The following is a 288,358-nucleotide window of genomic DNA, read 5'->3' on the forward strand; positions in this document are numbered from 1 at the left end:
AATGCTGAAAGGTCCATACAGGTTTTGGAGCAATATATGTTGCCATCCAAACAACGTTATCATGGACACCCCTGCTTATTTCAACAAGACAATGCCAAGCCATGTGTTACAACAGCATGGCTTTGTAGTAAAAAAATGTGGGTACTAGACTGGCCCGCCAGTAGTCCAGACCTGTCTATCTTTGAAAATTTGTGGTGCATTTTGAAGCGTAAAATAAGACAACGGAGACCCCGGACTGTTGAACAACTTAAGCTGTACATCAAGCAAGAATGGGAAATAATTCCACCTGAAAAGCTTCAAAAATTGGTCTCGTTAGTTCCCAAACGTTTACTGAGTGTTGTTAAAAGGAAAGGCCATGTAACACAGTGGTAAAAATGCCCCTGTGCCAACTTTGTTACAATGTGTTGCAAAAAGTTAGTGATTTTTTACAAAAAAATAACACAGTTTACCAGTTCGAACATTAAATATATTTTCTTTGCAGTCTTGAAAAGGATTTAAAAAATAATTGTATTCCGTTTTTATTGACCATTTACACAATGTGCCAACTTCACTGGTTATGTAGCTGTGTTAGACAGGTGTGTGTTACATGTGGCGTCTCTTACATGCAGCCTGCCGGTCCCCTGGCTCTTGTACTCGCTGTTGCACGACGGGGCCCCTGTGGCCGTCAGCTCCAACGGCCTGTTCTGTGCCATCGTGCTGCTCTTCCTCATGCTCCTCTTCGTCACCATCTCCATCGCCACCTGCCGTTGGAAAATGAGCCGAACGCTGGGCCTCGCCATGTTCGCGCTCTACTTCGTCTTCCTCATCCTGAGTGTCCTGCTGGAAGATCGCGTCCTCGTTTGCAGCATCTCTATCTGAGGTGAATCACTTTAGACCCCCTTAAATGTCCTCCTACTAGTTCTGTTACAGTGAGGCAAAAAAGTATTTAGTCAGCCACAGATTGTGCAAGTTCTCCCACTTAAAATGATGACAGAGGTCTGTAATTTTCATCATAGGTACACTTCAACTGTGAGAGACAGAATGTGAAAAAAAAATCCAGGAGTTCACATTGTAGGATTTTTAAAGAATTTATGTGTAAATTATGGTGGAAAATAGGTATTTGGTCAACCATTCAAAGCTCTCACTGATGGAAGGAGGTTTTGGCTGAAAATCTCCCGATACATGGCCCCATTCATTCTTTCCTTAACACGGATCAATCATCCTGTCCCCTTAGTAGAAAAACAGCCCCAGGTGTTCTTGGGATGCAACTCAGTATTCTTTTTCCTCCAAACACGACGAGTTGAGTTTATACCAAAATGGATACATGGCTGATACAGCAGAGGATTGGGAGAATGTCATGTATGTCATGTGGTCAGATGAAACGAAAATAGAACTTTTAAGTATAAACTCAACTCGTCATGTTTGGAGGAAGAAGAATTCTGAGTTGCATCCCAAGAACACCATACCTACTGTGAAGCATAGGGGTGGAAACATCATGCTTTGGGGCTGTTTTTCTGCTAAGGGGACAGGACAATTGATCCGTGTTAAGGAAAGAATGAATGGAACCATGTATCGTGAGATTTTGAGCCAAAACCTCCTTCCATCATTGAGAGCTTTGAATGGTTGACCAAATACTTATTTTCCACCATAATTTACAAATAAATTCTTTGAAATTCCTACAATGTGAATTCCTGGATTTTTTTTTCCACATTCTGTCTCTCACAGTTGAAGTGTACCTATGATGAAAATTACAGACCTCTGTCATCATTTTAAGTGGGAGAACTTGCGCAATCGGTGGCTGACTAAATACTTTTTTGCCCCACTGTATCTAGGGCCCTTCATTCATGGACACTTATTAGTCATCACTTGTTGTCATGTCAGTACTCAACTTGAACTTCTATACCCTAGTTAGTCCCTGATGGTGCTGATTAGTCCCCTTTATCCAAGTTCACACCGAGTAGCCACTCCTCTTCCATGATGCAGTGGAACCCGTTAGTGGGCGCGCCTGAATTCATAACTAACTATTACTTGTAACACTTGTCACTTTGTGAAGTGAATTATATTTATAGGGCACTTTTCTCTAGTGACTCAAAGTGCTTTACATAGTGAAACCCAATATCTAGGTTACATTTTTAAACCAGTGTGGGTGGCACTGGGAGCAGATGGGTAAAATGTCTTGCCCAAGCGGCACTGACTAGGATGGCAGAATCGGGACTCGAACCTGGAACCTTCATGTTCAGCAGCTCTACCAACTGAGCTATACTGCCCCTTTAAAAGGAGAGTGGATAAAAGATTACAGTACAGGCCAAAAGTTTGGACGCATCTTCTCATTCAATGTTTTTTTCTTTATTTTCACGACTATTTACATTGTAGATTGTCACTGAAGGCATCACAACTATGAATGAACACATGTGGAGTTATGTACTTAACACAGGGGTCGGGAACCTTTTTGGCTGAGAGAGCCATGAAAGCCAAATATTTTAAAATGTATTTCTGTGAGTACCATATAATATTTTTAACACTGAATACAACTGTCAGGTTCAAACACTGATGACATCTATTAAACAGACAAGAAGCAAGGAATTACAGACTGTGTTCAATTTAGCTCAATGAGGAGAAAGGTGCAGACCTGTACCCTTGTACAGTGTCGTCCCACGCTCTGACAAGAGAATTCTACGCCTCCTCTTTTATTTTGACTTTCCCAGCTTACAACAAATAAATGTGTGCATCTCTTATTCTTTTCAACAACATTATAATGAAGCATAACCAATAATAAATAAAATACTTTTGACCATTAATGGGACTTATTGAACAAGTGCGATAGCAAAGGATGAATGGATTTAAAATTCATGAGAATGTTTTATATTTCAACGTTGTTTTTAACACTGGAATTACCAGAGGAATTATTAATTACTTATCATGTTAAGGAATGTCAGCTAAGATTTATCTGAGAGCCAAATGCAGTCATCAAAAGAGCCACATCTGGCTCTAGAGCCATAGGTTCCCTACCCCTGGCTTAACAAAACAAGGTGAAATAACTGAAAACATGAGGTAGTCACCTGAAGTGGTTTTCACTTCACAGGTATTCTTGAAGCTCATGAAGAGAATGCCAAGAGTGTGCAAAGCAGTAATCAGAGCAAAGGGAGGCTACTTTGAAGAAACTAGAATATAAAACATGTTTTCAGTTATTTCAACTTTTTTTGTTAAGTACATGACTCCACGTGTGTCCATTTATAGTTGTGATGTCTTCACTGACAATTTACAATGTAAATAGTCATGAAAATAAAGAAAACACATTGAATGAGGAGAAGGTTTCTCCAAATGTTTGGCCTGTATTTGGTTTAAAAAAAAAAAAAAACGATATTTGGACACAAAATGTTAGTCACAATGTCGTACAAGAATATTTTTTCAAACGTTTTACCTGAAGGCACATTGATTTGCTCAAAACTTGCTCACAGTTGTATTTATAATCCAGTCAGGGTGTATTTTGAAGTGAAATTTTTCATCCTCCCTCACCTTTTTTACTGACATGCATTGACCTCTATTTGTTTTCATCTGTCATTAATGCCATAATTGTTCATGTTTAATTACACGTTACATTTGACAGGTCTAATGCAACACACGTCAACATAAACTGGCACTTTGGTCATGGAAACAACCCCTTTTGGCTCTACATTTATTTTGACCAAAACAGTAATTTTCAATGAGAACTTAACATTTCAAGTTAGTTGACAAACGCGGTTCTCTTTACAACGTATAATTATTAGCAGGGGTGTAAAAATAAGTCGATATATTGATAAACATAATTCCAAATTTAGATATCAATCCAATATTGTTTTAAAAGGAAATCAATCGATTTTATGGGTAGCACGGTGGTAGAGGGGTTGGTTAATGTGCCTCACAATACGAAGGTCCTGAGTATTCCTGGGTTCAATTCCTGGGCTTGGGATCTTTCAGTGTGGAGTTTGCATGTTCTCCCCGTGACTGCGTGGGCTTCCTCCCACTTCCAAAGACATGCACCTGGGGATAGGTTGATTGGCAACACTAAATGGTCTCTAGTGTGTGAATGTGAGTGTGAATGTTGTCTGTCTATCTGTGTTGGCCCTGTGATGAGGTGGCGACTTGTCCGGGGTGTACCCTGCCTTCCGCCCGAATGCAGCTGAGATAGGCACCAGCGACCCCAAAAGGGACAAGCGGTAGGAAATGGATGGACGGACTTTATATGAAATGTAGCACTTATATAAATGTTAACTGCGATGAGGTGGCGACTTGTCCAGGGTGTACGCCACCTTCCACCCAATTGTAGCTGAGAGGCACCAGCGACCCCAAAAGGGACAAGCGGCAGAAAAGGGATGGACGGGCTTTATATGAAATTTAGCACTTATATAAATGTTAACTGCAATGAGGTGGCGACATGTCCGTGGTGTACACCGCCTTCTGCCCGATTGTAGCTGAGATAGGCACCAGCGCCCCCCGCGACCCCGAAAGGGACAAGTGGTAGGAAATGGATGGACGGACTTTATATGAAATTTAGCACTTATATAAATGTTAACTGCGATGAGGTGGCGACTTGTCCAGGGTGTACCCCGCCTTCTGCCCAATTGTAGCTGAGAGGCACCAGCGCCCCCCGCGGCCCCAAAAGGGAATACGTGGTAGGAAATGGATGGATGGATATGAACGTTAAGTCTATTACCCGTCTGTAGTGTCATCAAAACAAAAAATGGCGGATATCAGCGGAAGTCGAAAAAGGTCATAACAAATGCAAACGCCACAAGACAATATCACAAATCACAACACAAGCATTTCAGCTACAGCACCATTGCAAAAGCCACAACAAACACAAACGGCACAACACAATAATATAAAGCCGCAACACAACTTTTAATTAAAGGCCTACTGAAACCCACTACTACCGACCATGCAGTCTGATAGTTTATATATCAATGATGAAATATTAACATTGCAACACATGCCAATATGACCTTTTTAGTTTACTAAATTGAAATTTTTAATTTCACGCCGAAGTATCATGCTAAAACGTCGCGGTATGATGACGCTAGCGCGTGACGTCACGCATTGTAGAGGACATTTTGTTCCCAGCTATAAGACGTCTCTTTTCATCACATAATTCCACAGTATTATGGACATCTGTGTTGCTGAATCTTTTGCAATTTGTTCAATGAATAATGGAGTCGTCAAAGAAGAAAGCTGTAGGTGGGATGCGATGTATTGCGGCCGCCTTTAGCAACACAAACACAGCGGGTGTTTCATTGTTTACATTCCCAAAAGATGACGGTGAAGCTTTGAAGCTTTACTATCGAACAGAGCGGTCAAGCGAACACGGTTGGATTGGACCACACACACAAAGTACAGTGTGTTATGCAGCGATCATTTTGAAAGATCGTGTTTCGAAGAGGGTCCCTTGCAAAGGGCAGAGATGGGCATCGCCACAACCCGTCGACTGGTGCTGAAGAAAGGTGTGGGGCTGACCTTCAGGATGTACAGGTACGACCATATAATCTCACTAAAACACTAGCAACACAATAAGCAGATAAGGGATTTTCCAGAATTATCCTAGTAAATTTGTCTAACAACATCTGAACCGCTCCCACTGTGTAATCTTTTTTTTTTCTTTCTCTCTAGTCCTTCACTCTCACTTTCCTCATCCACGAATCTTTCATCCTCGCTCAAATTGATGGGAAAATCGTCGCTTTCTTGGTCTAAATCACTCTTGCTGCTGGTGGCCATGATTGTAAACAATGTTCAGACGTGAGGAGCTCCACAACCCGTGACGTCACACGCACATCGTCTACGACTTCCGGTAGAGGCAGAGCTTTTCTCTTAACACCGACAGTTGCAAACTTTATCGTGGATGTTCTCTACTAAATCCTTTCAGCAAAAATATGTCAATATCGCGAAATGATCAAGTATGACACATAGAATGGACCTGCTATCCCTGTTTAAATAAGAAAATCTCATTTCAGTAGGCCTTTAAGCCCCAAAATACAGGACCGACACAACGCAAGTGACAGTGGAAGAAGTTACATTGATGCACCCACTTCTGGGACACGAGAAGTCATTTCATGAGAAATAAAGTGAAGTGAATTTGAAGTGAATTATATTTATATAGCGCTTTTCTCTAGTGACTCAAAGTGCTTTACATAGTGAAACCCAATATCTAAGTTACATTTAAACCAGTGTGGGTGGCACTGGGAGCAGATGGGTAAAGTGATTTGCCCAAGGACACAACGGCAGTGACTAGGATGGCGGAAGGGGGGATCGAACCTGGAACCCTCAAGTTGCTGGCACGGCCACTCCACCAACCGAGCTATGCCACCCTCAAAGAAGAAATAGAGATGGATGAAGGGTGGGGACAACACCCTCAACAGGGTGGAGGAGACATTTTGTACATGCTTCCACACACCTGAGAACCGATACTGTATGGCGGGTCGGGGTACTTTACATTAACCAACATTAGTTTATTAAACATTTCTGGAATGTTAAAAAAGAGAGAAAATATGTTTTCTTTTGTTAATTCAACCTAAAGTGTTGGTTTAACTTTATTCAAATAAGATATGAATGCATTGGCCATTAAAGGCCTACTGAAATGAGATGTTCTTATTTAAACGGGGATAGCAGGTCGATTCTATGTGTCGTACTTGATCCTTTCGCGATATTGCCATATTTTTGCTGAAAGGATTTAGTAGAGAACATCGACGATAAAGTTCGCAACTTATGGTCGTTAATAAAAAAGCCTTGCCTTTACCGGAAGTAGCAGACGATGTGCGCGTGACGTCACTGGTGTGAGGGCTCCTCACATCCTCACATTGTTTACAATCATGGCCACCAGCAGCTAGAGCGATTCGGACCGAGAAAGCAACAATTTTCCCATTAATTTGAGCAAGGATGAAAGATTTGTGGATGGGGATAGTGAGAGTGAAGGACTAGAAGAAAAAAAAAGACGAGGGCAGTGGGAGCGATTCAGATGTTATTAGACACATTTACTAGGATAATTCTGGAAGATCCCTTTTCTGCTTATTGTTTTAATAGTGTTTTAGTGAGATTGTAAAGTCATACCTGAAAGTCGGATGGCTGCAGTGAACGCCAGTGTCTCTCAGAGAAGCCGAGGAGCAAAGATCACAGCTGCCTTTTTGAGCTGCAGGAGGAGGTCGCATAATCCGCTGACGTCTCCGGTAAGAGCTGACTCAATAGCACAATTTTCCTATCCAAAAACTTGCTGGTTTTATGTAGAGAAAGTCGTGGAAATTTCTTAAAGACAATCCTTTAGTGACAAATAGCTTTAAAATGATTTATTAAAGTAACAAACAAATAATAACAAGCTTTGCGAAGCGAGACCAAACCAGAACGACACATCCGTTCGTTCCAGCTTGTTCTACCCCCTTTAGAATTTGACATGGCAATTATACATTCTCAGAAGTCCCACCCTCTATGCTCATTTACATACAGTACACCAGTTGAATGAATACCCAAAGTCCTGTGAAGGGGAGAGGGTGTCGTTTGCCCAGGGGGGTCACTCAGGAAAGGAGATCAATTTAGCTCTCTTGGGGTTCAAGAATAAATGACACATATGCCCAGGTCAACTAAAGTCCACATGTCACATCAAAGACACAGGAGACAGAGCTTGATCAGATAATAGATCTCTTCCTAAGTGTCACATTCCTGAGCCCAATAAACAACTTTTGGCAACCCGTTCAAAGAACATCTTTAGTTAAAACGAGTACAAGTAATTTTGCTATCACGCCGCTCTGTGTTAAAGCGTCACAACAAACAAAGAAACACCGGCTGTGTCTCGGTGCTAAGGGCAGCTGCAATCCACCAACAGCATTCTTCTTTATAGTCTCCATTATTAATTGAAGAATTTGCAAAAGATTCAGCGACACAGATGTTCAAATTACTGTGTAATTATGCGATGAAAAGAGACAACTTTTAGCCATGATCGGTGCTGGGCTAATATGTCCCCTCCAACCAATAACGTCACGCACACGCGTCATCATTCCGCGACGTTTTCAACAAGAAACTCCGCGGGAAATTTAAAATTGTAATTTAGTAAACTAAAAAGGCCGTATTGGCATGTGTTGCAATGTTAATATTTCATCATTGATATATAAACTATCAGACTGCCTGGTCGGTAGTAGTGGGTTTCAGTAGGCCTTTAATTGTTTGCATGCTTGCTTGTATCTAGAATCTATTTTTACACAATTCCCTTACAAGAAATGACAGGAATATAATGTAGGAAACTTCACCTGCAGTGTGCAGTGTTTATTTCACAGTTTACTGTATTTTTCAGACTATAAATCGCAGTTTTTTTCATAATTTGGGGGTGCGACTTAAGTCGCTCCTGAGTATATGTGTGAAATTATCAACACATTACCGTAAAATATCAAATAATATTATTTAGCTCATTCACGTAAGAGACTAGACGTATAAGATTTCATGGGATTTATCGATTAGGAGTGACAGATTGTTTGGTAAACGTATAGCATGTTCTATATGTTATAGTTATTTGAATGACTCTTACCATAATATGTTACGTTAACATAGCAGGCACCTTCTCAGTTGGTTATTTATGCCTCATATAACGTACACTTATTCAGCCTGTTGTTCACTATTCTTTATTTATTTTAAATTGCCTTTCAAATGACTATTCTTGGTGTTGGGTTTTATCGAACAAATTTCCCCCAAAAATGCGACTTATACTCCAGTGCGACTTATATATGTTTTTTCCTTCTTTATTATGCATTTTCGGCAGGTGCGACTTATACTCCGGAGCGACTTATACTCCGAAAAATACGGTAGTTTGTTTTCCTGAAAATCTCCTAATCGATTACAACTCAGTGAATCGTTCAGGAGTGTATCGTTCTTAAGAAAGGAGAGATCGTACCTGAATCGTGTCGGCAACAACTAATATCGAAGAAATCGCCGTTCAAACGAATCGTTCCACCCTTAAGGATTAGGGCGGTCAAAAATAACGACTTGACTCGTAAATAATCACAAAAAAACGATGACATTATTCATGCAATGACTTTAACTGGGGTTGGTTGCCTGAAAGATGGCAAGGGTTGGGTCAGTGGGCGGTATAGCTCGGTTGGTAGAGTGCCCGTGTCAGCAACTTGAGGGTTGCAGGTTCGATCCCCCCTCCCGTTATCCTAGTCAATGCCGTTGTGTCCTTGGGCAAGACACTTTACCCATCTGCTCCCAGTGCCACCCACACTGGTTTAAATGGAACTTAGATATTGGGTTTCACTATGTAAAAGTGCTTTGAGTCACTAGAGAAAGACGCTATATAAACATCATTCACTTCACAATGATCCAGTCAAACTGTTAACAAGTTTGGGGAAAATAAATGTACAGCATTCAAGTAAACCATTTGAAAATGTTTCTGAAAGTTATTCTGACAATGCGATTGTATTTTTGTCCAAATAATGGACCCTTTTTTTCAAAGTTATTTTACATTATGCAGATAACATGTGAGTAATTTAAATTTAAAAGTGAGTGATATGATTTAAAAAAATCCTTTGACAGCACAAAAAAATAATACATGACAATAAAAGTACAACACAAATACACTGTTTTTGTGCATTTCTTTAGATGTTGTAATGCCATTGTGTTTAAAAGATAAATCTACTTATTTAAAAAAAAAAAATTAGCAAACATCTCTTCAGACAGCTGATCATTGACAGTATTAATGATATTGTGATGGGCCAAACAATACTAAAGCATCAATGCATTATGAAACAAGGACCGATACTTTATCCTTAAAGGCCTACTGAAACCCACTACTACCGACCACGCAGTCTGATGATGAAATATTAACATTGCAACACATGCCAATACGGTCTTTGTAGTTTACTAAATTGCAATTTTAAATTTCCCGCGAAGTATCCTGTTGAAAATGTCGCGGTATGATGACTCGTATGATGACGCGTGCGTTTGACGTCTCGGGTTGTAGCGGACATTATTTTTCAGCCCGATCCAAGCTATAAGTAGTCTGCTTTAATCGCATAATTACACAGTATTATGGACATCTGTGTTGCTGAATATTTTGCAATTTGTTCAATTAATGATGGAGAAGTCAAAGTAGAAGGATGGAGGTGGGAAACTTTTAGCCTTTAGCCACAAAAACACAGCTGGTGTTTCCTTGTTTAAAATTCCCGAAGGTGAAGCTTTACTATGGATCAGAGCGGTCAAGCGGACATGGATCCCGACCAAATGTCAACCGGCAGTTTTCGGTGAGAAAATTGTGGTAATAAGTCGGCTCTTACCGGAGATCAGCGGAGCTTCTGTCCTGCTGCAGCTGCCGTGACTTCCCTCAGAGACTCTGGCGTCAACACACCCGTGGCCACACCCCTCCGACTTTAGGTACTGTATAATCTCACTAAAACACTAAGCAGATAAGGGATTTTCCAGAATTATCCTAGTAAATTTGTCTAATAACATCTGAATTGCTCCCACTGCAATCGCCTTTTTTTTTTCTAGTCCTTCACTCTAAATTTCCTCATCCACGAATCTTTCATCCTCGCTCAAATTATTGGGGAAATTGTCGCTTTCTCGGTCCGAATAGCTCTAGCTGCTGGTGGCCATTATTGTAAAGAATGTTCAGACGTGAGGAGCTCTACAACCCGTGTCGTCACGCGCACATCGTCTGCTACTTCCGGTACAGGCAAGGCTTTTTTATTAGCGACCAAAAGTTGCGAACTTTATCGTGGATGTTCTCTACTAAATCATTTCAGCAAAAATATGTCAATATCGTGAAATGATCAAGTATGACACATAGAATGGACCTGCTATCCCCGTTTAAATAAGAACATCTCATTTCAGTAGGCCTTTAAATACCTCTCACTGTGTGTGAGTGTTTGTCCTGCAAAAAACTTTTAACCGCTGTGTGGTTTGAAGCTGCAAAATATGTTAATTAGGAAGCGCTTCTTTTGCTTCTGGTGGCTGGCGCTAACAGAAGTGGGCGTGGCCTGCTGTGTTTAACCTCAGTTTTTATGCATCAAAGGGGATCTGAGAAAAGGTAAAAGTACCAAAGTGTGAGATTTAGGTTTTTGTGTTTGTATTTTTCCGCGGTTTATTATTTGGTATCATTGCCCAGAGTTGCACTTTTCATATTTCTTTCTGCACAGATATTCATTAAAAACACAATTACATTTGCAAAATATTAATTTCATTATCAGGTCAAATGTAGTTATAATAATAATAATGATAATGGATTAGATTGAAATAGCTCTTTTCTTCGAGTGACTTAAAGCCATCATTCATCCACACGTTGGTGGTGGTAAGCTACATTTTAGCCACAGCTATCCTGGGGTGGACTAATGAAAACATGGCTGCCAAACTGCACCGATGGCCTCTCCCCAACCACCGCCACCAAACATCCATAAACATTCAAATACCAGCGTGAGCGGCACTGGGAGCATGGTGAGTTGAGTATCTTGCCCATGGACACAACGGCGGCAATCACGGATGGATTCGTACCAGGAACTTACATCCAATCAAATACCTGGACAGCCGCTCTACTTTCTGAGCCACGCCACCCATAAGGAATATTTTAATCCAGCAAATGGGTCCATTATGCAACACCTGACACATTATAGTGTCACTACGGCTAGTGAGTGTGCCAAACACTCACTGGGGCATCATTTACTTATCATCAGCAAGTATTATATAACTATGTTTATGTGGATAATTCTGTGTCGTTGATTTAATGTGACAATGGTGGATAGGAATGATTTTCTTTGGTGTTGTGTTGTATGAACAAATGTGGATGCAAGTGTAATATTTAAAACCGTTCCATTCTGCAATAAATATGTTTTTATTGGCTCTGAGAGGAACCGTCAATGTTCAGCTTTTGTATTAGCAGAAAAGAAACACCTGCAATGAGTTGGCGACTTGTCCAGGGTGTACACCGCCTTCTGCCCGATTGTAGCTGAGAAAGGCACCGGCGCCCCCCGCAACCCCAAAGGGAATAAGCGGTAGAAAATGGATGGATGGAAAAAAAAAAACTCCTGCACTTTGTGTCTTTTCAGGTAGGTCAAGTGAAGACAAACCAATGATAGAATTATTTGGGATTTTTTTTAATGTAAATCCAAACAACCCAGTCTTAACAGAATTATGCATTTGAACAGCTTTAGTAGGAACTAATATATGTATATTTTTTTTACAAGTAACCAATTAATCAAATGTAAATATACAGAATGTGCAGTCATTCATTTATACATTTTTTCTTTACAAGTCAGCTTTCCCAAGCTGCTCCACACAAGAAGTCATTTCAAGTTAAATCAGTTCAAATTTGTTATGGGACAAAGTGCAGCAGCATCCTCAAATTTTAGCACACATACCACAAAGTACTTGTTTTTTTCCTTAACGATCATCACCCAGAAACAAAAGTACAAGGCTTGTCACGCTTATATTTAACCCAAAGTTCACTTTTACAGCTCCATGACTATGGAGCTACTTTTGGATGGATATTTCCAGAGAGGTGGCGGTCTCATTTATCAACACTGTGAACCCAAGAAGCATAATCTCATGCTATGGATGGCATTTATCAACATGTTGTGTACATTCAAGCACACCTTGTCTCATGCATAGGGATGTGGATCGTTACGAATACATTATCGATATTTATCGGTACTACATGTTATTGCTGAAAATAAAGATATGAAAACATTTTTAATTACCATTTGTACTCGCACATGAGGGTGTACACCACCAACATCATGTAACATCTCACAGCAGGAAAGTCTTATCAATGCATGCTTTTTAGGGCTGAAACAAATCAACTATAATGATCAATCACTGTGTTTCTTTTACAATTACACTCAGCTGGAAATAATATTTATGTGTAGCATTCACGTGCAGAGCACATACCTTTTACATGATATATTATATAAAATATATCATATAAATCAGGGGTCTCAAATTCACTTTACCTAGGGGCCACTGGATGCAGAGTCTGGGTGAGGCTGGGCTGCAAGAAAAGATTTCCTAAAACATTTTTTTGCATACGTCATCGTATAACGACGTTTCAAATTGTATTCCTTGTGCACCGCAACTTTCCTTGTGCAAATAATAAAAAATGCAGCTGTGTACCAAGAGATTTTAGAGCGCTGCATGCTTCCATCTGTTGTAAATCTCTATGGAGATGATGATTTCATTTTCCAGCATGATCTGGCACCTGCTCACAGTGCCAACACCGGCAGTAACTGGTGTACTGACCATGGCATTACTGTCTTCGATTGTCCTGCCAACTCCCCTGACCTAAATCCCATAGAGAATTTGTGTGGTGTTGTGAAGAAGAAGCTGAAAGACACCAGACCCAATAATGCAAATGAGCTAAAGGCTGCTATTGAAGCATCCTGGGCATCCATAACACCTCAGCAATGCCACAGGATGATTGCCTCCATGCCACGCCGTATTGATGCAGTAATCCATGCACATGGATTCCCAACCAAGTTCTGAGTGCATTAATTGACATTTTCATATTGTTTGATTTTGTTCTGCTGTTAAATCTTTTTTTTTTTACTTGGTCTGAGGAAATATTCAAATTTTTAAAAATAGGATTTTAGAGTTTTCTTAAGCTGTATGCCATTATCAGCAATATTAAAATAATAAAAAGCTTGCAATATTTCAGTTGTGTAATAAATCCAGAATGTATGACATTTTCATGTTTTTAGTTGCATTACAGAAAATAAAGGACTTTATCACAATATTGTAATTTTCTGAGGCAGTCCTGTAGTTCTCTCAGATCCAGCTTGTCTTTTTTATGCATTGCCTGCGCCATAATTACGACAGTCAGCTGGATTAAAAAAAACAATAGCCGTCATTAGTTGGTTCTCTTGGAATGAACTAATTGGGAAATGGTACCAAAAAATACCAGTACTCAGTATACAACCCTCATCATGCGTATGCACAAAAGCTGGTAGGAGAGTGAAACTACAAGTAGCGATGGCTGCGTCTGTCCACAACTTCAACATAAAACTGAAAAGTCAACCATAGCGTCTTGGTTTAGCAACCATGGTTGCTACTGAACCTCTGCAGGAACCCCTGCTGCCATTCCAATGTGAGAGGTAAATCTCCTTGTTCGCATCGTATTCGTGGGATTAGGTTTGTCTCGTTAATTTTGCAACACTACTTCTGTAAGGGATTGTTGCTGCCATACATGGTCAAATGGAGGCCTTCTTGACTTCAATGTATACGAGCCTTAACATGAGTCCACATATTTGAAAAAAATTTTTTTTCCCCCAGTTTCAGTCCTATAAAGAGTTTCAAACCTTTTCGACGCACAGGTTAATGAATGAGACCCCAGGATTGAACACACATCTCACCCAAGACAATGAGAGGAATGCGTGTTGATGTTTAGTACCAGCTTGTATCTGTCCTGTGTACTTCAAAAACACAATCTGTGATCGAACGCACAACAAACAACAATTCAAATAAGATGATAGAGATAAACAAAACGTAACCAGATGGTGATGCTATCTAACTCGTTCCCTTACATTGAAGTGTAAACATAACATGGACTGTACAGGAAAAACAAAGGAAATATCTCATTTCATATACAATTCCCAAGTAAATTAGTCAAGTTTTATTTGTTGACCTTATATTGCTGCTTTAGGTTAAACATACCGATATCTGCATGTACATGGGCTACATCAGGGGTCTCAAACTTGTGGCCCCACAGGACCTAAATTGTGGCTCCATATTAAATTCATAGTTTAGTGTAAATATGGCCAATCTTAAATATGGTGTCCCCACAACACTAACGTTAATCACTCAGTAAACAACACGACAACATACACAGGACGATGACTATGAAGAATAATAAACTAAGTAAACGCTAAACACCTGGCTGGCACTCTTAACGACGGGACTGATTCCGCCTCCCAGCATGCTTTGCAGAATTTTTTTTGTAAATGAATTGTCAAAATATTTGAATATCGTACAAAGGTTCATTGATGTCAGAAATTGAACTTCAAATTTGAAACCGATATGCAGAGGTGGGTAGAGTAGCCAGAAATTGTACTCAAGTAAGAGTACTGTTACTTTAGAGATGTATTACTCCCCAAATATTTACTTGAGTAAAACTAAAAAGTATGTTGTGAAAAAACTACTCAAGTACTGAGTAACTGATGAGTAACCTGTTCGTTTAATGATGACAGCAACAAGTAATGCACAAAAACATAAAAATAGCAATGAACTAATTCACAACCAGGAATATTTCTTAAGCAACTAAAACAATAATATATATATTAAATAATATTTATTTGGCTTTACACTGTATTGAAAAAAAAAATTGAAAATTAATTTTACCTTTGCAAGCTCATGATACTATTGGCTAAGTTTTATATTCATAAATGTAAGTTTCTCAATACCTGACCTGTTTTTTGTGCCTTTAAAAAACAACCAAAAAGCTGTGAAAACAATGATGCTGTGTTCCAAATTTAAGTTATTTACTGAGATGAGTGAGCCTGTGGCTTTGCACTTTGTTTATTTTATATATATATTTTTTTGCATTCTATTTTAGTTACTTTGAAATTACAACCCCTGTTTTGTACGGTTTTTATACTGTTTTGTACTGTTTTTGTACTTACTTTGATTATTATTTTCAACTGTTTGTAAATGTTGAAATTTATAAATAAAGGTTTATAAAAAAATAAAAAGTGTGCAGTTAATCATGTGACCGCCTGGCTCTGTTTGATTGGAGAAACGAAGTCAAACGTCACCAGTGACTGCATTTGATTGGTTAAACGCAGGCATGTGATAGATCCTACTTTGAAGGTCTGTCTGACAAGCCAAAACATACAAAGCGTGTATTAAAAGATCGATAAAAATCAGTAGCGAGTAGCAAGCTGAATGTAGATAAATGGAGCGGAGTAAAAGCGTTACTACTCTATAAATATACTCAAGTAAAAGTAAAAGTATGTTGCATTAAAACTTCTCTTAGAAGTACAATTTATCCCAAAAGTTACTCAAGTAAATGTAACGGAGTAAATGTAGCACGTTACTACCCACCTCTGCCAATATGTGGTATAAAGTTATTATTTACAAAGTGAGATATTTCAAGCCTTTATTAATTTAAAATCTTAACACTCATGGCTTATAATTTTTGAAAATCCCAAACTTCTAGCTCTCAAAAAAATGGAATATTGTTCAAGACTATAGGCTTCGCATGTCACACGCTCATCAGGCTAATCATTCCAAAACCCCTGGAAGGGTTCCTGAGTCTTTACAGTGGCTTGCAGAAGTATTCATGAGCTTCGAACTTTTCCATATTATGGCACATTACAACCATAAACATAAATATATTTTATTGGAATTGTATGGAAATGACCAACACAAAGTAGTATACAATTGTGAAGTTGTAATAATAATGTAATAGTGTAATCTAATCTCAGTACAAATACAGCCTGAGACGTTGGTTAAAAACATGATGAAGTCCAAGGAACACACCACACAAGTCGTGGAGAAGTTTAAAGCAGGCTTAAACTATACATTTCCCAAGCGTTGAAATTTTCACAGAGCACTTATCCAACGGATCACCTGGAAACGTAAAGAGTAGGAAACAACTGTAAACCAAAACTTACAAGTTGAAGAAGGAGAGCACTGATCGGAAATGCAGCCAAGAGGCCATGGTGACTCTGGACAAACTGCAGAGATTGAGACTTGGGCTGAGGTTCACCTTCTAACAGGACAACGAGCCTAACCATAACGCCAGGACTACAATGGAATGGTTTGTAACAAAACCTATTAATGTCTTAGAATGGCCCAGTCAAAGTTAGACCTTAACTCATTTGAGAATCTGTGGCAGGATTAGTGTGACCACGCTCTGCTCGCATTTTCCATCCCATCATTTGTGGCAGCTTTGGGGTATGGTGAACGACCGCCAGCATCTTCCAAATTGTCGATACACCAGGGCAAGGCTAACGATAATCAACCTACGTCCGAATAGCTACATATCTTCAAAGTCCTCAACCAAAAGGGTCGCCAGGCAGGCAAGAGTTTGTCATGTGTCCAGCAACAATCACTCTGACAAGACAGGCAAGTTCATCCCAACCCAAAATATTGTCAATTTCGTTGAGAGGAGAGTTGATCAATTCCATTATTCAACTTTTCGAGAGCAGTGCAAAAAAAAGACTACATGAAAATCAAACAAGACAGGAAAAGACAGAGGCAAGCAGGCCAAATACAGAAAGGGTAAGGAGTGTGCGCGCTCTTGCCTAGAACCAAGAGAGAAAAAGGAACTTGCCCACACTTCCAAACATAGCCAAACCTGGTTATCGACCATCAGGTAACTGTGTTTGATTGGCCAGCAAACTGGATGGATGGATCTTTATTGTCATTGCACACGCAGAATGAAATTTGTGTTTTCAGCACAAACCAAGATTAGACTAACAAAAGTTGTACAGGGTTACAGAACAGGAATGCTGATGGGTTGTCAAAGGCGCCCTGTCCCATGAAAGGTGGGAAAAAGGTGGACGCTGGGGGAGGATGAGCAAAAAAAAAAAATATTCTCAGATTGGGCTCTTAAGGTGGCCCAAAACACCATAGCAAAGCACATGTACATATTACAACATACAACTCAAGACTTGCAACAGAAAAGTTAGGGGGCGGGCATCCGGCCGGAAGCTGTCAGCCACTATGGGCCTTGCTTCGTTCATCATACCACACGGGATGGGGTGGTGGGGTATGTGTGTTGCGTGTATTTTTTGTGGATGCATGTGTGTGTGCAAGCTTGCAGCGTGTCTCTGTTCCACAACCATGGTGCTCTCGCAACTGCCACTCAGTCCACAGTCAACAACAACAGGTGTCCATGAGAGACAAGAAAGGAGTTTGTTGTGTTTTCACCACACTGTCTTTCAGGAGAGTCTCGAAGCCAGGGAAACAATCCAAGTGAGAATGTTTTATTTGCGAGCGAAGATAAAATGTGCTTTTCACTCAAAATTGTCAATTACTGGTCCCCAAATTCATCCTGCAGGTTAGATAGTCCGATGTTATCCAAACCACAAGAGTGTCCACAGTTCTGCCCGCATCCTCCAATCATTTATGGCAGCTTTAGGGTACTTTGAATGCTGCTGGCATCTTCCAAGTTGTCGACAAACCAGAGCAACGCTTACTCCAATCAGCAGAGGTCCTGTTGTCATAATTCCAAATAGGTAAATATCTTCAACGTCCTCCACTGAAAGAGTCTCAGGCACGCGGTAGTTGTTCTTCTCCCTAGAGTCCGTGGTGTGTCCAGCAACAACCGCTCTGTCAAGACTGGCTGGTTCCCCCAAACCCAAGATCTTGTCAATTTCGTTGAGAGGTCAGTTAATTAGTTCCATTGTTAAGATTTGGAACAAGAAAGAAAGGTAAGACAAGACTAAACAAAGAAGCGAGCAGCAGATATCAGGGACAGGGACAGGGAGCGTCCGCCCTCAATGATTGCCAGTGACTCGTCGGAACTGAACCCCATAGAGAACTTATGGGGCATTGCCGAGAGAAAGATGAAAAACATGAGAACGAACAATGCAGCTAATTGCAAGCATCAATGCCACGCCGCATTGAGGCAGTAAATTATGCAAAAAAAAAAAAACAAAGTACTAAAATTAAACATTACAAAGGGCCAATATTTCTCTGATTTTTAAATCCACTTCCTATCAATTTGATGTAATATTCTAATTTTCTGAGATTTTCATAAGCTGTAAACCACAAGCATCAAAAGAAGGCGTGACAATCTTGAGTTGCGTGTCATGAGCCAAGGTCAAATTTCAGTTTCACCTTGTAGATCTGATTGCTGGAATAAACAAACCTTTACACAATAATGAACTGTTTGGAGTTTCACATGTAGTTGCTCAAAGTACATGTTAAAATGTCTATGGATGTTTCCATTCATCCAGATCATTATTCTCAGGGCATTCAATCCATCGCAACTAGACTGTTTGGTTTGTCTCAGTTTTAGTCAGAACTAGATTACAGACTAGATCTGACCGATCTATGTCGACGAGCATAAACTGTAGACGCTTATTCGGATGAGTAAGTGAGTAACACAGCAAAAAGTCCAGTTCAAATTGATTGCATGCCCTAAGAAAACATGTTAAGAGTATGAGACGCCCAAGTGTCAAATGGTAAAGTCCATGCATTTTGGCTGGAGCTTGGGATGCGGTTCTGTATTCCTTTTAACTGGACATACTTATGGGGGCATCATAGTTCATGGTTTGCCTTCATGGCCCCCTCTCTCTCATAAGCTCTCTGAGCTGAGAACAACTGCAGCGCTGATGTCTGCCAAAGAAAAATGTTTCTGTGTTTATTTCTAACATTTCACAGGGGTGCTTTGCATGGGCAGTGCTACCATTAGTGTTGACTAAATTAGTCATTTGGTTCAAACTGGACTCTGAAATAACAAAATAAAGAATGACCTACAGCAGTGGTTCTCAAATGGGGGTACTTGAAGGTATGCCAAGGGGTAGGTGAGATTTTTTTTACTATTCTAAAAATAGCAACAATTCAAGAATCCTTTATGAATATATTTATTAAATAATACTTCAACAAAATATGAATTTAAGTTCCTAACTGTGAAATGAAATGCAACAATGCAATATTCAGTGTTGAAAGCTAGATTTTTTGTGGACATGTTCCATAAATATTGATGTTAAACATATATTTTTTTGTGAATAAATGTTTAGAATTAAGTTCATGGATCTCTATTATAATCCCCAAAGAGGGCACTTTAACTTGATGATTACTTCTATGTGTAGAAATCTTTATTTATAATTGAATCACTTGTTTATTTTTCAACAAGTTTTTAGTTATTTTTATATCTTTTTTTCGAAATAGTTCAAGAAAGACCACTACCAATGGGCAATATTTTGCACTGTTATACAATTCAATAAATCAGAAACTGATGACATAGTGCTGTATTTTACTTCTTTATCTCTTTTTTTTCAACCCAAAATGCTTTGCTCTGATTAGGGGGTACTTGAATTAAAAAAATGTTCACAGGGGGTAGATCTATCTGGGATGCTAATTCCTGCATCCAAGCCCCTGCTGATCAGGAATCAAGCTACTGTGAAGCAGGTGAGGACCTAGCCAGAGGGAGCAATGTCAGCATTACAAGACTGCTTCGAAACCACAGACTGGGACATGTTTAAAGCTGCCGCCATTGAAAATCACCACACATGTGGAGGAGTATGCAGAGTCTGTGTCCGCATACATTCAGAAGTGCATGGAAGATGTCAGTGTGATCAAGAACATCCCCACACGGGCCAACGAGAAACCCTGGATGAACAGTGAGGTACGTGCAATGCTGAAGGCTTTCAAGTCTGGCGACATGGTGGAATTAAAATCAGCCAGAGCTAACCTGAACCATGCCTTTAAAGTTGCAAAGCGTGCTCTCAGTCAGAAAGTGCAGGACTTCTTCGAGAACCCTACAAAGACTAGACGAATGTGGCAGGGCATACATGTCATCACGGACTATAAAGCTGCCCCCTGTCCCTGTGACAACAGTGTCAGCTTCCTGGATGACCTTAACAACTACTTTGCAAGGTTTGAGGCCCTTAACACCACTCCGGCGAGAAAATACATTCCTCGCCCTGATGAGCAGCCGCTCAACCTGAGGAGAGTGAACCCCCGGAAAGCACCGGGACCTGATGACAAGGTGCTTAAGGGATGTGCAGACCGGCTTGCTGGGGTTCTCACAGACATCTTCAACACCTCGCTGACCAAGGCTGTGGTACCATCATGTTTTAAGACGGCCACAATCATTCCTGTGCCTAAAAAAAACAATCTCCTCCCTCAATGATTATCGCCCCTTTGCACTCACCCCTATCATAATGAAGTGCTTCGAGAGGCTGGTAAATTAATATATTGTCTCCAGACTTCGCCCCACATTCGACCCATACCAGTTTGCTTATCGCCCTAACCGCTTCACAGAGGATGCCATCTCCTCTGCACTCCACCTGAGCTTAGAACATCTGGAAGCTAAGGACACACACGTGCGGATGTTGTTCTTGGACTTCAGCTCAGCATTCAACACCATCATCCCGCAGTACTTGGTGAGCAAACTGGCCTCCCTTGGATTCAGTACCCTCCTATGCAACTGGCTGCTTGACTTCCTCACAGACAGACTCCAGTCTGTGAGAGTGGGCAACAACACCTCTAGTGCCAACTCCCTGAGCACCGGCTCCCCCCCAGGGCTGCGTCCTGAGTCCGCTGCTGTTCACGTTGATGACTCATGACTGCTGCGCCAGGTCCACTACTAACCACATTGTGGAGTATGCGGACGACACGACAGTAGTGGGCCTCATCCGTGACAACAACGACATGGACTACTGGGAGGAGGTGAAACATCTGGTTGACCTCTGCAGAACCAACAACCTGGTCCTGAATGTCAAAAAGACCAAGGAGATCATTGTTGACTTCAGGAAGCACCAGTCCAGCCACGCTCCACTCTTCATCAACGGCAAAGCGGTGGAGATGGTAAGCAACACCAAGTTCCTGGGGGTGCAGATCACTGACAATATAACCTGGTGCTCAGCAGCACATGCACTTTTTTGCGTCGGATGAAAAGAACACAGCACCCTCCCACCATTCTCACCACATTCTACAGAAGCACTATAGAGAGCCTGCTGACCAACAGCATCTCTGTCTGGACTGGAGCCTGCAATGCCTCAGACTGGAAGTCTCTCCAGAGAGTGGTGAGGACTGCGGAAAAGATAATCAGGAATCCTCTTCCTCCTGTCCAGGAGATCGCAAAAAGCCGCTGCCTGACCAGGGCTCAGACAATCTGCAAAGACTCCTCCCACCCACACCAAGGACTGTTTTCACTGCTGGACTCTAGGAAGAGGTTCCGCAGCCTCCGAAGCAGAACCTCCAGGTTCTGTAACAGCTTCTTCCCTCAGGCCGTAAGACTCTTGAACGCATCATAATTAAATTATCCCCTCAACTCCCCCCATAAACGTGGACACATGTGAAAAAGTGCAATATATTTATCTGTACAGTAATCTATTTATTTATTTATTTATACATATTTATTTATTTTATATTTAAACATATTTATTTAATTATATATGCACCTTATTGCTCTTTTTATCCTGCACTACCAATAGCTTATGCAACAAAATGTTGTTCTTATTTGTGCTGTAAAGTTCAAATTTGAATGACAATAAAAAAGGAAGTCTAAAAAAAAAAAATCACTGAAAAAAGGTTGAGAACCACTGACCTAGAGTTTACTTTTGGCCGCCTTGAGGTAAATAGAGTTTGAGACCCCTGGTCTACTTGAATGATGTTGGTATGAAAAGCTTTGCTACTGAATGAAATAAAACTAAAATATTGTTCAGTAAGTTTTAACAAGAGAGGAATGATAATTGTACTGTTGAAAATGCTTAGCATATTTTTGTTTTGTTTCATAAAAATGTGTTTGCTTGCACTTTTAGCTGACATTCTTACCAGCAGTTACCATAATAACACAAAAAAAGGGGGTTGGGTGATTTTAAATGGTTAATACTGATATGAGTAAAAACACTTTAAAAATACAAAACAAGATCAAATGCTGACCTCTGCTGACATTCAATAGTGGAACCAAACCCTGGTTAAAAGTGACATTATTATTAATAAAGCTTACTTAGCATGGATAAAAATAACCCTAAAATGCCATCTTTTAAAATGTTGTCTTAAAAATACCTTTCTCTTGTCAGTAACAGCCTTTTTGAGGAATCGGAGACATTGAAATGAAGACCTTGGGCTACATGATGGTTGTAACGATGCTGAGTCAGCGCTGCCCGCTTTCCTGAGCTCTCACTGCGCCCGCCAAAGGGTGAACATAACCTGCAGTTTTACAGGTAAGGCTCCCCAAATGTCCTGCGACACTCCATGACACCCGTGCTGGGAGGGCGGTCACAGTTACGGGTCAGCTTTACCAGTCTGGGTGACAGGCGGTTGTATGCCAGCTTGTACTCCCGGTCAAAGGCATCTATAAACACAATTTCATCACGTCAGTCAGACTCACACACAGAAAAGAGCACATGTACAAACCCCGTTTCCATATGAGTAGGAAAATTGTGTTAGATGTAAATATAAACGAAATACAATGATTTGCAAATCATTTTCAACCCATATTCAATTGAATGCACTACTAAGACAAGATATTTGATGTTCAAACTCATAAACTATTTTTTTGCAAATAATAATTAACTTAGAATTTCATGGCTGCAACACGTGCCAAAGTAGTTGGGAAAGGGCATGTTCACCACTGTGTTACATCACCTTTTCTTTTAACAACACTCAATAACGTTTGGGAACTGAGGAAACTAATTGTTGAAGCTTTAAAAGTGGAATTCTTTCCCATTCTTGTTTTATGTAGAGCTTCAGTCGTTCAACAGTCCGGGGTCTCCGCTGTCGTATTTTATGCTTCATAATGCGCCACACATTTTCGATGGGAAACAGGTCTGGACTGCAGGCGGGCCAGGAAAGTACCCGCACTCTTTTTTTACGAAGCCACGCTGTTGTAACACCTGCTTAAAGTGGCTTGGCATTGTCTTGCTGAAATAAGCAGGGGAGTCCATGAAAAAGACGGCGCTTAGATGGCAGCATATGTTGTTCCGAAACCTGTATGTACCTTTCAGCATTAATGGTGCCTTCACAGATGTGTAAGTTACCCATGCCTTGGGCACTAATGCACCCCCATACCATCACAGATGCTGGCTTTTGAACTTTGCGTCGATAACAGTCTGGATGGTTCGCTTCCCCTTTGGTCCGGATGACAACATGTGGAAAATTTCCAAAAACAATTTGAAATGTGGACTCGTCAGACCACACAACACTTTTCCACTTTGCATCAGTCCATCTTAGATGATCTCGGCCCCAGAGAAGCCGGCGGCGTTTCTGGATGTTGTTGATAAATGGCTTTCGCTTTGCATAGTAGAGCTTTAACTTGCACTTACAGATGTAGCGACGAACTGTATTTAGTGACAGTGGTTTTCTGAAGTGTTCCTGAGCCCATGTGGTGATATCCTTTAGAGATTGATGTCGGTTTTTGATACAGTGCCGTCCGAGGGATCGAAGGTCACGGTCATATAATGTTGGTTTCCGGCTATGCCGCTTACGTGGAGTGATTTCTCCAGACTCTCTGAACCTTCTGATGATATTATGGACCGTAGATGTTGAAATCCCTAAATTTCTTGCAATTGCACTTTGAGAAACGTTGTTCTTAAACTGTTTGACTATTTGCTCACACAGTTGTGGACAAAGGGGTGTACCTCGCCCCATCCTTTCTTGTGAAAGACTGAGCATTTTTTGGGAAGCTGTTTTTATATCCAATCATGGCATCCACCTGTTCCCAATTAGTCTGCACAACTGTGGGATGTTCCAAATAAGTGTTTGATGAGCATTCCTCAACTTTATCAGTATTTATTGCCACCTTTCCCAATTCTTTGTCACGTGTTGCTGGCATCAAATTCTAAAGTTAATGATTATTTGCAAAAAAAAAAAGAGTTTATCAGTTTGAACATCAAATATGTTGTCTTTGTAGTGCATTCAACTGAATATGGGTTGAAAATGATTTGCAAATCATTGTATTCCGTTTGTATTTACAACTAACACAATTTCCCAACTCATATGGAAACAGGGTTTGTAAAATGATTTTTCCAATGATTTTCTTTTTATTTAGCATACTTTTCTTTACCAAATCTGCAGCAGTAATATTGTTCTTAAGCGTTAGTACATGCTCAAATCCTTCTTCCAGTTGCTAAAGATCTAAACATGTTTATTTGGTGTGGTAGAATCCAGGTTTATACTGTAATACAGGAAGTCATTGTGTACAGGTTTTAGTGCTGTCTAATTAGACAACAGAAAATCACCTAAACTTAAAACTTAATAGGCTCAGTGAGAGAGCTCTCACCTCAAAACAGTTGTATCTCAAATTTGAATCATTGGAATTAATACATTTCCATTTATTTGGTGCTTGTACCACCCGAAAAGAAAAAATTAACATGCTTTTTAAAAACAAAAATTACATTTTAGATAAGAACTACTAGTTTTATTGAGTAATATAATAATAATGTACAGTTTTTACTTTTAAGGTATCTCTTCCAGCTGCTTCTCTGTCAAACACACCATGAGCGGTATTTCCATATTTTCATGGATAAACGCCCTCCATTTAGATCAGGGGTCACCAACGCGGTGCCCGCGGGCACCAGGTAGCCCGTAAGGACCAGATGAGTCGCCCGCTGGCCTGTTCTAAAATAGCTCAAATAGCAGCACTTACCAGTGAGCTTTAAATTGTATTTATTTACTAGCAAGCTCGTCTCGCTTTGCTCAATATTTTTAATTCTAAGAGAGACGCAACTCAAATAGAATTTGAAAATCCAAGGAAATATTTTAAAGACTTGGTCTTCATTTGTTTGAATAATTTCATTAATTTCTTTTACTTTGCTTCTTATAACTTTCAGAAAGACAATTTTAGAGAAAAAATACAACCTTAAAAATGATTTTAGGATTTTTAAACACATATTCCTTTTTACCTTTTAAATTCCTTCCTCTTCTTTCCTGACAATTCAAATCAATGTTCAAGTATTTTTTTTATTATTATTGTAAAGAATAATAAATACATTTTAATTTAATTCTTGATTTTAGCTTCTGTTTTTTTGACAAAGAATATTTGTGAAATATTTCTTCAAACTTATTGTGATTAAAATAAAAAAAAATTATTCTGGCAAATCTAGAAAATCTATAGAATCAAATATAAATCTTATTACAAAGTGGATCTTAACCTATTTAAAACATGTCATCAACATTCTAAACTTAATCTTAATTCAGGAAAAATTACTAATGATGTTCCATAAATTCTTTTTTTTATTTTTTCAAAAAGATTCGAATTAGCTAGTTTTTCTCTTCATTTTTTTCGGTTGAATTTTAAAGAGTCAAAATTGAAGATGAACTATGTTTCAAAATTAAATATTCATTTTTTTCGTGTTTTCTCCTCTTTTAAATCGTTCAATTAGGTGTTTTATTCATCACTTATTCTCTACAAAAAACTTTCCGTAAAAAGGAAAAAAAATGTACGACGGAATGACAGACAGAAATACCTATTCTTTTTATATATATAGATTTATTTATTAAAGGTACATTAAACTGAGCAAATTGGCTATTTCTGGCAATTTATTTAAGTGTGTATCAAACTGGCAGCCCTTCACATTAATTAGTACCCAAGAAGTAGCTCTTGGTTTCAAAAAGTTTGGTGACCCCTGATTTAGATATTTTAAAATGTTTTGCTGACATTAGACTCATTCTGCTTAAGAATGATGCAGACTAGCAGAGATACGTTCCAATTTCTGCGAAGTTGGAGACACAGTCGGTCACATTTTTGATGATTTCTTTCTTTATTTCAAATTAATATAATCGACTTCCTCTTCCACGCACTGTGCATCACACACACACTGTTCTTTCCAATGATTGGAAAACAAAGTTATGTCGATCTCTAGTTATAAGCTAATGCTAGTGATTAGGACCAGATGTTTTGGGAAGATTTAATAGGGTTCAATGTGACATTTGCTACGCCTACTGATGGTGGGGATGGTTGTAACTCAAATTTTGGCTTGCAATTTAAAACAATCAGTCAAGAGACAGCTCAAAACACTCTTATGTTGGGGTACAACTATATTTATGTTGCTGTTGTTTCACGCCGCTAGGTGATAACAATATAGTGAATACTACATGTCAACATAAACGGACACATTTTTCATAGAAATGACCATATAACGCTCAATTTTATGTCGACATCGACGTAAACAGGCACCTTTTTAGTTACAAAAAAGAATGTGGTCGTCGACATAAGCGACATAAACAGGTTCCACTGTTCCGATGTGATGTCAGGTTAATGTTAGGGCTGGGCGTATCGATACCAAGTATCGATAGTATGGATACTTGATGGGTATCGTATCGATACTGGCGTGATGGTATCGATACTTCACCAAATTAAGCAAATCACTCCGATTTAAAAAAAAAATGTGAGCGCAGCGCAGCGTTCCTCACCACTCTACCCTCCTCCCTAGTGATGGGTCGCGAACGAGATTTAAAAACACTTTAAAAATTAATCTTCAACCCAAAATAAAATAAAATAAATCCAATTAACATGACGCTTGGTGCGTTCGCGCACACACATCAGTATAATTCGCTCCGAGGTTGACTCGGACACGCACACACACACACGCGTGCGTTTCCAGTGCGACTTAATGTCTTGGTTGTAAACTGTAAAGTATTTTATTGCACTAAAATAACGATAAGAATTTCTCAGTTCTTTTGTGTTGTGTTAATTTTTACAACTGTTTAATAACTAGTGTTTTCTTTTTTACTTAAGTTCTTGTGTGTTGTGAGGCGACTAGCCAAGTTCAGTATTTGTTTTCACCTTATTTGCACTATTTACTTTATTGTAATTGACATTATTACTTTTTTATTTGAATTTCTCAGTTCTTTTGTTTTGTGTTCATTTTTACAACTGTTTAATAACTAGTGTTTTCTTTTTTACTTAAGTTCTTGTGTGTTGTGAAGCAACTAGCCAAGTTCAGTATTTGTTTTCACCTTATTTGCACTACTTATTTTATTGTAATTGACATTATTACTTTTTTATTTGAATTTCTCAGTTCTTTTGTTTTGTGTTCATGTTTACAACTTTGTTCAATAACTAGAGTTTTGTTATTTACCTTAAGTGTTTGTGTGTTTTGAGGCGACAAGCAAGGTTCAGTAGTTGTTTGCACCTTAATTGCATTACTTTATTGCTATTGATATTACTTTTGTAATAAATATTTTATTTTTTTACTTAAATCGTTGTCCTGTGTTGTATTATTATCATAATCAATTAATAAAGGCAAAAGAACATTTTTTTTTTTCAAAAGTATCGATACCCCGAAGTCCCCCCCCCATCAGATGACGACACTTCCGGTATCGGTATCGGCGATACTGGCCGGTATCGGATCGGTATCGATACCCAAATTTGCGCTATTGCCCACCCCTAGTTAATGTAGCTGATTTTTGACAAAAGGCAGCAATAATTGAATATTTTCTTACTACTCACCGATATCAATGTTGTCTTTTCCCAGAGCCACCAGTGAGAGAAAGAGCAGGTCTCTGTACAAACTCCTGAATAGAACAACTTACATTCAGCAAGCAGTAGCCAATAAAGCACCATTTTAACGTACACACAAAAATTATTAAAATAAATGATTTATGTATTTTTGTAAATAAGGCTTCACAATTGCAAGCAAAAAATATCATGTTTACTTTAATGTAATTCATGTTGCATACAGTATGTTACATTGTTTATGGTAAAAGTGTTCCCTATTTAAAAAACTAACCTGGCTCTGTTTTATGGCTAGTACCACAAATGTACTTTGAATTAAAGCAAAAAACTTTGTATTTCAAAATAATTTAAAATTGTGTCATTCAAGCATTTTAGCTACAAAAAATACGTTGCATCAGGCTTTCCAGAGTAATGTTTATTCATGAAAATATTTTTCTTGCTTGATCTGTACAAATTAATTCAAGAAATATAGTATCGTATTTTAGTACAGTTTATTTTCATAGTTGGCCGGGGGTGCGATTTATACTCAGGAGCGGCTTATGTGTGAAATTATTAACACATTACCATAAAACATCAAATAATATTATTTAGCTAATTCACGTAAGAGACTAGACGTATAAGATTTCACGGGATTTAGCAATTAGGAGTGACAGATTGTTTGGTAAACGTATAGCATGTTCTATATGTTATAGTTATTTGAATGACTCTTACCATAATGTTACGTTAACATACCAGGCATCTTCTCAGTTAGTTATTTATGCCTCATATAACGTACACTTATTCAGCCTGTTGTTAACAAGTCTTTATTTATTTAAAATTGCCTTTCAAATGTCTATTCTTGGTGTTGGGTTTTATCAAATAAATTTCCCCCCAAAATGCGACTTATACGCCAGTTCGACTTATATTTGTTTTTTTCCTTCTTTATTATGCATTTTCAGCAGGTGCGACTTATACTCCAAAAAATACGGTAAATACAGTTAAATTATAAGACTAGACACCCAATTATTAAATGGCTTTAAAATGACATTTAATGGCAAAAAAACATGTTTTTTTTTACACTCTACAGCATGACTGTCACAACAAACACTCTTTCATTGGAAATGAAGTGATACGACACATTCTAAAGTAGGATGGATACATGAGGGTCACATCACTACGTCTCCTAAATGTTTCCTATACACCAGTTGGGAACGTAATGAGTTCAAGTCAAGCAGAAAACTGTATCTTACACATTTCAAGTGTGATCCAGTGTTCAGCCACACACTAAAACCTATCAAAACCTACTCAGTGGCCTAGTGGTTAGTGTCCGCCCTGAGATCGGTAGGTTGTGAGTTCAAATCCCGGCCGAGTCATACCAAAGACTATAAAAATGGGACCATTGCCTCCCTGCTTGGCACTCAGCATCAAGGGTTGGAATTGGGGGTTAAATCACCATAAATGATTCCCGGGCGCGGCACCAAGCAAATTTCACCACACCTAGTGTGTGTGTGACAATCGTTGGTACTTTAACTTATCTTTAACAGGTAGTCAACATATGCCAAGTTGTTAAATACCGTTGACTACATAAAGTAGAGCGACTAATATACTACATGTTTCTCAATCATTCATTTCCATCTAAAATTGTATAAATAATAATAACAATTATTTCCTCATCATCCAAATACTAAAGGATTTTGATAGGTACAGTATTTATTTTGATACGGTCAAATCTTATTTAAAATTGTAATTCAGGATAATGTCATTTTTTCCAAAAAGGCAAATATAATTGCAGAACTTTTTTAAAAACTTTGTTACATTTGCAATTTTATTGAAGTTATTCTTAAATATCTGAATGTAAGCAATTCATTTTTGCTATTCTTAAAATAGTGTTTTATTTTGAGTGTGGCCCTAATCATCCTTTGCAAGTTGGTTTTAATGTAATTGAAAAAAAAGGCCATCTGTGGGTGGGGCTTTGTACACTCTTTATGTATCCGTCTACTAGAGATGCGCGTTTTGCGGTCTCATCCGCGGAGTCCGCGGATAAACCGCGGGTCGGGCGGGTGACATGACGAAAAATTTGATTTTAAATAGATTCGGGCGGGTGGCGGTTGAACCATTCGGAATTATTTAATATACATGGTTCAGGGATCGGCAACCTTTACCACTCAAAGGGCCATTTTGACCAGTGTCACAAAGTAAAGAAACAACAGGAGCCGCAAACAATCTCGCGAATATCTTGTGGCGGTCGCCCAATTTACAAGAATTAGGGCGTGCTATGAGGCCATTGCCTTTGACGCCTTCTACAACATGTATAAACTGCATGGCAATCCAGCAACATGTTATATGTACCTTCCGCAGACACACGTACACGACTGAGAGGCATACTGGGCGACACAGAGTACACTGAAAGGTTGTGATATAAACAATGTTAACACTCTTACTAATATGCGCCACGCTATGAAGGCACACCAAACAAGAATGACAAACACATTTCGGGAGAACATCCTCACAGTAACACAACATAAACGCAACACACCAAATACCCAGGATCCTTTGTATCCATGAGTATTTCTGACTATATTATACACCCCACTAGCACCAAAGCCCGACCCCCCACCGCTCCGTGCGTTGGTAAGGTGGGCAGGGTTTGGTGCTAGCGGGGTGTATAATATAGTCAGGAAAACTAATGGATGCAAAGGATCCTGGGTATTTGTTGTGTTGCGTTTATGGTGCGTTACTGTGAGGATGTTCTCCCGAAATGTGTTTGTCATTCTTGTTTGATGTGGCTTTACAGTGTGGCGCATATTAGTAAGAGTGTTAAAATTGTTTATATCAGAACCATCAGTGTACTCTGTGTCACCCAGTATTGCCTTTCAATCTTGTACGTGTTTCTGCGGAAGCTGCACATAACATGTTGCTAGACTGGGAAAACAGTTTGTACATGTTGTTGAAGGTGTCAAAGGCGATGACTTCATAGCACGCCCTTAATCTCGTTATCTGGAAAAGCATCAGCAAACAGTTGCGAGAATGATTGCGGCTCCCACTAACCTCTATACTCTGTGGATCGGGTCAAATTTGATCTACGAGTGGAAAAAGCTGCCGACCCCTGATATATAACAGCGGGCGGGTGGCGGGCGGTTGTGGTGTTGATAAAATGTTGGTTCGGGTGGATGGTGGGTGGATGACGACTTTAGTGATGCGGTTGCGGATGATATAATTGCCTATCCGCGCATCTCTACCGTCCATATATAAACGTATTCACGGTTTGCAGTGAAAAGGGTAATTGATATGGCTATATCACACAGTACTTATTGCACACCAGACAATCAAAACTAAAACAATAATCGCTGACCTTTGCCTTTTGTGTCCAAATGTCTGACCCTGTATCTCCAGCAGATGAGCCATTGGTCGACTAACATCATTCCTCTGGATGCTCCTCACGACACTCTGCAGCAGATCCTCAGAGAAGGGCTTCTCTTCTTTTGGGATGGTTTGGGACACAGGGTAGCCCACATCTAGCACACGCACACGCACACGCACACGCACGCACGCACGCACGCACGCACGCACGCACGCACGCACACACACACACACACACACACACACACACAGACAAATCAGCTGAGGGCATTTTTAATTCAGCATTGTCCTGACTGCCGTTTTAAATGCATGTACTATTGACTGACTTTAACAATTATTTTACTTGTGTTTATATATATATATATATATATATATATATATATATATATATATATATATATATATATATATATATATATATACATACACCGTATTTCCTTGAATAGCCGCCGGGCATGTAATATGCGCCTGCCTAGAATTACTGCCAGGTCAAACTCGCTCCCCAAATGTATTAGCGCATGCTTACTTTTACCGCCGGGTCAAATTCGTGACGTCACGAGTGACGCTTCCCTTGTCGTCATTTTCAAAATGGCGGAGGAGTTTTTTTTGCTTTTATTATGTGTAAACCAGGGGTTTTGTTCCACAGCCATACAGATCACACTGATGGTTGTGATATAAAACAACTTTAACACTCTTACTAATATGTGCCACACTCTGTGAACCCACACCAAACACATTTCGGGAGAACATCGGCTCTGTAACACATTATAAACGCAACATAAGAATTAAGCGCAGGGGTGAGAAGAGGTTTTAAAATTATTAGCGCCTGCTTACTTTTACCTCATGCCTTGAATAAGAGCAGGAGTGAGAAGAGGTTTTAAATTAATTAGCGACCTGGCGGCTATTCAAGGAAATACGGTATATATATATATATATATATATATATATATATATATATTTTTTTTTTAAATAAGTCCCTTCAGGATTTTGCAGGATTTTATTTTATCTCCCACCAGGGGGCAGCCATATCTCACTGAGTCAGTTAGTAAGCCATGTATCTGTTGTAGGCTTCAGACAGAAAAAAGCAAAAGAAGAAAAAAGTCAGGACACACATCTACAAGTCCCACATCTGTTACATGTTCCGTCTGCTAGCATTTTTACACATGTGAATGGAATTTTACTGGTGTGGTTTTATTTTGAAGGCTAGCTGTTTTCCTACAGCACTTACTTTGGCGATTGTCTGTGCTCTTACCTACACCAAAAGGGTATATAAAGGAAGTGTATTCAATAAATGGCGTAAGTGACATTTTCCCTGGCCAAGGCTACTCCAGGTATGTGTTTTTCCTTCACGAGATATGTGAGTTGCCCTGGTATTCCTGCCCTAAAGATAAGTGGAAACAGAGGTCAAGGGCCCAACAGGGATGAAGGAAGCTGGTGTCTGTGTTTCAAGAGACTATGATTTCTTCAGACACTTTTGGCTACTTGGGCTTAAGAGCCCCACACTAAGAGAGCCAAGCGCAGAGGAAAAGGGAAGAACATGATGGTGAGGAACAATGAAAAAGCATAAACCGGAATTGAACAAGTATTAGTGATGAGAGAAGCCACAAACGGAAAGAAAGCGCTAGAAATTGAGGGAACACTATGCAGATACAGACAAAACATGTGTCATTACACAGAGCTATTGGCACTGGAAAAGACAGCAAATGAAAAAAATCATAGACTACATAAAAAAATGCCACAAATTAAAATGACAACGTGATGGAGGAAAATAGCTGGTCTAAGATCAAAGGTAGAAACAGCCCACTGTTAACGTGCTCCAGCTGCCGCCAAGACCTGAGAATGCAACGGGTAGAGGGAACGAGAAACTGTTGTGCTGTTTCTGTAAGAGCCTCATACGTTATAAGCGAAAATGTTGAGAACAAAAGATGACTAATGTCTAACAAGCAGCGGATGCTGAAGATCATTCTTTTGACTTCTAGAAAGTTACATTAATGTTCAAGGACTAGAGGCAGTTCACTGACTGGATTTCCTCAAAAACACAACTTGAAAACAGTCCGTACGGGGAAACACACCTTATCCTTAATACTCCGCACAGGCACACAGCAGGGATGTGTCCTGAGTAGGGATGGGTATCATATCAGGTATTTTTAAAAGCAAAACAATGATTTAAAAACCGGCTCCTATATATAGGCTGTAACAACCATTACCACTATCATCCAAACGAAAAGTCAAACTAGGACTGTGTAATACCTCTTGATATTTTACAGTGTACAAACCCCGTTTCCATATGAGTTGGGAAATTGTGTTAGATGTAAATATAAACAGAATACAATTGCAAATCATTTTCAACCCATATTTAGTTGAATATGCTGCAAAGACAACATATTTGATCTTCAAACTGACACACTTTTTTTTGTTGTTGCAAATAATCATTAACTTTAGAATTTGATGCCAGCAACACGTGACAAAGAAGTTGGGAAAGGTGGCAATACATACTGATAAAGTTGAGGAATGCTCATCAAACACTTATTTGGAACATCCCACAGGTGTTCAGGCTAATTGGAAACAGGTGGGTGCCATGATTGGTATGAAAGCAGCTTCTGTGAAATGCTCAGTCATTCACAAACAAGGATTAGGAAACGGTCACCACTTTGTGAATAAATGCGTGATCAAATTTTCATACAGTTTAAGAACAACATTTCTCAACGGGCTATTGCAAGAAATTTAGGAATTTCACCATCAACGGTCCGTAATACCATCAAAAGGTTTGCATTTTTTTTACCTGCTTTTGATATTGTTATCTCTCTTTTTATAAATTGTTTATTTTAATGATGATGCGGCTATTTCCAGTGCTGCTAGACAGTGTCCCATTGTCTTCCTGAAGCAATTACGGTAAAGAAATCCATTTATTCATTAACACATTTCACCATCTCAGACAATGTACACAAGTGATGATGTAGGTGGGCAATGCAGACCATTACTATGGCTTATTTGATTGGTTGAACAGTTGATGTGGGAATACTGTTCAGAGACAAATTTGGTTTGACAGGCCAAAATGTGCTGGGTAATTGAAGAGTTGGACAAAGTTTGTTAACAAAGGACAAAGTTGCAAAGCTGGGCATAAATTGCAGGGATTGGCTGAATTTGGGGGAATCGGTGCGATTGCAACACCGCAAAATCCTGGAGAGTCTAATTTTTAACTGCTGCCTAATAGCTCAACCTGACGCTTCTGCTCATTTTTTTTTAGCTGTATGACAGCTATCTTTAAATTTGAACATGCATGAACGTAAACATTCACAGTACAAACACCCTCGTTCAAATACTGGGATGTATTTGTGACAGACTTTGGACGTTGGATTGTCAAAGAGTCTGTCGTTTGTTTTTTTAATTTTACACATACAACAGACATCTTCACACACTAAAAAAAAAAAGACTTTTTTTCACAGCACACAGAACACACAATGAAGAGTAAATGCCTGAAACAACCCAAGTCATATGCTATGCAGGAGTTTACATCCAGACGACATTCACTCACTTTCTAACAACAGAGTACATTTAAGCCCTGGAAGACAGAGAGCAGACAAAGCTTGTTAGCAGAAGGAGTTGGCTGCCTCGATTGACATGAAATAAATAAAAGCAAGCGTTGATGACAGCACGCTGCCTTTTTAACAGTGAATACGACAACATTAAATGTCTAAACCAGGGTTGTCAAACGTACGGCCCGCGGGCCTGATCAGGTTTTATCCGGCCCGCTGGATGAGTTTGCCAAGTACAACAATGAGCCAAAAATTTTTAATGAATTAAACCGCTGTTCTAAATGTGTCCACTAGATGTTGCAATGGCAATTTTTCGTATCTTTGCAGATGAGCTACAAATATAAAATATTGAAAATGAACAAACTACATAAAATACATCCTGTTATTTGATTTATATATTATTTTTTTATCTTTGTAGATTGAAAATTAACACCAAGGAGTTGACTGATGAACATGATCACAAAAAGTTAATGTACCAATGATTGTCACACACGCACGCACGCACGCACGCACGCACGCACGCACGCACGCACGCACGCACGCACGCACGCACGCACACACACACACACACACACACACACACACACACACACACACACACACACACACACACACACGGTGAGTTTGACACCCCTGGTCTAAACAGATAAAGCGTGGAAACTGTTATAGCTGCAAGAAACAGGGCAAACCTCATTATTTTTACTAATTTGACTTCATGAGGCCAAATATTTTTGGCTATGTTATTTATGCTTGAACAACAGCCCTTCTTATCCATCTCAAACTGTGTGCAGATGCGAATGACTACTATTAAAGAACATATTGAATGTGTGAACATTCCGCAACCCTATTTTCTTAGTTTATTCTTCACAACTATAAATAGGTTCATTGTTAACATCCTAATCTTTAATAAAATAAATATTTTGCCTTATCCAGCCCAAAAGATCATTGCACTTTGGAAAAGAAACAATTTAACCACATCACTCTGGATCCAATATTATCAATATGACATACAGTGTCGTACACTGTTGTACTGCTCAAACTGGATGAAGTCATAAAAAACAGGAATATTTCCAAATTCTTTAAATCCCGCTTAAATCAATAACAGTTACAGCTGATACTTAGACATAGACTTTTGATGTCAAACACAAATCAAAACTGGTTTTGGATTAGGACTAGTATGAGCGGCATGCTGGACAGACCAACGATTGTGTCAGACCGACGACCTTCTGTAGGCCCTCTGGCTCCTGATTGATTACACAGCGACGGTATAGAAGGGCCAGCCGCAAGTTAGTTTGAAGTATTGACCACTGTGTTAGTCCTTCATCGACTTACAAGTCCAGCGATCCACCATTAAGAATTGTCAGATTTGTTTGGTGTCACAAGTGAATTAGGCCAGTGTGTGAAGACCTTTTTCACTAGATGACAGTGGGTTTTAAGACCCATTTAACCTTGCTGGCGATAAAGTAATCGTTCCACAATAGAAAACGAGGTTTAAATCAATCACTTAGAGTACAAAATCAATGTCGTTGATAACTGTGAGGTTGAGTTTGGAGAAACTTTTGTAAAGTAGTACTTCAACTTAAAAGGGTTTTAAGATGAAGAGCTCTCTCTAAACGAATTGTTGTGCATTAATTTATGAACACACATTTTAGTTACAAGCATTCACGTTATTAGTTGGCGTAGCAAATGTCACAGTACGATCCTCCCAAAACATCTGGTTTGAGATTGACGTAACTTTGTTTTCAAAGCATCGGACGGAAGGAAGTGAGTGTGAAGGACAGTGCTGAGAAGAAGAAGCGGACAATATTTGTTCAGTTAAAGAAATAAATAATCAAAAACATGACTGAGGGTGGGCAGCACGGTGGAGGAGGGGTTAGTGCGTCTCTATCCTCCTTCAAAACCACTCTAAAACAACACCTGCAGGCACCTTCAACCCTTTACTAACACCCTCCCCCCTTCACATCCCATCTCCCCAGACTGTAAATAACCAAATGTAAATAATCAAATGTATTTCTAATGTATATACTTGTTCTTATGCTATCCAAACTCACTATGTTCTCTGCTCACTGTACATATCCTACTAAGTCAGACCTACACTGTTTCAATGTCAATTTCTCTGATGATGCAATTGTTGATGACTGAAATGCTGATATCAACCAAACCCTCCTCATCCCACCCACCACATTGTAAATAATTCAATGTATATACGCTGATGATTAACTTGTGTGATGACTGTTATGCTGACAGTATATATTTGTACCATGAATTGATTTACGTGGACCCCGACTTAAACAAGTTGAAAAACTTATTCGAGTGTTACAATTTATTGGTCAATTGTACGGAATACGTACTGAACTGTGCAATCTACTAATAAAAGTTTCAATCAATCAAATACAACACGAAGGTCCTGAGTAGTCCTGGGTTCAATCCCGGGCTCGGGATCTTTCTGTGTGGGGTTTGCATGTTCTCCCCGTGACTGCGTGGGTTCCCTCCGGGTACTCCGGCTTCCCCCCACTTCCAAAGACATGCACCTGGGGATAAGTTGATTGGCAACACTAAATTGGCCCTCGTGTGTGAATGTTGTCTGTCTATCTGTGTTGGCCCTGCGATGAGGTGGCGACTTGTCCAGGGTGTACCCCGCCTACCGCCCGACTGTAGCTGAGATAGGCACCAGTTCCCCCCACGACCCCTAAGGGAATAAGCGGTACAAAATGGATGGATGGATGGATGGATGGATGGATGGATGGATGGATGGACAACTGAGGGTGTCGCAAACTTGGCAAAACTATTTGAGCGGATAACTGCTAGTCTACACCGTACTGAAGCAGAATGAGTCTTATGCCAGCCAAGGATGTTAATACATTATTTACTGTAAATGGCAGATATTTATCCATGAAAATAGAGATGCTGCTAAATGTTGTTTGACTGAAAAAACACTTTAAGGAAATACCATAGAAGTCTACTCTCCATGGTTAAAGCTGTACATGGTTATCCATCATCATCATCTTCCGCTTATCCGAGGTCGGGTCGCGGGGGCAACAGCCTAAGCAGGGAAACCCAGACTTCCCTCTCCCCAGCCACTTCGTCTAGCTCTTCCCGGGGGATCCCGAGGCGTTCCCAGGCCAGCCGGGAGACATAGTCTTCCCAACGTGTCCTGGGTCTTCCCCGTGGCCTCCTACCGGTTGGACGTGCCCTAAACACCTCCCTAGGGAGGCGTTCGGGTGGCATCCTGACCAGATGCCCGAACCACCTCATCTGGCTCCTCTCGATGTGAAGGAGCAGCGGCTTTACTTTGAGTTCCTCCCGGATGGCAGAGCTTCTCACCCTATCTCTAAGGGAGAGCCCCGCCACACGGCGGAGGAAACTCATTTCGGCCGCTTGTACCCGTGATCTTATCCTTTCGGTCATGACCCAAAGCTCATGACCATAGGTGAGGATGGGAACGTAGATCGACCGGTAAATTGAGAGCTTTACCTTCCGGCTCAGCTCCTTCTTCACCACAACGGACCGGTACAACGTCCGCATTACTGAAGACGCCGCACCGTCATGGTTATTACAATACTTAAACTACTGTAGTTGTTAGTACTACATTCTATTGTAATGTTTGCATACAATATTTGTAATCTAAAAGTTAGTTTTTCTTTTTTAAGAAAGCATGTTACATGTTAAAACTGTGCTGTTTTGAGTGGGCTAAACACTGTTTAAATTGATTTCAATCAATTTAAGTGGGAGGCATTGATTTTAGATACAAGAGTTTGTCACAGAACCAATTAAGTTTGTAAGTTGAGGTAATACTGTACAGCCATAGTTATACATATTTTGGTAATAAAACAGGTGAAAATGTGAATAGTTTGTTCTGTGTTTCAAACAAAGACGAAAAAACAGGACTTTTGAGGGCCAAAATGACATACAGTAAGCATCTCACTGACATTCAGTGTTTGAGTTGAGTAGACAAGTTTGCCAGCGTGTGATTCTATTTTCTTCTCGTATACGTTTGAACTTTTACAGGCTTGTTTCTTCCAGTAGGTAGGTAGACAGTGTAGAAATGTGACTCACTGTATATGTTCCACAGAATGTAAAAAGGTTGAACAGGATCCTGTTGCAGCTTTAGGTTGTCCCACAGGATCTGGATCAACACGTGTTTACTGTCCTCTGACATCCACTGACGGGGAACCTTGAGGAACAAAAACAACTTAACATCTTGTCATTCATGTGTGTGTGTTTGCATGTATGTTCAGTAGTTTCTCATCACCTGGGAGTCTGTGTTACAGTGCTCAGAGGTTAGGATGAGTCCAGGCAGGTTGCTTGGTAGGCCCAGCCGCCTGAAGTACCAGACCAAGTTCCAGTAGATAATAGGATGGTGGTCCACCATGTCAGACTCTGTAATTACTGTGTCTCCCTCATTCTCCAGCAGGCTCTCCAGCTCCTTCCACAACACCAGTGGGCTCAAGTAGGGAACGGTCACTGGCTCAGGGTTGTGGAGACGCCATTCCATACTCAGCGGATCCTGGGTAGAGTGAATTCACCAGACAATATATATATATATAAATATATATATATATATATATATATATATATATATATATATATATATATATATACATATATATATACATATATACATATATATTATTTTGATAAAACACAGGTGTGTCTAGTGAAGGACATACAGTGGGTTCATTAAGCCTGCTGGGTAGGCTGCCAGAGATTGGCAACAAGCGGTTGCACCGAGAAGTTTCCTCCAGGGGGCCAAAGGCACTAACACTTCGTGCCATGGGAGCTGCCAAAGATAGAGCCCCTTGTCGCCACTCTGTAGGGATGTTGAAACCATGTGATGTGGTGGATCGAGTTCTGTGGAGAAAAAACTGCTTTCAATTAAAGTTGAAATTTGCACCACCGTTCTTCATATCGACAAAAGTTACCGTATTTTTCGGAGTATACGTCGCTCTGGCCGAAAATGCATAATAAAGAAAAAAAAACAACATATATACGTCGCACTGGAGTATAAATCGCATTTTTGGGGGAAATGTATTTGATAAAACCCAACACCAAGAATAGACATTTGAAAGGCAATTTAAAATAAATAAAGAATAGTGAACAACAGGCTGAATAAGTGTACGTTATATGAGGCATAAATAACCAACTGAGAAGGTGCCTGGTATGTTAACATAACAGTTCTGCAGACTTCATGGCTGGCTCACATCGTGGTCACTCCGTGATCACGTACGACCGCCAGACACTTCTGGATATGGACATATCGGGCCGCTTTGGACTGATAGACGCGTGCTTGCTGGACGTGCTGACTAGCACGGGAGTGCTGCGGCGGCTACATCCAGTGGCCTGTGAAGCAGCGGAGTCTAGTAGCAGCGGGGGCCGTCTACGGTGTGATCGGAAACGCGGATGCCGAGCGGGGCTAAAAACAAAGCAGAAGGCTAATCCCCACAGAACACCACTTCCCTCCATCCTGAAGCCGGATTTAAATAAAAGATGCGAGACTACTGGTCTGGGTAAGGAGTCAGTTAAATTAGAACAAGTTTTTTCTGCTTTGAGTGTTTCAGAGTTGGACATGTGTTTTACCGAGGTGGCAAACTATGATGCGTGCAGTTTATCAAAGCAACAAACAAACAATCGGAAAATTCCCGTTACTGAGGTGGCTAACTATGATGCGTGCAGTTTATCAAAGCAACAATCAAACAATCGGAAAATTCCCGTCGTATCAATTCCTAGATATGGTCGTAACTATACTAAATGCACTGGGCATAATAAACACAACATTATTAATATTGCTACTACGGATAATTTGATCAAAAATTCCCTAAAACAGCCCACTACCTATAATATAGGTTTTTTAAACATAAGATCATTGTCTCCCAAAACGTTGTTAGTTAATGATATCATCAGAGACAACAATCTTAACGTCATCGGTCTCAGCGAAACCTGGCTTAAACCAAACGACTTTTTTGCGCTAAATGAGGCATGTCCTCCTAACTTTACACATGCGCATATTGCCCGTCCGCTTAAAAGGGGTGGGGGGGTCGCACTAATATACAACGAAAACTTTAACCTTAGTCCTAACATAAATAATAAATATAAATCGTTTGAGGTGCTTACTATGAGGTCTGTCACACCGCTGCCTCTACACCTGGCTGTTATCTACCGCCCCCCAGGGCCCTGTTCGGACTTTATCAATGAATTCTCAGAGTTCGTTGCTGATCTAGTGACACACGCCGATAATATAATCATAATGGGGGACTTTAATATCCATATGAATACCCCATCGGACCCACCGTGCGTAGCGCTCCAGACTATAATTGATAGCTGTGGTCTCACACAAATAATAAATGAACCCACGCATCGCAACGGTAATACGATAGACCTAGTGCTTGTCAGGGGTATCACCGTTTCCAAAGTTACGATACTCCCGTATACTAAAGTATTGTCCGATCATTACCTTATAAAATTCGAGGTTCAGACGCATGTTCGTCAAACTAATAATAATAATAACTGCTATAGCAGCCGCAACATTAATACGGCCACAACGACAACTCTTGCTGACCTACTGCCCTCGGTAATGGCACCATTCCCAAAGTATGTGGGCTCTATTGATAACCTCACTAACAACTTTAACGACGCCCTGCGCGAAACCATTGATAACATAGCACCGCTAAAGTTAAAAAAGGCTCCAAAAAAGCGCACCCCGTGGTTTACAGAAGAAACTAGAGCTCAGAAATTATTATGCAGAAAGCTGGAACGCAAATGGCGCACGACTAAACTTGAGGTGCACCATCAAGCATGGAGTGATGGTTTAATAACTTATAAACGCATGCTTACCTTAGCTAAAGCTAAATATTACTCAAATCTCATCCACCGTAATAAAAACGATCCTAAATTTTTGTTTAGTACGGTAGCATCGCTAACCCAACAAGGGACTCCTTCCAGTAGCTCCACCCACTCAGCTGATGACTTTATGCAATTCTTTAGTAAGAAAATTGAAGTCATTAGAAAGGAGATTAAAGACATTGCGTCCCAGCTACAACGGGGTTCTATTAACACTGACACGATTGTATATGCGGCGGATACTGCCCTCCAAAATAGTTTCTCTCGTTTTGAGGAAATAACATTAGAGGAATTGTTACAACGTGTAAATGGAATAAAACAAACAACATGTTTACTTGACCCTCTTCCTGGGAAACTGATCAAGGAGCTCTTTGTATTATTAGGTCCATCAGTGCTAAATATTATAAACTTATCACTTTCCTCGGGCACTGTTCCCCTAGCATTCAAAAAAGCGGTTATTCGTCCTCTTCTTAAAAGACCTAACCTCGATCCTGACCTCATGGTAAACTACCGACCGGTGTCTCACCTTCCCTTTATTTCAAAAATCCTCGAAAAAATTGTTGCGGAGCAGTTAAATGAACACTTAGCGTCTAACAATCTATGTGAAACCTTTCAATCCGGTTTCAGGGCAAATCACTCCACGGAGACAGACCTCGCAAAAATGACTAATGATCTATTGCTAACGATGGATTCTGATGCGTCATCTATGTTGCTGCTCCTCGATCTTAGCGCTGCTTTCGATACTGTCGATCATAATATTTTATTAGAACGTATAAAAACACGAATTGGTATGTCAGACTTAGCCCTGTCTTGGTTTAACTCTTATCTTACTGATAGGATGCAGTGTGTCTCCCATAACAATGTGACCTCGGACTACGTTAAGGTAACGTGTGGAGTTCCCCAGGGTTCGGTCCTTGGCCCTGCACTCTTCAGCATCTACATGCTGCCGCTAGGTGACATCATACGCAAATACGGTGTTAGCTTTCACTGCTATGCTGATGACACCCAACTCTACATGCCCCTAAAGCTGACCAACACGCCGGATTGTAGTCAGCTGGAGGCGTGTCTTAATGAAATTAAACAATGGATGTCCGCTAACTTTTTGCAACTCAACGCCAAAAAAACGGAAATGCTGATTATCGGTCCTGCTAGACACCGACCTATATTTAATGATACAACTCTAGCATTTGACAACCAAACAATTAAACAAGGCGACACGGTAAAGAATCTGGGTGTTATCTTTGACCCAACTCTCTCCTTTGAGGCACACATTAAAAGCGTTACTAAAACGGCCTCCTTTCATCTCCGTAATATCGCTAAAATTCGCTCCATTTTGTCCACTAAAGACGCCGAGATCATTATCCATGCGTTTGTTACGTCTCGCCTTGACTATTGTAACGTATTATTTTCGGGTCTCCCCATGTCTAGCATTAAAAGATTACAGTTGGCACAAAATGCGGCTGCTAGACTTTTGACAAGAACAAGAACGTTTGATCACATTACGCCTGTACTGGCTCACCTGCACTGGCTTCCTGTGCACTTAAGATGTGACTTTAAGGTTTTACTACTTACGTATAAAATACTACACGGTCTAGCTCCATCCTATTTTGCCGATTGTATTGTACCATATGTCCCGGCAAGAAATCTGCGTTCAAAGGACTCCGGCTTATTAGTGATTCCCAAAGCCCAAAAAAAGTCTGCGGGCTATAGAGCTTTTTCATTTCAGGCTCCAGTACTCTGGAATGCCCTCCCGGTAACAGTTCGAGACGCCACCTCAGTAGAAGCATTTAAGTCTCACCTTAAAACTCATTTGTATACTCTAGCCTTTAAATAGACTCCACTTTTAGACCAGTTGATCTGCCGTTTCTTTTCTTTTTCTTCTATGTCCCACTCTCCTTTGTGGAGGGGGTCCGGTCCGATCCGGTGGCCATGTACTGCTTGCCTGTGTATCGGCTGGGGACATCTCTGCGCTGCTGATCCGCCTCCGCTTGGGATGGTTTCCTGCTGGCTCCGCTGTGAACGGGACTCTCGCTGCTGTGTTGGATCCGCTTTGGACTGGACTCTCGCGACTGTGTTGGATCCATTATGGATCGAACTTTCACAGTATCATGTTAGACCCGCTCGACATCCATTGCTTTCCTCCTCTCCAAGGTTCTCATAGTCATTATTGTCACCGATGTCCCACTGGGTGTGAGTTTTCCTTGCCCTTATGTGGGCCTACCGAGGATGTCGTAGTGGTTTGTGCAGCCCTTTGAGACACTAGTGATTTAGGGCTATATAAGTAAACATTGATTGATTGATTGATATTATGGTAAGAGTCATTCAAATAATTATAACATATAGAACATGCTATACGTTTACCAAAAAATCTGTCACTCCTAATCGATAAATCCCATGAAATCTTCTTCCTCGATGTCGCTTCTAAACAACTCTGCCAACTCCAAAGGTATGCGCCGCTTCCTCTTGTCGTTTTCTGCTGCATATTTCACTACGTCCAGCTTGTAATCTGCAGTACATGATTTCCTTTTCGGTGCCATTTTTGTTCAGCCCTTCTCAGTTTTCATTAGTTAAGGCCAACAATATAATGATCCATTTTAATAGCTACGGCAGTAGCATATAGTAGTTAGCATCCCATGACCCATAATGCACTTCTGCCATGACCCTCCCCCGCCGAATTCTTATTGGTTGACGTGTGTGTGACTATTGCTGACATTTTCTTCGTCTCTTCCGCGAATGAGATAAATAATATTATTTAATATTTTACGTTAATGTGTTATTAATTTCACACATAAGTCGTACCCCCGGTCAAACTATGAAAAAAACTGTGACTTATAATCTGAAAAATACGGTAATATGAGCAAGTATAGCGAGAAGAACGTTAAGATGTAATATTGAGTGACAGCTTGACAGACACCTCGGTCTCATTGAACAGTCATGGACGGCTGTCACAGGAGAAGGAGGGGAGATGGCTGTGGTGGGACAGGGGGTGGATAAAGTGGACGTCCCTGTGTCAAAGCCTGTTGAGGTAGAATATGATGAGCTCAGCGCCTCATCCACTGACAGACTTTCCTTTAGGAACAGCCTAAAACAAAGAGAACATAATAATCAAATTCATTGACATTTACATCATTGCATAGGCGATCTATGTATCTCATACACAGTGGTACCTAGATTTTGTTAGTAATCCGCTTCAATAGGTCAGACAAAAAGCAAAATGTACGAAAACTGAAGCAATTTTAGACATAAGAAATAATGTAAATCCAATCAATCCGTTCCAACTGGGATCGTAATCCAAAACCTGTTCTTGTTGATTCCTGGAAATCAATTGCCAGTTTTGTTAACGATTCTCTGATAAATTCTTGTGGGCGCACATAACGCTGGATTAATCACGACAAAAGATGGCAACAGGGCAACTTGCAGTAGACTTGCAAAGTAAATATTTCATCATTGGGAGGAAATACGACCAGAAACATTAGCACACACATCATGTGATAACTTTGAATTTATGATTGTGGAGAGACACCGCCGACGGGCCGACAACGGGCGGAAAGCAGCAGCGTGGGCCCACCTGGAGGCCGGGAGGCGGGGCATGCGGCGGAAAGAAGAAGCGTGACACACGCTGAGCGACACTGCAGCGCCAATCTAAAACAGGTGCGTATACTACACACCTGCTCACAGTCTATCTGCTGCTAGAGTACAAAAAGGGCGAAGGAGGAACGAGCGAGAGAGCAGCACGGAGGAGGAAACATCGGCCAGCAGACCAGAAGCACGACAATCCAAACCACGAGAGCGATGACGCACCCCCGCAGCGGACGCAAGCACCGGACACCGAAAGGCGTGAAGCGGCAGCAGGCAGCACGAAGGAGCGCACTGAAAAGTGACTCGACCAAAGGGCCAAGATTTGTTGAAATAATAAATTAATGCCAACGCTGCTATGATGCGTCTTGTGTCAGGTGTCCCCGCAACCCACACGAGAACGGCAGGAAGTTGGTTACAATGATGTTTTTGATCCCCTTCAAGCCAAAAGAGAATCTCCACCAACAGCAGCGGTGGCAACATCAGCACGTTGTCTGCTGTTAATACTGCAAGTAACTAACTAACTAACCGGCTGACTGACCAACATTGCCTAACATATTAGCGCGTCATTGGAAAACTATCAGTAACTGTAAACGTGAAATTAATGCTTTTCATACAATGCATGAAGAGACAGTGTCCGACCATCTCAGAGGCTGCACATCAACACCATCTCCGCAACTTTCATTTCCTCAGGGAGCGATCACAAGCAGTACGGGTCGGTAACAACATCTTGAGACACATTACACCAGTGGTTCTCAAACTTTTTTGTCATCCCCCACTTTGGACAAGGGGGAGTTTTCAAGCTTCACTTGCCCCCATCGACCCAACAGAACGCTAATGCCAAGTGTAACATTTTCAAATTTATTGAACATCAAGTAACATTCAAGTTGTATACATTCGAACTCAATAACATAAAATAACATCAAGTTCAATAATAAATAAAATAACTGTGCAGCTGTGGTATAACTTGCATCAAGTTCAATAATAAATAAAATAACTACTCTGCCAGTTTTCTTTGAAAGAAATCAAGTGGCTTATTGACGTGATTGGAGTGTGTGGTCTCGAGGTGTCTCTTTAATTTGTTGGGTCTCATGCTGTTTGCTGCTAGCGGTTTTAGACACAGAACACACAGGGGTCTCTCCTCTGCCCCCACCATCGTTGCCGTGAATCCAAGAGCAAGATACCCTTCATCATATTTTCTTTTCGGTTGGCTTTTTGGTTGATTAAGCCCGTCAGATTTTTGTTTCTCCGCAGGCGCTGGCTCTGGCTCGACAACCTTTGAAGTGTGAGTCACAAATGTATCCATTTTGTGTAATTGTGGTCCACACATTAGCCTGCTACCCATCCGCGTGAAAGATTGTTCCGCTTAGCCTCGCCCTCATTAGTTACTGTTGCTATGTCTGTCAAATTTTCGCTCCTACCTAGAAATTTAAAGCCTAGAGGAAAAATAGGTAATTTACATTTATTTATAGAACATATTTCACAGACAGAATCACAAAGTGATTTACGGTGTGTATAGAAAATGAAAGCATAGTAAAAAAAAAAAAAATCTAAGAATATAATAAAAAAAAAAAAAAATTAAGTGAAATTTCCTCCCGTTCCTCGCACCCCACCTGTCATGTCTCTATTCCCCACCACTTTGAGAAACGCTGCATTACACGAATCACAGGGGCCCCTGGTGGCAGTGTGCTCAGTCCCATGCTCTTTACCCTGCTGACCCTAGACTGCACAACAACCTTCAGCAACAATTAAATTGTTAAGTTAAAGATGTCAGCCATCAGACTACCTTGTGAAGAGACAACAATCTCTTTGTAAATGTGGCAAGATCAAGGACGATGTTGTGGACTTTCAAAACCACCCACCACTCACTATCAGCGGCTTTGCTGCAGAGAGAGTGAGCAGCACTAAATTTCTGAGTGTACACATCAGTGACGAACTCTCCTGATCAAACAATGCGAAGAAAAAACGGCAGCGACTACACTTCCTACGCAAGCTGAAGAAGGCGTGAGCACCACCAACCATCATGTGCTCCTTCTACACGGGCACCATCGAGAGTATTTTGAGCAGATGCATCACTATGTGGTAGGGAACAGCACCGCCCACAGCCGCAAGACCCTGCAACGCACAGTGAATATAGTATATAGAATATGGTAAATCATTGGCATCCCACTTACCTCTCTCCAGGACATCAACAACACCCGCCTGACCCGAAAAGCACGCATCATTGTGAGTGATCCCAAACCTCACATCACAGACTCTTTAGTCTCGCGCCGTCTAAGATGATGGTACCGGAGCCACCAAACCAGCTCCACCTGACTAACAGACAGTTTTAGCCACTCCACTGTCAGTAAGATAGACTCGCTCCCCTCTATTAAGCCCCCACACAACCCGGCCTTCTCCTCAGCTCTATATGCTGAACCTTACGTCCTATCCTAGAGCAGTGCTACCTATTTGATGTGATTTTTATTTTTATTAAGGATCCCCATTAGCTGGTTGCCACAACAACCCACTAGTCTTCCTGGGGTCCACGCTATCTCACTCTCTCTCTGCCACCACTGAATGTATTTTGTTTATACAAATGCCTAATACGTATTGTGCAAAATCCAAGTCCATGCAGATTTGTTGATGTTGCTGCTGGTGTTTTTTTAAGATGCACATCTTGCACATACGCGGTTGCTTTTGTTTTTTCAAAAGGCACATATTTATCCAAAGGCACATTTTGGGCATTATCCTGTAATTATTGTACATCTGTATTGTTTTTTACTTTATATTTTGTAAATAGTTTATAAAAAAACAACACTTTATAGTTAGTTCACACCGTGGTTCAGAGAGTAACGTTTTTTTGATTTTCCTGTATGTCTAGCGCATGTTGAAATTGAACAATAAAGATGACTTTAACTTTATGTTCATAGACTTTTGCAAAATTGCACAATGGATATAAATTACTTGTATTTGTCACTGGCTAATGCAGTTGTAAGTACAAACCCCGTTTCCATATGAGTTGGAAAATTGTGTTAGATGTAAATATAAACGGAATACAATGATTTGCAAATCATTTTCAACCCATATTCAGTTGAATATGCTACAAAGACAACATATTTTATGTTCAAACTAATAAACATTATTTTTATTTTTTTTGCAAATAATCATTAACTTTAGAATTTGATGGTAGCAACATGTGACAAAAAAGTTGGGAAAAGTGGCAATAAATACTGATAAAGTTGAGAGATGCTCATCAAACACTTGTATGGAATCCCCCACAGGTGAGCAGGCTAATTGGGAACAGTTGGATGCTATGATTGGGTATAAAAGCAGTTTCCATGAAATGCTAAGTAATTGACAAACAAGGATGGGGCGAGGGTCACCAATTTGGAAGCAAATTGTCGAACAGTTTTAGAACAACATTTCTCAATGAGCTATTGCAAGGAATTTAGGGATTTTACCATCTACGGTGCGTAAAATCATCCAAAAGTTCAGAGAATCTGGAGAAATCACTGCACGTAAGCAATATTACGGAGTTTTGATCCCTCAGGCGGTACTGCATCAAAAACCCGACATCAGTTTGTAAAGGATATCACCACAGGGGCTCAGGAACACTTCATAAAACCACTGTCAGTAACTACAGTTGGTCGCTACATCTGTAAGTGCAAGTTAAAACTCTACTATGCAAAGTCAAACCTATTTATGAACAATATCCTGAAACACCGCCGGCTTGGCTGGGCCCAAGCTCATCTAAGATGGACTGATGCAAAGTGGAAAGGTGTTTTGTGGTCTGACGAGTCCATCCATCATCTTCCGCCTATCCGAGGTCGGGTCGCGGGGGCAGCAGCCTAAGCAGGGAAACCCAGACTTCCCTCTCCCCAGCCACTTCGTCTAGCTCTTCCCGGGGGATCCCGAGGCGTTCCCAGGCCAGCCGGGACACATAGTCTTCCCAACGTGTCCTGGGTCTTCCCCGTGGCCTCCTACCGGTTGGACGTGCCCTAAACACCTCCCTAGGGATGCGTTCGGGTGGCATCCTGACCAGATGCCCGAACCACCTCATCTGGCTCCTCTCGATGTGAAGGAGCAGCGGCTTTACTTTGAGTCCCTCCCGGATGGCAGAGCTTCTCACCCTATCTCTAAGGGAGAGCCCCGCCACCCGGCGGAGGAAACTAATTTCGGCCGTTTGTACCCGTGATCTTATCCTTTCGGTCATGACCCAAAGCTCATGACCATAGGTGAGGATGGGAATGTAGATCGACCGGTAAATTGAGAGCTTTGCCTTCCGGCTCAGCTCCTTCTTCACCACAACGGATCGGTACAACGTCCGCATTACTGAGGACGCTGCACCGATCCGCCTGTCGATCTCACGATCCACTCTTCCCTCACTCGTGAACAAGACTCCTAGGTATTTGAACTCCTCCACTTGGGGCAGGGTCTCCTCCACAACCCGGAGATGGCATTCCACCCTTTTCCGGGCGAGAACCATGGACTCGGACTTGGAGGTGCTGATTCTCATTCCGGTCGCTTCACACTCGGCTGCGAACCGATCCAGTGAGAGCTGAAGATCCTGGTCAGATGAAGCCATCAGGACCACATCATCTGCAAAAAGCAGAGACCTAATCCTGCGGTTACCAAACCGGAAACCCTCAGCGCCTTGACTGCGCCTAGAAATTCTGTCCATAAAAGTTATGAACAGAATCGGTGACAAAGGACAGCCTTGGCGGAGTCCAACCCTCACTGGAAATGTGTTCGACTTACTGCCGGCAATGCGGACCAAGCTCTGGCACTGATCGTACAGGGAGCGGACCGCCACAATAAGACAGTCCGATACCCCATACTCTCTGAGCACTCCCCACAGGACTTCCCGAGGGACACGGTCGAATGCCTTCTCCAAGTCCACATTTCAAATTATATTTGGAAACAGAGGACGTGGTGTCCTCCAGAACAAAGAGGAAAAAAAAATTAGGATTGTTATAGGCGCAAAGTTCAAAAGCCAGCATCTGTGATGGTATGGCGGTGTATTAGTGCCCAAGGCATGGGTAACTTACACATCTATGAAGGCACCATTAATGCTGAATGGTCCATACAGGTTTTGGAGCAACATATGTTGTTATCCAAGCAACGTTATCATGGACGTCCCTGCTTATTTCAGCAAGACACGTGTTACAACAGCGTGGCTTCGTAAAAAAAGAATGCGGGTACTTTCCTGGCCCGCCTGCGGTCCAGACCTGTCTCCCCTCGAAAATTTGTCGCGCATTATGAAGCGTAAAATACGACAGCGGTCACCCCGGACTGTTGAACGACTGAAGCTCTACATAAAACAAGAATGGGAAAGAATTCCACTTTCAAAGCTTCAACAATTAGTTTCCTCAGTTCCCAAATGTTTATTGAGTGTTGTTAAAAAAAAAGGTGATGTAACACAGTGGTGAACATTTCCTTTCCCAACTACTTTGGGACATGTTGCAGTCATGAAATTCTAAGTTAATTATTATTTGCAAAAAAAAAAAAGTTTATGAGTTTGAACATCAAATATCTTGTCTTTGTAGTGCATTCAGTTGAATATGGGTTGAAAAGGATTTGCAAATCATTGTATTCCGTTTATATTTACATCCAACACGATTTCCCAACTCATATGGAAACGGGGTTTGTACTTTTGAGAAGTCAGGTCATATATTTTTGTTTAAAAGAAATATGTACATTTATTTTACAAAAGTGTTCAACATGTTACTGAACCTGCTTGGGTAATTGTCACAGAACACTTTATTGTATTTTGTATATTTTATTTTTATTCCTACAGTAAAATTATTTTCATTATTATATTATATATATCTTCAAAACAGATTTTCTGGGAACCCCCTGTGCCATGGCTCCCCATTGAGACTGTGGACATCTTAAGACCTCACAGATGGTTTTAAACACATTTTTTTTCTTAACTAAAAAAAGTTGATGCTAATTAACCTGTACATATTTCATTTTTTCAAATAAATATTGATAAGGAACCAAATTGCAAGGCAGAATCAAAAATGGAATGCCACAATTCTAAAATCTTAATTCCCATCCCTATTCAAGACTCTCAAAATATGAACACAACATGTTTAATATGGAGTAGTTGTTTTACACGCTGAAAACAATGTGAAATACTTTGAAATAATAAATCAAATGTATAAATGAACATTTAACATTATTTGTACCTTTACTGACAATTATTGTTGGCAAAGACTGAGTTATTTATTTAATCTAGTTGGGTTGTTCACCTTATTTATTAAAGTGTTGGTACTCACAACTTTCTATTGCTTGCTGTTTGTATCATTTTTCATTAGTTTCAGTTCTGTGCTGTGTGTTAGTTTCTATTTTCTGTGTTCAATGTATTATTTTTACTCCTGCCTGAGGAAGCTTCAGGAACCAGCTGTTTGTAAATCCTAAATAAGTTGGGTTCTTAAACACATTACTATTCCGAGTGTAATAACATTTTCTAATGCATTCCGCTGCATCTACTGTTGCTTTTTTTTTACAATTTCCTGATCTTATTTTTTTTCATACTTTGTGTCTTGCGTGTGGATCGTTCTGTGACCATGACACTTTTTCCCTGCATCGTAGGGATCCAGCTTAAAGGCCTGCTGAAACTTACTACTACCGACCACGCAGTCTGATAGTTTATATATCAATGATGAAATATTAACATTGCAACATATGCCAATACGGCCGGTTTAGTGTACTAAATTGCAATTTTAAATTTCCCGCGAGTTTCTTGTTGAAAAAGTCACAGAATGATGACGCGTGCGCGTGATGTCACGGACTGTCAGGAAATATTAGCTCAGCACAAGTTACGGCTAAAGGTCGTCTCTTTTCATCGCATAATTACACAGTCATTTGGACATCTGTCTTGCTGAATCTTTTGCAATTTGTTCAATTAATAATGGAGACTATAAAGAACAATGCTGTTGGTGGAAAGCGGTGTATTGCAGCTGTCTTTAGCACAGAGACACAGCCGGTGTTTCTTTGTTTATAACACAGAGCAGTCAAGCGAACATGTTTCTCTACGTCAACCAGCATGTTTTTGGATGGGAAAATTGTGATATATATATTACCGGAGACATCATTGGATTATTCGTCCTCCTGCTGTAGCTGTTTAAAAGGCAGCTGTGAGCTTAGCTCCTCGGCTTCTCTCTGAGACACTGCGTGTTCACCGCAGCCATCCGACCTCGATGTATGTCTTTACAATCTCACTAAGAGACTATTAAAACAATAAGCGGATAAGGGATCTTCCAGAATTATCCAAGTAAATGTGTCTAATTACATCTGAAACGCTCACACTGCCTCCGCCCGGAGCCGTCGCTTTTTATTTTATTTTATTTTTTAGTAGTCCTTCGCTATCAATATCATCATCCACAAATCTTTCATCCTCGCTCAAATTAATGGGGAAATTGTCGTTTTCTGGGTCCGAATAGCTCTTGCTGCTGGAGGCTCACATTTAAAACAATGTGAGGACGTGAGGAGCCCTCACCCTTGTGACGTCATCGTCTGCGACTTCCGGTAAAGGCGAGGCTTTTATATCAGCACCAAAAGTTGCAAACTTTATTGTGGATGTTCTCTACTAAATCCTTTCAGCAAAAATATGGCAATATCGCGAAATGATCAAGTATGACACATAGAATGGACCTGCTATCCCCGTTTAAATAAGAAAATCTCATTTCAGTAGGCTTTTAAATAGACAGTCTTTGACCCCATGGTGCGTTTTTTTGCAGCTGTACTTGAAAAAGCACAGGATGATTCACTATTGCATAGGATTCTTTGTTTGGGCACTCTATTCCTTGGAATGATACGCAGGAAAACAGACAGCTTTGTTAGACGTAATGTTTGGTCGTACAATACTGAGACGGTAAAAAAACCAGGGCAACATTTTGGCAAACTTTCATCATATAAAAAATGAGGCATACAAAAATCGAGGTGCTACCGTCACATTATTATATCAAAATTATATATCACAGTTCTTTTAACAGCATCCAGATACAAATGTGTTGAAGTGTCAAATCTAACCTGCCGGTTCCTCTCATGTCCCTGATCTCCACATTTAGAAAAGGCAGGAAAGGGTTTCCACAGAAGGGGCACGTAGTGTTTAGATTAGAGTCATCCGCCGTCCAGCCGGCCATGATTTCTTCATCGTAGACCAGACAGTCACATGTCTTACAGCGTGAACAGCTTGAGATTAACAGCTGAAAAAGTAAATATAGCAATGTGAGGTATATAATCTGTCCTATTCCTTTATTTTGGATCTAGTAATGAAATTGTTAAGTTGAGTCACCTCCATTGCACAGTTATTGAAGATGCTGGTGTTGCTAGTGTAGCGTGAGGACCCTAAGTCTGACTTGTCAGACAGAAGGAAGCCAGGAGGTGAGAGGTGGCCACAACCTGTGAGGGTAGGAAAGATTATCAGAGAATGTGACCTACACATGGCTAGGAATATTACTAAAGTTCCAACAATCAAACAATGACAAAGGTAATGCTAGTGTATCTCAATTTCTGGGTAACCATAAAAATATTTGTTTAATGTACAAACCAGGGAGCAGCGATGTGGGTCTTCTGAGGCTAGAGTCTGCAGTGGGACTGTTCAAAAGTCTGCTGTGGAAGGGGCTACGTCTTGGGCTCTTTCGAGATCCCGTTGGACCAACAGGGCTATTCTTTTTTGGGGAGACTGTAGAATATTTTGATTGTTCCTCATCCTTCCCAGGGAAGCTATCTGGATCCTGAACATCAAGCGTGGAGACATTTGGTTGGTCACTCTGAGTGTCCTGAAAAAAACCCAATGACATCGAGCACGCTTGAGAACAGAATTGACAGCCACAGAACACGGTACAACCAGAAACAAAAGCATTCCATCCCCATAGTAAATGATATCCAGTTGCAAAGTTTACAAACTTGCAGTTGTCTGCAATAAAATGCTAAATAATAGATAATCTACTTGAAGTGTGTAATTTTTTTTAAATTAATGTAGCTGAGATAGGCGCCAGCGCCCCCCGTGACCCCAAAAGGGAATAAGCGGTAGAAAATGGATGGATGGATGGAAGTTACATTACGGGTTGAATAGTTTTGCGCGTAAATAGATTTCGCTAGTTGTTCGAAAATCCAATATACTTGCCCACCTATGTGCCTAATGTGTATATTGCTCTCTTTCTTCGCCAGTATATAGATATTTAATCAAACCAACATGCTGTAACGGGGTCAAATAAATCACAAGATGGTAGCAACCATCCAAGAAAATACTCTGTTTCAAGTAAAGCTAATACAGCTAAAAAGTGCTTGCTATCAAATGTGCAAACATGTTTCTCACTATTGTAATAAAGTTTCAATAATGGGAAGTACCTTGGTTGGTGTAGCGTACGTGGATAGACGTGAGTACCAACGACTAGCCTTCTCTGCCACGCCTTTGCTTGCAGAGAACATGCTGGTCTTGAAAACATCCAGTGTTGGTGTTAGTATTGTGTCCAGAACAAACGATGAGGATGGTGAAGGGGCTGCAATGTGCATCTGGCTTGTCTTATCCCGGTAGGGGCTGGGGTGCGAGCTGGGACAAGGGCTAGGGGTGGTGCTTGCGCTGTGACAAGTTGGCGACGACCACATACGCTGATGTGTGATAGATTTAGAGGGCGAGTGACGGTGGTAGGTGCAAGACTGTGGCACTTCCGTAGTCCTGAGGACGGAGCTCTTGGGTAAGCTAGCGCTACGAGGTGAGGAGCGGTGAAAGATGAGCGGGCTGGACGGGTCCTGGAGTTCCCTACTTGGTGTTCGGCTACTCAGTGGGCTTCCAATGTGCTTCATATACAGCTCAATTTCCCTTGCCAAATTCCTGTTGGCAATGGGTGTGTTGGCATCCATCTCCTCTGGACATGGATCCTCCTTTTGCTGCACTGAATGAGACTCTGCTGAAAGCAAGGAGAGAGGATCATAGCCAGTCTCAATGCCTGTGCGCTTCACTCTTCGTCTTGATGTCAAAGGACTCACACCACAGTAGCTTACGCTGCGTTCAATAGGATTTTTGCGAGATTTGCAGGTTTTGTGAGAAGTAATTCCTTCGCTTGCGGTGGTCTTGTCCAAATCCAAATCCTCCAAATCAAAAATAGCCTCTAGATTGTTCAGGTCTTCATCACTGGAAATCTGCATCTCCGGCTCATCTCCATCTTTACGACATCTGCTAACAGAAGCCTCCTCTGACCCACACAGAGCCAGTGAGCGAGGCCTCTTGCTCTTACCAAAGTTGGAATTACAGAGAATTTTCGCATCAGCGCCAAGATGTTCTGCAATTTTATCTGGGTCAGTTTCTCCCTGGCTCATACCCAGACCAAGAACAGTAGTGCCACTCCCACAGACTTTGTCACCACGTAGCCGCCAACTCAAAGTCGAGTCACTGTTGGCACTGCCAACCACTTCTTCCAGGGTACTTTTGTGTTTCCTGAGCAAGATATTGGTTTGGATCTCACCAATCTCTTCTAGAGAAGAGGTGAAGAGAAGACCTGCAACGTGGTCTGAAAAAAACAACCAGACATACTTATTAACAGCAATATAATTAGACAACCACTGGAGATACTGTTCCCTAATGGTAATACTGTTACTCTGCAATCACTTTCTTGTTCCCAGCTGTGATGGGGTGTCATGAACTAAAGGGCTTTTACAGCGGGATACCAACAAGTGCATTTGCTCTGCTGGTGAGTTTTCTGCATGCTCTGCCAACACTTGTATATTTGCGCTGGACAATCGGTGTGGAGATCAATTCAACAACAAACAGGCAGAAGATCCAAATGAAGAAGGAATAGAAGGGTGGATTTACTTGGATTTGTCCATGCCCCAATTTTTGTGCTTTTTAACCTTTTGGGGAATACCTAATTTAATAGCTTCTATTGACCCTCTGGGGAATACAAAATTTAGTAGCTAAAGGACAAACAGGTCCTCAGAGAGTTTAAGTGTACAAAACATGATGGGACTGATATTTTTCAACTTTTTTTTGCTCAAATCTCTCAAACAACTTGAGTCATAAATAAAAATATAGAAAACATGTCATGTTTTTATTTTAACCCTGTGAATGCTAAATTTTTCTAGTTATGACAGTTTTTTCACGTTTAAATATTTGCATAAAAGGAGTCCATCCATATAATAAATGTTATAAAGACTTGGAGTAACAGTTGATAAGGGCCATGATCCTTCAGAAATGCAATGAAAAGCAAGACCATTTTTTAGGGCCGCAAACAATGTCTTTTTTAGAAGGCACAGTGTGCATGGTCGCTGCACCTGTAGAGACTAGACAATAACGTCTTCGTGTGTAGAGGAGTAGGTGCATCAGTCCATCCAACAACCTTTGCAGACCATTTGATGCTCTGTGCATAAAATGTGTTGCATCTGACAAAAAACACTTGTTTGCTTGGTCAGAATAAACACCTTCTTACAGCTCGCTGGAACCTGCAGGCTGCATCAACATTCGCAAATTGTCGCAACATGTTTCTCTGCAAGTCCATGGCTTGTCGTGCAAAAATTTACCTCAAAGGACTAAAAATCCCCCAATATACTCCAAAGGTTAACACGTGTTAGTAACTTATTATCAAATAATTTGTTTATAATTTCCTCACAGTAACATTTATTAAAGTAAAAAAATATATGAACACAACTGGCTAGCTTATGTTACCATTAGTGGCTTAAGAGAATACATGTGTGTGAGAGTTGTCTATATTTTTCACAAATACAAGGTCTATATTATATATTTTTTTACCAGCCCAAATGAAATGATGTGTTTACAGCAGTCAATCACCCAGTCTCTTGCACACATACAAAAGCAGTCTAACACAAACAACAATTGGCAGTCATGCTGCTGTTATGATATAATATAGAGGAGGGAGGGGCAGACTTTTTGGCCCCTACTTTTAGGCTCAGGGTCCACATTGGCTTTTAAAATTCGACAGACCGGCATTTCGAAGCATATCTGTTGGAACTAAGAGTAGACTTCCCTAAAATAGGCTGTACATCTATTTTAAGAACAGCAAAGAAACACAAAAATGGTATTACAGGGTTAACACTTACATTTTCTTTCAGTGGACACAGTGGTGTTCATCACCCTTTTTTGCCAGTGTGTTGAAGTCTAGTATCAGTTTTGTTGTGGCAATTCTCAAAACAGAGCTATGCCGGATTTTGTTCTAATATTTAGCAGGCTGGATTAAAAAGACCAACGGGCCAGATGTGGCCTTTGGGCTGTAGTTTGCCTGTCCATGATATAGAGTCAATGCCAGCGAATGCTAGATATCCAAATTGCTGTTATCAGCTAACAATATCTTAAAGGTGCCATAAGTAATAATTTCATGTCAAGTCATCATTAAATGGCCCTGATATGTCAAAATGCATGAATAAATAATGTTATTAATCGAATATCTTTACAATTGATAATAGTATTTCAGCCGGGATATGCTGATTTCAAAATTAGATATACAGCCCCAAAATGTTATTTTTTTCATTTCGATGCCCTGCCCTCCACCGTTTGATCAATCAGAAAGTCTGTGTGTGTCACATCCAGGTTGCCAGTTACTCACTGCCACCTTCAACTGACTACTGCCACTGGTAAAGTTACTAAACATGTCAGACCTTATTAAATCTAAAAGGCTTCGTTACGATTCTCAACTTATTCATGACAAAGCCAGGAACAAAACAAGGATTTGTATCGGGGGTGCCTATGAAAGACAGAGACGATTGAAAGATTTTTTCACCTGATGCCGAACTTGCCAATTTCCTTCTTGATAGGTAAGTCAGGCATTTACGTTTCCTTATTACATGTAATAAATGGAAATGGACATTTTGTATGTAAACTATATTGTTCAATACAGTCTGTGATCTTGTCTAAAAAGCTAGTATGTTCGGGCAACGAATGCTTTTAGCATGCTAGCCCGGTCAATGACACATCGAAATATAGGCTAACGGGGGGAATATACTGTATGCCTGTTAGCCTGTATGTGGATGTGTCATTCAACTGACGAGGGAACAGTATATTTTTGAAAAAAAAAACCCTATGTAGATATGGGTAGTGTCAGTGCCTATTTAGTTCTCAATATGCTGATATGCTGAGGAAAGGGGGTTCCAACATTAGCGTGGATAATTGCGATTTCTGGTACTGTATGTGCATCAGACACATATGGGTGGCATTTACTCGGCACAGTATAATGCATTACTTGTAGTGATATTGTAATTTGTGTATTGACATGATAGTAGGCGATATGATTTATGCTTAACGTGGTTTTTGCGTAACATGGGTTGGCTCATAGAATCGCAGTCTGCACTGAAATATGGTGATTGGCTGATTGATTGAGTTTAGTTTATTTCGAACATGAACACACTTACAGTATAATACATCACACATGTCCTTTTCAGACATGATGTAAAGAGAATTTGATATGAAATTGAGTATAAATAAGCAACGCTTATTTAATTCTACCCCTTTCCATATTAGTTTTGAAAAACAACTTACATTGCATTACAGATTACGTAGATAGCTTCAAAAACAGTTAAAATGTACACTATTTAAACAGCTTTCCATGTTTTACGCATCTTCAGTAGCAAGAGGATGGGGCGGTATAGCTCGGTTTCTAGAGTGGCCATGTCAGCAACTTGAGGGTTCCAGGTTCGATCCCCGCTTCGGCCATCCTAGTCACTGCCATTGTGTCCTTGGGCAAGACACTTTACCCACCTGCTCCCAGTGCCACCCACACTGGTTTAAATGTAACTTAGATATTGGGTTTTCACTATGTAAAGCGCTTTGAGTCACTAGAGAAAAGCGCTATATGAATATATCTCACAATTCCCAAGAGGATGCACATCTTGTCAGAACACCTGCTCCCGTAAAAGAGTCAAAATTGCCATGACTAATTTTCACTCCATCACTCTGACAGGGGTCTTTTGAGGTTTTGTAGTTTTACTTTATCCATTTATTCATTTTCTACTGCATATTCTGTTTAAGGACAGAAGTTCGCTAGACACTATCCCAGCTTAGATAGGGTACACCTTGGATAGATCACCAATGGATCACAGAGAACATAGAGACAAACAACCATTCACACTCACATATGCGCCTATTAAGGCACACTTGAAAATCCTAATTCACCACGTTTAGTTTTACCTGCACTTGCAGATGTCTTAGCTCGGCATTTTGAATTGTCATAGCGGGAACTGCTGCACACAATGCCATGAGGATGGAAGGAAGAATTGACCTCCATGTCCAACTGAGGTAGACAGTCTTTACTTCCCTTGATGCTCTCCGTCTCTGATACTACAAAGATAGAAAACACAATTTAAGATAATACCACAAAACATAAAATTGTTCATATTAAGGATACAAAAAGATAAACTGATCAATTCAAATTAATACAATGTCAACTGACAGGAGCTGCAGTCACTCTCTTCCTTATCAATCTTGTCCCGGATAGAATTCTGTGCACAGACGTCTCCCCTGCGAACCTCCTCTTTGGACAGTGAATTATAACCCAAGTCTGACTGATGTCCTGAAGAACAGACACAAATAGCAAAAATATCTGATAAAATGTACACAAATATTAGCGAGGTACACAATACGCACTGTTATCAAATATATAAGAGGACAAAGATATACAGAAAAAAATGTGAAATAAAAAGTTATAAAAAAACTACTTGGTGGAGAAACAAAAGCTACAGGCAGACTTTGAGTTACAATATCCTGTTTAGAGAAGTTTCCACAAATCTTTTCTGCTCTGTCCTCCCTCTCCTGCATGGAGAAGATACCAGGTGGTCACAGATAATTGGAGAGGTACCAGTCTGGAAGAGGCACTAACTGTTCCAAGTCGTGAACCGAGGTGGACCACTCTTCTATAAACTCTTCTATGCATCATTTGGTGACGTCTCTGCATTATGGACTTGTCTACATGCAAGAAAATCTCCTAACGACCCTCTGCTGGCGTCCAGATGGACTGAACTCTCACAATACGTATTAATGTAACAATTCAATACATGTGCCCACTCTGCATCTATTGCAGCCGGGCTTTTGAAGTATTTCCTTGTCTGAATGTGGGTTCAGATCAGGGAACGTCGTGGTTTGTGAAGCCCTTTGATGCTCTTGTGTTTAAGGGTTACATGGATAAATTCTGATTGATGTTAACTGTTAAAATAGTGGTGTAATTCTGTGGCTCAGAACTGAACAATAAACTTTTAAAAAATTTTAATGGGTAACATTGATTTTAAATACTAGTATTTTGCCTCTGTCACATAATCCATTAATAGAATAGAATAGAATGGACTTTATTGTCATTATACATGCATATAATGAGATTAAAGACTCCAACTTAAGGTGCGGTAGTGGGAACAAATATGGGGTGAAATAAATAACACAAGAGGTAATAAAGGAAAAAACTTACAATTGAAATAAACAGACTACTATCCAATAAAAAATAATAAGCAATCCTGTACAATATACAAAACACTATAGAAATACAAAATACTGTACAATATACAGAACAAGACAAGAGAACCAAAGCAATAAATAACAATCAGTGTCGGACGTATTGCACTCGAAGGGTAGTATTGCACAGTAGGGTATTAGGGCAGGATATTGTAAAGGGGTGAATTACTATTGTTATAAGTTAGAGTTCAACATGGTGACAGCTCTGGGAAAGATGCTGTCTCTGAGCCTGTTTGTTCTGGCTCTAATGCACCTGTAGCACCTGCCCGATGGTTGCAGGTTGAACAGGTGGAAGCCTGGGTGTGTGCTGTCCTTGGTAATGTTTTTTGCTCTTTTGAAGCAACGGGAGTTGTGTAAATTATATAATCCGCATTCGCATCTCCAAAGTCGTCATCCACCCGCCGTCCACCCGAACCAACATTTTGTCAGGACCGTACCCGCCCGCCAACCGCCCGCTGAAATACATCAGAGGTTGTCCGCCTTTACCACTCACAGAGCTATTTAAACCTGTTTCACAGAATAACGTTTACAATTGTAGCCGCTAACATTCCAATCGCGTTTATCCTGATGACAAGAATATGGGCGTGCTGTGAAGCCATTGCCTTAGACACCTTCAACAACATGTACGAACAGTTTGTGGGTCCGGCTACATGTTGTGTGCAGCTTCCGCAATTACACGTTCAAGATTGAAAGGCATACTGGGTGATACAGAGTACACTGATGGTTGTGATATGAACAACTTTAACACTTACTAATATGCACCACGCTGTGAAGCCACACTCAACAAGATTGACAAACACATTTTGGGAGAACATCCTCACAGTAACACAACAGAAACACAACACAACAAATACCCATAATCCTTTGTATTTATGACACTTCCTGAATATATTTTACACCCCCGCGCCCCCAACCCCGCCCACCTTACCGACGCACGGGTGGGGGGGGGGGGGGTTTGCTGCTAGCAGGGTGTATAAGATACTCAGGAAGTTTCATGAATACAAAGGATTACGGGTATTTGTTGTGTTGCGTTTATGTTGTGTTACTGTGAGGATGTTCTCCCGAAATGTGTTTGTCGTTCTTAATTGGTGTGGCTTCACAGCGTGGCGCATATTACTAAGAGTGTTAAAATTGTTTATATCACAACCATTAGTGTACTCTGTGTCACCCAGTATGCCTCTTAGTCGTGTACGTGTGTCTGCGGAAGCCACACACAACATGATGCTGGACTGACAAGCAGATCGTACATGTTGTAGAAGGTCGATAGAGCCAGTGGCTTCATAGCACGCCCTATTTCTTTTTATCTGGGTGACTACCGGCAGTCATTCAGGAGAATAATAGCGTCTTTCTTCGCTTTATGACACGGGTCTCAAATGGCACTTTGAATGACAAAGGATACCGGTCACAGAACCATGCATATCAAATATTTCCGGACGGTTCAACCGCCACCCGCCCGAATCTAATTAAAATCTATTTTTTCGTCATGTCAACCGCCCGACCCGTGGTTGAGACCGCAAACCACGCATCACTAGTGTAAATCCTTCAGGGAGGGCAGGGGACAGCCGATGATTTTTTGTGCAGACTTTATGACCCTCTGAATTGCCTGTTTGTCGGCGTCAGTGCAGCTGGCGTACCACACTGTTATGCAGTACGTCAGCAGGCTTTCGACAGCCGAGTGATAGAAGGTCACCATCAGCTTCCTCTCCAGTCTGCTCTTCCTCAGCACCCTCAGGAAGTGGAGTCTCCGCTGGGCCTCCCAGATGACCGCAGTTGTATTTTGGGTCCGGGACAGGTCAGCACATATGAGGGTGCCGAGGAACTTGAAAGAGTTGACTCTCTCCACCTCCTCACCGTTGATGTAGAGGGGGGCGGGGTCTGCAGTGTTTTTCCAGAAGTCAAAGATGAGTTCCTTGGTTTTTGTGGTGTTCAGTGCCAAATTATTCACTGAACACCACGCTGATAGTTTCAGGATCTCATCTCTGTATGCAGACTCATCCCCCCCTGTAATGGGGCCCACCACCGTTGTGTCATCGGCGAACTTGATGATGGTGTTGTCCGAGTGGACTGGACTACTATTAAACTTGTAAGCTGAGTTTCCACTGTAATTGTGTTCATGCTGACAAACCAAACAGGATGTAATTAAAAAAAAAGTAAAATAAAGTGTTTGTAATGTAGATCTACCTGTGCTAGATCCATCATCATTGATATCTGCTGCTCTACACTGCTCTGTTAGGGTGACGTCAGCTGTGCTGTCCAGGCTGCCATGACTATCAACGTCCAGGTCGTTGCAGTCTACCCCCCCAAAAAACAAATCATTATCGAAGACAACAGTTTTTCTGTAAAAAGAAAATATTTGCTTTCAGTTTAATTTATTATACCATTAGCAGAATTTGACGGTAAAGTGACTCGCATGGAGATTGTGTAGTTGTCGCAAAAATGATGAGGAAACCACAGATTTTTAAATAATCTTTAAAAAAAAATTTCTCATGTTGATTACCTGACAGCAGGCTCTGAGTGAGAGGGGCATGTTTTCGCAGTGACTGTTTAAACTGAGCCACACCCAAAACCACATTTCTCAGCTTCATCCACAGAAAGTATCCTCCTCTGGTGCTGGTCGGCCAAGTGCTTTCCAGCACTGCCTTTAAAATTAAGAGGAAGAAACAGACAAGAGAAAAAAAATTGTTTAAGCAAAATAATTTAAAGAGCTTGTGTATATTTGTAGAGTCCCAAACATTGAAAAATCAATAAGCGGTTGACACTCAGATCTGGAATTGTTCAACTTGAAATTTTAAGGAAACGACAAAAAAGTAAGGTTTCTGTAAATAGTACCAACAGTAATTGTATTGTTTTGTTTTAACTTAAATGGTAAACGGTCTGTATTTATGAAATGCTTTACTATAGCTGGAATGATACCTACAGTGCTTTACATTATACATCAAATTCACACAAACATTCACACAGTGAAGGCAGACAACTACATGAAAATTCACAAAAAACTTTACTTTAAACAAAGTAATAAAAGTTGGTGTAGATCATCAAAGTCAATCTTCCAGCATGCGGCACTATTTGAAAATCAAAGTTAATTTTAGCAACTAAGAACTCCAACTTACTCCAGCAGTAACATCCAACATAATGTACATCTTACCCCAGATTTCCACTGGATGCGAAATAGCTGCTGAACGAAACCACAACAGAACAGCACCGCCATCTACAAGTCTTGTCTTGTTATATTCTTATTTTACAGTTATATTGTTATTCCCATTGTTTTTATTCTTTTTGTAATATTTCTCTATTTTGTTTCCATTTAAACCCCCATTATTTACTTTTTTCTTTAAATTGATCTCAACTCTGTACACTGCTGCTGGAATTTTAATTTTCCTGAAGGAACTCTCCTGAAGGAATCAATAAAGTACTATCTATCTATCTATCTATCTATCTACAAACCCTGTTTCCACATGAGTTGGGAAATTGTGTTAGATGTAAATATAAACGGAATAAAACGATTTGCAAATCCTTTTCAACCCATGTTCAATTGAATATGCTACAAAGACAAGATATTTGATGTTCAAACTCAAAGTTATTTTTTTTTTTGCAAATAACAATTAACTTAGAATTTCATGGCTGCAACATGTGCCAAAGTAGTTGGTAGATGGCATGTTCACCACTGTGTTACATCACCTTTTCTTTTAACAACACCTAATAAACGTTTGGGAACAGAGGAAACTAATTGTTGAAGCTTTGAAAGTGGAATTCTTTCCCATTCTTGTTTTATGTAGAGCTTCAGTCGTTCAACAGTCCGGGGTCTCTGCAGTCGTATTTTAGCCTTCATAATGCGCCACACATTTTCGAAGGGAGACAGGTCTGGACTGCAGACGGGCCTGGAAAGTACCTGCACTCTTTTACTACGAAGCCACGCTGTTGTAATACGTGGCTTGGCATTGTCTTGCTGAAATAAGCAGGGGCGTCCATGATAACGTTGTTTGGATGACAACATATGTTGCTCCAAAACTTGTATGGACCTTTCGGCATTAATGGTGCCTTCACAGATGTGTAAGTTACCCATGCCTTGGGCACTAATACACCCCCATACCATCACAGATGCTGGCTTTTGAACTTTGCGCCTATAACATTCGGAATGGTTATTTTACTCTTTGTTCTGGAGGACACCACATCCTCTGTTTCCAAATATAATTTGAAATGTGGACTTGTCAGACCACAGGACACTTTTCCACTTTGCATCAGTACATCTTAGATGAACTCGGGCCCAGCGAAGCCGGTGGCGTTTCAGGATGTTGTTGATAAATGGGTTTGGCTTTGCATAGTAGAGATGTAGCAACCAACTGTAGTTACTGACAATGGTTTTATGAAGTGTTCCTGAGCCTGTGTGGTGATATCCTTTACACACTGATGACAGTTTTGATGCAGTACCGCCTGGGGGACCAAAGGTCCGTAATATCATCACTTACGTGCAGTGATTTCTCCAGATTCTCTGAACCTTTTGATGATTTTACGGACCGTAGATGGTAAAATCTCTAAATTCCTTGCAATAGCTCGTTTAAAAATGTTGTTCTAAAACTGTTCGACAATTTGCTAACAAATTGGTGACCCTCGCCCCATCCTTGTTTGTGAATTACTTAGCATTTCATGGAAGCTGCTTTTATACCCAATCATGGCACCCACCTGTTCCCAATTAGTCTGCACACCTGTGGGATGTTCCATATAAGTGTTTGATGAGCATTCCTCAACTTTATCAGTATTTATTGCCACCTTTCCCAACTTCTTTGTCACGTGTTGCTGGCATCAAATTCTAAAAGTAATGATTATTTGCAACAAAAAAAAATGTTTATCAGTTTGAAGATCAAATATGTTGTCTTTGTAGCATATTCAACTGAATATGGGATGAAAATGATTTGCAAATCATTGTATTCCGTTTATATTTACATTTAACACAAATCCCAACTCATATGGAAACAGGGTTTGTACAATGCGGCATCCCTACCGCCGTTCTGTTGCGGCGCCATCGTGCAGCAACAATCCAACAGTAACATCATACCCTCTGAGCGTGTCACAACAATCAGTCCCCTGCTTTCCAATATCATTTTCATTGTAAGTATTTGTATTATACCCTTATTGAAATTAAGTTTTTTGGGAAAAGAAAACTCCCCTGTTTTCCCTGTCCCAGTATCAGCATGTATTTGACACAGGCCCCCATATCTCCATATAGCCGCTCAGGATATACCTATATAGTAGTCTTTAATTTTAAACCCTCCAGAATCAGCATGTCCTCTCATCCAGTTGTGTCAACGAGGTGAAATTCCGCTTGAAAACTTTGACAGGTTGACCTCATGTCCGTCGACACCCATTAGGATGTTTCAAAGTGTTAAATACAATCCTTAAAAACAGACTATTTTATTTTACAAGTAAACCGGAAAATTGTTTGTATTTGTGCCTGACTTCGTGTCCAACACAAGCCGATTTTAGCAGATTAAACTGATTTGTTGCGGCTTTCGGCAAATTAGAAACTTTGCTTATATTTAGCGCTGGAATGCGGGACGTCATCGGCATGTCAGTGACGTTCCCTTTTCTAGGTGGTGGAAACAGACACAATGACTTGAGTAAAAACGGATATAGTCCACCGCCTTGCGGATGTTGTGTTGCGGCCGTTTTGCATCTAGTAGAAATCCAGGATTATAGAATACTACCAAAGTTTGACGCCACAGTGGTATTATTAGCATGCAGTGCACTAAACATTCTTACTAAAGGTGTGACATTACCGCCAAAGGTACAGTAGCAATATTTTTTAATCACAACTAAAAAACAACCTCACTTTAACTATTAAACCCTGTCCATACAAAAAAAATATTGAAGGCCTACTGAAACCCACTACTACCGACCACAGAGTCTGATAGTTTATATATCAATGATGAAATATTAACATTGCAACACATGCCAATACGGCCGATTTAGTTTACTAAATTACAATTTTAAATTTCCCGCTGAGTTTCTTGTTGAAAACGTTGCGGAATGATGACGCGTATGATGACGCGTGCGCGTGACGTCTCGAGTCGGAGGGGACATATTAGCGCAGCACCACCAGTGGCTAAAAGTCGTCTGCTTTAATCGCATAATTACACAGTATTCTGGACATCTGTGTTGCTGAATCTTTTGCAATTTGTTGAATTAATAATGGAGAAGTCAAAGTAGAAAGATGGAGGTGGGAAGCTTTAGCCTTTAGCCACACAAACACACGGTGTTTCCTTGTTTAAAATTCCCGGAGGTGAAACTTTACCTGCCGGCCACTTGTCAACCGGCAGGTTTCGGTGAGAAAATTGTGGTAAAAAGTCGCCTCTTACCGGAGATCAGCGGAACTTCTGTTATGCTGCTATGCTGCTGCTGCCGTGACTAATTCCCTCAGAGACTGGCGTCAAGACACCCGTGGACACACCCCTCCGATTATCAGGTACTATATAATCTCACTAAAACACTAGCAACACAATAGAAAGATAACAGATTTCCCAGAATTATTCTAGTAAATGTGTCTAAAAACATCTGAATCGCTCACAATGCAATCGCCTTTTTTTTTTAACTTTATTTTTATTTTTTTATTTATTTCTAGTCCTTCGCTATCAATATCCTCAGCCATGAATCTTTCATCCTCGCTCAAATTAATAGGGAAATTGTCGTTTTCTCGGTCCGAATAGCTCTTTTTGTTGGAGGCTTCCATTAAAAACAAAGTGAGGACGTGAGGAGCCCCCACACGGGTGACGTCATCGTCTGCGACTTCCACTAAAGGCAAAGCTTTTTTATTAGCGACCAAAAGTTGCAAACTTTATCGTGGATGTTCTCTACTAAATCCTTTCAGCAAAAATATGGCAATATCGCGAAATGATTAGGTATGACACATAGAACGGACCTGCTATCCCCGTTTAAATTCTCATTTCAGGAAGCTTTTAAAGATGTTGCCTTATAACACGGTCAGAAATAATCCTTGGCACTCTTCAAGGGTGGACGCTCCCCTTTCCTCTCCCTTATCTCTCCTGCTTACTTAGTTTTTTTTTGATTGATTGAAACTTTTATTAGTAGATTGCACAGTTCAGTACATATTCCGTACAATTGACCACTAAATGGCAACACCCAAATAAGTTTTTAAACTTTTTTTAACGTTTTTCCACGTTAATCAATTCATGTCTTGTCTTAACTTTCTTGTTACCTCTTTTTGCACTTCTCTCCAAATCTAAACATTGGAACTGTTTAACTGGCCTCAACGAAATTAACAAGATCTTGGGTTTGGGGGAACCTGCTTGTCATGAGGGTGCTGTTGTTGCTGGACACACCACGGACTCCTGGGAGAAGAAGGACTGCCGCGTGCCTGGCGACCCTTTTCTGTCGAGGACGTGAAGATATCTACTTATTCGGAATTATGACAACAGGACATCTGCTGATTGAAGTAAGTGTTGCTCTGGTTTGTCGACAAATTGGAAGTTGCTGGCAGTCTTCAAAGTACCCCAAAGCTGCCACAAATGATTGGAAGATGCGGGAAGAGCTGTGGACACTCTTGTGATTTGCATAACATCGGACTGTCTTCCCCACAGGATTTTTGAGGACCAGTCATAGACAATTTAGAGTGAAAAGCACATTTTATTTTCACTCGCATACAAAACATTATAACTTGGATTGTTTCCCTGACGTCGAGACTTTCCCGAAGGACAGTGCGGCAAAGACACAACAAACTCCCTTCTGTCTCTCATGGACACTTGTTGTTGTTCACTTTGGACTAGCGACTGCACAAGATCAAGGCCACGGAACAGAGACACACTGCAGGCTTACATACAAACATGCACCCCAAAAATATACGCCACACATGCAACCCCCCCCCAACCCAATGCCCTCGACGCAAATCCCAGAGAGATGATGAAAGGATGGTCAGCGCCGGAGAGCTGCGGCCTACCACCATGACCCCGCACTCCCTTCCCTCTGTTGCTAGATATCTCCAGATGTATGTTGTAATATGTATATGTGTTTTGCTACGGAGGTTTTTTCCCCACTCCTTACTGGGCCCCCTTAGGAGCCCAGTCTACGTTGTATTTTTTTACTTATCCTTCCCCAGCGTTTTACCTTTTTCCCCATCTTTTACGGGGCGCCTTGTGGCGACCCATCAGCGTTCCTGTTCTGTAACCCTGTACACTGTTTGTTTGTCTAATCTTGAATGGGTCTGTGCTGAAAACAAAGTTTTGTTGGACAAACCCCGTTTCCATATGAGTTGGGAAATTGTGTTAGATGTAAATATAAACGAAATACAATGATTTGCAAATAATTTTCCACCTACATTCAGATGAATATGCTACAAAGACAACATATTTGATATTCAAACTGATAAAAAAAAATGTTTGCAAATAATTATTAACTTCAGAGTTTGATGCCAGCAACACATGACAAAGAAGTTGGGAAAGGTGGCAATAAATACTGATAAAAGTTGAGGAATGCTCAACAAATTCTTATTTGGAACATCCTACAGGTGTGTAGGCTAATTGGGAACAGGTGGGTGCCAAGATTGGGTATAAAAACAGCTTCCCAAAATACGCTCAGTCTTTCACAAGAAAGGATGAGGCGAGGTACACCCCTTTGTCCACAACTGCGTGAGAAAATAGTCAAATAGTTTAAGAACAACGTTTCTCAGCGTGCAATTGCAAGAAATTTAGGCATTTCAACATCTACGGTCCATAATATCATCAAAAGGTTCAGAGAATCTGGAGAAATCACTCCACGTAAGCGGCATGGCTGGAAACCAACATCGAATGACCGTGACCTTCGATCCCTCAGACGGCACTGTATCAAAAACTGACATCAATCTCTAAAGGATATCACCACATGGGCTCAGGAAGACTTCAGAAAACCACTGTCACTAAATACAGTTTGTTGCAACATCTGTAAGTGCAAGTTAAAGCTCTACTATGCAAAGCGAAAGCCATTTATCAACAACATCCAGAAACACCGCCGGCTTCTCAGGGCCCGAGATCATCCAGACTGTTATCGATGCAAAGTTCAAAAGCCAGCATCTGTGATGGTATGGGGGTGCATTAGTGCCCAAGGCATGGGTAACTTACACATCTGTGAAGGCACCATTAATGCTGAAAGGTACATACAGGTTTTGGAACAACATATGCTCCCATCTGAGCGCAGTCTTTTCATGGACGCCCCTGCTTTTTTCAGCAGGACAATGCCAAGCCACATTCAGGACGTGTTACAACAGCGTGGCTTCGTAAAAAGGAATGTTAAACGACTGAAGCTCTACATAAAACAAGAATGGGAAAGAATTCCACTTTCAAAGCTTCAACAATTAGTTTCCTCAGTTCCCAAACGTTTATTGAGTGTTGTTAAAAGAAAAGGTGATGTAACACAGTGGTGAAAATGCCCTTTCCTAACTACTTTGGCACGTGTTGCAGCCATGAAATTCTAAGTTAATTATTATTTGCAAAAAAAAAAAACGTTTATGAGTTTGAACATCAAATATCTTGTCTTTGTAGTGCATTCAATTGAATATGGGTTGAAAAGGATTTGCAAATCATTGTATTCCGTTCATATTTACATCACAATTTCCCAACTCATATGGTAATGGGGTTTGTACTTGTGCAATGACAATAAAGACCTATCCATCTAAACAACAAAGCATACTGCGAAACACAATTATGACAAGTCTTGTGGATTCTGCTGAATATTCCCAGAAATTGTCCTTGTCTACAGACATACTGACTGAGGTTACAAACCTCCCGGGTATTACTGTCCGCATAAAAATACTGCAGCTTTTGATGGCTGATTTACAATTACTTATTTGAATTGAGCAACCACAGCAACCTCAGCGTGCACACCAAGCAGCACTCTCTCATAGCATCTACCCCTCTACTTTCCCTGCCCTCAGTCTCCTCACCAGTCACGATGCATTTACGAACGTCAGACTGTCGGAAAACAGAACTCTTCAAGCAGGAACAAACTTAACTGCAGATATTTAAAAAAATGCACATTTCCTCCACACCGTAGCACATAACCACCTATCTGTATCTTTAAAATCAGCGCCATACTTTTTGTTCACCGCTTTATATTTTGATACTCCCCTTTGAAGAAGAAAATATTTCACCCCTACACCCCCACTAGTATAATTTGTCTATAAAATTGTTAAAACTATACCTCGGCATAATATTGTAAGCTTATTAAGAATAAAGGAAACAAAACATCGGTGTTTCCACGTCTCCCACCGTGGTTACAGTGAGGAAAAGTGCTACATACGCTTCATCATATTCTGGTACGGCAAAAAAAAAAGCATGTTCCCCAATTTCACACATGCCCCCACACCGTGGTCCGCCCCGCTACTTGAGAAAGACTGCTGTAATTGAACAGAAACATATTGTTCAAATGTTGTAATCATACCACAAACAATAATATCTTAGTGCAAAGTATAATACAGGAACATTGTGTTTCAAGTAACTTTGGCTGAATGTCTAAACTGACAAGTGTAAAACTGTGTCTTTCTACTTCTTAAGAAATATTGTCCTCTGCAATGAACATTTTCGTATTACTGTAGTTAGGAGAATGTTTATTCTCATGAGGTTAACTGACAATTTAACTTTTAATAATGTAAATACCTCACAAATTGATGTTTGGCCTCACTGGCTACTTTGTTTCACTTCAAGGATATTTTCCAGTGGTTCATCAAATTGCCTAACACTCGTATTCATTGTCATAGACATTGATGCTTGCAGTGTTTCTTTTGCAAATCCGAGCTACCACATGAGGATTTATTCCAAAAGGAAATATTTGCTTGTCTGCTCATTCATCAGACCAACAAAATTTGTCCATACTTCTGATTAAAACTTTGCAGGAGGTTCCCCACTCCGTTCTGTTCCGTCCAAATGAGCTGTCCCGTTGAAAAAAAAGCTACCATAAGGGATCATGGGAGGTGTGATTTACTTCTCAGACTATTCCATTAAATAGCAATAGCACCATAAAGAAACGATATTGACAGGTGTAACAAAGTTCTCATTTGATAAGATTTTAAAACTGAAGTATGTAAATATATACAATAATGTTAACCCAAATGTTCATTAACCATCAATGCACATTTGGTTTCATTCATACTTGTGTACCTTATTGTAGTAGCCATATGTAATTGCATTTGGGTGGACTCCAGCTTTCTTCATTTCAAAGAGGACCCTGACTGCAAGGACCGGCTGGCCATATTGCCCACAAAGCTGCATTAGCACTCTGTAACACACCTAGGAGAAGAAAGTTAAACAATGATGGCAAAGTCTGAAAAAAAATAATGGGGCCGCTTAAACACTATTAAAAAAGCTTATACTATACTTTATATTTAAGTATATATACATATATACATACATAAATATATATAAATAATCAGGGCAAAAAACCTCATCAGGTGGCTGCAACTTCTTGGCCTGCATCTTACGAAGGACATCATAGGCAGTACGAAGAGCTCGCACTTTAGAATGGCAAACCTTCACATATGCTGGTAGACAAATAAACCAGAGGCCATAACAATGGCGCAGCAAGCACATGGACCATAGCTGGGGGATGGATGAGTATTTTTTGGCTATTTTCTGGGCTGATTTAATCTCCTATGGAAATAAAGAAGGGTGGGGAGAAGTTATTTAGGATAAAATACTGTGGAAGCTGAATATTGGACATTTAACAATGGGTAGTAAGGTGACACTGATTTTTCACTTATACAAGAGAGCATCATTCATTTGGAAATAAGGCAATCATTTTCACAAGGAAGAGTAGCAGAATATAATTCATTATGTGTTTTATTTACTCATTAGACCATTATAAGAACACAATTAAAGTTTGTTGTATTTGGTTAAAAGGGCAGTTAACTGTTGTGCTCTATTAAAGATTATTTGAGATAAAACAAAAATGAAGACAGCAGCATGCTCCTGTGCTGTTCACCTGTTTGCTACGCCTAAACATTGGGGCGGGGCTGGTGGGGCAGCTATGCCTGGCGTTGAGGCGAGAGGAAGGTGTTTGAAGGCCCTCCACTGGGTCAAACAAGTCCAAACTTAACACTGGGAAGACATCATACCTGATGAACAACAACATATATGAAAACATGGAGAGAAAGACAAAATAGTTTCACTTATTACATTCCTCAATAATTGATCCAATCAGCTACTACTGCAACTTATTTTGTTCAAAGTCTCAGGGGAGCAACAGTCTAAACACATCTTAGACATTCACACTCACGTTAAGTCCATTTTATTCCAATTCATTGTGCCTTAAATCAGATGCTTTGTATGTTAAACCCTATGAACAAGTATTTAGTATTTCAGAGTCCAGTTAATTTTGCTACATGTAAATGAAATTAGGGCAGCACAATTCTGCAAAATATGTGAATCCACTTTCTAAAAAATAGAAATAGGTAACAATATACAAAAGATATAAAGTCAAAACATGCTGTATGGCTGCTGCGTGTTATGACTTTAAATTACTTTTTTTTTTTTTAAACCAAGAAATTAGAGATGCTCTGAAATTTCGGCTAATTTTGTCGGGAGTGGAGGCAATATGTCTGCAATGTCTGAGAAAGACTCGAGGACAGCGATCTGCAAAACATGCAGTGTGGAAATATCAAGAATGCAGTGGTGGCTGTTGATTTTAAAAAAAGGGAAGCGCAGTTGGAGCTGCCACAAAGAACTTGTGTGCTCACCTGTGAGAGCATTGCATGCGGTGGAGGCTCGCAGCAGAACTCACTCGCTGTTTTTCAGGGACATTGCAGAGCGACAGAAGTCAAGAGTCTCCATACAGGAGTACAGTCTCCAATAGCAGCAAAAAAAGATGCTAGATTTGTCGCTAGTCGTTTTCAAATGAAGAAAAGTCACTAAATGGATTGTAAAAGTCTCCAGATCAACTTGGAAAAAACTGAATTAAACTTTAAAAATGCTAAGGCTGTGGTGTTTATATTCCAAAATTTCTGATTCACTAATTTTGTTGGCAATCAATAAGGGATTCAGCCACAAACAGATCATCATGGGGCAGTGTGGCTCAGATGGTTGAACGGCTATCCAGCATCTTGAGGGTTCCTGTTACGGAACGAGCTTCTGCCATCCTAGTCATGGCCGTTGTGTCTTTGGGCAAGACACTTCACCCATCTTGCTCCTAGTGCCAACCTCACTGTTGTATAAATGTGTATTAATGTTTGGTGGTGGTCGGATTGGCCGTAGGGACAAATTGTCTACCCCAAGGCAGCTGTGGCTAAAAATATAGCTTACCACCATCCATTTGTGAAAGTGGAGTTAATGAATGATGGGTTCTCATTTCGGTCTGTAAAGCGCTATAAGTGTCTAGAAAAGCACTGTATAAATTTAGAAACCCCGTTTCCATATGAGTTGGGAAATTGTGTTAGATGTAAATATAAACGGAATACAATTTGCAAATCATTTTCAACCCATATTCAGTTGAATATGCTACAAAGACAACATATTTGATGTTCAAACTGATGAACATTTTTTTTTTTGCAAATAATTAACTTTAGAATTTGATGCCAGCAACATGTGACAAAGAAGTTGGGAAAAGTCGCAATAAATACTGATAAAGTTGAGGGATGCTCATCAAACACTTGTATGGAACATCCCACAGGTGAGCAGGCTAATTGGGAACAGTTGGATGCCATGATTGGGTATAAAAGCAGTTTCCATGAAATGCTAAGTAATTCACAAACAAGGATGGGGCGAGGGTCACCAATTTGGAAGCAAATTGTCGAACAGTTTTAGAACAACATTTCTCAATGAGCTATTGCAAGGAATTTAGGGATTTTACCATCTACGGTTCGTAAAATCATCCAAAAGTTCAGAAAATCTGGAGAAATCACTGCACGTAAGCAATATTACGGAGTTTTGATCCCTCAGGCGGTACTTCATCAAGAACTGGCATCAGTGTGTAAAGGATATCACCACATGGGCTCAGGAACATTGTCAGTAACTAAAGTTGGTCGCTACATCTGTGAGTGCAAGTTAAAACTCTACTATGCAAAGCCAAACCCATTTATCAACAATATCCTGAAACGCCGCCGGCTTGGCTGGGCCCGAGCTCATCTAAGATGGACTGATGCAAAGTGGAAAGGTGTTCTGTGGTCTGACGACTCCACATTTCAAATTATATTTGGAAACAGAGGATGTGGTGTCCACCAAAACAAAGACCATTCGGATTTTTATAGGCGCAAAGTTCAAAAGCCAGCATCTGTGATGGTATGGGGATGTATTAGTGCCCAAGGCATGGGTAACTTACACATCTGTGAAGGCACCATTAATGCCGAATGGTCCATACAGGTTTTGGAGCAACATATGTTGTCATCCAAGCAACGTTATCATGGACGCCCCTGCTTATTTCAGCAAGACAATGCCAAGCCACGTGTTACAACAGCGTGGCTTTGTAGTAAAAGAGTGCGGGTATTTTCCTGGCCCGCCTGCATTCCAGACCTGTCTCCCATTGAAAATGTGTGGCGCATTATGAAGCGTAAAATATGACAGCTTCATATTTCATGTTGAACGACTTAAGCTCTACATAAAACAAGAATGGGAAAGAATTCCAATTTCAAAACTTCAACTACAACAATTAGTTTCCTCAGTTACCAAACGTTCCTCAGTGGATACTTGCTCTAAACTTGGCTCGCAAATGGAAAACACCATAAGACCAGAAACCTCGCTAGGAAAACTCAAAAAATGCACATTTGCTCCCCAGCATTTTCTATCTGAGAAGTGAGGATTATGTTGAATTTAAAAGCTCAAAGAAAGCTATTGTGCTGAAAAAAACAACAACCATTCCATCAGTCAGCATTACAGTGAAAGCAGACATTGTCAGTGACTGTTTTACTATTTCTGTTACTCGAAATGTTAAGCAACAGTGCTACATTATAATGTTCCAAGGCTCTCGCAAAGTCTACCATGATTAGTGGTAGCAAACACAGAACGTGCTCTCTATGCTGTTGACAGATGTAGCTGAAATCAATTTGCCAAGGGAAAGAAGTTACTGTAATGCATAAAATGACCAAAATATTTTAAGTACCTGCTACAACATACATACATACTTACAGCATGCATATCAAATGTTGTTGGATGCTTTTTAGAGGACATAGACAGAATATATTATTCCCAGTTACCTGTCTTGTTGGCCTCCTTGCACTAGCAGTTGTTTAATATTTTGAACTATTTTGTTCTTGTCTGAGATAAAGATTGTGAGTGATGGATAAAATTCCCCAAAATGTGCAGTTTTTCTTTAAGAAATTGCCAATCCAATTTGTTAATTACATTTTGTGGAAAATGGTTCTTTTATTCAAATTGGTTTCAAAAATGATAAAAAAATATGATGATAGCAAGTGTTTTTAATAAAAATAAAAACATTTACACATACTATTATGAAGCTTGGCACATACCACATGTTGCTGGTCTCCTATTTTATATCTGAATATCCACATATTTTTTTATTTCCTTTGATTTTTTTTTTTTTACCTGTAGCATAAGGGATACGCTTCCCCATCAGGCAGAAGGGGCAGCTCTGGAGGTGTTATAAAGACTGTGTGCTCACTACGATGGACATCAGTCTCTATAAACCTTGTTTCCTCTGGCCTATCACCATCTACCTGCAGAAAAGTATAAAAACATTTTTTAGGCAATGGCACAATCCGATCTATTACAACTACTATAAACTATACATGCAGCAGATGATCACTTGAGTTATGATCACATGGACAGACACCTATTCGACCGATGCCTTTTGACATTTTGAGCCCATTTATATCGTTCTGAAATTGTATTAGTTTTTTGGCTTGAGGAAAGTGCTTTAAATTGAAGAATTGTTCAAGAGTAGTAGACAAGTGACATGTGGTGACTTTTATGCCTGGCGAGGCACTCAATCCTTTGTAATCAGATTTACACATACAGGTGTGGCAGATGCAGTCGTCAAAAGTTTACATACACTTGTGAAGAACATACAGTAATGTCATGGCTGTCATGAGTTTCCAATCAATTCTACAACTCTTATTTTTTTGTGATAGAGTGATTGGAGCATATACTTGTTTGTCACAAAAAACATTCATGAAGTTTGGTTCTTTTATGAATTTATTATAATTCTACTGGAAATGTGAGCAAATCTGCAGGGTCAAAAGTATACATACAGCAATTTTAACATTTGGTTACATGTCCCTTGGCAAGTTTCACTGCAATAAGGCACTTTTGGTAGCCATTCACAAGTTTCTGTCAGGCTTCTGATTGAATTTTTGACCACTCTTCTTGACTAAATTGGTGCAGTTCAGCTAAATGTGTTGGTTTTCTGACATGGACTTGTTTCTTTAGCATTGTCTACACATTTAAGTCAGGACTTGGGGAAGGCCATTCTAAAATCTTCATTCTGACCTGATTTAGCCATTCCTTTACCACTGTTGACGTGTGTTTGGGCTCATTGTCCAGTAGGAACTCCCACCTGCACCCAGGACCCAACCTCCGGGCTGATGATTTTAGGTTGCCCTGAATAATTTAGAAGTAATCTTCCTTTTTCATTGTCCCATTTACTCTCTGTAAAGCACCAGTTCCATTGGCAGCAAAACAGGCCCAGAGCATAATACCACCACCACCGTGCTTGACGGTGGGAATGGTTTCCCTCGGATTTAAGGCCCACCTTTTCTCCTCCAAACATATTGCTGGGTATTGTGGCCAAACAACTTAATTTTTGTTTCATCTGACATTACATGGACAAAGATAAGTCCATTTGAAAAGTAAAACGTGATGTTCTGTGTGCGTTCTGTTTTGTTAATGGTTTGTGATGCCATAACGGTGCATCCAGAGGAAGGAGCATGGACAGCTGTGTCCATATATGTGAGGGAGACAACTGACATTTTGACTGTCAAAAAAACAATCACCCATTCATCCATTTTCTACCTCTGGCGTTGAGGCAAGAGGAAGGTGTTTGAAGGCCTTAATCTTTACTATTTCTGCTGATGATTTTTTTTATAGACATCGTGCAAAGTTTCATTTATTCCAACAATGATATTTACAGGGTGAACTAAAATATGACATAGGCTCATAACACGCCAGTCCAGATATTTCAAGCCTTCTTTATGAATTGTTTCATCTGACATCGCATGAGCAAAGATAAGTCCTTCTGGAGGAAAGTTCTGTGGTCAGATGAAACAAAAATTGAGCTGTTTGGCCATAATACCCAGCAATATGTTTGGAGGAGAAAAAGTGAGGCCTTTAATCCTAGAAACACTATTCCTACTGTCAAGCATGGTGGTGGTGGTAGTATCATGCTCTGGGCCAGTTTTGCTGCCAATGGAACTGGTGCTTTACACAGAGTAAATAAGACAATGAAAAAGGAGGATTACCTCCAAATTCTTCAGGGCAACCTAAAATCATCAGCCCGGAGGTTGGGTCCTGGGTGCAGGTGGGTGTTCCAACAGGACCATGACCCCCAACACACATCAAAAGTGGTAAAGGAATGTCTAAATCAGGCTAGAATTAAGGTTTTAGAATGGCGTTTCCAAAGTCTTGACTTAAATGTGCGGACAATGCTGAAGAAACAAGTCCATGTCATCAAACCCACAAATTTAGCTGAATTGAACTAATTTAGTCAAGAGGAGTGGTCAAAAATTCAACCAGAATTTTGCCAGAAATTGTGAATGGCTACCGAAAGCGCCTTATTGCAGTGAAACTTGCCAAGGGACATGTAACCAAATATTAACATTGCTGTATGTATACTTTTGACCCAGCAAATTTTGGTTACATTTTCAGTAGACTCATAATAAATTCGTTAAAGAACCAAACTTGATGAGTGTTTTTTGTGACAAACAAGTATGTGCTCCAGTCACTCTATCATAAAATAAGAAGAGGTGTAGAAATTATTAGAAACTCAAGAGAGCCATGACATTATGTTCTTTACAAGTGTATGTAAACTTTTGACCACGAATGTAACGTTCTGCTTCATCATGTAATCTTTCTTTGCAGTTTACAGGTGATTTTTTTTTATACATCGTGCAAAGTTTCATTTATTCCAGCAATTATATTTACAGGGTGAAACCAAAATATGACATAGGCTCATGACATGCCAGTCCAGATATTTCAAGCCTTCTTTTGATATAATGTTGATGACTATGGCTTAAAGCTTCTGAAAACCTTGAATTGAATAATTGGGGTTTTGAAAAATTGTAAGTTGTGATCATCAACATTATAACAAAACAAGGCTCGACATATCTCACTTTGCATGTAATGAGCGTATATCACATATCAGTTTCACATTTGAAGTTGAATTTCTGAAATAAATGAACTTTTGCACAATATTAAAAAGCTTGAGTTTCACCTGTATTGTCTAATCTGCAAAAATAATGGTGTCACACATTAATTAAAAACATTATACAAGCTGTAGAATTAGAATACATATTTCTGAAAATATGTCGGCAACATGCTGAAAAAACGGAAACCTAGGCTGTTAGGGATTGCACAATCAGAGGTCAAGCTCATTTTACTATTGCTTTCCCCTTTGCTTTTGCCCTGTTTTCGATCAGGAAATACCCCAAATTTTAAGTGTAAACCATAATAGCTGGTAAACAATAACAGACATACTGTACCTTGCTCCCTTTTTCAGCACTACGCTCTGAGCAGTACAACTGCTCACAAATAAAGAGAGAAAAGACAGGAAAAGAATAGTGAAAGGACATTCAGAATTAAGATTTTTTAGGTCACACATTTTAGTATAATTGGTACAACATGAAATAATCCTGGTAAACAAATAATACATATAGACTACAGGAGACACATTAAATACTGAACTATTCTAATGGAAACTGTCTCTCAACAAAGTATAAGTGTATTATTGTTTCTTTGTCTACTTTTCTCTTGATTTGATACTTTTCAGCTTGAACAGACTGCTTACCTCTATGGTCCTACCCGCCTAATGCCAACCAAACTACGATGAATGCCTGCCGTCCGAGTGCAGCTGGGATAGGTTCCTGCCCCCCCAACCCTGAGATAGACGAGCGGTAGAAAATGCTGGGATGGATAAATGGCTATTACAAGGTGGCTAACAATGCAAGTAGTGGGAGTCATCTAAGGCGCCCACAAAGCCTCTTAAATAAAAAAAATAAAAACACACCGAAAAGAATATATTTACATGTCATCTGCACATTAACCAAGTATCAGCGATATTGTTATAAGTGCTAATGCAGAGAAACTACTTTTTGTGACCCGTAATCACAGATGTAACTAGCTTGTGCAACTGTGAGCCGGTGAGCTGCTGCATCGGCTTTAAGAGTTGGTAAAAGTTCATTCTAACATATAAATAATGTCTCTCATTTGTATAGTACAAGGTTGTGGCCATAAACTAAAAAGTCGGTCAAATTTGATATTCAACTTAAACCTGGAAAGTCACAAAAAGAGGCTCGTTTGAGCCCACAATTTTTTTTCCATCTGTGTGAGGATTATAAGGAATTCTTCATCTTAACGAGAAGATACAAACATCCCATCAGTCAGCATCCCACAGAGAGCCGACATTATACAGTAAGTGATTGTTCAAATGTGTTCGTAGTTGTATTTATTGTTCAGTGTTTAGCATAGTGCTACTTGATAAATCTGCTCATCACTCAGCTTCTAAAACCTGTAGCTTATCTTCTGTATATTCAGGCTCATAAATATGAAGTTCTCGATCCTCACTTGTCCCAAAGTAGTCGCTGTTGGCTGGTTTGCAGTAGTATTTGTTGTTGAAGTAATTTGCGAATGTTGTGATGCATCTGTGAAATTAGTGCCCCCTGCAGGCCTTACAACGCCCAAAATATGTAAATATTACATGTTATTATTATTTTGCCTGTAACAGCATTACATATATATATACTTACAGAGTGTATATAAAACGTAGTTGGATGTTTTTAAGAGTGCTTTATAGGTGGAATAGAGCAAATCACATTACCTCCATTGTTACACACCTCAAACGTGCCGTGTAATACAATTTTGAATGCATAAAAACAGAAAGACATATGTGTTATTGTCTTACATAATGTTTGTGAGTGATATACAACATTCCAAAAACAGTGCAGTTCTCCTTGAAGAGTATGTGGCTCTATTCCATCACATTCAGATTTTTTTTTAAATTATATCTGGTGTGGTACCATCAGCCCCAAACTTTTATAATGCTCAGATGTCTAAGCAGCTAATGCTAAATAAAGAGTATATTGAATGTTTGACCTTTGTCGAAACTGAAAATGCCTCTAGGTCAGGTGGTTGTAACCCAGCAATAAAGTATATATACAACTTTTGCACACCCTTCAAAAAGTTATAATCTCAAAAGCCCTCAACAACCTGGCTTCCCATATTCTTCTAACCTCTTCTATCAACAAGCCTCTCCAAATCCCTTGTTGAATTATATTTCATTATTCTATACCTATGTCTATGTCTTGGTTGACAAGACTTTGCAGCATCGCGTGGACATCGGGGGCGGTACCTCTGGATTGGCAGACCGGGGTGGTGGTTCCTCTCTTTAAGAAGGGGGACCGGAGGGTGTGTTCCAACTATCGTGGGATCACACTCCTCAGCCTTCCCGGTAAGGTTTATTCAGGTGTACTGGAGAGGAGGCTACGTCGGATAGTCGAACCTCGGATTCAGGAGGAACAGTGTGGTTTTCGTCCTGGTCGTGGAACTGTGGACCAGCTCTATACTCTCGGCAGGGTTCTTGAGGGTGCATGGGAGTTTGCCCAACCAGTCTACATGTGCTTTGTGGACTTGGAGAAGGCATTCGACCGTGTCCCTCGGGAAGTCCTGTGGGGAGTGCTCAGAGAGTATGGGGTATCGGACTGTCTTATTGTGGCGGTCCGTTCCCTGTACGATCAGTGCCAGAGCTTGGTCCGCATTGCCGGCAGTAAGTCGAACACATTTCCAGTGAGGGTTGGACTCCGCCAAGGCTGTCCTTTGTCACCCATTCTGTTCATAACTTTTATGGACAGAATTTCTAGGCGCAGTCAAGGCGTTGAGGGGTTCCGGTTTGGTAACCGCAGGATTAGGTCTCTGCTTTTTGCAGATGATGTGGTCCTGATGGCTTCATCTGACCGGGATCTTCAGCTCTCGCTGGATCGGTTCGCAGCCGGGTGTGAAGCGACCGGAATGAGAATCAGCACCTCCAAGTCCGAGTCCATGGTTCTCGCCCGGAAAAGGGTGGAGTGCCATCTCCGGGTTGGGGAGGAGACCCTGCCCCAAGTGGAGGAGTTCAAGTACCTAGGAGTCTTGTTCACGAGTGAGGGAAGAGTGGATCGTGAGATCGACAGGCGGATCGGTGCGGCGTCTTCAGTAATGCGGACGTTGTACCGGTCCGTTGTGGTGAAGAAGGAGCTGAGCCGGAAGGCAAAGCTCTCAATTTACCGGTCGATCTACGTTCCCATCCTCACCTATGGTCATGAGCTTTGGGTCATGACCGAAAGGATAAGATCACGGGTACAAGCAGCCGAAATGAGTTTCCTCCGCCGTGTGGCGGGGCTCTCCCTTAGAGATAGGGTGAGAAGCTCTGCCATACGGGAGGAACTCAAAGTAAAGCCGCTGCTCCTTCACATCGAGAGGAGCCAGATGAGGTGGTTCGGGCATCTGGTCAGGATGCCACCCGAACGCCTCCCTAGGGAGGTGTTTAGGGCACGTCCAACCGGTAGGAGGCCACGGGGAAGACCCAGGACACGTTGGGAAGACTATGTCTCCCGGCTGGCCTGGGAACGCCTCGGGATCCCCCGGGAAGAGCTAGACGAAGTGGCTGGGGAGAGGGAAGTCTGGGTTTCCCTGCTTAGGCTGTTGCCCCCGCGACCCGACCTCGGATAAGCGGAAGATGATGGATGGATGGATGGATATTCTATATCTTATTATCCATCTATTTTCAATACCACTTGTCCTCAGGGTCACCGATTAGCTGGAGCCCATTCCAGCTGATTTTGTTTGAAATGCAGGTACACAAGTAAATCAAAGTATACAGTATAGTGCCAAATATAGTTTCCTAAACTATTGTACTTAAGCATCCTTGATATCTCAGAAAACCAATAATATGTTCAAATATACTAATAAAACATGCGTTCTTCTTTAACAATTAGGAAACTCACTTTTTCCACACAATCGTCGAAGAAGGCCAGACTAGCGTCTTTGTCGCTGACAAAAGAGCACTCCTCAATAAAATGGATAAACATCTGGGTTTTGGTCATCAGGGAGTAGAACTTTTGGTGGGAGCGGTCACGACTCTTCAAAAACCCTGGAAAAATGAAAAATAATATTACTCTTCTTTGCAGGTGTCTTTAGCCATTTACCCTTATTGTTGCATGCCCACTCAGCATGGGCATGCTTCGAACCACTTTTTTCAAATGAGAATTACAACATACCGTATTTCCTTGAATAGCTGCCGGGCATGTAATATGCGCCTGCCTTGAACTACTGCCGGGTCAAACTCGCTCCCCAAATTTATTAGCGCATGCTTACTTTTACCGCCGAGTCAAATTCGTGACGTACCTTTCAAAATGGAGGAGTTTTATTTTGCTTTTACTATGTGTAAACCAGGGGTCTTTTTCCACAGCCATACAGATCACATGGATGGTTGTGATATAAAACAACTTTAAAACTCTTTTACTAATATGCGCCACACCAAACAAGAATAATGTACATATTTTGGGGGAACATCGGCTCTGTAACACATTAAAAACGCAACATAAGAATTAGCCAGAATGCCATGCATCCATGACTCTTGGCTATATTGTTGCGTTTATAATGTGTTACAGAGCCTATGTTCTCCAGAAATGTGTTTGTTATTCTTGTTTGGTGTGGGTTCACAGTGTGGCACATATTAGTAAGAGTGTTAAAGTTGTTTATATCACAACCATCAGTGTAAAAGGTATGGCTGTTGACCAGGTATGCATTGCAATCTCGTATGAGAAGCAGCAAAATGCATGCGTCCGGCCGGCACTCATGCAGATAGCGTGGTGTAAAGGGGGGCGCGATGACACGTTGTAGAGCAGTGGTCCCCAACCACCGGGCCGCGGCCGCAGAAGAATTTTTAATATTTTATTTTTTTTAATCACACTCAATTTTTTACTGCATGCCATTGGTAAGCGCAGCGGTGAGAAGAGGTTTTAAAACTATTAGCGCATGCTTACTTTTACCGCATGCCTTGAATAAGCGCAGGAGTGAGAATAGGTTTTAAATTAATTAGCGCCCCGGCGGTTATTCAAGGAAATACGGTACATCTTCAACGACTTTTAAGAAGAAGAAAGGTAAAAGTTGGACTTCATTTTGGATTTTCTCTGATTTACATATTGTCAAAATCATACATACTGTTTAGTACTTTGCACTTATACTGTTTTTGGTCAAATGTAAATTTTCTCTCACAGAACTTATCCTGGTAAATGGTTGTACTTGTATAGCGCTTTTCTACCCCTTTTTAAGGAGCCCAAAGCGCTTTGACACTATTTCCACATTCACCCATTCACACACACATTCACACACTGATGGCGGGAGCTGCCATGCAAGGCGCTAACCAGACCGGACATGACTAGGATGGTAGTGGGGATTGAACCAGTAACCCTCAGATTGCTGGCACGGTCACTCTCCCAACTTCGCCACGACGTTCACTTTGTTTCATTGCAGCCATTTGCTAAAATCAAAAAAGTTTATTTCATTTATCATTAATGTACACTCAGCACACCATCTTGACAGAAAAAAACAAAATTCAAATTTTTTTGCAAATGTATTAAAAATCTAAAAACTTTGACAGAATGACCATCAGCTTCTTGACGTCCTCCCTGACTAAACGAAGATGAACGCAGCCATCCTGGATAAAAAAGCAACGCTTCCCACCCTACCTGATGGAGCTTGAGAGGTGCTGCAAAGTGGAATGGGTGAAACTGCCCAAAGATAGGTCAAGCTTGTAGTATCTTTTTTTTAAATACTTGAGGCTGTAATTGCTGCCAAAGGTGCATCAACACAGTATTGACCAAAGGGTTTGAATTCTTATGTACATGCGATTTATTTCAATTTTTTACATTTGCAAAACTATCTACATTTCTGTTTTTTTCTGTCAAGATGGGGTGCTCGTGTACAGGATTGTCTCAGAAAATAAAAATATTGTGATAAAGTCCTTTATTTTCTGTAATGCAACAAAAAACATGAACATGTCATACATTCTGGATTCATTACACATCAACTTAAATATTGCAAGCCTTTTGTCATTTTAATATTGTTAATTATGGCATTCAGCTTAAGAAAACTCAAATATCCTATCTCAAAATAATAGAATATCATGAAAAAGTATAGGGGCTATTTAATTTAGCACTTGAATCGTCTAATTAACTCGAAACACCTGCAAGGGTTTCCCTAAGCCTTTAAAAACACTAAACTTGGTTCATTAACTAAATCACAGGTATGGGGAAGACTGCTGACCTGACTGCTGTCCAGAGGACCATCATTGACACCTTCCATTACGAGGGTAAGACACAAAAATAAATTTCTAAAAGAGCAGGCTGTTCAGAGTGCAGTTTCAAAGCACATTCACAAAAAAGTCTGTTGGAAGGAGGAAATGTGTCAGGAAACACTGCACAACCAAGAAAGAGGACCGCAGCCTTAACAGCATTCTGAAGAAGAGCCACTTGCGGGTAATTTGGGGGAGATTCAAAGACAGTGGACTGAAGCTGGAGTCCAGGTATCAAAAGCCACTGTTCACAGACCTGTCCGGGAATTGGGCTACAATAGCCGTATACCCATGGTCAAGTCAGTACTAAACTCTACTGCTCACTAGTGTTACCATATCTGAGTTACTGTGTAGAAATATGGGGAAATAATTACAAAAGTACACTTCATTCACTAACAGTGTTACAAAAAAGATCAGTTAGAATAATACATAATGTTGGATATAGAGAACATACAAACCCTTTATTTATTGAATCAAAGATACTGAAATTCCACGACATAGTGGAATTGCAAACAGCTAAGATTATACACAAAGCAAACTATAACCTGCTTCCCAAGAATATACAACAATTCTTCTCAACAAAAGAAGAGAAATATAATCTTAGAGAAAAATTTAATTTAAAACATTTGTATGCACGTACAACACTTAAAACCTTCAGTATATCAGTATGTGGAATTAAATTATGGAATGGATTAAGCAAAGCAATCAAACAATGTACTAATATGATCCATTTCAAGAAACTCTTCAAACTGGAAGTGTTAACAAAGTACAAAAATGAAGAACCATGATAAACATTCTGATTTTACTCACACATTCATTTTCAAAGTAATCTGATTTATCTCATCGTATGGATTAAAATTTAAGCAATTATTTATTTATTTATTTATTTGTATTGTGATTACTTATTACTTATGGAGTATACATTGTGAATACATTGAGAACAGGAAGTGAACAAAAGTTTTAGCAACTGTTATGTAAAGAAAAGGGGTAGGATTAAATAAGCTCTGCTTCTTCCTCCTCCTTTTCGAACATGTTGGAAAGAGAAACTGGAAATTGTGATGTATCATGTTGTATGCTTGCATGTTCGAAATAAACTCAAACTCAAACTCAAACTCAAACTCAAACTCAAGACAACAGAAGAAGTGTCTGACTTGGGCTTTGGAAAAGAAGCACTGGACAGTTGCAGAGTGGTTCAGAGTCCTGTTTTCAGACGAAAGCATGTTTTGTATTTCATTTGGAAGTCAAGGCGCTAGAGTCTGGAGAAAGGCTGGAGAGGACCAAAATCCAAGTTGCTTGAAATCCAGTGTGAAGTTCCCACAGTCAGCAATATTTTGGGGAGCCATGTCAGCTGCTGGTGTTGGTCCACTGTGTTTCATCAAGTCCAGAGTCAATGCAGCTGCCTACCAAGACATTTTAGAGCACTACATGCTTCCATCTGTTGAAAAACTCTATGGAGTTGATGATTTCATTTTCCAGCATGATCTGGCACCTGCCCACAGTGCCAAAACCACCACTAACTGGTGTACTGACCATGCCATTACTGCCCTCGATTGGCCTGCCAACTCCCCTGACCTGAACCCCATAGAGAATTTGTGGGGTATTGTGAAGAAGAAGCTGAAAGACATCAGACCCAATAATGCAAATGAGCTAAATGCCGCCAATGAAGCATCCTGGGCATCCATAACACCACAGCAATGCCACAGGCTGATTGCCTCCATGCCACGCCGCATGGATGCAGTAATCCGTGCAAAAGGATTCCCAACCAATTACTGAGTGCAATAATTGACATTTTCAAATGTTTAATTTTGTTTTCTGTTATTAATCTTTTTTTTTACCTGGTCTGAGGAAATATTACAATTTTTTGAGATGGGATTTTTGAGTTTTCTTAAGCTGTGTAACATAATCAGCAATATTAAAATAATAAAAGGCTTGCAATATTTCAGTAATTGTGTAATGAATCCAGAACGTATGATATTATCATGTTTTTAGCTGCATTACAGAAAATAAACGACTTTATCACAATATTTGTGGACTTGGAGAAGGCATTCGACTGTGTCCCTCGGGAAGTCCTGTGGGGAGTGCTCAGAGAGTATGGGGTATCGGACTGTGTTATTGTGGCGGTCCGCTCCCTGTACGATCAGTGCCAGAGCTTGGTCCGCATTGCCGGCAGTAAGTCGAACACATTTGCAGTGAGGGTTGGACTCCGCCAAGGCTGTCCTTTGTCACCGATTCTGTTCATAACATTTATGGACAGAATTTCTAGGCGCAGTCAAGCCGTTGAGGGGTTCCGGCTTGGTGACCGCAGGATTAGGTCTCTGCTTTTTGCAGATGATGTGGTCCTGATGGCTTCATCTGACCGAGATCTTCAGCTCTCACTGGATCGGTTTGCAGCCGAGTGTGAAGCGACCGGAATGAGAATCAGCACCTCCAAGTCCGAGTCCATGGTTCTCGCCCGGAAAAGGGTGGAGTGCCATCTCCGGGTTGGGGAGGAGCCCATGCCCCAAGTGGAGGAGTTCAAGTACCTAGGAGTCTTGTTCACGAGTGGGGGAAGAGTGGATCGTGAGATCGACAGGCGGATCGGTGCGGCGTCTTCAGTAATGCGGACGTTGTACCGATCCGTTGTGGTGAAGAAGGAGCTGAGCCGGAAGGCAAAGCTCTCAATTTACCGGTCGATCTACTTTCCCATCCTCACCTATGGTCATGAGCTTTGGGTCATGACCGAAAGGATAAGATCACGGGTACAAGCGGCCGAAATGAGTTTCCTCCAGGTGGCGGGGCTCTCCCTTAGAGATAGGGTGAGAAGCTCTGCCATCCAGGAGGAGCTCAAAGTAAAGCCGCTGCTCCCCCACATCGAGAGGAGCCAGATGAGGTGGTTCGGCCATCTGGTCAGGATGCCACCCGAACGCCTCCCTAGGGAGGTGTTTAGGGCACGTCCAACCGGTAGGAGGCCACGGGGAAGACCCAGGACACGTTGGGAAGACTATGTCTCTCGGCTGGCCTGGGAACGCCTCGGGATCCCCCGGGAAGAGCTAGACGAAGTGGCTGGGGAGAGGGAAGTCTGGGTTTCCCTGCTTAGGCTGTTGCCCCCGCGACCCGACCTTGGATAAGCGGAAGAAGATGGATGGATGGATCACAATATTCAAATTTTCCTGAGACAGTCCTGTACATTAAAGAGAAATAAAATGAACTTCTTTGATTTTTGCAAATGGCTGCAATGAAACAAAGAGTGAAAAAATGTAAAGGGGTCTGAATACTTTCCGTGCCCAGTGTGTGATTTTTGTAGCGATTAACAGCTCTTCTGATCTTACTCTGGCTGATTTTTGATTTGACAACTCTTCTTGGCAAGGTGAAGCTTGGTGATAAAGAGACTACTGTTATCTTGAATATATACAATAGTTGTATTATTTAGCTAACAGGAAATCTGCCTTATTGTGGAGCTCGACGCAATAATTCATCTTGTGGGGTAAGGAAGGTGTGGGTTTAGTCCATAATTACATGGAAGGCGATTGCTGAGAATTTTCTTGGTGGCACATTGGTAATACACTTTGCCATCATAGGTTGAGATTCTGCCGTGCTAAAAAAGCAAGTGGCAAACAGAAAGTGCTGTAAAACCAATAAATAAATGAACACGTACGCGCAAACTTAAAACACATGCGCACACACATATTTGAAAAAATATATGTACAAATAAAATATAATAAATACAATTAATTAAAATTAATGAATAATAGTAATAATAATAATTAAGATAGAAAACATAATCAATAATTTAAAAAAAACATAGGAGTTTAACATGATCAGTAAAACAGCCTCATTAAAAGGCATGCCTTTAGCCTTTTTTTTTTTTTTAATATTAACAGTCTATGCAGTCCTGGGGCTCTCTGGCAAGCTGTTCCACAGGTTAAGTTAAAGTACCTATGATTATCACACACACAATAGGTGTGGCGAAATTATTCTCTGCATTTGACCCATCACCCTGGTCTAGGTCTTAATCCAACTGAAACTAGGAGGAGGGAGTTGAAAGTTTAAGTTGCCAAGTGACAGCCTCAAATCCTTCAGGATTTTTGGAGATTGTCAAATGGAGTGGACCAAAATTACTCTTAAAGACGTGTGCAACTCTGGCGACCAACCACACGTACCCTGTTACCGGTTTGTGTTTCGCCTCTAAGTGCTAAATCATGTTTGCAAACACTTATTTTACTAAATTATTTATAAGCTTTATTTGATAGATACTTTTTCTGGATTTCTTTGTTGATATTTTCTCATTGTGTAAAATAAAACTCCCCCCAAATTTTAAGACAAACACTTATTGCGTCTAATTCATTCATCTAATTCAAGCTGAATTTCCCCCAGGAATCAATAAAGTACTTTCTATTCTATTCTATTCTATTGTATGTTATTGTTTGTAATGCTCCCATAAACCTTTCTTCTGATAAATGTTTAAAACTCTGGTATTTGGTATATAGTTTAACAATGTTTTTCTATTTTATTCTATTCCATTCTATTCTAATGTATGTTATTGTTTGTAATGCTCCCATAAACCTTTCTTCTGATAAATGTTTAAAACTCTGGTATTTGGTATATAGTTTACCACTATTTGAATTTTTGAGTGTTATGAGTCACTGTATCTTATACATATAACGAAGAACCTGCATGAATGTTTGCATTACAGTCAGTCGTTCTATGACTGGGCTCTGTTGCACACATGCATTTAATTATTTTCCATACCTTGCAAGTCAAAAAGTGAGCTGGCATCTGTTGCTTTCTCAGATGGCGCCTGGGTAATAGGTCTCAGAAAGGAACGGTAGCCTTTTAAAATGGCTGCCATGAAGCGCAAAAAGGCTTCCTGGATCTCCAGATTCACAGTATTGAGACTCTTCCCACAGCTCAACTCTGACACATCACTGATGGTCAACTCAGGCAAAGTGTCAGACTGGTGCTGACCTGCAGACAAACAAACAGTACCTTCTGAAGCATGGATAATAAAACACTTGTAATTTTTGTTTTACAGTAGGTAGTGTTTTATTTCAAATAGTCAGTCAGTCCGTTTCAGTTTATTTCTAACATGCATACAATAAAATTACAATACATGACATATTTCCAGTTGTTTCATTACAGCATGTCCGAAAAGGAGTAGGAAGAAACAGACCTTATTCAATTCCACCCCTTTTCGTATCATAGCAGTTTTATCCTATTTGTTTGTTCTCTATTTGTACCACAACAGTGAATAAATAAAAGAGTAAATGTATTAATATACAATAAGTAAAACAATTAATAAATACATAAATATAAGACGTAAACTTATACACAATAATCTAAAGTTCTCATAGATAAATAGTTAAGTTATGTATGGTCCACCGAGGAGATGATTGAGATTAACTAATTTCCAAAAAAAAAAAAGGTTCAATATGTTTATCAAAATTATTTTTCTTTGTACTTAGTATAGAGGCTATCTGAAGCATATAATTAACACCATAAGTTACAATTTTTCTCTTGAAAAAGAAATGTCTGACATACATTACTTTTCAGTTGAGATTTAAAAAACTCATTTAAGTTTAAGTTATTTAAATTCTACAGTTTAATAGTTGCAACAAATATTTGTGTGAAAGCCAATTCACCAAACACCAGGAAATCAAATATATAAATGCACAAACATTTACTGTACGATAAAACAAATTTGAAAGCTAAGTGTCCTGCACATGAATCTGATTCCATGTTTATGAATTTAAAAGATCATTTTAAACTGCCTTAAATCCTGGAAAAATAGCATTTACTGCCTGTACCTGCACTCTTCCTTAACATTTTAAAGGACGTTACATTGACATACAATAATTTAAATCCTTCAAAATGATTATTTATTTACATATTTGTGAAAATTCGTAATGTTCCACAAGTCCCATGTTCCACAGGAAGTTGCATCATACAAGTCATTTAGTTACAGTAGTTCACTAGAAAACATCGCCATATAAAGGAAATACGAAAAAATATGTTTAAGGGTTTAAGCAAAACATTTCCTATATCAACAATGAAATCATTCAGTTGTTAATTAAATATGCTCAGTCAGTACTCACCATCAACAAGTTGCTGGTAAAGCGTGTTCAGCACATTCATTAAGATTTTACAAGCTTTCTTTGGTAAGATCTTCCATGTGAGGGCTCGCTTATCTTCATTACTGGAAAAGTAGAAACATAAACTTAGCTCTGGAAGGGTTGATGGGCCAGAAAAAATATGCAGTGCAGTTGGGCCTGGTAAGTTCTTACCACCGTAGCGTCAGAACTGTGAAAACCGCCAAGCATTATGTGAACCTAGTCTAGCTTACCATAATAATCGTAACACAGCTTTTCATCTTAAAGGGGTCATATTATGATTTTTTTAAACACTTCCTTGTGGTCTACTGAACATGTAATGGTGGTTCTTTGGTCAAAATATTGCATGGATTATGTTTTAAAGACCACTTTCAAGCTGCTTTCCGACCATCTCTTCAGGATGTACCGTTTTGTGAGCGGTCTTATTTACGTGGCTCCGCTGACAGTGCCTTCTCCCCGTCATTTTTGTTGTAGTTTTTAGCGCTTCCATAGTTAGTCTACTGACGGATAGAAGTTTGAACTATACGCCAATTCCGTGGTTCTCAAATGGGGGTACACGTACCCCTGGGGGTACTTGAAGGTATGCCAAGGGGTACATGAGATTTTTTTAAAATATTCTTAAAATAACAATTCAAAAATCCTTGAGAAATATATTTATTGAATAATACTTCAACAAAATATGAATGTAAGTTCCAAAACTGTGAAAAGAAATGCAACAATGCAATATTCAGTGTTGACAGATAGATTGTTCCATAAATATTGATGTTAAACATTTTTCTTTCTTTGTGAAGAAATGTTTAGAATTAAGTCATGAATCCAGATGGATCTCTATTACAATCCCCAAAGAGGGCACTTTAAGTTGATGATTACTTCTATGTGTAGAAATCTTTATTTATAATTGAATCACTTGTTTTTTTTTCAACAAGTTTTTAGTTATTTTTATACCTTTTTTTCCAAACAGTTCAAGAAAGACCAATACAAGTGAGCAATATTTTGCACTGCCATACAATTTAATAAATCAGAAACTGATGAAATAGTGCTGTATTTTACTTCTTTGTCTCTTTTTTTCAACCAAAAATGCTTTGCTGTGATTAGGGGGTACTTGAATTAAAAAAATGTTCACAAGGGGTACATCACTGAAAAAAGGTTGAGAACCACTGCGCTAATTTGTATAAGAAATGGGGACAGCGAAGAATGGTGCAAGTCTGAGCCAGTCTGCCCCACAACAAGAGGATAGCAAAAAAGAAAAAGCTTACTGACTACAGGACGGACTCGCGCTAATAACTTTGGGTAAACTTATACCATATATAGAAATAGCAGCTGAAATCACTAATAGTAAACGAGTGACACTTGTATAACGCTTTTCAACCGTCAAGGTACTCAAGGCGCTCTTTAACATTCACCTATTCACAAGCAGATTCACACACTGATGGCAGGAGCTGCCATGCAAGGCCCTAACCAAAAACCATCAGGAGCAAGGGTGAAGTGTCTTGCCCAAGGACACAAGGGACGTTACGTGCATAGCAGAAGCAAAGGATCGAACCAAATTTTCGGGAACTAAGCAGATCCCAAATACACAAAAAGGGTACCAATAGGTAAGAAACATTTGTTTTGCATAATAGGTCCCCTTTAAAATAAGTAAATGATTTAGTCAGTTGGCTGCAGGGAAAAAATGGAAATGGAACAACATACTATTGACACTAAGTTATTGATGTAAAGACCATACTGTATCGGGTCATTATACGTAATATTATTTAGATTATAACAAAAAAATAAAAAATATATTATACTCTTAAAAAAACAATGGGAACAATAAAATTCCACCATATTTTATGTTTTACTTAACTTTTAATGCTTTAGTGATTAGATGCAAGAATTCAACCCATCCATCCATTTTCTACCGTTTGTCCCTTTTGGGGTTGCTGGAGCCTATCTCAGCTACATTGGGGCGGAAGGATTTACACCCTGGACAAGTCGCCACCTCATCGCAGGGCCAACACAGATAGACAGACAACATTCACACTCTCATTCACACACTAGGGCCAATTTAGTGTTGCCAATCAACCTATCCCCAGGTGCATGTCTCTGGAGGTGGGAGGAATACCCGCAGGGAACCTACGCAGTCACGGGGAAAACATGCAAACTCCACACAGAAAGATCCCGAGCCCGGGATTGAACCCATGACTAACCATTAATGAATATTCTTCATTGGGAGTAATTATGTGAAATAGTTATAACGCACAGTAGCAAGGGAGTTGAAAAAATATAACATTGCAGGTCTCTTTCCAAGATGTCCTGATATATTTTATAAATCTTTAAGGATATTCTTGTCAACAAACAGTGTTTCTACTTCTCTGTTGAGAAAAAGGGATGACAGTCCTTAGAACTACAACCCAGCTGTGAAGCTTGGTCACCTGGTTGCCGTCTTGTGGGCTTATTAATGTGTAACTACTGTTTTCAATGACGCAAGGTTTCCAAAGACTCCCCATCTCACACCTGCTCTACGGCCCCCAGATGCCTCCCACTTTGAAAACCACTGGTATGGAGAGTCTGAAGAAAGCAGTATTAGGAGCAGCATTTTAACATTTATACCAGGGTTCTTGAGGGTGCATGGGAGTTTGCCCAACCAGTCTACAGGTGCTTTGTGGACTTGGAGAAGGCATTCGACCGTGTCCCTCGGGAAGTCCTGTGGGGAGTGCTCAGAGAGTATGGGGTATCGGACTTTCTTATTATAGCAGTCCGATCCCTGTACGATCAGTGTCAGAGCTTGGTCCGCATTACTGGCAGTAAGTCGGACACGTTTCCAGTGAGGGTTGGACTCCGCCAAGGTTGCCCTTTGTCACCGATTCTGTTCATAACTTTTATGGACAAAATTTATAGGCGCAGTCAAGGCATTGAGGGGTTCCGGTTTGGTGGCCGCGGGATTAGGTCTCTGCTTTTTGCAGACGATGTGGTCCTGTTGGCTTCATCTGGCCGGGATCTTCAGCTCTCACTGGATCGGTTCGCAGCTGAGTGTGAAGCGGCCGGAATGAGAATCAGCACCTCCAAATCCGAGTCCATGGTTCTCTACCGGAAAAGGGTGGAGTGCCATCTCCGGGTTGGGAAGGAGACCCTGCCCCAAGTGGAGGAGTTCAGGTACCTAGGAGTCTTGTTCACGAGTGGGGGAAGAGTTGATCGTGAGATCGACAGGCGGATCGGTGCGGCGTCTTCAGTAATGCGGACGTTGTACCGATCCGTTGTGGTGAAGAAGGAGCTGAGCCGGAAGGCAAAGCTCTCAATTTACCGGTCGATCTACGTTCCCATCCTCACCTATGGTCATGAGCTTTGGGTCATGACCGAAAGGATAAGATCACGGGTACAAGCGGCCGAAATGAGTTTCCTCCGCCGTGTGGCGGGGCTCTCCCTTAGAGATAGGGTGAGAAGCTCTGTCATCCAGGAGGAACTTAAGGTAAAGCCGCTGCTCCTCCACATCGAGAGGAGCCAGATGAGGTGGTTCGGGCATCTGGTCAGGATGCCACCCGAACGCCTCCCGAGGGAGGTGTTTCGGGCACGTCCAACCGGTAGGAGGCCACGGGGAAGACCCAGGACAATTTGGGAAGACTATGTCTCCCGGCTAGCCTGGGAACGCCTCGGGATCCCCCGGGAAGAGCTAGACGAAGTGGCTGGGGAGAGGGAAGTCTCGGCTTCCCTGCTTAGGCTGCTGACCCCGCGATGGATGGATGGATGGACCAGGGATCGCTAACTTTTACTATCCAAAGGGCCAAGTTGTCTGGAATTGCAAAACATAAGAGAACTGAAATTTTTTTGAAGTTGTATTCTTTTTTTTAATTTAAACTGTTCCAACAACCAAATACAACGAACACATGTGCAATGTGCATGCATAGGCCTACTGTTGAAACAAATGATGAGTAATTGTATCGACAATGTCTTTCACTATACATTTTTTGCCGTTTGCTCTTTACTTTCCACATATAAGCACACTACTCTTTGGCTGTGAAAGTATATCCACTCAGAACTGAACTCTTATTTTCCTCAAAGACTCCAATTTTTAGGACACCACACGCCTGAATATCTTCAGACTTTAGGTCTGGTTCTGACTTTGTGAACGATAGTTATTAACAAATGTAGCGGGATTGTAAATACTGCAGTATTTCGGTTTCAAAATCTTCACAATAATGCTGTGACACTTGATGGTATCAAACAAAAGCTTGATGTGTAGTTTTTTTCGGGCGCTTAAGCGTTGGTCGGAATTGCACTTTAAAGGCCTACTGAAATGAGATTTTCTTATTTAAACGGGGATAGCAGGGCCATTCTATGTGTCATACTTGATCATTTCGCGATATTGCCATATTTTTGCTGAAAGGATTTAGTAGAGAACATCGACGATAAAGTTCGCAATTTTTGGTCGCTAATAGAAAACCCCTGCCTTTACCGGAAGTATGTACGCGTGATGTCACGAGTTGTAGGGCTCCACACATATTCACATTGTTTTTAATGGGAGCCACCAGCAGTATGAGCAATTCTTACCGAGGAAGCGACATTTTCCCCATTAAATTGAGCGAGGATGAAAGATTCGTGAATTAGGATATTGATAGTGAAGGACTAGAAAAAAAAAAAATAAAAAAAGCGACGGCTCCGGGCGGAGGCAGTGTGAGCGTTTCAGATGTAATTAGAAACATTTACTATGATAATTCTGGAAGATCCCTAATCTGCTTATTGTTTTAATAGTGTTTTAGTGAGATTTTAAAGATTGTAAAGACATACCTCGAGGTCGGATGGCTGCGGTGAACACGAAGTGTCTCAGAGAGAAGCCGAGGAGCCAAGCTCACAGCTGCCTTTTAAACAGCTGCTGCAGGACGACGAATAATCCAATGATTTCTCCGGTAAGATATAAATCACAATTTCCCCATCCAAAAACATGCTGGTTGACGTAGAGAAAACATGTTCGCTTGACCGTTCTGTGTTAAAGCTTCACAACAAACAAAGAAAAACCGGCTGTGTCTCAGTGCTAATGACAGCTGCAATCCACCGCTTTCCACCAACAGCCTTGTTCTTTATAGTCTCCATTAATAAATGAACAAATTGCAAAAGATTCAGCAACACAGATGTCCAGAATACTGTGTAATTACGCCATAAACAGAGACGACTTTTAACCGTGTTTCGTGCAGCGCTAATATTTCTTTACAGTCCGTGACGTCACGCGTACGCGTCATCATTCCGCGCAGTTTTCAACAAGAAACTCGCGGGAAATTTAAAATTGCAATTTAGTAAACTAAAAAGGCCGTATTGGCATGTGTTGCAATGTTAATATTTCATCATTGATGTATAAACTATCAGACTGTGTGGTCGATAATAGTGGGTTTCAGTAGGCCTTTAATGTACTTTTATTAAATATAAGCTGCAGTATTTGGCTTTTGAAAAAAATCCACAATCTGGGTTACCGCTTGCCATTTGCCAAAGCACTGGTGATAAAAGCACGGTAGTAATTAAAGAATATAAATAAGAATTTGCCATTTAAAAGTGTTGTTTAGTAAACGTTAACTTGAAATAAATCTTATAGTAATCAGTACACCAATGACACTTTGTTTACTGCAGACTGCTTGTGATAACAAGCAAAAAAACTAAAGAACTAAGACGAAAAAAAGTTTTTATCTTTCTCCCCCAGAAAACGTACGGAAAAAGAAGTTAAACCGTGGCCCTAAAACTAAAGTACAGATGGCTGCGTGGGTTACCTGTACCGTTTCACCTCTAGTAAGCACACTCACAGATGTGAAAAAAATGAAAGTGTTAGCATGTTACCTCGATCAAACATGTCGGAAATGTATGTTACAAGATACTGCATTAGTAAATGGTAGGGATGCAACGGTACTCTGTATAATCCTGAACGGGACGATCCGCCTTTCATAAAAATTTAAAAGTGATATTAATCAAGATCGGATGGTATGGAAAATTAATTTTGATCATTTCTTTTGCCGTATCGCCCAGCCCTTCCGTGAGGGTCTCCCTGTCCTGCAATTCCATGTGGCGTTTAGTCAGGAGGAACAGCGAGCACCTGCGGCTGAGGCGAGCGTTTAACAAATTTTGTTTTCATTGTATTTTTTTGATATTTCATTGAAAAAATAAAGTGATATTTTGCCACAACATTTTTTATGTATAATAACGCAGATTTCTGCATTTTTGCGGACATTTCACAAGCCTGATAAGAGTGACAATTTAAGTTAACTTTTCTGTTCAAACAGCATTTTCCTTAGTGATATAAACATGTTCACTATGTAGGACACTGCTTCTCAGAAACTAAAAGTTGAAAGACACAAATTGGAACGGAACAGTGTTGTTTTACACTGGATGTTTGCATTGTCACTTCAAAAACACTCAACTGAAAGTTTTCATATTTATTTGAGTGGAACTCCTTGCAAAATACATGTTTGTCGTAACAAATATGATTACAACATTTTATCATTATGTTTGGGTTCAATTACAGTAAGTAAGTTAATCCTAAATATTCCTGGCACTTAATTTTAAACACTATAGCATTTTTAAGTCTTTTTTTGGATATACAGTGGGGCAAAAAAGGATTTAGTCAGCCACCGATTGGGCAAGTTCTCCCACTTAAAATGATGACAGAGGTCTGTAATTTTCATCATAGGTACACTTCAACTGTGAGAGACAGAATGTGAAAAAAAATCCAGGAATTCACATTGTAGGAATTTTAAAGAATTTATTTGTAAATTATGGTGGAAAATAAGTATTTGGTCAACCATTCAAAGCTCTCATTGATGGAAGGAGGTTTGGCTGAAAATCTCATGATACATGGCCCCATTCATTCCTTCCTTAACACGGATCAATCGTCCTGTCCCCTTAGCAGAAAAACAGCCCCAAAGCATGATGTTTCCACCCCCATGCTTCACAGCAGGTATGATGTTCTTGGGATGCAACTCAGTATTCTTCTTCCTCCAAACACGACGAGTTAAGTTTATACCAAAAAGTTCTATTTTGGTTTCATCTGACCACATGACATTCTCCCAATCCTCTGCTGTATCATCCATGTATCCATTTTGGTATAAACTCAACTCGTCGTGTTTGGAAGAAAAAGAATACTGAGTTGCATCCCAAGAACACCATATCTACTGTGAAGCATGGGGGTGGAAACATCATGCTTAGGGGCTGTTTTTCTGCTAAGGGGACAGGACGATTGATCCGTGTTAAGGAAAGAATGAATGGGGCCATGTATAGTGAGATTTTGAGACAAAACCTCCTTCCATCAGTGAGAGCTTTGAATTGTTGACCAAGTACTTATTTTCCACCATAATTTACAAATAAATTCTTTAAAATTCCTACAATGTGAATTCCTGGATTTTTTTTCACATTTTTTTTCTCACAGTTGAAGTGTACCTATGATGAAAATTACAGACCTCTGTTGTTATTTTAAGTGGGAGAACTTGCACAATCGGCGGCTGACAAAAAACTTTTTTGCCCCACTGTATACCACAATAATATCGTACTGTGGCCTTAGTACTGTGATATCGTACCGTGAGATTTTGATACCGTTAAATCCCTATTAATTATTAAAAGTTTTACAACTTGATGCAAGTCAAATTTTGTTTCTATATTGACTCAAACTCAAAATATTTGTTTTTTAGCGGTCCATTTCCGTTTAGTGGGCTTGGTTTCAATATCTTAACTTCGGCAGTCATCGGACAACATTTTTTTTACAAGGAAAAATTAACAAAAATTGGTTGGCTTTTGCTCCCAATGATGCTAGATAGGAAAATTAACTGATAAGATAATTCTCCTCACTAACTCCTCACTAAGCGTCAGTATATGAATAGGGAAGCACTTAGGGAAGTATTAGGGTTTACTCACTGGAATATGGTGTTTGTGTCCAGGTCCACGCAGCTCACGTCTGGTGGAGGGTCATAAAGTTCAAAGTAGCGAGAGTCCACTCCTACAATGAATGGGCATGGAGCACTCAACACATCAGCCAGTGCCAGTGGGCACAGAGGAATATATGGACAGGGCCAGTGGAAGGGAAAGATCATCTGAAGGTACAGAAAATAAAGGCATTTATTTCAAAGCAGCGACAAAATGTATTTTGTTTTCATGAAATTAAATATAAAAGAAGCACACACTACAGTAGTTACATTAGATGCATTGCAAAGATGGGATAAATAGACAAGTCACAATACCACTTAGTCCATCAGAATGTAGCAAACTACTACTTACAGATACCAAAGCTTCTGTAACGCTGGTAAGTACGGCAGGTCGTAATGAATGGACTAGAATCTTCTGTTCAGTGACAGCAAACACCAGAAGGGTGACAGCATTCACTGGTCCAAGATTCTGCAGCAACGTGGAAAATCGTCCACCACTAAAAAAACAAAAAAACAAATACACACAATTATGAATACAAATCGTAAGATTGTAAATATATGAAAAATCGCTGTTCTTCGAGTTATTTAGAGGATGTGTTTACTGTTAGCACAAAAAATATCACCACAATTGTTGTGTGGACAATTATACCTGAGTGGTAAAGGAGACGACACCGGCTGGCTCAACATAAGGCTGTCATGAGGGGAAAGCTGTGTAAAAGGCAAAATGTTAAAACAATAATAATGCTAACAATGATAAATGACTGTAAGTATTTCTTTTATCGTTTTTTTTTTCTCCAGTTGTAACATGCACCCTGTTTTTTACAGCATGACAACTTTCACAAGCAAAGCTTACCTGCACCAGGATGCGAGGCCTCTGAGAGGAAGGGAAAGGAACTTTGTGCATGAAATGAGAAATGTGCCTGGAAAAAATAATCAACAACATATGAGTCTAAAAACAGCAGGAGGTAGTTTCTGTTAATACAATCACCATAGACAACAGATGTACACACAGTATATCAATTATAATTTTAATATCACAGCTAAAAATTACACAAACTAAAGGGGTGTCCTAACCTAGACTTATATTTTAGTACCATAGTTTTTCAACACATTTTTGGTGGCCAACTCTACTCAAGCTCATAGCAAACAAATTCAGTTTTTTCCCCCCTTGGGCAAAAAAAGGTGATTTTGTTTTTTAATAATAATTTTAGTTATGTGACATCAAAGTAAGGTATTGTACTGTCATACTGTAATTTAATGTAATTGATATGTTACCTTAAACAGTCCCTCAAGGATTTTGCCTGATTTCGCAATAGCTATTAAAAAGTTGCGCAAAAGTTGCCATGTTTAGGCCTTTAAAAAAAAACATTGCATCAGCTTGTGATTTTATGAAATTGTTAGTCTTTAGTTACCTGGTCACATTCAGTATTTATTTGTATTTAAGATACTTTTTAAACAAACATTCATGCGGTGTGTGGTACGGCATCTCCATTTGACCACCCGGACTCATTCCCATGTCAGTGAGTCAGTTGGTAAAGCAGGTAACCTTTCTTGTCTTTAGTCAGACAAACTAATTGCTGTCTGTCTTAAAGGCCTACTGAAACCCAATACTACCGTCTGATAGTTTATACATCAATGATGAAATCTTTACATCTCAACACATGCCAATACGGCCGGTTAAGTTTACTAAATTGCAATCTTAAATTTCCCGCGAGGTATCCTGTTGAAAACGCCGCGGAATGACGACACGTATGACGCGTGCGCGTGACGTCACCGGTGGCGGCGGACATGTTCTCCCAGCACCGATTACGGCTAAAAGTAGTCTGTTTTTATCGCATAATTACACAGTATTCTGGACATCTGTGTTGCTGAATCTTTTTCAATTTGTTCAATTAATAATGGAGACTACAAATAAGAAAGATGTTGGTGGAAAGCGGTGTATTGCAGCTGCCTCTAGCAACACAAACACAGCTGGTGTTTCCTTGTTTACATTCCCGAAGGTGAAGCTTTACTATGGAACAGAGCGGTCAAGCGAACATGGTTCTCTACCACATGTCACCCGGCAGGTTTCGGTGAGAAAATTGTGGTAATAAGTCGGCTCTTACTGTAAACATGAGCGGAGCTTGTGTCGTTCCTCCTGCTGCTGTCAAAGAGGCAGCTGCGACTTCTTTTGGCTCCTCCATGGCTTCTCTCAGAGACACTGGCAGTCACCAAACCCCCTCCGACTTTCAGGTATGACTATTTAATCTCACTAAAACACTAGTAACACAATAAGTAGATAAGGGATTTTCCAGAGTTATCCTAGTAAATGTGTCTAATAACATCTGAATCGCTCTTGCCCTCGTCTTTTTTGTAATTTTTATTTCTTCTAGTCCTTTACTCTCACTATCCTCATCCACGAATCTTTCTTCCTCGCTCAAATTAATGGAAAAAGTGTCGCTTGCTCGGTCCGAATTGCTCTAGCTGCTGGTGGCTATGATTGTAAACAATGTTCAGATGTGAGGAGCTCTACACCCAGTGACGTCACGCGCACATCGTCTGCTACTTCCGGTACAGGCAAGGCTTTTTTATTAGCGACTAAAAGTTACGAACTTTATCGTTGATGTTCTCTACTAAATCCTTTCAGCAAAAATATGGCAATATCGCGAAATGATCAAGTATGACACATAGTATGGACTTGCTATCCCCGTTTAAAAAAGAAAATCTAATTTCAGTAGGCCTTTAACATTTCTGTGTCCTTTACAGAACCATAATCTGTCTACGGGTCTGACATCAGGGGCCCGTCGCATGTTTCAACTGCAGGCATTTTTACACGTGACTGGGCGTAACCATGTTATTTTATTGGTATACTTTTATTTTGAAAGCTATAGCTTGTCTTACGCTGATTTTGCCCAAGTATAAAGTACTTGTTGATGGAAAATCTTTGTTTACGTACAAACACATTGCACGGTCATTATCCCTGATTTTGTTGAGAACAATGAGGAAGTGTTGAGTATGATCTCTAGTTGTGATTTGGTAAATAAGAGAGGGAAAGATTATAATCATTGAAATCAGTCAATTTAAGTGGTAATGTGGGTGGACATTGAAGGCCACTGCAGGGGCACATTTGACTAGTTAGACATGCATATTTAAGTGCTGCTCGGGGACAAATTTGATTACTGCGATTGAAAAATTGCAAAATCCTGGAGGGTCTGCTTTAAAAATAGAAAACAATGTTTCTTAAACACAAATGGATATAGTGGATAAATATTTAGTAGATCTCACTTTTCAATGGGTAGGGCATGCGGGCCAGAAATGGAATAGCGGTACAGGAAGGTGAGGAACTTGCGAAAAGCATCGAAGAAGGGCCAGTGAGAAAGCAGGCAGATGCATTTGTTGGTGTAAATGGAGCAGGTGGTGGAAGTTGTGATGTTTGTGACATCAGCTGGGCTGTTGCAGGGGTAGGATTTATGGGGATCAGAGTTAAGAAGGCCCAGCTGGGAGCACTGTTGATCAGTCAGACACTCTTGTGGGTAGGGCTCATAAAACTGTATGGCAGCACCGTACACCTGAAACCACGAGATAACGAATGTTGGGTTAACAGATCACCATGTGTTACTGTCACAGTACACACTACCAGTACATCAATGCAGCTACAGTATTTCTTCCTTTAAGACATGTTAAATCATTTTCTCTAAAATTATACATAGCTTTTGACAGTATCACACAACCAAATACATGTATATGCTGTGCAGTATTGTCATTCATTCGAAAATATATGCACAATGTAATCACGTCAGTATTTCAGTCAGTATATCATTATGTCAATTTTATTTTATTTTCACTGAATCGCCAGATCATAGCGCATGCACAAATCCCACCCCCTCAAGGAGGAATTACATTTAAATACTGCTGTGTATAAAATTATATTGTGTTGCACACCAAACAGAACGAGACCACACACATGCAGGCATGCAAGAAGGGACCTCAAAGTGAGGGGGTGGGCAAGGAGTGACAGCGCCAACCAGTTGAGGTGGGTTGGTACCTCGACAGTAATTAAGAAGAAAATTGGCTTCTTTTCAACAACTAAATGCATTTTTTTCCATAGCAGGTGCCTCCCAGGACCATCTATCAAAAGAGCAGGAGGCAGATTTGCAAATATTTAGTTTTAGTGAATCACAGAATGAAGGTTTTGGAGTCTCATAAGCAGGATCTAAAAGATGAAACATACTGTATTTAAATACATTAAAAGGGAACAATAATGATTACAATTACATTTAACACACTTTCTTGTGGTCTAGATAATGTTTTGGTGTAAATTTTGCTCCACTGTTATATTTTTAATGTGCTTTCTGAGTTTTTCTGCAAGCGTTTCATGTGTGGAGGAGTTCCCTATAGATCATGGGTGTCAAACTCTGGCCCGTGTAATTTCATTTGACCCTTGAGGCAATATAAAATTAACATTAGAGCTGGCCCGCCGGTATTATACAGCGGTGGTGCCGCTGTAACACCGCATTAACCGCCAATACTCATACTTGCCAACCATCCCGATTTTCCCGGGAGACTCCCAAATTTCAGTGCCCCTCCCAAAAATCTCCTGGGGCAACCATTCTCCCAAATTTCTCCCGATTTCCACCCGGACAACAACATTGGGGGCGTGCCTTTCGCGTTCTCTACAACCTGTCGTCACGTCTGCTTTTCCTTCATACAAACAGCGTGTCGGCCAAGTCACATAATATATGCAGCTTGTAAACACACAAGTGAATGCAAGGCATACTTGGTCAACAGCCATACAGGTCACACTGAGGGTGGTCGTATAAACAACTTTAACACTGTTACAGATATGCGCCACACTGTGAACCCACACCAAACAAGAATGACAAACAATGACATTTCGGGAGAACATCCGCACCGTAACACAACATAAACTCAACAGAACAACTACCCAGAACCCCTTGCAGCACTAAGTCTTCCGGGACGCTACAATACACACCCCCTGCTACCACCAAACCCCACCCCCGCAACCCCATCCACCTCATATTTATTTTATTTTCAAATCTATTAGCCTGTGAAAAAAGTTAATGTTGATATTTACCTCAGAAGGCTGCAAATAGAAAAAAGGCATTACATTTTTTATTAAAATTCTATTTAATATACCATTGATGTTTTTTCGTTTGTTTTTTGAAAATTGATTTAGCACTATTAAATTATATAAGCGTTGCTTGTTCCATATTCAGTGTTAAAGTAAATCAGTGTAGCAAACTGAGCAATAATTAACGTTTTATTCATGCACTCTCTTGCTACTGCAAGGCTTGAATGTTTGATTCATTCATTATTGTTATTTTATTTTCAAATATATTAGCCTGTGGAAAAAGTTTATTTTGATAATTACCTCAAAAGGCTGCAAATAGAAAAGAGGCATTACATTTTTATTTAAATATTATTTGATATGCCATTGATATTTTCTAATTATTATTATTATTATTTTAAACTCGATTTTGCATGTCACTATAAAGTTATGTAAGTCTTGCTTGTTCAATATTCAATGTAAAACTTGTTTGGGTCCCTATTAAAAGTTTAATTGTTTCAACCTTGGCCCGCGGCTTTGCTCAGTTTTAAATATTGGCCCACTTTGTATTTGAGTTTGACACCCCTGCTATAGATGAACCTAAACGATGAAAGACCACACTGGTGACTTCGGTATCATGATGCTTTTCTCTGCACACAACAGGCCGCACACGCAATATCGTGACATCACAAATATGTGACCATACAGGGCAGTTTGAGGAGCATTTGTTGGTGTAAATGGAGCAGGTGGTGGAAGATAAGCAGATAAGCCTTTATAGTTATTGTCTCGTTTCATCTGTTGATTTATCGTGAATCCCTAGTCACAACATTAGTTACACCTGGACAATTTCGAATCATTACAAGATAATGCATAAAAAATCTTAATGTGAATTTGCCACGATTAGATGAAAATAATACTTTATCCTGCTTTCTCTTTGTTTTCTCAAACTAAGTTGTAATGGCACTATCTTTTAGCAGCAATTTTTAGAGGCTATTTCAACTTTGCAATGACTAAACAGTCCCCTAAAAAAAGTTGTAGACAAATTAATCAAGTTAATTGGAAAACATCAGAGCGGCCGGGAGGTCGTGTGACAAGAAGGCATATATGACACAACAGATTCTCTGTTTAAAAAGAGGTTGTTCAAAAGGGTCCACAACTGTGTGCAAGTTCACACCCACAAATACAAGAACTTTATGAGGCTTTGGCATTGTTACACAAGAATCCAATATTTTAATCAACATTTATAGGTTACTAAAGAAGAAAATCATCTGAGTCCCCTTTAAAGGGGAACTACAATTTTGGGGGAATTTTGTCAACCGTTCACAATCATACTCAGAGACATGACGATGGATGTAGATAAAGGCTATCAAAAGTCTGCTTACAATTGAGCCCATGCAAGTATTCTGCCTATAAAGCCCTTAAAAACATCCAAACACCTCTATTTAGGTTTTTTCTACATGATGTAAGTATACATGTAATGTAGTAATGGTTACATATATAATAACATTTTAATATTTACATATTTTGTCCGAGTCCATGGTTCTCGCCCAGGAAAGGGTGGAGTGCCATCTGCGGGTTGGGGAGGAGATCTTGCCCCAAGTGGAGGAGTTCAAGTACCTTAAAGTCTTGTTCACTAGTGAGGGAAGAGTTGATCGCAAGATCGACAGGCGGATCGGTGTGGCGTCTTCAGTAATGCGGAAGCTGTATCAATCCGTTGTGGTGAAGAAGGAGCGGAGCCGGAAGGCAAAGCTCTCAATTTACCGGTCGATCTACGTTCCCATCCTCACCTATGGGCATGAGCTTGGGGTTATGACCGAAAAGCCAAGATCACGGCTACAAGCGGCCAAAATGAGTTTCCTCCGCCAGGTGGTGGGTCTCTCCCTTTAAGAGATAGGGTGAGAAGCTTTGTCATCCGGGAGGAGTTCAGAGTAGAGCCGCTGCTCCTCCACATCGAGAGGAGCCAGATGAGATGGTTTGGGCATTTGGTCAGGATGCCACCCGTAAGCCACCCTAGGGAGGTGTATGGGGCACGTCCTACCAGCAGGAGACCAAGGGGATGACCCCGGACACGTTGGAAAGACTATGTCTCCTCGAGATCCCCCGGGAGGAGCTGGACGACGTGGCTGGGGAGACGGAAGTCTGGGCTTCTCTGCTTAGGCAGCTGCACCCGCGAAACGACCTCGGATAAGCGGAAGGAAATTGATGGATAAATATTTTGATAATTTTAAGCATACTCGGGGTATTAATTTAAAAAATGCATCACGTTTAATTTTTTTTTTATTCATCACTGATTACTACTCATTGCAGACTTAATAAGACCCAACAAACATAATAACACATCACTTACTGATTAATGTCCGCTGCCATTAGGATGTTGACTTCTAAGATGTTCATATATTCCAATTTAGATGAAGAATGACTATAATCCTCATAAAGAAACGGGGTAGGGGGGGGACCCAATTGAATTGAACTATATCTATATAGCGCTTTTTCTCTAGTGACTCAAAGCGCTTTACATAGTGAAACCCAATATCTAAGTTACATTTTTTAAACCAGTGTGGGTGGCACTGGGAGCAGGTGGGTAAAGTGTCTTGCCCAAGGACACAACGGCAGTGACTAGGATGGCGGAAGCGGGGATCGAACCTGCAACCCTCAAGTTGCTGGCACGGCCGCTCTACCAACCGAGCTATACACCCAAGCGTTTTTTCATGTTGTTCTTGCCATTTCCAGGGCCTAAATGGTTGTCGAGGTGTATCAACTTGTCAGAATATGTCTTTAGACTTCTTCCGTCCAGGTCAGATGCATGATATATGATCTACAATAAACTTACAGGGATCAAAGAAGCGAGGAAACACCTCGCTGGTCGATCATGTTGATATTGTACACAGACTTGTGATCACAGCGCGGCTAACAATAGTCTGTCTGTGTTAGCGCTTATAATAACAATACGGTATTAGTAATACCTGGTTATCATTCAAATTACAAAACATAGATAGTATTGTTGGCAGGTTTTGAATGGTTATTTATTGGATTTTATGGGCGAAATAGAGGATCTCACATTGGCTCAGCTCTAAGGGGACTTGTATTTATGGTTAATTACAAGTTAGAATGCATATACGCGCCCGGACGAGGAGCTCCTGCTAAAGATGGAACATTTGGCAGAAATACCGGACAATTCCACAAACTTAATGGCTGGCTCACATCGTGGTCACTCCGTGATCACGTACGACCGCCAGACACTTCTGGATGTGGACACATCGGGCCGTTTTGGACCGATAGACACTTGCGTGCTAGACTTGCTAACTAGCACGGGAATACATCGGCGGCTACATCCAGCGGCCTGTGAAGCAGGGGAGTCTAGTAGCAGCGGGGGCCGTCTACGGAGCAGACGCCAGCGGTGTGATCGGAAACGCGGATGCCGAGCGGGGCTAAAAACAAAGCAGAAGGCTAATCACCACAGAACACCACTTTCCTCCATCCCGAAGACGGATTTAGATGGAAAATGCGAGACTACTGGTCTGGGTAAGGAGTCTGTTAAATTAGAACAAGTTTTTTCTGCTTTGAGTGTTTCAGAGTTGGACATGTGTTTTACTGAGGTGGCTAACTATGATGCGTGCAGTTTATCAAAGCAACAAACAAACAATCGGAAAATCCCCGTTACTGAGGTGGCTAACCATGATGCGTGCAGTTTATCAAAGCAACAATCAAACAATCGGAAAATTCCTGTCGTATCAATTCCTAGATATGGTCGTAACTATACTAAATGCACTGGGCATAATAAACACAACATTATTAATATTGCTACTACGGATAATTTGATCAAAAACTCCCTAAAACAGCCCACTACCTATAATATAGGTTTTTTAAACATAAGATCATTGTCTCCTAAAACGTTGTTAGTTAATGATATCATCAGAGACAACAATCTTAACGTCATCGGTCTCAGCGAAACCTGGCTTAAACCAAACGACTTTTTTGCGCTAAATGAGGCATGTCCTCCTAAATTTACACATGCGCATATTGCCCGTCCGCTCAAAAGGGGTGGGGGGGTCGCACTAATACACAACGAAAACTTTAACCTTAGTCCTAACATAAATAATAAATATAAATCGTTTGAGGTGCTTACTATGAGGTCTGTCACACCGCTGCCTCTACACCTGGCTGTTATCTACCGCCCCCCAGGGCCCTATTCGGACTTTATTAATGAATTCTCAGAGTTCGTTGCTGATCTAGTGACACACGCCGATAATATAATCATAATGGGGGACTTTAATATCCATATGAATACCCCATCGGACCCACCGTGCGTAGCGCTCCAGACTGTAATTGATAGCTGTGGTCTCACACAAATAATAAATGAACCCACGCATCGCAACGGTAATACGATAGACCTAGTGCTTGTCAGGGGCATCAACGTTTCCAAAGTTACGATACTCCCGTATACTAAAGTATTGTCTGATCATTACCTTATAAAATTCGAGGTTCAGACGCATGTTCGTCAAACTAATAATAATAATAACTGCTATAGCAGCCGCAACATTAATACAGCCACAACGACAACTCTTGCTGACCTACTGCCCTCGGTAATGGCACCATTCCCAAAGTATGTGGGCTCTATTGATAACCTCACTAACAACTTTAACGACGCCCTGCGCGAAACCATTGATAACATAGCACCGCTAAAGTTAAAAAAGGCTCCAAAAAAGCGCACCCCGTGGTTTACAGAAGACACTAGAGCTCAGAAATTATTATGTAGAAAGCTGGAACGCAAATGGCGCACGACTAAACTTGAGGTGCACCATCAAGCATGGAGTGATGGTTTAATAACTTATAAACGCATGCTTACCTTAGCTAAAGCTAAATATTACTCAAATCTCATCCACCGTAATAAAAACGATCCTAAATTTTTGTTTAGTACGGTAGCATCGCTAACCCAACAAGGGACTCCTTCCAGTAGCTCAACCCACTCAGCTGATGACTTTATGCAATTCTTTAGTAAGAAAATTGAAGTCATTAGAAAGGAGATTAAAGACAATGCGTCCCAGCTACAACGGGGTTCTATTAACACTGACACGATTGTATATACGGCGGATACTGCCCTCCAAAATACTTTCTCTCGTTTTGAGGAAATAACATTAGAGGAATTGTTACAACGTGTAAATGGAATAAAACAGACAACATGTTTACTTGACCCTCTTCCTGGGAAACTGATCAAGGAGCTCTTTGTATTATTAGGTCCATCAGTGCTAAATATTATAAACTTATCACTCTCCTCGGGCACTGTTCCCCTAGCATTCAAAAAAGCGGTTATTCATCCTCTTCTTAAAAGACCTAACCTCGATCCTGACCTCATGGTAAACTACCGACCGGTGTCTCACCTTCCCTTTATTTCAAAAATCCTTGAAAAAATTGTTGCGGAGCAGTTAAATGAACACTTAGCGTCTAACAATCTATGTGAAACCTTTCAATCCGGTTTCAGGGCAAATCACTCCACGGAGACAGCCCTCGCAAAAATGACTAATGATCTATTGCTAACGATGGATTCTGATGCGTCATCTATGTTGCTGCTCCTCGATCTTAGCGCTGCTTTCGATACCGTCGATCATAATATTTTATTAGAACGTATCAAAACACGAATTGGTATGTCAGACTTAGCCCTGTCTTGGTTTAACTCTTATCTTACTGATAGGATGCAGTGTGTCTCCCATAACAATGTGACCTCGGACTACGTTAAGGTAACGTGTGGAGTTCCCCAGGGTTCGGTCCTTGGCCCTGCACTCTTCAGCATCTACATGCTGCCGCTAGGTGACATCATACGCAAATACGGTATTAGCTTTCACTGTTATGCTGATGACACCCAACTCTACATGCCCCTAAAGCTGACCAACACGCCGGATTGTAGTCAGCTGGAGGCGTGTCTTAATGAAATTAAACAATGGATGTCCGCTAACTTTTTGCAACTCAACGCCAAAAAAACGGAAATGCTGATTATCGGTCCTGCTAGACACCGAACTCTATTTAATAATACAACTCTAACATTTGACAACCAAACAATTAAACAAGGCGACACGGTAAAGAATCTGGGTGTTATCTTCGACCCAACTCTCTCCTTTGAGGCACACATTAAAAGCGTTACTAAAACGGCCTTCTTTCATCTCCGTAATATCGCTAAAATTCGCTCCATTCTGTCCACTAAAGACGCTGAGATCATTATCCATGCGTTTGTTACGTCTCGCCTCGACTACTGTAACGTATTATTTTCGGGTCTCCCCATGTCTAGCATTAAAAGATTACAGTTGGTACAAAATGCGGCTGCTAGACTTTTGACAGGAACAAGAAAGTTTGATCACATTACGCCTGTACTGGCTCACCTGCACTGGCTTCCTGTGCACTTAAGATGTGACTTTAAGGTTTTACTACTTACGTATAAAATACTACACGGTCTAGCTCCAGCCTATCTTGCCGATTGTATTGTACCATATGTCCCGGCAAGAAATCTGCGTTCAAAGGACTCCGGCTTATTAGTGATTCCCAAAGCCCAAAAAAAGTCTGCGGGCTATAGAGCATTTTCCGTTCGGGCTCCAGTACTCTGGAATGCCCTCCCGGTAACAGTTCGCGATGCCACCTCAGTAGAAGCATTTAAGTCTCACCTTAAAACTCATTTGTATACTCTAGCCTTTAAATAGACTCCCTTTTTAGACCAGTTGATCTGCCGTTTCTTTTCTTTTTCTTCTATGTCCCACTCTCCCTTGTGGAGGGAGTCCGGTCCGATCCGGTGGCCATGTACTGCTCGCCTGTGTATCGGCTGGGGACATCTCTGCGCTGCTGGTCCGCCTACGCTTGGGATGGTTTCCTGCTGGCTCCGCTGTGAACGGGACTCTCGCTGCTGTGTCTTGGATCCTCTTTGGACTGGACTCTCGCGACTGTGTTGTATCCATTGTGGATTGAACTTTCACAGTATCATGTTAGACCCGCTCGACATCCATTGCTTTCCTCCTCTCTAAGGTTCTCATAGTCATCATTGTCACCGACGTCCCACTGGGTCATTATTGTCACCAATGTCCCACTGGGTGTGAGTTTTCCTACCGAGGATGTCGTGGTGGTTTGTGCAGCCCTTTGAGACACTAGTGATTTAGGGCTATATAAGTAAACATTGATTGATTGATTGATAAAAAAAAATCCATCCATTGTTCTGTCTTTCATGATGATTGTGAACGATAGGCAAAATTCCAAAAAAAAGTGCAGTGCCTCTTTATTCATATCAAAATGCTCTTTCTAAAGAGGAAGGGCCCACCTGACAATGGTATGTGCTTATTGCACTGACCATGCGCAACTCACACATATAGGATATTCTGATGTGTCTCAGGATCAGTCTGTTACTTTACCAGCTGTACAGATGACGGGTCCATTGAGCTTCTCATATTCAGTTGGAGCCTCTTTGACGACGCAGCAGATATGTTTGCTTGTTTGACTAATGACACAAGAGTCATAGAAGATAGAAGTGTGATCTTACCTTTTCTCCAGAGGCTCCGGTTAGGACAAAAGTAGAGAAAACAGGCAGAGGGTATTTGGTGTTGACTGGCCAACACTCAATCGTGGCCCCCATGGGAAGGCAGAAGAGAGGAACAGATTCGGGCAGTGGGAAAGACTCATAGTTCTCTATGGGATATCTGCAGAATAGTCCTAAGTGGGACAAATAGAACAACCCTGTGAGTTTCATGTCATGTGCCAGACCTTAAGTATTACTTTTAACCAAAAAGATAACATTCGAGTGAAAATAAATTATGGTGCACAGTCTCACATATTGTTGCTTAAAGTTGAATAAAAAGTGCCAGACCTTAAGTATTACTTTAAACCAAAAAGATAACGTTTGAGTGAAAATAAATGATGGTGCACGGTCATCACATAGTCTTGCTAATTGTCGAATAAAAAGTAGCAATTAGATTTGTGTCTGTGTGATTCAATGAGATGTGGTTTAGCCGAGATATTTTCAGCAACAATTTGTTATTTGTACACACACGTACTGTATTCCTACAAAACACTAAACTACATAAGACAGAATACCAAAGTTCTACGAAGAAACTAAAATAATTGTCTGTATAATTATACTAAAGTATACAGTTGCAATGTGTTGAGAAAAATTACATCTCTGTCGAGGAAAAACTAAATAAATAACATGCTGTATCATGACATTATATATACACTGTACACGCTGTAAGTATATATGTAAAGTAGTAAAGGCACATTCATGATAACATGTCATTTATGTAGTTTGGTCATTTTAAGCAAACGGCTGTGCAGTAATTTCACAGACGCATAAAAGCTTTGCGATTTCCTTCAACAATAACAAAAACTTCTAATCATGGCAGACTTCATGAGAGACAATGACTACTTCGGGACAAATTAAGATCCAGAACCTTATATTTTTGAGACTGTGTATACCAAGGATAAGCTACACGCTTTAGAAGCTGAATGATAAGCAGATTGTTAACTGCTAAAAAGTTGAATGTCAATGTTGACCAACTTCTCAGTTCTACTGAAAGTTTCTCATTCAACTGTACAGGTGAGAGGCATGATTAATGATATTGAATTAACTTTCACCAACTCAGAGGTGATGAGTTAGTGCTTATAGTAACACTATCGTTAATACTTGGCTTATATCCAGGTCACGACATGTAAATTGGGTATTATTGGCGTTTTTTCAAGAGAGATTTATGGTCGCAAAAGATTACTTCAATTAGCTGTGTTGTTAGACACCTTGCACTCGATGTATATTACAAATTAGAATACATAAAAAAAAGAAAGACATACCGGTATGTGTTCTTATCTTACATAGAGATTAGTGACTGAAAGGGAAAATTCCTAAAGAAGTGCAATTCCCCTTTATTTAATCGGGCTGTCTTTAGAAACAATTAGATAGAACATTATTTTTCAACACATTTAATAGAACAACAAAAAGTCACTAGATTTTCAATATGTCCTCTTATTCAACAAATTAAGTCAGACACATACAAACCCCTTTTCCATATGAGTTAGGAAATTGTGTTAGATATAAATATAAACGGAATACAATGATTTGCAAATCCTTTTCAACCCATATTCAGTTGAATATGCTACAAAGATAACATATTTGATGTTCAAACTGATAAACATTTATTTTTTTTGCAAATAATCATTAACTTTTGATTTTGATGACAGCAACACGTGACAAAGAAGTTGGGAAAGGTGGCATTAAATACTGATAAAAGTTGAGGAATGCTCATCAAACACTTATTTGGAACATCCCACAGGTGTGCAGGCTAATCAGGAAACAGGTGGGTGCCATGATTGGGTATAAAAACATCTTCCCAAAAAATGCTCAGTCTTTCACAAGAAAGATGGGGCGAGGTACACCCCTTTGTCCACAACTGCGTGAGCAAATAGTCAAAAAGTTTAAGAACAACATTTCTCAAAGTGCAATTGCAAGAAATTTAGGTATTTCAACATCTACGGTCCATAATATCATCAAAAGGTTCAAAGAATCTGGAGAAATCACTCCACGTAAGCAGCATGGTCGGAAACCAACATTGGATGACCGTGACCTTTGATCCCTCAGACGGGACTGTATCAAAAACCGACATCAATCTCTAAAGGATATCACCACATGGGCTCAGGAACACTTCAGAAAACCACTGTCACTAAATACAGTTTGTCGCTACATCTGTAAATGCAAATTAAAGCTCTACTATGCAAAGCGAAAGCCATTTATCGACAACATCCAGAAACGCCGCCGGCTTCTCTGGGCCTCAGATCATCTAAGATGGACTGATGCAAAGTGGAATAGTGGTCTTGGGTCTGACGAGTCCACATTTCAAATTGTTTTTGGAAATATTCAACATTGTGTCATCTGGACCAAAGGGGAAGCAAACCATCCAGACTGCTATCGACGCAAAGTTCAAAAGCCAGCATCTGTGATGGTATGGGGGTGCATCAGTGCCCAAGGCATGGGTAACTTACACATCTGTGAAGGCACCATTAATGCTGAAAGGTACATACAGGTTTTGGAACAACATATGCTGCCATCTAAGCGCCGTCTTTTTCATAGACGCCTCTGCTTACTTCAGCAAAACAAAGCCAAGCCACATTCAGCAAGTGTTACAACAGTGTGGCTTCTTAAAAAAAAGAGTGCGGGTACTTTCCAGGCCCGCATGCAGTCCAGACCTGTCCCCCATTGAAAATGTGTGGCGCATTATGAAGCGTAAAATACGACAGCGGAGACCCCGGACTGTTGAACGACTGAATCTCTACATGAAACAAGAATGCGAAAGAATTCTACTTTCAAAGCTTCAACAATTAGTTTCCTCAGTTCCCAAACGTTTATTGAGTATTGTTAAAAGAAAAGGTGATGTAACACAGTGGTGAACATGCCCTTTCCCAACTACATTGGCATGTGTTGCAGCCATGAAATTCTAAGTAAATTATTATTTGCAAAAAAAATAAAGTTTATGAGTTTGAACATCAAATATCTTGTCTTTGTAGTGCATTCAATTGAATATGTGTTGAAAAGGATTTGCAAATCATTGTATTCCGTTTATATTTACATCTAACACAATTTCCCAAATGATATGGAAACGGGGTTTGTAAAATATGTGTTTCCAAGCTCAAATTGCTCCATTATGGATTAGGCTTAGTGTAGGACACTGAAAATGAACTTCACATGTACCCAATTTTGGTGAAAAACTAATATTGGTATAACTCCAGCAACTTTACATTTTTTATGAGTAATGTCAAGTCCTAACAAATTTACCATTTACCATCTAACATACAGTAACCATACAAACCTGTTAGCGCAACATGCTTGAACAAGCCTGCACGTGCAAGCAAAACTGTAGTTAATCAAGGTAGACCTTCTTGTAACATTATTTCAGAAAAAGGCTGATGCAACAACAGCTGGGAAATTAGGTGGGGAACTCTAACAGGATAAAAAATTACTACTATGTGAAATGCACTCAAATGATTGCCCTTAAAGCCACAACAAATGCATTATTTTAGATTGTTCAGTTATTCAAGCGTACAAAATATTTTTCTAACCAGTCTGTTTATTTACAACATACCTGCTTTATATGCTATGGAGTTGGTTTTGGTCACAGACTTTTTATAACACAAGTACACAGAGGATCCCCACTGAAAACAGAAGCACAAGAAGAAACAGTAAGCATACTTGTTATACTTGTCTAAAAAAATCTAATTCGGATTCTGAAAAGACACACAAGTAAGATATAAATTAACTAGAGATGTCAAAATTAACGCGATAACGCGTAAACTTTGACAGCGATAACTATAACTTCCTTTAATGGTGATCAGTTTTGTAACGCACGATTAAGGTTTTTGACCCTCCGCCCGTTCCATAGATTGGGGCAAACAACGTAACAATGTCCAGTTACTGTGGAGCCACAGGCTTGAAAATAACTAGCAGAATTGCAAAAAGAAAGAGGGACCTTATGGAAATCTCAGAACCAAAGCCATGACAAGTAATTCTTCGGAAATGACAAGACAATTTTACCTTTAATCGCCGCAAGACAACATAATTGGAGCGAACGCTGAGCGCGCATTGCTGCTTGGAGTGAGGAGAAGCTTCACGTCCGTGTTTGGATTGAAAACATAAAATGTAGATTGTTACCGAACTGCTCTAGTAAGATAGAATACTAGCTCTGCAGAAACAAAGACAGTAGAGATTAAGTATAAAGTCACTTTTATCGGAGATTTTCGTCAAAACATTTTAAGTCTTTTCTCATGCCAATCACACACGCCCGGTTGGCGCTACACTTCTCATCCGGTGTAATCAACAAAACAACTTAAAATCATCGTATAGTACGATCATGCTGTAATATTCTGTGACATTTCTACCTAAATAAATGTTTTATGGCTGATTTAAATTAAGTGTATTGTGTTGGCCCTGCGATGAGGTGGCGACTTGTCCAGGGTGTACCCTGCCTTCCGCCCGATTGTAGCTGAGATAGGCGCCAGCGCCCCCCGTGACCCCGAAAGGGAATAAGCGGTAGAAAATGGATGGATGGATATTGTAATGGCAGTGGCGATATGAAGAAACTCGTCTTTGCTACCACTGAGACTAGGTTTATTACTGCAGGCATGCCTGCCACTGCCCTCTGTAGCCCACATTGGGTAATTACAGTTCACTACACATTATTGATTGATTGAAACTTTTATTAGTAGATTGCACAGTTCAGTACATATTCCGTACAATTGACCACTAAATGGTAACACCTGAATAAGTTTTTCAACTTGTTTAAGTCGGGGTCCACGTAAATCAGTTCATGGTAAATATTACCCTCGCAATGGTATATTCTTTTATAACCTGTTCTGAATGATCTGAATGCAATTGCAGAATATTTAACAGGCTGAATTTAAAATTTTATTAATACGTACATAGATAACATTAAAACACTGTCATGCATAAATATGTATTCCATTGACTGTGTTGGATCCATTATAGATTGAACTTTCACAGTATCATGTTAGACCCGCTCGACATCCATTGCTTTCCTCCTCTCCAAGGTTCTCATAGTCATCATTGTCACCGACGTCCCACTGGGGGTGAGTTTTCCTTGCCCTTATGTGGGCCTACAGAGGATGTCGTAATGGTTTGTGCAGCCCTTTGAGACACTAGTGATTTAGGGCTATATAAGTAAACATTGATTGATTGATTGATTGATTAACTGGCACTACTGTGCAGAAGTTTTGGACAATAATTACGTAAGCACACTATATTTTACTCATCACCCTGCAGAAGAAAGCAATAAGGGTTATTCATATGGCAAGATAAATGGATCACACAAATCCATATTTCTTACATTCAAAACTATTGAAATTGAAAGATACTGTGTAACTACAAACAGTACAAATGACCTATAAAGCAAAATAAAGTGTTAAGTGGGTAAAATATTATTGAAAGTTATTTTACTAAGACCAGTACATTTTTCATTGTATATAATAATTATGATGATAACAAAGGTAGTTACTTGATTTATAAAACAAGGAGTCAGAGTAATATTTTGGATATGAAAAAACTTAACCATTAAGTAATGTTTTATTTTTTAAATGTGTTTTCATTGTGAAATATTTTTTTCTGTTTGTGTACCTTACTGTTATGTTATCACGACTATTTCCTCTTTTCCAATATGCTTTCTTTTGCCTTGTTTTAACATGCCCAAAATAAACTACTACTTCAGAAACACCTAATCATGTAGAAAAAAATATCAACTAACATATTTGACAATCAAAGCATGATCGTTACAATCCACATTTGGTTGTTATCAATGCATGAAAATGCTATCCAAACATGGAAGTGTAGCTCCTTTCCTCTAAATGCAAGTTCTCCTGAAGCAGGAATATAAATTCTGTATTTGTACAAAATAAGAAATCTGGAAAGACACCAATGCACTGCAAGTATTTTTTTATTGTCTTTAAAAATGTGTTTATATAATTATCGTTTTGAGCTCTTTTAAAAAGCATAATGTTAAAAAAAACTTTAAATTAAAGCAAAGTGTCTGTCTGGAGTACACTTATTTATTTATTTATTAATTAATAGATGGATAGATAGATGGATGGATGGATGGATGGATGGATAGATAGATAGATAGATAGATAGATAGATAGATAGATAGATAGATAGATAGATAGATAGATAGATAGATAGATAGATAGATAGATAGATAGATAGATAGATAGATAGATAGATAGATAGATAGATAGATAGATAGATAGATAGATAGATAGATAGATAGAACTTTATTGATTCCTTCAGGAGAGTTCCTTCAGGAAAATAAAAAATTCCAGCAGCAGTGTACAGAGTTGAGATCAATCAAACCGTAAAAAGTAAATAATGGGGTTAAAGTTAAAGTTATAATAGAAAAAAAATAGACAAATATTACAATAAGAATAAAAATAAAAAGCAACGAGAATAAAAATATAACAGTAAAATAAGAATATAACAAGAGAAACTAGGCAGTAGTGACCATGTTATGAAAACGTATTGCACTATTATTGTTTTGCATCACCTGTCATCCGGGTACCCCCCACCCCCCTCCCCAGAGAGAAGTTGTACAGTCTAATGGCAGGACAACATTTTTTAATTTTTATGTGATTAATCATGATTTAATTTGAGTTAACTATGGCCAAAGTGCGATTAATCGTGATTAAATATTGTAATTATTAAAATTTGGAAATTAACATTTTCCGCACAATCCCATTCAAGATCAGACAAACATTAAAAGCAGAGAGAACAGGATCGCTGACGGGTCTGCCAACTTCTGGCGCCCTTTACAAAAATGGTGAACAATGGGGGGAGTTGAAGGAAAAAAGCCTGGGCCCCAGGGGGTCCAGATTGAGGCCAAGGGAAATCGTTTGACATCCCTATAATTAACAAAATATTGTTTATACTCTAGTCCAGTGGTTCCCAACCTTTTTTCAGTGATGTACCCCCTGTGAACATTTTTTTAATTCAAGTACCCCCTAAAAAGAGCAAAGCTTTTTTGTTGAAAAAAGGAGATAAGGAAGTAAAATGCAGCACTATGTCATCAGTTTCTGATTTATTAAATTGTATAACAGTGCAAAATATTGCTCATTTGAAGTGGTCTTTCTTGAACTATTTGGAAAAAAATATATAAAAACTAAAAACGTGTTGAAAAATAAACAAGTGATTCAATTATAAATAAAGATTTCTACACATAGAAGTAATCATCAACTTAAAGTGCCCTCTTTGGGGATTGTAATAGAGATCCATCTGGATTTATGAACTTAATTCTAAACATTTCTTCACAAAGAGAAATCTTTACTATCAATATTTATGGAACATGTCTACAAAAAATCTAGCTGTCAACACTGAATATTGCGTTGTATTTCTTTCCACAGGTTATGAACTTACATTCATATTTTTTTGAAGTATTATTCAATAAATATATTTATACCTTCATGTACCCCAAGGGGTACGCGTACCCCCATTTGAGAACCACTGCTCTAGTCCAAATCTTGGAATATTCCCCTCACACATATTAAACACTAGGGGTGTGGGAAAAAAATCAATTGGAATACGAAACGCAATTTTCACGTTGTGCAATTCAGAATCGATTCTTTTTTTTTTTTTAAATCGATATTTTTTTTACTTTTTTTTTTTTTTTAATCAATCCAATAAACCAATACACAGCAATACCATAACAATGCAATCCAATTCCAAAACCAAACCTGACCCAGCAACACTCAGAACTGAAATAAACAGAGCAATTGAGAGGAGACACAAACACGACACAGAACAAACCAAAAGTAGTGAAACAAAAATTAATATTATCAACTACAGTATCAATATTACTTATAATTTCAGCATAGCAGTGATTAAAAATCCGTCATTGACATTATCATTAGACATTTATAAAAAAAAAAAAGAACAATAGTGTCACAGTGGCTTACACTTGCATCACATCTCATAAGCTTGACAACACACTGTGTCCAATATTTTCACAAAGATAAAATAAGTCATATTTTTGGTACGTTTAATAGTTAAAACAAATTTACATTATTGCAATTAGTTGATAAAACATTGTCCTTTACAATTATAAAAGCTTTTTAAAAAAAATCTACTACTCTGCTAGCCTGTCAGCAGACTGGGGTAGATCCTGCTGAAATCCTATGTATTGAATGAATACAGAATCGTTTTGAATCGGAAAAATATCGTTTTTGAATCAAGAAACGCGTTTGAATCATAAAAAAAAAAAATCGATATATAATCAAATCGCGACACAAGAATCAATATTGAATCGAATTGTGGGACACCCAAAGATTCGCATCCCTATTAAACACATTGTAAATCTAATATCAAATTAAGAAACTATCACTTCACAAAGTTCCAGTTACATAATATCCCATCTTGTTAAACTCAAATTTCTGCTGGAAATGATAAATGAATCATCAAGTGAGAAAACGCGCTATATGATTGTAAATCTCTGAGCACCTCACGGTTCGCTTATGATAGAAGTCTATTATAAATTATAAACAATTTATGATGCGTCTTTAATGTGTGCGCGTATGTGTGTGTGTGTGTGTGTGTGTGTGTGTGTGTGGGTCTTACCATACTGCTGTTGAGATTCTTGTCCACCTTGCAGAAGGTGTGGGGAGGGGCCTCTCCTTTGCTTGGGACAATGATACAAATGTCAGTGACAGCCAGAGCAGCATGTGGTTGGCTCTCAGGTGCTCGTTGGTAAGTGACATAAATACGCTGCGAGGAGTTTCCACTGATGTTGGCAGGGCGACCAGAGGGTGTGGTCTGGATAAGTTGGCAGCCCTGCTTCAGTCGCTCCTTCCACTCATAAAGGACACTGGGGGAACGAACAGAAAGTAAATGTCGAACAAAACCAATACAGGTAGGTACAGTTTAGTTCACACTATGGTTTTTCATATGAAAGGTAGAACATCTGGTGAATTGGAGAAAAAGCAACAACATTTGAATCAATGTAAAAAAACACCAAAGAAATGGTGGATTTCCCCTTTGTACAACGGAGCAGCTCTGGAATTGATCTCCAGCCTCTGGTATCTTAGGGTAACCAAAGACCTTCACATGGAGTCACAACACTTACTCAAATATGCTCACCAGCGTCTCTACATCACAAAAAAACTGCAGCGTGCTGGACTATGGAGTTCCATCCTAAGGAGCTTCTACAGGTGTGTGGTGGAGAGCATCCCCATTCCTCAGCCCCAGCAAAACAGTGTAGAACAGCAGCTGCACCGCTGAAAAGAGGAAGGGACTGCATAGGGTGGTAAAACCTGCCCAGAAAATTACCACAACCACAGACATCACCATCAGATGCGGAAAGAGAGTTCTCTGTATCACACGTTTCTTACCCACCCTGAACAAATCCAGAGAAAGGTACATAAAAATATGTGCTGCCTTGAAGGTCGCAATGAGTACAGTGAACGCCATAATCCATTAATGGAAGAAGCTTGGAACTAGGGCTGGGCGATATATCGATATACACGATATATCGTGGGTTTGAAAATGACAATATTGTGATATTCGAGTATACGTTCTCACGCAGTTGCTTTTAGCTGCGAGCATTACACTACAGGCTCTTCTCACTCTTTCTTATGTCTCTTTCTTACAGACAAGCGCACCTTCTTATATACGTCACATACTGTCACGTCATTAGTCACATACGTATACGCCCTTGCGGAGCAGAAAGGTAACGGCATGGGTAACATTAGCTGTGATACTAGCGGAGCCGTGCGTGTGGTGATACAAGAGAGAAAAGGTGCGAATGAAGGAATAATTAATTCTCAAGAAAAACAGAAGGGGGTCCATTATCTGGCGGTGGTTTGGCTTCAAGTGGCAATATGTCGAACAGACAACCGTAAATTGTCAAGCATGGGGCAAAAGTGTTGCTATACAAAGTATCAATCAATCAATCAATGTTTATTTATATAGCCCCAAATCACAAATGTCTCAAAGGACTGCACAAATCATTACGACTACGACATCCTCGGAAGAACCCACAAAAGGGCAAGGAAAACTCACACCCAGTGGGCAGGGAGAATTCACATCCAGTGGGACGCCAGTGACAATGCTGACTATGAGAAACCTTGGAGAGGACCTCAGATGTGGGCAACCCCCTCTAGGGGACCGAAAGCAATGGATGTCGAGCGGGTCTAACATGATACTGTGAAAGTTCAATCCATAGTGGCTCCAACACAGCCGCGAGAGTTCAGTTCAAAGCGGATCCAAGACAGCAGCGAGAGTCCCGTCCACAGGAAACCATCTCAAGCGGAGGCGGATCAGCAGCGTAGAGATGTCCCCAACCGATACACAGGTGAGCGGTCCATCCTGGGTCCCGACGAGCGGTCCATCCTGGGTCTCGACTCTGGACAGCCAGTACTTCATCCATGGTCATCGGACCGGACCCCCTCCACAAGGGAGGGGGCGACATAGGAGGAAAAAGAAAAGAAGCGGCAGATCAACTGGTCTAAAAAGGAGGTCTATTTAAAGGCTAGAGTATACAGATGAGTTTTAAGGTGAGACTTAAATGCTTCTACTGAGGTAGCATCTCGAACTGTTACCGGGAGGGCATTCCAGAGTACTGGAGCCCGAACGGAAAACGCTCTATAGCCCGCACACTTTTTTTGGGCTCTAGGAATCAACTGATAAGCCGGAGTCTTTTGAACGCAGATTTCTTGCCGGGACATATGGTACGATACAATCGGCAAGATAGGATGGAGCTAGACCGTGTAGTATTTTATGCGTAATTAGTAATTAGTAAGTAGCATTGCTGCTAATATGTAGCATCATTTGAAAAGTCACCTGCTAGAAAATAAAGAGGGCTTACTCCACATGTCAACATCTCCGTTCGGTGCCACACGCCCACACCATCAAAATGCCGAGGCAAACATGTCCAGATCAACACCGTATGAAAAAAATTGTTAACAGTATTTAATAATGTCCGTAGTAACCTACCACATAGCGAAGGACGAATACTATTTGATTTTCTATTATGCAGCTTATTTTTATTTGACACTTAAAATGTCTCTGACAATCTTGCACTTTCTGTTTTGGAAATGACATGAATGTTTGTGACATTGCTTGATAACTGTTTAAAAAAATAATACAGTTTTGGTCAATTGACATAGTTGTGATTTCCCTCTCTGCATGAAAGTTTAAAATGAGCATATATTAATGCAGTATGAAGAAGAATGTTTTAATGTAGACACATAGAATCATCATACTGCTGTGATTATATGTATCAAGTGTTAATTCAAGGCCAAGGCAAAATATCGAGATATGAAGTGAAGTGTGAAGGTAATTATATTTATATAGCGCTTTTCTCTAGTGACTCAAAGCACTTTACATAGTGAAACCCAATATCTAAGTTACATTTAAACCAGTGTGGGTGGAACTTTGGAGCAGGTGGTTAAAGTTTCTTGCCCAAGGACACAATGGCAGAGACTAGGATGGCGGAAGCGGGGATCGAACCTGGAACTCTCAAGTTGCTGGCACGGCCACTCTACCAACCGAGCTATACCGCCGATGTATATCGTGTATCGCGATGTGGCCTAAAAATATCGAGATATTAAAAAAAAAACATATCGCCCAGCCCTACTTGGAACCACCAGTTTTCCTTGAGCTGACCAGCCGTCTAAACTGAAAGATTGGGGGGGGCTACTCAGGGAGGTGACCAAAAACTTAATGGTCACTCTGTCAGAGCTATAGCATTCCTCTGTGGAGAGAGGAGAACCTTACAATAGGATAAACATCTCGGCAGCAATCCACCAATAAGCCATGTGTGCTAGATTGGCCAGACACAAGTCACTTCTTCATAAAAGTTTGCCAAAAATCACCTGAAAGACTCTCAAGACAATGAGAAACAAAATTATCTGGTCTGATCAGACAAAGATTGAACTTTTTGGCATGAATGCCAGGCGTCATGCTTGGAGGAAATCAGGCACCGCTCATCATCCCTACAATGAAGCCTGGTGGTGGCAGCATTATACTGTGGGGATGTTTTTCAGCAGAGGGAACTGGGACACTAGTCATGATATAGGGAAAGATGAACATCGAAATGTACACACACATGCTGAATGTAAACCTGATTCAAAACGCTCTTGAACTCAAGACTGGGGGGACGATTCTTCTTCCAGCAGGACAGCAATGCTAAGCACACAGCAAATATATCAAAGGAATGGCTACTGGACAACTACTCTGTGATTGTCCTTGAGTGGCCCACCCAGAGCCCAGACTTGAAATCCGATTGAACATTTCTGGAGACATCTAAAAATGACTGTGAACCGACGCGTCCCATCCAACCTTTTGGAGGTTGAGAGGTGCTGCAAAGAAAAATGGACCAAACTGCCCATAGATAGGAGTACCAAGCTTGTGGCATCGTATTCAAAAAGCCTTGAGGCTGTAATTGCTGCCAAATGTGCATCAACTAAGTATTGACAAAGGCTGTAAACACTTATGTACCGTATTTTTCGGACTATAAGTCACAGTTTTTTTCATCGTTTGGCCGGGGGTGCAACTAATACTCAGGAGCGACTTATGTGTGAAATTATTAACACATTACCGTAAAATATCAAATAATATTGTTTAGCTCATTCAGGTAAGAGACTAGACGTGTAAGATTTCATTGGATTTAGCGATTAGGAGTGACATATTGTTTGGTAAACGTATAGCATGTTCTATATGTTAGATTAGATTAGATAGAACTTTATTTATTCCGTCAGGAGAGTTCCTTGTTATAGTTATTTGAATGACTCTTACCAAAATATGTTACGTTAACATAGCAGGCACCTTCTCAGTTGGTTATTTATGCGTCATATAACGTACACTTATTCAGCCTGTTGTTCACTATTCTTTATTTATTTTAAATTGCCTTTCAAATGTCTATTCTTGGTGGTGGGTTTTGTCAAATACATTTCCCCAAAAACTGCGACTTATACTCCAGTGCGACTTCTATGTGTTTTTTTTTCCTTCTTGATTCTGCATTTTCGGCAGGTGTGACTTATACTCCGGAGTTACTTATACTCCGAAAAATACGGTCTATGTGTTTTTTTTGTTTTTTAATACATTTCCAAAACGCTCTAAAAATACACACACTTTTGCAATGTCATTTTGGGGAATTAAATGCAAAATTTTGAGGACAAAGATTATTTTATTACGTCCTAACAGTAGTTAGTTAAAAAAATATATGAATCTTTCAGTGTGTTTATAGTACTTTTTAAACACATTCAACAGTACCGTAATAATATTGTTTGGATTCACATGATCAAGCCAGCGTCTGTTCTCAATGGGTACTAGTCGCCATTTAGCCTTTATTGGAAAAAAATGTCCTATGCTTGCGTTGTTTTAGGCTGTTAGAACCATGCACTCAACTCACGAAACGGATTAACAATTCTTCAGAGTCCCTCAAGAGGAAATCAAAAAAGGCAAGACTTTACCATACGAAGGACAAGAAAAGCAGCACGCACTCCAGTCCAAGGGAGAACGCACGAGTTTGCGGTGATCACTTCATTAAAAGTTTGTTTGATATACTTTTAACGTTTAAAGTTTCCCATTTAAGTGTTATCTTTATATAATATGTATTTCTTAAACACATTTTTGCTACAAGTGTTTTGTGAAGCATTAACTCGGCAAGTCTAAATAAAAGAAAGCAAATGTGACCAAAACCTTAAGAGTTAAACTTTGATCAAAGGCAACAATCGTAAATGAAACATTAAGCACATACACAATGTTGACATCTATTGTTGTATTTTGATACAGACGGGGAAAAATACGCACACTCGTAAAGGGCGTGTGCAACAGCAACAGCAAACATAGCAGTAGACATAAAGTTAAATCATGAAATGCAACCTGACCCGAGCAAAAAGGATGCATATTTATCCAAAAGAGTCTTGATACCATTTTTTTTTTGACCCGGCCACACACAAATAAGTTGTAGCCCTCCATGCTTTTCAAAGTTTTCATCTGTTTTATTGTGTAGAATGATGTTTGGAACGTCAAATAATTGAAATGTCTGGGAACGCGACCAATGGATAATCCTTCATTTTACTCGACAAATCTTTTTTTAATAAAGTATAGGTATTAGGGCTGCGAATCTTTGGGTGTCCCACGATTCGATTCAATATCGATTCTTGGGGTCACGATTCAATAATATATCGATTTTTTCGATTTGATTCGATTCGATTCCTAAACTATATTTTTCCGATTCAAAACGATTCCGTATTCATTCAATACATAGGATTTCAGCAGGATCTACCCCAGTCTGCTGACATGCTAGCAGAGTAGTAGATTTAAAAAAAAAAAAAAAAAAAAGCTTTTACAATTGTAAAGGACAATGTTTTATCAACTGATTGCAATAATGTAAATTTGTTTTAACTATTAAACTATTAACTATCTAATGATAATATCAACGAGGGATTTTAATCACTGCTATGCTGAACTTATAACTAATATTGATACTGTTGTTGATAATATTCATTTTTGTTTCACTACTTTTGGTTGGTTCTGTGTCGTGTTTGTGTCTCCTCAATTGCTCTGTTTATTGCAGTTCTGAGTGTTGCTGCGTCAGGTTTGGTTTTGGAATTGGATGGCATTAATTGGTATTGCTCTGTAGTAGTTTGTTGGATTGATAAAAATTAAATTAAAAAAAATTAAAAAATCTATTTTTTAAAAATGAGAATCGATTCTGAATCGCACAACGTATTCCATTCGAATCGTATTCAAATTGATTTTTTCCCACACCTCTAATAGGTATCTATTTCATTGCAAAGTTGTTGTTATTTGCTCATATCTGCTTTTTGCAGAAAGATCTAGACCCTTTGTGTTCTCAGTTTGTGCGCTGCATGCTGTACAACAGCCATTGGCTTGGTTGACCACTTTTTTTTCACTTTCGGGAAAAAGACACGGAATACAAGCAATTGACAACCGTGATAATTTTGGTTGCAAGAACCGTGATATTACTTTTTCACATCACTACAAGACAAAATTCAACACAAATTAGTGCTTTTTCATAATGGTGACAGGACACCTATGAATATGTATCTTTTTGTCCCCCCAAAAAAATTAGGGTTGGAAATCTTACCTTAAGTCAGTGAGTGGTGGCTTGTCACAACCTCGCCTATAACACAAGAAGATCTGAGGTGTCATGAGGCCTCCATTGTTGAGATCAGCTGAATGTCCGTTTGGTGTGGTTTCAATGCATGTGAAGCCTGGGGGAACCTCATCACCCATGGAGCGGATCACCACGGCCACATCAGTGATGGGTGCCTTCGGCTTGGCAGTTTTGTGGCAGGCATCGTCAAAGTGAATTTCCCGGTCCAAAGGCTTAGATGAATCCGTCAGTCCAGCTACCACAAAGTAGTCAGCTACTCGAGGGCCTTTGTCCTCCATTTCCCATTCCCGCTAGGTGCCTGTGAATCAGGAAGATAGACATATTAAGACAAAAAAAAGTTTAAAAGTTTGCAAGCATAATAAATCTGCACAGTGGACACAAAATCAAAAAAACTGACTTTGATTCACACTAATATGCGATTTAATTTCAAAATGATGACAAGCTGCATCACAGACGCCATGCCACACTTGCTGCACTGTAATTAGCTAAGCATGACGGTGGGGACCTCCTTCCCACTCGTCCCCTCCGCCAGCGGTGGAGCCAATACCGCCTGGCGAGGCGCGCTGCTATTATTCTCTGGCTGTACGTGGGAGAAACAACCGCATGATTTAGTCCCTCTATGTCTTACAGTTTGTGCAGTGGCTCCAATTCAAAATTCAGCAAATTCCTCAGATTTTTTCGCACCCTTGCAATTTTAACCAATTACCACAAATTTGACATGGACTTGGGTCCGGGCGTCAAATTGCTTCTACCCCTCTGACTTTGTCGTGTTTCAAACACGACAAAACGGACTAGTTTCAGATTTTCTTAATCCATCCATCCATTTCCTACCGCTTGTCCCTTAGTTCAGTGGTCCCTAACCTTTTTGTAGCTGCGGACCGGTCAACGCTTGAACATTTGTCCCACGGAAAGAAATACAATCATGTGTGCTTTACGGACTGTATCCCTGCAGACTGTATTGATCTATATTGCTATATAATGTATATAATGTGTTTTTTATGTTGATTTATCAAGAGGAGCCAGATGAGTTGGTTCGGGCATCTGGTGAGGATGCCACCCGAACGCCTCCCTAGGGAGATGTTTAGGGCACGTCCAACCGGTAGGAGGCCACAGGGAAGACCCAGGACACGTTGGGAAGACTATGTCACCCGGCTGTCCTGGGAACGCCTCGGGATCCCCCGGGAAGAGCTAGACGAAGTGGCTGGAGAGAGGGAAGTCTGGGTTTCCCTGCTTAGGCTGCTGCCCCCGCGACCCGAGCTCGGATAAGAGTAAGATGATGGATGGATGTTGATTTAATAATTAAAAAAAAAATATATATATATATATATATATACACACACACACACACACACACACACACACAGGTGCTGTTCATATTATTAGAATATCATGAAAAAGTTGATTTATTTCAGTAATTATATTCAGAACGTGAAACTTACATATTATATCAATTCATTACACACATAGGGATATATCTGAAATGTTTATTTCTTTAAATTTTGATGATTACTACTGACAATTACTGAAAATCCCAAATTCAGTATCTCAGAAAATTAGAATATTATATACGACTAGTACCAAAAAATATTTTTTAGAAATGTGGGCCAACTGAAAAGTATGAACATGGAAAGTTTCAGCATGTACGGCAATCAATACTTAGTTGCAGCTTCTTTTGCCTGAATTGCTGCAGCAATACGGCGTGGCATGGAGTCCACCAGTCTGTTGCACTCTTCAGGTGTTATGAGAGCCCAGGTTGCTTTAATATTGGCCTTCAGCTCTTCAGCATTGTTGGGTCTGGCATCTCGCATCTTCCGCTTCACAATACCCCATAGGTTTTCTATGGGGTTAAGGTCAGGTGAGTTTGCAGGCCAATCAAGAACAGGGATACCATGGTCACTAAACCAGGTACTGGTAGATTTGGCACTGTGTGCAGGTGCCAAGTCATGTTGGAAAATGAAATCTTCAACTCCATAAAATTGGTCCGCGGCAGGCAGCATAAAGTGTTCTAAAACTTCCTGGTAGACTGCTGCATTGACCCTAGACCTCATGAAACACAGTGGACCAACACCAGCAGATGACATGGCACCCCAGACCATTACCGATTGTGGAAATTTGACACTGGACTTCAGGCAACGTGGATTCTGTGCCTCTCCTGTCTTCCTCCAGACTCTGGGACAATGATTTCCAAAGGAGATACAAAATGTACTTTCATCTGAAAACATAACTTTGGACCACTCAGCTGCAGTCCAGTCCTTTTTGTCTTGAGCTCAGGCGAGACGCTTTTGACGTTTTCTGTTATTCAAGAGTGGCTTTACACAAGGAATGTGACAGCTGAAGCCCATATCTTGCATACGTCGGTGCGTGGTGGTTCTTGAAGCACTGACTCCAGCTGCAGTCCACTCTTTGTGGATCTCCCCCACATTTTTGAATCGGTTTTGTTTGACAATCCTCTCCAGGGCGCGGTTATCCCTCTTGCTTGTACACTTTTTTCTACCACATCTTTGTCTTCCCTTCACCTCTCTATTAATGTGCTTGGACACAGAGCTCTGGGAACATCCAACCTCTTTGGCAATGAACTTTTGTGTCTTGCCCTCCTTCTTTAAAGTATCAATGGTTATCTTTTGGACAGTTGTCAAGTCAGCAGTCTTCCCCATGATTGTGGGTCAAACAGAATCAAAACGAGAGACCCTTTAAAGGCTTTTCCAGGTGTTTTGAGTTAGTTAGCTAATTAGAGTGTGGCACCAGGTGTCTTCAATATCTGACCTTTTCACCATATTCTAATTTTCTGAGATGTTGAATTTAGGGTTTTCATTGGTTGTCAGCTATAATCATCTCCTTTTTGGCAAAAAACACTTGAAATGTATCAGTCTGTTTGGAATGAATGTATACATTCTACAAGTTTGACTTTCTAAATGAAATTAATGAAATAAATCAACTTTTTCATGATATTCTAATAATATGACCAGCCCCTGTATATATAGATATATATATTTTTATTATTTCTTCTTCGGCCCGGTACCAATCGGTCTGCGGACCGGTACCGGGCCGCGGCCCGGTGTTTGGGGACCACTGCCTTAGTTGACTTTATTCCAACTTTTTGAAAAAGCTGTCTTTATTACCTGCATTAATGTACTGTGGAGTGACTGTGCCATGTTTCTGACTTAATGGACATAATATCAGTCGTTCCATTCATTTCCATTTTAGAAAGGCAGAAAGAAAAGGTCTACACCACATGTAATAGTGGTTCTTTGGTCAAAATGTTGCATAGATTGTTTTCCAGACTCTTTAAGCATTTGTCTTTGGGATGCGCTGTTTTGTGGGCGATCTTATTTACGTGTCTCCACTTTCACTACGTCTTTATTTGTTGTAATTTTTAGCGCTTGCATAGTGAGACTACTGAGAGATAAGTTTCAAATATACACTAAGTTGTATTAGAAATGGCAACAGTGCAGGATGCATTTGCATATACAAGCCAATCTGTCCAACGACAAGAGGATTGCAAAAAGAAGGAGCTTATTCACTACAGCGCGGACTACAATGGCGGACTCAGGCTAAGCTCTCTGGGTAAAACATTACCATATATTGATTTACATACTTAATTGGTTCTTGGACAGGTTTCGTAAATCAAAAAGTTTGTATAGTGAAGCAAAGTTCCCCATCAGAATCAATGGAAATATGAACAATGCGTTCCAAAGACATGTAACTGGGGATAGGTTGATTGGCAACACTAAATTGGCCCTAGTGTAGTGTGTGAATGTGAGTGTGAATGTCTATCTCTGTTGGCCCCGCGATGAAATGGTGACTTGTCCACGGTGTATAACGCCTTCCGCCCAAGTGCAGCTGGGATAGGCTCCAACACCCCGAGAGAGAAAAGCAGTAGAAAATGGATGGATGGAGTTCCAGCCTTGCCAAAAGTCTTTGTTAGTAAACGTTCGCACACTTAGAACACAATATAAAGTATATATATATCAAACATAACAAGGGGTGATTGATCAATGTCCTATTTAATAACAATCTGAATTGTGCTGTAAGCACTGCTCTGGCAACACACACAGATGCCACAAGAGTGGCCTCACAAATGATAAAAATCACTATTACAGTCGTATTGTCACAATAAATAAACTAAAAAAAAAAAAAAACTACCCACAAGGAGCTAAAAAGAAAGTAAGGACCCCCCCCACCCCCCCGCACACACAGACCTGTTTCCACGTATGCTCTTGTGCTTCTACAAGACAGGTACAGTACCTGTCGTGTCTTTTCCAGCCGGTGAAGTAAGTCCGCTTTCTCATAATTTTTTAGTACTATGGAGCCTGCTTGTCAACCTTCCTCCTACTTGCGAGCGCCATTAATACATATTTTGGGGTCCTTAAACACACACCATAAGAATACCCCCAGTACGTATCACTACGGTAACTGTAATGCCCAACAATGCATCAAGCGGTGCGGCTTCATAGTTTACCAAAGTCGTACTAAAACATTTTGACAGATTTTTGAGCGCCGTGTGTAATTTTTGATATTCCCAATGAAACAAAGTTTTTGGCTTCATCTGGCAGTCCACACATATCTCATATGTGTGACTGCCATCTACCGGTCACACTTATCATTACTTATTCATTAAGGCGCACTGGCGAGTTTTGAGAAAATTAAAGGATTTTAAGAGCAACTAATAAGTCAGAAAATACACTATTCACTCCTTTTTCCCACGCTGGTCAGTCGGCTATTTTGGGACCCATATTGAGTTAGCAACATGGACAAAACCTGTTCAAAATGGAAAGGAAAAAATATAAAAAATCACCCAAAGGCACACATGCTGTACTGAATGAAGCACTGAGACATGACAAGGAAGTCTCTTGTGAGTGAGTAGAGGGTTGCTACAACAATGTCTCCTGCGTTTTTGTTTGACAGGCATGACAGAATGAAGCGTTCGTACACAGATACATGTTTCGCATACAAGGCTTGATCTAAAATTTTATCAATCGAAAAAAGTTTGCATAAATAGAAGGGTTCGTAAATTGAGGTTCCATTGTATGGAGATATCCACTGACAAGAGAAAGGGCATAAACATTACAGGGCCGAGCAGATTCCATACGGCTCGCTTGGCGGACGTCTGAAGGAAGGCATTATTATTTTATGAATATCTCTGAAATGCCTCCAGTTTGATTTAAGATTTTGGAGACTTTTAGGGATTCCAAATACACATAAGCAGGTACCATCAGGTTAGAAATGTTGGTTTTGCATAATAAGGCCCTTTTAAACTGTTGACCAAACATGACCTATTGGAGGTTTCTTTAATGCTTATGGTCCTAAACAGGGGGTGTGTGTGTGTGTGTGTGTGTGTGTGTGTGTGTGTGTGTGTGTGCGCATATGAGTGTGTGTAAATATCCTACCAGAGAATCGTGAGCTCAATTCCAAGCAAAAAAAAAAATGTGATTCACAATTTTTGCAGGCCCATAAATAAAAAGACAAATCGTACCCAGAACAAGATTATATGTATGAGTGCAAAATTTTACAACGCACATCTAATTTGATATGTCTGCTTTTTCACGGTGGTGTTTTCCATTTTGCAACTTTCCCAACCAGAGCTATCGTTTACAATAGTAAATTGAGTGTTTCTCAGTCAATAGCTCCAGAGCTTTGCTCATCGTGAAGTCATGCAAAACAGAACTTCACTAATAATTAAGAAATTAAATATGCAACATTTACACTACAAACACTTTAGTGGGCAGGGAATCCCAAATGGGTTATTAGGCTTTTATACAAAACTAAACGAGATGGCCAAGGGAAATCAGATGTAATCTGTGTAAGCATTCCAAACACTGTGGTCATATTCTGAATGCTTACCCACCCAAAGACCATTAAAAACAGACTTTGTATTTCAAGTGTCTACCCAATTGTAATCCTAATTCCAAAGGACATCGAAAATTCCAAAGATATTGAGTGAGAGGATGTGTGGGTATTAATGACATATGAAAAAGTTTTGCAAATCAAAAGAGCATTCTCACAAAACTATTCATTCTGACTGCAGCAACAGCAGCCAGCAATATCCACTAACAATACCTTAGCATTTTCATCTTTTGTCTGATGCACCTTCAAAAGCATCAAATGACAGTGTGTCCTTGCTGCTGTAATCATTAATACTAATAATTAATGACCTGGTGCATTGTTAGTGTACTAGTACACATTTGTTGGTTTTCATATAGTCAGTTTCCCAACACCAGTCACTGGATACCAGACACCAGTGCAGAGTACTAAGAAGGGTATCTGACATAAAAATCAATCAAATGATGCAAATTAGAAACATGACTCACCAGAGATGCAAACATACTTTTCAGCAATATTTCACAATTACTCAACATTTTTGAGACACTGATGCATGGACAAAGGATATATATATATATATATATATATATATATATATATATATATATATATATATATATATATATATATATATATATATATATATATAGCCAGTCATAATTAACTTGTGTTCAGCCGGGAAAATAAAATGTATATACCGGTATACTTATTATTAATGTCATCCATTTATGAAATATTATGGACTGTTACAGGCGTATTCATAATCATGCTAATATAAACAATTTAACTTAATAGAATGTGGAATTTTAATTTCCCCTCGGGGATTAATAAAGTATGTCTGATTCTGATTTTGATATAAAAGGAATTTAGATAAAAAGACTTAACACAAACACGACACGTACACAAACACATTCATAGAAACACGCAGGATCACGATTAATAAAGGATAATTGTTCCGCGACCCCCAAAGGGAACAAGCGGTAGAAAATGGATGGATGGATGGATGGATTTTAAAAATGCAAACTTTTCTCACTCCGGAGTTAAAAAAAAATGTAAGGGAGCCACATCAAGGAGGCAGAAGAGCTGCATGTGGTTCCAGAGCCGCAAGTTCCATACCCCTGAGCTATAACCATAATCGTTTGATAATCACATCGTAACACCTGAATAATACTCAAACCAAATTGTGGAGCGCCAAATATTTAGGGCAGGGTATTTGTAGCGAAAATTTAAATAATTATATAAACCTCTTGCCTCGATTTCTGGGAGCACCAAATCTTCGAGTCAGTCGACGGAGGGGTTGACGACATGAATGGGACTGAAGTAAGTGAGTCCCATTGCAGTTGCATTGTATTGTTTGATATTAAGCACAATTCAGCTTTGACTATGTATTCACAAGACATAATGTGCTTGATAAGGTCCAAGATTTCCAACTATGAGAAAAGCAAGAGACAAAGCTTTCCTGTCTAAATTTCTGACTTGTGTTCATGAGTTTAGACAGGAATTGAGATTGATCCAAACACAAATCACTCACTTGATTCCTCAAGAGGTTTGTCTTACACAATATGACTGGAGAACTCACAGCCGTTTTGACTGTGAAAGGCCTGTCAAAACCACCAAATTGTCTTTCTGTTAAGGTTGCAATAGCCAAGTTGCTGCTCTGGGCTCCAGCTGTATAGACAATGAGCTGAGCCACATAGTCACAGCAGAGCAAACACATGGAGGAGGTAAAAAGGAATGTGCTCAAGAACATAAACACAAATCAGCAGGAAGCCTCACTAAAGCCTTTGCACTGGAACTTAATATTAAAATTGTGTATGTCTAGCTGTGTGTGTGTGTGTGTGTGTGTGTGTGTGTGTGTGTGTGTGTGTGTGTGTGTGTGTGTGTGTGTGTGTGTGTGTGTGTGTGTGCGTGTGTGTGTGTATGTGTGTGTGTGTGTGTGTGTGTGAAGAAGGATTATCATATTGACTATTAAATATTTGTGACAATTTTATGTAGGTTAAGGGACTTATTTGTTTTTTGGTATGTTTTTTACCACAAGGGATGATGGGAAACATGACCTAAAATCTACAGTGCGATATAAATTGCAGCCTTCTGCGATAACCATGTACCGTATTCTCCGGACTATAAGTCGCAGTTTATTTTCATAGTTTGGCCAGGGGTGCGACTTATACTAAGGGGTGACTTATGTGGGAAATTATTAACACATTACCGTAAAATATCAAATAATATTATTTAGCTCATTCACGTAAGAGACTAGACGTATAAGATTTCATGGGATTTATCGATTAGGAGTGACAGATTGTTTGGTAAACGTATAGCATGTTCTATATGTTATAGTTATTTGAATGACTCTTACCAAAATATGTTACGTTAACATACCAGGCACCTTCTCAGTTGGTTATTTATGCGTCATATAACGTACACTTATTCAGCCTGTTGTTCACTATTCTTTATTTGTTTTAAATTGCCTTTCAAATTTCTATTCTTGGTGTTGGGTTTTATCAAATACATTTCCTCAAAAAATGCAACTAGTGCGATTTATATATGTTTTTTCCTTCTTTATCATGCATTTTCGGCAGGTGCGACTTATACTCCGAAAAAAACGGTATATAGAGCCGATTATTACTGACTCAGAAGCGGCTTCTCACTTTGAAGAGATGTTAGCCACTAGTTTACTAGTGAGTACGCTACATTGTGTTGAGGACGCTGTTGTTCGCTTGTCGCAGTTAAATTTGCAGGACACCGCTAGAATGTATTACAAGTTTTATCGTCAATTTCTATAGTATGAAATCTATATCGTGCAACCTTATCTACCACCACAATTGTTGGGGCCCAATTATTACTGACTAACAAAAATCTGATGTATTATTTTCAGTCTATTCTGATTTAAATTTGAATACTAATATATATGTTGCGACCTTTGGCTAACGGGGGTCATAGCTAACGACAGTATCAAGGAGATACAATTTCAGCGCCTGGAGATCCTCTTTCACCGGTAAAATCTTCTGTTTGGGATGACTTAGGTTTCCTGGTGAAATACGTAAAGACAAACAGACAAGAGGATAAGACAAAAGCACTGTACTGCAATTGCTCAGTAAAGATGGGTAAGTGTTAATGCTGTACTTCAGCTAATAGGGAATGTTAATTTACTAGAAATAAAATAATCATTCACACTATTTAAACTCTTATTGTTGCACCTGTCTATATTGTTGCACTTTACCAAACATCCATCCATTTTCTACCGCTTATCCCTTTCGGGATGGCGGGGGGTGCTGGAGCCTGTCTCAGCTGCATTTGGGCGGAAGGCGTGGTACACATTACCAAAGACCAACTTTGTAAACCAGGGGTGTCAAACATGCGTTTGACCCATTTTACAATGCAACTAGTTTTCTTTCACAGTTCTTACATTTTCCTTCAAATATTACAGTAAGAACACTGTGGGGCTCAATCCCTGAGCCCTCATCTGTGGGCAGTGTGCTGAAAGACGTGTTCTCTTAAAGAGACAGCAACTGTCCCAACAGAAAGCAATATAAACATTAGATCAATCAAATATGATCACATTACTTTTAACTAATCACTATAAATGTAACAGAATTGCTGAATTAACTTGATCTCCATCTCCACAAATCTAGACTGCATTTTTTCATTATCAAAACATGCATATATTTCTAATTATATATGATCTACCCAACATCTACTAGACAGACATCAAAATGTTTTCTAAATGGGTTTAAAACAGTGTCAGATATGTTATGTTGCACTAAAACTGTGTCATTAATTTGCTATTTTTGCTGATTTTACTCTAATTAAATCATGCTAAAAATATTAATTATGACATGTTGTTTGTTTTTGTATTACCCCTATCAAAGCATCACCATATCAAGATGCCTTTGGTGGCACGATATAAATTATATACTGTAAATTTGGCCGACAATTTGTCTCTGTGCGATATAGAAAACGACTATAACGTGATATTCGAGTATACGTTCTCACGGAGTTGCCTTTAGCTGCGGGCATTAAACTACAGACTCTTCCCACTCCTTCTTGTCTCTCCTTCTCACAGACAGCAAGCGCACCTTCTTACATACGTCACATACTGTCACGTCATACGTCACATACGTATACACGCTCGCGGAGCAGAGAGGGAGCAGACTGGATAATGTTAGCTGTGATGCTAGCAGAGCCGTGCGAGTGGTAATACGAGAGAAAGAACGTGCGGATCTGGTAACAAATGAAGGACGAATTAATTCCTAAGAAAAACGGCAGGGGGTCCATAGTCTGGCGGTGGTTTGGCCTCAAGCGGGAATATGTCAAATAGACAACTTTAATTTGTCAAGTGTGGGGCAGAAGCGTTGCTACCAAAAGTAGCATTACAGCCAATATGTAGCATGATTTGAAAAGTCACCTGCTAGAGAATGAAGAGTGCTTACTCCGCATTTCAACATCTCTGTTCGGGGCCACACGCCAACACCATAAAAATGCCGAAGCAAACATTTCCAGATCAACACCGTATGAAAAAAACTGTCAAAAACAAAAGGAGATAATGTCCGCAGTAAACTACCACATTGCAAAGGACATACACGATTTGATTTCCTATTATGCAGCTCATTTTTATTTGACACTTTTTGAAATATCTGGTGTGACATCATGCACAAAAGTGCACTTTATTTGTTTTAAACTGTTGTAGTGGCGTTCTGTACAAAAAGTGCACTTTAATTTGGTGTTGTTTTGATTTGTCATCTTAGTGACATCATGCACAAAAGTGCACTAATAGCTTGTTTTAAAATGTTTCTGACAATCTTGTACTTTCAATTTTGGAAATGACATGAATGTTTGTGCCATTGCTTAATAACTTTAATAAATACACTTTTGGTCAATTGACTTAGTTGTGATTTCCCTCTCTGCATTAAAGTTTAAAAGTAGGATATATTAAGTACTATCTAATATAATGCAGTATGAACAAGAATGTTTTAATGTCGACACACAGAACCATCACACTGCTGTTATTATATGCATCAAGTGTTAATTCAAGGCTAAGGCAAAATATCGAGATATATATCGTGTATTGTGATATGGCCTAAAAATATCGAGATATTAAAAAAGGCCATATCGCCCAGGCCTAGTATCAGTATTGGTATGAATAATATTGCCCCTGTAACTACTTGGTATTGAATCAATACGCAAATTTGGCCAAATTTTGCCAAAACTAATATAAAATAGCTAAACAACATAATAATTAGCTCTTATTAGATTCTAACAGAAGTCATGTTTAGTAAGAGATTTGAGAAAACAAAACAACCGGAAATGAGGCGATATGTTAATGTAGGCGTGCCCACACATCTTCCGCAAAAGAGTTACTTAACAAATGACCAGGTCAAGGTGGTCTGCAGACATTTTTTGTTAAATATGTTCAAAGATGTTTTAATAATAATACAAGCATGTTTAACGCATATAGGATTTCCTTCATTGTTGAAGACAGGAATTTGAATTGGTGTATTTCCTTATTCTGGTAACTTGTATTGAATGGAATCAGAATGATTCACAGTAGATGATAAGTTCCACACCTTTGAATTTGCATTGTGGAAGGGGAAAAAAGATTGGAGGCAAACTCTGTAGCTCACGAGTTTGTACAGTATGTCCTAGTTTTGTGACACCCTTCTCTAGTTAGCGCAGGCAGGATGGAGGAGCGCTTTCATTGTGACGACAGGACTTGTGCGGTCTGTCTTTCCACTTTTGACGGCAGGTGTTTGGAGAAAGAAAATGTGTTTCTTGCGTACCTGCCATTCGTTATTTTCTTCATTCGGGCTGCAACAAATAGAGGACACTGCCACAAATGTCGACAATAAAATTAGTGGTATAAAATTATATTTGTCGACAGTAGTCATGACATCATCACTCGTTTTCATGTCGTTGTATTTTTTACGGACGGAAGTAAGTCACTCGCTAAAACATCGCCAGTGATAACATGTAAAGTGTGAAAATATTTCCTCTAATTCTTGTTAAAAAATAAAATGACTTTGCTCATCTTGCAAAGCGGACCTTGTTTTTATGGCAGTCAATCTATGATATGCAAGTATTTAATGCATAGACATGATGTTGGACATTTGAAGGGAGGATGCGGATACAACCTTTGTAAGTGTAGCTTCTACCTTGCAAACTATCTAACAAGAGTGAGACGAAATTGTGTGGAAAAATAACTATCATTTTATCCAAAGTCAGCCAGCTAAACTTTGTCTACATCAATTCAAGTATGTTTTAAAACAGCGTCATTTTGCAATGCTGTAAAAAAAATGCAAAAAATGCAAACCGTTCGTGCCCAAACACACAAACAGAGACAGACAGGCACCGATGCCGAGTTGGTATGATAAGATTAAACCTACACTCTATTAAATAGCCAACATTTTAAAGGTCTACTGAAATGAGATTTTCTTATTCAAACAGGGATAGCAGGTCCATTCTATGTGTCATACTTGATCATTTCGCGATATTGCCATACTTTTGCTGAAAGGATTTAGTAGAGAACATTGACGATAAAGTTCGCAACTTTTGGTCACTAATAAAAAAGCCTTGCCTTTACCGGAAGTCGCAGACAATGTGCGTGTGACGTCACAGGTTGTAGGGCTCCTCACATTGTTTACAATGTGAGCCACCAGCAGTTAGAGCAATTCGGACCGAGAAAGCGACAATTTCCCCATTAATTTGAGCAAAGATGAAAGATTTGTGGATGAGAATATTGATAGTGAAGGACTTGAAAAAAACAAAAAAAAACAGGCGAGGGCAAGTGAGAGCGATTCAAATGTTTTTAGACACATTTAATAGAATAATTCTGGAAAATCCCTTATCTGCTTTTGTGTTGCTAGTGTTTTAGTGAGATTAAATAGTACCTGAAGTCGGAGGGGTGTGGCCACGGGTGTCTTGACGCCAGAGTCTCTGAGGGAAGTCACGCAGCTGCATGGACGGCACAAGCTCGGCGCAAGCTCCGTTGATCTCCGGTAAGAGGCAACTTTATACCACAATTTTCTCACTGAAAACTGCCGGTAGACATGTAGTCGGGATCCATGTTCGCTTAACCGCTCTGATCCATAGTAAAGCTTCACCTCCGGGAATTTTAAACAAGGAAACACCGGCTGTGTTTGTGTGGCTAAAGGCTAAAAGCTTCCCACCTCCATCCTTCTACTTTGACTTCGCCATTATTAATTGAACAAATTGCAAAAGATTCAGCAACACAGATGTCCAGAATACTGTGTAATTATGCGATTAAAGCAGACTACTTATAGCTTGGATCGGGCTGGAAAATAATGTCCGCTACAACCGGTGAAGTCAAACGCACGCGTCATCATACCGCGACGTTTTCAACACGACACTTCGCGGGAAATTTAAAATTTCAATTTAGTAAACTAAAAAGGCCGTATTGGCATGTGTTGCAATGTTAATATTTCATCATTGATATATAAACTATCAAACTGCGTGGTCGGTAGTAGTGGGTTTCAGTAGGCCTTTAAGAATTAATAAAATATAGAATTCTACACATTCAGTCTATTAGAGAGCTAAAATAGACAAGAGTTAAAAAATAAATAGTCAGTATACCAGTGTGCAGCTTTTTAGACATCACAAAACGCTTTACTTTCTGGGGAATTTAGATTGTGTCTTGTTGTTTGTTTTCATTGTTGCTATTTTAACTGTTATTTAATACATATACAAGGTTAAGTGTTTTTTTAAATGGACAACTTTTTAATAGTCATTTGAATTTTTGTAACATTTGAATGAGCAGCACAGTTACAGTATAAATAAATATTTATGAATGAATTAGTCATCTTTGTTATTATTAAGCACATGCCTGAAATAACTTAGAAAAATTAGAGCCATTAAATGTGTGTACGCTTTATTATTCAGTTAGTCGACTAACCGACTATCAAAATAATCGTTAGTTACAGCACTATTTTTCATACTGAGCTCGTAGCAGCCAGCGGTCATCTCACGAGATCCTTGCTTGCCACTCAAGCCAATCAAGTGACGTATATGACATCATAGTAAAAACTGATGATAGGTCATTTTTATATCTGTTTTTAATTGGGGTGTAATGGTACATGTATTTGTATTGAACCGTTTCGGTGCGGGGGTTTCGGTTCGGAGGTGTACTGAACGAGTTTCCACATGGACATATTAAGTAGCGTACCGCACGTTGTGTAAACAATACACACCGAGGCACAATACACGGCATGATAGCAGCGACCGGGCTACGATAGACTGACCATACCTCCTCTTTTCACCGGACATATCCTCTTTTGCGGGGCTGTCCGGGTGGAGTTTCTTAAATGCCTCAAATGTCCGGCATTTTAAGTTAGGGTTGCGTGTACTTTCAATGTACGTTCAGGGTTAAGAAGGGGTTAAAAACAAAACAAATTGTGCATGCAGCAGCATTCGTGAGGGAGGGGCAGAGACAGAGAGAGCGAGAGAGTTATGATAAACGTGCACGCGTCGCCAGGCTCTGCTTTTTACCCATAGATTTATCAGATTTGATTTTTTATTATCTAAAGCAGGCGTGTCAAAGAGTGCCCGGAAGCCATTTGCAGCCCACAGCTGTTTTAAAGGCCCCCACGGCACATTCTAAAAATACTATTAAAATAAACAAAAACATAAACAAAAGTGAAATAAAAAAGCTTAAAGGCTAAATGTAATTCAGAAAAAGTTGCAACGGTGACTAATAAAACAAAGCTGCTTTTTTTTCTTTCAAACTGTCATTGCTCAAAACAAAATATTGAATCAAAATCAATGTTATTATGAATTATTGACCTATCCAAGGTTCCGATTACTTCACATAAAATATTCTACTAAGAAAAAATATTTGTGGTGGAAGATTTTGCAAATTTGGTAAATAAATAACCAAAACAATTATATTTTGTTGTTTTCTTACTGTACAGAAAATGAACCGAACCAGGAACTCTTAAACGAGGTACGTACCGAACCGAAATTTTTGTGTACCGCTACATCCTTAGTTTTTAATGCCTACCAATCAACTGACACACCTCCGATGATCGACCAATAGCTCCCAATCGACATAATGGGCACCCACCCCGTGCTAGAGCATAGGTCAGCAGCCAAATTAGAACTCTTTGTAACCCCTTTTGAAATGGTTCTCTTATCATTGCATACAAATGAATATACAGCGATTAGGGTTGTAACGATCGATCGATTAATCAATTTATATTCCTAAGATAGCTGATTCGATATGTGCTAACTAATTGATTTCATCGAAAAAACTTTAAGAATATCAGATTTTATACAAAGTTGTTTTTAGCACTTAAAAAAAAGTGGTCGATTTTTTTTATTTTACAAAACAGTTTACAGAAATACAACATAATACAGATCAAATTACCACCTGAGACCCCCCCAGTGAGTCTGTCTGCAGAACAGGTGAATGCACAGCTAAATAGGTTACACACAGGCAAGGCCGCGGGTCCTGACGGTGTGAGCCCCAGGGTGCTCAAAGCCTGCGCGCCACAGCTGTGTGGTGTGCTTCAGCACATCTTCAACATGAGCCTCATGCTTGGTCCCCATCCCCAAGTGCACGCGACCCAGCACATCAAAGGACTACAGGCCGGTGGCACTAACCTTCCATATCAAGAAGACCATGGAGAGGTTTGTCCTGGAACAACTCCGCCCTACAGTTAAGCCCCACCTGGACCCACTCCAATTCGCCTACCAGCCATGACTGGGAGTGGAGAACGCAGTCATCTACCTGCTGAACCGAGCTCACACCCACCTGGACAGGCCTGCAAGCAGTGTGGAGGTCATGTTTTTTGACTTCTCCAGTGCTTTCAATACTATACGGCCTGGGCTACTGGGTGTGAAGTTGGAGAAGATGCAGGTGGAGGCCCCCTTGGGGTCCTGGGTTGTAGATTACCTGACTGACAGACCACAGTACGTTCGACTGCAGGACTGTGTGTCTGACAGGCTGGTCAGCAACACCGGGGCCCCGCAGGGTACAGTCTTCTCCTCCTTCTTCTTCACCATTTTCACAACTGCTTTCCACTAACAATCAGAGTCCTGCCACCTTCAGAAGTTTTCTGATGACTCGGCGATAGTGGGGTGTATTGAGGATGGTGATGATGAGGAATACAGGGCTCTGGTGGAGGACTTTGTCACATGGTGTGGAAAGAACCACCTCCAGCTTAATGTGACGAAGACCAAGGAGCTGGTTGTGGATGTGGGAAGGAGGAGGAGTACTCTGGCGACCCCTGTTTCCATCAGGGGGGTCGATATGGACATGGTTGAGGATTATAAATACCTCCGAGTACACATCGACAACAAGCTGAATGGGTCAAAACACGCTGAGGCCCTCTACAAGAAGGGACAGGAGGCTAGGATCCTTCAACGTCTGTACAAAGATGTTGAAGATGTTCTACAAGTCTGTGGTGGCGAGCGCTTTCTTGTACGCCGTGGTCTACTGGGGAAGCGGGCTGGGAGTGAGGGACGCAAACAGACTGGACAAGTTGGTAGAGAAGATCAGTAACGTGGTGGGAGCGGAGATGGACTCTCTGGCGGTGGTGTCAGAGAGCAGAAGTCTAGCAAAACTACTAGCCATTATGGACAACACCTCCCACCCACTACACTCTTGCCTTGCGGGGAAATGAGCACATTCAGTGGAAGGCTCAGACTCCCAAAATGCAACACGGAAAAACACAGGAGGTCCTTCATACCGACAGCCATCAATTTTCAAAATCTGTCAAATATGTCGCTTCACACTTGGCTGCGAACCAGAATGAGAATCAGCACCTCAAAGTCCGAGTCCATGGTTCTCGCCCGGAAAAGGGTGGACTGCCATCTCCGGGTTGGGGAGGAGTACTTAAGGCAGCCAGGGCTGAGGGGAGATGTTCGAGATATATAAAAGGAGGTAATTTGCATAAAGAGAGAACTTCACCTGCACATTGTAGAAAATAAGCAGGTTGGTACAAGCATTTTTGATAGAGGTTGTTTTTACCACTTGTTAAATTAAGACCATATACTGTATGTTACACAAAAATATCCAAGAATGTAATCCCAGAGGGGGAGGCAGCAGAGGTGTCCCAGTTTTACTTATTTTCCTCACCTTCTAATGCAGTGCTCAAAAGGACACACTCGGAAAAAGGTTATTATGATCAGGCGACCTTAATAAAGCTGAGGAAAAGTAGCAATTTCGGACTTTTTAACCAACCTAAGTTGGAGTACTTCTCTGGGCTAGGCAGCTATGCTAACCAGATGCTCAGGCCGCCGCAGACGCAGGCAACAAACGACAACAAACCAAAACGAAAGCAAGGCAGACAGGGAAGAGCTGACCATAGACTCCGGCGAATTGTTAGCAGAGGAAGGCCAACTCTTACGGCAATACTATTGGCAAAGTTTCAGTATGTGTGAAATATGATGGAAGCACTTCAGCTGCAAGACTTGGCAAGGAAAAACTTGGCGTGGGCCTATAACAAATTTTTCTCAACAATATATTGATCTACAAATTTTTGCCGATAAAAATATTATTGCCATTATTTTTTTTAAGACCAATTTAACCAGTGAAGTAATGATAATACATAATAATACTCATCTATATCCTTTCAAATTCAATAAACTTGTATTTCTCGTATATTTAATACTGTAATTGGAATGTAAACTTTTAAACCTCCAAGCTAAAGGGGAACTGCACTTTATTTGGAATTTTGCCTGTCGTTCACAATCATTGTTGTAGGACAAGAAGACAGATGTATTTTTTTAATGCATTCTAACTCATAAATAAACGTAAATAGAAGTCAACTTTCAATGGAGTCAATGGGAGTCCTTTATTCCGCCTATAAACCCTGTTTCCATGAGTGGGGAAATTGTGTTAGATACAATGATTTGCAAATCATTTTCAACCCATATTCAGTTGAATATGCTACAAAGACAACATATTTGATTTTCAAACTGATAAATATTTTTTTTTTGCAAATAATCATTAACTTTAGACTTTGATGCCAGCAACACGTGACAAAGACGTTGGGAAAGGTGGCAATAAATACTGATAAAGTTGAGGAATGCTCATCAAACACTTATTTGGAACATCCCACGGGTGTGCAGGAGTATTGAGTACAGGTGGGTGCCATGATTGGGTATAAAAACAGCTTCCCAAAAAATGCTCAGTCTTTTACAAGAAAGGATGGGGCGAGGTACACCCCTTTGTCCACAACTGCGTGAGCAAATAGTCAAACAGTTTAAGAACAACGTTTCTCAAAGTGCAATTGCAAGAAATTTAGGGATTTCAACATCTACGGTCCATAATATCATCAAAAATTTCAGAGAATCTGGAGAAATTACTCCACGTAAGCGGCATGGCCAGACACCAACATTGAATGACTGACCTTCGATCCCTCAGACGGCACTGTATCAAAAACTGACATCAATCTCTAAAGGATATCACCACATGGGCTCAGGAACACTTCAGAAAACTACTGTCACTAAATACAGTTTGTTGCTACATCTGTAAGTGCAAGTTAAAGCTCTACTATGCACAGCGAAAGCCATTTATCTACAACATCCAGAAACACCGCCGGCTTCTCTGGGGCTGAGATCATCTAAGATGTACTGATGCAAAATGGAAAAGTGTTCTGTGGTCCGACGAGTCCACATTTCAAATTGTTTTTGGAAAAATTTGACATCGCGTTATCTAGACCAAAGGGGAAGCGAACCATCTAGACTGTTATCGACGCAAAGCTCAAAAGCCAGCATCTGTGATGGTATGGGGTGCATTAGTGCCCGAGGCATGGGTATCTTACACATCTGCGAAGGCACCATTAATGCTGAAAGGTACATACAGGTTTTGGAACAACATATGCTGCCATCTAAGCGCCGTCTTTTTCATGGACGCCCCTGCTTATTTCAGCAAGACAATGCCACACCATATTCAGCACGTGTTACAGCAGCGTAGCTTCGTAAAAAAGAGTGTGTGTACTTTCCTGGCCCGCCTACAGTCTAGACCTGTCTCCCATCGAAAATGTGTGGCACATTATGCAGCGTAAAATATGACAGCTGAGACCCTGGACTGTTGAACGACTGGAGCTCTACATAAAACAAGAATGGGAAAGAATTCCACTTTCAAAGCTTCAACAATTAATTTCCTCAGTTCCCAAACGTTTATTGAGTGTTGTTAAAAGAAATGGTGATGAACACAGTGGTGAACATGCCCTTTCCTAACTACTTTGGCACGTGTTGCAGCCATGAAATTCTAAGTGAATTATTATTTGCAAAAAAAAATAAAGTTTATGAGTTTGAACATCAAATATCTTGTCTTTGTAGTGCATTCAATTGAATATGGGTTGAAAAGGATTTGCAAATACTTGTATTCCGTTTATATTTACATCTAACACAATTTCCCAACTCATATGGAAACGGGGTTTGTATAAAGTCCTCCAAATGATCATCCAAAAAGCACCAAGAATACAGCATGTACATTTCTTGACCTAAATATTAACCAAGTATTATCGATATTGGTATTACAAGGGCTAATGCAGACAAACTTTTTATAGCGGCATCGTGATAACAGAGAGATAACTAGCTTCTGTGGCTATGTTGACATCACTGGCGGGTGAGCTGCTTTCTCGACTGTGTGCACTGGAAAGTTTGTTCTAGAACATAAATAGTGCCTCTCACAAGGATAGTAAAAGAATGAGGACATAATCTGACAAGTTAGTCTACTTTAACATCCAATTTAGACCCGGGAACGGCGAGAAAGACAATTATTGTGAGTGCTGTAAACCTAGCCCAGGCTCAGCTGAGGAGGCTGCTGCACTGAAAGAATACATGACATGATCAATGGACATGAAAATACATATGCGGAACCAGCTGGAATTATCTTTGGTAATTTTAACCACTAATCTACGGTAATTCCCTTACAAGAAATAACAGGTCTTAATAACAGTCTTGTATTCAGCCATGCACATACTGTAAGCGATTCAGAGTCTAGCAAAACCCACAATACAATGCGTTTCCATGTCACACTTTCAAGCCCTATTTTGTCCCGGTGTCGTGCGAAATTCTGTATCCCTGAAATCTTCTGTATCCCCTGCCGCGGGAGCGCACACGGGGACGGAGCTCTGTGCCTTGTTCAGACTGCGGCAGCACTTCCATGTTATTAGCGATGTCAATGATACAAAATGTGGATTATTACGATCATGCTTTGATTTTCAAAAATGTTGTTGGTGTAACATGCGACATTTCTACCCGAATAAATGCTTTTGATCATCCGTACACGTGTTGTATTTGTATTCACATCGCTGCTTCTCTATTGTATACGTGTCATGCTGAAGAGCGGTTGGTCAGCCTGCTACTTTCTGCAAAAGACATTGATAACATCCTGTAATTTGGTTTATTAGTTATTTCATTTTCTGATAGATTACAAAATAACACAAATATAATTGGAACAAACACTACAGAGTACACTTAATTTCATGTGAAAAAAACAAAAAAAAACATTTTACGCCAGAAAGAATGTGTCGCGCGTTCGTCCCCAGTATGTACTAACATCATGTGGATTATATGTACAGACTTGGCATTGTACAAAACTTTGGACTCATTTTATTAAATTACAAAAAAAGTTAGTAGGGGATAAATAATCAGAATCAGAAACACTTAACACTTTTAAATACTTTTAATATTTCAACATACTTTTGTGCTGCCATAAAATATAGCCCACCCTCTATTTTCCTCAATTAATGTACTAACGTTAGGGGTGTAACGGTACATAACAATTTTGGTTTGGTACTTACAGTACCTCGGTTTAGAGCAGTGGTTCTTAACCTTGTTGGAGGTACCGAACCCCGCCAGTTTTATATGTGCATCCACCAAACCCTTCTTTAGTGAAAAATAAAATGTTTTTCTTAATTTAATGATGTTACTTTATTAAAGAAATACTAATAAATATATATTTTACAAACAGAAAGTTACAGGAATGTACACATGATCCCATGTTTATATCTCATTGTGCAATATGTGAATGTTTTAGTGGGACCTAAATGTGATATCTGAAAGGGGTACAAATTATTTCCAACCCCACCTTGTACAGAGCTTATGAAAAACAATGTTGTTGTTTTTTGTCATTGTAAGTGTGCCAAAACACTTATATTAGAAAATAATCTAATGGAAATGATTGCTGTCATTTGATTCTAATAATAAAACATTGAACTTGTTATTTTATTTATTCTGCAAACTTTATGGCTGGCTCACATCGTGGTCACTCCGTGATTACGTACAACCGCCAGACACTTCTGGATGTGGACATATCGGGCCGTTTTGGACTGATAGACGCGTGCTTGCTAGACCTGCTACCTAGCACGGGACTACTTCGGCGGCTCCATCCAGCGGCCTGTGAAGCAGGGGAGTATAGTAGCAGCGGGGGCCGTCTACGGAGCAGACGCCAGCGGTGTCATCGGAAACGCGGATGCCGAGCGGGGCTAAAAACAAAGCAGAAGGCTAATCCCCACAGAACACCACTTCCCTCCATCCTGAAGCCGGATTTAAATAGAAGATGCGAGACTACTGGTCTGGGTAAGGAGTCAGTTACATTAGAACAAGTTTTTTCTGCTTTGATTGTTTCAGAGTTGGACATGTGTTCTACTGAGGTGGCAAACTATGATGCGTGCAGTTTATCAAAGCAACAAACAAACAATCGGAACATGCGTTCTACTGAGTTGGCAAACTATGATGCGTGCAGTTTATCAAAGCAACAAACAAACAATCGGAACATGCGTTCTACTGAGTTGGCAAACTATGATGCGTGCAGTTTATCAAAGCAACAAACAAACAATCGGAAAATTCCCGTCGTATCAATTCCTAGATATGGTCGTAATTATACTAAATGCACTGGGCATAATAGACACAACATTATTAATATTGCTCCTACGGATAATTTGATCAAAAATTCCCTAAAACAGCCCACTACCTATAATATAGGTTTTTTAAACATAAGATCATTGTCTCCCAAAACGTTGTTAGTTAATGATATCATCAGAGACAGCAATCTTAACGTCATCGGTCTCAGCGAAATCTGGCTTAAACCAAACGACTTTTTTTCGCTAAATGAGGCATGTCCTCCTAACTTTACACATGCGCATATTGCCCGTACCCTTAAAAGGGGTGGGGGGGTCGCACTAATATACAACGAAAACTTTAACCTTAGTCCTAACATAAATAATAAATATAAATCGTTTGAGGTGCTTACTATGAGGGCTGTCACACCGCTGCCTCTACAACTGGCTGTTATCTACCGCCCCCCAGGGCCCTATTCGGACTTTATCAATTAATTCTCAGAGTTCTTTGCTGATCTAGTGACGCACGCCGATAATATAATCATAATGGGGGACTTTAATATCCATATGAATACCCCATCGGACCCACCGTGCGTAGCGCTCCAGACTATAATTGATAGCTGTGGTCTTACACACATAATAAATGAACCCACGCATCGCAACGGTAATACGATAGACCTAGTGCTTGTCAGGGGTATCACCGCTTCCAAAGTTACGAAACTCCCGTATACTAAAGTATTGTCCGATCATTACCTTATAAAATTCGAGGTTCAGACGCATGTTCGTCAAACTAATAATAATAATAATAATAACTGCTATAGCAGCCGCAACATTAATACGGCCACAACGACAACTCTTGCTGACCTACTGCCCTCGGTAATGGCACCATTCCCAAAGTATGTGGGCTCTATTGATAACCTCACTAACAACTTTAACGACGCCCTGCGCGAAACCATTGATAACATAGCACCGCTAAAGTTAAAAAAGGCTCCAAAAAAGCGTACCCCGTGGTTTACAGAAGAAACTAGAGCTCAGAAATGATTATGTAGAAAGCTGGAACGTAAATAGCGCACGACTAAACTTGAGGTGCACCATCAAGCATGGAGTGATAGTTTAATAACTTATAAACGCATGCTTACCTTAGCTAAAGCTAAATATTACTCAAATCTCATCCACCGTACTAAAAACGATCCTAAATTTTTGTTTAGTACGGTAGCATCGCTAACCCAACAAGGGACCCCTTCCAGTAGCTCCACCCACTCAGCTGATGACTTTATGCCATTCTTTAATAAGAAAATTGAAGTCATTAGAAAGGAGATTAAAGACAATGCGTCCCAGCTACAACGGGGTTCTATTAACACTGGCACGATTGTATATACGGCGGATACCGCCCTCCAGTATAGTTTCTCTCGTTTTGAGGAAATAACATCAGAGGAACTGTTACAACGTGTAAATGGAATAAAACAAACAACGTGTTTACTTGACCCTCTTCCTGGGAAACTTATCAAGGAGCTCTTTGTATTATTAGGTCCATCAGTGCCTAATATTATAAACTTATCACTTTCCTCGGGCACTGTTCCCCTAGCATTCAAAAAAGCGGTTATTCATCCTCTTCTTAAAAGACCTAACCTCGATCCTGACCTCACCTTCCCTTTATTTCAAAAATCCTCGAAAAAATTGTTGCGGAGCAGTTAAATTAACACTTAGCGTCTAACAATCTATGTGAAACCTTTCAATCCGGTTTTAAGGCAAATCACTCTACGGAGACAGCCCTCGCAAAAATTACTAATGATCTATTGCTAACGACGGATTCTGATGCGTCATCTATGTTGCTGCTCCTCGATCTTAGCGCTGCTTTCGATACAGTCGATCATAATATTTTATTAGAACGTATCAAAACACGAATTGGTATGTCAGACTTAGCCCTGTCTTGGTTTAACTCTTATCTTACTGATAGGATGCAGTGTGTCACCCATAACAATGTGACCTCGGACTACGTTAAGGTAACGTGTGGCGTTCCCCAGGGTTCGGTCCTTGGCCCTGCACTCTTCAGCATCTACATGCTGCCGCTAGGTGACATCATACGCAAATACGGTGTTAGCTTTCACTGTTATGCTGACGACACTCAACTCTACATGCCCCTAAAGCTGACCAACACGCCGGATTGTAGTCAACTGGAGGCGTGTCCTAATGAAATTAAACAATGAATGGCCGCTAACTTTTTGCAACTCAACGCCAAAAAAACGGAAATGCTGATTATCGGTCCTGCTAGACACCGACCTCTATTTAATAATACAACTCTAACATTTGACAACCAAACAATTAAACAAGGCGACACGGTAAAAAATCTGGGTATTATCTTCGACCCAACTCTCTCCTTTGAGGCACACATTAAAAGCGTTACTAAAACGGGCTTCTTTCATCTCCGTAATATCGCTAAAATTCGCTCCATTCTGTCCACTAAAGACACGGAGATCATTATCCATGCGTTTGTTACGTCTCGCCTCGATTACTGTAACGTATTATTTTCGGGTCTCCCCATGTCTAGCATTAAAAGATTACAGTTGGTACAAAATGCGGCTGCTAGACTTTTGACAAGAACAAGAACGTTTGATCATATTACGCCTATACTGGCTCACCTGCACTGGCTTCCTGTGCACTTAAGATGTGACTTTAAGGTTTTACTACTTACGTATAAAATACTACACGGTCTAGCTCCATCCTATCATGCCGATTGTATTGTACCATATGTCCCGGCAAGAAATCTGCGTTCAAAAGACTCCGGCTTATTAGTGATTCCCAAAGCCCAAAAAAAGTCTGCGGGCTATAGAGCGTTTTCCGCTATGGTTGTAATGCCCTCCCGGTAACAGTTCGAGATGCCACCTCAGTAGAAGCATTTAAGTCTCACCTTAAAACTAATTTGTATACTCTAGCCTTTAAATAGACTCCCTTTTTAGACCAGTTGATCTGCCGTTTCTTTTCTTTTTCTCCTATGTCCCACTCTCCCTTGTGGAGGGGGTCCGGTCCGATCCGGTGGCCATGTACTGCTCGCCTGTGTATCGGCTGGGGACATCTCTGCGCTGCTGATCCGCCTCCGCTTGGGATGTTTTCCTGCTGGCTCCGCTGTGAACGGGACTCTCGCTGCTGTGTTGGATCCGCTTTGGACTGGACTCTCGCGACTGTGTTGGATCCATTATGGATTTAACTTTCACAGTATCATGTTAGACCCGCTCGACATCCATTGCTTTCGTCCTCTCCAAGGTTCTCATAGTCCTCATTGTCACCGACGTCCCACTGGGTGTGAGTTTTCCTTGCCCTTATGTGGGCCTACCGAAGATGTCGTAGTGGTTTGTGTTGTGGTTTGTGCAGCCCTTTGAGACACTAGTGATTCAGGGCTATGTAAGTAAACATTGATTGATTGATTTAGTCAGGTTTGGACGGAAGGTCCGTCGAGCCCCTGAGGCCGACTGACCGAACCCCTTGGGTTCAATCGAACCCAGGTTAAGAACCACTGGTTTAGAGGTCACGGTTCGGTTCATCTTCGGTACAGCAAGTAATTTTTGGGTTATTTATTTACCAAATTTGTAGACAATGGCTTTATCCTTTTAACATTGGGAACACTATAATAATTCTGCCCATGTTAATCCACATTAAACTGCTTCAACTTGTTGCTTAGGTTAAATAAAATTACAAAACTTTTCTTCTACATATAAAAACTGCAACATTATACACTTTAAAGTCAACTCATCATGCTTGATTTATTACAGCATTTGGGAAGCCTGTAGTTGATTTTTGTTATGTAAATGTTATATTTTTATCAACGTGTGATAGCAGGGACCCTGCCATTCAAAACTAGGCTGCTACATTACTAATGATTAATGAAACTATGGCTGTAAAAAATAGGGCAATAGCAATAGGAGAGACTATTCATCACTGAACACCATGGAGTTCATGTAGACTTTACGATGCACTTACATTATTATATCAACTATCAGAGACAGAATCTCTTCATTTAACAGCATGTCCTTTTTTGCTGCTTCAACACAGCTCAATCAACACTGTCCGTAACACACACACACACACACGCACACACACACACACACACACACACACACACGCACGCACACACACACACAGACACAGACACGCACACAAACACACACACAATGCGCTGACACACACACCGCAAAATTAGCTAACATTACGCTAAAAGCTAATTAGCCTTCACCTCAAGCCAGGATTGCGAGTGAGCTGAGCTGCAGTTTGTTTCTAGAACGTCAACGGGCTCATAGTGATGATATTAGTAGTTGACTGGGAGGTGTTTATTATCATTTAGGGAGAGTACGCTGCATTATGCTCACCTGCTAAACACCTTTCTGCTCGACGCTGAAGCGATGACTACATGCGCTCTGAATACGCATTGCGGATTGGTTGTTATCGCTCTGAATACGCACTGCTGATTGGCTGTTACCGCTCTGAATACGCACTGCTGATTGGCTGTGACCGCTATGGTTGTAACCAATCAGATGGTTGTGTGGGTGGGACAATGCTGGGTGCTGTGTAGGAGACTGAGGCAGAAAGCACAGCAGCTTTTTAAGACTTAAGCTTAGGCGGCTACTTCATATATTCGTGTGGAACCCCCGTACCGAAACGTTTCAATACAACTACACGTACCGTTACACCCCTGACTAACGTGTTTTATTCTTTGGAAAATTAGCATCATCAACAACAAAACTTGTGAATTTGAACTCATGTTATTAATTACAAAAAAGTTAGTAAGGGTTACATAATATTTATAATCAATGACATCGCTGATAACACAGAAGTGCTGCCGCTGTCTGAATAAGGCACAGAGCTCCTGCTGTAGGGGACACAAAATATTTCAGGGATACAGAATTTCGCACGACACCGGCAACCACGAATTCTGAATCAAATCATTGTTAAAACGAATTGTTAATAATGATTTATATTGTTATTTTTCCGGGAAGTTGCACGGGATATCGTGATACAGATGTTTGGCCATATCACTAAAGTATTAATGTTACCGAGATTCCCAGCCCAAGTTGACGAGTGTCATGGTATCCTCACGAAGTTGCCTTGCTGTAAAAGAAGGAATGGCTCTAGCATTTTGGCAGGCAATTGCATGATGGCGACTTTTCCAGGGTGTACCCCGCCTACCGCCCACATGCAGCTGAGATAGGCTCCAGCACCACACCCCCCCCCCCCACCCCCCGCGTGAACCCAAGGATGTTCAACCCCATTAAAGAACAATAAAAACATCAAGGCGGTGTAAGCGGGGGACGTAAATAAAAGCATAATCTCATCATAATACATGTGGGAAAATTTGCTTTGATGAATTATTAGGATTTTTGCATATCATTTCCACATAGCGTTTGTATGTGTTAATCCAACTTTTCAACAAGATTGATACGATTGGTTTAGCGACTTTACATGTTTTAAAAGCTTGTTGCAACCAATTCAAAGCAATAATTCATAATGTAAAAGTTACCGACTTATTCTTATTGCCTGAGAGCAAGAGACTGATGTAACATCCTAAAATATCCCAAGGCAACAGGGCTTACACGAGAGGGGTGTTTTAAAGATATTTATAGCCCGATGTCCCAGTAGAGGGTTAAATATATAAGGTATGACCGGATTGGGTTGTAATTCAACGTGCCTGTTCCGTTACACGCTCACAGGTGATTCAAGCACCAGTCCGCATCGATTTTAACAACCTGTGGCACATACTGCATACATGCATGCATACATACATACAAATTGCAACAACCTGCGGCACATACTAGATACATACATACAAACATATTGCAACAACCGTTGACACATACTGTAAACATACATACATACATACATACATACATACATACATAATGCAACAAACTGCGGCACATACTGCATACATACATTCATACATACATACATACATACATATAACAACAACCTGTGGCACATACTGGATACATACATGCATGCGTACATACATACAAATTGCAACAACATGCGGCACATACTGCATATATATATACATACATACATACATATATACATTTAGCAACATCCTGTGCTACATACTGCATACATACATACATACATACATATAACAACAAACTGTGGCACATACTGCATACATGCATGCATACATACATACATACATACATACATACAAATTGCAACAACCTGCGGCACATACTGCATACATGCATGCATACATACATACATACATACAAATTGCAACAACCTGCGGCACATACTACATACATACATACATACATACATACATACATATAGCAACAACCTGTGGTACATAATGCATACATACGTACATATAACAACAACCTGCGGCACATACTGCTTACATGCATGCATACATACATACATACATACAAATTGCAACAACCTGCGGCACATACTGCATACATATATACATACATACACACATACATACATATTGCAACAACCGGTGGCACATACTGCATACATACATACATACATAAATACATATTGCAACAACAGGCGGCACATACTGCATGCATACATACATACATACATACATACATACATACATACTTACATACATAATGCAACAACCTGCGACACATACTACATACATACATACATACATACATACATAATGCAACAACCTGCGACACATACTACATACATACATACATACATACATATATATACATACATACATAAAACAACAATCTGTGGCACATACTGCATACATGCATGCATACATACATACATACAAATTGCAAATACTACATACATACATACATATTGCAACAACCGGTGGATCATACTGCATACATACATACATATTGCAACAACCTGTGGCACATACTGCATGCATGTATACATACATACATACATACATATATACATATTGCAACAACCTGTGGCACATACTGCATGCATACATACATCAGGGTTTCCCACACATTCATTTATTTCTGGCGGCCCGCCACGAAAGTATTACGGGCGCCACAAATATAAATAAAAATGTTTTTAATTTTTTATTTTTGGCTTGTGACTCGCTCGACCGCTCATAAAAGCAATGGGACTCTGTCTGTGAATGGCGCTTGTAGTTACATATTATATAAATATGTAAATATTATATACATATGTATATAATAAAGTACATAAAGTGTTGTAATTATATTCCAACTGCGCGTTCTTGGTCATCGCCGCCACTGCTAACTCCCCCCCCCACCCCCCACCCACCCCCCCACCCCCTCCACCGCGCAAAACCACCCGCCCCTGCCCGTCCCGGACACAGTGTGTTGTCAAGCTTATGAGATGCGATGCAAGTGTAAGCCACTGTGACACTATTGTTATTTTTTATTATTTTTATAAATGTCTAATGATAATGTCAGTGAGGGATTTTTAATCACTGCTATGCTGTAATAATAATTAATATTGATACTGTTGTTGATAATATTCATTTTTGTTTCATTACTTTTGGTTTGCTCTGTGTCCTGTTTGTGTCTTCTCAATTGCTCTGTTTATTGCGGTTCTGAGTGTTGCTGGGTCAGGTTTGGTTTTGGAATTGGATTGCATTGTTATGGTATTGCTGTGTAGTGGTTTGTTGGATTGATTAAAAAAAAAAAACGTCTTTTTTTTTTAATTAAAAAAAAATCGATTTTTAAAAAATGAGAATCGATTCTGAATCGCACAACGTAAACGATTTGATTCGTATTCGATTCGATTTTTTCCCACACCCCTAATACATACATACATACATACATATTGCAACAACCTGCGGCACATACTGCATACATACATACATATAGCAATAACCCGTGGTTCATAATGCATACATACATACATACATACATACATACGTACATATAACAACAACCTGTGGCACATACTGCTAAATAGATGGAAACATACATACAAATTATAACAACCTGCGGCACATACTGCATACATACATACATACATACATATTGCAGCAACCGGTGGCACATACTGCAAACATACATACATACATACATAAGGCAACAACCTGCGGCACATACTGCATGCATACATACATACATAAATACATATAGCAACAACCTGTGGTACATACTGCATGCATACATACATACATACATACATACAACAACAACCTGTGGCACATACTGCATACATGCATGAATGCATGCATACATACATACATACAAATTGCAACAAGCTTCGGCACATACTACATACATACATACACACATACATACATACTGCAACAACCTGTGGCACATACTGCATACATGCATGAATGCATGCATACATACATACATACAAATTGCAACAAGCTTCGGCACATACTGCATACATACATAGATACATACATAAATACATACATACTGCAAAAACCGGTGGCACATACTGCATACATACATACATATTGCATAAATACATACATAGTGCAACAACCTGTAGGACATACTGCATACATACATACATACATATTGCAACAACCTGTGGCACATACTGCATACATACATACATACATACTGTAAAAACCAGTGGCACATACTCAATGCTTGCATGCATACATACATACATACAGCAACAACCTGTGGCACATACTGCATACATACATACATACATACATACATACATACATACATACATATTGCAACAACCTGTGGCACATACTGCATACATGCATGAATGCATGCATACATACATACATACAAATTGCAACAAGCTTCGGCACATACTGCATACATACATAGATACATACATAAATACATACATACTGCAAAAAACGGTGGCACATACTGCATACATACATACATATTGCATAAATACATACATAGTGCAACAACCTGTAGGACATACTGCATACATACATACATACATATTGCAACAACCTGTGGCACATACTGCATACATACATACATACATACTGTAAAAACCAGTGGCACATACTCAATGCTTGCATGCATACATACATACATACAGCAACAACCTGTGGCACATACTGCATACATACATACATACATACATACATACATACATACATATTGCAACAACCTGTGGCACATACTGCATGCATACATGCAGTACGTGCAACAATCTGTGGTACATACATACATACATACATACATATTGCAACAACCTGTGGCACATACTGCATACATACATACTGCAATAACCTGTGGCACATACTACATAAATACATACATATATATATATATATATATATATATATATATATAGCAACAACCTGTGGTACAAACATACATACATATTGCAACAACCTGTGGCACATACTGCATACATACATACATACATACAGCAACAACCTGTGGTACATACATACATACATACATACATATTGCAACAACCTGTGGCAAATACTGCATGCATGCATACATACATACATACATACATACATACATACATACATACATACATACATACATACATATAGCAACAACCTGTGGTACATACATATTGCAACAACCTGTGGCAAATACTGCATGCATACATACATACATACATACATACATATATACAGCAACAACCTGTGGTACATACATACATACATACATACATATTGCAACAACCTGTGGCACATACTGCAGGCATGCATGCATACATACATACATGCATACATACATACATACATACATATACATTGCAACAACCTGTGGCACATACTGCATGTACGCATGCATGCATGCATACATGCATACATACATACATATATACATACATACAACCTGTGGCACATACTGCATACATACATACATAAATATATATTGCAACAACCTGTGGCACATACTGCAGGGCAGCTGGAGGATTAAAGCACGCATAAGACAACAAATCATGGCAGACGTCAGCAAAATAACATTAAAAAACGACTGACACGATGAGTCAAATGTGCTGATTGAGTCAGCCAGGACTCGGCCATTGGTTGCAGACAGCAGACATGTTATAACATGAAGACAACCAACAGCGGGTCCACTCACTGAACGGTTCATCGTGCCCCTACTTACCACACTTGAAAAACGGTGTTTTTAGTCCTTCTGTTGCTGCGTCATCTGGTGTCATATACACCGGTGCTGTTGTATTTATGTGGAAGACATGTTTGTGTGTTTCATCACAATTGTCCCTACATGTAACTGTTTGTAGTCCCAAAGCGTCTTTCCTGTCAGTTACGGTCGCAAGCCGGGTGTCCGCGTTCGGTCGCCATTTTGGTTGTGATGGGAATCCGCTGCCCCGCGCGTCTACGTGCACGCCGGCGTACACGTGCACGCACCCGCGCGCACACCTGACTCTATCACACAGTTTTATGTGCAATATATATATATATATATATATATATATATATATATATATATATATATATATATATATATATATATATATATATATATATACACATACACATATACATATATAAATATATATATAAATATATACATATATACACATATATATATCTATATATATATATATATATATATATATATATATATATATATATATATATATATAATCAATCAAAGGCCTCCGTCAGTCGTAACGACTATGGATACTGCGCCAGTCCAGAGGTCAAGTTTAAACTCAGCGACAACGCCTGCTGTGGCTGATGAGTCCGATGTGGGAGAGGCAAACACGGCCGCATTTACTGCAGATGTAGCTGGAAGGCGCAACTGCAGGAGTGCTTGTCTTCCGCTTGGTTCTTTTTTCATTGGCTGTGGCATGGATCTTTTCCTCGCCAGTCTTCAGCTGTTTGTGAAGGACACTGCGCCATTTGCTGCGGTCAGCCGCTACATCTTCCCAATGTTCAGTGTTTATGTCCAGGGCTTTCATGTCCCGCTTGCAGATATCTTTGAAGCGCAGTTTCGGCCGGCCAACAGATCTCTTGCCAGAGGCAAGTTCGCCATACAGGATGTCCTTTGGGATACGTCCATCCTCCATACGGCACACGTGGCCGAGCCAACGCAGCCTGCGTTGTCTGAGCAGCGTGAACATGGTAGGAAGACCAGCGCGTTGGAGGACTTGGGCATTCGTCACCTTGTCACTCCAATGGATGCCGAGGATGCGGCGAAGGCAGCGCATGTGGAAGGTGTTCAGTTTGCGCTCCTGTTTGGAGTATGTTGTCCATGTTTCGCTGCCGTAGAGAAGAGTGCTGACAATGCAGGCGTTGTACACTGCCATCTTGGTAGGAGTTGTCAGCTTCCGGTTCTCCCAGACGCGGGTTGTGAGGCGCCCTAGGGTTGTGGCAGCTTTGCCGATACGTTTGTTGATCTCACCATCAAGGGACAGATTGTCACTGATGGTGGATCCCAGGTAAGTAAATTGTTGTACTATTTTGAGTTGGTGCTTATCAATTGTGATGGCTGGTGGAGTGTCCACTTCCTGACTGAGCACATTGGTCTTGTTTAGGCTGATGCAAAGCCCAAAGTCTTTGCAGGCCTGGGAGAATCTGTCCATAAGGCACTGGAGTTCTGGTTCAGTGTGCGAAATGACGGCGGCATCATCAGCAAAGAGCATGTCCCGGATGGTTGTCTCACGGACTTTGGTCCTTGCTTTAAGACGGGCTAGGTTGAAAAGTCGGCCGTCAGATCTTGTACGTAGATATACCCCTTCTGTTGCAGTCCCAAAAGCATGTTTGATGAGCAGGGCAAAGAAGATACCGAAAAGGGTAGGAGCAAGGACGCAACCTTGCTTGACTCCGCTCTTAATGTGAAATGGGTTGGATATGCTACCCTCATACTGGATGGTTGCCTTCATGTCGTCATGGAAAGATCTAATGAGACTATGGAGCTTTGGAGGGCATCCAATCTTGGGTAGGATGCTGAAGAGCCCTTCTCTGCTAACCAGGTCGAAAGCCTTGGTCAGGTCAATGAAGGATATGTACAGGGGCTTCTGTTGTTCCCTGCATTTCTCCTGAAGTTGGCGTAGGGAGAATATCATGTCCACTGTAGAGCGCTTGGCGCGAAAGCCGCATTGAGATTCCGGGTAAACGCGCTCAGCAAGAGTCTGAAGGCGCACAAGCACGACACGGGCATAGAGTTTTCCTACTATATTCAAGAGGGAGATGCCCCTGTAATTGTTACAGTCGCTCCTGTCGCCCTTATTTTTGTAAAGGGTGACAATCTTGGCATCTCTCATGTCCTGCGGCACGGCTCCCTCTTTCCAGCACTGGCAGAGGACATCATGCAAAGGCTGCAGGAGGGTGTCTTTACAGCGCTTGATGAGATCTGGGGGGATGCCATCAGTACCAGGTGCTTTGCCAATCGCTAAGCTGTCGATCGCTTTGTGAAGTTCAGCAAGTGTTGGTTCAGCATCTAATTCCTCAATGATGGGCAGCTGTTCAATGGCATCAAGGGCTGAGGCAACTACAGTGTTCTCTCTGGAGTAGAGTTATATATATATATATATATATATATATATATATGTATAGTATTTATGTACACCACCTTCCGCCCGATTGTAGCTGAGATAGGCACCAGCGCCCCCCGCGACCCCAAAGGGAATAAGCGGTAGGTTTTTAAATCTACTACTCTGCAAGCATGTCAGCAGACTGGGGTAGATCCTGCTGAAATCCTATGTATTAATTAAATACAGAATAGTTTTGAATCGGAAAAATATCGTCTTTGAATCAAAAATCGAATCAAATTAAAAAAAAAATCGATATATTATCGAATCGTGACCCCAAGAATCGATATTGAATCGAATCGTGGGACACCCAAAGATTTACAGCCCTAATATATATATATATATATATATATATATATATATATATATATATATATATATATATATATATATATATATACATATATATATATATATATATATATATATATATATATATATATATATACTAAGGGCCAACAGAAAGGAGCTTTGGATCATAAATGGCAAATCCTCCTTAATCGACGACTCTTGCATGCATGCATGGAGAGGGTGATTGACTGCTGTCTAGTATTTGTAATATTTCCCTCTTTCTCACCAATCTTCTGATGCTCTTTTAGTCCATTCCAGTCTTATGCAAATCTACAGTCTTGTACCTGCAGGTCCTCTGACTCTTTGGTCTTGCCCATAGTGGAGTAGTGACGTGCGGTGAGGTTTATAGCTGGTGAGGCAGTGACGTAATCAGAATCAGATTTACAAATATACAGTATGCGCTCTGGACAGATTATTTGCCATTTGATTTGCTGCAGTTTACAGGTTAAGTTTCATTTCTGCATTCTTTACACATACAAACTGTCGCCCACAAAATGTGCATTTCATTCAAAACTAAACAGAAATAATGTTATCGCCGTCTTACCTTTACTTATAAATAAAGTCCATGCGCCGGTCCTTCTAGATCATGGGTGTCAAACTCTGGCCCGCGGGCCAAATTTGGCCCGCCGTGTAATTTAATTTGGCCCTTGAGGCAATATCAAATTAACATTACAGCTGGCCCGCCGTTATTACACAGCAGCGGTGCCGCTGTAACACCGCAATTTCTCACACTTGCCTATCCTCCCGAAGTTCAGTGTCCCTCCCAACCTCGGCAGAATGCTTGCCCCGCAAGCATTCTGCCGATTTCCACCCGGACAACAATATTGAGGGCGTACCTTAAAGGCACAGCCTTTAGCATTCTCTATAACCTGTCTTCACGTCCGTATTTCCTCCATACAAACAGCGTGCAGGCCCACTCGCATAATATATGCGGCTATTACACACACATAACTGAATGCAAGCATACTTGGTCAACAGCCATACAGGTCACACTGAGGGTGGCCGTATAAACAACTTTAACACTGTTACAAATGTGCGCCACACTGTAAACTCACACCAAACAAGAATGACAAACACATTTCGGGAGAACATCTGCACTGTAACATAACATGAACTTAACAGAACAAATACCCAGAACCCCTTGCAGCGCTAAGTCTTTCGGTACGCTACAATATATTTCGATATTTACCTCAGAAGGCTGCAAATAGAAAAGAGGCATTAAATTTGTATTTAAATTTTATTTGATATGCCATTGATATTTTTAAATTATTATTATTATTATTATTTGAAACTCAATTTTGCATGTCACTATAAAGTTACCGTATATAAGCCTTGCTTGTTCAATGTTCAATGCAAAACTAGTTTGGGTCCCTATTAAAAGGTTAATTTTCGCTACCTTGGCCCGCGGCTTTGTTCAGTTTTAAATTTTGGCCCACTCTGTATTTGAGTTTGACACCCCTGTTCTAGATAAAAATAGCCGTCACTTTCTGGTAAAAGTCCTCCTTCACTTCCTTCAGTTTTAAAAGTCTTATAAGAGTTCAACATAGTTGCCGCGATTAGCAGATCTCCTACTCCCATCATTTCCACGAAATGCTAGCTGCTGTTTGGCGAGAAAGCATGTTGCATTGATGACATCTTTTCAAATCTCTCTGTTCTCTTTTATCTTAGCATTGTCGACACTGATGTCGAGTCGTAGCCGTCCATCCAAAGCCAAGTCTATCCTCGTCATCCCAAACGTTTTAGCGCAATCTAGCTTTGAATATGAGCGGCTGACCGCTCATGTTTGGGGAGGCTTCTTTGCAAATTCTTTAGGTCACAAAATCCCATTTGAGTCCACACAGTTCCACAGGTTGAAAAAAGAAGGCAATAAAAAGAGAAAAGGCGATTTTTTGCAGAACATCCACAAAGCCAGTCTTTTTACGTATACCATTCCGTTTGGAAAGAGCGAGTAACTTTCCGTCCTACTGATTGAAACAAACCATTAAGCTCCGGCGTTGGTCTGCATTTAGTAATTATCTCCTGCTTTGCTTAAAAGTCCACTTTAGAAAACTGTTTCAGTGCGGAAATGTAGTCATCCATGTTGAAAGAGGGAAAAATTAAGTCGCTGTGGCACTTACTCGCTGAGGCCACCGTATGTCTGGGATCATGAGCGCCCCTATCATGAGGCACGAGAACTGTTTGCCTCACCTCAGACTTTTTCCTCTGCCGTTTTGAACGCTCAGCAACACACCAGACAAGAACGTGCTGTGACCACACGGCAGACAGAGAAGTTCACGAAGGATTGCGAAAATTCAGCGATTTTGAAGAAAAAATAATCCAAATTGGTGAAGCTAAATGAAAATTAAAAATTTACAATTACAATTATTTTATTATTATATATTTTATTTCTTTGCATGATCACAGGTGAGGCACTGCCTCCCCTGACCGCACGTCACTGTAGTGGAGTAATGGTGTGAAAGGAACAGACAGTTTATGTGATTGGTTTTGTTTTTCCAATCCCACATATGAGTTAAGAGTTGAGCTAAGGGGTACTTTCATGAAGAGACAGGATAGTGTGTGTGCTTCATGGACACATATCAAGTACATCTATGCAATGAGTTGTACATTATGTCTCACATATCTAAGTAAGACCTTGCTTTACTGCCCTCTTCTGGTGAGAGTGATCAAACACACAAATTCTGCTTAAAATGTCCAAGAAAAAGGACTAGGGGAAAAAAATGTGTATTAGGATAACCCATCCATCCATCCATTTCTACCGCTTATTCCCTTTTGGGGCCGCGGGGGGCGCTGGCGCCTATCTCAGCTACAATCGGGTGGAAGGCAGCGTACACCCTGGACAAGTCGCCACATCATCGCAGGGCCAACACAGATAGACAAACAACTTTCACACTCACATTCACACACTAGGGCCAATTTAGTGTTGCCAATTAACCTATCCCCAGGTGCATGTTTTTGGAAGTGGGAGGAAGCCGGAGTACCCGGAGGGAACCCACGCATTCGCGGGGTGAACATGCAAACTCCACACAGAAAGATCCCGAGCCTGGATTTGAACCCAGGACTGCAGGAACTTCATATTGTGAGGCAGACGCACTAACCCCTCTGCCACCGTGAAGCCCGTATTAGGATAACAACATCCACAATATAAAATAAATCCATAGTATACTGCCCCCAATAACAAGCACATCATTAAAGTAATGTGGAGTATTATTATCATCGTAAAAGCAGAATTGTTTGATTTCTTATAAATAGTTAAAGTTAAAGTACCAATGATTGTCACACACACACTAGGTGTGGCGAAATTATTCCCTGCATTTGACCCATCACCCTTGATCACCCCCTTGGAGGTGAGGGGAGCAGTGGGCAGCAGCGGTGCTGCGCCCGGGAATCATTTATGGTGATTTAACCCCCAATTCCAACCCTTAATGCTAAGTGCCAAGCAGGCAGGTAATGGGTCCCATTTTTATAGTCTTTGGTATGACTCACGGGGGTTTGAATATGGCGCTTGAACTCACGACCTACCGATCTCAGGGCGGACACTCTACCCACTAGGCCACTGAGATCTGAAAGTGCAGAATTGTTCAAACGTTTTACGGAGAGGGTCACATACTGAGCCTCATTTAGGTTTTCTCTTATATACTTAAGTCTTAATGTCAATTTTGTCCCTTGAGTGGATGGTATTTTGACTTTCTGCTTTTAGCTGCAAATCACTTAGTTTGACTTCATTGGAATATTGTTTTAGTTTTGTTAGAAAATGGCAATATTTTATGGATCGTGTTTAAAAAAAGTCAAAAGTCTCAATGTTATTCCAACACATTTAACAGCATTGGAATATATTAATATACATTGTTAAAGGTATTTGAAAACATTTTATTGTGTTCGCTAAATCTAATGTTATTAATTTTGATCTTGAAAGTGTGTTTAAAAGTTTGGGGACCTCTGGTCTAACTCATTGTAACTACTCACGGACCTTTCACCAACTCCTTGAAATTGTACATTTTTGTTATGTCTTGCTGTCTGTTCTGCTGTGCTCCCTCTCAATTTGTCTAATTTCCAAAGCTGGTGGCACCTACTACGCTGAGAACCTGCAGAACATGACCAAGCAGGAGGTGGTCCAGGAGTACCTGGAGAAGGAGGAGAACCGGCTGAGGTGAGCCGTAAAGCCTGAGGGTCAAGTGACCTAAATCATATTTACAGAATATGGCGCTTTTTCTCTAGTGGCTTCAAAAGCGGTTTACATTGAGAAAACCAATTATCTACAAGTTACATTTACACCAGTATCTGGCACTAAGACTAAGATGGTTGAATTGCATTTCCCAATAAACCAACGGCAGTGACGAGGATGGGGCAAGCTGGCTTCAAACAAAATTACCGTATTTTTCGGACTATAAGTCGCAGTTTTTTTCATAGTTTGGCCGTAGGTGCGACTTATACTCAGGAACGACTTATGTGTGAAATTATTAACACATTACCGTAAAATATAAAATAATATTATTTAGCTCATTGACGTAAGAGACTAGACCAGTGGTTCTTTACCTGGGTTCGATCGAACCCTAGGGGTTGGGTGAGTCGGCCTCAGGGGTTCGGCGGAGCCTCTGCCACGGAGGTCAAGACACACCCAACTCATCGTGTAAATAAAAATTTCTCCCTATTGGTGTATTATGAAAGCCCCCGAACAATGTTCCCTATAATTTTCCATCTGATTTGCGGGTGTGTAATTTGTTGAATTCATGCACTGTGTTGGTTTTGTTCTTTGAACAAGGTGATGTTAATGCACGGTTCATTTTATGCACTGGTAAAAAAAAAAAAAAAAACATTTAACTTTGTCTTGAATTTGAAAAAAAAATTTAAAAAAAATATTTTTCACTAAAGAAGGGTTCGGTGAATGCGCATATGAAACTGGTGGGGTTCGGTACCTCCAACAAGGTTAAGAACTACTGGACTAAAGGTAGGAGATTTCATGGGATTTATCGATTAGGAGTGACAGATTGTTTGGTAAACATATAGCATGTTCTATATGTTATAGTTATTTGAATGACTCTTACCATAATATGTTACGTTAACATACCAGGCACCTTCTCAGTTGGTTATTTATGCCTCATATAACGTACACTTATTCAGCCTGTTGTTCACTATTCTTTATTTATTTCAAATTGCCTTTCAAATGTCTATTCTTGGTGTAGGATTTTATCAAATAAATTTCCCCCAAAATGCGACTTATACTCCAGTGCGACGTATATATGTTTTTTTCTTCTTTATTATGCATTTTCGGCATAATAAAAAAAAAAAATATGCATTTTCGGCCAGTGTGACGTTTACTCCGGAGCGACTTATACTCCGAAAAATACGTTAATTGTGTTATTGACGTCAACCATTAAGATTTGTTGTCAAATTTTACATAAGACTTGACTTCTTGACCACTATTTGCACACAGGCTTATCAACAATCTTTCACTTTAATTTTTGTGTGGTCGACATCAATAGTTTTGCAAATGAGTATCGTATCCAGATACATCATTTTAGTATCGATACTTTTGACAATCCTACCATTGAGCTCTGTAGCCAAACAGGAAGTATACCTCTAGTGACGGCGTGGCGCAGTGGAAGAGTGGCCGTGCGCAACCCGAGGGTCACTGGTTCAAATCCCACCTAGAACCAACCTCGTCACGTCCGTTGTGTCCTGAGCAAGGCACTTCACCCTTGCTCCTGATGGGTGCTGGTTGGCGCCTTGCATGGTAGCTCCCTCCATCAGTGTGTGAATGTGTGTGTGAATGGGTAAATGTGGAAGTAGTGTCAAAGTGCTTTGAGTACCTTGAAGGTAGAAAAGCGCTATAAAAGTACAACCCATTTATCATTTATCTACTTTACTGTAAAACGGTATGTTTTCCATATTTGGATGAGGATTTGCAGGCCTATTAAAGGCCTACTGAAACCCACTCCTATCCACCACGCAGTCTGATAGTTTATATATCAATGATGAAATATTAACATTGCAACACATGCCAACACGGCCTTTTTAGTTTACTAAATTGCAATTTTAAATTTCCCGGGAGTTTCGTCTTGAAAACGTTGTGTAATGATGACGTGTACGCAAGACGTCACGGGCTGTTAGGAATATGAGCGCTGCACACACACACAGCTAAAAGTCGTCTGCCTTAACGGCATAATTACACAGTATTTTGGAGATCTGAGTTGCTGAATCTTTTACAATTTGTTCAATTAATATTGGAGAAGTCACAGTAGAAATATGGATTTGGGAAGCTTTAGCCTTTAGCCACACAAACACACGGTGATTCATTGTTTAAAATTCCTGGAGGTGAAACTTTCCTGTGGATCAGAGCGCAGTCAAGTCAACATGGATCCCGACCAAATGTCAACCAGCAGGTTTCGGTGAGAAAATTGTGGTTAAAAAGTCAGAAAAAAGTCAGTTCAAAAGCTGAGCTTGTGCCGTCCATAGCTGCAGTCGACTCCCGTGAGACACTGCGCGTCAAGACACTCGCGGAGACACCCTTCTGACTATCAGTTACTATTTAACTCACTAAAACACTAGCAACACAATAGAAAGACAAGGGATTTCCCAGAATAATCTTAGTAAATGTCTCTAAAAACATCGGAATCCGTCCCAATGCAATCGCGTTTTTTTTTTAAACTTGTTTTGTTTTTTAATCTTTTTTTTTTTCCAGTCCGTCGCTATCAATATCCTCAAACACGAATCTTAATTAATGGGGAAATTGTCGTTTTCTCGGTCCGAATAGCACTTTTTGTTGGAGGCTCCCATTAAAAACAATGTGAATATGTGAGGAGCCATCAAACATGTGACATCATCGTCTGCGACTTCCGGTAGAGGCAGGGCTTTTCTCTTAGCACCGAAAGTTGCAAACTTTATCGTGGATGTTCTCTACTAAATCCTTTCAGCAAAAATATAGCAATAACGCGAAATGATCAAGTATGACACAAAGAATGGACCTGCTATCCCCGTTTAAATAAGAAAATCTCATTTCAGTAGGCCTTTAAAAATGCTGGGTTTGGCCAATGAGCCTCCTGTTGAAAACATCTGGTATATATCCATCCAGCTATCCATTTTCTACCGCTTATTCCCTTTGGGGTCGCGGGGGGCGCTGGTACCTATCTCAGCTACAATCGGGCGGAACGCGGTGTACACCCTGGACAAGTCGCCAACTCATCGCAGGGCCAACACAGATAGACAGACAACATTCACACTCACATTCACACACTAGGGCCAATTTAGTGTTGCCAATCAACCTAATCTTGATCCAAGAAGCTGGTCACAGGCACTTTAACTTTGCTTGAGGAAGAAGCTGGTTTTCGGCAAGCAATTGGCAAAATCTATTCGAAAACAAGGTTGGCGATGCAACGGAAAGGGAATTATTCAACTTGCAAGTGTAGCTCACATGATCATAGAGTAAAAGCTCTAACCTTCAAGCAGCCAACTTAACACAAGAAGTAGATGACACATAATGACTACTACTACTATTACAAGGAAAGGTCATAAACAATAACTAACTAAGAATTATGCGCCGGGCAGCACGGTGGAAGAAGGGTTAGTGCCTCTGCCTCACAATACGAAGGTCCTGAGTAGACCTGGGTTCAAACCCGGGCTGGGGATCTTTCTGTGTGGAGTTTGCATGTCCCCCCCGTGAATGCGTGGGTTCCCTCCGGGTACTCCGGCTTCCTCCCAACTCCAAAGACATGCACCTGGGGATAGGTTGATTGGCAAAACTAAATTGGCCCTAGTGTGTGAATGTGAGTGTGAATGTTGTCTGTCTATCTGTGTTGGCCTTGTGATGAGGAGCGACTTGTCCAGGGTGTACGCCGCCTTCCGCCCGAATAGAGGTGATATAGGCACCAGCGACCCCCCGAGACCCCAGAAGGTACAAGCGGTAGAAATGGATGGATGGATAGATGGACAGATGGATGGAATTACACGCCACTTAAACAACTATTTACCATATTTTTCGGATTATAAGTCGCTCTGGGGTATACGTCGCACTGGCCGAAAATGCATAATAAAGAGGGAAAAAAACATATATCAATCAATCAATCAATGTTTACTTATATAGCCCTAAATCACTAGTGTCTCAAAGGGCTGCACAAACCACCACGACATCCTCGGTAGGCCCACATAAGGGCAAGGAAAACTCACACCCAGTGGGACATTGGTGACAATAATGACCCAGTGGGACGTCGGTGACAGTGATGACTATGAGAACCTTAGAGAGGAGGAAAGCAATGGATGTCGAGCGGGTCTAACATGATACTGTGAAAGTTCAATCCACAATGGATACAACACAGTCGCGAGAGTCCAGTCCAAAGAGGATCCAAGACACAGCAGCGAGAGTCCCGTTCACAGCGGAGCCAGCAGGAAACCATCCCAAGCGTAGGCGGACCAGCAGCGCAGAGATGTCCCCAGCCGATACACAGGCGAGCAGTACATGGCCACCGGATCGGACCGGACCCCCTCCACACGGGAGAGTGGGACATAGAAGAAAAAGAAAAGAAACGGCAGATCAACTGGTCTAAAAAGGGAGTCTATTTAAAGGCTAGAGTATACAAATGAGTTTTAAGGTGAGACTTAAATGCTTCTACTGAGGTGGCATCGCGAACTGTTACCGGGAGGGCATTCCAGAGTACTGGAGCCCGAACGGAAAACGCTCTATAGCCCGCAGACTTTTTTTGGGCTTTGGGAATCACTAATAAGCCGGAGTCCTTTGAACGCAGATTTCTTGCCGGGACATATGGTACAATACAATCGGCAAGATAGGATGGAGCTAGACCGTGTAGTATTTTATACGTAAGTAGTAAAACCTTAAAGTCACATCTTGAGTGCACAGGAAGCCAGTGCAGGTGAGCCAGTACAGGCGTAATGTGATCAAACTTTCTTGTTCTTGTCAAAAGTCTAGCAGCCGCATTTTGTACCAACTGTAATCTTTTAATGCTAGACATGGGGAGACTCGAAAATAATACGTTACAGTAGTCGAGGCGAGACGTAACAAACGCATGGATAATGATCTCAGCGTCTTTAGTGGACAGAATGGAGCGAATTTTAGCGATGTTATGGAGATGAAAGAAGGACGTTTTAGTAACGCTTTTAATGTGTGCCTCAAAGGAGAGAGTTGGGTCGAAGATAATACCCAGATTCTTTACCGTGTCGCCTTGTTTAATTGTTTGGTTGTCAAATGTTAGAGTTGTATTATTAAATAGAGTTTGGTGTATAGCAGGACCGATAATCAGCATTTCCGTTTTTTTGGCGTTGAGTTGCAAAAAGTTAGCGGACATCCATTGTTTAATTTCATTAAGACACGCCTCCAGCTGACTACAATCCGGCGTGTTGGTCAGCTTTAGGGGCATGTAGAGTTGGGTGTCATCAGCATAACAGTGAAAGCTGATACCGTATTTGCGTATGATGTCACCTAGCGGCAGCATGTAGATGCTGAAGAGTGCAGGGCCAAGGACCGAACCCTGGGGAACTCCACACGTTACCTTAACGTAGTCCGAGGTCACATTGTTATGGGAGACACACTGCATCCTATCAGTAAGATAAGAGTTAAACCAAGACAGGGCTAAGTCTGACATACCAATTCGTGTTTTGATACGTTCTAATAAAATATTATGATCGACGGTATCGAAAGCAGCGCTAAGATCGAGGAGCAGCAACATAGATGACGCATCAGAATCCATCGTTAGCAATAGATCATTAGTCATTTTTGCGAGGGCTGTCTCCGTGGAGTGATTTGCCCTGAAACCGGATTGAAAGGTTTCACATAGATTGTTAGACGCTAAGTGTTCATTTAACTGCTCCGCAACAATTTTTTCAAGGATTTTTGAAATAAAGGGAAGGTGAGACACCGGTCGGTAATTTACCATGAGGTCAGGATCGAGGTTAGGTCTTTTAAGAAGAGGATGAATAACCGCTTTTTTGAATGCAAGGGGAACACTGCCCGAGGAGAGTGATAAGTTTATAATATTTAGCACTGATGGACCTAATAATTCAAAGAGCTCCTTGATCAGTTTCCCAGGAAGAGGGTCAAGTAAACATATTGTCTGTTTTATTCCATTTACACGTTGTAACAATTCCTCTAATGTTATTTCCTCAAAACGAGAGAAACTATTTTGGAGGGCAGTATCCGCCGTATATACAATCGTGTCAGTGTTAATAGAACCCCGTTGTAGCTGGGACGCATTGTCTTTAATCTCCTTTCTAATGACTTCAATTTTCTTACTAAAGAATTGCATAAAGTCATCAGCTGAGTGGGTGGAGCTACTGGAAGGAGTCCCTTGTTGGGTTAGCGATGCTACCGTACTAAACAAAAATTTAGGATCGTTTTTATTACGGTGGATGAGATTTGAGTAATATTTAGCTTTAGCTAAGGTAAGCATGCGTTTATAAGTTATTAAACCATCACTCCATGCTTGATGGTGCACCTCAAGTTTAGTCGTGCGCCATTTGCGTTCCAGCTTTCTGCATAATAATTTCTGAGCTCTAGTTTCTTCTGTAAACCACGGGGTGCACTTTTTTGGAGCCTTTTTTAACTTTAGCGGTGCTATGTTATCAATGGTTTCGCGCAGGGTGTCGTTAAAGTTGTTAGTGAGGTTATCAATAGAGCCCACATACTTTGGGAATGGTGCCATTACCGAGGGCAGTAGGTCAGCAAGAGTTGTCGTTGTGGCTGTATTAATGTTGCGGCTGCTATAGCAGGTATTATTATTATTAGTTTGACGAACATGCGTCTGAACCTCGAATTTTATAAGGTAATGATCGGACAATACTTTAGTATACGGGAGTATCGTAACTTTGGAAACGGTGATGCCCCTGACAAGCACTAGGTCTATCGTATTACCGTTGCGATGCGTGGGTTCATTTATTATTTGTGTGAGACCACAGCTATCAATTACAGTCCGGAGCGCTACGCACGGTGGGTCCGATCGGGTATTCATATGGATATTAAAGTCCCCCATTATGATTATATTATCGGCGTGTGTCACTAGATCAGCAACGAACTCTGTGAATTCATTAATAAAGTCCGAATAGGGCCCTGGGGGGCGGTAGATAACAGCCAGGTGTAGAGGCAGCGGTGTGACAGACCTCATAGTAAGCACCTCAAACGATTTATATTTATTATTTATGTTAGGACTAAGGTTAAAGTTTTCGTTGTATATTAGTGCGACCCCCCCACCCCTTTTGAGCGGACGGGCAATATGCGCATGTGTAAAGTTAGGAGGACATGCCTCATTTAGCGCAAAAAAGTCGTTTGGTTTAAGCCAGGTTTCGCTGAGACCGATGACGTTAAGATTGTTGTCTCTGATAATATCATTAACTAACAACGTTTTAGGAGACAATGATCTTATGTTTAAAAAACCTATATTATAGGTAGTGGGCTGTTTTAGGGAATTTTTGATCAAATTATCCGTAGTAGCAATATTAATAATGTTGTGTTTATTATGCCCAGTGCATTTAGTATAGTTACGACCATATCTAGGAATTGATACGACAGGAATTTTCCGATTGTTTGATTGTTGCTTTGATAAACTGCACACATCATGGTTAGCCATCTCAGTAACGGGGATTTTCCGATTGTTTGTTTGTTGCTTTGATAAACTGCACGCATCATAGTTAGCCACCTCGGTAAAACACATGTCCAACTCTGAAACACTCAAAGCAGAAAAAACTTGTTCTAATTTAACTGACTCCTTACCCAGACCAGTAGTCTCGCATTTTCCATCTAAATCCGTCTTCGGGATGGAGGAAAGTGGTGTTCTGTGGGGATTAGCCTTCTGCTTTGTTTTTAGCCCCGCTCGGCATCCGCGTTTCCGATCACACCGCTGGCGTCTGCTCCGTAGACGGCCCCCGCTGCTACTAGACTCCGCTGCTTCACAGGCCGCTGGATGTAGCCGCCGACGTATTCCCATGCTAGTTAGCAAGTCTAGCACGCAAGCGTCTATCAGTCCAAAACGGCCCGATTCGTCCACATCCAGAAGTGTCTGGCGGTCGTACGTGATCACGGAGTGACCACGATGTGAGCCAGCCATAAAGTTTGTGGAATTGTCCGGTATTTCTGCCAAATGTTCCATCTTTAGCAAGAGCTCCTCGAGAGCGCAGCCCGTCCGGGCGCCGCCATCTTGGAATCGTATATATATACGTCGCACTGGAGTATAAGTCTCATTTTGGGGGAAATTTATTAGCTAAAATCCAACACCAAGAATAGACATTTGAATGGCAATTTAAAATATATGAAGAATAGTGACCAACAGGCTGAATAAGTGTACGTTATATGACGCATAAATAACCAACTGAGAAGGTGCCTGGTATGTTAACGTAACATATTATGGTAAGAGTCATTCAAATAACTATAACATATAGAACATGCTATACGTTTACCAAACAATCTGTCACTCCTAATCGATAAATCCCATGAAATCTTCTTCCTCGATGTCGCTTCTAAACAACTCTGCCAACTCCAAAGGTATGCGCCGCTCCCGCTTGTCGTTTTCTGCTGCATATTTCACTACGTCCAGCTTGTAATCTGCAGTACATGATTTCCTTTTCAGTGCCATTTTTGTTCAGCCCTTCTCAGTTTTATATAAGTTACCGCCAACGATGAAATTATCCATTTTAATAGCTACGGCAGTAGCATATAGCAAATAGCAGTTAGCATTCCATGACCCACAATGCACTTCTGCCATGACCCTCCCCCGCCGAATTGTTATTGGTTGACGTGTGTGTGACGATTGCTGACATTTTCTTCGTCTCTTCTGCGAATGAGATAAATAGTATTATTTAATATTTTACCGTAACGTGTTAATAATTTCACATAAAAGTCGCTCTGGAGTATATGTTGCACCCCCGGCCAAAGTATAAAAAAACTGTGATTTATAATCCGAAAAATACGGTACACAAATGTTTCGAGGCATGCTGGGAAGCCAGAAAAAAAAAAAAACCCAGCAACGCTTGAGTATACACTTAACTTTTTGCTCATAGCCTTGGTCATTCCAGTCCAGTGCCGGTCTGAAATCTTCACAGGTCTTTTTTCTTGCCTTTGGTGTTGGAGAGGTTTGAATGGAAGAGACTGATTCTGTGACTTTTATTCACATAACAAATTGAAATAACGAGTACTGAACAGTCTAATTTGTGTTTTTTGGGAGCACAAAGCGAAGTGGAAACAAAATGAAAGAGCACTGGACAGTGAATGTTGTCTGTCTGTCTGTGTTGGCCCTGCGATGGGGTGGCTACTTGTCCAGGGTGTACGCCGCCTTCCACCCATGTGCAGCTTAGATAGGCTCCAGCAATCCCCACGACCCCGAACGGGACAAGCGGTAGAAAATGGATGGATAGATAGTGTTCCAAGATGCTACCTCAGTAGAAGCATTTAAGTCTCACCTTAAAACTCATTTGTATACTCTAGCCTTTAAATAGACCCCCTTTTTAGACCAGTTGATCTGCCGTTTCTTTTCTTTTTCTCCTCTGTCCCACTGGAGGGGGTCCGGTCCGGTGGCCATGGATGAGGTGTTGGCTGTCCTGAGTCTGGACCTAGGATGGACCTCTCATCCAGAGCCGGGACCCAGGATGGAACTCTTGCCTGTGTATCGGTTGGGGACATCTCTGCGCTACTGATCCGCCTCTGCTTGGGATGGTTTCCTGTTGGCTCCACTATGCATGGGACTCTCTCTGCTGTGTTGGAGCCACTTTGGATTGGACTCTCACGGTTGTGTTGGATCCACTATGGATTGAACTTTCACAGTACCATGTTAGACCCGCTCGACATCCATTGCTTTCGGTTCCCCTAGGGTTGGGGGGTTGCCCACATATGCGGTCCTCTCCAAGGTTTCTCATAGTCATCATTGTCACCGACGTCCCACTGGATGTAAATTTTCCTTGCCCTTATGTGGGCTTTACCGAGGATGTCGTTGTGGTTTGTGTTGTGGTTTGTGCAGTCCTTTGAGATAGTGGGTCTCAACCTTTTTTCAGTGATGTACCCCCTGTGAACATTTTTTTAATTCAAGTACCCCCTAATCAGAGCAAAGCGTTTTTGGTTGGAAAAAAGAGATAAAGAAGTAAAATACAGCACTATGTCATCAGTTTCTGATTTATTAAATTGTATAACAGTGCAAAATATTGCTCATTTGTAGTGGTAGTTCTTGAACTATTTGGAAAAAAAGACATAAAAATAACTAAAAACCTAAAAAATAAACTAGTGATTCAATTATAAATAAAGATTTCTCCACATAGAAGTAATCATCAACTTAAAGTGCCCTCTTTGGGGATTGTAGTAGGGATCCATCTGGATTCATGAACTTAATTCCAAACATTTCTTCACAAAAAAAGAAATCTTTAACATCAATATTTATTGAACCTGTCCACAAAAAACCTAGCTTTCAACACTGAATATTGCATTGTTGCATTTCTTTCCACAGTTTATGAACTTACATTCATATTTTGTTGAATTATTATTCAATAAATATATTTATAAAGGATTTTTTAATTTTTGCTGTTTTTAGAATATTTTTAAAAAATCTCACGTACTCATTGCCATACCTCCAAGTACCCCCAGGGGTACGCGTACCCCAATTTGGAACCACTGCTTTGAGACACCAGTGATTTAGGGCTATATAAATAATCATTGATTGATTGATTGATTGGTATATGGACAGGAACTAAATACCAAGACAAAGGAAAACAACACACACAAGTCCAACCCGTTATAAGTGCTCATGAAAACATTAAGTGAACAAATTAAAGATAGGGTAAGATTCACTAAGCTCTGCTTCTTCCTACTACTTTTCAGACATGTTAAATTATGTAACTGTAACAATGAGAGTATTCAATGTAATTATTCTTGTTACGACTTGGAGATAATGAGAGGACCCAGATGCAGAGAGGAAGTTTCCAAAAATGACAGCTTTTATTTTGAAATAACTTTTTAACCTCCGGTGAAAAAGTATCTCACAAAAATATATACAACGTAGGGAAAATAAATCCAAGGATAAACACTTAACTCAAAAAATCACTCCAAAAAATAAGGAGGAATTTTACTTTAAGAAAAAATTAACAAAAATAGAATATCAAGAAGAATTAACCAAAAGCGCTCCAAAAGGAGGAAAAAAAAAAAACTCAAAAAATTTTATACAAATACAATATCTATGAATAAACAAAAAATCACTCAATCAATGAGGAAAACAAACGAAATTTGGAATAACAAAAAAAACCCACCAACTAGGTCGACGAAGGAAAACTAAGGACGCTCGAAGGAGGAAAAAGTAAACTCAAAATTTCAGCAAAAAATAACTGCTATGATCAAAAAATAAGAACAGGAAAAACAGGAGCAAGGCAAGGAGGGAATCAAGGACATGGACTTGGACATGGACATGGACATGGACATGGACATGGACATGGACATGGACATGGACATGGACATGGACTTGGACATGGACTTGGACATGGACATGGACATGGACATGGACATGGACATGGACATGGACATGGACATGGACATGGACTTGGACTTGGACATGGACATGGACATGGACGCTAGAAGGCACGATAGACGAGACGATCTGGCAAAGGACAAACAGAGAAGTGAGCTTAAATAGGACGTGGGAGTGATGGGGAACAAGTGGAAACAATCAGGAATCAAGGATGACGTCAGACTGGTGACACAAGCGGAAGGACCCGTGATCTGAAACAAGAGGGTAGCTTTTCAAAATAAAACACATAGAACACAAGACAGAAAAACAAACAAGACTTCCCTCACCGCGGTGTGACAATCCTGCAATGTACTGCTTGTAATATGACATAACAATAATCAATTCCTAAAATCAATCAATCAATCAATGTTTATTTATATAGCCCTAAATCACTAGTGTCTCAAAGGGCTGCACAAACCACAACACAAACCACTACGACATCCTTGGTAGGCCCACATAAGGGCAAGGAAAACTCAAATTACATGTCCACACATGAACCCCAATCATTAATCGCACGTTAAAAAGATAATGATATTCTAGAAGGTTGTTTGCGTATGTGTTGTGTTGTGTTGCTGGACTGGGTGCACACGCCCACACAATTACTGGAACGTCTCCTGTCTGTTATTGATTTATTAGTGGGCTTAGCAAATGTTTACATGGCGAGGCCGGAGACATATAAATCCAACAGACAAGCCCCGCCTCCCTTCCCAGTCTCTTCTCCGCACATTAGAGGTCATCAAACACACAGGCTAATAAACGAGTGCACAGGGAGACAAAGGCTATCAGAGGTTGTCTAGTCCTCTGTCCATACTGAGATGAACTTTTCCCTGCTCTGTGCAGTTGAAAGACATCAGCAATGCCTTCTGGATGTGAGCGTCATTATACAAAGTTCATTAAAAGTGCAACATTTAGGTAAAGCTTGCAACTTAGAATGTCATTAAATATGCAGATGTATTGACTTACCCGGTGGCAAAAGGAAAAAAAAAATTAAAAGTCGGTCCCTCCAGGAATTTGCGGGCTTTTACACAACAGTGCTTTTGTTTTATGTTCATACTTGTGCTTTGGACAATTAAAAGGCATAAACCGCTTTATTAGTTTGCTCTGCTTCCGGGTGTCATGTCTTGTGATCATGTTTTGTTTAGTTATGTTCTGTTTTGTTTAAAGGCCTACTGAAATGAGATTTTCTTATTCAAACGGGGATAGCAGGTCCATTCTATGTGTCATACTTGATCATTTCGCGATATTGCCATATTTTTGCTGAAAGGATTTAGTAGAGAACATCGACGATAAAGTTAGCAAGTTTTAGTCGCTGATAGAAAAGCTTTGCTTGTACCGGAAGTAGCAGACGATGTGCGCGTGACGTCACGGGTTGTGGAGCTCCTCACATCTGAACATTGTTCACAATCATGGCCACCGGCAGCGAGAGAGAAAGCGAGAAAGCGACGATTTCCCCAAAAAATTGAGTGAGGATGAAAGATTCGTGGATGAGGAAAGTGAGAGAGAAGGGCTAGAAAAACAAAAAAAACTAGACGGCAGAGCGATTCAGATGTTATTAGACAAATTTACTAGGATAGTTCTGGAAAATCCCTGATCTGCTTATTGTGTTACTAGTGTTTTAGTGAGATTATATGGTCGTAACTGTACAACCTAAAGGTCGGAGGGGTGTGGCCACGGGTGTGGTGACGGCCAGTGTCTCCGAGGGAAGCCACATTTCTCGACGAGGCGAAGGCAGCCGATGCTTCCTCCATGTTGGAAGCATCCGACGGTCGGGGGCGGCCGGTGGGAGGAGGCAAGAGAGTCCGAAGCTGCCTCTTTGACAGGTGCAGAAGGAAGGACTCAAGCTCTCCGCTCATGTCTACGGTAAGAGCCGACTTATTACCACCATTTTCTCACCGAAACCTGCCGGTTTACATGTGGTAGGGAACCATGTTCGCTTGACCGCTCTGTTCCAAAGCTTCACCGTCATCTTTCGGGAATGTAAACAAGGAAACAAGGAAACACCGGCTGTGTTTGTGTTGCTAAAGGCGACCGCAATACACCGCTTTCCAACTACATCCTTCTTCTTTGACGTCTCCTTTATTAATTGAACAAATTGCAAAAGATTCAGCAGCACAGATGTCCAGAATACTGTGGAATCATGCAATGAAAAGAGACGACTTATAGCTGTGAACGGTGCTGGAGCAAAATGTCCTCTACAAAGCGTGACGTCACGCGCACGCGTCATCATACCGCAACGTTTTAGCTTGATATTTTTTCGCTGCAAAATTTAAATTTGCAATTTAGTAAACTAAACTGGCAGTATTGGCATATGTTGCAATGTTAATATTTCATTATTCATATATAAACTATCAGACTGCGTGGTCGGTAGTAGTGGGTTTCAGTAGGCCTTTAAGACTCTATTGCTCCGTGTTTTTTTCTGTCATGATGGGGGGGTCACAGCTTGTTGCGGGGTCGTTCTCCCAGGAAAGCAGACGGACTACTCGGGACATGGCGTGCAGGAATAAACGTGATTTAATTTTAACTAAAAATGGTACAAACAAAAAGCGCTCAAGGCGAAAGCACAACTTAAAGCAGGAAACAAAACTATCACTTAGACTGAACTATGGACATGAAACAAAAGTAACTAACTGTGGCATGAATAAACAAAAAAAAAAAACTTACTTGGCATGCCATGAAAAGAACAGAGGCATTGCATGATATAAGCAAGACTTACTGTGGCAAAAACAGAGCGTGAAACAAACAACAAAAATGACGCCAGGCCGACTGCCTGGCAACTACAAGCTTAAATACTTCCTTTGAATAGTGCTCGGGAAGCAGGTGAGCAGGCGAGCACTAATCAGAGACAGGTGAACACAATAAGTAACTGAGGCGACAAAACAAGGGAGTGAAAAAACACGGAGCAGTAGAGTCTTAAACAAACAGAGCATAACGAAACAAAACATGATCAAAAGACATGACACCAAGGTCCAACTCAAAACAGAACAGAACATTTTTACAACTTTTTTTTTTTTTTTTTTTTTTTTTTTTTTTTACAATAACATTGCCTCAAATTGTGATTTTATGAATTTGTTTTGGATTTTTTATTTTAAGTATTCTTTTTAACTGTGACACACTGCAATGTGTGGTCACATACATAGTAGTTATTTGAGATAGGATTTATGGCTCTTTGAAAGGAGCCGAATCTTGAAAAACCGTTCCTGTCAAAGAGTCATTCAAAAGACTGCCTCGTTATTAAATGTACTTTTTGCCAGCAGTTGTAAGATGGTATGTGGGTATTAGTAATAATGTATACATTATTATTGTATAATAATGTATACTTTCCATCGAGGACGTGGAAGACATCTACCTATTTGGAACCGTGATTGGGCTGGGCATAGCTCTGGTGTATTATCAAATCCGTAAGACGATGGCAGCCACTCAAGGAGCCAAAAGGCTGTTTGTCGCAATGGATGGTTTGGGCTGGGCTGTGGGAACAGACTGCGGCGATTTCTGCACTGAAACGCAATATGGATCAAATCATGGAGAAACTTGATGAAAAGGAAAATTGAATTGAATTTGAGAGCACCCATGGACGAATAGAACAGACAAGTCATTGTTATGTCTGCTTGCGTAAAACAAACATCCTAATCTATGAGTTGACTCCCTCGAATGGCCTTGACGCTGTGGAAACAGGACCAGGCTGTTCTTAAAAACACCCCCAAGGACACCTCAATGATGGACGCTTATGACCACCCTCCCTCCTCAACAACACATGGAGTTGAACTTTTGCAGATCGGCCTCAGTCTAAAAACATTACATCATCACACCCAAGACAATTAGGCATTCACGCACCCCACCCCCACCCTTACCCCACGCCTTCACCACCGATTTTTCACCTTATCCAAGGTCGGGTCGCAGGGGCAGCACCCTAAACAGGGAAGACCAGACTTCTCTCTCCCAAGGCACTTCGTCCAGCTCCTCCTGGGGGATCCCGAGGCATTTCCAGGCCAGCCGGGACACATAGTCTTCCCAACGTGTCCTAGGTCTTCCCCGTGGCCTCCTACCAGTCGGAAATGCCCAAAAGACCTCCCAAAGGAGGCATCCTGACCAGCTTTCTCTGAGGATTGTTTTCCCGGGATGCAATTGGACTAGAATAGTCATTTTTAATTTCTACTCAAAAAAAGGGTACAACAAAAGGCGCTCGCAGCACAGGTACAAAACTTAACGCAGGGAACCAAAAAAAGCACTTGAACGTGAGCTAAGGACATAAAACAGAAGCCACTAACTTTGGCATAAATGAACAAAAACTTACTTGCGGTGACGTGAGCAGGGCAACATGGACTATGAAATTGCAAGAAAGAGTAAACATGACATGACACAGAGTGTGAAAAGATCATGAACAATGAGGCCAGAACGACCAACTGAAAAACCAGGCTTAAATAAAAATGACATGATTGAAACAGGTGCGTGAGTCCAACACGTGAGACAGGCGAATCTAATGGGTCGCCATGGTGACAAAACAAGGGAGTGAAAAAACAGGAAGCAATGGAGTCTTAAACAAAACATGATCACAAGACATGACAAAAACCTTTGAAAGGTGAAACATTCGCCGTGTTACTTGGCTATAAATCATTTCTCCGAATTTCAATACAATTCTGACATTACTTCATACCATCAGCTTGTTATCATGGCCCTAAGCAGTGGTCTCCAAAATGCGGCCACGGGGCCATTTTTTTGTACACACGCTTTTTTTGTCCCTGGACATTTATTAAAAACATAATACAATTAATATTAGTGATGATGTATATTATTCTCTCCTCTCTGAGCTGCAACCTTATCGTGGTAGAGGAGTTTGCGTGTCCCAATGATCCTAGGAGCTATGTTGTCCGGGGGCATAAAGCCCCCTGGTAGGGTCTCCCAAGGCAAACAGGTTCTAGGTGAGGGATCAGACAAAGAGCAGCTCGAAGACCTTTATGAAGAAGAAAAATCATGGACCCAGATTTCCCTCGCCCGGACGCGGGTCACCGGGGCAGGTGTGGCACGATGGCGAGCGCCTGGTGGCCGGGCCTGTTCCCATGGGGCCCGGCCGGGCACAGCCCGAAGAGGCAACGTGGGTCACCCCTCCAATGGGCTCACCACCCATAGCAGGGGCCATAGAGGTCGGGTGCGATGTGAGCTGGGCGGCAGCCGAAGGCAGGAAACTTGGCGGTCCGATCCTCGGCTACAGAAGCTAGCTCTTGGGACGTGGAACGTCACGTCACTGGGGGGGAAAGAGCCTGAGCTAGTGCGCGAAGTCGAGAAATTCCAGCTGGATATAGTCGGACTCACTTCGACGCACAGCAAGGGCTCTGGAACCACTTCTCTCGAGAGGGATTGGACCCTCTTCCACTCTGGCGTTGCCGGCAGTGAGAGGCGGCGGGCTGGGGTGGCAATTCTTGTTTCCCCCCGGCTCAAAGCCTGTACGTTGGAGTTCAACCCGGTGGACGAAAGGGTAGCCTCCCTCCGCCTTCGGGTGGGGGGACGGGTCCTGACTGTTGTTTGTGCTTATGCACCAAACAGCAGTTCAGAGTACCCACCCTTTTTGGGAACACTCGAGGGAGTACTGGAAAGTGCTCCCCCGGGTGATTCCCTTGTCCTACTGGGAGACTTCAACGCTCACGTTGGCAACGACAGTGAAACCTGGAGAGGCGTGATTGGGAAGAATGGCCGCCCGGATCTGAACCCGAGTGGTGTTTTGTTATTGGACTTTTGTGCTCGTCACGGTTTGTCCATAACAAACACCATGTTCAAACATAAGGGTGTCCATATGTGCACTTGGCACCAGGACACCCTAGGCCGCAGTTCCATGATCGACTTTGTAGTTGTGTCATCGGATTTGCGGCTTCATGTTTTGGACACTCGGGTGAAGAGAGGGGCGGAGCTTTCTACCGATCACCACCTGGGGGTGAGTTGGCTGCGATGGTGGGGGAGGATGCCGGACAGACCTGGGAGGCCCAAACGCATTGTGAGGGTCTGCTGGGAACATCTGGCAGAGTCTCCTGTCAGACAAAGTTTCAATTCCCACCTCCGGAAGAACTTTGAACATGTCACGAGGGAGGTGCTGGACATTGAGTCCGAGTGGACCATGTTCCGCACCTCTATTGTCAAGGCGGCAGATCGGAGCTGTGGCCGCATGGTAGTTGGTGCCTGTCGGGGCGGCAATCCTAAAACCCCTTGGTGGACACCAGCGGTGAGGGATGCCGTCAAGCTGAAGAAGGAGTCCTATCGGGTCCTTTTGGCTCATAGGACTCCGGAGGCAGTGGACAGGTACCGACAGGCCAAGCGGTGTGCAGCTTCAGCGGTCGCGGAGGCAAAAACTCGGACATGGGAGGAGTTCGGGGAAGCCATGGAAAACGACTTCCGGACGGCTTCGAAGCGATTCTGGACCACCGTCCGCCGCCTCAGGAAGGGGAAGCAGTGCACTATCAACACCGTGTATGGTGCGGATGGTGTTCTGCTGACCTCAACTGCGGATGTTGTGGATAGGTGGAAGGAATACTTCGAAGACCTCCTCAATCCCACCAACACATCTTCCTATGAGGAAGCAGTGCCTGGGGAATCTGTGGTGGACTCTCCTATTTCTGGGGCTGAGGTCGCTGAGGTAGTTAAAAAGCTCCTCGGTGGCAAGGCCCCAGGGGTGGACGAGATCCGCCCGGAGTTCCTTAAGGCTCTGGATGCTGTGGGGCTGTCTTGGTTGACAAGACTTTGCAGCATCGCGTGGACATCGGGGGCGGTACCTCTGGATTGGCAGACCGGGGTGGTGGTTCCTCTCTTTAAGAAGGGGGACCGGAGGGTGTGTTCCAACTATCGTGGGATCACACTCCTCAGCCTTCCCGGTAAGGTTTATTCAGGTGTACTGGAGAGGAGGCTACGTCGGATAGTCGAACCTCGGATTCAGGAGGAACAGTGTGGTTTCCGTCCTGGTCGTGGAACTGTGGACCAGCTCTATACTCTCGGCAGGGTTCTTGAGGGTGCATGGGAGTTTGCCCAACCAGTCTACATGTGCTTTGTGGACTTGGAGAAGGCATTCGACCGTGTCCCTCGGGAAGTCCTGTGGGGAGTGCTCAGAGAGTATGGGGTATCGGACTGTCTTATTGTGGCGGTCCGTTCCCTGTACGATCAGTGCCAGAGCTTGGTCCGCATTGCCGGCAGTAAGTCGAACACATTTCCAGTGAGGGATGGACTCCGCCAAGGCTGTCCTTTGTCACCGATTCTGTTCATAACTTTTATGGACAGAATTTCTAGGCGCAGTCAAGGCGTTGAGGGGTTCTGGTTTGGTAACCGCAGGATTAGGTCTCTGCTTTTTGCAGATGATGTGGTCCTGATGGCTTCATCTGACCGGGATCTTCAGCTCTCGCTGGATCGGTTCGCAGCCGAGTGTGAAGCGACCGGAATGAGAATCAGCACCTCCAAGTCCGAGTCCATGGTTCTCGCCCGGAAAAGGGTGGAATGCCATCTCCGAGTTGGGGAGGAGACCCTGCCCCAAGTGGAGGAGTTCAAGTACCTAGGAGTCTTGTTCACGAGTGAGGGAAGAGTGGATCGTGAGATCGACAGGCGGATCGGTGCAGCGTCTTCAGTAATGCGGACGTTGTACCGATCCGTTGTAGTGAAGAAGGAGCTGAGCCGGAAGGCAAAGCTCTCAATTTACCGGTCGATCTACGTTCCCATCCTCACCTATGGTCATGAGCTTTGGGTCATGACCGAAAGGATAAGATCACGGGTACAAGCGACCGAAATGAGTTTCCTCCGCTGTGTGGCGGGGCTCTCCCTTAGAGATAGGGTGAGAAGCTCTGCCATCCGGGAGGGACTCAAAGTAAAGCCGCTGCTCCTTCACATCGAGAGGAGCCAGATGAGGTGGTTCGGGCATCTGGTCAGGATGCCACCCAAACGCCTCCCGAGGGAGGTGTTTAGGGCACGTCCAACCGGTAGGAGGCCACGGGGAAGACCCAGGACACGTTGGGAAGACTACGTCTCCCGGCTGGCCTGGGAACGCCTCGGGATCCCCCGGGAAGAGCTAGACGAAGTGGCTGGGGAGAGGGAAGTCTGGGTTTCCCTGCTTAGGCTGTTGCCCCCGCGACCCGACCTCGGATAAGCGGAAGATGATGGATGGATTGATGGTATATTATTCTATACGGCACTCATTTACTTTGTCGCCTGTCAGATTTGGAGGTTTTGTTCAGGTAGCTTTGCATATGTTGACCACAACAGTCAGCACAGTACACATCTAAGGGAGTATAATGTACACTGTGTGTCCACTTATGTGACCAGCCGGGCTTGGGTTACACGCTTTAATGTGACGGAGAGGAGAAACTGCTCTGGATGCTTACGAGCAGCGGGGAGGATGGAGACGTAAATAAATCCCCCATCAGTTGATAGAGCAGCTCACATGTCCATAGCACATGATCACACTCTTAAAGGAACAAACACCTACTTATCATGCCTATCTATCTGTCTATCTATCTATCTATCTATCTATCTATCTATCTATCTATCTATCTATCTATCTATCTATCTATCTATCTATCTATCTATCTATCTATCTATCTATCTATCTATCTAATGACAACAAACATTTTGTGGTAGTAAAAATATTGATCTAATCCAGGGGTGGGCAACTAATTTTTACATGGAGCCGCATGAGCAACCCGAGCACTGCTGGAGGGCCACACTGACAATATTTCGATTAAATTTTGCTCAAATTATTTTTGATATACCGTAAGATAAATAATAATAATAATAATAATAATAATAATTTAATTTAACCTAACTTAACTTTATACAAAAGCAGATTGCTTTTGATGCTTTTATTTTTAACACTGTCTTACACAACACTTCCTGGTGTATAAAACAATGCAAAAATGTCCATTTCTGTCACTTTATCCTGCATCCTCTTTAAAAGTCAAACATTTTTCCCCGTCAGATTTGGACGACCATCCGTTGTCACACCTGCCAGCTAGTGCTATTTCAGTCTTGCCCAGGGGCGTCACTAGACCTAATACTGTACTGGGGCACACCTGGGGCACAAATAATTCATGTGAGCGTGCAAAGCGCGCAAGCAAAAACATTTTTAGCACTTATTTATCATAAAAAATAAATAAATAGTGCTTTAAACTATGAAATCATATCAGATTATGTTGTATGGATCTTTGATTAACCACCTGAAATTAACTAATGCATTTGATCTACTTGTGCACTTTTTTACTTCAGACTTCTAAACTGCTACTGGTAAAAGCAAAATGGAAGAGCAATGAATCTTTTTGAAATATATATTGCAGTAATAATTTGCAAATTTAACATCTACAAAAGTAAAACAAAAAATAAAGCACCCCTACATCTCTGGGTTCTTTTACATTATTTAATTTCCATTTATGGCAATGTGGCTAATCCTATTTCAGATACACAAAACTATAAAATATACACAAAACAATAAAGGCACAGTAGTAGAATAAATGAACAACTGTTGTGTGTCTGTTCAGGGAATCATTTTCTGAGAAGTAAACTGTAACGTCTCCTTTTCATTTTTGCAAAGTGGTCAATCACTCTGGACAGACATAGAAATATTACAGTAACTGTTATACAGTTGACCAGTGCTTCCCAACTGCTGGGTCGTGACATAAAAGTGGATTGTGTGTCATTTTCAGTGAGTCGCAGTTAGATGTGTGCATGGAAAAAAAAAAAGTTTAGGGAGAAAAAAATCAAATTGTGGCAACAAAACCAGATTATTTTAGCCTTTTTTCTAGTGACTATTAGTGAGTCTTTTAGCAAAAGGCAAACCGATTAACAAGTTGGAGGAAGACTCAGGACAGACATGGAAATATATTTTTAAAAAATCTAAATGGGGTAACAAAACCCGATATTTTCTGCCATCTTTCTGAAAACAAATACAGAAATGTTACTATTTTTTCTGGAAACAAAACCAGATGCTTTAGCTGTAGCCATTTTTCTGGTGACAAAACAAGATTATTTTAGTCAAAGTCACACCGATTAACAAGACAAGTCTACTGTGCTATTTTTCTGTTAAATAAACTTAAATGATTTAAAAATTTGGCTCACTACTTGATGATATGGAAAAAAAAAATTCTTCCTGAAAAACTATTTGAGAAGCACTCAACTCACACATGCTTACTCCAAATCATCATTGATGCAGAACCAGCAGACAATAACCAACATTATGTTTCATGTTCATTGGAAATTCCCCCGACAGCTCGTACAGCAAATGAATATGTTTGTCTTGATACAAGGAATAACGTTAGCTAACTTAGCATCAACTTAAGACAATGATGTTGCCTAGCTAGCTAGGACTTCACTTACATCTCTCATTCCTCGCTTCTTCTCTGCTGCGGGCGAATAACTTTCTGATATCCATCTAGGAGTTACAGTTTGAGTCAAATCAAAATCAAAATAATATAATTAACAAATTGTTTTTGGCTAACGTTACCTACCTCAGCAGTGATTCGCATCACCTCCCTCTCACGTGCCCCAGTGAAATCTGTCTGGCGACGCCCCTGGTCTTAACATGTCCAAACATGTATTTACCTCTGTGAACAAGTCATTACTTGTGGTTGTCCCTTTTAATTGACCGCATGGCTGCCAGGTACTCCGTGATTTGAAAGTCTGCAGTTAACCCACGTAAGAAGATGAGCAGCCGGGCGGTGTCACGTAGATCACAGCTCTCATCCAAAGTCAAAGTTGGCCGTTCTGTTTTTCAGCTGAAGCTCCAAGTCTCCAGCAATGGTCTCAACCCGCCTTGTTACAGTGCGTCGGGAGAGTGACACGTTGTCAAATGCACCCCTCTTCTCCAGACATATCAGCGCAACAGAGTCCAATAAGCACTCCTTAATAAACTCTCCGTCAGAAAATGCCTTTCTGGCGATTTTGTGAGGAATGACAAAACTTGTCCTGACGGCTGCTTCTCTGGAGGTGTGAAATTTGGCAAAAAGTCCTTGTTGGGTTTGCAGTTTTACCATCAACGCATCAGCCTCCCTTGCGCGCTCTTCATCAGACAGATTCCGGTATTTTTCCTCGTGCTTCGTCGTGTAGTGGCGATTCAAATTATATTATTTAATCATAGCAATCTGTGTACCACAAATTAAGCACACAGCTTTACCTTTAATTTCTGTAAATAAATACTTGGCAGTCCATGTCTTGTTGAAAACACGGCATTCGTCATCAACTTTTCTCTTTTTAGCGTCTCGGGGGTAACCGGGCATCACTTGTCGCTGTGCACCTTCACTCACAACTTACACACGGACATACGCCAATAAATAACACTTTTCAAAATAAAAGCAGCAAGTTGCATTGCACGCACGACATAAATGTTTTTTAAAAAAGTATTTTGTAATTTGTGATTGCCGCTGTTCACATTCACTCACAATCACGCACGCGCCTACGTCCACACGGAAGTAATACCAATAATGCTTTTCAAAACAAAAGCAGCACCGTTGTATTGCACACTCGACATAGATACTTTTTTAAATGTATTTTGTAATTTATGATTGGCCTCACGCGGGGCGGACAGGGACGCAGAATGCCCAGGTCTGAAAACAGCCCACTACCTATAATATGGGCTTTCTAAACATCAGATCTTTGTCTCCTGCTAAAGATGGAACATTTGGCAGAAATACCGGACAATTCCACAAACTTTATGGCTGGCTCACATCGTGGTCACTCCGTGATCACGTACGACCGCCAGACACTTCTGGATGTGGACATATCGGGCCGTTTTGGACTGATAGACGCGGGCGTGCTAGACTTGCTAACTAGCATGGGAATACATCGGCGGCTACATCAAGCGGCCTGTGAAGCAGGGGAGTCTAGTAGCAGCGGGGGCCGTCTACGGAGCAGACGCCAGCGGTGTGATCGGAAACGCGGATGCCGAGCGGGGCTAAAAACAAAGCAGAAGGCTAATCACCACAGAACACCACTTTCCTCCATCCCGAAGACGGATTTAGATGGAAAATGCGAGACTACTGGTCTGGGTAAGGAGTCAGTTAAATTAGAACAAGTTTTTTCTCCTTTGAGTGTTTCAGAGTTGGACATGTGTTTTACCGAGGTGGCTAACTATGATGCGTGCAGTTTATCAAAGCAACAAACAAACAATCGGAAAATCCCCGTTACTGAGGTGGCTAACCATGATGCGTGCAGTTTATCAAAGCAACAATCAAACAATCGGAAAATTCCTGTCGTATCAATTCCTAGATATGGTCGTAACTATACTAAATGCACTGGGCATAATAAACACAACATTATTAATATTGCTACTACGGATAATTTGATCAAAAACTCCCTAAAACAGCCCACTACCTATAATATAGGTTTTTTAAACATAAGATCATTGTCTCCTAAAACGTTGTTAGTTAATGATATTATCAGAGACAACAATCTTAACGTCATCGGTCTCAGCGAAACCTGGCTTAAACCAAACGACTTTTTTGCGCTAAATGAGGCATGTCCTCCTAACTTTACACATGCGCATATTGCCGTCCGCTCAAAAGGGGTGGGGGGGTCGCACTAATATACAACAAAAACTTTAACCTTAGTCCTAACATATATAATAAATATAAATCGTTTGAGGTGCTTACTATGAAGTCTGTCACACCGCTGCCTCTACACCTGGCTGTTATCTACCGCCCCCCAGGGCCCTATTCGGACTTTATTAATGAATTCTCAGAGTTCGTTGCTGATCTAGTGACACACGCCGATAATATAATCATAATGGGGGACTTTAATATCCATATGAATACCCCATCGGACCCACCGTGCGTAGCGCTCCAGACTGTAATGGATAGCTGTGGTCTCACACAAATAATAAATGAACCCACCCATCGCAACGGTAATACGATAGACCTAGTGCTTGTCAGGGGCATCACCGTTTCCAAAGTTACGATACTCCCGTATACTAAAGTATTGTCCGATCATTACCTTATAAAATTCGAGGTTCAGACGCATGTTCGTCAAACTAATAATAATAATAACTGCTATAGCAGCCGCAACATTAATACAGCCACAACGACAACTCTTGCTGACCTACTGCCCTCGGTAATGGCACCATTCCCAAAGTATGTGGGCTCTATTGATAACCTCACTAACAACTTTAACCACGCCCTGCGCGAAACCATTGATAACATAGCACCGCTAAAGTTAAAAAAGGCTCCAAAAAAGCGCACCCCGTGGTTTACAGAAGAAACTAGAGCTCAGAAATTATTATGTAGAAAGCTGGAACGCAAATGGCGCACGACTAAACTTGAGGTGCACCATCAAGCATGGAGTGATGGTTTAATAACTTATAAACGCATGCTTACCTTAGCTAAAGCTAAATATTACTCAAATCTCATCCACCGTAATAAAAACGATCCTAAATTTTTGTTTAGTACGGTAGCATCGCTAACCCAACAAGGGACTCCTTCCAGTAGCTCAACCCACTCAGCTGATGACTTTATGCAATTCTTTAGTAAGAAAATTGAAGTCATTAGAAAGGAGATTAAAGACAATGCGTCCCAGCTACAACGGGGTTCTATTAACACTGACACGATTGTATATACGGCGGATACTGGCCTCCAAAATAGTTTCTCTCAAGATGTGACTTTAAGGTTTTACTACTTACGTATAAAATACTACACGGTCTAGCTCCATCTTATCTTGCCGATTGTATTGTACCATATGTCCCGGCAAGAAATCTGCGTTCAAAGGACTCCGGCTTATTAGTGATTCCCAAAGCCCAAAAAAAGTCTGCGGGCTTTAGAGCAATTTCCGTTCGGGCTCCAGTACTCTGGAACACCCTCCCGGTAACAGTTCGCGATGCCACCTCAGTAGAAGCATTTAAGTCTCACCTTAAAACTCATTTGTATACTCTAGCCTTTAAATAGACTCCCTTTTTAGACCAGTTGATCTGCTGTTTCTTTTCTTTTTCTTCTATGTCCCACTCTCCCGTGTGGAGGGGGTCCGGTCCGATCCGGTGGCCATGTACTGCTCGCCTGTGTATCGGCTGGGGACATCTCTGCGCTGCTGGTCCGCCTACGCTTGGGATGGTTTCCTGCTGGCTCCGCTGTGAACGGGACTCTCGCTGCTGTGTCTTGGATCCTCCTTGGACTGGACTCTCGCGACTGTGTTGTATCCATTGTGGATTGAACTTTCGAAGTATCCTGTTAGATCCGCTCGACATCCATTGCTTTCCTCCTCTCTAAGGTTCTCATAGTCATCATTGTCACCGACGTCCCACTGGGGCATTATTGTCACCAATGTCCCACTGGGTGTGAGTTTTCCTTGCCCTTATGTGGGCCTACCGAGGATGTCGTGGTGGTTTGTGCAGCCCTTTGAGACACTAGTGATTTAGGGCTATATAAGTAAACATTGATTGATTGATTGATTATTAGTCAATGAGGTCATTAGTGCATTAGTGCATTATATTTATATAGCGCTTTTCTCTAGTGACTCAAAGCGCTTTCCATCGTGAAACCCAATATCTAAGTTACATTTAAACCAGTGTGGGTGGCACTGGGAGCAGGTGGGTAAAGTGTCTTGCCCAAGGACACAACGGCAGTGACCAGGATGGCGGAAGCGGGAATCGAACCTGCAACCCTCAAGTTGCTGGCACGGCCGCTCTACCAACCGAGCTATGCCGCCCCATTAGAGACAACAACCTTAACGTCATCGGTCTTAGCGAAACCTGGCTTAAACCAGACGACTTTTTTGCGATAAATGAGGCATCCCCTCCTAACTATACGAATGCGCATATTGCCCGTCACCTCAAAAGGGGAGGGGGTGTCGCACTAATATACAACGAAAACTTTAACTTTAGTCCTAACTTAAATAATAAATATAAATCGTTTGAGGTGCTTTCTATGAAGTCTGCCACACCTCTGCCTCTGTGCCTGGCCGTTATCTACCGCCCCCCAGGGCCCTATTCGGACTTTATTAGTGAATTCTCAGAGTTTGTTGCTGATCTAGTGACGCACGCCGATAATATAATTATAATGGGGGACTTTAATATCCATATGAATACCCCATTGGACCCACCGTGCGTGGCGCTCCAGACTATAATTGATAGCTGTGGTCTTACACAAATAATAAATGAACCAACGCATCGCAGCGGTAATACGATAGACCTAGTGCTTGTCAGAGGTATCACCGTCTCCAAAGTTATGATACTCCCGTATACTAAAGTAATGTCCGATCATCACCTTATAAAATTCGAAGTCCAGACTCATGTTTGGCAAGCTAATAATAATAATAACTGCTATAGCAGCCGCAACATTAATGCTGCCACAACGACGACTCTTGCGGACCTACTGCCCTCGGTAATGGCACCGTTCCCAAAGTATGTGGGCTCTATTGATAACCTCACTAACAACTTTAACAACGCCCTGCGCGAAACCATTGATAGTATAGCACCGCTGAAGTTAAAAAAGGCTCCAAAAAGGCGTACGCCATGGTTTACTGAAGAAACTAGAGCTCAGAAATTATTATGTAGAAAGCTGGAACGCAAATGGCGCACGACTAAACTTGAGGTGCACCATCAAGCATGGAGTGATAGTTTAATAACTTATAAACGCATGCTTACCTTAGCTAAAACTAATTATTACTCAAATCTCATCCGCATTAATAAAAACGATCCAAAATTTTTGTTTAGTACAGTAGCATCGCTAACCCAACAAGGGACTCCTTCCAGTAGCTCCACCCATTCGGCAGATGACTTAATGAAGTTCTTTAATAAGAAAATTGAACTTATTAGAAAGGAGATTAAAGACAATGCGTCCCAGCTACAACGGGGTTATAGTAACACAGATACGATTGTATATACGGCGGATACTGCAAATATCCAAAATAGTTTCTCTCGTTTTGATGAAATAACATTAGAAGGATTGTTACAACGTGTAAATGGAATAAAACAAACAACATGTTTACTTGACCCACTTCCTGGGAAACTTATCAAGGAGCTTTTTGTATTATTAGGTCCATCAGTGCTAAATATTATAAACTTATCACTTTCCTCGGGCACTGTTCCCGTTGCATTCAAAAAAGCGGTTATTCATCCTCTCCTTAAAAGACCTAACCTCGATCCTGACCTCATGGTAAACTACCGACCGGTGTCACACCTTCCCTTTATTTCGAAAATCCTCGAAAAAACTGTTGCAGAGCAGCTAAATGAGCACTCAGCGTTTAAAAATCTATGTGAAACCTTTCAATCCGGTTTCAGGGCAAATCACTCGACTGAGACAGCCCTCGCAAAATTGACTAATGATCTATTGCTAACGATGGACTCTGATGCGTCATCTATGTTGCTGCTCCTCGATCTTAGCGCTGCTTTCGATACCGTCGATCATAATATTTTATTAGAGCGTATCAAAATACGAATTGGTATGTCAGACTCAGCCCTGTCATGGTTTAACTCTTATCTTACTGATAGGATGCAGTGCGTCTCCTATAACAGTGTGACCTCGGACTATGTTAAGGTAACGTGTGGAGTTCCCCAGGGTTCGGTCCTTGGCCCTGTACTCTTCAGCATCTACATGCTGCCGCTGGGTGACGTCATACGCAAATACGGTATTAGCTTTCACTGTTATGCTGATGACACCCAACTCTACATGCCCCTAAAGCTGACCAACACGCCGGACTGTAGTCAGTTGGAAGCGTGTCTTAATGAAATTAAACAATGGATGTCCGCTAACTTTTTGCAACTTAATGCCAAAAAAACGGAAATGCTGCTAGACACCGACCTCTATTTAATAATACAACTCTAACATTTGACAACCAAATAATAAAACAAGGTGACTCTGTAAAAAATCTGGGTATTATCTTCGACCCAACTCTCTCCTTTGAGTCACACATTAAAAGCGTTACTAAAACGGCCTTCTTTCATCTCCGTAATATCGCTAAAATTCGCTCCATTTTGTCCACTAAAGACGCCGAGATCATTATCCATGCGTTTGTTACGTCTCGTCTCGATTACTGTAACGTATTATTTTCGGGTCTCCCCATGTCTAGCATTAAAAGATTACAGTTGGTACAAAATGCGGCTGCTAGACTTTGATCATATTACGCCTGTACTGGCTCACCTGCACTGGCTTCCTGTGCACTTAAGATGTGACTTTTAGGTTTTACTACTTACGTATAAAATACTACACGGTCTAGCTCCAGCCTATCTTGCCGATTGTATTGTACCGTATGTCCCGGCAAGAAATCTGCGTTCAAAAGACTCCGGCTTATTAGTGATTCCTAGAGCTCAAAAAAAGTCTGCGGGCTATAAAGCGTTTTCCGTTCGGGCTCCAGTACTCTGGAATGCCCTCCCGGTAACAGTTCGAGATGCTACCTCAGTAGAAGCATTTAAGTCTCATCTTAAAACTCATCTGTATACTCTAGCCTTTAAATAGACCTCCTTTTTAGACCAGTTGATCTGCCGCTTCTTTTCTTTCTCCTATGTCCCCCCCTCCCTTGTGGAGGGGGTCCGGTCCGATGACCATGGATGAAGTACTGACTGTCCAGAGTCGAGACCCAGGATGGACCGCTCCTCGGGACCCAGGATGGACCGCTCGCCTGTATCGGTTGGGGACATCTCTACGCTGCTGATCCGCTTGAGATGGTTTCCTGTGGACGGGACTCTCGCTGCTTTCTCGGAGCCACTCTGGATTGAACTTTCACAGTATCATGTTAGACCCGCTCGATATCCATTGCTTTCGGTCCCCTAGAGGGGGGGGGGGGGGTTGCCCACATCTGAGGTCCTCTCCAAGGTTTCTCATAGTCAGCATTGTCACTGGCGTCCCACTGGATGTGAATTCTCCCTGCCCACTGGGTGTGAGTTTTCCTTGCCCTTTTGTGGGTTCTTCCGAGGATGTTGTAGTCGTAATGATTTGTGCAGTCCTTTGAGACATTTGTGATTTGGGGCTATATAAATAAAACATTGATTGATCTAATCCCTATTGTGTCAAACATTTACTAGTCATTTGCAAAACCCAAAAACCAATGAAGTTGGCACGTTGTGTAAATCGTATATAAAAACAGAATACATCCATCCATTCATTTTCTGCCGCTTATCCCTTTCGGGGTGACGGAGGGTGCCGGGGCCTAACTCAGCTCAATTGAATAGACTGCAAAGACAAGACATTTAATGTTCAAACTGAGAAACTTTTTTTTTTTTTTTTGCAAAATATCTTGAAATTATAATTTAATGGCAGCAGCACATTGTAAAAAAGTTGGCACAGGAGCATTTTTCCCACTGTGTTACATGGCCTTTCCTTTTAACATTTAGTAAATGTTTGGGAACTGAGGAGACCAATTTGTGAAGCTTTTCAGGCGGAATTATTTCCCATTTGTCATGATCCGTGATCTGGATCATGTTTTTGTCAGGCTTGCCTCAGAGAGTTTGTTTGTGTTTTAGTTTTTTCCTCTGTGTGTGTGTGTAGTATTTCCTGTCAGCGCTCTTATTTTGTTTGTTTCCTGTGTTTCTTCCTGGGCGCTGTTTCCCCTCAGTTGCGGCTGATTGGCACCTGGCCACACCTGGTGTTAATCAGCCCGCTCCTATTTAGACCTGTCTTCCCATTCTGTCTGTGCTGGATTATTGTTGCTGCTGTCATTGCCTTTTGTGTCGTGTCTTGTCATTGCAGCGTAGCGGTAAGCTATATTTCGGTAGCTGTTTGTAGCTTACTGTCTTTTGTTCCCTGCTTCCGTTTTGTTTTCATACTACAAGTAACGACTTCTGTTTCCTGCTAGGTCCCATGCTAGCTCTTTTAGTTTGTTATCCGCCTCGTGCGCGCTTTTTGTTAGTACCTTTTTGTTTGTTCTTGTTCTCCTGCTAGCTTCCACGCTAGGCTCGTTATCTTCCAGCTCCCATGCTAGCTTTTAGTTTGTTATCCGCCTCGTGCGAGCTTTGTGTTAGTACCCTTTTGTTTGTTCTTGTTTTAGTATTTTAATTAAATCATGTTTTCTCACTCAATGCCGGCCTCCTTCTCTGCATCTTGGGGTTCGTCACCAACAAACGCTTGTCAGTTTTTGTATTTTCTGTTAGTTTTGGAGTCCTTTAGTTCCTGTTTATGACACCTGAGTTTGTTTTGGTTGCCATGGTTACTCATTGTGTTCACCTGTCTCTGATTAGTGCTTGCCCGCAGCTGCTTCCCAAGCACTAATCAGAGGCATATTTTGAGCTTGTCTTTGCCAGTCAGTCGGCCTGGCTTCATTGTTTGCGTCACACCGTTTTGCCAAGTAAGTTTTGTTCGTTTCATGCCATAGCCTATGCTAAGTCTTAGCTTCACGTGTTTTAGGCATGCTTGCCTTTTTTGTTCTTTGCCTGTATTTTGGTAGTTGGGTGGTTTATGTTTAATAAATCAAATCCTACCTTCCCGCTTTCGTCCGGTGCCGTCAGTGTTGCATTCCGGGAGAACGAACTGCTTTAAGTCGAGCCTCGCCGTGACGCAATTTTTGCTTGATGTACAGCTTAAGTTGTCCAACAGTTCAGAGTCTCTGTTGTCATATTTTATGCTTCATAATGCGCCACATATTTTCAATGGGAGACAGGTTTGGACTACAGGCAGGCCAGTCTAGAACCCCCACTCTTTTACTACGAAGCCACACTGTTGCAACACGTGCAGAATTTAGCTAGGCATTGTCATGCTGAAATAAGCAGGGGCGACCATGAAAAACACATTGCTTGGATGTCAACATATGTTGCTCCCAAACCTGTATGGACCTTTCAGCATTAATGGTGCCTTCACAGATGTGTAAGTTACCCATGCCTTGGGCACTAATGCACAAAAGTGGAAAAAAAAAAGCACTTTCCCTTTAACCTTGAAACTGGAGTTTTGCTTGGTTAGTATCACTACAACATTATAATATGTCATGACTTGGACTATGGCGTTGATTGTTTTCCCGTGGTGCAAAGTGATTGGAGCGGAGACAGCTTGAAGGTAAGGACATCTTTTAATTACAAACCCCGTTTCCATATGAGTTGGGAAATTGTGTTAGATGTAATACAATGATTTGCAAATCATTTTCAACCCATATTCAATTGAATGCACTACAGAGACAAGATATTTAATGTTCAAACTCATAAACTTTATTTGTTTTTGCAAATAATAATTATCTTAGAATTTCATGGCTGCAACACGTGCCAAAGTAGTTGGGAAAGGGCATGTTCACCACTGTGTTACATCACCTTTTCTTTTAACAACACTCAATAAATGTTTGGGAACTGAGGAAACTAATTGTTGAAGCTTTGAAAGTGGAATTCTTTCCCATTCTTGTTTCATGTTGAGCTTCAATGGTTCAACAGTCCGGGGTCTCCGCTTGCGTATTTCACGCTTCATAATGCGCTACACGTTTTCGATGGGAGACAGGTCTGGACTGCAGGTGGGCCAGGAAAGTACCCGCACTCTTTTTTTCAAGAAGCCACCCTGTTGTAACACATGCTGAATGTGGCTTGGCATTGTCTCGCTGAAATAAGCTGGGGCGTCCATGAAAAAGACGGCGCTTAGATGGCAGCATATGTTGTTCCAAAACCTGTATGTACCTTTCAGCATTAATGGTGCCTTCACAGGTGTGTAAGTTACCCATGCCTTGGGCACTAATGCACCCCCATACCATCACAGATGCTGGCTTTTGAACTTTGCGTCGATAACAGTCTAGATGGTTCGCTTCCCCTTTGGTCCGGATGACATGATGTCGAATATTTCCAAAAACAATTTGAAATGTGGACTCGTCAGACCAAAGAACACTTTTCCACTTTGCATCAGTCCATCTTAGATGATTTTGGGCCCAGAGAAGCCCGCGGCATTTCTGGAAGTTCTTGATAAATGGCTTTCGCTTTGCATAGTAGAGCTTTAACTTGCACTTACAGTTGTAGCGACAAACTGTATTTAGTGACAGTGGTTTTCTGAAGTTTTCCTGAGCCTGTGTGGTGATATCCTTTAGAGATTGATGTTGTTTTTTGATACAGTGCTGTCTGAGGGATCGAAGGTTACGGTCATTCAATGTTGGTTTCCGACCATGCCGCTTACGTGGAGTGATTTCTCCAGATACTCTGAACCTTTTGATGATATTATGGACCGTAGATGTTGAAATCCCTTAATATTTTCGAATTGCACTTTGAGAAACGTTTTTCTTAAACTGTTTGACTATTTGCTCACGCTGTTGTGGACAAAGGGGTGTACCTCGCCCCATCCTTTCTTGTGAAAGACTGAGCTTTTTTTGGGAAGCTGTTTTTACACCCAATCATGGCACCCACCTGCTCACAATTAGCCTGCACACCTGTGGGATGTTCCAAATAAGTGTTTGATGAGCATTCCTAAACTTTATCAGTATTTATTGCCACCTTTCCCAATTTTTTTGTCACGTGTTGCTGGCATCAAATTCTAAAATTAATGATTATTTGCAAAAAAAAAAAAAAGTTTATCAGTTTGAACATCAAATATGTTGTCTTTGTAGCATATTCAACTGAATATGGGTTGAAAATTATTTGCAAATCATTATATTCCGTTTATATTTGCATCTAACACAATTTCCCAACTCATATGGAAACAGGGTTTGTATTTAAAATGAGCAAAATACGTAAATATTGCATGCTATTATTAAACGGTTTGTTACCACATTACATATATACTTACAGCATGCATATAAAATGTTTTTGGGATGTTTTAGAGCGCTTTATAGGCGGAATGGACGCAATGACTTAATGACTCCCATTACCTCTTTTGTTAGCTGACTTTTGGCAACGTTTATTTACTATTTAGAATTTTTATTACAAAGAGAAACATGAGTTCTCTTCTTACATAAGGATTGTGAATGATAGGCAAAAGTAAAAAAAAAAAGCACTATCCCTTTAACTTTGAAACTGGAGTTTTGCTTGGTTAATATCGCTACAACATAGTAATATGTCATGACTAGGACTACGGTGTGGATTGTTTTCCCGTTGTGCAAAGCGATTGGAGCGGACACGGCGTGAAGGTATGGACATCTTTTAATTAATAACTCAAAAAGGAACAAGCGAAAAGCGCTCCCAACGGTGGTACAAAACTTGGCTATGAAAACAAAACCTGCACTAAGGCAAAACCATGGTCAAAAAACAAAAACTTGCACTATGGCATGAATAACGAAAAACTTATTCATCACCCTTTATCACCTTACAAGGTGATAAAGGGTGATGTCGCCAGGCTGACTGCCTGGCAACTACAGGCTTAAAATGTGAGGTGGTGATTGGCAACCGGTGCATGAGTCTAAGTGAATCAAGTGCGTGACATGGGCACAGGTGAAAATAAATGCGTTGGCATGGAAACAAAACAATGGAGTAAAAACTGGAACTAATGGAGTCTTGAAGTAATCTAACACAACTAAACAAAACATGATCACAAAGACATGACATAATAGAAAACAAGACATACTGTTTACTGCAATGTTAGACATATATAAGATTTAATTTAACAATTGAAACATAACACAATAATGTAAAATATACTTTTAAAAAAAAACAGCGATATAGTTAAGCCACAGCATTTGAAGCGGGATGACTGTATACCTATATTTAACGGTAAGACGCTCAGGTCGTCTGCCAGTTTAGTGTGCAGGTGCCGTTCTTGGAGGGATCTGGGCCACACGCAGTTTATTTTGTTTTCTGTGTAATGTTCAAATGCAATGTGTAATTTTGTCTGTTGAACATTCCTAACGTCAAACAAAGCTGTGGACTGCAATTTGAACATAGCTGCCCTACAGGGTAGTATTATTAAAGTTTTACTGGAAACATTGTGAAATAAGATGTGTATACTTTTTCCATCCTGCCTTAGAAAGATAGGAATTTTACAATGCGAGTCATCATGTTTACACTCCACTCAGTCATTATCGTATATCTCAGCTCCACTGATGAATATGGGAACAATATACTTCTCCTCCTTGTGCGTGTAATCCTAAACTATACAGTGAGAGTTGCGGCATTGCTGTTTGGTCAGAGGAGCCTTCTGCTAAAAATCAATGGAAACAAACGAGACTGGTGGAGCCAGACTCCATACTGATTCAATTTACCATCTCTGCAATTCACATAATTCTGCTTCTAAACTGACACACACACACAGCATGTGGTTGGAAGGAAAAATGCATTAATGTTTTGCTATAGTCACACTTTTATTTAGATACCTGCTCTGTTGCCATTAGTGTGGTCAAACGATTGCAGTTTTCATTCTGATTAATCACGGGATTGCTGTGAATTAATTTAAATTATTCACGATTAATATCATTCAGCTTTAATCTAAAATATATTAATGGAGTTTTATTTTGCATGACCAAAAAGAGTCAAGAAAGAAATTAACAGACTCCAAACATATTGCTGGGTATTGTGGCCAAATAGCTCAATTTTTGTTTCAACTTTCCTCCAAAAGGTCTGATCTTTGTCCATGTGATGTCAGATGAAACAAAAATTGAGCTGTTTGGCCAAAATATCCAACCATATGTTAGGAAGAGAAAAGGTGATGTCACAGTTCAATTAAATGTTGAACAGAGGAACCCAAGGATGCAGATGGATTGTGAGTAAAACGGTTCTTTACTTCACGAAAAAACACAAAAATTATACAAAAATAGAAGATAACAAAAAGCGACGGTGCGGAAAAGAGAACACAAAAAGAGCACCGTGAAAAAAAGAACAAAAGCTAATATACAAAACTAACTAAACTTGGGTCGGAGTTGCAAGACGTGCAAACTACCATGGTCCATACCAAGCTGGATGGCACTGGAAATAGCCAAGAAGGTAAGTAGCATAAATACAAGGAGCATTGGGGTCGAGGAGTGGAATTGCAGAGTGCCATACAGCTGACAAGGTCAATCAATCAATCAATCAATCAATGTTTACTTATATAGCCCTAAATCACTAGTGTCTCAAAGGGCTGCACAGATCACCACGACATCCTCGGTAGGCCCACATAAGGGCAAGGAAAACTCACACCCAGTGGGACATCGGTGACAATAATGACTATGAGAACCTTAGAGAGGAGGAAAGCAATGGATGTCGAGCGGGTCTAACATGATACTGTGAAAGTTCAATCCACAATGGATCCAACACAGTCGCGAGAGTCCAGTCCAAAGCGGATCCAACACAGCAGCGAGAGTCCCGTTCACAGCGGAGCCAGCAGGAAACCATCCCAAGCGGAGGCGGATCAGCAGCGCAGAGATGTCCCCAGCCGATACACAGGCGAGCAGTACATGGCCACCGGATCGGACCGGACCCCCTCCACAAGGGACAGTGGGACATAGAAGAAAAAGAAAAGAAACGGCAGATCAACTGGTCTAAAAAGGGAGTCTATTTAAAGGCTAGAGTATACAAATGAGTTTTAAGGTGAGACTTAAATGCTTCTACTGAGGTGGCATCGCGAACTGTTACAGGGAGGGCATTCCAGAGTACTGGAGCCCGAACGGAAAACGCTCTATAGCCCGCAGACTTTTTTTGGGCTTTGGGAATCACTAATAAGCCGGAGTCCTTTGTACGCAGATTTCTTGCCGGGACATATGGTACAATACAATCGGCAAGATAGGATGGAGCTAGACCGTATAGTATTTTATACGTAAGTAGTAAAACCTTAAAGTCACATCTTAAGTGCACAGGAAGCCAGTGCAGGCGAGCCAGTACAGGCGTAATGTGATCAAACTTTCTTGTTCTTGTCAAAAGTCTAGCAGCCGCATTTTGTACCAACTGTAATCTTTTAATGCTACACATGGGGAGACCCGAAAATAATACGTTACAGTAGTCGAGGCGAGGCGTAACAAACGCATGGATAATGATCTCAGTGTCTTTAGTGGACAGAATGGAGCGAATTTTAGCGATATTACGGAGATGAAAGAAGGCCGTTTTAGTAACGCTTTTAATGTGTGCCTCAAAGGAGAGAGTTGGGTCGAAGATAATACCCAGATTCTTTACCGTGTCGCCTTGTTTAATTGTTTGGTTGTCAAATGTTAGAGTTGTATTATTAAATAGAGTTCGGTGTCTAGCAGGACCGATAATCAGCATTTCCGTTTTTTTGGCGTTGAGTTGCAAAAAGTTAGCGGACATCCATTGTTTAATTTCATTAAGACACGCCTTCAGCTGACTACAATCCGGCGTGTTGGTCAGCTTTAGGGGCATGTAGAGTTGGGTGTCATCAGCATAGCAGTGAAAGCTAATACCGTATTTGCGTATGATGTCACCTAGCGGCAGCATGTAGATGCTGAAGAGTGCAGGGCCAAGGATCGAACCCTGGGAAACTCCACACGTTACCTTAACGTAGTCCGAGGTCACATTGTTATGGGAGACACACTGCATCCTATCAGTAAGATAAGAGTTAAACCAAGACAGGGCTAAGTCTGACATACCAATTCGTGTTTTGATACGTTCTAATAAAATATTATGATTGACGGTATCGAAAGCAGCGCTAAGATCGAGGAGCAGCAACATAGATGACGCATCAGAATCCATCGTTAGCAATAGATCATTAGTCATTTTTGCGAGGGCTGTCTCCGTGGAGTGATTTGCCCTGAAACCGGATTGAAAGGTTTCACATAGATTGTTAGACGCTAAGTGTTCATTTAATTGCTCCGCAACAATTTTTTCAAGGATTTTTGAAATAAAGGGAAGGTGAGACACCGGTCGGTAGTTTACCATGAGGTCAGGATCGAGGTTAGGTCTTTTAAGAAGAGGATGAATAACCGCTTTTTTGAATGCTAGGGGAACAGTGCCCGAGGAGAGTGATAAGTTTATAATATTTAGCACTGATGGACCTAATAATTCAAAGAGCTCCTTGATCAGTTTCCCAGGAAGAGGGTCAAGTAAACATGTTGTCTGTTTTATTCCATTTACACGTTGTAACAATTCCTCTAATGTTATTTCCTCAAAACGAGAGAAACTATTTTGGAGGGCAGAATCCGCCGTATATACAATCGTGTCAGTGTTAATAGATCCCCGTTGTAGCTGGGACGCATTGTCTTTAATCTCCTTTCTAATGACTTCAATTTTCTTACTAAAGAATTGCATAAAGTCATCAGCTGAGTGGGTTGAGCTACTGGAAGGGGTCCCTTGTTGGGTTAGCAATGCTACCGTACTAAACAAAAATTTAGGATCGTTTTTATTACGGTGGATGAGATTTGAGTAATATTTAGCTTTAGCTAAGGTAAGCATGCGTTTATAAGTTATTAAACCATCACTCCATGCTTGATGGTGCACCTCAAGTTTAGTCGTGCGCCATTTGCGTTCCAGCTTTCTACATAATAATTTCTGAGCTCTAGTTTCTTCTGTAAACCACGGGGTGCGCTTTTTTGGAGCCTTTTTTAACTTTAGCGGTGCTATGTTATCAATGGTTTCGCGCAGGGCGTTGTTAAAGTTGTTAGTGAGGTTATCAATAGAGCCCACATACTTTGGGAATGGTGCCATTACCGAGGGCAGTAGGTCAGCAAGAGTTGTCGTTGTGGCTGTATTAATGTTGCGGCTGCTATAGCAGTTATTATTATTATTAGTTTGACGAACATGCGTCTGAACCTCGAATTTTATAAGGTAATGATTGGACAATACTTTAGTATACGGGAGTATCGTAACTTTGGAAACGGTGATACCCCTGACAAGCACTAGGTCTATCGTATTACCGTTGCGATTCGTGGGTTCATTTATTATTTGTGTGAGACCACAGCTATCAATTACAGTCTGGAGCGCTACGCACGGTGGGTCCGATGGGGTATTCATATGGATATTAAAGTCCCCCATTATGATTATATTATCGGCGTGTGTCACTAGATCAGCAACGAACTCTGAGAATTCATTGATAAAGTCCGAATAGGGCCCTGGGGGGCGGTAGATAACAGCCAGGTGTAGAGGCAGTGGTGTGACAGACCTCATAGTAAGCACCTCAAACTATTTATATTTATTATTTATGTTAGGACTAAGGTTAAAGTTTTCGTTGTATAGGTGCTGCTTAAGTAGTGCTGGTGACATTGGACACAGCTGTGAACGTCTCACAACATAGGAATTCTGAGGAAGACAAAAAGTAAGAGCCAGGTCTGCTGCACTAATAAAGGAACATTTTTTCTTTCTTTATTTCTTTTGTGGCAGCAGGCAGTGACAGGTGAGGCCTTTAATCCCAGGAGCACCATACCTACCGTCAAGCATGGTGGTGGTAGTATTATGCTCTGGGCCTGTTTTGCTGCCAATGGAACTGGTGCTTTACAGAGAGTAAATGGGACAATGAAAAAGGAGGATTACCTCCAAATTATTCAGGACAACCTAAAATCATCAGCCCGGACGATGGTCTTGGGCGCCGTTGTGTGTTCCAACAGGACAATGACCCCAAACACACATCAAAAGTGGTAAACGAATGGCTAAATCAGGCTAAAATTAAGGTTTTAGAATGACCTTCCATTGTGGACAATGCTGAAGAAACAAGTCCATGTCCCAGAACCAACACATTTTGCTGAACTGCACCAATTTTGTCAAGAGGAGTGGTCAAAAATTCAACCAGAAGCTTGTGGATGGCTACCAAAAGTGCCTTATTGCAGTGAAACTTGCCAAGTGACATGTAACCAAATATTAACATTGCTGTATGTATACTTTTGACCCAGTAGATTTAGTCACATTTTCAGAAGACCCATAATAAATTCATAAAAGAACCAAATTTCATGAATGTTTTTGTGACGAACAAGTATGTGCTCCAGTCACTCTATCACAAAAAAATAGGAGTTGTAGAAATTATTGGAAACTCACGCCAGCCATGACATTATGTTCTTTACAAGTGTATGTACATTTTGACTGTGTGTATATATATATATATATATATATATATATATATATATATATATATATATATATACATACACACATATATATATACACACACACACACACATATATATATATATATTTATTTATTTTTTAAACTAAAGTGCAGGACGACAAAATAAATGACGAAATATAACAAATGTGCTAATAATAAGAATTATTTGCCTGCGATGAGGTGGTGACTTGTCCAGGGTGTACCCCGCCATCCGCCCGAATACAGCTGAGATAGGCTCCAGCGAACCCCCTTCACCCCAAAAAAGGGACAAGCAGTAGAAAATGAATGGATGGATGGATGGAGTTATTTGGTCCAACAGGTTTAAATAACAATTACTGCCTAGCATACTTTTTTTCCCATGCTTAAATAATAAAGTTAAAGTTACTTATAGTCACACACACACACACAGTAGGTGTGGTGAAATTTGTCCTGTGCATTTTTAACTAAAGTGCAGGACGACATGAACAAAATAAATGACACAATATAACAAATGTGCTGCTTTAAAATAATACTTATTTGGTCCAACAGTTTTACATAACAATTACTGTCTAGCATACTTTTTTTTTCCATGCTTAAGTAAAAAGGTTAGTTGCTTATAGTCAAACACACACTAGGTGTGGTGAAATCAACCTCTGCATTTGACCCATCCCCTTGTTCCACCCCCTGGGAGGTGAGGGGAGCAGGGAGCAGCAGCGGTGGCCACGCCCAGAAATAATTTTCGGTGATTCAACCCCCAATTCCAACCCTCGATGCTGAGTGCCAAGCAGAGAGATATTGGGTCCCATTTTTTATAGTTTTTTTGTATGACTTGGCTGGGGTTTTAACTCACAACCTACCGATCTCAAGGCGGACACTCTAACCCAGACCTGGGGGCCACATGCGGCCAGTTAAGCTTTTCAATCTGGCCCGCCTGACATTCCCGAATCATTTTTTTAAATCTTTAAGATGGAAAGTGTAGCTGCCATTATGATGTGCACTCATGTTTTATAATGACCGGAAAGTAATTCAATGGTAGGAATCTGGGCTATTGCATGATATACTCGTTACTATGGTCATCTAATTAGTTACTATGGTCATCTAATTAGTGTCAATACTTGGACTATGAGGTGGTTGTTTTCCCAAGATGCAAGTGAACTTGGACCGGAGATGGCATGAAGGTAAAGACATCTTTTATTTTAACATTATAACTGCGCAAAAAAAGGCAAACAAAAGGCGCGCACAATGGCGGTACAAAAACTCGGCTGTGAAAACAAAACTCGCACTAAGGCAAAACTATGAACATAAAACAAAAACTTGCACTGTGGCATAAATAACGAGAAAACTTACTTGGAACGGAACAGGAACGGGACATGGATCATTGGCATGGATTACAAGGTGCGTAGCAGGTGATGGAGTGTGTGAATTAGGTGATGTTGCCAGCACGAAGAACAGAAACAGACAGCTTAAAGAGCAGTGACATAAGCAGTGAAAACAGGTGCAAGACATGAGGACAGGTGAAAACTAATGAGTTGCTATGGTAACAAAACAAACCAGGATGTGCAAAAACAGGAACTGAGTGTCCAAAAAACAAAACATAATCACACAGACATGACAATTAGTTACTATGGTCATCTAAGTCACAGCAGCTCAGACGAGGCACCAAGCAGTGTGGGTGGGGAGCTGAAACGTGGGTGTCAAGGACAGATGCGGAAGGAGATTTTTACAACAAAGTTCTAAAGCTTAGTGATATGTCAGATACATCATATTGTTGGTGTTCGTTTTGTTGACCCTTCATGTTCATATTTCGTTGTTTGTTGCATTTTGTTTGTGTTACGCCTCATCGTAAAAATGTCGATCGTGAGAGGGTAGGTGACATTCATATGTTGTCAATATTCAGTGTTTTATCCTTCATAGTTAATATTGTAAATCCCACATTCCTTATTCTAATGTACATTCTGGCTGTCACAAAAAAAAAAAGTAAAACTGCATTCCGTTTGTTAAGGCGGTCCGTCATAATGTTTTTAGCATTCAGACATTATAGTGAGGTTTTGTATTAGTGTTCCTAAAAATAGATATTACGGGCCCCAGACCCATTTTTTTTCCCTAAATTTGGCCCCCGAGTCAAAATAATTGCCCAGGCCTTGTTGTGTTTTGTCATTTCCCTGCCTCCCCTTTTATGGTGATGTCTGTTTTCTTCAGTTCATTAGTCCCCAGCGAGGCACACCTGCAACAAATTTCTACCTAGGAGTATTTAAGCTCGTCACTGACAGCTGGGTCCTGCCGGTTATTGACTCACCGCCCACGTGCATGCGCCTGCTTCACTTCTTCGTTCCTTAATCCTGTAATCCCTCACCTCTTTGTGTTTGCTTCCTAGCCTCCCTGAGGTAAAGAGGGTTCTGTGTTGGACTTTTTGCCTTACTTAGTGTGCCCTGGCCCTTTCTCCTGCCGACCACTGAGGTCATGGTGTGCACTTCTGCCCATTCGCCTTCTGTTACACTTTTTGGACTTATTAAATGTTTCCCTATTTGTAATTCTACCTTGCCTCCCGTCTCTGCATCCTGGGGTCACCTCCTTGATTAGGTCATAACACGCCTGCTCTAGCCACTAGGCCACTGAGTATTTAGCCATGTTCATTGTGTTTTCCAACTGAACAGTAAGAACAAAACGTAAAAATACGAAACAAGCCAAAGAATGAGAGAAAAACAGAGTTGGTTAGGGACAACGTGGCGTGGTTGGGAAAGGAGCCGTGTCAGCAACTTGAGGGTTCCTAGTTCAATCCCCACCTTCTACCATCCTAGTCACGTCTGTTGTGTCCTTGAGCAAGACACTTCACCTTTCCTTCTGATGGGTACTGGTTAGGGCCTTGCATGGCAGCTCCCGCCATCAGTGTGTGAATGTGTGTGTGAATGGGTGAATGTGGAAATAGTTTCAAAGCGCTTTGAGTACCTTGAAGGTAGAAAAGCGCTATACAAGTATAACCCATTCATCATTTACTTCTCACCTTGCATTAGTTAACTGACTTGGTTCTTACGTGTCATGATGTCGGGCTTTTTACAGAATACACACAGTTTATGTCTCTTCAGGGAAGCGTGATGATCCAGAGCATTAAATATTCAGTTAGGAGGAAGTCAAGTGTCACGGCATTCTCTAACACGTATTATTGACGGTCCTTGACCTGAGTTTCGGATCGCTAAGGATCAATATCATTTTTTACTTTAAGGTGTTCTTACTGTAGATTAGCCTGACCATATTGTGAACCCCCAAAAAGAGGACATATATATGCGTGCCAAGGACGGGACTAGGTGAACATTTGCCAATGATACTCGAACTTTATTTGAATAAAGTATTTTTTCTCCTCTGTTGACAGCAGTGTTGGCGCTAAGAATTTTCAAAATGGGGCTCCATGGACCCCATCAAGTCATGAAAATGGGGTCCCACAGTAAATTTTTGGGGTCCCACTTTTTTGAAAGCGTTTTGAAAAAAAATGATAATGCATTGTCCTATTATATCTTCCTTTCTTTCTTTCTTTCATTCTTTCTTTAGTTTATTTCGAACATGAACATACTTACTGTTATGATCCTCTGCCCGGATCATAGCATATTCTGGTTCTGTTCCTTTTTTTGTATCATATTCTGCTAATGTTTGCCTTAGTTCCTGGTTTGTTCTGTTACCATAGTTTCTGATTTGTTCCACCTGCTACTTGTTTCCGGACGCACACCTGTTTGGTAATTACTTCCTTATTCAAGCCTGCCTTCTCCCGTCGTTTGGCCTTGGTCCTTTGTTTGCAGTAAGCAACACTCACGTTAATGTTTCTAGATCTGATCACTGCGCTAAGTATTACCTTAGCTTCCCGTGCGTTCGGCACGCTGCCCTTGAACTTCTCAATTCCGTGCTAAGTACTAGCCTTAGCTTTCCGTGCGTTCAGCTTTTGTTGATTTTTGTCTATTTTGTACCAGTGTCGTTATTTTTTGTATTAAATCAAGCCCTCACCTGCAAGTCCTGTCCGACTGGTCCATTGCATCCCGGGGTGAACAAAAACGCGCATCACAATGCGTTTCCAACGGGACACTTATAACATAATACATCAGACAATTTCATACCATTTCACATTACATCATGTCGGAAAAGGAGTAGGAAGAAGCAAAGCTTATTTAATTCTACGCCTTTCCCACGTCAGAGCGTTTACAAATATATACATTCATTTACTGACTTTTTTTATAATAATATTAATAATAATGGATTAGATTTAAATCGCGCTTTTTTATTAGTAGATACTCAAAGCGCTCACAGAGAAGTGGGAACCCATCATTCATTCACACCTGGTGGTGGTAAGCTGTATCTGTAGCCCCAGCTGCCCCGGGGTAGACTGACGGAAGCGTGGCTGCCAGTTTGCGCCTACGGTCCCTCCGACCACCATCTGTCATTCATTCATCATTCATTCACCAGTGTGAGCGGCACCGGGGGCAAGGGTGAAGTGTCCTGCCCAAGGACACAACGGCAGTGATTTGGATGTCAATAGGCGGGGAGCGAACCTGCAACCCTCAGGTTTCTGGCACAGCCGCCCTACCCACTATGCCATGCCGCCCCATCCATCCATCCATCCATTTTCTACCTCTTATTCCCTTTGGGATCGCGGTGGGGCGCTTGTGCCTATCTCAATTACAATCGGGCGGAAGGTAGGGTACACCCTGGACAAGTCGCCACCTCATCACAGGGTGCCATGCCGCCCCATTTTACTATTTTTATAGTAAAATAGTAAAATGACATCCGTGAATGAGTAATACAACAGTTTTGTAATATGTGATTAATTAATTCAGTCATTATTATTATGCTGAGATGAAAAATATTTTATTTTCAATAAGGTTGAAAGCATTTCTCATAATTATTCTTCTTTGTTCTTTGTAAGCTCTATTAATTTGAACAACCTCTTAAACTGGATAATTTCAGTACAATGTTTAACTTCTTTACTTAATCCATTCCATAATTTAATTCCACATACTGATATGCAAAAGGTTTTAAGTGTTGTACATGCATACAAATGTTTCAAATTAGATTTTCCTCTAAGGTTATATTTCTCTTCTTTAGTTGAGAAGAATTGTTGTACATTCTTTGGTAGCAGGTTATAATTGGCTTTGTACATCATTTTAGCTGTTTGCAATTTTCTCACATTCTATGTTGCGTTTTGGAAAAAGGTTGTCATAAATAATAAAAAAAAGAAGACAAATTTGTATGCATAAGCAAATGTATTCAGTTATAAACATTCATTCGCTTTCTTCTTTCCTTCATGGATCTAAACCATAATTGCCAACCCTCCTGACTTTTCCGGGAGACTCCCGAGTATCAGCACCCCTCCGAAAAACCTCCAGGGGCACCCATTCTCCCGAATTTCTCCGAATTTTCACCCGGTCAACATTATTGAGAGTGTGCCGTGACGGCACTGCCTTTAACATCTTCAGCAACCTGTTGTCACGACTTGGACTTGGGCGTGGATTGTTTTCCCGAGGTAGAGGAAAATTGGCGCGAGCAAGGCGTGAATGTAAGTACATATCTTTATTACACTAACAAACTACAAAAAAACAGGAACAAACAAAAGGCGCGCACAGTGGTGGAAAACAAACTTGACTAATGAAAAACAAAAGAATAGCACAAAGGCAATTTACTATAAACACGAAACAAAACACTTGCACTGTGGCATGAATAATGAGAAAACTTATTTGGAACCAAACGAGAACTGGACATGGATCATTGACATGGATTACAAGGTGCATAGCAGGTGATCAAGGGTGTGAAGGAGGTGATAGACCGTGATGTTGCCAGGACAAAGAACAGAAACGGAATGGCTTAAATAGCAGTGACAACAGGTGCGAGACATGAGGACAGGTGAAAACTAATGAGTTGCTATGGTAACAAAACAAACAAGGAAGTGCAAAAACAGGAAAAAATGGAGTTTTAAGCAAAACAGAACATAACTAAACTAAACATGATCACAAGACATGACACCAGTCATCGCGTCAGCTTTCCATCCATACGAACAATGTGCCAGCCAAGCCACGTTTTTGTATGCGGCTTCTTCAGACACACGGAAGTGAATGCAACGCATATTTGGTCAACAGCCATGCAGGTCACACTGAGGGTGGCCGTATAAACAACTTTAACACTGTTACAAATATGCGCCACACTGTGAACCCACAACAAACAAGAATGACAAACACATTTCGGGATAACATCCACACCATAACACAACATAAACACAAAAGAACAAATATCCAGAATCCCTTGCAGCACTAACTCTTCCGGGACGCTACAATATACACCCCCCGCTATCATCACTATCATTCCTGCAGGACAAAGAATAGATACACATGTTTCACTACACACCGTGGGAGGATACGATAGCTCACCGCTGAAAGCAAAGTCATGTGTGAATCTATACATACATCTACTGTAACGATACGAAGTACTAAAGCCATATCTGGTCGATATTTTTTCAAATCACAAAATCTTTTGTAATTTTTTTGGATTGGTTATAAAGTCAGGAATAGGTCTCTAAAAAGGAGAACATTTAATTATGATCAATGTATGATCCTGTAACTACTTGGTATTGGATTGATACCAAAATGTGTGTTATCACCTAAAAAGTATCTAAAGAATGGAAGGATAAGTGTTTATTACATTTTAACTGATGTGTAGATAGAACATGTTAAAAGAGAAAGTAGGAAGATATTAACAGTAACTGAACAAGTAGATTGATCATTAATTTTCTACCACTTGTTCTTAATAATGTTGACAAAACAATACAATGATAAATGTAGACTGACCATGCGTCCTCTTTTCCCCGGACATGTCCTCTTTGGCGGGACTGACCGGGCTGTCCGGGCGGGGTTTCTTAAATGTCTCAAATATTCGGCGTTTTGTGTCAAGTTTGCGTGTATTTCCAATGTAAGTCCAGGGTTAAGAGGGGTTGTACACAAAACAAATTGTGAAGGTCTGCGCACACAACTACCTTCGAGAGGGAGGGGAAAAACAGCGAGAGAGCGAGGAAGTGGAGTGATTGTCAATCAAGGCATACTTGATCAACAGCAATACAGGTCACACCGAGGGTGGCCGTATGAACAACTTTAACACTGTTATGAATATGCGCCACACTGTGAACCCACACCAAACGAGAATGACAAACACATTTCGGAAGAACATTCGCACCGTAAATTGGTAGGGGGAGGAGTAGGGGGTCACGGGGGTGTATATTGTAGCGTCCCGGAAGAGTTAGTGCTGCAAAGGGTTCTGGGTATTTGTTCTGTTGTGTTTATGTTGTGTTACGGTGCGGACGTTGTACCGAAATGTGTTTGTCATTCTTGTTTGGTGTGGGTTCAAACTGTGGCGTATATTTGTAACAGTGTTAAAGTTGTTCATACGACCACCCTCAGTGTGACCTGATAGATGTAGACTGACCATACGTCCCGCAAAAGAGGACATGTCTGGGGAAAAGAGGACGTATGGTCAGTCTAACTTCCATCCATCCATTTTCTACCGCTTATTCCCTTCGGGGTCGCGGGGTGTCGCTGGCGCCTATCTCAGCTACAATCGGCTGGAAGGCGGTGTACACCCTGGACAAGTCGCCACCTCATCACAGGGCCAACGCAGATAGACAGACAACATTCACACTCACATTCACACAACATGCAAACTCCACACAGAAAGATCCCGAGCCCGGGATTGAACCTTTGTACTGTGAGGCAGATGCACTAACCCCTCTTCCACCATGCTGCCCCGGCACATGAGTCATAATAGACAAACAAACCTGCAACAGTTACAGACAAACCCTCTTGATTAATGATCTGAAGGGAGGTGAGTCCCCTGCTCACTAATCAAGAGCAGGTGTGGGGAGCAATACTCAGAAACAGGGTTTAAGTCACTGCAAGACATAACCAAAACTGAAAGTGAAACAAAAATACCAGCGCCGGCCAGAAAGAAACACTAAACAGGGAGTTAACAACCCACGGCTTTAGAGCCCCATGCGGCTCTTTAGTGCCGCCCTAGTGGCTCCATAGAGCTTTTTCAAAAATGTATGAAAAATGGAAAAAGATTTTAGGCTAATCAAAAAAAAGGTTTTAATATGGTTTCTGTAGGAGGATAAACATGACGCAAAGTTCCCTAATTGTTATAAAGCACACTGTTTACATTAAACATGCTTCACTGATTTGAGTATTTGGCGAGTGCCGTTTTGTCCTACTAATTTTGGCGGTCCTTGAACTCACCGTAGTGTGTTTACATGTATAACCTTCTCCGACTTTCTAGAACGTGTTTTATGCTACTTCTTTTTCTGTCTCATTTCGTCAACCAAACTTATAACGTTGTGCGTGAATGCACAAAGGTGAGTTTTGTTGATGTTATTGATTTGTGTGAATTGCTAATCGGGCATATTTGGTCACTGCATGACTGCAAGCTAATCGATGCTAACATGCTACTTAGGCCAGCTATATGTACACATTGCTTCAGTGTGCCTCATTTGTAGCTATATTTGATGTCATTTTGTTTCCTTTAAGTCCTCCTAATTCAATTTATATTTCATGACACACTATCTGTATGTAACATGGTGTGGAAGTCTCTTGCTTCCGGGTTCTCTGGATCACCCACCACGGACATGACAGCTTCATTCGGGGCTTTGAACAGGCTTTTATTTTTCAATAAAATGTCCTTTTTGTCCATCTCAGCAATCTCCATGTTGTCGCTCGCTCACGCTTGCTCTTTCACCACCTGAGCACACGAATGGTTTTCCTTCTGCTTTTCAGCAAACGCCTTTTGGCTCTGTCCGTTAATGTCGCTCTCTTTCTCTCTGCGTGCTCTGTCATCCACCAACCAACCCCCTCTCCTTCTCGACTGCTGCCTTTAACAGAGCGACAGGTGATTAGACAAACACTTTCAGCTGTGTCATCCACTCACCTGTCGCCAATCTCGAAGCCGGTCCTGCCACACCCCGCTTCGCTGCAGGTGCGCAGGCCACGGCCACCACATATGGCTTTTCATTTTTTGCGGCACCAGATATGTTTTTGTATTTTAGGTCCAATATGGCTTTTTCAACATTTTGGGTTGCCGACCCCTGCACTAAACACTAGAAAACAAGACAAAAAGCCCAGAACTGTCACACCAATCATGACAAAAAATTGCCCGTTCAGTTTTTGTCAGACCTTCTGGAAGAAATATAAAAATCAAAACCAAGGTATCACTGTTATTAGTTTAAAAATAATACTGCTTGGTGCCAGGCAGCACGGTGAAACAGGGGTTAGTGCATGTGCCTCACAATATGACGGTCCTGGGTTGTCCTGGGTTCAATCCCGGGCTCGGGATCTTTCTGTGTGGAGTTTGCATGTTCTCCCCGTGACTGCGTGGGTTCCCTCCGGGTACTCCGGGTTCCTCCCACCTCCAAAGACATGCACCTGGGGATAGGTTGATTGGCAACACTAAATTGGCCCTAGTGTGTGAATGTGAGTGTGAATGTTGTCTGTCTATCTGTGTTGGCCCTGTGATGAGGTGGCGACTTGTCCAGGGTGTACGCCGCCTTCCGCCCGAATGCAGCTGAGATAGGTTCCAGCGACCCCCCGCGACCCTGAACGGGACAAGCGGTAGAAATGGATGGATGGATGGGATGCTTGGTGCCTTTAACAGTTACCTGTTAAAGGCACAAAACAACACGCACAACATAAACCCTGGCAATGATATTTGTCATTTGAAGGATGTATTCTATTTCTTTCATGAATTATAGATGTTCCAAAAAGTCGTCCGGAGTGTGTGTGTGTGTGTGTGTGTGTGTGTGTGTGTGTGTGTGTGTGTGTGTGTGTGTGTGTGACAAATATGTCCTGTCAGCAGCATTTGCTGGAAGTTTTAACTGTGAAACACGATTATTAAATCAATAAGTGAAGCCTTTTAGACCCTCACTTGTTTCCGCTATCGGAGTAAATAATTGATTGAAATTCTAAGGATATAATAAGTCTTCACCGGCTGGTGGTAAACCTGATTAATAACCTACAGTACAGTTTGGCATGTCCTGCAGAGAGACTGACTGATTCCATACAACGTACTCTGAAGCATTGAGTTAAACTAGGATCCAATTGCAATACGTGGAAAATAATTGGGGAAAATCAAACATGTGGATAAGCTCTCCTGCTTTGTGTTAGAGGGCGCTTTGATTGAGCCGAATATGGACAGCATCGATACCAAGGAAAATGTCAGCATCACATCGATATCAGCGTGCGGAGATTTTAAAATTATGATTTTACGCCTATACTGGATCACCTGCACTGGCTTCCTGTGCACTTAAGATGTGACATTAAGGTTTTACTACTTACGTATAAAATACTACACGGTCTAGCTCTATCCTATCTTGCTGATTGTATTGTACCATATGTCCCGGTGAGAAATCTGCATTCAAAGAACGCCAGCTTATTAGTGATTCCCAGAGCCCAAAAAAAGTCTGCGGGCTATAGAGCGTTTTCTATTCTGGAATACCCTCCTGGTAACAGTTAGAGATGCCACCTCAGTAGAAGCATTTAAGTCCCATCCTAAAACTAATTTGTATATTCTAGCCTTTAAATAGACCACCTTTTTAGACCAGTTGATCTGTCGTTTCCATTGTGGGGGGGACACAGATGAAGTGCTGCCTGTCCAGAGTCGGAACCCGGGCTGGACCACTTGCCTGTGCATCGGTTGGGTACATCCGCTTAGGATGGTCTCCTGCTGGTCCCTCTATGGACTGGACTCTCACTATTATGTTGGATCCACTATGGACTGGGCTCTCACTATTATGTTAAATCCACTATGGACTGGACTGTCACTATTACAGTATGTTAGATCCACTATGGACTGGATTCTCACTATTATGTTAGATCCACTATGGACTGGAATCTCACTATTATGTTAGATCCACTATGGACTGGACATTCACAATGTTATGTTAGATCCATTATGGACTGGACTCTCACTATTATGCTAGATCCATTATGGACTGGACTTTCACAATGTTATGTTAGATCCACTATGGACTGGACTCTCACTATTATGTTAGATCCACTATGGACTGGACGCTCACTATTATGTTAGATCCACTATGGACTGGCCTCTCACTATTATGTTAGGTCCACTATGGACTGGACTCTCACCATTATGTTGGATCCACTATGGACTGAACTCTCACTATGTTGGATCCAGTATGGACTGGACTTTCACAATATAATGTTAGATCCATTCAACGTACATTGCTTTCGGTCTCCCCTAGGGGGTGTGGGGTGGAGGGGGGGGGGGGGGGAATGGGGGTGTTGCCCACATATGCGATCCTCTCCAAAGGTTTTCAGTCATTCACATTGACGTCCCACTGGGGTGAGTTTTTCCTTGCCCTTATGTGGGCTCTGTACCGCGGATGTCATTGTGGCTGGTTTAAGTGTAGATAATGGGTTTTACTATGTAAAGCGCTTTGAGTCTCCAGAGAGAAAAGCGCTATATGAGTATATTTCACTTCACTAATTGTATTTTTTGCTGATACGATATTGTGTTTTATTGTTGTATTAAAATGTTATACAGCGGTTCAATGTATGTAATGTAAAATAATAGGGGAAAATCAGAAGGTTATTCAATTAAAGTTTACGTATAAAGTAGAGTGGTACCTCGGTTTTCATTTGTAGTCCGTTCCAAAAGGTCAGATGAAAACAGAATCGTGCAAAAACACACTGCAAAAACTGAAATCTAAGTAAGATTAAATATCTCAAATAAGGGTAATATTTGCTTATTTTCTTTCTGATAAGATAATTATTCTCACTAATCAGATTTTATGTTAGTGTTTTACTTCTTTTAAGTGTAAATGATATCAGTAAGATATAACAACTTGTTGCTGAGATTTGATGGGGGGGGGGGGCTGTTGCTGTCATACTCAATAAAAAAGGGACATGAGTCACCAACGTGTGGGATTCGGATACGTCGCAGAGTAGTATGTAACGTGCAACAACAAAAAGTGATGGCATAATCATACGAAAAGCGTACAAATATAGAATAGGCGATACCGGCCCTGAATCTACTTGGTAGATACAGGGCCGGTATCGACGGGGCCCAGCGTGGACTCCACTTCCTATAGGGTGCTGAGGAAGAACAGACTGGAGAGACAGCTGATGGTGACCTTCTATCGCTCGGCTGTCGAGAGCCTGCTGACGTACTGCATAACAGTGTGGTACGCCAGCTGCACTGTAGCAGACAAACAGGTGATTCAGAGGGTCATAAAGTCTGCACAAAAAATCATCGGCTGTCCACTGCCCTCCTGAAGTTTTTACATAACCCCCGTTGTCTCAAGAAAGCAAAATACATCACCAAAGACAGCACACACCCTGGCTTCCACCTGTTCGACCTGCTACCTTCAGGCAGGCGCTACAGGTGCATCAGAGCCAGAACAAACAGGCTCAGAGACAGTTTCTTTCCCAGAGCTGTCACCATGTTGAACTCTAACTTATAATAATAATAATTCACCCCTATACAATATCATGCCCTAATACCGTACTGTGCAATACTACCCTTCGAGTGCAATACGTCCGACACTGAGTGTTATTTATTACTTCGGTACTCTTGTCTTGTTCTGTATATTGTACAGTATTTTGTATTTCTATAGTGTTTTGTATTTTGTACAGGATGCTTATTATTTTTATTGGATAGTAGTCTATTTCAATTGTTAGTTTTTTCTTTATTACCTCTTGTGCCCATATTTGTTCCCACTACCGTACCTTAAATTGGAGTTCTTAAAGGCCTACTGAAGGTAGATTTTCTTATTCAAACGGGGATAGCAGGTCCATTCTATGTGTCATACTTGATCATTTTGCGATATTGCCATATTTTTGCTGAAAGGATTTAGTAGAGAACATCGACGATAAAGTTCGCAACTTTTGCTCGCTAATAAAAAAGCCTTGCCTGTACCGGATGTAGCAGACGGTGTGCGCGTGACGTCACCGGTGTGAGGGCTCCTCACATCCTCACATTGTTTATAATGTGAGCCACCAGCAACAAGAGCTATTCGGACCGGGAATGCAAAAATTTCCCCATTAATTTGAGCGAGGATGAAAGATTCGTGGATGAGGAAATTTAGAGTGACGGACTAGAAAAAAAATTAAAACAAATAAAATAAAGTAAATTTAAAAAAAAGGTAATTGCATTGGGAGATTCAGATGTTTTTAGACACATTTACTAGGATAATTCTGGGAAATCCCTTATCTTTCTATTGTGTTGCTAGTGTTTTAGTGAGTTAAATAGTACCTGATAGTGGCCACGGGTGTGTTGACGCTAGTCTCTGAGGGTAGTCACGAAGCTGCAGCAGGACAGAAGCCCCGCTGATCTCCGGTAAGAAGCAACTTATTACCACAATTTTCTGACCGAAAACTGACGGTTGACATGTAGTCGGGATCCATGTTTGTTTGAACACTTTGATCCATAGTAAAGCTTCACCTCTGGGAATTTCAAACAAGGAAACACTGTGTGTTTGTGTGGCTAAAGGTTAAAAGCTTCCCACCTCCATCTTTCTACTTTGACTTCTCCATTATTAATTGAACAAATTGCAAAAGATTCAGTAAAACAGATGTCCAAAATACTGTGTAATTGCGCGATGAAAAGGGACGACTTTTTGCCGTGAGTGGTGCTGGGCCAATATGTCCCCTCCAACCAAAAAACGTCACAAACACGCGTCATCATTCCACAACGTTTTCAACAGGAAACTCCCACCTACATCTTTCTTCTTTGACGTCTCCATTATTAATTGAAGAAATTGCAAAAGATTCAGCAACACAGATGTCCAGAATACTTTGGAATTATGCAATGAAAAGAGACGACTTATAGCTGTGAACGGTGCTGGACCAAAATGTCCTCTACGAAGCGTGACGTCACGTCATCATACCGCGACGTTTTAGCTTGATACTTCTGCTCGAAATTTAAAATTGCAATTTAGTAAACTAAAAAAGCCATATTGGCATGTGTTGCAATGTTAATATTTCATCATTGAAATATAAACTATCAGACTGCATGGTGGGTAGTAGTGGGTTTCAGTCGGCCTTTAATCTCGTTATATGCACATATAATGACAATAAAGTCCATTCTATTCTATTTTATTGGTATCGGATCGACACTAAAACCTGCACCCTATCGCCCACCCCTAGTTTGTGTGAGACCTAACCTGAGACCCCCCTCTGATTATATCCCACTCATCTCCCCACTAAGCTTTACACTACTCCCCCTCCTCAGCGCTCCACTTCATTCAGTCGCCATCATGAATGGGAGGAAACTCCTGCCTCCCTGGGGATGGACCAGTGGGCTGCCAGCGGACACGCAACATCCTGTCGTCTGTTCCAAGTAGAGAGGCTGCAAGCTGCTCACACGTGCAGGCTACTGGCAGATGTCTAACATGGATCCTGAGGAGCTGTGTTTCTCTTTGTAAGGTAAGGACTTTTATTTCAAGCATTTGTCTTTGTCATTGAATTTGTCAAAGCTTTTGGTCGTATAAGGATAGACATCATCACATCCATCCATCCATTTTTTTCAGTGGAATCTGTGCAAGTGAATTTAATTTTGAATGTGAGCTGCTCTCAGTGCAAAAAAGTTTTGGCACCTCTGTTGTTCACTGTTTTATTGTATCAGCCAACAATGCATCTCCTTTATCAACAAACAGTTCTTTCGTTGGACAGCTGTACCCTAACAGGTTATAGATCTATTCTTCTTGGGTAGCAGTTTGCCATTGAATAAACTGCTGATTTATTAAACATAATTCACTTATATTATATCACGATGATAAAATATGGAATTACATTACATCTAATTCTAAGTTACAGGCCAACCGAAAATTTAGGAAACTTTTATAAAGCAAGAGATCATTTTTATTTATTTTTTTAATTTGACTAAACATGCTAAAACTGTTACGTTAGCTGTATTTCATTAATTATTATTGCTGTTATGATATATGGCTTTTGATCAATATTTTAACATTTTCTCTATTCATTGTGACTTTAATCCTCCTTCATAATATTTTATGTTCAATCTCACGTGTAGAATATTCCCTGGGAGGCAAGAAAAATGGAGCTGCAAGCCACAAAGGCACATTTTATAAACATGTGTAAAAAAAAAACACAACTTTTTTTTTTATTAAAAAAATATTTGTTATACTTATTCATATACTGCGATGAGGTGGCGACTTGTCCAGGGTGTACCCCGCCTTCCGCCCGATTGTAGCTGAGATAAGCGCCAGCGCCCCCCACGACCCCAAAAGGGAATACGCGGTAGAAAATGGATGGATGGATTGACTTATTCATATATTAATTTTAAGAACAATTGTATTCAACACACACCTGGGGATAAGTTGATTGGCCCTAGTGTGTGAATGTGAGTGTGAATCTTGTCTGTCTATCTGTGTTGGCCCTGTGATGAGGTGGCGACTTGTCCAGGGTGTACTCCGCCTTCCGCCCGATTGTAGCTGAGATAGGCCCCAAAAGGGAATAAGCGGTAGAAAAATGGATGGATGGATGTATTCCACAAGGCATTCGACCGTGTTCCTCGGGAAGTCCTCTGGGGAGTGCTCAGAGAGTATGGGGTATCGGACTGGCTGATTGTGGCGGTCCGCTCCCTGTACGATCAGTATCAGACCTTGTTCCGCAGTCGGACACGTTTCCAGTGAGGGTTGGACTCAAGGCTGCCCTTTGTCACCGATTTTGTTCATAACTTTTATGGACAGAATTTCTAGGCACAGTCAAGGCGTTGAGGGGATCTGGTTTGGTGGCCGCAGGATTAGGTTTCTGCTTTTTGCAGATGATGTGGTCCTGATGGCTTCATCTGGCCAGGATCTTCAGCTCTCACTGGATCGGTTCGCAGCAGAGTGTGAAGCGAACGGGATGAGAACCAGCACCTCCAAGTCTGAGTCCATGGTTCTCGCTCGGAAAAGGGTGGAGTGCCATCTCAAGGTTGGGGAGGAGATCTTGCCCCAAGTGGAGGAGTTCAAGTACCTCGGAGTCTTGTTCGCGAGTGGGGAAAGAGTGGATGGTGAGATCGACAGGCGATTCGGTGCGGCGACTTCAGTAATGCGGACGCTGTATCGATCCGTTGAGGTAAAAAAGGGGCTGAGCCGGAAGCCAAAGTTCTCTATTTACTGGTTGATCTACGTTCCCATCCTCACCTATGGTCATGAGCTTTGGGTTATGACCGAAAGGACAAGATCACGGATACAAGCGGCCGAAATGAGTTTCCTCTGCCGGGTGACGGGGCTGTCCCTTAGAGATAGGGTAAGAAGCTCTGCCATCCGGGAGGAGCTCAAAGTATAACCGCTGCTCCTCCACATGGAGAGGAGCCAAATGAGGTGCTTCTGGCATCTGGTCAGGATCCCAACCGAACCGGGCACGTCCGACCGGCAGGAGACCACGGGGAAGACCCAGGACACGTTGGAAAGACTATGTCTCCCCGCTGGCCTGGGAACGCCTCGGGATCTCCCGGGAGGAGCTGGACGAAGTGGCTGGGGAGAGGGAAGTCTGGGCTTCCCTGCTTGGGCTACCGACCCCGCGGCCTGGCCTCGGATGAGCGGAGGATGATGGATGGATGGATGGAAAACAATTGTATTCGATTTGTCCAGGGTGTGCCCTGCCTTACGTCCGATTGAAGCAGGGATAGGCTCCAGTCCCCCCGTGACCAAAAGGGACAAGCAATAGAAAATGGAAGGATAGATGTATTATTACATCTATTTATGTACAATTAGATAATAAATAATTGTACATAAAATATTTTTGTTTATTAAATATTTTGTTTTTTTATATATTTTGAGGAATTAGTTTTGTATTTGTGTTTTTTCAAATGAACTATTTCAATTATTTTGCAAAAATTTATTATTTGATCTCTTTTTTTATTCGTTGAATCATATACCATTCAGCCATCCATCCATTTTCTACTGCTTGTCCCTTTTGGGGTCGCGGGGGGTTGCTGGAGCCTATCTCAGCTGCATTCGGGCGGAAGGCGGTTTTCACTCTGGACAAGTCGCCATACCATCGCAGGGCCTTGAATCATATCAATTGAATTAAAACAATTTTGTATGCATTTCAGTGTTGGACAGGGGCAAGACTCCATTCTTTTTTTCCTCCTCACCCTGACATAATGCTAGCATATACTGTATATATATATATATATATATATATATATATATATATATATATCTATATATATATACATATATATATATATGTTTCATATATATATATATATATATATATATATACATATATAGATACATATATATATATATATATATACGTTTTCTACCGCTTATTCCCTTAGGGGTCGCTGGTTCCTATATCAGCTACAATCAGGCGGAAGCCATGGTACACCCTGGAAAAGTCGCCACCTCATTGCAGTATATATATATATATATATATATATATATATATATATATATATATATATATCGTATTTCCCTGAATTGCCGCCGGGGCGCTAATTAATTTAAAACCTCTTCTCACTCCTGCGCTTACCAAAGGCATGCGGTAAAAGTAAGCATGCGCAAATTATTTTAAAACCTCTTTTCACTCCGGCACCTACCAAAGGTATGCAGTAAAAATTTGAGTGTGATGTAAGCTTGGACCTTAAATCCTACTGAATAGCTCTTAATCTTCTTCCCTTTATGCGATTTCAAATTACCGGTATTGAAATCAGCCTCCTCCATTTTGAAAATGATGACAGGGAAAGTGTCAATCGTGACGTCACGAGTTTGACCAGGCAGTGATACTAAGCATGCGCTAATTATTTTGGGAAGCGAGTTTGACCCGGCAGTAATTCAAGGCAGGCGCATACTATATGCCCTGCGGCAATTCAAGGTAATATGGTATATATATATATATATATATATATATATATATATATATATATATATATATATATATATATATATAGATAGATAGATAGATAGATAGATAGATAGATAGATAGATAGATATATATATATATGTTCCCCATACCCCCATAACAGACATTGAGCATATTTTACTGAATGTTTATATTGTATGTCCAGACTTGATAACTACTATATAGAATATGTTTCACAATTGTATGGAGTTCTGTAGGTGCCTAATTGTGTTTATTAATTATTATATCACAGAAAAAGGAGAAAGAGCTGCTATGTCCGAGAAGAAGCCCCAAGGTTCAGACGCTCGCCCCAAGTGTGGCCTGCGCAGTTGGAGTGCTGACAGTTACGTTTGGCGAGGAAAGAAGCGCTCAAGAAGTTCCCGCAAAGCATCCAGCGTAGGCGGGTGTGACACAGAGGGATCCGAGGAACTTGGGTTGCGGTCCACTTCCTGTCCAAGGAAGCGCAGAGAGAGAAAGTGCAGCTGCAGCACTGCGGGAGAAGACATTGACGTGGTTTGTCGAAAGTCCTTGTCCAGGCGCTCCTTGCGGCAGAAATTCCAGGATGCGGTTGGACAGTGTTTACCTCTGCGGTCCCATAACCATCATCATCATCATCATCATCATCATCATCATCATCATCATGCACAGGCAGCCTCGCGGCCTTTCTCCGTGCTATTCTGGTCCAAACGTAAGATTCATGTCTCTGAGCTCATGCAGGACAAGTGTCCTTTCTCGCCCAAATCTGAACTGGCCCGCTGTTGGCACCTTTTTAAAAACCACGCCGCCCATCCAAGCGCCCTCGAGGACCTGGAGGCTCACCTCAAACTGGGTGTCCCCTCCTCATCCGCACAGACACTCTCCTGGGAGGATGTCTGCTGCTCCCCTCACGAACCCGGAAGCAGCGCTCAAGAGGCCTGGGACCTCGCTTGTCCGCTCGACGGCGCAGAGGACGTCCGCAGCCCCGTCCTGGTTCCGGATCTCTTGCAGATCAACAACAGCTCCTGCTACTGGGGGGTGTTGAACCGCTTCGAGGCCGAGGAACTGCTGGAGGGTCAACCGGAGGGGACCTTCCTGCTCCGGGACTCCGCCCAGGACGAGTTCCTCTTTTCGGTCAGCTTTCGGCGGTACAGCCGCTCTCTGCACGCTCGCATCGAGCAGAACGGCAAGCGTTTCAGCTTCGACGTGCACGACCCGTGCATGTACCGGGACGCCAGTGTCACGGGGTTGCTGAGGCACTACAGCGACCCTGCTACTTGTCTCTTCTTCGAGCCCCTGCTCTCCATGCCACTACCCAGGACCTTTCCTTTCTCCCTGCAGCACCTGTGCAGGGCGGTGGTCTGCAGCCGCACCACCTACCAGGGTATAGAGAGCCTGCCACTTCCCCCTCAGCTAAGGGACTACCTTCGACAATATCACATCAAGTGTCAAGAGGCCTGTGCGGTGTGACGTAATCTAACGTGGGAGAGTATGCTTTACATACAAGGAATGATGTTGTATTAATGGCAATAGATGGATAAACAGGTTCATTACCGTATTTTTTGGATTATAAGTCGCTCCGGCAGAAAATGCATAATAAAGAAAGAAAAAAAACATATATACGTCGCACTGGAGTATAAGTCGCATTTTCGGGGGAAATTTATTTGATAAAATCCAACACCAAGAATAGACATTTGAAAGGCAACTTAAAATAAATATAGAATAGTGAACAACAGGCTGATTAAGTGTACGTTAAATGGTAAATGGGTTGTACTTGTATAGCGCTTTTCTACCCCTTTTTAAGGAGCTGTCACGCCAAATTTCTTCCCCCTACAAAAACTTTCCCCCCGGAAGATATTTGGCGTTCATGCTTGAAGGACCCCAATGAGGGTGGAAGGACCTTAAAGCAGCCCACACAGCTGCCTGTTTTAAAAGCATTATAATTGGCTTGATTGTCATTGGTGAAAAATAACGGTGAGGAAAAAATATTAGCATTCCAGCATGCTAACCTTTCAATCTATTTTTGCTTCGCTAATTTTGCAGCTGTAACCCTTAAGAGTCATATAACTTGGTATTGTTCCGCTCTCATTGGGGTCTTTCAGGCATTGGAGGAGCTTCCGGGGGGAAGGTTTTTGTAGGGGGAAGAAATTTGGCGTGACGGAGCCCAAAGCGCTTTGACAATATTTCCACATTCGCCCGTTCACACACACACTGATGGCGGGAGCTGCCATGCAAGGCGCTCATCCGGGCCCATCAAGAGCAAGGGTGAAGTGTCTTGCCCAAGGACACAACGGACGTGACCAGGATGATAGAAGGTGGGCTTGAACCAGTAACCCTATGTTTGCTGGCACAGCCATTCTACCAACTTCGCCTCGCCGTCCGCATAAATAACCAACTGAGAAGGTGCCTGGTATGTTAACGTAACATATTATGGTAAGAGTCATTCAAATAACTATAACATATAGAACATGCTATACCAGGGGTAGGGAACCTATGGCTCGCGAGCCAGATGTGGCTCTTTTGATGACTGCATCTGGCTCTCGGATAAATCTTAGCTGACATTGCTTAACACGATAAGTAATGAATAATTCCACTTGTAATCACAGTGTTAAAAATAATGTTCAAAATATAAAACATTCACATGCATTTTTAATCCATCCATCTGTTTTCTACCGCACCCATTCAAGAATTTGCGTTAATGGTAAGAAGTTATTTGTTTATTCTTGGTTAGTATGGGGCTTGCCCTCGAGGGGTTTGTCAGACCACCAAGGACCAACATGAGAGCCTGTTTCAGGGTTACAACATTGTTTTATTTTTCAATAAGTCTCTCAGTTGCTTTCCAGCAATTGTATTTTTCTCTTTCGTTTTCGCTCACGCTCTGGCTCCAGCCCCAACCCCGTCTCTCCTCCTGGCTGCTGCTTATAACAGAGCGACAGGTGATTAGATAACAAGGCCCAGGTGGGCCATCCACGCACCTGTCGCTGATTTTGAGGCCGGTCCTGGCACACCCCAGTTCGCTGCAGGCCAGCAGGCCGCGCCCCCTCCACAGTTAGCTCGAGAATAACAATGTTATTACAAAGAATAAGAGACCTATAATACTCTATAAATGTTGGTCTTAACAATGCACGCGTTTAGTTTTGTTCAGTGTAAAAAAAAATATTATATGGCTCTTACGGAAATACATTTTAAAATATTTGGCTTTTTGGCTCTCTCAGCCAAAAAGATTCCCGACCCCTGTGCTATACGTTCACCAAATCTTGAAATCTTTTTCCTCGATGTCGCTTCTAAACAACTCTGCCAACTCCAAAGGTATGCGCCGCTTCCGCTTGTCGTTTTCTGCTGCATATTTCACTACGTCCAGCTTCAGTGGCGTAGTGGTTAGAGTGTCCGCCCTGAGATCGGTAGGTTGTGGGTTCAAACCCCGGCCGAGTCATACCAAAGACTATAAAAAAAATGGGACCCATTACCTCACTGCTTGGCACTCAGCATCAAGGGTTGGAATTGGGGGTTAAATCGCCATAAATGATTCCCAGGCGCGGCACCGCTGCTGCCCACTGCTCCCCTGCACATCTAGTGTGTGTGTGACAATCATTGGTACTTTAACTTTGTAATCTGTTTTACATGATTTCCTTTTCAGTGCCATTTTTGTTCAGCCCTTCTCAGTTTTTATAAGTTACCGCCAACGATGAAATGATCCATTTTAATAGCTACAGCAGTAGCATATAGCATATAGCAGTTAGCATTCCATGACCCACAATGCACTTCTGCCATGACCCTCCAATTCTTATTGGTTGACGTGTGTGTGACGAATACTGACATTTTCTTCGTCTCTTCCGCGAATGAGAGAAAAAATATTGTTTGATATTTTACGGTAATGTGTTAATAATTAGACACATAAGTTGCTCCGGAGTATATGTCGCACCCCCGGCCAAACTATGAAAAAAACTGCGATTTATAGTCCGAAAAATACGGTGTCGGCAACCTTCAGCATACAAAGAGCCAATTAAGTCCATTTCCTCCTAAACTAAAACCCACCAACAGCCGCGAATTCTGTCCGATTCCTAAAACGACGAAAAAACTACTTATAATTTCGTTCCACTTATGCCAGGGTTAGTGAAACTATGGACCTCGAGCCAGATGTGGCTCTTTTGATGACTGCATCTGGCTCTCGGAAAAATTATAGCTCACATTGCTTAACACGATAAGTAATTAAAAATTCAGATGGTAATCACAGTGTAAAAAATAACGTTCAAAATATAAAACATTCTCATGCTTTTTAACCCGTCCAACCGTTTCTACCGCATCTGTTCAAGAAGCCGCATTAATGGTAAGAAGTATTTTATTTATTATTGGTTAGCTTCAGAATAACTCTTATTTAAAACCCTAAGAGCCTTGTTATACTCTAAAAATGTTGGTCTTACATAAAAATGCACACATTTAGTTGTATTCAGTGTAAAAAAAATATTACTTGCCTCTCACGGAATTGCATTTTAAAATATTTGGCTTTCATGGCTCTCTCAGCCAAAAAGGTTCCCGACCCCTGATTTATGCTATTGAATTTATTAAATCAAACGCTTGACAAACACGACTCACGTTTTTATTTCTGCGTACAACGAAGAAAATCACCAAATTATTTTGAACACCAGAAAAAAATACACTTATCCTGTCAAAACGTGGACTTTGAGGCAGTTTACTACGTGGATTGTTTTCCCGAGATGCAAAAGCATTGGACCGGACATGGCGTGAAGGTTCATCCATCCATCCATATTCTTCTGCTTAGCCGAGGTCGGGTCGCGGGGGCAGCAGCCTAAGCAGGGAAGCCCAGACTTCCCTCTCCCTAGCCACTTCGTCCAGCTCCTCCCGGGGGATCCCAAGGCTTTCCCAGTGTGGGAAATGCAAGTCTTTACAAGGCGAACAAGACTGCGACAACAGAAAATTCCGACTAAAAAGCAGCTTACCATGGTGGAATGATTTACTCAAGGTGCCATGTATGATGAGAAAAAAGAACAATACACAGAGTGATCAATAAAGCAGTCGCTCTGCACATCCAAACTGGACAGCTCGTGCACGGATGTGCTGCTGCAAAACTCTCATAGAATTATTTATAACGCATTTAATCATCAATTTAGTGAAATATCACATGTGCAATAAAATGTACCGTATTTTTCGGACTATAAGTCGCAGTTTTTTTCATCGTTTGGCCAGGGGTGCGACTTATACTCAGGAGCGACTTATGTGTGGAATTAACACATTACCGTAAAATATCAAATAATATTATTTAACTCATTCACGCTAGAGACTAGACGTATAAGATTTTATGGGATTTATCGATTAGGAGTGACAGATTGGTAAATATATAGCATGTTCTATATGTTATACTGTAGTTATTTGAATGACTCTTACCATAATATGTTACGTTAACATACCAGGCACCTTCTCAGTTGGTTATTTATGCGTCATATAACATACACTTATTCAGCCTGTTGTTCACTATTCTTTATTTATTTTAAATTGCCTTTTAAATGTCTATTCTTCGTGTTGGGTTTTATCAAATAAATTTCCCCCAAAAATGCAACTTATAGTCCAGTGCGACTTATATATGTGTTTTTCCTTCTTTATTAAGCATTTTCGGCAGGTGCGACTTGTACTCCGGAGCGAATTATACTCCGAAAAATGCGGTACATTGTCTTTAACATCAGTACATACACAGGGTACTACATGGAAAAACCTGCGTTCTTTCGCTTACTAAAACTACACAGTCAACTTGATGTTTTACTTGATTATTTATTTGCATAATACTCCATTTGTATTTACGGAATAATTTCATTCAAGACAGAAGTTTCAAGTCCGAGTCCATGTTTCTTGCCCGGAAAAGGGTGGAGTGCCATCTCCGGGTTGGAGAGGAGACCCTGCCCCAAGTGGAGGAGTCAAGTACCTAGGAGTCTTGTTCACGAGTGAGGGAAGAGTGGATGGTAAGATCGACAGGCGGATCGGTGCGGCGTCTTCAATAATGCGGACGCTGTATCGATCTGTTGTGGTGAAGAAGGAGCTGAGCCGGAAGGCAAAGCTCTCAATTTACCGGTCGATCTACGTTCCCATCCTCACCTATGGTCATGAGCTTTGGGTTATGACCGAAAGGACAAGATCCGGGAAACAAGCGGCCGAAATGAGTTTCCTCCAGGTGGCTGGGCTCTCCCTTAGAGATAGGGTGAGAAGCTCTGCCATCCGGGAGGAACTCAAAGTAAAGCCGCTGCTCCTCCACATGGAGAGGAGCCAGATGAGGTGGTTCGGGCATCTGGTCAGGATGCCACCCGAACGCCTCCCTAGGGAGGTGTTTACGGCACGTCCAACCAGTAGGAGGCCATGGGGAAGACCCAGGACACGTTGGGAAGACTATGTCTCCCGGCTGGCCTCGAACGCCTCAGAGTCCCCCGGGAAGAGCTAGACAAAGTGGCTGGGGAGAGGAAGGTCTGGGCTTCCCTGCTTAGGCTGCTGCCCCCGTGACCCGACCTCGGATAAGCGTAAGAAGATAGATGGATGGATGGATTTGTATCACTACTAAATGATTATTGGTATCTTTATTGATTAACTGGAGTTAATTTATTTGCATTTGACATGAAGTGATTAACGTGGACCCTGACTTAAACAAGTTGAAAAACTTATTCGGGTGTACGGAATATGTACTGTACTGTGCAATCTACTAATAAAATTTTCAAACAATCAATCAATGTAATGTGCCATTCCACATTTTTATTTACAAAAGTGCTTTTTTTCAAGACAGAAGTTTTGAGTTTGAATTCCCCCCCCCCCGAAGGAGTTTGCATTGCCGTGAAGCCCAGATTATTGTGTGGAGCTCAGCGAACTACAAGGATCTGGCGAGAGTCAAGTTATAATACTACCACCACCACCACCACCATGCTTGACGGTAGGTGTGGTGTTCCTGGGATTAAAGGCCTCACCCTTTTTCTTCTCCAAACATATTGTTGGGTATTGTAGCCAAACAGCTCAATTTTTGTTTCATCTGACCACAGAACTTTCCTCCAGAAGGTCTTATCTTTGTCCATGTGATGTTGTCTTTGAGAACCCCACACATTTATCTGTTCTTAACGGGAAGTCCTAATGCACACACCATTTTTGGAGTCAAGTGAATAGGAACAGGTCACCAGGAGATGACAATCCTTGAAAAATGTCTGCACACTTTTTTTTTCCACTTCAGAGAGTGCCCAGTCCACATTTTCATGAATATAAGTTGTGTCTCTTGACAAAAAAGCCAACAAGGGCATGGCTGCTACCTCTCCTTCTCTTTGTCTGTTAAAGAGGAGGATCTGTGTCAAACATACTTTTGTAAGGTCTGACCAGGCCTTTTTGGAGAAACTGTTGCATTTTTTGAACATCCTCAGTGAAGGGCACAACTTGTGGTGCATTCCACTTTCCTTCAGCTATGTTTCTCAGGGCTGTTGCAGAGATCAACTTGTTCCACTTCTCATTGTGGACTTTTTGAAACTGAGTGGCATTCCTTACCAGCTCTTCATTGTTCATTATCAAACCTTGTGCTTTCCAGAGTTTGCTGACTTTAACCAGGGAATTCCCAAGTTTATTTGCCAGTGATGGAATCCAGAATGTGTTATTGACACTATCAAAGCCACAAGTACATTTGACAGCTTTCACCATCTCCAAGTAGTTCTTAGGATTCACAAAATCCTCCATTTTTTTCCCAGGTAGTTACTCTCCTGGTATTATGAATCAGTCTTCCTAATTCCCGCATTTTCTCTCCGACACATTATTGATTTTTTGCTGACATACTACTTTTGTTCAACGGGTGCTGCCCACATCCGTGATGACATGGTCATCTTTAATCATTTCTGTGATTGGATCAGGAATCATGGCACTTATTACTCCCCACAGTTGTTTGGATATACTTGAAGGCACAGGCCCAGTAGATGTGCACATGGACTGGACATGGTTCTTTCTTGGTTTTCGGGTGACTGATGCAGGTTTGAGGCAACAACTTCACATGTGTCTCCACAGTCCCTTTCTGGTAAACAGTCCTTGCAAAGTGCATAAAATGATTTCCTTTGGCTTCTTTAGGTGGTGGTTTGAATGGCACTAGTTCACACTTTCCTGACTGCATATTAGCAGCATTGTGAGCATAGTTCCCTTTATTACAAATATAATCTAGCTGTTTCCTTCTCTCTATGGAACTCGTTGGAAACCTAAGAGCTTTGGCTACTTACAATGTGTTTTGTGTGCACTTTCTAGATGCCTTGCCATCTTGGCATAAGGCTTACTGAAATACAAGCAATAATGTCTTTTGTTGTAAACTCTATTTCCATGTTTTTTGAGGGAAGCACAAACAACTACGGTGTCAATTGTTTCCAGACTTGAGCAGGGTTCTTCTGTTCCCGCGACATCAGGTCTTATGCGGTTTATGTCCAATTCCATGTTGTCTACCGTTGTGCTGTCACAGGCTGGAGGACTTATTGAGCCAGGATCATCCAAGAAGTGATGACAAAAAGGCTGTTTTGTCCTTATTGTCAGGCTATCTTCGCTGTCTTCACTTTCAGAGGTTGTATGTGGACCGTACTCATCAGCACTGACTGATCAACCGCTGACGGATGTTGTTTCATACAGGTCATCATGTTAGGTTCTGATCAAGGAATTGACCCTCGGATGCAGAGACGGAGGCGAGGTTGAATTACAAAAATAGAACAATCTTTAATGAGTCCAAAAGGGTTTAACTAAAGGCGATGAGGCAGACGTGCACACCATGGAAAGACAAACAAAAGCAGGACCCTCAGTGGTCGGCAGGGGGGATGGCCAGGATGCACTGGGCAAAGGCAAAAGGGATCCAACGCAAAATCCTCTTTACTTCAGAGGGACTAGGGAGCAAAAAACAAGAGAGGAATAATAAGAATAAGGAGAGACAACGTACCAAGCAGGATGAAGCGAATCAGGCATGTGCAGAGGGAGGTCCAGGAGACAATAACCGGCAGGGAACAGCTAGCGGTGACAAACTTAAATACTACCGGGTAGCGATTTGTTGCAGGTGTGCCTCGCTGGGGACTAATTGACAGAAGGAAAAAACTGACAAAAAAACAAAGAGAAGACAGGGAAATGACATCAGGTCTTCAGGGCATCTGTCTTTCATCTAAAATGTGCCATGCCTGTAATTCAGTTTTAAGTTTGATCATGTTTGTTTTGTTTTTGGACTCTTGTTTCCCGTTTTACACTTCCTGGTTTTGTTTGTTTCCATAGTAACCCATTAGTTTCCACATGGTCTCCAAGTAACGCCCAGCCCTCAGTCCCACACCTGTTTCTAATCATCATCGCTGCTATTTATACCATTTTGTTTCTGTCCTCGTCCTGGGAACTTTGCTATTTGCTTTCTGCCTTCATGCCTGCTATTGCATTGCCTACATATGCTACTCATTCTCCATGCCCACGATCACCTGCCACGCACCTTGCTATTCTTGCCTCCTGTTTTTGGTCAAAATAAGTGTTTAGTTTTAGTTGTTTATAGTCATGCCATCTTGCTGTTTATGTTCGTAGTTCATTCATGCCATCGTGCAAGTGTTTTTGTTTCCTGTTTGTATTTTGTAGTCTAGTAATATACCTCCTTGTGAGCGCCCTTTGTTTTGATTATTTTTTTTATTTAGTGTATTAATAAATTATCATGTACCTGAATTCACGCCTGGCTCGTCCTGTAATCCCTCTGCGTTGAAGGAGCAAAACCAATCCATGTCATAGTCCTGACAAAATGTGTGAAACAAAATCAATGGGAGGTTTTTAAAGTATCCTAAATCGCCAATGTCCATTACACCTCTACATATAACTTCTTAGAAGTCCTTATAGACAACCGATTAGCATTAAATCAGAGCTACTTTGACTATAAACCAGTCCAAATGAAAAGCGAAAGCAACTGAAAGTGATTCAAAAAGTTTTCTAGGAGCAAGGCTGAAGTTCTTAATTAAATGCACTTGTTGGTAAAGGTTCTCTGAGTTGTCCTCAAAAAAATATATCCTTACCTCTTTGTAGTAAAATATATAAGTATAGGCTTGTTGTGAAAACAACATTGATAAAACACGCTATTTTCCTAGCTATACTTAGCTTAGCTTCTCCAGCTAATCAGATCGAATTAATTATCGTGCTATGCTAACTCACAAGACGTAATTAGCTTACCTAATTTTTTTGGCTTAACTTGGTTATGAACACATTTTTCTTGGACGAATGATAGTCAATAATTTATAAGAAAGATGTGCTTACCAGTTGGTTTAAACAGCTTATTTTCGTATCCCATTAGTCGAAATCTCTTGCAGACAAACCACCTTCTTTATGGGGACCAGGTGGAAGGGATTAGCTATACACGGAAGAAGTGTGAACAGAAGAAGCCCGACCTGCCTTGGATCCCCACCTGGGTCAGGAATACAAAATTAGTCCCTCTACTTACGGAAGTCACCAAAAAAAGCTGTACATTTGCCCAAGTGTCTAGGTGTGTGTCTCTTCAAGAAGCCTGACCTGCCTTGGATCTCCACCTGGGTCAGGAAAACAAAATTAGTCCCTCTACTTGATGGAAGTCACCAAAAAAAGCTGTACATTTGCCTAAGTGTCTCTGGGTGCGCGTCCCTTTAAGACGCCGACCTGCCTTGGATCTCCACCTGGGTAAGAAATTCAAAATTAGTCCCTCTACTTGATAGAAGTCACCAAAAAGAGCTGTAAAGTTTCCTAAGTGTGTAGGTGCGTGTCCCTTTAAGACGCCCGACCTGCCTTGGATCTCCACCTGGGTAAGAAATTCAAAATTAGGCCCTCTCCTTGCTGGAAGTCACCAAAAAAGCTCTGAATTTTTCAAAGTGTTGACTCTGGGTAAAAGCAGGGAGTAATCTTGACTGTCTAATAATTTAAGAATGGTGGAAAAGGCCCCCAGGATGGCTGACAGGTGAGCAAGGAAAGAAAAAGCAGCATTTAAACAAAAAGAACAGCGGGGACTTAGAGCCCTCCCGTGGACTTCTGCCGCAGTTGCACACATAAATAAATTCATTATTTCCAGGTGTGCCTTATTGAGAGAAGGACAGCAATAGACTCTGGAGGGTACGTGCGCCCTCCTGTGGACTTCCACCGCAGCTGCAGCTGTCCAAAAATGCCCTTTTCCCCCAATTTCGACTTAGACCAGTGATTATCAACCTTTTTTCAGTGATGTACCTCCTGTGAACATGTTTTTAATTCAAGTACCCCTTAATCAGAGTAAAGCAGTTTTGGTTGAAAAAAAAAGAGATAAAGTAGTAAAATATGTCATTATTTTCTGATTTATTAAATCGTATAACAGTGCAAAATATTGCTCATTTGTAGTAGTCTTTTTTTAACTATTTGGAAAAAAAGATATAAAAAAACAAAAAACTTGTTGAAAAATAAACAAGTGATTCAACTATAAATAAAGATTTTTACACATAGAAGTAATCATCAACTTAAAGGGCCCTCTTTGGGGATTGTAATAGAGATCCATCTGGATTCATGGACTTAATTCTAAACATTTCTTCACAAAAAAAGAAATCTTTAACATCAATATTTATGGAACATGTCCACAAAAAATTTAGCTGTCAACACTGAATATTGCATTGTTGCATTTCTTTTCACAGTTTATAAACTTAAATTCATACTTTGTTGAAGTATTATTCAATAAATATATTTATAAAGGATTTTTGAATTGTTGGCATTTTTGGAATATTTTATTTCAAATTTCACGTACCCCTTGGCATACCTTCAAGTACCCACAGGGATACGCGTATTCCCATTTGAGAACCACTTACTTACACCGACTGGAGTGATCCAAATGGGAAACGCTTCCACACAGTAGCTCAGTCACTTTGTTGTTGTTTTTTTAAATAATAATTAACTTAGAATTTCATGGCTGCAACACGTGCCAAAGTAGTTGGGAAAGAGCATGTTTACCGCTGTGCTACATCACCTTTTCTTTTAACAACACTCAATAAACGTTTGGGAACTGAGGAAACTAATTGTTGAAGCTTTGAAAGTGGAATTCTTTCCCATTCTTGTTTTATGTAGAGCTTCAGTCGTTCAACAGTCCGGGGTCTCCGCTGTCGTGTTCTACGCTTCATAATGCGCCACACATTTTCGATGGGAGACAGGTCTGGACTGCAGGTGGGCCAGGAAAGTACTCGTACTCTTTTTTTACGAAGGCACGCTGTTGTAACACGTGCTGAATGTGGCTTGGCATTGTGTTGCTGAAATAAGCAGGGGCGTCCATGGAAAAGACGGCGCTTAGATGGCAGCATATGTAGTTCCAAAACCTGTATGTACCTTTCAGCATTAATGGTGCCTTCACAGATGTGTAAGTTACCCATGCCTTGGGCACTAATGCACCCCCATAAAATCACAGATGCTGGCTTTTGAACTTTGCGTCGATAACAGTCTGGATGGTTCGCTTCCCCTTTGGTCCGGATGACACGATGTGGAATATTTCCAAAAACAATTTGAAATGTGGACTTGTCAGACCACAGAACACTTTTCCACTTTGCATCAGTCCATCTTAGATGATCTCGGGCCCAGAGAAGCCCGCGGCATTTCTGGATGTTGTTAATAAATGGCTTTTGCTTTGCATAGTAGAGCTTTAACTTGCACTTACAGATGTAGCGACAAACTATATTTAGTGACAGTGGTTTTCTGAAGTGTTCCTGAGCCCATGTGGTGATATCCTTTAGAGATTGATGTCAGTTTTTGATACAGTGCCGTCTAAGGGATCGAAGGTCACTGTTGGTTTCTGGCCATGCCGCTTACATGGAGTGATTTCTCCAGATTCTCTGAACCTTTTGATGATATTATGGACCGTAGATGTTGAAATCCCTAAATTTCTTGCAATTGCACTTTGAGAAACGTTGTTTTTAAACTGTTTGACTATTTGCTCACGCAGTTGTGGACAAAGGGGTGTACCTCGCCCCATCCTTTCTTGTGAAAGACTGAGCATTTTTTGGGAAGCTGTTTTTATACCCAATCATGGCACCCAACTGTTCCCAATTAGCCTGCACACCTGTGGGATGTTCCAAATAAGTGTTTGATGAGCATTCCTCAACTTTATCAGTATTTATTGCCACTTTTCCCAACTTCTTAGTCACATGTTGCTGGCATCAAATTCTAAAGTTAAGGATTATTTGCAAAAAAAAAAATGTTTATCAATTTGAACATCACATATGTTGTCTTTGTAGCATATTCAACTGAATATGGGTTGAAAATGATTTGCATTTGATTTGTATTCCGTTTATATTTACATCTAAAACAATTTCCCAACTCATATGGAAACGGGGTTTGTACAACCAAATTCAGCTTTGCTCCTGCTGCCTTTTTAAAACAGCGTCCCAGCATGCTAGCGTATGTTTTAAACTAGCTTATGTTTCAAGCTAGCGTATGTTTAACCATGTCTGCGCCCAAAAACACGCTGTGCCTTATTTATGCGTTAAATACAGAAATAGCACCCGTAACTGACACGGCGCATTTTAATACGGTGCGCCCTATAGTCGCGAAAATACGGTATGGTGGTTTCGATAACAGGAACCGGTTCTCAAAAAGGGATTCGAATCCATGGTATCAGTTCTTTTCTTGTCGAACAATCGGGAGAACCGGTTTCAAACATCATCCCTAGTTTAGTTGAACACATACCAGGTTGGGTAGTACAATATTACATTCAAATGTATTTATTGTGCTAATTTTTGTTTTTGTTTTAATTATATTTTTTATACACAGAGGGCCTGATCTACACTAAAGTTTGCAAGTAATAAACATTTGCAAACTAGATAGTGCATGCAAAGCTGAGCTACAGCATAGCTCTATATTGTAGAAATGATATATTGCACATTATATATGCGTGCTACTAGTTCAACAACATTGCACACTGGTTGGAAAGCATAATAGCATGAATGTGGAGGGAAATGAGTGTTTACATTAGCAGAAAATGCCAGTAGTACAAACCCCTCTTCCAAAAGAGTTGGGAAATTGTGTTAGATGTAAATATAAACGTAATACAATGACTTGAAAATCATTTTCAACCCACATTCAGTTGAATATGCTACAAAGACAACATTTGATGTTCAAACTGATAAACTTTTTTTTTTTTGCAAATGATGATTAACTTTAAAATTTGATGCCAGCAACACGTGACAATGAAGTTTGGAAAGGTGGCAATAAATACTGATAAAGTTGAGGATTTCTCATTAAACACTTATTTGGAACATCCCACAGGTGTGTAGACTAATTGGGAACAGGTGGGTGCAATGATTGGGTATAAAAGCAGCTTCCATGAAATGCTAAGTAATTCACAAACAAGGATGGGGCGAGGGTCACCAATATGTAAGCAAATTGTCGAACAGTTTTAGGACAACATTTCTCAACGAGCTATTGCAAGGAATTTAGGGATTTTACCATCTACGGTCCGTAAAATCATCAAAAGGTTCAGAGAATCTGGAGAAATCACTACCCGTAAGCGATGATATTACGGACCTTTGATCCCTCAGGCGGTACTGCATCAAAAACCGACATCATTGTGTAAAAGATATCACCACATGGGCTCAGGAACACTTCATAAAACCACTGTCAGTAACTACAGTTGGTCGCTCCATCTGTAAGTGCAAGTTAAAACTCTACTATGAAAAGCCTAACCCATTTATCTAAAATATCCTGAAACGCCGCCGACTTGGCTGGGCTCGAACTCACCTAAGATGGACTGATGCAAAGTGGAAAGGTGTTCTGTGGTCTGACGAGTCCACATTTCAAATTATATTTGGAAACAGAGGATGTGGTGTCCTCCAGAACAAAGAGGAAAATAACCATTCGGACTGTTATAGGCGCAAAGTTCAAAAGCCAGCATCTGTGATGGTATGGGTGTGTATTAGTGAACCCTAAATCACAAATGTCTCAAAGGATTGTACAAACCACTACGGGGGGGGGGGGGCAGAGGAGAAAAATAAAAGAAGCAGCAGATCAACTGGTCTAAAAAGGAGGTCTATTTAAAGGCTAGAGTATACAAATGAGTTTTAAGGTGAGACTTAAATGCAGTCATCAAAAGAGCCACATCTGTCTCGCGAGCCATAGTTTCCCTACTCCTGCTTCAGAGAGCCATAAATCCCATCTCTAATAAAAATTAACATCTGAAAGCAAAGTTTTTACCTAAACTGAATAATTCTCTTCTTATTCTTGTTATATTTTTGAATGAGCAATGTGTCTTAACGAGGATTTAGACATCGGAAGTTAACAATTTGTTTTTAAATGCGAGCGCCTCACCAAGCACAAACCTCATTGCACAATACTTGTATTATCCATATTGATGCACAAACCATTAAAATTCCACTGGCGCTTTTTGTTGTTGTTTGGCTTTAATGATGCAGCATGCATGAAGTGGACTCACTCCTGTGTTCTTGTGACAACGACTGCTGTCACAGCCAGACAGGCTAATGATACGTAAGATGTTATCGCTCTGAAACAATCCACTTTGCCGTCTGCAAAAGGACATTTATGAATGTCAATGCTTGGGAAAAGATAAGAACATGAAAAAGATCACGTTCTACATACGTGATGAGAAATTTAAATCATTTTGATCAGATTAACATAACATTCAGGCTCCATCTCTGGATTACTCCAAAAAATGTGAAATGCCATCAACATTTTATTTATATGAAATAGGTTAGTTATTATATTTCCGTCTTTGAACATAACCTACTGTATCATTAAAAATGTTGTTTGTAATGCCCCCGCAGCCCCCTATTATTTTAGGTATCATTAATAATAGACTTTAAAGAGCTTTGACATTGTGACGATAGCAAAATACATTAAAAAAAACACCCCAATTAAGCATGGGAAAAGAACCCCTACTCCTCTCTGAGCTGCCACCTTACTGTGGTAGAGGAGTTTGCGTTTCCCAATGATTCTAGGAACTATGTTGTCCGGGATCTTAGAAGAGGGTCTCCCAAAACAAACAGGTCCTAGGTGAGGGATCAGACAAAGAGCAGCTCGAAGACTTCTATGGAAATTCAACAACCGAGACTCAGTTTTCCCTTTCCCGGACACGGGTCACCGGGGCCCCCCTCAGGGACCAGGCCCGGAATTGGGGCACGATGACGAGTGCCTCCATGGGGCCCGCCTGGGCACAGCCCGTAGAGCAGGGGTCTTAGACACGCGGCCCCCAGGGGCCAATTGCGCCCCCCCAAGAGGTTATTTTGCGGCCCGCACCTTAATATGACGATTTAATGTTAGTGCAGCCCGCGAGTTTAATATGAAAGCACTTGACAGAGTCATACTTGCCAACCCGCCCAATTTTTCCGGGAGACTCCCGAATTTCAGGGCGTGCCGTGACAGGACTGTCTTTAGCGTTGTATTTGGCTTCTGCAGGCGCACGTAAGTGACTGCAAGACATACTTGGTCAACAGTCATACAGGTCACACTAAGGGCTGCCGTAAAAAAAACTTTAACGCTGTTCCTAATATGCGCCATACTGTGAACCCACACCAAACAAGAAATACCCCAGCGCTGATAATCTGACAGAGAGTCGCTGGGCGAATCAAACGTGTAACACGTTAGTCATGATGTTAGCCCGTTCGGGGCTAATTGTGCTACCGTAACTGTAAACTCTAAGGCAGGGGTGTCAAAGTCAAATACAGAGTGGGCCAAAATTTTAAACTGAACAAAGCCGCGGGCCAAGGGTTGAACAAATTAACCTTTTAATAGGGACCCAAACAAGTTTCGCATTGAATATTGAACAAGCAAGGCTTTTATAACTTTATAGTGACATGCAAAATCGAGTTTAAATTAAAAAAAATAATAATTCAAAAATATCAATGGCATATCAAATAAAATCTAAATAAAAATTGAGTGCCTCTTTTCTATTTGCAGCATTCTGAGGTAAATATCAAAATAAACTTTGTCCACAGGCTAATAATAAATTTGAAAATAAAATAACAATAATGAATGAATCAAACATTCAAGCCTTGAAGTAACAAGAGAAAGTGCATGAATAAATTGTTAATTATTGCTCAGTTTGCTAAACTGATTTGCTTGAACAATGAATATTGAACAAGCAATAATTATATAACTTAATAGTGCAAAATCAACGTTCAAAAAACAAACGGAAAAAAAATAAATGGTCAAATAAATACAATTTCAATAAAACAGTTAATGCCTCTTTTCTATTTGCAGCCTTCTGAGGTAAATATCAACATTACATTTTTCCACAGGCTATTAAATCTTATAATAAAATAATAATGAGATAGGTGTGGTTGGTGGTGGAGGGCGGGTTTTGGTGGTAGTCAGTGCTGCTAGGGGTTCTGGGTATTTGTTCTGTTGTGTTTATGTTGTTTTACGGTGCGGGTGTTCTCCCGAAATGTGTTAGTCATTCTTGTATGGTGTGGGTTCACAGTGTGGCACATATTTGTAACAGTGTTAAAGCTGTTTATACGGCCACCCTCAGTCTGAACTGTATGGCTGTTGACCAAGTATGCTGGCATTCACTTAAGTGTGTGTACAAGTTGCATATATCATGTGACATGCTGTTTGTATGGAGTAAAAGCGGATGTGACAACATATTGTAGACAACGCTAAAGGCAGTGCCTTTATAGTACCGGCGGGCCAGCTCTAATGTTAATTTGATATTGCCTCAAAGGCCAAATGAAATTGTACGGTGGGCCAAATTTGGCCCGCGGGCCAGAGTTTGACACCCATGCTCTAAGGCGATGGTTGCGGGGGCGGGAAAGCCATTCAAAGAAGGTGAATTCATTAAAAAGTGCAAGTTAGATTTTTTTCAAAGAAATCTTTTCTTGCGGCCAAGCCTCATCTAGTTTCTGCATCCAGTTGCCCCCAGGTAAATTGAGTTTGAGACCCCTGCTGTAGAGGCAACGTGGGTTCCCCCTCCACTGGGCTCTTCACTCATGAGACGGTCCATAGAACTGGGTGCAGTGTGAGCTGGGCGGAAGCCGAAGGCAGAGCACTTGGCGGTCCGATCCTAGGCTAAATACGGCGTGGCGAAGTTGGTAGAGTGGCTGTGCCAGCAATCTAAGGGTTATTGGTTCAATCCCCACCTTTTACCATCCGAGTCACGTCCGTTGTGTCCTTGGGCAAGACACTTCACCCATGCTCCTGATGGGTCCTGGTGAGCGCCTTGCATAGCAGCTCCTGCCATCAGTGTGTGAATGTGTGTGTGAATTGCCGAATGTGGAAATACTGTCAAAGCGCTTTGGGCTCCTTAAAAAGGGGCATAAAAGCGCTATACAAGTACAACCCATTTACCATTTACCGTTAATAAGCTAACTCTTGGGACGTTGAATGTCACCTCCCTGGGAGGAAAGAGCCTTAACTAGTGCGCAAGGTGGAGAAGTTCCGGCTGGATATAGTCGGACTCAGTTCGACACACAGCAAGGGCTCTGGAACCAGTTCTCTCGAGAGGGGCTGGACTCTATAAAACTCTGGCGTTGCATGCAGTGAGTGGTGACGAGCTGGGGTGGCAATTTTTGTTTCCCCCCGGCTCAAAGCCTGCACGTTGGAGTTCAACCCGGTGGACGAGAGGGTAGCCTCCCTCCGCCTTCGGTTGGGGGGGACGGGTCCTGACTGTTGTTTGTGCTTACACACCAAAAAGCAGTTAAGAGTACCAACCCTTTTTGGATACACTCGAGGGAGTACTGGTAAGTGCCCCCGCGGGTGATTCCTTTGTCCAACTGGGAGACTTCAACGCTCATGTTGGCAACGACAGTGAAACCTGGAGAGGCGGGACTGGGAAGAATGGCCGCTGGGATCTGAACCCGAGTGTTGTTTTCTTATTGGACTTTTGTGCTTGTCACAGATCTTCCATAACAAACACCATGTTCAAACATAAGGGTGTCCATATGTGCACTTGGCACCAGGACACCCTAGGCCGAAGTTCCATGATCGACTTTGTAGTTGTGTCATCGAATTTGCGGCCTCATGTTTTGCACACTCGGGTGAAGAGAGGGTGGGAGCTTTCTTCCGATCACCACCTGGTGGTGAGTTTGCTGCGATGGTGGGGGAGTCCCCTGTCGGAGAGGGTTTCAATTCCCACCTCCGGAAGAACTTTGAACACGTCACGAGGGAGACGCTGGACATTGAGTCCAAGTGGACCATGTTCTACACCTCTATTGTTGAGGCGGATAATTGGCGTTGTGGCCGCAAGGTAGTTGGTGCCTGTCGTGGCGGTAATCCTCGAACCTGTTGGTGGACACCGGTGGTGAGGGATGCCGTCAAGCTGAAGAAGGAGTCCTATCGGGTTCTTTTGGCTCATAGGACTCCGGAGGCAGCGGACAAGTACCGACAGGCCAAGCGGTGTGCGGCTTCAGTAGTTGCAGAGGCAAAAATTCTGACATGGGAGGAGTTCGGGGAAGCCATGGAAAACTACTTCCGGACGGCTTCGAAGCGATTATGGACCACCATCTTCCGCCTCAGGAAGGGGAAGCAGTGCACTGTTAACAGCGTGTATGGCGGGGATGGTGTTCTGCTGACCTCGACTGCGGAAGTTGTGGATCGGTGGAGGGAATACTTCAAAAACCTAGTCAATCCCACCAACACGTCTTTCTATGAGGAAACTCTCACTGGATCGGTTCGCAGCTGAGTGTGAAGTGACTGGGAGGAGAATAAGCAGCTCCAAGTCCGAGTCCATGGCTCTCGCCTAGAAAAGGGGTGGAGTCCCATCTCCGGTTTGGGGGAGGAGACCCTGCCCCAAGTGGAGGAGTTCAAGTACCTCGGAGTCTTGTTCACGAGTGAGGGGAAGAGTGGATTATGAGTTTGACAGGCGGATTGGTTCGGCATCTTAAATGCAGACGCTGTATCGATCCATTGTGGTGAAGAAGGAGCTGAGCCGGAAGAAAAAGCTCTCAATTTACCGGTCGATCAACGTTCCCATCCTCAACTATGGTCAAGAGCTTTGGGTTATGACCGAAAGGACAAGATCATGGGTACCAGTGGCTGAAATGAGTTTCCTCCGCCGGGTGGCGGCCTTCTCCCTTAGAGATAGAGTGAGAAGCTCTGCCATTCGGGGAGGAGCTCAAAGTAAAGCCGCTGCTTCTCCACATCGAGAGGCGTCAGATGAGGTGGTCCGGGCATCTGGTGTGGACACCACCCAAAATCCTCCCGAGGGAGGTGTTTAAGGCACGACCGGTAGGAGGCCACGGGGAAGACCCAGGACATGTTGGGAAAACTATGTCTCCCGGCTGGCCTGGGAACGCCTCGGAATCCCCCAGGAAGAGCTGGACGAAGTGGCTGGGGAGAGCAAATTCTTGGCCCTCCTGCTTAGGCTGCTGCCCCCGTGACCCGACCACGGATAAGCGTAAGAAGATGGATGGATGGATGGATGGATGGATGGATTGTGTTGCTCAAAAATAGTTTAATGCACCAGACAAACTTGTGAAATGAAGCAATACCTGTTGTTTACATCAGCTAACTTAACAATATTATTTATTTATTTGTAAATACTGTAATTTTAGCTAGTTCATTTGATTTTAATTTTAATTTTTAAAAATGAAGATTATTTATTCAAGCAGATTTTTGGCACCAGAGCCCCCAAAGGGAATAAGCGGTAGAAAATGGATGGATGGATGGACATTTAAATGGTTTACAGATATCATATATGCCGTACTGTATGTCTGTCCCTCTAGGATTTCTTAGGCTTTTTTTTTGGGATTGTTGCGACCTAAATTGCCTGATTTGGCGGCAGCTTTTTCACAAAGTTGCAGCAAAAGATTGTAACATTTTGAGGCTTATTTCTTAAAGGCCTACTGAAATGAGATTTTCTTATTTAAACGGGGATAGCAGGTCCATTCTATGTGTCATACTTGATCATTTTGCGAGATTGCCATATTTTTGCTGAAAGGATTTAGTAGAGAACATCCACGATAAAGTTCGCAACTGGAGAAAAGCCCTGCCTCTACCGGAAGTCGCAGACGATGACGTCACCCGTGTGATGGTTCCTCACATATTCACAATGTTTTTAATGGGAGCCTCCAACAAAAAGTGCTATTCCCACCAAGAAAACAACAATTTCCCCATTAATTTGAGCAGAAATGAAAGATTTGTGTCTGAGGATATTGATAGCGACGGACTAGAAAAGAAAAAAAATGCGATTGCAATCGCGTTGCATTGAGACATATTCCGATGTTTTTAGACATTTACTAGGATAATTCTGGGAAATCCCTTATGTTTCTATTGTATTGCTAGTGTTTTAGTGAGTTTAACAGTACCTAATAGTCGGAAGTGTACGTCCACGGCCGGGTGTTGACGCCCAGTGTCTCGGAGAAGTCGACGGCAGCTGTACGGGAGGCAGAAGCTAGGCTGATATCCGGTCAGTGGCGACTTTTTAACCACAATTTTCTCACCGAAACCTGCTGGTTGACATGTAGTTGGAATCCATTTCCGCTCTGGTCCATGGGAAAGTTTCACCTCCGTGAATTTTAAACAAGGAATCACCGTGTGTTTTTGTGGCTAAAGGCTAAAGCTTCCCAACTCCGTCTTTCTACTTTGACTTCTCCAATATTAATTGAACAAATTGCAAAAGGTTAAGCAACACAGATGTCCAAAATACTGTGTAATTATGCCGTTAAGGCAGACGACTTTTAGCTGTGTTTGTGTGCAGCGCTCATATTCATAACAGCCCGTGACGTCACGCGTACACGTCATCATTACGCAACGTTTTCAAGAAAAAAGTCCCGGGAAACTCAAGATTGTAATTTAGTAAACTAAAAAGGCCTTATTGGCATGTGTTGCAATGTTAATATTTCATCATTGATATATAAACTATCAGACTGCGTGGTGGGTAGTAGTGGGTTTCAGTAGGCCTTCAAATTACATTTAAACCTACTTCTTTTTAATATATATTATTAACCTATATATATTATTAACCTACTCCTCTCTGAGCTGCTATCTTACCGTGGTAGAGGAGTTTGCGTGTCCCAATGATCCTAGGAGCTATGTTGTCTGGGGGCTTTCATGCCCCCTGGTAGGGTCTCCCAAGACAAACAGGTCCTAGGTGAGTGATCAGACAAAGAGCAGCTCAAAGACTTCTATGGAATTACAACAAAATGAACCCAGATTTCCCTCGCCCGGACGTGGGTCACCGGGGCCCCGCTCTGGAGCCAGGCCCGGAGTTGGGGCACGATGGCGAGCGCCTGGTGGTCGGGCCTGTCCCCATGGGGCCCGGCCGGGCACAGCCCGAAGAGGCAACGTGGGTCATCCCTCCAATGGGCTCACCACTCATAGGAGGGGCCATAGAGGTCGGGTGCATTGTGAGCTGGGCGGCAGCCGAAGGCAGGGCACTTGGCGGTCCGATCCTCGGCTACAGAAGCTAGCTCTTGGGACGTGGAACGTCACCTCACTGGGGGGGAAGGAGCCTGAGCTAGTGCGCGAGGTAGAGAAGTTCCGGCTGGACTCACCTCGACGCACAGCAAGGGCTCTGGAACCAGTTCTCTCGAGGGGGACTGGACCCTCTTCCACTCTGGCGTTGCCGGCAGTGAGAGGCGACGGGCTGGGGTGGCAATTCTCGTTGCCCCCCGGCTCAAAGCCTGCACGTTTGAGTTCAACCCAGTGGACGAAAGGGTAGCCTCCCTTCGCCTTCGGGTGGGGGGACGGGTCCTGACTGTTGTTTGTGCTTACGCACCAAACAGCAGTTCAGAATACCCACCCTTTTTGGGTACACTCAAGGGAGTACTGGAAAGTGCTCCTCCGGGTGATTCCCTTGTCCTACTGGGAGACTTCAACGCTCATGTTGGCAACGACAGTGAAACCTGAAGAGGCGTGATTGGGAAGAATGGTCGCCCGGATCTGAACCCGAGTGGTGTTTTGTTATTGGACTTTTGTGCTCGTCACGGATTTTCCATAACAAACACCATGTTCAAACATAAGGGTGTCCATATGTGCACTTGGCACCAGGACACCCTAGGCCGCAGTTCCATGATCGACTTTGTAGTTGTGTCATCGGATTTGCGGCCTTATGTTTTGGACACTCGGGTGAAGAGAGGGGCGGAGCTTTCTACCGATCACCACCTGGTGGTGAGTTGGCTGCGATGGTGGGGGAGGATGCCGGACAGACCTGGCAGGCCCAAGCGCATTGTGAGGGTCTGCTGGGAACGTCTGGCAGATTCTCCTGTCAGAGAGAGTTTCAATTCACACCTCCGGGAGAACTTTGAACATGTCACGAGGGAGGTGCGGGACATTGAGTCCGAGTGGACCATGTTCCGAACCTCTATTGTCGAGGCGGCTGATTGGAGCTGTGGCCGCAAGGTTGTTGGTGCCTGTCGTGGCGGTAATCCCAGAACCCGTTGGTGGACACCAGCAGTGAGGGATGCCGTCAAGCTGAAGAAGGAGTCCTATCGGGTTCTTTTGGCTCATAGGACTCCGGAGGCAGTGGACGGGTACCGACGGGCCAAGCGGTGTGCAGCTTTAGCGGTCGCGGAGGCAAAAACTCGGACATGGGAAGAGTTCGGGGAAGCCATGGAAAACGACTTCCGGACGGCTTCGAAGCGATTCTGGACCACCATACGGCGCCTCAGGAAGGGGAAGCAGTGCACTATCAACACCGTGTATGGTGCGGATGGTGTTCTGCTGACTTCGACTGCGGATGTTGTGGATCGGTGGAGGGAATACTTCGAAGACCTCCTCAATCCCACCAACACGTCTTTCTTTGAGGAAGCGGTGCCTGGGGAATCTGTAGTGGACTCTCCTATTTCTGGGGCTGAGGTCGCTGAGGTAGTTAAAAAGCTCCTCGGTGGCAAGGCCCCGGGGGTGGATGAGATCCGCCCGGAGTTCCTTAAGGCTCTGGATGCTGTGGGGCTGTCTTGGTTGACAAGACTCTGCAGCATCGCGTGGACATCGGGGGCGGTACCTCTGGATTGGCAGACCGGGGTGGTGGTCCCTCTCTTTAAGAAGGGGGACCGGAGGGTGTGTTCCAACTATCGTGGGATCACACTCCTCAGCCTTCCCGGTAAGGTTTATTCAGGTGTACTGGAGAGGAGGCTTCGCCGGATAGTCGAACCTCGGATTCAGGAGGAACAGTGTGGTTTTCGTCCTGGTCGTGGAACTGTGGACCAGCTCTATACTCTCGGCAGGGTTCTTGAGGGTGCATGGGAGTTTGCCCAACCAGTCTACATGTGCTTTGTGGACTTGGAGAAGGCATTCGACCGTGTCCCTCGGGAAGTCCTGTGGGGAGTGCTCAGAGAGTATGGGGTATCGGACTGTCTTATTGTGGCAGTCCGCTCCCTGTATGATCAGTGTCAGAGCTTGGTCCGCATTGCTGGCAGTAAGTCGGACACGTTTCCAGTGAGGGTTGGACTCCGCCAAGGCTGTCCTTTGTCACCGATTCATTTCATAACTTTTATGGACAGAATTTCTAGGCGCAGCCAAGGCGTTGAGGGGTTCCGGTTTGGTGGCCACGGGATTAGGTCTCTGCTTTTTGCAGATGATGTGGTCCTGATGGCTTCATCTGGCCGGGATCTTCAGCTCTCACTGGATCGGTTCGCAGCCGAGTGTGAAGCGACCGGAATGAGAATCAGCACCTCCAAGTCCGAGTCTATGGTTCTCGCCCGGAAAAGGGTGGAGTGCCATCTCCGGGTTGGGGAGGAGACCCTGCCCCAAGTGGAGGAGTTCAAATACCTAGGAGTCTTGTTCACGAGTGGGGGAAGAGTGGATCGTGAGATCGACAGGCGGATCGGTGCGGCGTCTTCAGTAATGCGGACGTTGTATCGATCCGTTGTGGTGAAGAAGGAGCTGAGCCGGAAGGCAAAGCTCTCAATTTACCGGTCGATCTACGTTCCCATCCTCACCTATGGTCATGAGCTTTGGGTCATGACCGAAAGGATAAGATCACGGGTACAAGCGGCCGAAATGAGTGTCCTCCGCCGGGTGGCGGGGCTCTCCCTTAGAGATAGGGTGAGAAGCTCTGCCATCCGGGAGGAGCTCAACGTAAAGCCGCTGCTCCTCCACATCGAGAGGAGCCAGATGAAGTGGTTCGGGCATCTGGTCAGGATGCCACCCGAACGCCTCCCTAGGGATGTGTTTAGGGCACGTCCAGCTGGTAGGAGGCCACGGGGAAGACCCAGGACATGTTGGGAAGACTATGTCTCCCGGCTGGCCTGGGAACGCCTCGGGATCCCCCGGGAAGAGCTAGACGAAGTGGCTGGAGATAGGGAAGTCTGGGCTTCCCTGCTTAGGCTGCTGCCCCCGCGACCCGACCTCGGATAAGCGGAAGATGATGGATGGATGGATGGATGGATTATTAACCTAATTTTTTAGTATCCTAATTTATCTAAATGATTATGTACACACCACTATCGTTCTTATGGTACTCATTGGGCTAAATCTGGGACCTTGGGTACTACGTTTTGGGCCATCTCATGTGTTCCATGTGTGCTGTTATGACAAAAGTTCCTCGAATCCTTAAATTTACATTAGGAGGATCTGATATATAATCATAGATAAATCAGAAAAATATAAAAAGTCTACAAGCAGTACAAATTTGGCATAATAGAATAATGATGTTGAGTGCCTTGAGGCAGTGGTCAACGCTTTTTTTATTTTTATTTTTATTTTTTTTTTTTTTTGGTCACGAAAAAGGGAGTTTTTTTTGGGTTGGTGCACAAATTGTAAGTGTATCTTGTGTATTTTATGTTGATTTAATTAAAAAATATATATATATTTAAATAAAAAAAAAAAGGAATACAAAATTATTCTGTGGCCCGGTACCAATGGTTGGGGACCACTGCCTTAAGGTACTTACTATATATCTTGATCCGTGATCCAGATCATAGTTTGTTTAGTTATGTTCTGTTAGTTTTGGACTCCTTTTGTTCCTGTTTTGTGCACATTGGGTGTTTGTTTTGGTTTCCATGGGTACTCATTGGTTTCACCTGCCTCTGATTAGTGCTCGGCACGTTCACCTGCTGTTGAGCACTAATCAGAAAGCTATTTATTCACGTTGTTCGCCACAGTCGGTGTGGCTTCATTCTGTCGGCAATTGGCGGCGTGATGCAGGTACTGGCGGCCCTCGGCGGCGTGGTGGAGCTTGGCGTGGTGCTGGGAGCTGTGCTAGTGGGGTGGCTCAGATACGCCTAGCCAGGCAGCAACCTCCGGCCCGGCCACCCCCACCTGTTCTTCGGCATGCCAAGCCGCAGCCCCCAGCTCGGCCACCGCCGCCAAAGCCAAGGCTAGCAACCCTTTCTGTTCCACGGCTAGCACCTGCACCTCCACCAAATAGCTCTCTGATTAGTACTCAACAGCAGTTGAACGTGCCGAGCACTAATCAGAGGCAAGTGAGACCAATTACTACCCATGGAAACCAAAACAAACACCCAAAGTGCACAAAACTGGAACTAAGGGAGTCCAAAACTAATCAGAATCAGAAAAGTTTTTTATTGCCATTGTTTGAGAACGGGTTCACAAACTAGGAATTTTACCTGGCGCAATCGTGCAACATAAAAGACATATAACACAGAATAGAATAACATGAGCTGTAACTAAGCTATCAGATCTTGATATTGTTCACGTATCTGATGGCCGAGGGGAAAAAACTGTTCAGGTGGCGGGAGGTGTGGGTCTGGATGGACCGTAGTCTCCTGCCTGAGGGAAGAGGGGAGAATATTTTGTGTCCAGGGTGAGAAGAGTCAGCTGTGATCCGACCCACACGCCTCCTGGTCCTGGAGGAGAACAGGTCCTGGAGGGGTGGGAGATTACGGCCAATCACCTTCTCAGCAGCACGTACCATGCTGTGGCGCCGGGGAACCACACGGTGATGGAGGAGGTGAGGACGGACTCCATGACTGCTGAGTAGAACTGCACCAGCATCTCAGTCGGCACTTTCAGTTTTTTCAGCTGCCGCAGAACAGAACAGAACTAAACAAAACATGATCCGGCTCACGGATCATGACACTATATTGTGCAAATATAACAACACACGTAAATATACTACATTGCAAACATAATGAGATAGGTAATAATAATATGATATACTCAAAGCTAGATGTATTAGATAAATACTACAGTAGATATAATCTGTGTGATTGATTACTATGGCCCCTGATTCTTTGTGGATGGGTCCTGTTTTACACTGTTAGATTTCACTGGTACCTTTCAGACACCCAGCTGTATGCAAAGTGAGCACACACTACTTCCTGTTAAAGATTCCAAATTATTCCTCGAGATGCTCAAAGTGGTTTTCCAGACATGGAGGAAGGAGTCAATAAGTGCAAACATTGTGCTGCATATTAATTGCAACTTGAAATGTCAATCAAATGTGTTTGACCTGTGACATTCATCCTTCAGCATGCGCTTATTTGGTTGAAAGAAAAATGTCAATACAATTTTCTATAATGCTGTATTGCTTTTAATGATATGATTTGTACTGCAAACTTAATTGTACTGGTACAATTACAATAAAGACAATTAATTCAATTATTTATCATTATTATTTATTCATCTGGGGCGGCATGGCGTAGTGCAGGGGTAGGGAACCTATGGCTCTTGAGTCAGATGTGGCTCTTTTGATGACTGCATCTGGCTCTCAGACAATTCTTAGCTGACATTGCTTAACACAATAAATAAATGGGTTGTACTTGTATAGCGCTTTTCTACCATCAAGGTACTCAAAGCGCTTTGACACTACTTCCACATTTATCCATTCACACACACATTCACACACTGATGGAGGGAGCTGCCATGCAAGGCGCCAACCAGCACCCATCAGGAGCAAGGGTGAAGTGTCTTGCTCAGGACACAACAGACATGACGAGGTTGGTTCTAGGTGGGATTTGAACCAGTGAACCAGTAATGAATAATTCTGCTGATAATCACAATGTTAAAAATCACGTTCAAAATATAAAACATTCTCATGCATTTTAATCCATCCACCTGTTCAACAAGTTGCATTATTGGTAAGAAGTATTTTATTTATTATTGGTTAGCTTCAGAATAAAAATGTTATTAAAAATAATAAGAGACTTATTGTACTCTAAACATGTTGGTCTTACTTAAAAATGCATGCATTCAGTTGTATTCAGTGTTAAAAAATATAATATGGCTCTCACGGAAATACATTTGGCTTTCATGGCTCTCTCAGCCAAAACGGTCTCCGACCCCTGATGTAGTGGATAGAGCGGCCGGCCAGAAACCTGAGGGTTGCAGGTTCGCTTCCCGCCTATTGACGTCTAAAAAATTGCTGCCGTTGTGTCCTTGGGGAGGACACTTCACCCTTTGCCCCCGGTGCCGCTCACACTGGTGAGAGAATGATGAATGAATGATTGGTGGTGGTCGGAGAGGATGTAGGGGCGAACTGGCAGCCACGCTTCCGTCAGTCTACCCCAGGGCAGCTGTGGCTACTGATGTAGCTTACCACTTTTCTGTGAGCGCTTTGAGTGTTTAGTAAAGCGCAATATAAATCTAAGTTATATATTTACACCTGTAACAAGTCATTGTTTTCTGCTGACTGTTTTGTCAGTTTATTAAAATCAATATGTATCCAAATGACAACATTCAGCTATCAATCAATCAATCAATGTTTACTTATATGGCCCTAAATCACTAGTGTCTCAAAGGGCTGCACAAACCACAACATAAACCACTACGACATCCTCGGTAGGCCCACATAAGGGCAAGGAAAACTCATGTTCCCCGAAGATGGATTGATTAATTTTGCTTCCAGTTATCTCATTAGTAAAGTGGATCTTTTAGCTGGTGTTTAAAGGGTAGAATCAGTAGTGTCATTAAATGTTTTTTCAATACTTTTAATTTAATTTAATTTATCCATCCATCCATTTCCTACCGCTTCTCCCGTTTGGGGTTGCGGGGGGTCGATGGAGCCTATCTCAGCTGCATTTGGGCGGAAGGCGGCGTACACCCTGGACAAGTCGAAACCTCATCGCAGGCCCAACACAGATAGACAGACAACATTCACACTCACATTCACACACTAGGGCCAATTTAGTGTTGCCAATCAACCTATCCCCAGGTGCATGACTTCGGAGGTGGGAGGAAGCCGGAGTACCCGGAGGGAACCCACGCAATCACGGGGAGAACATGCTCCACACTGAAATATCCCGAGCCCAGGATTGAACCCAGGACTACTCAGGACCTTCGTATCGTGAGGCAGATGCACTAACCCCTCTCTCACCGTGCTGCCCAAATAGAAATATGTTGATTATAATTGACTTGTGATCAACAAATTTAAAACCGAAAAATCATTCCTAAATTTAAGTTAACTTAAAAAAAAATAAAATAAAAAAAAGTAAACTTAACGTAACTTATTATTTTACTTTGAACTTTTGAAAAGTGCCCCAGGAAGACTAGCCTGGTGTTTGTGCGTCGACTAATGGGGATCCTCAAAAAAACAATAAACAATAAACAATAAAAAATAAACAATGCAGTTCTCCATTTTTTTATTTTCACACACAAATGTTTTTGTTTAGTTTTAGGTATTTGTACATTGTTGATATTATTATACCTACAATATACAGTATTTTTATATGTATTTTACTAACTCATTTAAAGATGTTTTGGCAGCAAATAGTAATTTCTGCTTTTGTTTTGCACTTTTGGCTTATTTTACATGTCCCAAAATGAATTATTGAATTGTTTTGTTGATATATTGTTGTCTTGCCGTGTCGTATATTGTTAAATTGTTGACAAATAAGTTAGTTCATAGAAATGTGTTGATTATAATTGACTTGTGATCAACAGATTTAAAACTGCAAAATCATTCCTAATTTTAAGTTAACTTAAAATAAAAAGTTTACTTAACGCAACTTATCATTTTACTTTGAACTTTTGAAATGTGTCCCAGGAAGACTAGCCTGCGTTTGTGCGTCGGCTAATGTGGATCCTCAATAAACAATAAACAATGCAGTTCTCCATTTTTTTATTTTCACACACATATGTTTTTGTGAAGTTTTAGATATTTTCAAATTGTTGATATTATTATACTTATGTATACGGTATTTTTATATATATTTTACTAACTCATTTATAGATGTTTTGCCAACAAATATTAATTTTTGCCTTTGTTTTGCACTTTTGGCTTATTTTACATGTCCCAAAATGTATTATTGAATTGTTTTGTTGATATATTTTTGTCTTGCTCTGTCTTATATTGTTAAATTGTTGACAAATAAGTTAGTTCATAGAAATATGTTGATTATAATTGACTCGTGATCAACAAATTTAGAACTGCAAAATCATTCCTATTTTTAAGTTATTTAAAAAAAAAGTTAACTCAACGTAACTTATTATTTTACTTTGAACTTTTGAAAAGTGCCCAGGGAAGACTAGCCTGGTGTTTGTGCGTCGGCTAATGGGGATCCTCAATAAACAATCAACAATAAACAATGAAGTTCTCTATGTTTTTTATTTTCTTGAGTTCTTGAATTGTTTTGTTGATAAATTGTTGTCTTGCTGTGACTTATATTGTTAAATTGTTGACAAATAAGTTAGTTCATAGAAATATGTTGATTATAATTGACTCATGATCAACAAATTTAAAACCGCAAAATCATTCCTAATTTTAAGTTAACTTAAAAAATGTTTTTAACTTAACATAACTTATTATTTTACTTTAAACTTCTGAAAAGTGCCCCAGAAAGACTAGCCTGGCGTTTGTGCGTCGGCTAATGGGATCATCAATAAACAATGCAGTTCTTCATGTTTTTATCATTTTTTCCCTTGAAATTGTTTTGTTGATATATTGTTGTCTTGCTGTGACTTATCTTGTTAAATTGTTGACAAATAAGTTACCGTAGTTCATAGAAATATGTTGATTATAATTGACTCCATCCATCCATCCATTTTCTACCGCTTGTCCCTTTTCGTGAGCAACAAATTTAAAACCGCAAAATCATTCCTAATTTTAAGTTATTAAAAAAAAAAGTTAACTCGACGTAGCTTATTACTTTACTTTGAACTTTTGAAAAGTGCCCCAGGAAGACCAGCCTGGGTTTTGGGCGTCGGCTATCCTCAAAAAACAATAAACCATAAACAATGCAGTTCTCCATCTTTTTATTTTCACACACATATGTTTTTGTTAAGATTTAGGTATCTTTACATTGTTTATATTATTATACTTATACATACTGTATTTTTATGTATTTTACTAACTCATTTAAAGATGTTTTGGCAGCCAATAGTAATTGTTGCTTTTGTTTTGCACTTTTGGCTTATTTTACATGTCCCAAAATGAATTATTGAATTGTTTTGTTGATATATTGTTGTCTTGCAGTGTCTTATATTGTTAAATTGTTGACAAATAAGTTAGTTCATAGAAATATGATTATAATGGACTCCTGATCAACAAATTTAAAACTGCAAAATCATTCCTAATTTTAAATTAACTTAAAAAAAAAAGAAAAAAGGATCGGTATCGGCAGTATCGCGCTTGTCCAATACCGCGCATGTCTATTTTTCACGTCGTATCACAAAAAGTGGGCGGTGCGGTAGTGACGTCATGACGTTGCTGGCGGGACTTGTTTTTCAACGCTGCGCGGGAGATTCAGCAGAACACTCTTCACTTTCTACAACCATCCGGCAGAGAGAGTTGTAAGTCGCCCATCATATCTTGAAACATAACATATTAACCAGATTAGAATCGGCACGAGTGTAACGTCTTCGACAGGGTTCATTTGTTTACACGTGCGTAGTTTGATGTATGCTAGCAAGCTTTTGTGTCGTGTTATTGCTAGCCAACCTTCTCGGCGACTGCTGCTTACGTCTGAGGCAAAATAACGGTGGAGCTAAGTTGTTTTGTTTCCTAATCACGAATTGATCAAATAGCTAACGATGGTTTTTGTTCCTTAAAATCTCGCCAGTTGTCCAGTTTGTCAACATGCCGTGTGAAAGGAAGCCTATGCGCTACGGACACTCGGAAGGACACACGGAAGTCTGCTTCGATGACACTGGAAAGTATGTCAACATTATCACAATTTTAACAACTTAACTTTGTTTAGTTAACACGTAATTTTTTTAAATGTTTTGTTTATTTTTACTTTATTTATTTATTAATGAATACAACAAAACAATACACCAGTGGTTCTTAACCTGGGTTCGACCGAACTCTAGAACAGTGGTTCTCAACCTTTTTTCAGTGATGTACCCCATGTGAACATTTTTTTAATTCAAGTACCCCCTAATCAGAGCAAAGCATTTTTGTTTGGAAAAAAGAGATAAAGAAGTTGTCATCAGTTTCTGATTTATTAAATTGTATAACAGTGCAAAATATTGCTCATTTGTAGTAGTCTTTCTTGAACTATTTGGAAAAAAGATATACAAATAACTAGTGATTACATTTTAAATAAAGATTTCTTCACATAGAAGTAATCAACTTAAAGTGCCCTCTTTGGGGATTGTAATAGAGATCCATCTGGATTCATGAACTTCATTCTAAACATTTCTTCACAAAAAAAGAAATATTTAACATCAATATTTATGGAACATGTCCACAAAAAATCTGGCTGTCAACACTGACTATTGCATTGTTGCATTTCTTTTCACATTTTATGAACTTACATTCATATTTTGTTGAAGTATTAATCAATAAATATATTTATAAAGGATTTTTTGAATTTTTGCTATTTTTAGAATATTTTAGAAAAATCTCAAGTACCCCCTTGGCATACCTTCAAGTACCCCCAGGGGTACGTGTACCCCCATGTGAGAACCACTGCCCTGGGGGTTCGGCGAGTCGGCCTCAGGGGTTCGACGGAGGTCAAAACACACCCGACTAATCGTGTCAATACAAACTTCTCCCTATCGGCGTATTACGGATACGGCAACAGCTGACTGATTTGCAGCTTTGTAATTTGTTGTGAGTTTATGCACCGTGTTGGTTTTGTTGTTCGAACAAGGTGATGTTCATGCACGGTTCATTTTGTGCACCAGTAAAAAAAACAAGGTAACACTTTAATATGGGGAACATATACTCACCATTAATTAGTTGCTTATTAACGTGCAAATCAGTAACATTTTGGATCTTAACTAGTCATTATTAAGGCCTTATTATAACCCTAACCCTGTCCCTTACCAAATAACTCTAAATTGGTCATGATCTCTCCCGTCCAAAGGCAAAACCTAGTAACTCACTTCTGGCTGATTTTGAGAAAACAAAGGAAAACCAATCTATCTTGATGCTGTCTTACAAAGATCTACATAGTCATCAAATGTATAGATGTTTTCTTGAGCTTTCATTTTCTTGCCGATTGAGCCACGGATTGAATCTGCTCTCATGAACGTGTGCCCTTTCTCCAGATATTTTATCACAATCTCGGGTGGGCCCCATTCTGCGTTTGCACATTGGGCAAGAGCCGTGTACAGCGTCCAGTTTTTATTTTGACCTCCACAGTTATCTGCCCAAAAGAGTATGCAAGGGGAAGAATCAAGAACAATACATTTAAAGAAGGTGCTTGCAACGTCCTGGGCCAATCTTCCAAATATCCCCTCTTGCCATAATATCACATAATCAGGTTGACCGTCGGCCCCCATTCGTGCAAATGTCTCATTAAAGACAATAAGCCGACTGACAAAGAAGCTCCGATTGGTCCCTTGAGATACTAGGTTTTTCTGTTGTATCTACGCGGTTATGTGGTAGTTGCTAGGTCCTGTCATGCGCGTAACAGCTTACTTACGGAACAAATTACAATATCGCATACACTAATGTAAAGCATATCACCTAGGAAGTCCAAAATTATTATCAGCTCAGTTTTGACCAATATTTGGTTACTGAGTTTTGCCTTTGGACGGGAGATCTGTGGTCTGGATTATGTTTGTTATTTTTAGATAATTTTTGGACTCTTTTGGTTCCTGTTTGCGCTCCCTTGTTTTCTTTGGTTACACTCTCCTGAAGGAATGAATAAAGTACTATTTAATCTAATCTAATGCCGACATATGATCATTCTGTCATGACGGAGGGGTCGCAGCTTACTGCGAGGTTTGTTCTCCCGGGATGCAAATGGACTATTCCGGACAAGGCTTGCAGGGGGGAACATATTTATTAACTCGATAAATCTTGGCAGGGCATGAGGCAAACAAACATAAACTATGGCGTGGAACAAACACAAAACTGTGGCATGAAACAAACAAACATAAACTATGGCTTCGAACAAACACGAAACTGTGGCAAGAAATAAACAAGACTTACATGGACACGACATGAATTGAACAACACGAACTGTGGTATCGCATGAAAACAAGCAATGACGCCAGGCCGACTGACTGGCAAAGACAGGCTTAAATGAGGGTCTGGATTAGAAACGGGTGCGCGGTCCGAACACCAGAGGCAGGGATAAAATCATAAGTCGGCATGGTAACCAAACAAAAAAGGGAGCGCAAACAGGAACTAAAAGAGTACAAAAACTAACAAAAACATAACAACAAAAAAATCCAGACCACAGATAATGACAAAATTAAGTCTTTGTTACTTAGAATATGTTCCCTATACTAAAGTGTTACCAAAAACATATAACTTTGTCTCGAATTTGGAAAAAAAAATATATATATTTTTTTCACTAATGAAGGGTTCGGTGAATGCGCATATAAAACTGGTGGGGTTCGATACCTCCAACAAGGTTAAGAACCACTGCAATACACAATACCACAACAATGTAATAAATTACAAAACCAAACCCGACCCAGCAACATTCCGAATAGTAATATTCAGAGCAATTGAGGACACACAAACATGACACGGTACAATCTAAAAGTAGTGAAATAAAAATGAATATTATCAATATTAGTAACAATTTCAAAATAACACTGATTAAAAATCCCTCATTGATATTATCATTAAAAACATTAATTAAAAAAATACATGTATTTTTGATAAATTCACTGACAATACTCGACATTTGCTTATATTTTTGGGATATCAGTATGCAATTACATTTTTTGACATGGCAAATATTTACTTATACTGTTACACAAGGGGTCCGCAGCCCAAAACAATGAAAGAGCCATATTGGACCAAAAATAAAAAAAATAAATTGTCTAGAGCCGCAAAAAATGAAAAGCTTTGTATATGTCTCTTTAGGGTTGGGCGATATGGCGATATTTTTAGCCCATATCGTGATACACAATATATATCTTAATATTTTGCCTTAGCCGTAAATTAAAACTTGATTAAAACTAAAGTTAAAGTACCAATGATTGTCACACACACACTAGATGTGGCGAGATTTGTCCTCTGCAGAGGAGTTAGTGCGTCTGCCTCACAAGACGAAGGTCTTGAGTAGTCAGGGCTCAATCCCGGGCTCGGGATCTTTCTGTGTGGAGTTTGCATGTTCTCCCCGTGACTGCGTGGGTTCCCTCCGGGTACTCCGGCTTCCTCCCACTTCCAAAGACATGCACCTGGGGATAGGTTGATTGGCAACACTAAATTGGCCCTAGTGTGTGAACGTGAATGTTGTCTGTCTATCTGTGTTGGCCTTGTGATGAGGTGGCGACTTGTCCAGGGTGTACCCCGCCTTTTGCTCGATTGTGCCTGAGATATGCATTAGCGCCCCCCACGACCCCAAAGGGAATAAGCGGTAGGAAATGGATGGATGGATGACAATACTCAACCTTCGCTTATTGACATGGTAATTATTTACTTACTGTTACACCGGGGGTCGGCAACCCAAAACAATGAAAGAGCCATATTGGACCAAAAAAAAAAAAAAATCTGTCTGGAGCCGCAAAAAATGAAAAGCTTTGTATATGTCTAATTAGGGCTGGACGATATGGCCTTTTTTTAATATGGCGATATTTTTTAGGCCATATCGTGTATATATCTCAATATTTTGCCCTAGCCTTGAATGAACACTTGACGCATATAATCACAGCAGTATGATGATTCTATGTGTCTACATTAAAACATTTTTCTTCATACTGCATTCATATATGCTACTTTTAAACTTTCATATGGAGAAGGAAATCACAACAACAAAAAAAAATCACAATTTTTTTCATGCGGCATTGATCTGGAAATGTTTGCCTCTGCACTTTGGTGGTGTGGCACCGAACGGAGATGTTGAAATGCGGAGTAAGCACTCTTCATTCTCTAGCAGGTGACTTTTCAAATGATGCTACATATTAGCATTAATGCTACTTTTTGTAGCAACGCTTTAGCCCCACACTTCACAAATTACGGTTGTCTGTTCAACAAAATCCCACTTGAAGCCAAACTACTGATGGACCCCCTGCTGTTTTTCTTGGGAATTAATTATTCCTTCATTTGCTACCAGAGTCGCACTTTCTTTCTCTCGTATTACCACTCGCACAGCTGCGCTAGCATCACAGCTAACGTTACAAATGCTGCTACTTCTCTGCTCCGCGAGGGCGTATACGTATGTGACGTATGACTTGACAGTATGTGACTTATGTAAGAAGGTGCGCTTGTTGTCTGTGACAAGGAGAGACAAGAAAGAACGAGGAGAGCCTGTAGTGTAATGCCCGCAGCTAAAAGCAACTGCATGAGAACCTATACTCGAATATCACGATATAGTCATTTTCTATATCGCACAGAGACAAACCCGCAATACATCGAGTATATCGATATATCGCCCAGCCCTATGGCTTATAATTAAGGCGACACATGATGTACTGTAAGTGTCTATATTAGTTATATTAGCCTACAATCAAAACCAGACCTGGGCAAATTAAAGCCCGGGGGCCACATGCGGCACGTCAAGCTTTTCAATCTGGCCAGCCGGACATTCCCAAATATTTTTTTCTAGATCTTTAAGATGGAAAGTGTAGCCATTATGATGTGCACTCATGTTTTCTAATGGCCGTAAGTTTTCAACTGTACAAAGTATTTCAATGGTTGGAATCTGCACTTTTGGATGATGTACCAGTTACTATGGTCATCTAATTAGTTACTATGGTCATGTAATTAGTTACTATGGTGATCTACGTCACAGCAGCTCAGACGAGCCACCAAGCAGTGTGGGTGGGGAGCGTTTCCACAGACGCAAAATGACATTTTCATAACAAAGTTCTTAAGCTTTGTGATGTATTAGATTGTAGGTGGGTTTACTTTGTACTCTTCGGGTTCATATTTCACTGTTCGTTGCATTTTTGTTGCGTTTCACTTGATTATAAAATATGTCGATCGAAAGGGGTGTGACATTCTTATTTTGTCAATATTCAGTGTTTTATCGTTCATAGAAAAATTAAAAATTCCGTTAGGTTTTTAAAAGCGGTGTGTCATAACGTTTTTAGCATTCAATCAGACATTATTGTGAGGTTTTGTATTAGTGTTCCTAAAAATAGATATACTGGCCCCAGACACATTTGTTTCTCTAAATGTGGCCCTCGAGTCAAAATATTGCCCAGGCCTGATCAAAACGTGTCGCAGGCTGAAGCAAATCTTCGTCGACAGAAAAGTTAAAATGTAATATTTATTCTTCACATTTTTACAACATTAGAAATCATTAGTAAATCAGAGGCTACTCAGGATATGAGATACTCCTGGAAATGACTGGCTTTTAATGGCCAAATGTATAGACGTGTGTGTCCAAGTTAAAGAACACAGCAGGCTGTCTTCTTTTAATAGATTTATTACAATCTTTGGCAAGTTAGGTAATGTTTGATGTGGTCTGAAACAACGTGGCACACAAACAACTATCAGAAATGCAGCCAATATTACATACATAGTCATGAGACATGCAAAACTAAATTATATACAAAGGGGATAGAAGTAAAGGAAATTAAATGAGCTCAATTATACCGACAAATGAGGCATAATGATGCAATATGTACATACAGATCGACTAAATAGCATGTTAGCATGGATTAGCTTGCAGTCATGCACTGACCAAGTATGCCTTATTAACACGCCAACAAATCAATAACATCAGCATAGCGCACCTTTGTGCATTCATGCACGGCATAAAACTTTTGGTGGACAAAATGAGACAGGAGTGGAAGATTTTACATGTAAACAAACAGTTGCGTCGCAGTCCACGCTATGGTGAGTTCAAGAACCGCCAAAATTAGTAGCACAAAACTGATTACCAAATACTTAGGTGATGCATACACATAAATAATAAACAGTGGGCTTTCTAACAATTGGGAAGGTTTGTGTCATTCTTGTCCTCAAACAAGAAACATACTAAAGCAAACAAACGTTTTTCCCTCATCTTTTTCCATTTTCAATCCTTTATTAAAATGTTCCAGGAAGTCACGAGGGCAGCACTACAGATTTGGCTCAAGAGCCGCGGGTTGCTGACCCCCGTGTTACACTAGTGTTCCATGGTTTATGTTGACAGCTACTTTATTTTGGTGACCAACAGGGGTACACATATAAAAATATTCCAAAACCATGAATTGCTGCAAATTAAGAATTAATTCAAAATTTACATAAATGCTGAAGACTTTTAAAAAAAATACAAACAATGTTGCAAATACCCAAAACAACTGCCGAAGTGAAATGCTGCAAGTGTACAGAAGAACAGAATTCAGTCAGGGGCGCCAGACCTGATGGATCGCCTTCAAAGACTTAGGACGTAATATTTTACAGTATTACAGAGCAACCAATATTTATGGCCAAGTGTTTAACAGAGACGCAAATAAAATACCCTGTCATTCCCTCAACTTTTTTCTCAGGATCCCACTCATGTCTTTAAAAACTTTTATAGACCCTGCACCTCAAATAATGTTATCAAGAATAGTAAAACAACTAAATAAACAATCACTTATGTATGTATTACTGAAACTTGTATAAATATGCGGTTTGGAATCTGCACTTCTTAAGACTACAATATGCTATTCGTATATATTTAGATGTAACACACATATAATATACTGTACATATATTTGACATCCATCATACACAAATAAAGTACCAATGATCAAAGTTAAATCATTGTTACTTTATTGGTTAAAGCAGTGGTTCTCAACCTTTTTTCAGTGATGTACCCCCTGTGAACAGTTTTTTTAATTCAAGTACCCCCTAATCAGAGCAAAGTATTTTTGGTTGAATAAAACAGATAAAGAAGTTAAATATAGCACTATGTCAGCAGTTTCTGATTCATCAAATTGTATAACTATTTGGAAAAAAAGATATAAAAATAACAAACAACTTGTTGAAAAACAAACAAGTTCAATTATAAATAAAGATTCCTACACATAGAAGTAATCAACTTAAAGTGCCCTCTATGGGGATTGTAATAGAGATCCCTCTGGATTCACGAACTTCATTCTAAACATTTCTTCTCAAAAAATAAATCTTTAACAACAATATTTGTGGAACATGTCCATAAAAAATCTGTCTGTCAACACTGAATATTGCATTATTGTATTTATTTCACAGTTTATGAACTTATATTCCTACTTTGTTGAAGTTTTATTCAATGAATATATTTATAAAGGATTTTTGAACTGTTGCTATTTATAGAATATTTTTTAAAATCTCACGTACCCTTTGGCCTACCTTCAAGTACCCCCAGGGGTATGCGTAAACCCATTTGAGAACCACTGGGTTAAAGTACCAATGATTGTGACACACACACTAGTTGTGGTGAAATTTGTCCTCTGCATTTGACCCATCCCCTTGTTCACCCTCTGGGATGTGAGGAGAGCAGTGAGCAGCAGTGGTGGCCGCGCCCGGGAATCATTTTGGTGATATAACCCCCAATTCCAACCCTTGATGCTGAGTGCCAAGCAAGGAGGAAATGGATCCCATTTTTATAGTCTTTGTTATGACTAATGCTAAGGCTCAATAAAAATAGTTAGCACTAGCTTGTAAGTGGCCCCCGTTCTGCAGTTTTGACCCCCTCATCTAGCACTACAATCGCCTCTACGCTTTTTTTTTTTTAACGCAAAATAACATTACAAGTAAAGATTTGTTTTCCAGTTTTTACCTTTTTATAAGTTGAACAGGACTTTCACTTGTATCCTAAATTGTAAGCCAGGTTTTTATTTTTTATTTTACTATAAAATAACATTGATTTTATTATTTAAATCAGGGGTCTCAAACTCGATTTACTTGCTGGCCCCTGGATGTAGAGCAGTGGTTCTTAACCTGGGTTCAATCGAACCCTAGGGGTTCGGTGAGTCGGGCTCAGGGGTTCGTCGGAGGTCAAGACACACCCAACTCATCGTGTAAATGTCAGGTTCAAACACTGATGACATCTATTAATCAGACAAGGAAGCAAGGAACCATGCAGAGACAGAGTTCAATTTAGCTCATGAGGAGAACGCATGGAGCTGCACACTTAGTCACAGTCTCGCCCTACGATCTAAAGTTCAGCTCCTGCGTCCCTCTATTTTTTCAGGAGTTCCATAGTCAACATCACTGAGGCCGCTGAAAGGCGTGGTCACATATATTATGCAAAGCAGGTCCAGTACGCACAATATGTGACGGAATGTGCTGGGGGCCTTGTGATTTCCTGGTTTCGGCTTCGTCTGCGTGCTGTCATCTTATCTTAGTTGAGGTCCTTGAAGTCCTTGGCTATTAGCAGGCTAAAACAAATACAACATCTGCAGTGGAGGCCACCCCCCAGACAATAAGTTTTGTCCTTGCACAGATATAAAAAATGCAGCTTGAGCACAATAGCTAATGACTATGGCAACAGACTTCAAGCATACTAAAGTTGTGTGATAATATATGTACATAATTATTCTAACAGTAAATTAAAACTTCTCCTGGTGGGGTTCGGTACCTCCAACAAGGTTAAGAACCACTGATGTAGAGTCTTGGTGAGGCAGAGCTGCACAAAAGATTCAATTCAGAATCACGTTTTATGACGACTACATTTTTTTTTTTTTTTAATTACTTTTACCTTACAGCAAGTTGCTCTTTGTGTGTTTGTTGTGCTGTCATTCATGTGTCTTCACTGTTAGTGTTTTCATAGTGGGATTCAAGATTGCCGTAATATTTAACTATTAGCCACCCAGGGTGTGTGGGCCGCAATTATACTAAACTATGAAGTTAGTTGAGGGCCACAAAATATGGGCCTGCGGTCCGCAAATGGCCTCAAGGAGTGTGTTTAAGACCCCTGATTTAAATGCATTTTTATATTGCGCTTTACATTCAATGTAAAGCGCTTTACATGTAGTTTAAGTAATTTATGGTATACATTATTTGTTAAAGGGGAACATTATCACCAGACCTATGTAAGCGTCAATATATACCTTGATGTTGCAGAAAAAAGACCATATGTTTTTTTTTTTAACCGATTTCCGAATTCTAAAAGGGTGAATTTGGCAATTGAAACGCCTTTCAATTGTTCACCTGTCGGAGCAAAGACCTTTCACCCGTGACATCACAACAGGAAGCAATCCGCCATTTTCTCAAACACATTACACACACCAAGTCAAATCAGCTCTGTTATTTTCCGTTTTTTCGACTGTTTTCCGTACCTTAGAGACATCATGCCTCGTCGGTGTGTTGTAGGAGGGTGTAACAACACAAACAGACGCATTCAAGTTGACTTACATGGAGTGTGCTAATCAGACATATCAATGGTCACGGCATGCTAATCGAAGCTAACATGCTATTTAGGCTAGCTGTATGTACATATTGCACCATTATGCCTCATTTGTAGCTATATTTGCATCCAGCCTTTCCCTCCACCCACATTTAATGCCAAACAAACACATACCAATCGACGGCTTCAAGATCGCCGAAATCGTCCTCGTTGCCACTGTCTGTCGTGATATGGCTCAGTAGCTTCAGTTTCTTCTTCAATTTCGTTTTCGCTATCTGCCTCCACACTCCAACCATCCGTTTCAATACATGCGTAGTCAGTTGAATCGTTTAAGTCGCTGAAATCGGAGTCTGAATCCGAGCTAATGTCGCTATACCATTCTGTTCTATCCGCCATGTTTGTTTGTATTGGCGTCACGCAGTGACGTCACAGGAAAATGGACGGGTGGATATACCGATGGTGAAAATCAGGCACTTTGAAGCCGTTTTTCGGGATATTGCTTGATGGGTAAAATTAAAAAAAAAAAACTTTGAAAAATAAAATAAGCCACTGGGAACTGATTTTTATTGGTTTCAACCCTTCTGAAATTGTGATAATGTTCCCCTTTAATCTGTTTCTCTTCAGGCTGATTGTGACCTGTGGAAATGATGGCGATGTTCGGATTTGGGAGAGTCTGGATGATGATGACCCCAGGTTCATCACAGTCGGCGAAAAAGCTTATTCTCTGGCACTCAAGGTTGGTAATCTGAACCCCTTCCGGTAGATTCAGGTTTCATAGGAATTGTTTTTGTAGTTCATTAAACAAATAGGTCAACTGACGTGTGTTGGTTTCATTTAGAACGGCAAACTTGTGACTGCAAGCTCCAACAACACAGTGCAGATACACACGTTTCCTGATGGTGACCCAGACGGCATCCTTACCCGCTTCACTACCAATGCCACACACGTCACCTTCAACTCTAGTGGCTCCAAAGTTGCTGCTGGCTCCAGGTACCGTGTTATGACTCACTACGATCGTTTTTACATGTTAGTCTCTTTTGTGAGTCGCTTTCTTCAATATCCTCTTTACATTGATTGACCATTTGTACTGGCAAAACTTAGGATAAATTATTCTGTGTTGCGTTCACTTTTACTTTACCCTGTTGTTGAAAAGAACCATCCGTCAGTTTTCTACAGCACTTATTTTTCATCAAGGTTATGAGTGAGCTAGAGTCAGTGTTGTTTTTGGCAGCCATCTTATTTTTAGTCTGACTTTTTGGACAAACAAGCTGGCGAGTTGTACTCAATTTTTTTTCATTTCTTGTTATAGTTTTGGTGTGCAAAAACACAGAAGTTTTTGAACTAAAAATACTAAAATAACTAAAAAAAACAAATGCCTTTTTAATAGAAATTACCATATTTTTTGGACTATAAGTCGCAGTTTTTTTCATAGTGCGACATATACTCCGAAGCGACTTATGTGTTAAATTAATAACACATTACCGTAAAATATCAAATAATATTATTTAACTCATTCACGTAAGACAAATACAATTTCAGCAATCGTCACACACACGTCAACCAATAAGAATTTGGCGGGGGAGGGTAATGGCAGAAGTGCATTGTGGGTCATAGGATGCTAACTGCTATATGCTATATGGTACTGCCGCAGCTATTGAAATGGATAATTTCATTGTAGGCGGTAACTTATAAAAACTGAGAAGGCTGAACAAAAATGGCACCGAAAAGGAAATCATGTACTGCAGATTAAACAATATCAAATAATAGTATTTATCTCATTCGTGGAAGAGACGAAGAAAATTTCAGCAAGCGTCACACACGTCAACCAATAAGAATTTGGCGGGGGAGGGTCATGGCAGAAGTGCATTGTGGGTCATGGAATGCTCACTGCTATATGCTACTGCCGTAGTTATTAAAATGGATCATTTCAACGTTGGCGGTAACTTATAAAAACTGAGAAGGGCTGAACAAAAATGGCACCGAAAAGGAAATCATGTACTGCAGATTACAAGCTGGACGTAGTGAAATATGCAGCAGAAAACGACAAAAGGAAGATGCGCATACCTTTGGAGTTGGCAGAGTTGTTTAGAAGCGACATCGAGGAAAAATATTTCACGGGATTTATCGATTAGGAGTGACAGATTGTTTGGTAAACGTATAGCATGTTCTATATGTTATAGTTATTTAAATGACTCTTACCATAATATGTTACGTTAACATACCAGACATGTTCTCCGTTGGTTATTTATGCGTCATATGACGTACACTTATTCAGCCTGTTGTTCACTATTCTTTATTTATTTTAAATTGCCTTTCAAATTTCTATTCTTGTAAAGTGAAGTGAATTATATTTATATAGTGCTTTTTTCCTCAAGTGACTCAAAGCGCTTTACATAGTGAAACTCAATATCTAAGTTACAATTAAACCAGTGTGGGTGGCACTGGGAGCAGGTGGGTAAAGTGTCTTTCCCAACGACACAACAGCATTGACTAGGATGGCGGAAGCGGGGATTGAACCTGCAACCCTGAAGTTGCTGGCATGGCCGCTCCACCAACCCTACATGACTTATCAAAACAACACTAAATTAAAGTGCACTTTTTGTACAGAATGCAACTACAATAGTTTATAACAAATAAAGTGCACTTTTGTGCATAATGTCACATAAGATATTTCAGTAACTGTCAAATAAAAATGAGCTGCATAATAGGAAATCAAATGTCCTTTGCTATGTGATAGGTTACTACGGACATTAATAAATTCTGTTGACAATTTTTTTCATACGATCTGGGAATGTTTGCTTCGGCATTTTGTGGGTATAGCACCGAACGGAGATGTTGACATGCAGTTTCAAGCAGGGGACTTCTCAAATGATGCTACAAATTAGCAGTAGGTCCTACTTTTTGTAACAACGCTTTTGCCGCATACTTGTTCGACATATTCCCCTTTGAAGCCAAATCACCGCCAGACGATGGACCCTGTGCTGTTTTTCTTTGAAATTAATTATTCCTTCATTTGTTAACATACATTAACACTATTTTTATGCTTTGACATAAAATATTATTAAATGTTAATGAGCACATACTCTGTGGTGGTAAAAGATAAAAAAACAGAATTTTAATAATTGTTTATGAGAAACAGTTTTTTTCCTTTCTTATATTGCTCTTATTTAAATTTATTGTTACTATTTTTTTTAACTTGTTGATTCATTACTAATTCATATCCATTTGTTCTCTTAAATTATATTTAAAGTTGAGTTTGGGTGGTACAATAGGTACCGGTAGTCATGTTTTTAAATGAGTGAAGAATTGTGTTATTATTTAGATTTCAATACAAATCTAAATAGTCATGATTATTATTTTTGCCATAACCGTAAAGCCCTACTCTCCAGTCAAAAAGACATGCACAAAAGGGGATAGACCAAGCCATAGGCGTTGCATAATTGTATGATTCTGACTTTAAAGGTGAAGGCTTTTGGTCAGAGTTCATATGGAACACCAGTAAAAGACTAGCCAAATGCGATACCGAAGATCAGTGGCACCCTCAAGGTTAGAAGGAGTGAGTGAGCACCTGCAGAAAAATGGAGAAAGAACAGCAGAACCGGTGCTAAAAAATGAGAGGATAAGATATACTTTTATTTATCCCACAATGGCAATATTTTGTTCCTTTTTTACATACAGTAACCCCAGTAAAACTTGATGAAAAGCTAAAAATATTTAAATACTGTGAATAATCCAGATATTGCACACTAAATGATTGCATTATATATTGATGCATAAAAAAACAAAACCAATATACAGGGTAAGTTGCTTGAATTCTAATTTGAAACCTCTTCTATTGATGTTTTCCTCAAGATACCTGATGAAACGCTTAAAGAGCACGATGATCTGCAGCTGCACCACCCGTGGCCAGAGCCCAGTCATTATTAGCCTCTTCCTCCTCGGCTTTGAGATCGAAACAATACGGTTGAAGTCTGCAATTGGCTCAAATCTTTTACTTATAATTTGAAACAAAGCCTTCTTGCACAGAAGCAATGTTTGTCCAAACTGGGGTAAAATTCATAAACGTTACATTTCCATATTCTTTTATTTTATTTTTGTGCTTATATTGTTAATTAGTTTGGAAGTAATCATTGAACAGGGCGACAAAAACATGCATTCAAAATAATAGTTGTATATGCCTTTTTCCACACTGTCTATGCGGGGAGATAGGATCTGGTTCTGTAAATGTTGTCACACCAAAAGGCGGCAGCACATCCAGTCTGGCGATAGAAAGGGAACGTTCCAAGTAGGGCTGGGCGATATGTCCTTTTATTGATATCTCGATATTTTTAGGGCATGTCACGATACACGATATATATCTTTATATTTTGCCTTAGCCATGAATGAACACTTAATGCACATAATCACAGCAGTATGATGATTCTACAAACCCCGTTTTTCATATGAGTTGGGAAATTGTGTTAGATGTAAATATAAACGGAATACAATGATTTGAAAATCATTTTCAACCCATTTTTTGTTGAATATGCTACAAAGACAACATATTTGATGGTCAGACTGATAAACATTTTTTTTTGCAAATAATCATTAACTTTAGAATTTGATGTCAGCAACACGTGACAAAGAAGTCGGGAAAGGTGGCAATAAATACTGATAAAGTTGATGTTCGCCCAGACAAATATATTATGGGCGATACATGGATGATACAGCAGAGGATTGGGAGAATGTCATGTGGTCAGATGAAACCAAATTGGAACTTTTTGGTATAAACTCAACTCGTCGTGTTTGGAGGAAGAAGAATACTGAGTTGCATCCCAAGAACACCACACCTACTGTGAAGCATGGGGGTGGAAACATCATGCTGTGGGGCTGTTTTTCCTGCTAAGGGGACAGGACGATTGATCCCTGTTAAAGAAAGAATGAATGGGGCCATGTATCGTGAGATTTCGAGCCAAAACCTACTTTCATCAGTGAGAGCTTTGAATAGTTGACCAAATTCTTATTTTCCACCATAATTTACAAATAAATTATTTAAAATTCCTACAATGTGAATTCCTGGATTTTTTTTCACATTCTGTCTCTCACAGTTGAAATGTACCTATGATGAAAATTACAGACCTCTGTCATCATTTTAAGTGGGAGAACTTGCACAAAGGGTGGCTGACTGAATTATTTTTGCCCCACTGTATGTCAATGTGAGTCAGCCAATCTGAGGGATGTCGACTTAAAGTTTTTTCACAATGATGCTTCAAAGTAAAAGATGAACTATTCATTTTACGCAGAGCATGTGACATCAATCATCAATTTCATATTTAAGTGTTCTTTAAAAACCAGCTGGTCAGTCGTATTCATCTGGTTCCTCCACACTTCCCCCCGAGAGATGTGGTAGAAAAAACAAGGGTTCGAGACGGGCAAATGTCACTTTCACTTTGTCAATGCATTCATGTTTCCTCTGCTTCCACTTTTCCTTTGGCAGTTAGTGAGGTATTCTTGCGTGTCATGTTGTTTGGATTCACTGTGACTCACCAGATGTCGGAGTTTGTTCTTCCGGTACAGAATGATCGACACACATTGATGTTCCTCAGTCCTATTTGCGTCACACGTACACAGCAGCTCATTGATGGATTCGTGGTTATGGTTAGCTGTGATTGGAGATGATTGTTGAATTGATTGTGTGAGCACAGCACATGGGGCATTATTTATTTTGGCATTTTCACTTTTGCATCATTTGTGTTATCGATTTGAAAGATTCAGTCATCCAAAGGTCTGATGAGGAATAGGTATATGTTGGACACAGGAGGAATTAGATTTTTTAAGGCTGACTTTCTCCTTCATTTGTTATTGTTGACCAGCTTGCTAGAATGCGTCCAGTGTGCACATACTGATTGTTCATTTCTCTCCCTGCTTCAGTGATTTCCTGGTTAAGGTGGTGGAAGTGTCAGACAGCAGCCAACAGAAAACCCTCCGGGGCCATGAAGCCCCTGTGCTAAGTGTAGCCTTTGACCCCAGTGATGACTTTCTGGTGAGTAAAGTTGGATAAATCTGATTTATAGAAAAAAAGAAATGCAGATGCTTACACTGTGAATACAAGTAAAACAGACCATGGTCCATTCTACTGAACGAGTGCAGTTTACTAGTTGGAAAGCTCTCAAAATAATTCAATTTCTCTGCTTAACTACCGTATTTTCCAGACTATAAGCCGCTACTTTTCCCATGCTTTGAATCCTGCGGCTTTTACATAGGCAGGGAATTCCTGCAGCGCTTTCTTGTTAAGGTGGCGCCTTTACAACAAAGAGCCACTGCCTAATCTAATGTCTTAACAAGCTGCTCAGCTTAGTTCTGCCTCTGCTTCTGTCAGTACGTCTCTTCAGCATCCAGCATTGTCCCACCCACTGAACCATCTGATTAATTTCACGCAGAGCGGTAACAGCCGATCAGCTGTGCGTATTCAGAGCGCGTGTAACAGCCAATCGGCAGTGCTCCTGCGGTGTGGTGAGCAGAAAGGGGTTGAGCTAGACCAGGGGTGGGCAAACTTTTTGCCAGGAGGGCCACATTGGGTTCTAAGATTTGACAGGGGGGCCGGGCCAGGAACAGATGGATGGAGTGTTTGTGTGAAACAATATAAATTACATGCAAAAGCCATTACATGAGAGGATTTGGCCTACTAACATGTAATATATCATGAGTAAGCAGCAAGGCTCATTGTACAATTTTGTTTTTTCAAATGCATTAATTTCATTTGATTAAAAATAAACACAGTAGGGAAATTCACAGATTACATATGATTTACTTGAATTATTTACATTTTATTATCACAGAATAACAACAGAGAAACTCACATTTTCAGTGGGAACAGTGTTGTTGATCTCCCTTTTTGGCCAATGCATCAAAGTCTGGAGTGAGTTTGGTTGTGGCAATTCTCAGGACAGCTCCGATATGCTGGTCAGATAACCTGGATCTGTGAAAGGATTTGTTGATGTTCATGACGCTGAATGTCTGCTCACAGACGTAGGTCGAGCCAAACAAAGTTAGCATCTTCTGTACCAAAATGGCGGCTGATATTTTACTCTTTGTAAACCGCAACAGTTTCTTGGCATATCAGACACACAGCCTTTGATCAGACTTAGATAAAAAAATATTTCGTTGTGCACTCTGCATTAACTCTGCACTCACTGTGAAGGGATTTGTTGATGTTCATGACGCTGAATGTCTGCTCACAGACGTAGGTCGAGCCAAACAAAGTTAGCATCTTCTGTAGCAAAGTGGCGGGTGATATTGTACTCTTTGTAAACCGCGACAATTTCTTGGCATATCAGACACACATCCTTTGATCAGACTTAGATAAAAAAATATTTCGTTGTCCACTCTGCATTAAATACTCGGCACTCACTGTCCACTTTTCTTTGCTTTGATAAGGTAATTTTTACAGAGGGGCTCACAGGCAACGTTCCCTCTGAGGTGCGCGCCTGCACTGCTCACGCATCCTCTGCTCAAATTAATGCCGCGCAGAAAATCAAAAATCCCATCTGAACTTTAAACAAAATAAACACATTACAATTTATTCTGTATGATTTTGCAATGCAACTCTATGAGTGACAAGTGACAACAAGAGTGGCCCCGATGAATAAAACAATCCTTGTCAACACAGTTCAATTATCATCTGTCGAGACACTTTACGGACAGGAATTCCATCAATCACTTTATTGAGCAAAACTGTTTGTAACCAGACCAAAAACGTGAGTAAAAAAACTTTTATCTATAAAAAATGGTAATTTTCTGCCATACAAACCAGGCTTAAACCAACTTTGTCATCCATCGTTTAAACAGAAGCCGCTCGCTCTCTCACCTGCACCAACACAAGCACTCATGGCACTTACCCAGTGTTGTGTTTATCAATCAATCAATCAATCAATGTTTATTTATATAGCCCCAAATCACAAATGTCTCAAAGGACTGCACAAATCATTACGACTACAACATCCTCGGAAGAACCCACAAAAGGGCAAGGAAAACTCACACCCAGTGGGCAGGGAGAATTCACATCCAGTGGGACGCCAGTGACAATGCTGACTATGAGAAACCTTGGAGAGGACCTCAGATGTGGGCAACCCCCCCCCCCCCCCTCTAGGGGGCCGAAAGCAATGGATGTCGAGCGGGTCTAACATGATACTGTGAAAGTTCAATCCATAGTGGCTCCAACACAGTCGCGAGAGTTCAGTTCAAGCGGATCCAAGACAGCAGCGAGAGTCTCGTCCACAGGAAACCATCTCAAGCGGAGGCGGATCAGCAGCGTAGAGATCTCCCCAACCGATACAGGCGAGCGGTCCATCCTGGGTCTCGACTCTGGACAGCCAGTACTTCATCCATGGTCATCGGACCGGACCCCCTCCACAAGGGAGGGGGGGACATAGGAGAAAGAAAAGAAGTGGCAGATCAACTGGTCTAAAAAGGAGGTCTATTTAAAGGCTAGAGTATACAGATGAGTTTTAAGGTGAGACTTAAATGCTTCTACTGAGGTAGCATCTCGAACTGTTACCGGGAGGGCATTCCAGAGTACTGGAGCCCGAACGGAAAACGCTCTATAGCCCGCAGACTTTTTTTGGGCTCTAGGAATCACTAATAAGCCGGAGTCTTTTGAACGCAGATTTCTTGCCGGGACATATGGTACAATACAATCTGCAAGATAGGCTGGAGCTAGACCGTGTAGTATTTTATACGTAAGTAGTAAAACCTTAAAGTCACATCTTAAGTGCACAGGAAGCCAGTGCAGTTGAGCCAGTACAGGCGTAATATGATCAAACTTTCTTGTTCTTGTCAAAAGTCTAGCAGCCGCATTTTGTACCAACTGTAATCTTTTAATGCTAGACATGGGGAGACCCGAAAATAATACGTTACAGTAATCGAGACGAGACGTAACAAACGCATGGATAATGATCTCGGCGTCTTTAGTGGACAAAATGGAGCAAATTTTAGCGATATTACGGAGATGAAAGAAGGCCGTTTTAGTAACGCTTTTAATGTGTGACTCAAAGGAGAGAGTTGGGTCGAAAATAATGCCCAGATTTTTTACCGAGTCACCTTGTTTTATTATTTGGTTGTCAAATGTTAAAGTTGTATTATTAAATAGAGGTCGGTGTCTGGCATGACCGATAATCAGCATTTCCGTTTTTTGGCGTTAAGTTGCAAAAAGTTAGCGGACATCCATTGTTTAATTTCATTAAGACACGCTTCCAACTGACTACAGTCCGGCGTGTTGGTCAGCTTTAGGGGCATGTAGAGTTGGGTGTCATCAGCATAGCAGTGAAAGCTAATACCGTATTTGCGTATGATGTCACCCAGCGGCAGCATGTTAATGCTGAAGAGTACAGAGCCAAGGACCGAACCCTGGGGAACTCCACACGTTATCTTAACATAGTCCGAGGTCACACTGTTATGGGAGACGCACTGCATCCTATCAGTAAGATAAGAGTTAAACCAAGACAGGGCTGAGTATGACATACCAATTCGTGTTTTGATACGCTCTAATAAAATATTACGATCGACAATATCGAAAGCAGCGCTAAGATCGAGGAGCAGCAACATAGATGACGCATCAGAGTCCATCGTTAGCAATAGATCATTAGTCAATTTTGCGAGGGCTGTCTCAGTCGAGTGATTTGCCCTGAAACTGGATTGAAAGGTTTCACATAGATTGTTAAACGCTAAGTGTTCATTTAGCTGCTCTGCAACAATTTTTTCGAGGATTTTCGAAATAAAGGGAAGGTGAGACACCGGTCGGTAGTTTACCATGAGGTCAGGATCGAGGTTAGGTCTTTTAAGGAGAGGATGAATAACCGCTTTTTTGAATGCTAGGGGAACAGTGCCCGAGGAAAGTGATAAGTTTATAATATTTAGCACTGATGGACCTAATAATACAAAAAGCTCCTTGATAAGTTTCCCAGGAAGTGGGTCAAGTAAACATGTTGTTTGTTTTATTCCATTTACACGTTGTAACAATTCTTCTAATGTTATTTCATCAAAACGAGAGAAACTATTTTGGATATTTGCAGTATCCGCCGTATATACAGTCGTATCTGTGTTACTATAACCCAGTTGTAGCTGGGACGCATTGTCTTTAATCTCCTTTCTAATAAGTTAAATTTTCTTATTAAAGAACTTCATAAAGTCATCTGCCGAATGGGTGGAGCTACTGGAAGGAGTCCCTTGTTGGGTTAGCGATGCTACTGTACTAAACAAAAAATTTTGGATCGTTTTTATTAATGCAGATGAGATTTGAGTAATAATTAGTTTTAGCTAAGGTAAGCATGCGTTTATAAGTTATTAAACCATCACTCCATGCTTGATGGTGCACCTCAAGTTTAGTCGTGCGCCATTTGCGTTCCAGCTTTCTACATAATAATTTCTGAGCTCTAGTTTCTTCAGTAAACCATGGCGTATGCCTTTTCGGAGCCTTTTTTAACTTCAGCGGTGCTATACTATCAATGGTTTCGCGCAGGGCGTTGTTAAAGTTGTTAGTGAGGTTATCAATAGAGCCCACATACTTTGGGAACGGTGCCATTACCGAGGGCAGTAGGTCAGCAAGAGTCGTCGTTGTGGCAGCATTAATGTTGCGGCTGCTAGAGCAGTTATTATTATTATTATTAGCTTGCCGAACATGAGTCTGAACTTCGAATTTTATAAGGTAATGATCGGACATTACTTTAGTATACGGGAGTATCATAACTTTGAAAACGGTGATACCTCTGACAAGCACTAGGTCTATCGTATTACCGCTGCGATGCGTCGGTTCATTTATTATTTGTGTAAGACCACAGCTATCAATTATAGTCTGGAGCGCAACGCGCGGGGGGTCCAATGGGGTATTCATATGGATATTAAAGTCCCCATTATAATTATATTATCGGCGTGCGTCACTAGATCAGTAACAAACTCTGAGAATTCACTAATAAAGTCCGAATAGGGCCCTGGGGGGCAGTTGATAACGGCCAGGCACAGAGGCAGCGGTGTGGCAGACTTCATAGAAAGCACCTCAACCGATTTATATTTATTATTTAAGTCAGGACTAAAGTTAAAGTTTTCGTTGTATATTAGTGCGACCCCCCCCTCCCCTTTTAAGGGGACGGGCAATATGCGCATTCGTATAGTTAGGAGGGGATACCTCATTTATCGCAAAAAAGTCGTCTGGTTTAAGCCAGGTTTCGCTAAGACCGATGACGTTAAGGTTGTTGTCTCTAATGACCTCATTAACTAATAACGTTTTGGGAGACAAAGATCTGATGTTTAGAAAGCCCATATTATAGGTAGTGGGCTGTTTTAAGGAGTAGTTGATACAATTATCCGTAGTAGCAATATTAATAATGTTGCGTTTATTATGCGCAGTGTACTTAAAATAATTACGACCATATCTAGGAATTGATATGACGGGAATTTTCAGATTGTCTACTTCGCGCTGCGATAAACTGAACGCATCATAATTTGCCACCTCAGTAGAACGCATGTCTAACTCTGACGTAGTCATAGTCATAGCAGAAAAAACATTTTGTGAGTTGTGTATTATTTATGGCCACACAAAAAGTCTGACAACCCCAACGCCACACAATGTGTAAATGCTAGGTTGTAACACTCTTGACTCCTCAATCAGGTGTGTGCTAATTTATTGCCATTTATTAAGAATGTTAATCTAAGGATATTATTCATGAAAAAGTGTCACTAGATTTCATAAATGCTAATAAAAAGATGTATTTTACAGACAGAAAGTTACAGGAACTAAATGTAATCTCTGAAAGGGGTAATATTTCTTTTAAAGGCAGGACCCGCAGCCAGACATACAATACTAGCACATAGTTCATGAAAAACATGTTTTTTTGTTATTGTCATTGTAAGAGGGCAAGATCACTTATATCAGAAAATTATTTTAATAAAACATAATTGTTATGATGTTAGGTTTGGGACAGGTGTGACGCTGGTGTGGCCAGTGTGCACATCTGATGTTGCTCACATGTGCTCCACTGAATGCTCAGGGAGTTTGTGCGTTTGCTCACACACATGAAAAATTAGACGGAACATTGCTCGCAGGACGAAGCTAAAGAGAAGAAGGGAGTAATATCCCACAGGCCAAAAAGGTCAATGAGCATCATGTAGTGGGGAAACGCGGTATTAGAGGGATATGGTGAAACGAACGAGGTTTACTGACGATAATAATATGAAATGTAAATTAATAATATAATTTAATGGGTGGCTCCTCCTTAATGATAGTCAAGCGCTGAAAACGCATATGGGAGGCAGAAGCCTTAACATTGATAAAAGTTTTTTGTAAAAAAAAAAAAAAAGTTTTGTTTTCCAATAATTTGGACAAGTTCTGCAGGCCGGATTAAAACGTTCAAAGGCCCGTATACGGCCTGCAAGCCGTAGTTTGCCCATGTCTGAGCTAGACTGACCATACTGCAAAAAGTCAGTGTTTAAAAACAAGAAACAAATATATAAAAATTAGGGGTATTTTATTTGTACTAAGCAAAATTATTGGCCAATAGAACAAGAAAATGTGGCTTGTCAAGACTTTCCAAAACAAGTAAAATCAACTAACCTCAATGAACCCAAAAATACCTTAAAATAACTATATTCTCACTAATAACAACTCTTCTATTATATGAGTACGTATGTTCTATTGTTTCATTGAAAATAAATGATAAATAAATAAATGGGTCGTACTTGTATAGCGCTTATCTACCTTCAAGGTACTCAAAGCGCTTTGACACTACTTCCACATTTACCCATTCACACACACATTCACACACTGATGGAGGGAGCTGCCATGCAAGGGACTAACCAGCACCCACCAGGAGCAAGGGTGAAGTGTCTTGTTCAGGGCACAACAGACGTGACGAGGTTGGTACTTGGTGGGGATTGAACCAGGGACACGCCGTCCCCAAATGAAACCGGAAAGTCCATTTGGCTGTCGTTTCTTTTGATATGAGACACAGTTGTGTCAAAATCAAGATTTTTAGTAAAAGAATATTACTTTTTAAAAAATAGTTTTATACTTGATGAAGCAGCATTGCAACAGTTGATATTCTAGTTTCAAGCATGTTTTACTCAACATAGGTCATAAAATCTCCGCTACAAGCTGTAATATCTTCCTGAAATCATTTAAATGGTAAATGGGTTGTACTTTTATAGCGCTTTTCTACCCCTTTTTAAGGAGCCCAAAGCGCTTTGACAATATTTCCACATTCGCCAATTCACACACACATTCACACACTGACGGCGGGAGCTGCCATGCAAGGCGCTCACCAGGACCCATCAGGAGCAAGGGTGAAGTGTCTTGCCCAAGGACACAACGGATGTGACTAAGATGGTAGAAGGTAGGGATTGAACCTCTAACCCTCAGATTGCTGGCACAGCCACTCTACCAACTTCGCCACGCCGTCCCCCTTAGGGACCAAAACCCTTAAAACAAGTAAAACAATCTAACATAAAATCTGCTAAGTGAGAAGAATGATCTTATCAGACAGAAAATAAGCAAATATCTCCCTTATTTGAGATATTTCATCTTACTTGGCTTTCAGTTTTTGCAGTGAATACGTCCTGTTTTTCGCCTCTTTTGCGGGGCTGTCCGGGAGGGGTTTCATAAATGCCTCAAATGTCTGGCATTTTTAAGTTAGGGTTGCGTGTATTTTCAGTCTTCGTTCAGGGTTAAGAACGGGTTAAAAACAAAACAAATTGGGGAAGCGAGCGCACGCAGCAACATTCATGAGGGAGGGGCAGCAAGCGAGAGAGTCGAGAGTCAGACAGGACACGAGAGAGATGCCAAAACCTAAATGCAACTTCACGGATGATTTGCGGAAAAGGTATCCGTGTTTTCGTCCAGGCCCTGACACATGGGAAGCAGAATGCACTATGTGCAAAGCAGGAACGTATATATCCGTGGAAAATAAAGATCTACAAGCCCATATCGACACTACAAAGCACAAAACAACTGTGCAGGGCGAGAACTTGTGTGCTGTTTTTTGTTTAAATTTAATTAACCTGTTTTGCGGCAGGGCTTCACGGTGGTAGAGGGGTTAGTGCGTCTGCCTCACGATACGAAGGTCCTGAGTAGTCCTGGGTTCAATCCCCGGCTTGGGATCTTTCTGTGTGGAGCATGTTCTCCCCGTGACTGCGTGGGTTCCCTCCGGGTACTCCGGCTTCCTCCCACCTCCAAAGACATGCACCTGGGGATAGGTTGATTGGCAACACTAAATTGGCCCTAGTGTGTGAATGTGAGTGTGAATGTTGTCTGTCTATCTGTGTTGGCCCTCTGATGAGGTGGCGACTTGTCTAGGGTGTACCCCGCCTTCCGCCTGATTGTAGCTGAGATAGGCGCCTGCGCCCCCCGCGACCCCAAAAGGGAATAAGTGGGAGAAAATGGATGGATGGATGTTTTGCGGCATTTATGTTTTCATTATATACAAGAGGTTATTTTAAATTCTTCTACCCCTTGCACTTTTTCCAAATGTTACAGAGTATAAGTGTGACTTATTTTGTAATACTGTCAACCAGTGTTGGCGTTAACACACTTTTTTTGTCTCTTTAAGCATTGAAATCAGAAAGGACCCCGATTTTATTATTTTCTTTTTTTGCCTACCGCCCGGTTTGCTTGTTTTTTTTATTGTCTCGATTATCGCTTTCTGCCAGTGTTTTGTTTTGTTTGTATTTGCCGCGTCAAATTTCCATCCCCGTTTATTGCGTTTTTATTAGAAGTCAACAAAATGAATATTCTCTAAACAACTCAACATATTTAACCTTTAACCCATAGCCTCCGAGATTGTTAACTAACAATTGGGTTACAGCTGTAATCGGGGCTAAGGTGGTCCACGTTGGTCTGACTACGGTCCGTATAAAAAATCCAAAAAACTGACATAATGTCAAAGAGACTTTTCCTGTTTTATCAACAATTTCTTCGTTCGTTGCAGGACTCATTTTTAGTATCTCTTCTCATTTAAGAATCAACGACAAGACAACAAGATGGCACTAACCAAACTTGATAGTTGATCGTGTTGCCTGATTAGCTGTTAACATGTCACTCCCACTGATCACTGAACTCTTCCTGCGTTGCTCAGTTACCACAGCGCCAGTGCCTTTGTTCATGGAACTAACCTAGCACCGTAATTACCGGTTTCTTCTGATATTGAAGAAAAAAAAAACATGGAGCATTTTATCAATGACATTTTGTATTATATTGAGTACATGTCTATCCCGATACATATGGTTTTATCGTCAAGCCCTATCCTTATATTACTTCTGTTGTGATCTGGCTCTATGACCGAAATATAATTAAAGTCAAATTAACTTGACCTTCTTGGGAGAGGCGCCCTGTCCCCCCTCATATAGTGATAGAGATCAGAAGCAATCCAGAACAATGTTCTGTTTTTATGCATACAGTATGCAAGGAAAATATAAAAATGACTAAACAATTACACAAGTCAGGCCTTGTTAAACACTTATTTTTGTTCAATGTTGCATAGACCAGTGGTTCTCAAATGGGGGTACTTGAAGGTATGCAAAGGGGTAAGTGAGATTTTTTTTAAATATCCTAACAATAGCAACAATTCAAAAATCCTTTATAAACATATTTATTACATAATACTTCAACAAAATATGAATGTAAGTTCATAAACTGTGAAAAGAAAAATGAAACCATGCAATATTCAGTGTTGACAGCTAGATTTTTTGTGGACATGTTCCATAAATATTGATGTTAAAGATTTCTTTTTTTGTGAAGAAATGTTTAGAATTAAGTTGATGAATCCAGATGGATCTCTATTACAATCCCCAAAGAGGGCACTTTAAGTTGATGATTACTTCTATGTGGAGAAATCTTTATTTATAATTGAATCACTTGTTCATTTTTTAACACATTTTTAATTATTTTTATATAATTTTTTCCAAATAGTTCAAATGAGCAATATTTTGCACTGTTTTGCAATTTAATAAATCAGAAACTGATGACATAGTGCTGTATTTGACATCTTTATCTCTTTTTTTCAACCAAAATGCTTTGCTCTAATTAGGGGGTACTTGAATTAAAACATTTTTCACAAGGGGTACATCACTGAAAAAAAGGTTGGGAAACACTGGCATAGACCATTGATCATGGATCCACATCAAATGCTTCTTTTGACAGGCTTCTGCCAGCTGTGACGGCTCCGTCGTGGTGTGGAATATTGAAGAGCAGGTATGTTAACACCAGTAGCGTAATGCCATTGCACGATGCTTACCTCTTGCTTTGATTCAGACTCAAGTGGTCAGCTGGCCTCTGCTGCAGAAGACGAATGACATCAGTAATGCAAAATCATTGTGTCGCCTAGCCTGGCAGCCTCGCACAGCAAAGGTCAGACACCAAATTTGATCTTTGTTTGTTCCCGATAGGACTGGGATCTATTTGTGGCAGTGCGTAGTGAGGGAGGTGTTCAGAGTTACCCATGACGCACGTGCGTGTAATTTTAGTGACACTGCGACGATACCAGACCAACATTTGCATAAGAAAATAAGGGAAATTATTGTGGACTCTGAAGAGTATACATGGGCATTACTTAAGTTCAGTGCTTCTCAATTGTTCTGTTATGCCACCGAAGTAGAAGAAAATATTTCAGGCCCTCATTGCGACAAAGAATAACATCATTTGTTTATAACGTATACTTAGACCTCTGCATAAAATTGTATCCTTGGTAACATTAAAGAAAACCCACTAGTCTTTCCTCTTTTCCGACCAAGCGCTACGTAGGGTTCGTCATATTCTAGTAGGGCAAAAAAGCATGTTCCCTAAGGTCATACGAGCCCCCTTCCCCACTATTTGAGAAGGACTGCTTTAGTTTTATATCTGAAATAAACAAGTGCAGTGTCCCCTCGATTTATTAGAGACAGGCAACGAATGCTCATGGAAGATACATTTCCACAACGTAGGGGTGCGATTTATTTTATGATTTATATGAATATTATATGCATTTCAAGTGTTTATTACCCCTGCACATACACTTGTAAACACTTAATCTGCTCTTAAAACACTTCATACACTCTAAATCTACAGTATGTATTTTTTTAATGAATTTCAATGTACTGTAAGGTACCTAAAAATCTGCAATACACTCAGACTGCAGTAGGTGAACAGCAAAGTAGCGAGAGAACACTAATAAATCTTATTTTTCTGTCATTTAATAAGATAAACTCAATATCTGCATCCTGCATGCGTATTAATCAAATATGAATACAAGCAATGGCAGCAAATGGATTTGCATACAATAAGTGTCAATTAAACTGTCGTCCGCTTGTGCAGGTTAACCATCATAGCTAATTTTTGTAGGAGTCAAATGCTATTTACTAAATAAACACCACTGTCATCCCAACATTGCGCATGTTTAGGAGAAGCTGTGAGTTTTTTAAATAGATCCCTTACAATGTTCAAAACCCGCATAGACAATGACTTCTGCTCAGCAGCAAACAAAATGAAAGCTAAATGACACTTTTAATGTAAAATGTTTGAACATTTAAAAAAAAATGCATAAAAAAGGGGGATTTTTAACTGGTAGCTCCAAATACATGTATAGGAAGCACTGACATTATCTAATTGATTAATGTACTTGTTCATTGCTAAGAAATTGTATCTGCTTAGTTTTTAGCTGTTCCCGTGGATACCAAGGTTCACCTCTACAAGAGAGGGTCCTGGGATCATGTGAGCACCCTGTCTGATGATCTGCTGACTCAGGTGAGTTTCTAGAACTCAGAATTAACTGTTTATGAGCAAGTCATCCTTCATAAAGGAATTTATTTGTATCTTATCAATGCCCGGTCTTTACAGTGTCCACTGTTTTTGTTTGCAGCCTATTAATGTGCTGGCATGGTCTTCGTGTGGACAGTTTCTGGCAGCAGCCAGCGTGGGCGGGGTCATAACGGTATGGGACGCGAACAGCAAACTATGTGTGGAGAGGTATGTAATGCATCTATTTTTTAATTCAGAGCCACTGCATCAAATCCGTTACATCCAAGAAATAAAATGAGCCCCATGCATTGATTTCACTGCTTATTTAATACATAAAAACTATTACCGTATTCTTCAGACTATAAGTCGCGGTTTTTCATAGTTTGGCCGGGGGTGCGACTTATACTCAAGAGCGACTTATGTGTGAATTTATTAAAACATTACAGTAAAATATCAAATAATATTATTTAGTTCATTCATGTAAGAGACTAAACGTGTAAGATTTCATGGGATTTAGCAATTAGGAGTGACGGATTGTCTGGTAAACATATAGCATGTTCTATATGTTATAGTTAATTGAATGACTCTTACCATAATATGTTACGTTAACATACCAGGCACCTTCTCAGTTGGTTATTTATGCGTCATATAACGTACACTTATTCAGCCTGTTGTTCACTATTCTTTATTTATTTTAAATTGCCTTTCAAATATCTATTCTTGGTGTTGGATTTTATCAAATAAATTTCCCCCAAAAATTCGACTTGTACTCCAGTGCGACTTAGATGTTTTTTTCCTTCTTTATTATGCATTTTCGGCAGGTCTCACCTTTTCTCCGAAAAATACGGTAATTTAAACTACCTTAAACACTGTAAAAATAGCATTGATTCCCTCCACCTACTTCCTACTGTACTATGAAATATAATCCTTCAGAGTTAACATGTTTTTACTCGTTTGTGTTACTGTACATCCAAAATACTGTACAACTGAATTGTATTTTTTTTTATCTAAAAAATATATATAAAATAAATTATGTCCCTGGGCAGCACGGTGGTGGAGGAGTTAGTGCATCTGCCGCACAATACGAAGGTCCTGAGTAGTCCTGGCTTCAATCCCGGGCTCGGGATCTTTGTGTGTGGGGTTTGCATGTTCTCCCCGTGAATGCGTGGGTTCCCTCCGGGTACTCCGGCTTCCTCCCACTTCCAAAGACATGCACCTGGGGATAGGCCCCTCCCACCTCCAAAGACATGCACCTGGGGATAGGTTGATTGGCAACACTAAATGGGCCCTAGTGTGTGAACGTGAGTGTGAATGTTGTCTGTCTATCTGTGTTGGCTCTGCGATGAGGTTTCGACTTGTCCAGGGTGTACGCCGCCTTCCGCCCGAATGCAGCTGAGATAGGCTCCAGCGACCCCAAAAAGGACAAGCGGTAGAAAATGGACGGGTGGAATTATGTCCCTGCTTTTTAACTCAGTCTTGTTACCCTATTACACATTACCCACTTTTAAAAATAAATGTTCTTGTTGAAAGACCATAATTTATATTGTTAACATGCCATGGGCATACGTGCCATGTCGTAATGTATTGTAGGGTGTCAAACTCCGTAGGGCTTTAAGGACAAAAACCAAATCATTTAAATCAAAGACAATCGTTGGAAATATTTTTAAGTATTTAATTGACATAGTTATAGAGCCATCCATCCCTCTATCCATTTTTGACCGCTTGTCTCATTCTGGGTCGCGGAGGTGCTGGAGCCTATCTCAGCTGCATTTGGGCGGAAGGCGCTTACACCCTGGACAAGTCGCTACCTCATCACAGGGCCAACTCAGATAGACAACATTCACACTCACATTCACACACTAGGGCCCATTTAGTGTTGCCAATCAACCTATCCCCAGGTGCATGTCTTTGGAGGCGGGAGGAAGCACTCTGGCTTATTGTCAGACTATAGTTGCGTTAAGAAATGTAATCATTTTCAAATTTTAAATATCAGTATGGCCAATAATGCCCCTGTAACTACTTGGTATTTGATAAATACCCAAATTGGTGATATTGCCCAAACCTAATGTAAAGTTTCCAAACAACAGAAGAATAAGTGCTTAATACATTATAACAGAAGTGTTTATAGAACCATGTTACAACGGAAAGTAAACATGAAATTAGCAAGTACATTAATATTAGTTCTAAGAAAAAATACAACTGGTAATTAATTTTGAAGCCTTTGTAACCTATTTTGAAATGGTTCCTTTATCATTTACATACCAAATATTGTGATATGTTGTTATAGCAAGAGGCTGCAACATACAGTATATTGCCCATCCCTAGTTTTCGGACGAACTTTTCATAAACTATATCCTTCCAGTTGCAGTGTGAGTAAAGAATCACAAAGGCGGACAGTAGATATAAACAACAAGAGACATCTAAGAGTTGTTTTGTTAAGGTTGCATCATTTGCTCCACAGGCACAAACATGAGAAAGGCTTTACAGTGTGTGGTTTAGCCTGGCACCCAGCTGGCAGTCAGATTGCTTACACTGACACTGAGGGCTGCTTGGGACTTCTTGATGGTTTCAGCACATCTGCTCCCATCACCTCCAAGGTAATGAATGCCCTGTTGTGTTTAAATTTCAACTTTAGGTTATTACTGCATGCTGTGTTTGAATGCCAAGTCAATGGAATGGTCTCTTATCACAATTGAGCCCTAGAAAATGTTAGGTTACAATAGTGAAGTGAATTATATTTATATAGCAATAAATGCCATTAAGTGCTGCAAAGTAACATGACTCATGATTTACAAACACCATTTCCATATGAGTTGGGAATTTGTGTTAGATGTAAATATAAACGTTATACAGTGATTTGCAAATCATTTTCAACCCATATTCAGTGGAATATGCTAAAAAGACAACATATTTGATGTTCAAACTGATAAAAAATTTTTTTTTTGCAAATAATCATTAACTTTAGAATTTGATGCCAGTAACACGTGACAAAGAAGTTGGGAAAGGTGGAAATAAATACTGATAAAGTTGAGGAATGCTCATCAAACACTTATATGGAACATCCCAGTTGAGGAATGCTCATCAAACACTTATATGGAACATCCCAGAGGTGTGCAGGCTAATTGGGAACAGGTGGGTTCCATTATTGGGTATAAAAGCAGCTTCCATGAAATGCTAAGTAATTCACAAACAAAGATGGGGTGAGGGTCACCACTTTGTTAGCAAATTGTCAAACAGTTTTAGAACATAATTTCTCAACGAGCTATTGCAAAGAATTTAGGGATTTTACCATCTATGGTCCGTCAAATCATCAAAAGGTTCAGAGAATCTGGAGAAATCACTGCACGTAAGTGATGATATTACGGACTTTTGATCCCTCAGGCGGTACTGCATTAAAAACCGACATCAGTGTTTAAAGGATATCACCACATGGATTGTTATAGGCGCAAAGTTCAAAAGCCAGCATCTGTGATGGTATGGGGTTGTATTAGTGCCTAAGGCATGGGTAACTTACACATCTGTGAAGGCACCATTAATGCTGAAAGGTACATACAGGTTTTGGAGCAACATATGTTGTCATCCAAGCAACGTTATCATGGACGCCCCTGCTTATTTCAGCAAGACAAGTGTTACAACAGCGTGGCTTCGTAAAAAAAGAGTGCGGGTACTTTCCTGGCCCACCTGCAGTCCAGACCTGTCTCCCTTCAAAAATGTGTGCCGCATTATGAAGCATAAAATACGACAGCGGAGACCCCGGATTGTTGAACGACTGAAGCTCTACATAAAACAAGAATGGAAAATAATTCCACTTTCAAAGCTTCAACAATTAGTTTCCTCAGTTCCCAAACGTTTATTGAGTGTTGTTAAAAGAAAATGTGATGTAACACAGTGGTGAACATGCCCTTTCCCAACTACTTTGGCACGTGTTGCAGCCATGAAATTCTAATTATTTGCAAAAAAAAAATAAAGTTTATGAGTTTGAACATCAAAAATCTTGTCTTTGTAGTGCATTCAATTGAATAATGGTTGAAAAGGATTTGCAAATCATTGTATTCCGTTTATATTTACATCTAACACAATTTCCCAACTCATATGGAAACGGGGTTTGTACCTAAATTTTTCGTTATGACTTTTACAGTGGAAAAGGGCCCTCGGGCAGTATTGTTTTCGTCTCGATCTCAGCTTCCATGCAAAATGTTTTGGCTTTTCATCCGTTCTTAAGCACTCTACCTGGGCTAGTCGGGGTGCATTGAAATGCACAAATGTCCCCTGAGTTGTAGACATAGTTTAAAGACATCCTTCTTAAACTGGTATTCTTGTGCTTCATGGTGACATCTGTCTCTGGTCTGTCATTAGGCCACTGCAGAAAAAAGCGAGCGAGGCTATGACAACCTATTTGATGATGATGATGACGACGCCCAGCTCATAGATGAAGGATGGAGTGACACCAAGTCCCCCTCTAAGAAAGCAATCAATGGGGTCAAGAACGACGACGACGATGACGACGATGATTTCTTAATGCCAGCAACAGGGCGTGTGAGGAACAGAGCAATCCTGGATGATGAAAATTCACTCGGTGAGTGTTTTATTGCATCAAAAGCAATGCAATTGGATATGATTGTTTAATTTAGAGAGCTAAATAAAAAAACTGTTTACTAGGGGTGTAACGGTACGTGTATTTGTATTGAACCGTTTCGGTACGGGGGTTTCGGTCCGATTCGGAGGTGTATCGAACGAGTTTGTAACCTAAAGTCTTAACAAGCTGCTCAGCTTTCTGCCTCTGTCTGAGCACCCAGCATTGTCCCTTCCACACAACCATCTGATTAGTTACATACAAAGCCAGTCAGCAGTGCGTATTCAGAGCGATGTGACAGCCAATCAGCAGTGCGTATTCAGAGCTCTTGTATTCAATGCTTCAGTGTCGAGCAGATATGTGTTTAGCAACGGACAGCGTACTCTGCCCGAATTATAAAAAACACCTCTCAGTCACAACTACTGCTAGCATCACTATGAGCCCGTTGACCTTCTAGAAACTTAAACTGCAGCTCAGCTCGCTCGCAGTACTGGTTTGGGGTGAAGGCTAATTAGCTTTTAGCGTAAGGTTAGCTCATTTTGCTGTGTGTGCGCGTGTGTGCGTGTGCGTGTGTTAGGGGCAGCAAAGCCCTGTCTGTCTGTTATTTCACATGAACTCCATAGATTTCAGGGATTAATAGTCTCCTATTGCTATTGTACTATTTTTCAGCTATAGTTATATTAATCATTAGTAATGTAGCAGCTTAGTTTTGAATGGCAGGGTCCCTGCTATCACATGTTGACAAAAATTTAACATTTACATAATAAAAGTCAACTACAGGCTTCCCAAATGCTGTACTAAATTAAGCATGATGAGTTGACTTGAAACTGTTTAATGTTGCACTTTTTATATGTCGAAGAAAGGTTTTGTCATGTTATTTATTTAAAGCAACAACTTGAAGGAGTTTAATGTGGATTAACGTGGGTAGAATTATTATAGTGTTCCAAATGTTAAAAGGATAAAGCCGTTGTTTACAAATTTGGTAAATAAATGACCAAAAAATTAATATTTTGTTGTTTTCTTACTGTGCCGAAAATGAACCGAACCGTGACCTCTAAACCGAGGTAAGTACTGAACCGAAATTTTTGTGTACCGTTACACCCCTACTTTTTACTATGTAAAATGTTTTTTATTTCTCTGTTCATTTTAAATACTGTTTAACGTGGATGAAACTGTATATGGAAAAAAATGTTGGTTCATCTGAAACATTTTTTTTTTCTTGATCTTACTAATAAAATTGATGCCTATACTGTAATTTCCGGGCTTATAGTGCACTTAATTCTACGCTTCCAACTCCTAAATTTTGGAATTTTTCATATCGTGCATTTTAATTTCTTTAAGCCACATGTATACTCATTGAAACATGAAATATTTGCACAGGTGCTTGCGTTCTTTCACAAATATAACAAAAGAGAAATTTCTTTGAGTGCGGTCTTTAACATTCTCCTCCTGCTTTTACCGCTAAAGTGGTCTTCTTCGGGCTTGGCGGTCCGGCCTTTAGTTAGTTACAGTAATGATTGATGAAATCTGTTTCCTGCAGCAGCTTTTTCCTCTTTCAGTGACAAGTGTCGATATTATTCGACTTTGGAGCTCTGCGGTGTGCAATTTGTTTTGTGGTTTCTTGTACATGTTGAGGTTAAGTTCATAAAGTACTAAATGGCTGACTGAATGATTGTGTAAGCGCATTTGTTTTAATGTGAAAAATTTCATGACCCCTCAATTTCAATGGTCTGATGTGACAAGGCAAAATTCATCGGCAACTTAAAGCTTCTGAAACCAGAAAAATCCACAATTTATAAGTTGCATGTATTTTGGACGTTTCTGCGTGTTTGCCCTGTCGGCCAATGGAAGAAATGGTGGTTAAAACTAATGCTGCAATGATTAACCGATTAATTCAATTAGAACAAAACTTTGATTTATATTCTGCTTCTTCGTTTAATGAGTGTAATTATTAAAAATTTATGAAAGCTGGACCACATGGAGTGCCTGGAATTTTAATACTGAAATTTCTGGTTTATAAACCGCTAATTTTTTCAATGCTATAAACAATGTTGGGGCTGATTGATGGATTTTCCCACTGTGGCAGAGCACATCCGTCTCTGAAGAGCGGCAGCACATCCACACTTGACTTTCATTCCCTAACACATCTTCCCTCCCGTCAAGGCCATTATATTAAGAACATCAGTAACGCTGTTTCCATTCTCTTCCTACTGTTAACTAAAATCACCAAAAATGATTCCCGGGCGCGGCCACCGCTGCCGCTCACTGC

General features: G+C 40.9%; 4 protein-coding genes and 1 long non-coding RNA gene across 12 annotated transcripts in view; 3 read left to right on the forward strand and 2 right to left on the reverse strand.

Moving 5' to 3' along the window:
• Positions 1-950, forward strand: part of LOC133542945 (sodium/potassium/calcium exchanger 1-like) — a 54,439-nt gene extending 53,489 nt beyond the window's left edge. For both annotated transcript variants that reach the window (XM_061887221.1, XM_061887222.1), the window contains one exon: positions 609-950. In XM_061887221.1, the coding sequence (XP_061743205.1) occupies positions 609-858 (250 nt within the window). In that variant the 3' untranslated portion in view covers positions 859-950. The remainder of the gene's footprint in view (positions 1-608) is intronic.
• Positions 951-12,060: 11,110 nt separating this feature from the next.
• Positions 12,061-158,743, reverse strand: LOC133543197 (C-myc promoter-binding protein-like). 4 transcript variants are annotated; one of them, XM_061887709.1, is made up of 33 exons: positions 158,530-158,743; positions 126,858-127,185; positions 120,362-120,608; positions 115,335-115,404; positions 111,755-111,924; positions 102,459-102,742; positions 100,048-100,114; positions 99,844-99,902; positions 99,547-99,691; positions 99,187-99,362; positions 91,309-91,409; positions 89,966-90,181; positions 82,887-83,032; positions 79,392-79,430; positions 76,282-76,412; positions 72,731-72,863; positions 72,193-72,399; positions 71,911-72,039; positions 63,270-63,411; positions 62,954-63,064; positions 59,724-59,843; positions 59,462-59,611; positions 54,679-55,838; positions 53,876-54,107; positions 53,621-53,727; positions 53,356-53,531; positions 44,675-44,842; positions 39,594-39,774; positions 39,176-39,430; positions 38,980-39,097; positions 31,380-31,542; positions 28,043-28,107; positions 12,061-22,945 (listed from the first exon to the last, which is right to left on the reverse strand). In XM_061887709.1, the coding sequence occupies exons 2-33, from the start codon at positions 127,163-127,165 to the stop codon at positions 22,809-22,811; spliced, it is 5,913 nt and encodes a 1,970-aa protein (XP_061743693.1). In that variant the 5' UTR covers positions 127,166-127,185; positions 158,530-158,743; the 3' UTR covers positions 12,061-22,808. The 4 variants fall into 4 exon arrangements, with proteins under 4 accessions (XP_061743693.1, XP_061743694.1, XP_061743695.1 ...); XM_061887710.1 differs by lacking the exon at positions 79,392-79,430; XM_061887711.1 differs by lacking the exon at positions 62,954-63,064.
• Positions 158,744-218,821: 60,078 nt separating this feature from the next.
• socs4 (suppressor of cytokine signaling 4) lies at positions 218,822-227,147 on the forward strand. The gene is made up of 2 exons (XM_061887072.1): positions 218,822-218,953; positions 222,640-227,147. The coding sequence occupies exon 2, from the start codon at positions 222,660-222,662 to the stop codon at positions 223,830-223,832; it is 1,173 nt and encodes a 390-aa protein (XP_061743056.1). The 5' UTR covers positions 218,822-218,953; positions 222,640-222,659; the 3' UTR covers positions 223,833-227,147.
• Positions 227,148-231,057: 3,910 nt separating this feature from the next.
• LOC133542863 (uncharacterized) lies at positions 231,058-280,159 on the reverse strand. 2 transcript variants are annotated; one of them, XR_009804234.1, is made up of 7 exons: positions 280,039-280,159; positions 270,622-270,740; positions 232,956-233,017; positions 232,834-232,894; positions 232,626-232,773; positions 232,042-232,111; positions 231,058-231,241 (listed from the first exon to the last, which is right to left on the reverse strand). It is a non-coding gene; the product is annotated as an uncharacterized LOC133542863 (long non-coding RNA). The 2 variants fall into 2 exon arrangements; XR_009804233.1 differs by lacking the exons at positions 270,622-270,740; positions 280,039-280,159 and adding an exon at positions 233,123-233,369.
• Positions 253,796-288,358, forward strand: part of wdhd1 (WD repeat and HMG-box DNA binding protein 1) — an 83,481-nt gene continuing 48,918 nt past the window's right edge. Inside the window, exons 1-11 of one of the 3 annotated variants that reach the window (XM_061887076.1) lie at positions 253,796-253,919; positions 254,189-254,282; positions 264,407-264,518; positions 264,621-264,772; positions 269,693-269,804; positions 279,945-279,995; positions 280,056-280,151; positions 281,430-281,522; positions 281,638-281,744; positions 283,978-284,113; positions 285,873-286,092. In XM_061887076.1, coding sequence (XP_061743060.1) covers positions 254,206-254,282; positions 264,407-264,518; positions 264,621-264,772; positions 269,693-269,804; positions 279,945-279,995; positions 280,056-280,151; positions 281,430-281,522; positions 281,638-281,744; positions 283,978-284,113; positions 285,873-286,092 — 1,156 coding nt within the window. In that variant the 5' untranslated portion in view covers positions 253,796-253,919; positions 254,189-254,205. Of the gene's footprint in view, positions 253,920-253,940; positions 254,108-254,188; positions 254,283-264,406; positions 264,519-264,620; positions 264,773-269,692; positions 269,805-279,944; positions 279,996-280,055; positions 280,152-281,429; positions 281,523-281,637; positions 281,745-283,977; positions 284,114-285,872; positions 286,093-288,358 lie in introns of those variants that run through there. The other 2 variants (XM_061887073.1, XM_061887075.1) reach the window with 2 other exon arrangements.

Source organism: Nerophis ophidion, linkage group LG25 (genome assembly GCF_033978795.1).
Source record: "Nerophis ophidion isolate RoL-2023_Sa linkage group LG25, RoL_Noph_v1.0, whole genome shotgun sequence".
NCBI lineage: Eukaryota > Metazoa > Chordata > Actinopteri > Syngnathiformes > Syngnathidae > Nerophis > Nerophis ophidion.

Bases quoted from the DNA above. Each gene is read 5' to 3' on its own strand.
- LOC133543197 (XM_061887709.1), bottom strand. From the start codon at position 127,165: ATGGAGGACAAAGGCCCTCGAGTAGCTGACTACTTTGTGGTAGCTGGA. The intron at 59,844-62,953 runs GTAGATCTACAT...TCTGTTCTTCAG, and splicing joins TGATGATGGATCTAGCACAG to GACATCAGTCAGACTTGGGT. The intron at 53,532-53,620 runs GTGACTCAACTT...TTACTTTTTCAG, and splicing joins TCAATAACTGTGCAATGGAG to CTGTTAATCTCAAGCTGTTC.
- socs4 (XM_061887072.1), top strand. From the start codon at position 222,660: ATGTCCGAGAAGAAGCCCCAAGGTTCAGACGCTCGCCCCAAGTGTGGC.